At 51.6% G+C, this 284,583-nt stretch overlaps 7 protein-coding genes and 2 long non-coding RNA genes across 18 annotated transcripts; 4 read left to right on the plus strand and 5 right to left on the minus strand.

Annotated features, from left to right (window-relative positions):
- Positions 1–1,404: 1,404 nt before the first annotated feature.
- ADAP1 (ArfGAP with dual PH domains 1) lies at positions 1,405–53,741 on the minus strand. 2 transcript variants are annotated; one of them, XM_055339782.1, is made up of 11 exons: positions 53,532–53,741; positions 25,725–25,855; positions 21,585–21,676; positions 17,270–17,352; positions 10,908–11,020; positions 10,237–10,383; positions 3,115–3,198; positions 2,858–2,920; positions 2,337–2,408; positions 1,936–2,164; positions 1,405–1,856 (listed from the first exon to the last, which is right to left on the minus strand). In XM_055339782.1, the coding sequence occupies exons 1-11, from the start codon at positions 53,611–53,613 to the stop codon at positions 1,828–1,830; spliced, it is 1,125 nt and encodes a 374-aa protein (XP_055195757.1). In that variant the 5' UTR covers positions 53,614–53,741; the 3' UTR covers positions 1,405–1,827. The 2 variants fall into 2 exon arrangements, with proteins under 2 accessions (XP_055195757.1, XP_055195758.1); XM_055339783.1 differs by lacking the exon at positions 53,532–53,741 and adding an exon at positions 36,523–36,627.
- A 13,998-nt stretch (positions 53,742–67,739) lies between these two features.
- LOC129519549 (cytochrome c oxidase assembly protein COX19) lies at positions 67,740–97,072 on the minus strand. Of its 5 annotated transcripts, none has more exons than XM_055340160.1 (5): positions 96,649–97,072; positions 94,807–94,914; positions 93,642–93,750; positions 92,450–92,664; positions 77,082–77,191 (listed from the first exon to the last, which is right to left on the minus strand). In XM_055340160.1, exons 1-5 carry the CDS (start codon positions 96,828–96,830, stop codon positions 77,188–77,190), a joined length of 618 nt encoding a protein of 205 aa, XP_055196135.1. In that variant the 5' UTR covers positions 96,831–97,072; the 3' UTR covers positions 77,082–77,187. The 5 variants fall into 5 exon arrangements, with proteins under 5 accessions (XP_055196137.1, XP_055196135.1, XP_055196134.1 ...); XM_055340159.1 differs by lacking the exon at positions 77,082–77,191 and adding an exon at positions 79,093–79,309 and having other exon boundaries at positions 94,807–94,911; XM_055340157.1 differs by lacking the exon at positions 77,082–77,191 and adding an exon at positions 79,093–79,309.
- Positions 86,155–92,433, plus strand: LOC129519545 (cytochrome P450 2W1). Its single transcript, XM_055340148.1, has 8 exons — positions 86,155–86,515; positions 88,021–88,183; positions 88,484–88,633; positions 88,708–88,865; positions 90,274–90,447; positions 90,790–90,928; positions 91,044–91,538; positions 91,840–92,433. Exons 1-8 carry the CDS (start codon positions 86,342–86,344, stop codon positions 92,058–92,060), a joined length of 1,674 nt encoding a protein of 557 aa, XP_055196123.1. The 5' UTR covers positions 86,155–86,341; the 3' UTR covers positions 92,061–92,433.
- Positions 97,073–98,230: 1,158 nt separating the features above from the next.
- CUNH7orf50 (chromosome unknown C7orf50 homolog) lies at positions 98,231–225,812 on the minus strand. The gene is made up of 7 exons (XM_055340156.1): positions 225,758–225,812; positions 215,296–215,425; positions 109,384–109,583; positions 104,279–104,347; positions 103,523–103,624; positions 102,836–102,917; positions 98,231–98,989 (listed from the first exon to the last, which is right to left on the minus strand). Exons 2-7 carry the CDS (start codon positions 215,422–215,424, stop codon positions 98,807–98,809), a joined length of 765 nt encoding a protein of 254 aa, XP_055196131.1. The 5' UTR covers position 215,425; positions 225,758–225,812; the 3' UTR covers positions 98,231–98,806.
- On the minus strand, positions 120,759–126,543 carry LOC129519550 (uncharacterized). The gene is made up of 3 exons (XR_008666417.1): positions 126,467–126,543; positions 122,327–122,513; positions 120,759–121,929 (listed from the first exon to the last, which is right to left on the minus strand). It is a non-coding gene; the product is annotated as an uncharacterized LOC129519550 (long non-coding RNA).
- GPR146 (G protein-coupled receptor 146) lies at positions 135,894–155,538 on the plus strand. 3 transcript variants are annotated; one of them, XM_055340153.1, is made up of 2 exons: positions 135,894–135,967; positions 148,807–155,538. In XM_055340153.1, exon 2 carries the CDS (start codon positions 148,824–148,826, stop codon positions 149,823–149,825), a length of 1,002 nt encoding a protein of 333 aa, XP_055196128.1. In that variant the 5' UTR covers positions 135,894–135,967; positions 148,807–148,823; the 3' UTR covers positions 149,826–155,538. The 3 variants fall into 3 exon arrangements, with proteins under 3 accessions (XP_055196128.1, XP_055196130.1, XP_055196129.1); XM_055340155.1 differs by lacking the exon at positions 135,894–135,967 and adding an exon at positions 145,334–145,542; XM_055340154.1 differs by lacking the exon at positions 135,894–135,967 and adding an exon at positions 145,872–145,997.
- On the plus strand, positions 177,478–182,277 carry GPER1 (G protein-coupled estrogen receptor 1). 3 transcript variants are annotated; one of them, XM_055340150.1, is made up of 2 exons: positions 177,478–177,721; positions 178,331–182,277. In XM_055340150.1, exon 2 carries the CDS (start codon positions 180,113–180,115, stop codon positions 181,265–181,267), a length of 1,155 nt encoding a protein of 384 aa, XP_055196125.1. In that variant the 5' UTR covers positions 177,478–177,721; positions 178,331–180,112; the 3' UTR covers positions 181,268–182,277. The 3 variants fall into 3 exon arrangements, with proteins under 3 accessions (XP_055196125.1, XP_055196126.1, XP_055196127.1); XM_055340151.1 differs by having other exon boundaries at positions 179,580–182,277; XM_055340152.1 differs by having other exon boundaries at positions 179,850–182,277.
- Positions 225,813–238,288: 12,476 nt separating the features above from the next.
- ZFAND2A (zinc finger AN1-type containing 2A) lies at positions 238,289–248,330 on the minus strand. Its single transcript, XM_055341027.1, has 6 exons — positions 248,088–248,330; positions 247,003–247,102; positions 246,239–246,333; positions 244,473–244,601; positions 241,016–241,167; positions 238,289–240,168 (listed from the first exon to the last, which is right to left on the minus strand). Exons 2-6 carry the CDS (start codon positions 247,055–247,057, stop codon positions 239,970–239,972), a joined length of 630 nt encoding a protein of 209 aa, XP_055197002.1. The 5' UTR covers positions 247,058–247,102; positions 248,088–248,330; the 3' UTR covers positions 238,289–239,969.
- Positions 248,331–248,552: 222 nt separating this feature from the next.
- On the plus strand, positions 248,553–251,241 carry LOC129519077 (uncharacterized). The gene is made up of 2 exons (XR_008666344.1): positions 248,553–248,685; positions 249,186–251,241. It is a non-coding gene; the product is annotated as an uncharacterized LOC129519077 (long non-coding RNA).
- Positions 251,242–284,583: the final 33,342 nt, after the last annotated feature.

The following is a 284,583-nucleotide window of genomic DNA, read 5'->3' on the forward strand; positions in this document are numbered from 1 at the left end:
TCCCTCCCGGGGGGACAACTCTGAGGCCGTGCACCCGACCCCGCTTTCCCTGTGAGCCCTGCCGCGTTTCATGCAGTTGTGAACGGTGCTGTCACTTTCTGGAACCACAGCATCCCTTTGTAGCCGGGCGGGCCGTGTGTTCCCCACGTCTCCACTGCAGAGCACGAGGGAGACGGACCCCAGAAGCACAAGCAGCCCGCCACGCCGAGGTGTGTGAGGTAAGCACAGTGACTACCCTTGCTGAGCTGTGAGCTTCCACCGTAGAGAAATTCTTCTGCCAGTGCTAAAATGTTTCTTTAAATGTTAATGTCTTGGGCACAGCACCCTTGTGTCTGGGTAGAGAGGGTCTAGAAAACCAATCCCCGAGAACTTGTGACTAGGGCTGCTCCCCACGGGGACCGGTGCTCCGGGGGGACCTCCAGGTTTTCAGTTCCACCCAGAATGAGACCTCCTGCCTCTGAGGCTTGAATTTCCTTGACTAGAAGAGGGTAAGACAGACCAGCGATTGTGGGTGGTAGTGTGTGTCTTGGCTGGGGAGGACGCACCTGCTTGGAGGGGGTGGGGCCTCCAGGACTTGGCCTGGGGCCCTGGGTGACCCTGTGACGGTCCTCACACCCCCGGCCCAGCTGTCAGCCTTTGCTTGGCAGAGTCAGGGCTGAGATGGGGGTGATGGGGAGCTCGTGTTCCTCTCTTGACTTGCAGCTGCCCCACCCCAGTCCAGGTTTACATGAGTCTGAGCAGGGGAGCCCTGTGCTCAGGTATAGCAGGGAGTTGGGTGCCCTTCTCCTAGGGGTGTCCCCACTTCCTGGCATATCTGTGAGGCCAGCAGCTAGGTCCTCCTGGGGACCCAGAGCCCCCACCCCAGCCTGTGACATACACAAGAGGCCGCTCACTTCAGGATAGGACCTGCCTTGGGGACACCCTCCTGGTCTTCCCAAGGACCAATCCAGGGCTGCCTTAGGGGATGGGAAGAGGGCTGGGGGGCCACCCAGATCACCCGGCAGGTACCCCTCATCTAAAAACACTGTTCCCCCCCCCCAAGCCCCCCAAGGGTGGACAGAGCCAGGGGCACCTGGGGAGGAGGCTCAGTGGCTGTAAGTACTGGCTGGCCAGCAGCATGCTGGGTCCTGTGGGGGCCACTCTATCTTCCAAGGGCTCGGTGGCCACAAGGTCAGGCCAGTGGAGCGGGGCAGCAGACAGGAGCTGACCCTCCATCCTCCCTCCTGATCTAGGCATGTGGGGCCCAGCCGGCAGGCAGTCCTGAGGCCATGGCATGTGGGAGCCACAGCTCAGGGGGTACCTCTGAGCCCAGAACCCTCATGCACGTGCCAGGTCAGCTGCTTGAGGGGGAGGACGGTGTCCCCCATGCTAGCACCCAGGACCCCACGACTGACACACAGCAGGTGCTCAATAAATACTTGTTGAAGGGGACTTGGAGGAGAGGAGGCATGCAGGCCGCCCACTGTCCCCATAGCCCGACCTCCCGCTCAGGGGCAGGGTCCCGCTCAGGTGGCAGGGGAGTCGGTGAGGGGCTGCCGGGCTGCCCGGAGCCAGGCCCGGGCCTCAGGAAGGGTGGTCCAGTGGGCAGGGAGGGGGCGGGGACGGCAGCACGGTGGGGTCAGAGGCCGGTGGCCTGCAGCGAGTGTCCAGAGAAACAGGTCCTAGTGGCTAAAGCTCAGGCCCCACCTGGCCGTGTGTGGGGCTGCCCCTTAGCGCAGGGCCCGGACGCCGGTTCCTCCATCTGCCGGCCCTCCAGGCTGGCCGCTGCCTCCTCGATGGACACTTCCAGCGAGTCCAGCTCCCTCGGGCCTCCAGAACCACCTCTTGTTAGGGTTTATGCTTGAAGTGGGCTTCCACTGGAAAAGAACAGCATCCAGCCGTGTCACAGCCACATGGGAGGTTGGGGCTCCCTCCCCAGCCCCCACCTGCACTTACCTGCGTACTCCTGGGGTAGCATGGGCCTGTCCACCACCTTCCGAAAAGCTTCCACCCAGGCCCGCTGCTCCGTCTCTGTCTCGCAGGCCAGCAGGAACCTCCGTTCCGGCGTGACGATGGTGATGCCGTGTGGCCAGTGATGGCCCTGGGTGGACGGTGGGAGCCCGTCCAGCACCGTGTAGCCGCTCTCTCTGCTGCCGATGAAGACTTCCCCACGAGCGAAGGCATCCTGTGGGCGGGTCCTGTGAGTCTGGACCCCCGAGATCCAGCCCTCCCTCCTGCTCCTCGTCCCCACAGCCCATGGGCAGCAAACGTGGGCCTGCCACTCTTCTCAGCGTTGTGGGGGAGGAGACGTCCCCCTGCGAGGGGCCCCGCTGATCCCAGCCCAGACCCGCCCTTACCAGGGGATCTTTGAAGTACATGAGCCTCCGGTCATCCATGGTGAACCAGCGCTTCCGGAAGCCTTCCGTCTGCTGCGGGTCAGAGAGCGCCGGGTGCCGGCCAGTCAGCCTGAGGAACACGAACTCCCCCTCACCCCCCACGTACGCTCATTCATCCTGCTTCACGCTTCCTGCGGGCTGTCCGCCCGGGGCCGCACCAGGGCCTTTGCGCTGGTCGTTCCTCCCATGGTGGGGTCCTCCCCTGCCCTCCGCACCGCTTCCTCCTCGCCACTCCTCCCTGGGGGCAGTTAGAGCCCCGCCTGGGCTGCAGGGGCAATCGTGTGTGCTGCACACAGGTGGCCGATGCAGAGGGCCAGAGCGCTACAGTCCCGGGCCATCCGCACCAATGGGACCTGTTAGAAGTACCCAAGGACACCCTGAGTCCTCGCCCGGGGCGCTGCAGGCGCTCTGACCCTCCAAGGCCACCCCAGACCCTGGTGGCCAGGACAGTGATCTCCGTGGAGGCTGCCGGTCAGACCCACCTTGGGCCCGGTTTTCTCCATGTAGCCTTCCTTCAGGTAGTTCCGGGACAGCTTGGGCACCAGCTAGGGCAGAAGATGGGCTCAGGCTGGGGCCCTCCCCGACGGGCCCCCTCCCCCCTTTCTCGCTGCCCCTGGGCCAAGAGGTCCCAGGATAAAGGAGGGGGGTGTGTGGGAGCCCTTGGCCCGCCCTCCGCCCACCACCCCAGGCTAGCGGGGTACCCCTCATCCCCCAGCAGGTACAAGGAGCCGCCACTCACATCGGCATCACTGGCCCCTGGGAACGCCACCTGCAGGTAGTGGAAGCGGGCTGCACGGAGCGCATTGAACCAGTCCACGATCTCCTGTGGGTGGGAGCAGGTATGGGCCTCGGCCCCGGGGCTGGCCGCCAGCAGGGCCGTGAGCTCTGCCTCCCTTGGACTGTCCAGATCCCGCCCCCCCCCACTGTGTGCCGGGGAAGGGCTGCCGTGAGCACAGGCGGGAGCGTGGGCGTATGCTGCAGGCCGGCCCCGGGGTGGCTGGGGGCCTGGGAGCGGGCCGTGCTATGGCCAGCCGGCCCCCAGGCCCTGATGTAGCTTGGGCACGGGTGGCTTTTCTCCTCTCAGATGGGGCTATTTTTACAAACAGCACATGTTGCCCAGAGTGAGGCTCATCTATTTTTAAATCCACCCAGAGCTGCTGCCTCCAATCTTCAAGTGCGGCTCTACGTGAGCCAAAGTCCCTCACTGGACAGGGTAGACCCGCAGCCCCTACCTCTCCTTGCTGCCCTGCCCCCCACTCCAGGGACCCCTACCCACCGGATGCTGGACTCTGCCCCAACCCTGGCTGACCCAAATAGCTCCTTCCCCTGCCAACACCTGGCCATTGCCGGCCACAGGGCACCTGCACGCCAGTTAGGGCTCCCGTGCTGCCCACAGGGGTCACTCTATGCCCACCTGGACCACAGCCACAATTCCTCCTCTGCCAACCCACCTGCTGCACACCCCACAAGTTGCTGACCACACCTTGTCACCAGACCTGTCCCCTTGGGCTGGCCCAGTGCTGCAGTGTCTCCTTCTGCACTGTCTTCCCCGCCTGGTGCACAGGACTCCCAATCCAGGCAGTGACTTACACTCTGGGCCCTGCCCTCACCACTGTGCTCTCCAGTCTCCCCACAACCCCTGGGGCCAGGCCTCCCACCTCCCTCAGGACTCCTTCAGATCATTGAAACCATGGTAACTGGAAGGGTCACCAGCAGTTCAAGTTGGGCTGTGACACCTTCCCAACGAACCACTGCATCTCCAATAAAGATAGAAGTCCACAGCATGGCCGCAGGCCCTGCAGGCTCTGCCCTTCCTTTCCTGCCAGCCTCCACCTTGTCAGTGCTCAGATATGTTCTGTTGCATTTGGCCACAAGGCCTTTGCACATGCCACTCCAGCACCTGTCTTTACCCTTGGGATGCAGTACCCCCCCCCCGCCCCATTATTCACAGTCACTGTTCCCAGCACTCAGTACAGGTGAGATTTTAGTCACTTGTCGCTGATCCATGCCTGTATCTACTGGCAAACTGCAATCACTCACTGAGGGTGGAACCATGTCAAACAGGCTTACCTGTGTCCAGGCACAGGGCCCAGCCCACAGCAGGTGTCCACAACCCTCTTTGAGGGAAGGAGGCCCATTGGGGACTCAGGCCAGCAGAGCGTCATGCTACACATACAGAAGGGCCCTGGGCTCAAACTCCCAAGGAAAGTGGAGGTTTCCGGATAAAGCTAAAGATTGGCCCACGTGCTTTGATTCATGTCTTGCCTAGAACCTGTTAATACCACATAACAGTGCATGCAGTCTTCCAAAACCAGATCATGAAGAAACAGAAAATTTGAACACGCCAATTACTAGTAACAAAATGGAATCCATAATCAAAGAACTCACAACACACAAAAGTCCAGGACCAGATGGCTTCACTAGTGAATTTTACCAAACATTTTTAAAAATGTTAATAACTATTCCCAAACTATTGCAAAAAAACTGAATCTGGAAGCTTTTCTTCTTTCTATGAGGCAAGCATTATCCTGATAGCAAAGCAGACAAATGCACTATGAAAAAAGCTACAGGCCATGCAAAATTTTGCATCCATGAGGATGTAAAAATCCTGAACAAAATACCAGCAAACTGAATCCAACAATATGGTTGAAAGGATCATTCACCCCTAGCAAGTAGCTTCCAGGGATGCAAGCAAGGATGGCACAACATTCACAAACCAGTCAACGGGATACGTCCTATAAACAAAAGGTTTAGGAACTGTATGATCATCTCAACGTATGAAGAAAAAGCAAAGGAAAGCATTTGACAAAATACAACATCTGTTCACGATAAAAACAAAGTGAGGTTCGATAGGCCATGTTGACCTGATAAAGCCTTATCATGGGACAAACCTACAGCTGACCTCACACACCCTGGGGAACAACTGAGCACTTTCCCCCTCAGACCAGGAACAAGGATGAGATGAAAGAACAGTAGTAACTGAAGCCATATGGAGAAATGAGGATCTCAGGAAAGGTTTGTAACTCTCCTGTATAGGATTTAAAAGACTCATGCTTTTAAACAAAAAAGTAATCAAAAATTAAAAGCTACCATTACTAAACTTGTTTGTATTTGCAAATCTTATTTTATACTTACATTAGGAAATAGTACATTTAAAAGAATGATTATATCTTGGAGCACAGAGTGTGTAAAGATGTAATACTTTGACATTGACAACCAAAAAGGTGTGTACACACAGCTGTGAAGGAGAAGGTTTCTGCATGTTACTGAAATCAAACTGTAAAATCAATGGGACGCCTGGGTGGCTCAATGGTTGAGCATCTGCCTTTGGCTCAGGTTGTGACCCCAGGGGTCCTGGGATCCAGTCTCACAACAGGCCCTCCATGGGTGGCCTGCTTCTCCCTCTGCCTATGTCTCTGCCTCTCTCTGTAGTCTCTCGTGAATAAATAAATAAAATCTTAAAAATAAATAAACTATAAAATTGATTTAGAAAGTTATAAATTTAGTATGCTAAATGTAATCCCCATGGCAACCACAAACAAAAGAGCTATAGAATATACACAAAAGGAATTAGGAGGGAATTTAAACATTTCACTAAAAAACTAAACACAGAAGGAGACAGGAACGCAGGAAACAAGGGAGAAAAAAGCCGTAGGCCACACACAACACAAAACGCACTGGACAGGAGGAAGCCCCTCCTCACCAGCGTTCCCTTTAAAGGTAAACGAAAGAGCCTCTCCAGTCAACACAGAGAACGGCAGGCAGGATGGATAAAAACACGTGCTGCGACCACTGGCTGTCTAGAGAGACTCAGCTGAGATCTAAAGACACAGCAGGTTGAGAGTCACGATGGGAACACACGTTACGTGCAGACAGTCCCCAGGAGACAGCTGGTTCCACCAACATCACACAAACAGACTAAGTCAGGAAAAGGTCACAAGGGATGAGGAGGGACAGTACATGTGAGTAAAATCCTCAATACAGCAGGAAGATCTAACAATTACAAGCATTTATGCACCTGAGCACAGACCATTAAAACATAAGAAGCAAAACCCACAGAACTAAAGGGACTAGCCAGCCTAGAATAACAGCTGGAGACAGTGATGCTGCACTCAGAGTGATGCAAGAAACACGGACAGGAGTAAGGACACGGAGGACTTGCCCCAGCAACCAACCCCGTCCAACCAGACGGTCCACCCAATTAGGATGGCACACGCGTTCCCCCCCGGTGCCCACTGGACGTTGTACTGTCGTATGGGATCGACCACACGTGAGGCCTCAGGTAAGTCTTCATAGATTTTAAAAGGTAGGCTACATACAAAATATCCTCTCTGGCCACAACAGGATGGAGTTAGAAGTCAACACACACAAAAAAACAAACATTCACAACATCACGGAAATTTAACACACTTTTAAACACGCAGTGGAAACCAAAGAGGAAATCACCAGGGAAATTAGAAATGAAATGAAATTCGATGAAGGAAAACAGAACGCCACGCCAGAACACGGGGTGTAGCCACGGTGCTGCTAACAGGGAAATCTGTAACTCTACGTGCTGGCGTTAAAATCCAGAAGGAAAGGATGTCAAACCAACAACCGATCTACAACTGAAGGAGCTAGACGAGAAACTGAACAAACTAAACCCAAAGCTGGCAGAAGGGAAGAAGTCATAAACACTGGAGCAGAGATCAATGAAATAAAAGAGAACCACGAGAGAAAATAAATGAAACCAGAAGTCAGTTCTTCAAAAAGATTGATGGATCGGCAGTCCTCGAGCTGGATGGACTAAGAAATAGACTCAAGTCACTAGAATCAGACACAAAGTCGGGGACGCCACTCCCAGAACTAAAAAGGTCTAGGAGAGGGTTCAGTGAACAGCTGTATGCCAACAACGGGGTGACCTAGATGAAGTGGGCAAATTCCCGGAAAGAGAAAACCCACCGAGACTAAATCACAAAGACGTGGACCATCTGAAGAGGCCTATGAACGAGGAAGGAGATGGGATCAGACATCGGAAATTCCCAACCAAGAAAAGCCCTGGCCCTGATGGCTTTACTGGTGAATTCTCCACCTTTAATGACCAACACCAATCCCCTCCAAGCTTTGCAAGAGAACTGAGGAGGAGGGAGCGCCTCCCAACTCTTTCTGTGCGGTGTTCTGTATTTCACCCAGCATAACCTGGATACCAAAGCCAGACAGAAATACAAGACAGCCACAGACCAGTATCCCTTGTGAACACAGATGCAAAAATCCTCAAGAAACAGAGAAAATCATTCCCTTGATAAGACATGTCTATTGACATTCCTATTGGTAGGAAGGAACAGAGATTCTCTCTGTTACTATGCCTCTATACTAGTAAGTTGGTTGAGTAATAAATGTGAGGCCTTTCAGCTGAGCTGCTGCTGTGTCCTGATTTGTGAAGTACTGAATTCCCCCTCCTGTCAGATCTCACGTAGCACCGTCTGATAGAACTTTCTGCAGTGATAGAAATGGCCCTTGACAACGAAGTATTTAAAGTGTGGCTAGGGGATGCCTGTGTGGCTCTGTCTGCTAAGCGTCTGCCTTTAGCTCAGGTCTTGACAGGGAGTCAGCATGTCTCCCTCTCTCTGCTCCTCCCCCTGCTCATGTGCTTTCTCTCAAATAAAATCTTTAAAAAAAAAATCCTCAAGAAAATACTAGCACACAGAGTTCAGCAGCATATTAAGGAACATACACCATGACAAAGTGTGATTTATCCCTGAAATGCAAGGGATGTTCAACATGGGAATGGATGAGTGTAATATATCACAGCAGAATGAAGGAAGAACAAACCACGTGATCATCTCAGTTGATGCATAACACATATTTGACAAAATTCATTTGGAATATCTGGGAACCCAAGTAGCTAAAGAATTCTAAAAAAGAACAAAACTGGAGGAATCGCAATTCTAATTTCAAAACTTATTACAAAGTCACAGTCTAAATAACATGGCACTGGCATAAAGGCAGACATAGACCAGAATAGAAGACAGCCCAGAAATGGGTCAAATGATTTTTTTGAGAAAGGGTGCCAACACCATTCAATGAAGAAAGAACAGTCTTTAAAAAAAAAAAGATTATTCATTTACTCATGAGAGACAGAGAGAGAGAGAGAGAGGCAGAGACACAGGCAGAGGGAGAAGCAGGCTCCATGCAGGAACCCCGATGTGGGACTTGATCCCGGGACTCCAGGATCACCCCCTGGGCTGAAGGCAGATGCTAAGCCGCTGAACCACCCAGGGATCCCCAGAAAGAACAACAAATGGTGCTAGGAAAACTGGATAGCCACATGAAAAAGAATGAAGTTGGACTCTTCTCTCATACCACATATAAAAATTAACTCAGTGGAGGGGCACCTGGGTGGCTCCTTTGGCTCAGGTCATGATCACGGGGGGGGGGGGCTGGGATCAAACCCCCATCAGGCTCCCTGCTCAGTGCCATCTGAGGCTGCCCTCTTCACCCACCCACCCCCATGCTCTATCTCTTTTGTCTCTCAAGTAAATAAAATATTTTTAAAAATTAACTCAATGGATCAAGGACCTAAATGTAAAACCTGAACAATAAATATCTTAGAGGAAAACACAAGGCAGAAGCTTCATGGCATTGGATATGGTGATGATTTTGTTGATCTGACACCACAGGCATAGGCAACAAAAGAAAAAGAGAAATTGGACTTCATGAAAATTCTGAAATTTTGTGCTTCCGGGGACACTATCCACAGAGTGAAAGGCAACCCACAGGATGGGAGAAAATGTTTTCAAGTCATGTATCTGATAAAGGCTTAATATCCAGAATATATAGAGAAGCCCTAAAACACAACACCAGAAAAAACAACCCAAATCCAAAATGAGCAAAATGGGACCTGAATAGGCCTTTCTCTGAAGACATACAAAGTGGTCAAGCAGGACATGAAAAGATGCTCAACATCCCTCATCATCAGGGATACGCAAATCTGCACCAAAATGAGATAGCACCTCACACACAGAATGGCTAAAATCAGAACCCAGAAACAGGTGTTGGCGAGGATGTGAAAAATGAGAACCCTCATGCCCGGTTGGTGGGAATGCAAACTGTGAAACTGCTGTGGACGACAGTGGGGAGGGTCCCCAAAAAAGTAATTTCCACGTGATCCCACAATTCCACATCTGGCTATATAATCAGAAGAATTGAATGTAGGATCTGAGAGATTTGTCCCCCCAACTTCATAGCAGCATCCTTCGTGACAGCCAGCCCGTGGAAGCAACCCGACTGTCCATCAGGGTAGGAACAGATAAACACAATGTGGTCCATACACACAACAGCCTTTGGAAGGAACTGGACACCTGCTACCGTGGGGACACGCCCTGAGGATGTGAGGTCGAGTGACACAAGCCAGACCAGAATGCACACGGGGACACCATGCACACGAGGTCCTGGCATCGTCAGACTCACAGACAGAGCAGACAGTGGGCGCAGCCGGGGGTCAGTGTGTCATGGGGACAGAATGTTCTGGAGCTTGATGGGGGGACGGCGGCACAATGAATGTACCCAGTACCTCAGAACCATATCTCAAACATTGCGAAAATGATGAATTTGATGCGTATTTTAGTGATAAAAGATTGAGAGGTGGTCGCCAGACGTGTGTCTGAAGTGCAGACACATTTCGCCCTTTACAGCCCAGCTCTGAAGGTAGAAATGGACGCACCAAAGCAATGAGGAGGAGGGGCCACCAGTGGACATAAGGACGGACCCAGAGGGGCTGCTGGGCACCCCCTCCCCTGCACCCTTAACCTACAGAGGCTCTGGGTGTGAGTGGGTGGGGCGGCCCAGCTCCCCACCCCTGCCAAGCAGCCCGAGAACGCACCTTCCCATCTTCATGGTAGACAAAGATGTTGCGGGTGCTGTTGTCCTTCAGGTAGGTGACCTGCAGGCCGTGGGGGTGGCCGATCTTGGCTGGCTGGAAGGTGGCGTTCAGATGCTCGATCTTCATGACGGCCTTGGGCTCCTTGGCCTGGAAGCAGGGGTGGGCCTGTCAGTGCTGGCTGTGCTGTGTGGCTTGGGGTAAGTTACTAACCTTCTCTGGGCCTGGGCCTCCTGACCTGTATGTCCAAATTAACAGCAGTCCCCTCCCTGGGGATGAGGAGGGCGAGTGTTCAACTCCTAGGCAGACCCCTTCTCTGTCTGGTGTGCCCCCATCCCTGCCAGCCTGGCTTTCCTCTCCGCCCCAGGGGCTGGCTCGCCGTCCTGCGATGCCCTCTGGCTCTGTGGGTCATGGGGGCGTGCTCTGACCTGGAGCTGGTCTGGGGAGGGGCAGGCCCCGGTGGGCCACAGGGTCTTCCCAACCTGCCTGGCCGCCCCTCTCAGGTCGGGGACAGCCCAGCGGGGAAGGGCTTCTCATCTCTTTTCCCACCATGACCGACCCAGGCCTGGCCCCAGGAAGCCACTGTGATCAAGGGGTGGGCGGATGGGGATCCCCACAGGAGGGGGCAGCTGGGGACAGCACGCCCCCCTCTGCAGGCCCTGGGCCAGACTCACATCGTTTCTGTTGAAATACTTCAGGGAACCTTCTCGTTCCGTCAGCACAAACTTCCTGCTTAAAAACTGCCCGTTGTCCCGGCCGCGCTTCCAGAGAAAGCCTTCTCGGTACCCTGGGGAGAAAGGGTGCAGGTCAGAGGGTCAGGGCGCGGAGGCCATCATTCCGACTCGCAGAAAGGGTGCAGGTGGCAGGACACCAGCCAGCCATCCGGTCTGCGGCCAGGGGTCTTGGTGGCCTCAGGGCTGCAAAGCATGGTGGGTGCAGCCAGACTCACCCGTGGTGCCGGGACCCGGGGCCACCCCCTCCCCCACAGGCTGCCCACTGCTGCTTGCTCTTGGGGTGTTAACCTTTTTCTTTCTGGAGGCGCAATAAACACACGTGGGGGGGTGCAGTGTGCTACCCTGTGTGCAGGGTCCTGCACGCACCTGGAGCATGCACCTGTGCGGCCACCCTGGGTGGGGGCGGAGGAGCCGAACAGGAGCAGACCAGGGCACCCTGGGTGGGGGCGGAGGAGCCGAACAGGAGCAGACCAGGGCACCCTGGGTGGGGGTGGAGGAGCAGAGCAGGGCGCCCGCTCAGGGACCCTGAGTCCTCAGGACAGGAGGGTCTGCGGACGGGCGGGCATCCTGCGTCGTCCAGGTGGGCCTGAGGTCACAAGGGCCCTCGCACAGGGGAGGCAGCAGGAGAATGACCACGGAAACAGGAGTGGAAGACGCGGGGAGGAGCCAGCCCTGCTCCCACCTTCACTGCAGCCCCCGACCCTCGGGACGGTCAGTCTGTCATTTTAAGGCACAAATTTTGCAGCCAGTTGTTCCGGCAGTGGTAGGAAGGGAATGCTTCCTGGTGACTTCCACCTGTCCCGTCCCTTCCCGTCCCTGGGTGCGATGCCCGCCCTAGGACCCTGTGCCCAGTGAGCCGGGCCCCGTGCAGCCTGTGCCTGGCTGTAGAGTCCGCTGCCGCCGGGCCCGCAGCTCCTTCCTCTCCTGCCCAGTGGGCGGCCCTCACGCTCAAGCCCCTTGGCGCGATTCACGGGGGTTTGCTGGTCACAGGCAGGGTCTGCGGGTTCCTACACAAGCCGCCCGACGGTCTCTGCTGTCCTGGGTTTCGGGGCTCTCCCTGTGCAGTGCCACCCGGGGCCGCCCGTGACGGGAGGGGGGGCCAGGGCGGCAGGTGGGGCCCACCATTTGTCCTCTCAGCCGCCCGTGGAGCTGGGACCCTGGCAGCTGCGCCCCCTGTCCCCGCCCCCCCGTGGCCCTGGCAGGCCGCTCCCTGACGGCACGGAGACACGGACTATCTTCTCTGTTCTTGAGTCATGCAGCCCTAAGAAGGCGGCAGCCCGGCGTCGGGAGGGGGCAGCTGGTGCCGCTCAGTCTGTCGCGGGCCAGCGCCAGATGGGGCCTCTCCCCTCTGCTCCCACTCAGAGGTCCCTGAGTCTCTTCTCTCGGAGCCTGTGTCCCCGGACTCCCTGCGCACAGCGCCACTGTGTCCCCAAGCACACACTGGGCCGCGTGAGCGCTCAACCCAGGGCGAAGCTGGAAGTCCACTTGCCTGCAGGTCAGCCAGGCCGCAAACACAGGGAAGCACCCTAGTGCGGCTTCTGCGCCCCGGCAGCTGGAGTGGTGACATTTGCAAGGAGGGTCCCCACCAGCACCCCTGCGCGTCGCCCATGACAAGGCCCCGGCTGAGCACTTCACCCACATGATCCCATTCCAGCCCCAGAAGGACTTCCGAGTTGTTATCCTCATGGTACAGAAGGGGAGGCTGAGGCAGGGAGACGGCAAGGTCCTGGTCCAAGGTCACCTGGCCACCAAGCGCTGACCTTCTGCAGGCTGCCCGCCTGCCTTGCCCACCCGGCCCAGCAGGTGGCAGCAGCGCCTCAAGACGTGCCGGGCGCGGGGCTCAGAGGGGTGGGAGGCGGCTCAGCATCCACCCCGTTCCCACTGGATGGAGGGACCGGCTGGCCCCAAGCCCGTCTGGCTCCTGCGCCCTGTGCTGCCCGACAGCCAGCCGCCAGGACGCCTAATTTCAGGCACCGCAACAGCAGCAGCAATATTTTCGGACGCGCGCTGGCCGGGCTCCCTGACTTGGCCTCAGCAGCAGGACGGCTGTTTGGCGCTCGGCCTGAAGCGGGCGGCCTGCCCGTGTTCGCACCCGGCCTCCGCCGTGAGGTGCGCCTGCCGGCCCTGGCCTGGGGCGGCTCCCACCCACCACACCCAGGGCCTGCCATGCTCGCAGTTTCCAGACCCCTGCAGACTCCAGGGCTCTGAGCTGTCGTGGCATCTACGCTGGCTCGGGGGATCTGTGCTGCTCCACCCTTCCCCACGCCCCTGCCCACCGCACCCCTGCGAGAGGGGGATCCCGCAGCACACACAGCAGGATGGAGCCCAGGGGTGCCCTCCTGACATGCACGCCTGGAGCTCAGCTGTGCCAGGGGACTGTTTTCTCCCAAAGGACTGACCAGTCCTGGGGCAGAGGCCAGATGGTTCACCCAGCATTTGCTGAGTGCCTATTGTGTGCCCACCCCTACCGTGTGCTGGGCCCTAGCACGAGCCAGCACCCACTGTGTGCCAGGCCCCACCCTGTGCTGGCTCTGACACCACCGGCCTGGAAGCTGGGAGAGCCAGTGCAGCCCCCGGGGCCTACGCGCTGCCTCCTCGCGGAAGCCCCGTGGATGGCCTGGAGGAAGCACACACAGGATCCTCAGCACCATCGGTGGTGACGGGACCCCACTGCCCACCCACCGGAACGGCCAAACCAAGCCACAAAAACTGACGGTCCCAAGTGCAGGCAGGCACACGGCCTGCAGGACAGGGCGGTCGGTCTGGAAACAGCTTGTTTAAATTGACGAGGAGGTGCCATCTGCTTCTCACATGACCCGGAGAGAACGAAAGCCTGCGCACAGCGTTCAGGGGTCTTGAACTGGACACAACCCAACGTCCCCCGGCTGGGGAACTCCTCTGCGCACCAACACCACTCTGCGCCCAGGAAGGGGCGACCTCGGGTGAATGGACAGAACCAGGCCCAACAGGTGCCACGCAGCTGGATTCGTGGATGACACTGGAAGAAGTGCGAGGCTGGGCCACGGGGCAGAGTGGGGCCCACAGAACGGGACTGTCACCCACCTGCCTTTGTCACAGCTCATAGAACTGTCCCCCACCTGGGGCACGGGGCTCGCAGCTGGACTGCAGCTTATGTGAATAGGTGACATGTTGATTTCTTGACAGGAGCAGGGACACGCGGCCTCGCTCTGGGGGCAGTAGGGCTTACCAGGTGGCCCGGGCTGGGTGCTCTGTGGCCAGACCCCGGGTGGCCCTCCCAAGGCAGGAGATGGGCCCCCAGGCCATGTGGCTTCTGCCAGGGGAGGCCCGGAGGAAAGGTGTCCTCCAGGCACGGAGCCAGGACCTGGCTCTACTCCCCCAGAGGCTGACGTGAGGGCCCGGCCTCACCTCCTTTGTCACTCCCTCCCTGCTACCCCAGCCCCTCGCTGGGGGCCTGGCACAACCTTCTGCATGGCCAACCCCACATGCCCCACACCCCGATCCCCACACAGAGGATGCTGCAGGAAGTGGCCAACAGTCCCGAGTCCAGTGGGGGCTGGGGAGGGGCACACAGGCCAAACCCCACAAATGCCCTCAGTCCACTGGACGCGCACAAGCCACCCCAGGGATGCCCACTGGGTGCCCTGCACCTGACACCAGTTCATGCTTCCAGTGACAACCCCACACTGAGTACCGTGTCCTCCCTGCTACACAGAAGGGGAACGGAGGCACAGGGCTGGGCTCTGACACGCAGGGAGGCCCCAGCCCTCAGCCCCCAGCCCCCCAGCTCTGCTCGCCCTGTGACAGGACAACAGTGGGGCGGGGCGGCAGCTCTGGGACCAGCCCTGCTTTGCACAGAGGGGAGGCGGTGGGATGGGGGCCGAAGCCCCGGCAGGAAGTGCCGTGTCTGTCGGTGACTGGGGGCAGCCTGGCGGCCTGGCCCTCGGGACAACAGGGGGGCATTGTCCACCCCGTGAAAGGCGGCCATTGAGGCTGTGGCTCAGGGTGGGGCGTGGCAAGGGGCGGGAGCCAGGAGCAGCTGTCACCCGGGTTACCCGTGAGCCGGGGTGGCACAGGTGGAGGCGCCTTATCTGCACACACTCGTGACCCTGGCCGAGGGCAGGGAACGCCAGGCTCTGTGGCCTCCTCATCCCCCCTCCCTGACACGGGGTCACGCCTGGCCTGTCTGCACTCGGATGCCTGGGCACTGACCCGAGGGGAGCCAGCAGGTAGCTCCGCACGCAGGTGGCCGCGGTCGGGTCCTCAGAGCCGGACAGTCCCCTTGCACCACAGCACTAACCCCCTTCCCGGCGGCCTCACGAGGGCCCCGCGGCCCCGCAATGCCGTCTGGGGCCGCACGTGCCAACCACTCCAGGCCTGACACCTCTGAGGGGTGTTGGTCAGCTTTTCCGGTCAGGGTCCCTCGGGCAGGGTCTGCCTGGCGTCTCCTCAGGGCCGGGGCGAGGCTTTGCATTTTCCGGCAGGAATGCCATGGCAGCCACGCCGTCCGGGCACCGGTGCCTCGTCCACAGCAGGGGAAGCAGGTCTGACAGCTTCTCCGCCAGCCAGGCCCGTTTCCTCCACCCCATCCACGCCCAGGGGAGGACATGCTGAGACGTGCAAATCCTGCCCCCCCCCCCCCAGCTTCCACGGCTATTGGCGTCCAGTGTGGCCCAGGCCACCCCTGCTCTGTGGGAGCCTTTGCCTGCTGACGGTCCCTTTCGCCCCGTTTCTTCCTGGTGATCAGTGGACCTCTTCTGTCGGTAGGGCTGAGCCCTGACCTGCGCCCTGTGGCCTATCTTGCTGCCCTCACGTCCAGCTTTGGTGCCTGGCATCCCCCAGACAACTGTGTTCTCCCCCCCAGGAGGCCCCGGGTGCGGCTGGGGGGCTGCACCCCAATCACCCTCCAAGCCCCAGCCCCCTGCAGGTCCCTGCAGCCCTGCAGACCCATGGGGGTCGCAGCCGCCAGCCTGGGCATTGTGTGGCTCCCGGGGCCAGGGCCTTTCCCGAGCCTGAGGTGTCGGTCTCCCTTCCTCCCTGTCGGAGGGGCCAGACTTCTGCGTTGGCGTGGCCAGGTGGGCGTGTCATCCCCTGAGCCTGAGAAAGTGCGCCTGTGGCAGGAAGTGCCCCCGGGAATCCCCTGGCGCTCCTCACATGGCTGGGGGAGGAGGCCTCAGAGGAACCGCAGGGCCAGGGACACCTCCGGGGTCGCCAGCCCTCAGGTGCACCTGCTCCCCCACCCCGACACTGGGGCTGGTGATAGGGGACTCGGAGGTGCTGGGGGCCTGCTCCCTCCATCTCAGCAGGGGCCTGCACAGGCTCTAGGTTTAGGGGCACCTGGCCGGCCAGGCCTCAGAGGCTGTGGGGTGTGGGGCCCCTGGATGTCCTTCCTCCTGGGAGACCCAGGAGGGCATGTGGGGGGCACTGGGGAGGCCTATGCAGTGAGGTGAGATTTAGAGGCTGTGTGGGGCCATGGTCCGGGCTCCCTGGGTCCCTAGTGGGGTCCTAGTGCACTGGGCTCCCCCCTGTGTGACAGCTTGGTGAGGGCCTCAGTGCAGGCAAGTGGGATGGGGGCCTCTGCTCCTTCTGCCGGCCCTGGAGAGGCTGATGGAGAAGCCGCCGTCTATACAGCAGTGGCCTTCAAGGCCCCCGGCTCGGGGCCTGCTAACATGCCCTCCTGTAGTCCCCCTGCCCCTGGCCTGATGTCTCACACACACCCAAGAGGAAGCACGGCCAGTGGCACCGGGAGCTAGGAGGAATGGGTTCTGTGGGGGACCCTGGGCCTGAGACAGGGATACACTTTTTGGCAGGAAGGACCCCAGCTTGTCATTGGCTGTTACCACCTCCTGAGCTCCACGTGGCAGGAGGCAGAGGGAGAGACTCGCTGTCGCGGACTGAGTGCCTGGGGTGGACCCAAACATACCCGCAGTGGAGAGGTCTGTCGGTGTTGTTGCCCCACACGCACCCCCACTTCTGGAACCCAGACCCAACTTTTTCCTGGGAGGGCCGCTCCAGGTCCCAGAGGCAGGCCCAAGTCCCACCTTCCCACCTGGGCCGAGGCCTCTGGTCCTATCGCGCCCCACCTGCTCACCCCACACACAGCCCAGCGCAGCCCTGCTGTCCCCATGGCACCAGCCTTGTCTGAGCTACGGCTGCCCGGGCGCGGGGCCTGAGCACCTGACACCAGCCGAGACCAATGAGTTGTCCTCCAGATCCGAAATTTGTCGCCAGTGCCAGGAGTGGGCAGGAGGGGCCCAGAGACTGAGAGCTAGGGACAGAGGGACAGAGAGACAGGGACAGAGAGACAGGGGGCTGGGCCTTACCTGCGGAGTAGGGCTCCTGCTTGTCGGGGTGTGTGAACTCCTGCCGTTCGTACTTGGCCCGGATCCACTGCTCCCGCAGGAGTCTGGGGAAGAGAGTGAGCATCGTGCTGAGCCCGACCGCGGGGCTCACGGAGGCTCCTGGAACCCCGTGGGCACAGGCCCCTGAAGGAACCCGTGTCCACCGCCTCCAGAAGGCAGGGTGGAAGGGCCACCAGCTTTGATTTTTAAATCATTTGCTAATCAGATAGTTTTACCACTAATACCTCCCCTTCAAAAAAAAAAATTAGCTCTGGGACACCTGGTGGTTCTGTTAGTTTGGCGCCTGACTTGGTTTCAGGTCAGGTCGTCATCTTAGGGCCATGAGATCGAGGGCCACATCCAGCTCTGTGCTCAGCGTGGAGTCTGCTCGGGACTCTCTCCCTCTGCCCCTCTGCCTGCTTGTGCTCTAAAATAAATAAACAATTCTTTTTTTTTTAAGATTTTATTTATTTATTTGAGAGAAAAGGAGCAGGAGTGGGGCAGGGGCAGAGGGAGAAGCAGACTCCCCGCTGAGCAGGGAGCCCAATGCAGGACTTGATCCTGGGACTATGACCTGAGCTGAAGGCGATGCTTCACCATCTGAGCCTGAGCCACCCAGGTGCCTGATAAATAAATCTTTTAAAAATACATGTAAAAAAAAATTAGTTCTAGGGGCATCTGGTGGGTTCAGCCAGTGGAGCATGCAACTCTTGATCTTAGGGTCATAAGTTCAAGCCCCATGTTGGGGGTAGAAATGATTAAAATAAACTTTAAAAAAAATTAGCTCCAATTCATGTATCAGCAAATGTGGCCACGGAAAGCATCAAAAACAGAGGTCCAAGTCTCTCCCGAGGCTGTACCGCCATTACCCCAAAGAGGACCCCCGTGACCTGGCCCCCAGCCACAGCCCACTGCCGCGTGGACACTGCGCGTACACAGAATCGGGCGGGGTGTGTGGCCATCTGTGCTGGACGTCCTGCATGGAGCACTTGGCCTGGGTGCCTCGTCCCTGAGGCTCCCAGCAGTAGCAGGAGGAAGCTGGGGAGCAGGCGCCCGGGGGAGTCCCCACCCTGCCCAGCAGAGCTCTCCCAAGCCACTCAGCCACCCGGGGCCCCGGCAAGGCCAGGGTGCACCCTTCCCCAGCTGCTGAGGCCATCTGGCCAGCCTCCTATACCAGGGAAAACCAGCACCCAAGGGGGTTCCCACTATGCACCAAGCCTCATGACGAGGGAGGCCCACACTCCCGTCTGACGCTGCTCCTGAAATCGAAGACCTGCCTGTGCTCTCAGGAACTTGGGGGAGACAGGCCTCAGGGCTCCTCCACTGGTGCCAGGGCCCTCGGGGTTAACATGGGTGCCCCCCCCCCCTGCAACCCAGAGCAAATGCAGAGCTGGATGTGTGCCGGACGGACTGCCACGGCCTGGAGCAGGGGGCCGGGGGCAGCCAGGTGTGCAGGGTGACCACCTCTGGGAGACCCCACCCTACCCTGCCCAGCCCTGGAACGCCCCGCTCTGCCCCCACTCAGGGTGGGCCTCCCACCTTCCCACAGCCCATCGGGGCATCCCTAGCACCGGGCAGGCAGCACACTTCCTTCCGCCCCGAGGCTGGTGCGAGCTGGGGGCACACCCGTGGAACCCCCTGCAGGAGCGTGGCTGTCTGCGGGCTCATCCACCACGTCGGGGTGCTGGTGTCGGACCGCCGCTCCCGACCACCCTGCTGCCCTGGTCCTGTCAGCCACAGAGTCCTACGCTCAGGTCCCTCTGCCCAGAGGGCTGGGCCTGGCCTCTCCCTCCTGGGGAGGTGACTGCCCTTGGGGCCTGCTTCCCCTCCCGCAGGGTGGGCAGCTCACCAGGCAGTGTCGCTCTCTTCCTTTGCACCATGGGGAAACTGAGGACCCAGGCACGGCTGCCGTCCCCACCTGCCTGTGCCCTCTGAACTCCCCAAGGCAAAGCCGGACCTCCTATCATTTAATCTGCCTGATTTCTGGCCCGGTTATGGGTTGAATTGCATCCACCACCCCAAAATTATGTTGGAATCCTAACCACCAGCACCTTACAGATGGGCCCATTCAGAAGGAAGATGGTTGTGGACTAACGCGTCACAATGCATCAGGCTGGAGTGGGGCGCCCCCAGAGAGGGGGTCTGGACACAGGACAGCCGTGTGCAAGCCCAGGAGGGGGCTCAGGAGACGCGCCCCGCACATCCCGATGGCCAGCCTCCAGGAGGTGAGCTGACCTGGCCGGGGTTTTGTCCCTGCCCCGTCCAGCTGGGAACCCTGCCCACTGAGGGCTTGGGGGCACCTTAGGGGCACCTTTGGGCTCTGGCCTTCTTTCCGGGCCCCCAAGAGGGAAGCAGAGGGCTGGCTTACAGCAGAAGCAAAACTGGGAGGAGCCCTGCGGACTTTCTTCCTGCAGAGGCAGGGCTGAACCCGAGGGCGGGGGGCAGACACAGGAAGGGGGCCCACGCCCGCCTCTCTCTGAGTCACTGCCTGACGTGAGTGTGACCTCATCCCCAGGTCTTCTGAGCACCGTTCCTCGTGGCCTCCTCGTGGACTTGCCTGTGAACTCCAAGCCCCAGACGGGAGGCTGGGGAGGGGGCACACATCCCCTGGTTCCTCCTCAGGACACCCTGAGGCTGCTGCACCCCCATCCTGCAAGGGGCCCTGCTCCTAGGTGGGGATGCTGCACCCTACAGTTTACCGAGTGATTCAAACCATGCCCCTTGCCACCACACCACACTGCACCCCACAGTCTACATGGGATCCGCAGCCTGCCCCCAACCACACCCCACAGTGAGCTGAGTGTGTTGGCCACCACTCCTCGCTGGTCTCATGGCTGCCTGGTCAGGTTGCCCTGTGAGGGGCTGGGACCCCACCCCTGCAGGCATCTGCACCCCCCTGGGCCTCAGGGGCGTGGCCTGGGCAGGCCTGAGTGCCTCCCAAGGATGGGGATGGTGGCAGGCTCAGCTCCCACAAACTTCACCTAGCAGAGGCTTCTGGAAGGCAAGGCCTGCCTGGGGTCAGCTTGCTCCCTCCCAGGATGCCCCGTCACCTGGACAGGGAGTGGTGGAGGCAGGGATGGTCTCTGCGAGCATGTTACAGGGACCAGGGAACGGAGGAACCTGCCAGGCATCCTGTGACAAGGACACAGCCTGCGGCCAGTCTGTCCCTTGTCATACACTCAGAAGGGAGATACAGGGCACGCATGCAAATAAGCAGACCACAGAGCAGCCTGCAGCTGAAGTGAAAATCCCAACAGCTGCTGGGCCTTGATGATTCATATCAAGATGGCCAGGCAGGGCCTCGGGCTCCAGATTCCCCGTGGGCCTAGAAGTGGCTGGGCAGGGGGGCTCAGGATGTGACCGGTACCTGCCCAGGGGCGGGGGGGGTCTCTGGCAATGGTTCTTGTCCCCAGAGACCCTGTGGCCATCAGCAGCATGTCCCCGGACAGGTCCCCCCCCCTCCTTTCCAAGTAAGGGAAGTTTGCCCCAGGCAGGTGGCTGAGAGCAGGTCTCCCACCTGCCTGCCTGGGATTGGGAACTCCCAGAGGAGACCCCACATCCCAAGTCTTAGTTTCAGCTCATCTGCTGGGATCTGTGTCACCCTAAGAAATTCACCCAACCCCTCTGGGCCCTGGGAGCACCCTTGTCAAAAGAGAACTGTCATCTCCAAGCCGTGGCTGCGCCACTGTGGACAGCGGCCAGCAGAGGCAGGCCAGTTGGGGGGTTTGAGTGATGCCCAAGGGGCCCGTCCTGCCCTGGGAGCACAGAGGGACATGGCATCCTGGGGGGCGGTGCCCAGGGAGGCAGGGGGTTCAGGGAGGTCGAGAAATGCTGAGAGAAGGCAGCCCTGGTGGCTCAGCGGTTTAGCGCCGCCTTCAGCCCAGGGCCTGATCCTAGAGACCCTGGATCGAGTCCCATGTCGGGCTTCCTGCATGGAGCCTGCTTCTCCCTCTGCCTGTGTCTCTGTCTCTCTCTCTCTTTCTGTGTCTCTCATGAATAAATAAATAAAATCTTTAAAAAAAAAAAAAAGAAATGCTGGGAGAAGGGGAGCCTGGATGGGGTGGACACCCCCCGGACCTTCTCAACATCCTCCTCTGACCACCTGGGGGCACTTGAGGCCCCCGAAGATGCATGTGGAGACCCACAGTGAGGCCTCACTGCCCTCCCTCCAGCCACCGGCCACCACCCCATCACCAGGCTTGGGGACTCGGCCATCCTCCCCCGCTCTGGGGGTGGCAGCCAGTGCCCAGCGGGTCCTCCCAACTCCAGCCCCTGAGAGAACCCCGCTGTGACTTACTGACAGTCGGAAAACGTGGGCCGGTAGTAGAAGGGAGGCACTTTGGACTCGTATGTGTCCCTCGCAACGTCGTTCCCGTGGGAGGCCATGAACTGCAGAGGAAGGACGGGGTCAGTGCTCCTGGAGGCCAAGGCCTAGGGCAGGGGCTGGCTGACCCCAGAGCCCTGGTGGCCCCCAGCCCCTCCTGTCCCAGGGGAAGCAGTCCACAACAGCCACAGAGACAGCACCTCCAGTTCCACAGCAGGTGGAAGGGGCCCTGGAGAGGGTGGCAGAGATCCTGGGCCCTCCTCGTGTCCCCCGGGGCTGCAGAGCTGTCCCTCTGCTCGAGGTGCCCCATCCTCATCTCAGGTGAGGCCCGCTCTCCACTCATCTGGCCCAGGCCCAGCAGGCAGCCCTTGAGTACTAGACACAGTGAGGGCCCGGGGCAGCGAAGGGTGGGCGGCAGGGGTCAGGAACCTGGAGCAGACTACTTACACAAGCAGTGGGGGAGCAGCAGGTGCAAAGGACCTGGGGGCAGTGGGAGCCCGGCATGTGGGAGGAGATGCCCGGGCTGGTGCAGAGATCGGGCAGCAGGGAGTGCACGCGGCCTGGAGGGCGAAGAGGGCGGAGGAGATTCCTTCCGCTCCACTCCTGCCTCCTTCCCGATGCCCTGGCGGAAAGCCTTTCTTCTAAAGACACTGAGCTTTGAGGACTATCAGGTCGTGACCAAGGCCGACCCAAGTGGGTCAACCGGAAAAAGAGACCAACAGTAAGGCTGGTACCAAATTAGAATTCCAAAATCAGCTGCTCTTCTATCTAAAACATCAGTCAAGAACTAGGCAAAATACGAAGGACCAGCCTCATGAGAAATGTTCAGTCTCCACAAAGACAAAACAGACGCGTTCTGAGGGATGCACAAGAAACTCTGCCCAGAGAGATGCATGTTCTCCTGATGTCCGTCTGTGTCATCTTTGAAGTTGTCAAACAAGGCAAAACAAAACAGGGATAGGATTTTTTAAGGCTAGCAATGGTTATAAAGTTCATTTTAAAAATTAACAAGCAAAAACGTTCCAGAAAATTCTGCAAAGACTCTTCCTACCAGATATTAAAACCTGATAGTGACCAGAAAGCCTAATCAATCCAACCAATACAAGGTCCAGAAATAGATCCAGGAAGTTCTAATATTCGATATTAGATTTAATAGGATGGATGGGGGGAGGGATGTCCATTCGTGTCAGCAGTGGGGGCAGGAAACTGTGAAACCATCAGACAAAGTGCATTTGGACACGAACTTTCAGTCAAAAAAGCTCCAGTTGAATTAAAGATGTGATTTCCAAAACTAAACAGTAAAAGTAGTAGATAAAAACCATGGTATAATTTAAAAAATAATTTTAGGAACATATGGGAGGAAATCTTTGTGACTTTGGACGAAGAAATGGTTTCTTAGATGTGATCCCCAAAGCACAAACAAAAGAAAAAAATGGAACTTCATCAAAACTAAAAACGTATGTGCTTCAAAGGATGCCGTCGAGGGCGCGCAAACGTTACGCTGAATGAAAGAACCCGGACGCTAAAGGCCACAGTGTGTGGCTGTCTTCACACGAAGCGGCCAGAAGGGGTGACGCCCAAGGTGGGACGCAGCCCAGCAGGGACAGGAGGACGTCTCCTCGGAGGTGATGGGAACACCCTGGAACCAGACACCAGTGGTGGCTGCACAAACCCAGGAATGCGATCAATGCCACGGGACTGCTCACTTCAAAACGGTGGAGTCGTGACTTTCACCTCAGGAATTAAACCTAGAGCTCCTGAAGAATATCAACCGCACTTGGAGCATTTCGAACATTTTATTTAAGAAGGAAAGTTGAAAGATCCCTCACAGAAGGAGAAACGCTACTTGCAAATACCGTATCTGACGAGGTGCTCGTGTCCAGAATATATGAAGGACTCCAAGTCAAAGCTCCTGGCTCAAGAATAAAAAGACAACCCGTGTTTAAAATCAGTGAAGGATCTGAATGGACATTTGTCCAAAGAACACACACGAGTGGCCGACAGACATATGAAAAGATGCTCACATCACTCATTATTCGGGAAACGCAAGTCAACCCCACAGCGAGAGACCACCTGCAGCCCTGAGGGTGACCCGGCCCGGAGGCCAGCAGGGCAGCACGTTGGGGGGACCGGAACAGTCATGCACGGCCAGTGGGCACGTGCCCCGGTGACCAGCAGGTCCCTTCCGACACGGCCGTGCCACCCAGTCCAGGAGAGGCCACTCCAGCCCCCGCCCCGAGAGCTCGCCCACACTGTTCCCAGCGGCAGCATTCACGGGAGCTGCCAGTGAGATGACCCCAGGCCTGGGCTGGACGGGCGGGTGCGTAAGCCGATGTGGTCCGTCCACACAGCGGGAATTACTCTGCGATAGAGGGGTGTGTGGCGTGGACACCTGCCACCTCGTGGGTGAAGCCCGGACACGCGGTGCTCCCTGGGGGGGAGTCACAGAGAGCACGGGGGGACATGGGAGCAGTGACCTGACCCGTCCGGAGGAGCGCATCCATTGGAACAGAAAGCAGACTCCCTGCTTCCCGCGGGGGCTGGGGAGGTGGTCATTTGGGGGAAATATTCCAAGATCAGGCAGGGGGGATGGCTGCGCGGCCAGGCGACGTGGTGAAACCGATGGGCCACAGCCTCGCCCGGGAACTGCCTGCGGTGTGAACTCTACCTCGGTGATGCCGCGATGAGTCAGACCAGGCCTGGGGCCAAGCGGGACCATCTACACACCCTAGAACCCCTGAAACCACAGAAGACTGACAAATTTGACTACATCAAAGTAAATAAGTTTCCACTGCAAAAACCACCTCGAGCAAAGTGAAAAGACAACCCAGAAAAAAACGTCTCCTACTACCACCTCGGAGGGTTAGATCCCCAAATATAGAAGAACACGAGAAAGCGGAAGCGCCGACGTGCGCCCGCGAGGGGCCAAGGCCGCGCATGGCAAGGCGGACGAGACAGCACAAGAGACTCCAGACCACGGCCTGGGATGCCCGGGGTCACTCAAGACCCAGAAATGCTGCATGAAGACCCCATGGGGATGCGGCCGGGAAGGACCTGGGGCCAGAGTGCAGGGGTGCAGCAGAGGCCTTCAGATGCAGACTGGGGGGCCCAGAAGCCGCCGGGGAGGGAAATGGAGCCAAATCTGTGAGAAATTACAGACGTGTGGCCTCGGACCCGCAGGGATGAGGCTTCCAAGAGCCACCACTGGCCCTGCAGGGGCACAGGTGCACCTGCCTGGCGGCCACTGTCCCTCAAATCACCTGGTCCACTGAATAAGGACTCTCCATGAGAGGGCTCACTGTGCATTGTGGGGGGGATGCCATGGGGGACCCACACGGTCACCGGCTCCCCGCGTGCACGTGGCTCTTGACCAAAACACAGCCTCGGGGAAGCATCCAGGTCCTTGTGCACAGATAGGCGGGCAGACAGAACAAGGCCCAGCCATATGGTGGATGTTACCTTCTCGTAAAAAGGAGCGGAGCCCTGACCCACCAGAACCTGGGTGACCCTGGACGGGGTGGGGGGGGGGCACTCAGTGAGAGAAGCAGACGCAGGGCCACCTGCTGGCCCTTTCATGGAAGTGCCCACGACGGGCAGAGCGGTGGGGACACACAGCACAGGAGCATCCTCCGGCCTGTGCACCAGACGGCTAAGCGCACGGGTTCTCTCACAGGTGGAAATGTCCTAAAAGTGACTTCAGTGTCATTGGCCCCTAAACACACCAAAGACTGCTGAGATGTGCGCTTCCAACAGGCAAACTGGAGGCCAAGGGCACAGGACACAAAGGTCCTTTTGACCCCGCCTGGCCCCCGGCCCTCACTCTCTGCCCTCTCACCCTCACCCATCCCCCCTCCCCATCCCATCCCTCCTGCCTCTCTCCCCACCCCTCCTACAACCCCTGTCTTCCCCCTGCCCCTCCCGCTCCCCTACCCTATCCCTCCCAACTCCCCCCCCTTGCAGTGTTAGTCCCAGTCAGGAGTCTGGAGCAAGGGTAAAGGGACCTTCAGGGTGTCTGACCGGGGGGCCAGGCCCAGGACACCCAGGTGGCAGCAGGACTACAGGGGATCCTCCCACTCACGGCCACCCCCACCCCACCCCCTCGCAGGCCCATACCTCCACTTGGGCCTCCTCCCAGGCATCCAGGCGGACAGACTTCACCTTGCTGACCTGGGGGATATTCCGGTGGATTCCGGAGCAGCTGAGACAGATGAACACCCCCAGGGTGTAGGAAGCCCAATCAGGATCTGAAAGGCAAAGGCCAGATGTCTGCTCAGGGAGGCTCCGACCCAGGGAATGGAGCAGGGCCGGGACTCTCGCCTCTGTCTGCCCATCCCTGCAAAGGGAGGCTGGCAAGGAGATCCCTGAGGCTCACGGGCTCTGTCCCATGTGAGGTCCCTCCCACCTGCCACAGGTGAGCAGCCCCATCCCCGATGTCCTAGCTGCTCCACGGACACCCAAGTGGACAACGCATGGCCATGGGAGATGTGCTGGACGATGGCACTCGATCATGACAGGGCCACGTGCCCACGCACTCGGACACACCTTGATGTCTCACCCTCAAAGTGCAACGGGAACACGTGTGTGCATGAGTGGACGCAGCAACGCGCAGGGTGCTGATGGCTGCTTGACCTAACTGGGCAAGCAGGTCCAGGTATAAGTCGGCCCACTTTTCATTTGCAATTCATTTGCAAAAGCCGGCCCATTTGCAATTTTTCGTATTGATCCACGGCAACCGAGCACAGTGGAACGTGACACGATATACTGGGCCCTGGAAGCGGCTCCGGGACTGTCTGCGTTCTGCACGCCCCATCCTAGTAACTGAGTGAGAGCCAGAGGCCGAAGGAGGGAGGCTCAGAGCGAGTGCTCAGAAGGGACGATGGTCTCTGAAGCACCTTCCCCTTGTAAGTAAAGCTTCTCCTGCATCAGGCTGGTTTAAGTCAGATGCCAGGAGGCCAGAGCCTCTCCTCAGATACCAAAGGCCTCATCACAGGCCCAAGCTCTGTGCTAGAAGTGTTTGCAGGGCGTGTGCAGATGTGAGTTGGCAGGTGTGGGTGTGCACATGTGTGAGTGAGCAGGTGTGGGTGTGCACACATGAGTGTGAATGGGCAGGTGTGGGTGTGGGGGCCGGTGCACCAGGCCCCTCTGGTTCCTGGACCAAGGACCCAGCAGCCCTGGCCCTGGGGGTGGCTGGCCCCTGCCCCAGACTCACAGTGGCCCGAGGGCACCCACCCTGCCTTGGTCCCCAGCTTCCCTCCCTGCCTGCATGGGGAGACAAGGGCCGGCTTGTTGCGGGAACTGAGAGGGACACAGGGAGTGGTGGGCTGAGCAATTGAGCACAGGGGTTCTGGTGATGACAGGCCCCACTCACAGCATCCCTGTCGCTGTCCCCGAGGCGCCCGTGGGGCGTGTGACCTGCTCTAGGGTCTAGAGAGGAAGTGGAGATGAGGGAGGCAGGTCACTTCTAAGTGGCACCCAGAATAGAGAAGTTTCGGGAGAAAAACAGCTACATCATCCTGAGGGACCCGTGCCCAGCCCCACAGGCAGACTGTCCATGGGGGCTGGGGATCCTCTGAGCTCTCACTTCCAACCTCCCCTTGATGGGTGTTTATGGGATGGGGGTGCCTGGTGCAGGATGGGCCTCCTGCTGAGCCTGGGGTGCTAGGCGATGGGGCAGTGACCCCAGGCACAGACGCAGGCTCCTGGTGGGGAACCTGAGAGCACCAGGGGTCCCAGCCCTCTGCCCCCTCCCTGTACTAGGGTTAGCAGACATCACTGCTCCCCACAGGGTCAGCGAGGGATGTGGCCCAGAGAGCCTGAGGCCTCGGAGCTGTGGTTCTGGGGGGTCCTTAGCCCCACTCTGAGGAGCTATGAGCAGAGGGGCAGACAGACCACCGGCCCACCCACCCATCCTCCTGGACATCCCCTGTGTCCATCCTGGCTCCCCGTGTTCCCCCCATGGCCCCAGAAGCCAGAGCATCCTAGCAGCTTTTGCTCTGGAACCCTCCAGGGACTTCTCACCACCTCTCCTAGCTCCTCCTGGGCTGCTCTAGCCCCCCACGTTTGGCGTCCCCTTTCTCCACTCATCTGGGTGCAGAGGTCACCCTCACAGGCTCCCTGGCCGCCAGCTGGGGGCCCCCTCAGTGTCCATCTCGGTTCCTCACCCCCTCTGCTGTCCTGGCATTCAGTTTCTTTGCCTGTTTACCGAGCACTGTTTGTCTCGGACCTAGAATATAAATGGGTCAGGGCTTGACGTGCTCTGGGCCCCCTCTTAGCAGCCGGGTCTGTACCCACATCAGGGCCCCAGATGTCTGCACGGCCCCCACAGCCACATCCCCGAGCTCCCTTCCACTGGCCCAGGGAGGTGCCTTGGCAGCAGGGCTTGACTGCAGCCAGAAGTCAGGCCTCCAACATACTGGGGTCTACAGAGCAGGCAGGATGGGCCTGCAGGGAACCCCACAGAGTGGGCAGCTGGGGAACCAGCTCCGTGCCTCCCCGGGGGCCGGAGGGGGCGATCAGAGAGCCACAGACCCCTTGCAGCCCAAGCGCTCTTGGCAGCACACAGACTGATCATGGGGACGCAGGGAACAGCAGAGCCCGTGGCTTTGCATGAACCAACCTGTGTCCTCTACTCTCGGAATACACTCTCCCTGCATTTTGGTACCCCTCTCTAGAAACTGCCTGGCTGCTGCCCGGGGGGCACACCGAGGCCCCTGGTACCATCCCCCCGCCAGGCCTCCGCCCCACACCCCCACTCTCCTGTGGCCCCAGCCCACCCTCGGTGTCCCTCCTGGATGCCCGGGCACACCCACCGTCCTAGGGACCCAGGAGCTGCTCCCTCTGTGAAAATGCTGCCCCACCAGAAAATGAGCGACTCCTCTGGTCCAAGAGAATGTGAGCAGGGAAGACCCACGTGGGCCACAGACACAGCCGCCAGCTGGGCCGGGGCTGCACCCCTGCCACCGTCCTCTGGTGCTGCCGCCTGCGAGGAGGCCCCCCCCCCCAGCAGGGAGGAGCTGGCAGGAGTGGGCAGACATGGACTGTGGCCCAAGCTGCAGATTTCTGTAGGAAATTGCATCAGGGCAGGGCAGCAGGCTTTCTCCCAAAGCCAGACTGGGGAGCTGTGGCTCACTCACCCATTCACACTCACCAGAGAAGCACCCGGGCCCCTGTCCACCTGAGTGGCCACACTCCTGCTCACCAGGGAGGACCCCGTAGCCCCATCAGACGTGCTCTAGAGCTGAGCAGACCCGCACCCGAGCCTGGGGGGCTGGGTCCCACTCCCTCCCCACCCTTCCTAGCTGTACGCCCCAAAGAAAATCACTTCACTGCTCTGTTTCTCCTCTGTAAAGTGAACAGAATACCATCAAGGACCCTGAAGCCACTAACAGCAGGGGGGACAGCTTGGCACACAGGGTGCTCAGGTAATGGCAGTCATCACACAGTGGCTGTGTGGCTCTGCTGACACAGCCCAGGCCACACGCCTTCCCAGGCACCCTCACGCACTCACGTCCCCGTTCGGATGCTAATTTCCTTAGCCCCTCTGAGCACAGGTCTGTGGCGGAGACCATGACCTGCCTCTTCTCCTCCCCGGGGTCACATGGCACAACACTTCTCAGCCACCTGGAAGCTCGGTGCGGCCGTGATTCTGGGCTATGGGACGTGATCAGAGGGACCCACGTCCCGCCAGGCCGGCTGACGGCCACCACCCACCCATGGTGCTTCTGGTCTGCATCCTTGACCAAGGGGGTGGGGGTGGGGCAACTCTGGTGAGGGTGGAGGGGTGGAGGCCCCTGAGTCACTGTCTGGAGCAGAGAGGTCCCAGAGAGCTGGGACAGGTACCTGTGTACAGCACTGTGTTGTGAGCCAGTAACAAGCCCGGCCTCTGAGATGCGGAGCTGTTTGTTGCAGCTGCTGGGCTTCCTGACTCAGTCTGTCTCCTCATTCATTGTGGGCTTCCCAAGGACAGAACCCAGCCAAAACCAGAGGTCAGGTTCTGTGATGAATTAATGACCCAACAGCCCTCTGTCTGCAGAACCCCTACTTCCCAAGAGGGCACCAAGGCTTTCCCCCGACTCTACTAATGAACATTTGCTGAGGGCTACGCCGTGCAGGGAGGGCTGGTGGGGCAGGAGAGGGTGACACACAGTCTACAATGAAAGGCTATCCCAGGGCAACAGGTGGAGAGCACCAAACCGAGGTGCAGAAAGGGGACAGTCCCAATCTACCCCCGGCTTCTTTCTTCCCCAGAGACCTCCACCAAAGCTGCTTAGTCCACCACTGTGTAGAGTGCCTGGCAGGCACATGGTCTGGGGCAAACAGCACCCCTTCCAGGCTCGCCGCCTCCTCTGTAAGATGGGACAGTAACCATCACTTGCAAAATAAGCCCAACTGGGACAGTCACTAGCGTGCAGAAGAGACCTCACTTTTTACCACTTGGTAATATCTGCTCTGACTGTGGACCGCTGGCCCAGGGCTGTCTCCTCACAGCCTTCCCTGACATGTGAGGAAATTCTGAGGTTGGCTAAACAAAGACCCCCAAACGCTCCTGCTCAGCCATCCTCCATCCTCATACACAGACTCTGGGACAAGGCTGTCTCTGTCCTGGCCTAGAATACCTGTTTAAAGAACACCTCAGCGGGGATTGGCAAACTGTGGCCCTTGGGCCTGTTTTTGTAAATAAAGTTTTATTGGCACACAGCCACACCCCTCATTTACACTTTGTGGCTGCTTCTGCAATACAGCGGCAAAGTCAAGTGGTTGTGACAAGGAGGTGTGGCCAACAGAACCTGAAATATTTACTATCTGGTCCTTCAAGAAAACATTCGCCAGGCCCTGCATTAGAGGGAAAAGAGTGAGACAGACGTGAGATCAAGGAAGGCATGTGATCAGAAGGCATAGCATACTGCCACCACTAATAATCAAATGACAACAAGGCTCCTAGTTTGAAGGAGAGGTTACGAACTTGTCTGCCATCCTGCGGCCGGGACAAGGACCTACTGTTGTACAACTTAAAGCTGTTTGGCCCCAGCCTGCCCATCCAGCGTGTGGGAGTGTGGGAGGTATGCGCGCGCGCACACACACACACACACACACACACACACACACACATGCCCTCAAACAGAACACAAGCAGCTGCTTCCATGGAGGGCTCTAGGAAGTCTGAACTTAAGAAATGGAGACACTAACCCCTTCACATAAGGGTAAGGACAAGGCACCAGGCTGGCTCAATCATGACAGCAACTGACTTGATCTGAGTCATGAATTCGACCCCACATTGGGTGTAGAGAGTACTTATAAAAAAAAAAAATGCCAGCTAAATCAGGTGTGTCAGAGACTAGAGCAACACAGTTATCACTTGAGGAATAGAAAGTTTGTACCTTTTTTAAAAAAAGATTTTATTTATTCATGAGAGAGAGACACAGAGAGGCAGAGACACAGGCAGAGGGAGAAGCAGGCTCCATGCAGGGGGCCCGACGTAGGACTCGATCCCGGGTCTCCAGGATCAGGCCCTGGGCCGAAGGTGGCACTGAACCGCTGAGCCACTGGGGCTGCCCAGTTTGTACCCTTTTAAAAAAGCTTTGGTGATGGCACCCTGTTACTCATTCACTGGAATGGCTGAAAAGCAAAAGACCAACATTACCAAGTGATGACGATACAGAGCAACTGGTAATTTCATACACCACTGGCAGGAGCATAAGTTGGTTCAACTCACTTTGGAAAACAGTTGCTCACATAATTAACCATCTTTTTCCTGTATACCAGCAATTCTACTCCTCAGTATTTACCAAAGGGGAGTGAAAACACATCCACAAAAAGATGCACATACCCAATAACATTACAAAGAAGACAAAACCATGACCACCAGTGATTTACACCAGGAATGCAAAACTGGCCTAACATTTGAAAATCAATGTAATTCACCATATTTACAGATTAAAAATGAAAAAACATATAACTGTCGCTAGATTCAGAAGAAGCACATGATAAAATGTAGCATCCTGGTAAAAAAACTAGGACGTCTGGGTGGCTCAATGGTTGAGCATCTCCCTTCAGCTCAGGGTGTGATTTTGGGGTCCTGGAATTGAGTTCTGCATCGGGCTCCCCACATGGAGCCTGCTTCTCCATCTGCCTATGTCTCTGCCTCTCTCTCTGTGTCTCTCATGAATAAATAAAATAAAATAAAATAAAAAAGAAAACTAGGAATAGAGGGGTGCTTTGCTAACTCGATATACAGCATCATGAAATATCTATAGCTAACATCATACCTAATGGAGAAAGACTGAATGCTTTTCCCTAGAATCAGGACCAAGACAGGGATGTCTGTTCTAATCACTTCTATTCAAAACAGAGTTGGAGATTCTAGTTTGTGCAATAAGGCAATAAAAGAAATAAGCTTCCAGATTGGAAAGGGAAAAATAAAACCTCTTTTATTCATACACAACATGATTATCAACATAGAAAAGTTGATGGATTCTAGAAAAACACTTCTAGAATAAATAAGGCTGCAGGATATAAGATAAATATACAAACATTAATTGTATTTGTATATATCAGCAAAAAGCAGTTGGAAATTGAACATTTAAAAATGTCATTTCCATCCTGGAGATTGTTGCACAACAATGCGACTGTTTTAAATGTCACTGAACTATACTTGAAAGAGGGTAAAATAGTGAATTATATGTTATATAGATTTTACTACAATGAAAAGTTAAAAACACCATTTATAATTGCATAAAAAAATGAAATACGCAGTGGTAAATATGACAAACGATAATGCAAAGTAGTGCACTGAACACTACAAAATACCGCTGAGACAGATGCATTACAGACCATGCGACTATGAAGTGAAAGATACCACTTTCAGGTTGGAAGACTCGATATCGTGAAGATGTAAATTCTCTCCAAATTTATCTATAGACTCAATGTCATCCCAATCAGAACTCCAGGAGGATTTTTAAATGTAAATTAAATGAGTTCTAAAATTCAGATGCAAATTCAGGGGACCTAGAACAACTTTGGAAAAGGACAAAAATGGAGCACTAATACTTCTGGGTTTTAGAATTTATTGTAAAGTTACAGTTATCGAGACAGCACAGTATTGGCGTAAAAACAAAGAGAAGATCACTGGCACAGAATAGAGCCCAGAAATATTTCCACACGTGTTATTGATGAAGGTGGAAAGGTGTCTTAGCAGAGAAAGAATAATCTTTCAGCACATGGTGCCAGAACAGTCGGACATCACCTGCAAAAATACTAAACTCGGGGCAGCCCCGGCGGCTCAGTGGTTTAGCGCCGGCTTCAGCCCAGGGTGTGATCCTGGAGACCCGGGATCGAGTCCCACATCAGGCTCCCGGCATGGAGCCTGCTTCTCCCTCTGCCTGTGTCTCTGCCTCTCTCTGTGTGTCTCTCATGAATAAATAAATAAAATCTTAATAAAAATAAAATAAAGCAGCACTGCCTCATCTCCAACAAATAATCTCTGAAGCTTACAGGAATGTGAGAAGTCCACACACTGTCCTAAAACTCATCATTTAAAAAAAAAAATACTAAACTCTGCCCATGCCTCCTACCACCTACAACAAAGTCATTCAAAATGCATCATCACGCTAAATGTAAAACCCAAAACTATAAAACTTCCAAAAGAAAACAAGAGAAGTCTTTGTGAGAGTGCATGAGGCAAAGCCTTTTTGGTCACAGAAAACTAAAAAAAATTAAGTTAGCGTCATCAGAATTTTTTAAAAGGTCTGCTCTTTGAAGGATGCTGGTTGAGGCAAGTTACAGCGGGAGAAATTTTGCAAATCGTGTCTCTGATACAGGATGTGTGTCCAAAATGCACAAAGGACCGCTGAGAGTAACAAGAACACTAACAACTCAGTGACATGAAGAGGCCGACGGGAATCCGAAGCACATCAGTGGGGGCCTGGCTCCCGGCACTCCTACGGGGGTGCATCTTACTGTGTGTAAATCATACCTCAATAAAAATGAATAAAAATTCAGTGGCTGTTTCTATGGCCCCAGCCCTATCCCAGAGCCCAGAGAAGCAGAAAAACCAGGGCCTCTCACCCTGCTGGTCCTGCTGGGCGGGGTGGACAGGGACCTGCTTCCTCTAGGACATGCGTGCTCCCTCCTCCAGGAGCTATGTCCAGCTGGCTCCTGGGGGCCATGCAGGCCAGTCCACGGGCCTGGCCTTAGAGAAAGAAGGAGGAGCATCCTGGGCATCCCTCAGAGGCCCCCTGGTCACCCTGCCTGCCTCATCACACGCCCTGGGGCTGAGGTCTCAGCACGTTACCTCACCTGGTCCCACAGCTCCATCTGAGGCTGATGCTATGATTAGGCCAATTCTACAGAATAAGACACATAAGGTCCAGCAGGGGTCAGACACTTGCCTTAGGTCGCACAATGGCAGACTGGCCCGGAACTGAACTACTGTCCTCCACAGGTCCAACAGAGGCAGGGGAGAGAGAAAAGGGGTCCGGTGGAGGCGGGTCACAGGTGAGACCAACTGCTCACGGTGGTCATTGGTTCCCACCTGCTGACAGGCACCCCAGTGCCCTTTGAAGCCCATTAGTAGGCTGAGTTCACATTCAGGTTCTGAGGCTTCCAGGAGAGGAAGAGGAGGGGGAGCCCTCACCCCGTCACAGGGAAGAATCCTGCACTGTGCCAAGGCAAGGGCCCTGGGACAGGTGCGTGGTGCCGGGGAAGCGCCAGCCGGAGGTGGGCTGAGCTGGACCCAGGGGGAAGGCAAGAAGCCGAAGCGTGGGGCACACGCAGAGGCCTGCTGTGTCTGGATCAAGCCAGTGGGACGCTTGGACCTGAGGTGCAAAGTGTGGTTCCCCCAAATCTCAGGCTGATGATTTCCACAGGGTTGTCTGGGTGCCACCTGCCTAGCAAAGATCTGGCTCCAATGTCACCTTTCTGTGGCCAGACAGGACTGTCACTGAGTGCCACCCAGAGGCCGGCCTGCCTACCCGAAGCACCTGCACACGGTAGCTCACGGCAGCTCCAGCAAGTGTGCCACCCACCGATGGGTCGAGTGCCTGTGATCCTAAAGATGGAGGCGTGGGGCCTCCCCCTGGGATCAGCTGGCTGGGGACACGGTCTGGCTTCTCAGGACTCAGCGACCCTGGAGGGTCCCCCCATGCCTGAAATGCTGGCGTTGAGCCTGGGGTGGCTGTTCAATCAAGAGCCCAGATTTTAAAGGATCTTGCCTCTGGAAGTAGAGTTCTTGAGGGGACTGACTGAACAACAGTTGATGACTTCCAGCCTCCAGGAGAGGGAGCCCCTGCACCCCCCCACCCCCCCAACCTCCTGCAAGTGCCCGAGGGTGGAGCACCAGCAAGCTGGTCCCCCACTGGCCCTCATGGGTTGCTCCAGGAGCCCCAGTACTCCTGCAGGAATTCCTGCTGAAATGTGCCTGCTCTTCACCCCTCCCTCCTCCCTCCAAGAGATCTCTGTAGATCTCTTGGGCAGATCTCCACAGGAGGGCCACCCTGACCCTACATATGCACATGCGGTGGGAAGCTACGAAGAGCTGGACAAAGGCTGACAGGAGGTCCCCAGGGGAGACGTCACCCCAGCATTAGGGGGCCAGATGGGACTCGGGGCTCCTTCTCAGGCTGCTGGAGCACAGCGGGGTCTACCCACACCCCCATATCAGAGCCAGGAGAGAGGCACCCAGCGTAAGCAGTCTACATGTTCACAAAAGCCTCATGCTCCTGACCCCGGAGCCCCTCAGGTGGGAGGGTAGCGAGTGGGGAACCCCAGCACCAGGACCCCCTGACCCCAGGCCCTGCTCTGGCTGCACCCCTTCCACATGGAGCAAGGAGCACAGCAGCAGCAGCAGCCAGCCAGCCAGCCAGCCGTCCTCTCTCCGGGCACCAGGGACTCTGAGACTCCTTGCCCAGTAGCCTGGAGTGGGCCTCCAGGGCCCGTGTCCCCCAGCACAGACCACGAGGTGCTCTGTGCAGCCCTGCACCCCGGGGCATGTGCTGGTCTGGGGGAGCAGATGGAGGCCCTGCGCCTAGAAGAGAGGGCCGTAGAGAGCGGCCAGGCCTGAGTGAGGAGCTCCACTCCTGCCCCAACCCACATCAGCACCGGCACACCTCCAGTGCCAGCCTCCAGGTGCCAGCGGCGCCCTCTGTGCACAGACTCTGCCCCAGGCTGCCAGCTCTCTCACGGCTCCTGCCAGCACCCCCACCCCACCTCTTAGGGTTGTCCCTGCCCTCTGTTTGCCCCTGCTCTGCCCTGCCTTCTCCCAGGGAGCCTGCAGGTGACTCAGCCCCTCACCATTTCCTGGAGCAGAAATGAGGCATCTGTCCAGGTGAGACAGGGGGCAGGGCGCGGCAGGACGGGGCAGGTGGCGTCACCCCCAACCAAAGTCCAGCAGGAGAGGAGAGCACCGCCTATGCAGGGAACCAGAACCAGGGGTCTTGGCAGAGGCCTGCAGCCGGCTCCGGAGAACCTGTCCCTTGCACACTGAGGCCCAGGAGTGAGGAGGGCATGGGTGGGGGCGGGGGGCTGCCAGCACCCCCACAGCCCCCTGCTGCCGGAACCCTCCCAACTCGCTCTGCTCTGTCTGCTTGCCTGGTCCTGTCTCCCTGCCCCCAGAGCAGCTCCGGGGCGGTGGGCACGTTTGCCTCTGCATGCCGAGTGGATTCCCCGAAGTGGTGGCCAGCTACAGAGCAGGCAGTGAGTGAGCTCCTGAAGGCGTGGGGCGCGAATCTTCCCCTCTCTCCCCTTCAGTGGGGGACCCAGCCGTCCCTTCAGACCCTCCCCTCCTGCCTGGCCCAGGGGTCTCCTTCTGGCACATTCCCTTCCCACCCTGGGACCACCCCCTTCAGCACCTGTGCTGCCCGATTTCAGAGTCCTTCTCCTGACCCCACGTGTACACCCTTGCATCCCCGCCACTCACCAGCCCCCGGGGGCAGACTCCGCTGGCCGGCGAGGTGCTCCACCGTCCTGGGCTGGGCAGCATGCGGCCTGCCTGCCCACCGCCAGGCTCTGGAGACCTCCCTTGCATCTCATCTCGTCTCCTGGTTGTGAAAACTGTACTTGGGAGCCAAGTGGACGTGGTGGTTACACAACACTGGAATGTTCTAAATGTCACTGAACTGTTCACTTTTATTTATTTATTTATTGAAGATTTTATTTATTCATTCCTGAGAAACACAGAACAGAGAGGCAGAGACACAGGCAGAGGGAGAAGCAGGCTCCATGCAGGGGGCCCGATGCAGGACTCAATCCCGGGACTCCAGGATCACGCCCTGGGCCGAAGTCAGGCACTTAACTGCTGAGCCACCCAGGGATCCCATTGAACTGTTTGCTTTTAGTGGTCAATTTTATGTTATGTGAATTTCACCTCAGTGAAGAAAAAAACAGAAAAAGAAAACTGTGTACATTGCCAGTTTGTACATTGGCTTCCTGGTGTCTACCTCCAGCCTCTTTCTCTAGAATGTTCCCCAGCCCCAAGCTTGAGTGCCCACTCAGAGTCATGGCGATTTCTCAATCGTCACCCCTCATGCCAGTTCCTGGTCTCCACCCTTCTTCCCACAGCCTCAGCTCAAAACCAGTGTCCTCATCTCTCCCGGTCCTGCAACCCATACCTCATGTGCCAGCATGTCCTGTTCCCCAAAGTTCAAAATATATCCATGATTTGACCACTTCCCACCACACAACTGCCAGCGTCCTAGAGCGCACCACTGTCACCTCTTGTTTGGACAACTCCAAAGCCCTCTAATGGTCTCCTGGCATCCACCTCACCTGTCAGCCCAGGACCCTCCATTACAGCGGGCAACAAGCCCTGCATGTGCCATGGCGGCGTGAGACTGTCCCCTACTCTCTGCTCCGGACACACTCGCCTCCTTGCTTCTCCTCTGACCACATGAAGCACACAGCTCACAGTGACAGGGGCCATTGTGCCTGCTACACCCACCCCTCTTCTGGGTGCTCCGAGGGTTAATTCTGGATAACCCCAGAACCAGCACCCCATCTTCTTACTCACCTGTCTCCATGTCCTGTTATGGTGACCGCCTCATGCTCAGGGAACCCCAGACCTTACCATACCCCAGGACCACACCCTAACCGTGGTCACTGCCAGTGATGCCACACTCACCACCTCAATACCAGCGCCCACCCACTGCCTGCCCTGATGCTGGGGGCCACCAATCCATCTCCTGTGCCTTTCCACGTTGCCTGTATCTTCACTGCCTGCCCCGTCACACCGTGTAGAGCCCATCCCTCCATTAAAGCCTGTGCCTGAGGAGCTAAATGTTCTAGAGAAGACACAGGATCATCTAGAAGGAACATGAGTTAATTTGGGATCAGGGGAAGGTCTGGATGGTAAGCTGAGTTAACTGTGGTCAACATCAGCTCCTGGCACAGGAGCAACTGCCCTTCTGGACCTCTGGCCCTGGGCAGGCACTTCTGCAGTGTTCTTGGAGCAACTGCACATAGTGCGCAAGAGCGAGGGTGGGCAACAAGGACCCTGACCTCCAGATACGGGGTCTGTACTCTGCTCATTTTTTAAAAAAGATTTTATTTATTTATTCATGAGAGATACAGAGAGAGAGGCAGAGACAGGGGCAGAGGGAGAAATAGGCTCCCCGTGGGTAGCCCGATGTGGGACTCAATCCTAGATCCCCAGGATCACACCCTGAGCTGAAGGCAGACTCTCAACCACTGAGCCACTCAGGCATCCTTGTACTCTGTTCATCGATGGCTCCTCTGAAGCAGGAGGTGGGCAGCCACTCCCTCCAACTCAAGTGCCTTCCAAGGATTTAAAGGCCTAAGGCTCCCACCCTGGGAAGCCAGACAGTAAAGCCTGGGACTTTCAAAACAGCTGCATGTACAGGAAAAATTTACAAGTGGCCACAAATGACCCCAGAAAAGTTTAGAAAAGACCTGAGAAGGGATGCCCGGGCAGCTCAGTTGGTTGAGTGTCCAACTCTTGATTTTGGCTCAGGGTATGGGATTGAGCCCCATACTGGGCTCCACACTTGGTGCAGAGCCTGCTTCAAATTCTCTGTCTCCCTCTGCCCCTCCTGCTCATGTACTCTTGCTCTAAAATAAATAAATAAAATCATTTTTAAAAAAGAAAAAAAACACCCAAGAAGACATTAAGTTTACACCTCAGGGGGCTCCTGGGTGGCTCAGTCGGTTAAGCTCAGGTCATGATTCTGGAGTCCTGGGATCGAGCCCCACATTGGGCTCCCTGCTCAGTGGGGAGTCTGCTTCTCCCTCTGCCTCTGCCCCTCACCTGCTCCCATTTATGCTCTCTCTTGCACTCTCTCAATTACATAAAATCTTTAAAAAAAAATTTTACACCTCAGACTGATCCTTGGCAGAGAGCCTACAACAATCAAAACAAAACAAAAATAATAAACAAAAACAACGACTAAGCCCAGCAAGCCCCAAGAAGAGGGGAGAATCTGATTTCCAAGTTCCCACATTACTAGTTTCAAATGTCCAACCAAAACAATCATGATGCACACAGAGAAACAGAAAAGCATGACCCACTCAAAGGAACAGATGAACAGAATCTGTCCCTGACAAGGATTTAGTAGCAGATATATTACACAGATGACAGAAAAAAATTTTAAATGTGCTTGAAGAACAAATGGCATATGTGAAGAAAGTCAAGAAAACAATGTACAGACAAAGGGAAATAGGAATAAAGACAGAAAATCTACAAAGAAACTAGAAAGAAACTTCTGGAGGTAAAAACACAGTAACTGGAATAGAAATTCACCAGAGGGATGCAAAGGCAGATCTGGGCGGCCAGGAGGACAGGACAGTGGAAGTTATGGAAGCCAAGGAACAGACAGAGAAGAAGATGGAAGAAAAGTGAACAGAATCTAAGGGACCGAGGGTTGTACGTGGGAGACACAGAAGGAGAGAAAGGAGCAGGGAGATCTGAAGAAATCACGGGGTGAGGAGACATGAGTGCAAACATCCATGAGGCTCCATGAACTCCCAAGAGGCCACACTGAGACACACTACAGTACAACATCCAAAACCCAGACCCAAGGATCTGAAGGCAGCAGGAGGAAAGCCATGCGTCACTTACAAGATACCTTCAAATAGATGAAAGGGTTTCTCATCAGAAACTTCAGAGGCAGAAAACAGTGGCTAATATGTGCAAAGTGCTCAGAGAAAAAACAAAAACAAAAACAAAAACCAACCGTCAACCAGGACTCCTATTTCTGGCAAAACAGTCCTTCAAAGGTGAGGGAGAAAGCAAGATGTTCCCAGATAAACAGAAGTCCAGGGAGTTTGCGACCAGAGCTGTAGCACCACAAAGCCATACAGAGAAAGGAAGATCTCAGGAAACGTAAATACACAGCAACTAAAAGCTATTGTTATTAGAATAATAGTTGGAAGGCATTAGATGGCATTAAAACAGCAGTTTTCTACATGATTTAAGAGACTAATTCATTTGATGAAAAATATTAATGTAAAACTTAGTATGACTATAACTTTCGTATTTAACTCCAAATCTTGTTTTCTACATAATTTAAGAGGCTGATGCATTTAAAATAATTATCTATGGGGGCACATGGCTGGCTCAGTTGGAGAGGCATGTGACCCTTGATTTTGGTTGGGTAGAGAGATTATTTTTTTTAAAATGAATGAATGAATGATTATTTATGCCTTGGGGCACAGTGTAAAGATGTAATACTTTGACATTGACAACCAAAAAGGTGTTGTACACACAGCTGTGAAGGAGAAGGTTTCTGTGTGTTACTCAAGGTAAACTATAAAATTGATTTAGAAAGTTATAAATTTAGTATTCTAAATGTAATCCCCATGGCAACCACAAAGAAAAGAGCTATAGAATATACACAAAAGGAATTAGGAGGGAATTTAAACATTTCACTAAAAAACTAAACACAGAAGGAGACAGGAACGCAGGAAACAAGGGAGAAAAAAGCCGTAGGCCACACACAACACAAAACGCACAGGACAGGAGGAAGCCCCTCCTCACCAGCGTTCCCTTTAAAGGTAAACGAAAGAGCCTCTCCAGTCAACACAGAGAACGGCAGGCAGGATGGATAAAAACACGTGCTGCGACCACTGGCTGTCTAGAGAGACTCAGCTGAGATCTAAAGACACAGCAGGTTGAGAGTCAACGATGGGAACACACGTTACGTGCAGACAGTCCCCAGGAGACAGCTGGTTCCACCAACATCACACAAACAGACTAAGTCAGGAAAAGGTCACAAGGGACGAGGAGGGACAGTACATGTGAGTAAAATCCTCAATACAGCAGGAAGATCTAACAATTACAAGCATTTACGCACCTGAGCACAGACCATTAAAACATAAGAAGCAAAACCCACAGAACTGAAGGGACTAGCCAGCCTAGAATAACAGCTGGAGACAGTGATGCTGCACTCAGAGTGATGCAAGAAACACGGACAGGAGTAAGGACACGGAGGACTTGCCCCAGCAACCAACCCTGTCCAACCAGACGGTCCACCCAATTAGGATGGCACACGCGTTCCCCCCGGTGCCCACTGGACGTTGTACTGTCGTATGGGATCGACCACACGTGAGGCCTCAGGTAAGTCTTCATAGATTTTAAAAGGTAGGCTACATACAAAATATCCTCTCTGGCCACAACAGGATGGAGTTAGAAGTCAACACACACAAAAAAACAAACATTCACAACATCACGGAAATTTAACACACTTTTAAACACGCAGTGGAAACCAAAGAGGAAATCACCAGGGAAATTAGAAATGAAATGAAATTCGATGAAGGAAAACAGAACGCCACGCCAGAACACGGGGTGTAGCCACGGTGCTGCTAACAGGGAAATCTGTAACTCTACGTGCTGGCGTTAAAATCCAGAAGGAAAGGATGTCAAACCAACAACCTATCTACAACTGAAGGAGCTAGACGAGAAACTGAACAAACTAAACCCAAAGCTGGCAGAAGGGAAGAAGTCATAAACACTGGAGCAGAGATCAATGAAATAAAGAAAAGAGAACCACGAGAGAAAATAAATGAAACCAGAAGTCAGTTCTTCAAAAAGATTGATGGATCGGCAGTCCTCGAGCTGGATGGACTATGAAATAGACTCAAGTCACTAGAATCAGACACAAAGTCGGGGACGCCACTCCCAGAACTAAAAAGGTCTAGGAGAGGGTTCAGTGAACAGCTGTATGCCAACAACGGGGTGACCTAGATGAAGTGGGCAAATTCCCGGAAAGAGAAAACCCACCGAGACTAAATCACGAAGACGTGGACCATCTGAAGAGGCCTATGACCGAGGAAGGAGATGGGATCAGACATCGGAAATTCCCAACCAAGAAAAGCCCTGGCCCTGATGGCTTTACTGGTGAATTCTACTCCACATTTAATAACCAACACCAATCCCCTCCAAGCTTTGCAAGAGAACTGAGGAGGAGGGAGGGCCTCCCAACTCTTTCTGTGTGGTGTTCTGTATTTCACCCAGCATAACCTGGATACCAAAGCCAGACAGAAATACAAGACAGCCACAGACCAGTATCCCTTGTGAACACAGACACAAAAATCCTCAAGAAACAGAGAAAATGGGGCACCTGGGTGGCTCAGTTGGCTGAGCATCCAGGTCATGACCCCAGGGTCCTGAGATTGAGCCCCGCATCAGGCTCCTTGCTCAGCAGGAAGCTTGCTTCTCTTCTCCTGCTCCCCCTACTTGTGCTCTCTTTCTTTCTGGCAAATAAATAAATAAATAAAATCTTTAAAAAAAAAGAAATAAGAAACAGAGAAAATCATTCCCTTGATAAGACATGTCTATTGGCCAGGTAGGAAGGATGTTTCCATATTGATAGGATAGGAACATGGAAACATCCTTCCTACCTGGCCAATAGACATGTCTTATCAAGGGAATGATTCTCTCTGTTACTATGCCTCTATACTAGTAGGTTGGTTCAGTAATAAATATGAGACCTTTCAGCTGAGCTGCTGTTGTGCCCTGATTTGTGAAGTACTGAATTCCCCCTCCTGTCAGATCTCATGTAGCACCGTCTGATAGAACTTTCTGCAGTGATTGAAATGGCCCTTGACAATGAAGTATTTAAAGTGTGGCTAGGGGACACCTGTGTAGCTCTGTCTGCTAAGCGTCTGCCTTTGGCTCAGGTCTTGACAGGGAGTCAACATGTCTCCCCCTCTCTGCTCTTCCCCCTGCTCATGTGCTTTCTCTCAAATAAAATCTTTAAAAATAAATCCTCAAGAAAATACTAGCACACAGAGTTCAGCAGCATATTAAGGAACATACACCATAACAAAGTGTGATTTATCCCTGAAATGCAAGGGATGTTCAACATGGGAATGGATGAGTGTAATATATCACAGCAGAATGAAGGAAGAACAAACCACGTGATCATCTCAGTTGATGCATAACACATATTTGACAAAATTCATTTGGAATATCTGGGAACCCAAGTAGCTAAAGAATTCTAAGATGTGGACCATCTGAAGGGGCCTATGAACGAGGAAGGAGATGGGATCAGGTGTTGGAAATTCCCAACCAAGAAAAGCCCTGGCCCTGATGGCTTTACTGGTGAATTCTACTCCACATTTAATAACCAACACCAATCCTCTTCAAGCTTTGCAAGAGAACTGAGGAGGAGGGAGCACCTCCCAACTCATCCTATGGGGCCAGCATAACCCCAAAGATACTACGAGAAAACCACAGACCAGCATCCCCTGTGAACACGGATGCCAACACCTTCACCAGGCAACTGGAGAACAGGGCTCGGCAGCATGTGAAGGACGATGCACCACAACAAGGGGCTTCATCTGTGGAGTGCACAGAGGGCTCCCTGTGAACACCTGCCAGAGTGACGCACCATGTCAGCAGAACCAGGGGAAGCCCGCATGATCGTCTATCTCAGCTGATGCAGGAAGAGCACTTGACTACACCCAACGCTCCCATAAAAGCACTCAACAAACCAGGAACAGGAGGAACCGCCTCCACACAGTCACTGCCGTCTCTGAAAACCTTACGGCAAATGTAATCCTCAGTGGTGAGTAGGAACAAGGGGACGGTGCCTCCTCTCACCACCTCCAGCGCACCCAGTACTGGAAACTGTGGCCAAAGCAATCAGGCATGAGAACGAAGGAAGAGGCATCTACAGTGGAAAGGAAGAAGTAAAATGATCTGTTTGCATATTAGATGGTCTCATAAGCAGAAAACCCTAAAGACTCCATGAAAGAGCTGTTAGAATAAGTGAATTGATCCAACCAGGGGCTGCAGTAAGTTTCATTTTTATACATAATGAGCAATCTGAAAGTAAATTGCAAGAACAAATCAATTTACAATAGCATCCATCAAAAACAATAAAATATTTAAGAAATAACTAACTAGGTTAAAAAAAACTTGGTGAAAACTATAAAATGTCGTGGACAGAAATTAAGACATAAATATATGGAAACATATCCCACGTTATGGGTTGGAAGACTTGATACTGTCAACATGTCAATATTACTCAAAGTCAATCTACAGACTCAATGCAATCTCTATCAAAATACCAATGACATATTTTGCAGAATGAAAAGCCCATCCTAAAATTCACATAGAATCTCAAGGGCCCCTGAAGAGTCAAAATAATCTCAAAAAAGAACAACATAGCTGGAGGACTCACATCTCGTGATTCAACATTGAATACAAAGCTGCGGTCATCCAAACAGTGAGGTACTGATATAAACAGACATTTAGACCAGGAACAGAATAGAGTGCCAGGAAATAAACCTTTGCACATATGCTCAGATGATTTTGACAAGAGTGCTAAGACCATTCAGTGAGGAAAAGATAGGTTTTTCAACAAATGATCCTGGGAAGATAGGACACCCACATGTAAAAGAATGAAATTGGACCCTCACCCAACGGCATACACAAAAATTTACTCAAAATGGACCAAGGACCTAAACCTAAGACCACAGGTCACACATTGGGTCACAAAACAAGTCTTAATAAATTTAAGATTGAAATCATATGAAGTCTCTTCTGACCACAATGGCATGAAACTAGAAATCCATTACAAGAAAACTGGAAAATTCACACATGTGTGAAGATTCAACAACATGCTACTGCATAAGCAGTGGGCCAAGGGAGAAATGAAAAAAATAACTGAGGCAAATGAAAATAGAATGCAACACATGGAAACTCAGAGAGTCTAGCAATAACCGTTGTGAGGTGGGAGTCCACAGTGGTAAGCACCTGCCTGGAGAAATGAGAAAGGTCTGTGATAAACAACCTCACCCTGCACCTCAAGGAACTAAGAGAGGAACAGATGAAGCCCCGGGTGCCCAGGGGGCACAGTTAGCTAAGCATCTGGCTCTTGCTTTGTTTTGGGCTCAGGCCATGATCTCAGGATCGTAAGATCCAGCCCCAAGTCGGGCTCCATGCTCACCGGGGAGTCTGCTTGAGACTCTCTCTGTCTCTCTCTCTCTATCCCTCTCTCCCTCTGCTCCCCCCACTTGCATGCATTCTCTCAAAAAAAGAGAGTGGGGGGGGACAAAAAGATAATAGAAAGATCAATGAAATGAAGAGCTGTTTTTTGGAAAAGACAAAACTGACAAACCTTTAGCTACACTTGTCAAGAAAAAGAGAGAGAGGACTCAAAGTCAGGAATGAAAGAGGAGACATACAAGTGATACCATGGAAACACTGAAGATCCTAAGATAGTATTAGGAATAATTACATTCCACAAATTGAACAAGAAGCTAATAAATCCCTAGGAACATACAAGACTGAATCACAAAAAAGTAGAAAATTTGAACACATGGATTAGCAAGGAGATTGAATCCATAATCAACAACCTTTCAACAAACCTCCAGAACCAGATGGCTCCACTGGTGAATACTACCAGCATTTAGAGGAAGAATTAGCACCAATTAATACCAAAAAAATAGAAGATGAAGGAACACTTCAACTCCTCTTATGAGGCTAGCACTACCATGATGGTAAAATCAGACAAGGACACCACAACCACAGGCCTACAGAACACAGATGCAGAAGTCCTCAATGACGTATTCACAAGTGAATTCAACAATATGTTAAGAGGATCATACACCCTGATTGAGTGGGATTTACTCCAGGGATGCAAGTTTGGGTCCAGAAATCAATTCTGGCAGTCTCTCCTTTGCTCTCCTGCCCGCTGCTCCCTTGCAGTGTGGTCAATAAACTTCTATGTCCTTGGGGGGCAGAGGGAATCAATTTGACTTCTGTAAATCAATGTTAGTGTGATACACTCCACTAACAAAATGAAAGATAAAAATCACATGATTTCAATAGATGCAGAAAAAGCATTTGCCAAATTCAACATCCATTTATGAGACACATTCCCAACAAAGTGGGTACAGAAGGAACACACCTCAACACAATAAAAGCTGCACGAGACAAGCCCACAGTTCACATCATACTCAACAGTGAGAAGCTGAGAGCTTTTCCTCTAAGGTCAGGAACAAGACAAGGATGTCCTCTCTCTCTCCACCCATCTGGTCCTGGTAGTCCTGGCTAGAGCAATGATGTAGGAAAAAAACATAAAAGGTGTCTCAACCAAAAGGGAAGTAGTAGAACTGTCACCATTTGCAGATAATACATTATGTGTAGGAAAACCCTGAAGACTCTCCACACACATTACACAGACACAGACACACACACAGGCAACTAGAACCGATAAATGAATTTGGTGAAGTTACATGACACAAAGTCAAAGTGCGGAAGGCAGTTCTGTTTCTCCACACAAATAACAAACCATGAGAAAGAACAATTAGGAAAACAATCCCACCAACAGGTGCATCAAAAATAATAAAAAAGTTAATCCAAGGGTTGAAGACCTATATGTTGAACATTGTAAAACTTTAAGAAATTGACGACAAATAAATGGAAAGACAGTCCATGCTCGTGGCTGGAAGAATTAATACTGTTCAAATAGCCATACTACCCAAAACAATCCACAATTCGATGCAATCCCTATCAAAATTCCAATGGCATTTTCCACAGAAATAGATCAAACAATCCTAAAATTTGTATAAAATCACAAAAGACCCCAAGCAACTTTGAGAAGGGAAACAAAGTTGGTGGCTTCAAACTTCCCAATTTCAAACTATATTACAAAACTATAGTAATCAAAATACTATGGGACTGGCATAAAAACAGACGCATAGGTCAGCGGAATGCAGTAGAGAGCCCAGGAATAAACCCACCTATACATAGCCAATTAATCTATGATAAAAGAGCCAAGAATAGACAATGGGAACAGGACAGTCAACTCAATAAATGGTGCTGGGAAAACAGGACAGCCTCGTGCAAAAAAAAGAAACTGGGCTTCCTCACACTGTACGCAAAAATCAACTCAAAATGGATTAAAGGCTTGAGTCTATGACCTGAAACCATAAATCTCCTAGAAGAACATGCAGGCAGTAAGCTTCTTGATGAGGATCTTGGTGAGGATTCTTTGATTTGACATGAAAAGCAAAGGCAACAAAAGCAAAAATAAACCCATGGGACCACATCCAACTGGAAAGCTTCTGCACCGGGACATCATCAAGAAAAAGAAAAGGCAGCCTGTGGAAGGGGAGAAGATATTTACAAATCATATGTCTGGGAGGGGGCTAATATCCAAAATATATAAAGAACTCACATGACTCAGTAGCAACACAAAACAACAAAAACGCCAAACAATCCAATTAAACACTAGGCAGAGGCTCTAAGAAGACATTTTCCCAAAGGAGACACACAGGTGGCCAGGAGGTCCATGAGAAGGTGCACATCAGGACCTCACACCTGTCAGAATGGCCACTGTCTAAACAACAAGAAGGAACACCTATTGGCAAGGATGAGCAGAAACGGGAACCCTGGTGTGCCGCTGGTAGGATGCAAATTGGGGCAGCCACTGCGGAGCACGGTATGGAGGTTCCTCAAAAAAATCAAAAACAGAACTACGGTAAGACCCAGCAACTCCACTTCTTTGTATTTGCCTAAAAGAAACAAAGATACTAACTGGAAAAGATGTCTACACACCCATGTTCTGTTTTTTTTTTAAACGATTTTTTTTAAAGATTTTATTTATTTATTCATAGAGACACACACACAGAGAGAGAGAGGCAGAGACACAGGCAGAGGGAGAAGCAGGCTCCATGCAGGGAACCCGATGTGGGATTCGATCCCGGGTCTCCAGGATCACACCCCAGGCTGCAGGCGGCGCTAAACCCTGCGCCACCGGGGCTGCCCCACACCCATGTTCACTTCGGCATCATTCACTGGAGAAGACATGGAAGCAGCCTGGTGTCCACAGATGGACGAGCGGACACAGAAGATGCTGTGTTTACATACACATTGGAACACTGTTCCGCCATAAAAAAGAGGAAAACCTTGTCATTTGTGACAATATGCATGGACTTTGAGGGCATTGTGCTAAGTGAAATCAGTCAGAAAGAAAAAGATAAATACCATAAGTGGAATCCAAGAAAAAAAAACCCCTGAACTCCCATACACAGGGAACAGGCTGGTGGCTGCTATTGGGTTGGGTGACGGGGTGATGGAGGTCAGGGGTGCAAACTTGCAGCTCTAAGATAAATCGGTTCGGGACGTAACCTACAGCAGGGTGACCACAGTTAATAACACTGTGTTGTATATTTGAAAGTTGCTAAGAGAGTAGATGTTAGAATTTCTCAACACAAGAAAAAAGTTGTAACTCTGTGTGGAGACCAATTGTTCATGAGTCTCACTGTGATCACAACACACACAGATACTGGATCATTTCGTTGTGCACCTGACACAGATATAATGCTCTATGTGAACTGCACCTCCATTTTAAAAAGGAAGGAAATTTTGCAACATGACACCACATGGATGGAGCCTGAGGGAAGTCAGCTGGACACAAGATGAGTGACGGAGGACCCCACTTCTACGAGGGACCCAGTGGCAGACCCACAGGGAGGAGCTGGGGGTGGAGGCCAGCAGTGTTTAGTGGGGACAGAGTTCTAGTCAGAACAGATGGAAAGTTCTGGAGACAGCTGGTGGTGATGGCTGCACAGGAATGGGAAGGCATTTAATGCCCCTGAACTGGACACACACAAATGGTCAAGACTGTGAGTTTTATGTTATGTGTATTTTAATACAATAAAAAGAAGGGGAGAGATCCGGTGTCAGCCACCGCCCTGGACCTGGCAGAGACACAGACAGCAGCAGAGAGCGGGGCAGATGACAAAGCCCAGCCCCTGCCCCCCCGGCCACCCTGAGCCCTGACAGCCTCCTTGCAGCCAGCTCACAGGTGTGGGGAATACGGGCAGAGGTCACCCACCTACTGGCAGGCACCTGGCCCAGAGCAGCGGTGACTCAACAGCTGGAGTCCAAAGCTGGCCACGGCAAGGAGGGTGGGGCCAGTCCACCCCACCCCCACCCCATCCCCCACCTTAGAGGAGAGGCATCTGGAACTCAGGCCCAGCTTACACACCCTGCCAACCCAGCAGCTCCAAGTCCACTCTGGGGCCATCTCAGCCTACTGGGTCTCCCCCAGCATGGCAAACACGGGCGGCTGTGCCTCCCCTGCAGGGGAGGAGGTGAGGGCAGCCACTCCCCAGGCCCCTATACATGGAGTGGGCAGGATGGGCAGGCATGAGGGTCCTCCTGGCTTGTGGCCGAGTGCAGAGCCACTTAAGGAACACAGCCTGAAGGTTCCCCAACCTGTCAAACATAGAATCACCTGGTGACCCAGCGGTCCTGCTCCCGAGTCTACCCCAAAGACTCAAGAGACTTGCACACCTGTGTTCACGCAGCCAAGAGGTGGAAGCAACCCAGGTGTCCACGGATGGATGAGGACAAAGTGGTGGTGCAGCCACATCACAGGAATGGTAAGAAAGCATGAAGCACGGACATGCAGTCCAACAGGGGTGGACAAGCACAGACAGCATGCTGATGGGAGTAAGCCAGAAACAAGATGAACACTGCAGGGCCCCACTCGAGCCAGGTCTTGGAGCCGCCAGCCACACACACACACACACACACACACAAACACACACACAGAAGACGGCAGCGCTGGGGCTGGGGGAGCACGTGGGGGTCCGCAGTCCAGATTTACAGGAGGATTAGAGCAGTAGGGACGGTGTACAACAGTGTGAATGTACTTAATGCCACTGCACACTTAAGACGGTGCCCGGTGCCACAGTCAGTTTGAGCATCTGACTCTTGGTGGGTTGTTGTTTTTTTTTTAAGATTAATTAATTAATTTATCCATGAGACACAGAGAGAAAGAGGCAGAGACACAGGCAGAGGGAGAAGCAGGCTCCATGCAGGGAGCCCGATGTGGGATTCGATCCCGGGTCCCCAGGATCATGCTCTGGGCTGAAGGTAGGCACCAAACTGCTGAGCCACCAGGGTGTCCCTGACTCTTGGTTTTGTTTGACTCAGGTCACCATCTGCCGGTGAGGGGATCAAGCCCCTCCCAGGGCTCCCTGCTCAGCAGGAGTCTCTGCTCCCCTTCCCTCTCTCCCTCTGCTTGTGTACACACGCACTATCTCAAATAAATAATCGTTAAAAAAAAAAAGATGGTTAAAATGGTAACTTTTATGCATATTTTGCCACAATAAAAATTTCGTTGAGGCGCCTGGGTGGTTCAGTTGGTGAAGCATCTACCTTCCGCTCAGGTCGTGATCCCAGGGCCCTGCATTGGGCTCCCTGCTCAGCGGAGAGTCTACTTCTCCCTCTGCCTCTGCTTGTGCCCACACTCTCAAATAATTAAATAAAATCCAGGTGGGCTGCTGCCCTGACGATAGGTGCTGCCTGCCCAGCCCACCCCTCAGCAGCCCCCTGACAGTCACATGCTCACCCAGGGGACCCTCTCCCAAAAGAGGCCAAATTCCTGAAATTCCTCACCACCAGGCGGCTTCTGTCCTGGCTGACAGCAAGTTGGAAGAGTCATGTCTGCCTTGAAGCCTCTGGGGGCCAAGTGAGCAGGTTCTGCTCTGAGGTCACCTGCGTGGCAGTGCAGGCACATCCTCACTGGCGGCTAAGCTGCAAGGACCGTCTCCCCAGGCCACTCACGGCCAGACCCTCCGGTCCCGGCTCCGGAAAACATACCTGGAGCAGCCCAGCCTCCATGCAGCCAGCCCAAACCATCTGTCTTGTCAGAAACGAAGACCTCCTCCTCACTGAGCTGACATGCAAATCAGAAAGCCCAGGTGCTCTCAGAATTGGTTTTACCTGGTCCTCCAGGCAATTCAGATGCCCAGGTGACATGCATCAAAGTACCACAAAATGATCCACCCCCAAACCCAATTAAGGACCTGAGAGCCCTAAATCCTTCCAGAGCATCGGACCTGAGCCTTTAAGGGGAGAACCTATCATTTGTCCCAACTAGGCAGGCTGCTTGGAGGAAGTGCAGAGGCCTCCCCAACCTCTCTCTCCAGGCGGAGACCCCACTAGGCCTTGCAGAGCAAGAGATGCACTCGCACCCACTCCCCCAGGGCTATCAGGAGAAACACTTCTCTGGGAGGCTGTTAGCCTGCTCCTATGTTTGGGGTGGGGGGCCACTATTGGAGCAGGTTCTGGAGGTCTGCAGGGACTCCTTCACCCCAAGGCTGCCTCCGACCTAGGAACCTTTGCATGGCCAGCTGGCCAGGTCTGCCCAAATCTACTGCCAAACCCTCCAGGCCTGCCCTTATGTCCTGCTGTCCAGAGCCAATGCCCAGGGACCCTCGCCCCAGCCATGCCCTGCTCCTGGCTGGCTGTGGTCAGGCAGGCAGCCATGAGCCAGCCCGTATCACCATAGAGTGGCCCTCAGCCGCCTGTCTGGGATGCAGCAGGCACAGTGGCACAGAACCTGGACAGACCAGGCAGCCTCATCTAAGCAGCAGAGCTGTGGGCGCGCATTCCACGGGGGTCATGAGGGAGGAGGCAGGGCAACAGGCCTCTCCCCCCTGGAGCAGGGGGAAGGGTAGGAAGGGAGGCAGGGCTAGAGCATCAAGAGACCTGCTCTGCCTCTGAAGCACCACGTCCCTCAAAGGGGCTCAGGTGCCCCAGCAGTGAAATAGAGGCGATCACCAGCATCTCGTCTGCTCCACAGGGCTGCCAGACAGATGAGGCAAGATGCTGGTGTCACGGGCCAATTCTGACAAACCAGAGGCTTGGCCCAATGGGTAAGACTTGGGTAAGACTCGTAAGAACTGACTGGTCAAGAGCCCAGCATGCCTGCCTTGGGGCAGTGGCCTCTTGCTGAGTGGGTGGGCTGTGCACAGCAGGGCCCAACAGGCCAGGAAGCCCCCTATCCCACTTGCCAGGGTGCCCCCCCCCATCCTGAGGTCACTGCAAGGAGGCTCTGGGTCTAAAGAAGCTGCTCCTGAGCACTATAACCAGAAAGGAGAGGGACAGGGTCAGCTCCCTGGCCCCCAACCTCCAGCCCATGGCTGAGAGCTGAACACACTGGCTGCCCTTTCTCATCTGACCTCTCCCTGGTGTGGCCAGCTTTCCTGAACAAGTGAAAATACTACGGTTTGGAAGAGAGAGGTGAGGGGAGTATGAGGTGAGCCAGCCAGCTGGGGGAGCTGGACACAATAGTGATGCCAATGCTGCCCCCACAGCACCATCAGGGTGAGCCCTGCAGCTCCCCAGCTCAGGAGGCCGGGGAAAAGGCCACCACAGTCTGCCCGGATTTCAGAGAAGCCTGTCCCTGGCTCTGGGATGCTCAAGCTCCTGGTATAGCCTTTCTGGGCAACACTGAAGCTGACCAGCAGATTCCCAGGACCTGGGACTGCCAAAGACCTCTCCCAGCCCTGTCGGTGGGCAACAGAGGAGAGCTGGGGACAAGGTCTCTTTTGAAGTGCCTGCTGACTGCGTGTCTCAGACTGGTGTCTCAGGACAAATGCGATCCCCCTTCTAGGGGGGCTTTAGCTACTCCATGGTGTGCTAGGTTTATTCTGAGGAGTTTGGGCTAGGAGCCCCCAGTGGAGTGTCCAGTGTCCCTCTGGAGTGCCTGGGGAACAGCCCTTGAGGGGGGTCACCCTCCACTCGGGGGTCGCATGAGTAGGTGAGGCTCTGGGGCTGTTTCTGCCCCACCCCCACCCTCAGCAAGGACCAGGGGGTGCTGCCCATGGCTCAGAAGCAGGGTACTGCTGGCTTGAAAGCACAGCCTATCCCCTTCCTGCCAATCCCAGGACAAATAGGCCCAGGAAGGGAGGGGAAGCTCTTCAGGACTCTGGCGCCTTGGAAATCACCCCAGAGCAGGGCCACCCAGGAGCAAAGTCCAGGAGATGCCTGCCAGGAGGATGGGTGCAGGTGGACTGGGAGCTTGTTACAGGCTGCACCCGCCCCCCCTCCCCCCCCACCTGAGCTGGCCACCTGCCCCAAAGCAGTCAGGCACCAGGGTGGGGAGAGGGGAGCCCTTTCCCACTGGCCTTCCTCCCCCAGCCCCCTGCTCAGGGCAGAGCAAAACGGTGGCTCCCGGTGGGGAGGCCATGACGTCACCTCCAGGTGGCAGGGAGCCAGGTGGACCCCCACACCCACGCACAGAAGCCCCGGGGCCAGATCGCCCTTTCTCTCCCTGCAGCTGCTCGCCCGCGCGATTTCCTCTTTCTCTGCGGAGCGAGGTTTCGCAACGCGGCGGTCCGCGGGTGACAGCGAGACACGCAGCCCGGGGGGAGGGGAGGCGACCCAGCCGCAGGCCCCGGGGCCGCTGGGAGGCGACCTCCGGCTCCAGGCAGGTGCACCCGGAGCCCGCGCCCCCCGGCCACGCAGGCGCTGCAGCAACCCTCCCTGTCCCCCAGGGGCCGGCATCCAGGCCGGCGCCCACCCCGGGCCGCACCCATCCCGGCCCCGCACCCACCCGGCCGGCGCCTCCCACGGGCGCACCCACCGCGACCCGCAGCCACCCGGGCCCCCGCGCCCCCGCGGACCGGCCGGGACCAGGGCGCAGCCGCCGGCCCCGCACCTACCCGGGGCGCCGCAGTCGGCGCATCGCGCGTTCCCGGGTCGCTGCAGCAGCTCCAGGACCGCCCTGCGCCGCTCCTTGGCCATGGCCGCGATGCCGCCCGCCGCGATGCCGGCCCGGGCCCGAGCGTGCGCCCCGCCGCGCTAGGGCCCCACGCAGCCCGCCCGCCGCCCGCGGCCCTGCGCCATCCTGGGCGGCCTCAGCCCGCGCGCCGGTTCCGCATTCCTGCCGCCGGCCGGCTCCTCCGCCGCTCGTGTCGCCGCCGCGGCCGCCGAGCGTGTGCCGGCGCGGGGCCCGGGGCGCACGGCGCGCTCTGGCCGGCACGGCCCGCGGGCGGCCCCCAGCGGCGCGGGCGGGCGGGCGGGCGGGCGGCGGCCTCTTTCCGCGCTCGGGACCCGCCCGGAGGTCTCCGTGCTGCCCACCCGCAGGCGAGCACAGCGCCACCGGGCGCGCTGGGGCGGGGGGGGGGGGCTGGCGCGGGCTCCGGTGGGCTCCTCCGGGGGCGCGCCTGGACACCGGGGTGCCTGGCCCGGCGGGCCGGCTGGGAATGCCGGCTGGGGGCAGGGGGCCAGCCCACGCCATGCCCACTCGGGGGGAGAAGATGGCCAGCAGGCCCCCGGGACAGGACAGCTGGGGCACCCTTAGCGAGTTAAAGCCCCTCCAAGTCAGGAGGCCAGGGACCCAGGAGTGAGGGTGAGGGGAGAGTCGCAGGGGACAGGTAACAACGTGGGCCCCTCCTCTGCACTTTTTCAAAATCTTTCCATCATCTTCTTAAATTATGAATGCAATGATACATACAATTGAAACAAGTATCACACTGAAGAACTGGAGCTACTCCCTACCCCATCCCAGGCAATTTTAAGCCAAACACTGTTAACAATCCCTGTGCATCCTTCCAGAATGGTCCCCAGCCTGTGAGAGCACCAGGGGAAGCCCTGATCCTTCTGATCTGCCGCTGCGTTATGGTGTTGTTTTTTGGTGGGTTGATTTGTTTTCATTTAATAAGCCTGACATATCTGCCAAATGAATCCATATGGACCTACTTCTTTCTCTCAGCTGGGCCATGATGTGTTACAGGCTGAGGGGCATTTAGGGCATTTTCAGGTGGTCAGTCATAGGCTCCACAACCCACCCTCATCCACCACCAACACCTCCGTGTTTCAAGTGGACTCGGGTCCAGAAGGGGCACCTACAAATCAATGGCAGACCTGCCACCTGCCCTCGTCAAGGTCACCCAGACCTTGTCCCACCACATCCCTGTTCCACTGGTGCCCCGGTCAACACAGGGAACATAGACATTCCAGAATCTTGTCCATTTTTTGCATAGAAAGTAGCAACACACTCTGGTCTGCATGTCTAAGCCACTAGTCCTGTGATGCAGTGTGGTTGACTGGTCACAAGTCTCTCCCCCATTCGTTGGAGCCTCCTGAGCAAAGACAGATGGCATTTCCATCTCTGGGTCCCCGTGCCAGGGTCAGGATCTGCCACCCAGCACAACGGAGATGTTAATAACAAGTCACAGCTACAGACTAATTGACTAGGCACCAGGCATAAGGTTAAATCCCTTGATGGATTTTATTTCACTCTCATCTGATGGGGAAACTGAGGTATGAAGCAATCCTATCAGTTGCCCAAGGCCACACATGGCTGCTACACGTCAGAACTTGGGTAAGCGCATGACCAAAGAAAAGAGGCACATACCCGGACAGCTGCCGGAGAGGACCATGGTTCCACGTGGGGGCAGAGGGGCCATAGAGAGGCCTCGGAGGACCAGCAGGTGTGCAGCAGGCAAGGAGGGAACCATGTGAGCCGTCCCCACCCCCACCCCCCCCAGGGGGCAGGTCTTCTGCCTTCTCTGTCTTTCCTTCTGATTGAGGAGGTGATGACACAGTCCAGGGGAGGGAGGGAGGGAGGGAGGCGGGTGGATGAGAAGAGAGAAGTCAGGATGTGAAACAGGAGTCCCCAAAGGAGGCGAGAGCAGGAGCTGCAGCCCCTGCCCTGGTGTTTCCTGGCAAGGGGGTGGCCCCCACTGGCTGTGGTCAGGGCTGCATGAGGAGCACAAGGCTCACACAGGATCCAGATGGTGACAGCACAGACGGGACTGGGCCAGAACCAGAGAGGCTGGCCAGGGAAGGCACAGGGTCTGCACACTTCCCTGCCTGCTCCTGCTCCTGCTCCTGCTCCTGCTCCTGCCTGCAAGCCCTGCTACCTCTCCCAGCTGTCCCTCATCTGCAAAGCTGTGCTGAAGGCCCCCAATCCCAGTTACTCAAGCATCTTCTGGGCCTGGGCAGGGGCCCAGCGAGACCTGGTGCCCATCTGCCCATGACCACTCAGCCACACTGAGCAAACAGTGAGCCCCCTGTGGGCAGGGCCCGCCTGCTCCACATCCCCACAGCACGGCGGAATCCTCACACAGCTGGCCAGCAGGCAAGGTAAGACCAGGGCCCCTTCCCGGCCTCATAGGGGCTAACTCTCCCAGGGAAGGAGTGGAATGGACGGAGGCTTCCAGGTATCAGAGCCAGTCCTGGACCTCTTGGACAGGATGAACCCTGTCCTCAGCCTGGCACTCAGCCTCTCCTGGTAGAGAAGTTACTTTCCAAAGGCTGATGACAGAGGTACTGCCAGGCTCCCTTCCCTGCTGACACACAAGTCATTGCCACCTCCTCCTTGAAGCCCTCCCAGACCAACCACACAGCATCTCCCAGATGAGACCCACACCAAGTGTCAGGATTTTGCCTGTGGACCCCAGGGCTCCCATCGCAGCCCAGAGTTTTGAGATCATCAGGCCCAGAGCAAGCCATGTTCTAACACCCCCTTGAGAATACAAAAGTAACCACCTCTCAATCATTTCCTGTCTTTCTATCAACAAGACCTTTTTATTGTACCAGCTGGATTTCTAAGGCCTCCAAAGCAGGGACTGATACAACCATCAAGAAACCGTTCTAGTCCTTGGAATCCCCTGCCAAGCCCTCTTTGGATGTGAGCAGCTTTGCAGCACGAGAATGGCACTTGGTTTCTGCCCAGCACTCCCATGTTTCCAGCCCTGGACAGGCTCCCACTGAGGTGGCTGGAAGCAGAGGAAGCACCATCCTTGCTGGCTTGCAGCTCAGGGGTGTGAGGTGGGCTGGAACTCAGGCCTTCTTGTCGAGACCTTCACTGGAGAGCAGGCCCCCGGCTTAACTGAGGGTCCCGGGATACACAGTGTTGGCAGGCATGGACGGAGACCCTCTGGCCCAGCCAGGGACACAGGATGGGGACTCAAAGCTGAAGGCACAGCTGCAGACAAAATGGAGAAACTGAGGCTGCTGGAGGTGAAAGTGGCACAGGATGTGTGGCCAAGGCGCCTCCTGGTGGCCAGTGAGGTTTGCTCTGGGGCAGGAGAGCAGGCTGGGTGCGGTGGCCAGAGAGGCCAGGAGGGCGCCTGTGGTGCCTGGTGAGGCAGTGACCTAGAAATGAGGAATCCTGGAGGACAGTGCTCCCCGCCCAGACTGCAGGAGTATCTCCACTGTGCACTACTGAGTTTGCTGCTGGGGGGTTGAACTGCCTCCCCAGGGACATGCTGGAGGCTCAAGTCCATGGAGAAAGACGAATGTGACCTTATCTGGGGACAGGTCTTTGCAAACGAGTGAGTAAAGGTGAGGTCATGAGGGCAGGCCCTAATCCAGTGACTGTGTCCTTACAAAAGGGGGGTTTGGACATGGACACAGACATACAAGCAGGGAGGCCGCTGTGTGATGGAGAAGGAAGAGGTCGAGGTGGGGGCGATGTGTCCGCAGACCAGGAAACCCCAAGGACTGACGGCCAAGCAGGGCGGGAAGGGCAGTGGCCAAGGAGCAGCTCCACCTTCCAAGTCTCCAGGGAGAACCTGCCCTCCATCCGGGACTTCTGCCTCCAGGGCTGGGAGGCAACAAATGTCTGTAGTTCTAAGTCTCACCAGCGAACTAACACAGTTTGACATTGCTTTTCTTGGCTGCTTTCATACGACAGAGTCAGGACACAGCCGGCTGGCAGGTACCTGGGCCTCCCACAGCTGCCCACTCCTGCAGGGACCCATGGCTTCTCTTCCCTCCCCCTGCCTCCTGCCTCCAGTGTGGAGGGTTTAGGCTGTCTGGATCAATCTAACTTGGGGAGCAATGCAAAGGCGGTGGGGGTCCAACAGTCTTAGAGTCCCCAGGCCCAAGTCTGGGAGCATTTTCTTCCTCTTGAAGCCGAAAGAAACCCAGGATGCTCCTTCCACACAGCCTCCTTGGGGCCTCCAGCTGGTCCATTCCCACCTACAACCCTCGGCTGTAGCCTATCCTGGGGTCATGCCTGTGTGACCCCCACCTGGCCTTACCTCTTTGCCCTGCCTCCATAGGCTGATGGGCAAGGGCAGGCCCTGCCCTCTGTTAGGTGGAGGGAGAAGGGAGGTCACCAAGTACCAGGAGGACAGGGAGGAGTCAGCATGGCTTCCCCTGGGCTCCCACCTACAGGAGGGTATTTCAGGCTGATGAGCACAGGGGCCTGGGGCTTTGGAGAGGTGCTGGAGGGTCTCAAGGCCAGATCCCAGGGTCCTGACCCAGTCCTGGGGGAGGGGGTAATAAAGAGAGTGGCTGTGTGTCTGCCCTTGGGCACCCACGGGAGGCATGGGCTGTGGTGGCACCACCAAAGCCCGTGGAAGATCAGGGAGGAGTCCACTTAGGGATGGCGGGCATAGAGACAGAGGGCTGGAGACAGAGCTCAGGGAGGCGGGTAGGGGCCAACACTGCCTCCCATACCCAGATCCCAGATACATGTAGAGCCCTCCCTGCAGATACAGAGCATTGTAACATAGGCTGAGTGGTCAGCCGGTCCCAGAGTGGCGTTGGGTGAGGTGTGAGCAGAGCAGGAACCAGGACCAGGCCTGGAACCCTCCTGGGGCTTCCTATGCTCCTCTGGCCCTGGCCAGGCAGGACAGCCACATACCTGTGCCTTTGCCTCACTCCTTCCTGGGCCCGCTCCACACCAGACCCCTAAGGGAACCCTCCCCGCCCCAGTGTGCCCAAGTATCAGCTGTGGGGAAAGCCCAAGAAGAATGTAAACACACGTCCAGATAGCCAGCCCCCCAAGAGTGGAGGCTGCAGGAAAGCCACTGAGATGCACACAGCCACATGCATGGCCACGAGGAACAGCTTCCTGGTGTGGCTGGGAACAGTTCCTTTTTTGAAGCCAGCCTTACCCGACGCAACTCCTGTAGCCACTGCCATCGGCCTGTGGCCCCGCCCCGGTAGAAAGGCTCATCACTTTTTTTACCAAGAGAAACACAGAAGAATAAAACATGAAGATGAGGGATCCCTGGGTGGCGCAGCGGTTTGGCGCCTGCCTTTGGCCCAGGGCACGATCCTGGAGACCCAGGATCGAATCCCACGTCGGGCTCCCGGTGCATGGAGCCTGCTTCTCCCTCTGCCTGTGTCTCTGCCTCTCTCCCTCTCACTGTGTGCCTATCATAAATAAATAAAAATTTAAAAAAAAAAAACATGAAGATGATTGGACTTTCACAGGAGACAGGAGGAAATGAGGGGCCAACAGACATGCAAATGCCCTAAAGCCAGAGGTGTGGTAATTCACAGTCCCATAAGGCAGAGGGTGGGCAGGCAGGACACTGCCACCAGATGCTTTCCACATCAGAGTCCGGGAGTGAGAGGAGGGGGGCGTGCAAGCTTCTCCTGCCAGACGAAGGCTGGCAGAGCCATGAGCCCTGCACTGTGCCCGAGGCCTTGGTAGGCGGCCACCCTCACCGGGCCCAGGCTGGGCAGACAGTGGTAAGGTCCTCTGCCACACACAGCCATTCCCATATGTGGTTTGGGGAGAAGGGTGAGATCTGAGAGAGGACACAGGGGCTTGTCCTCTTTCCCTGACCCTGTCCCCTTCCAGCAATGACACTTGAGCTGTGGCTCTGAAGTTCACATGCAAAAAGAGGGAAAAAATCTCAAAAATCCATGAATAAAGAACCTTTAAACATCAGTAATAAAGAAGGCAAGTGACCCGATTAAGCAGTAAGAAAAGGATCTGAACAGAGGTTTTTCTAAGGAAGACGACAAGTGGCCAGTATACATGGGAAGAGGTGCTCAGCACCATCAGTGGTCAGGGAAACGCGGATCAGACTCATTCTAGATCCCACTTTTCTCCCCTTCCCTCCATCCCTATCTACCCCCCACCCACCCACACATACTCATGTGCCCTCTCCAAACAAACAAACAAACAAACAAACAAACAAACTAAATCTTTAAAAAACCACACAGGAGACTCAGTGAAATAAACCAGTCACAAAAGGACGCACATTGTAGGATTCTACTCACGTGAGTCCTATTTATAGGAGTCCTCAGACCTGAAGGGTTTTCCCTTGTGTTCCAGTGAGAACTGAATGTCTCTTCATGTTTCTCATGCCTGACATCATGGCCCCTGTGCTAAGCCCCGCTGAATGAAGGGGTTTTGCCTTCCCTCCTTCAGCAGCCCCACACAAGGCTAACATCACACCCCCAAGAGGATGGGAGAGACTGAGGCAGGAGGCACTGGGTCACACATCTCATGGACTTCTCTCCAGCATCAGATCACAAGCCTGAGGACAAGGTCGAGCACAAGGGATCCCCACACACCCCAGACCAGGTGGTCAAGAAGCCTTGCAGCTTCATGAAGCACAGGGAGGAAGGTATGGAAGTACTTCACAGTTTATCAGGTGCCACACACTGCAAACAGAGCTGGCTGCCTCTGAGCCCATCTACCATGAACTGAGTCTATAAACGAATACATCATGACAGACCTCAAATAGGTGCAATGAGACTGGGCATTTGAGACAAGACTCGTATTTCCCAGAGAAAGTCCCTCTGCCTATCCCCCATCCACCCATCCATCTATTCATCCATCCACCTATCCATCCATCATCTATATATCCATTTATCCTTTATCCATCCCTCATTATCCATCCATCATCACCATCATCTATCATCCATCTATCCATCATCTACCATCCACCATCTATCTTCCATCATCTATCCATCATCTATCATCTATCCATCCACTCATCCATCCAACTATTCATCCATTATTCATCTGTTCATCCATCCACCCATGCATCTATCCATCATCTATCATCTATCCATTCACCATCTACCTACCATCCATCCACCCACCTATCCATCCATCTGTCCATCATCTATCTACCCATCCATCCACATATCCATTCATTTATCAATCCATCATCAATTCATCATCTATCCATCCATCTACTTATTCACCCACCCAACCATCCATTCATCATGTATCTATCCACCTATCCACCCATCCGTCTATCCATCATCTATCTACCCATAATCTATCTACTGTCTATCCATCATCTATCATCTATCCATTTATCATCATCATAGATATCCACTCATCATTTTTTTTATCCATCCAATCTTCTATTATCTCTCCGTCTTCTATCATCTACCCATCCATCCATTCATCTATCTACCCATATCTATCCATCCACCCACCCATTCACACATCCATCCATCATCTATTCATAGCCTATCCTCTATCATCCATCTACCTTCTCTCCATCTATCCATCATCTATCCATCCACCTATCCATCCATCCTTTTGTCATCTATCCATCTCCTATCACCTACTCATCTATCCATCCATCCGTCCTCTATCTGCCCATCAATTCATCTACACATCCATCTATCCATTCACCTAGCATCTATTCATCCATCATTCATCTATCTCTGACTTCCCTCCAACAGGATCATCTATAAAGTGACTGACATTTCCCCCACCTCTCACTGAGATATAGGATCTATGTTCTTTTTTTCTTCTTTCTAAAAAAGATTTTTATTTATTTTTAATATTTTATTTATTTATTCATGAGAGAGAGAGAGAGAGAGAGAGAGAGAGAGAGAGAGAGAGGCAGGCAGAGACACGGGCAGAGGCAGAAGCAGGCTCCATGCAGGGAGCCCGATGCGGGACTTGATCCCAGGTCTCCAGGATCACGCCCTGGGCTGAGGACAGCACTAAACCGCTGAGCCACCAGGGCTGCCCCTTTTTAAAGATTTTATTTATTTATTCATGAGAGACAGAGACAGAGAGAGGCAGAGACACAGGGAGAGGCAGAAGCAGGCTCCATGCAGGGAGCCCGACATGGGACTCAATCCCGGGTCTCCAGGATCAGACCCTGGGCTGAAGGCGGTGCTAAACCGCTGAGCCACCAGGGCTGCCCTGGGATCTATGTTCTTACCTTAAATCTCAGTAGGGGTTGGGGCACCTGGGTGGCTCACTCAGTTGAGCCTCCAACTCTTGGTTTCGGCTCAGGTCATGATCTTAGGGTTGTAAGATCAAGCCCTGCGTCAGGCTCCATACTTGGCATGGGCTCTGCTTGAGATTCTTTCCACGTCCTTCTCCCTCTGTCCTTCTCCCTCTCCTCTGGCTCTCTCTCTCAAATAAATAAAAATTTCTAAAAATATCTCAGTGGGGGTTGTGATTGCTCCAACCAGTGGAGGATGGTTGCAAGACAGCACGCAGACTTCTTAGGGAGATCATAAAAGGATGTAGTTTCCACTTGGTGCATTCTCAGTGTCACTATCTCTTTCTATCCTGGTCTCTGTGTCTCTCCTTGGGAGGCTGAGCTGCCAGGTACAAAGCCTGGCCCCTGGCCACTATACTGCAGAGACCATGTGGAGAGAGCCCAGGGAGATAGTGATGCTCCAGCTGCCAGAGGCCTCAGGTGGGGCAACCAATCCCAGAAATGTGAAAATGAGAACCATACAATCCTGTAGCCTGAAGCTGTTTGGGGTGGCCTGCAGCCCAGCAAGGACTAACTGGTACAGAGGTGGGAGAGAGATTGGTCTGGAGGAGCAGGGGCCACAGGGCTGTACCTTGGGACCCCATGGCCCAAGGCCCTGGGCAGACACCCACATTGGAGCACTGGGTCCCAGAGGCTGGGAGGCCTCTCAGCCTGGCCTGAGCCCTCCTCCCAGACCCTTTATTCATAGTAACCCTCTTGTCTCCAGTGGGGTCTCCTCTGGGGGGGATCCTGCTGCCCCCAGATCCCATTTATAGCCCTTGAAGCCTCTACCTTTAGGCAGTTTGTGGGTGCAGGCAGTGAACCCCTTACCACCCATCACTGATTCCCCTGTGGTGCCAGACACAGTAGGCACTTGCTCTGTGCTGCCCTGAAACGAATGGGGGAGTTGGCACAGGGGTGGTGGTGGCAGCTGAGGCTCCCCTTACTTCTGAGCCCCAAGTCCCCAGCCTGGCTGTCAGGTCAAGAAAACCTGGGGGTTTGGGGATATACAGCCCTGGTCCTAACTGTAGTTCTTGGGGAACATGGTGCACACTGTCCTCTCTAGGTGACCCTCTTCAGGTATTGCAGCCCTGCCACTGTCCAGCAGGGGCCGCCATGCCACCACATTCTGTCCCTGAGGCACCAGGGACCCAGCAGGTCAATGAGAAGGGACAGTGGATTTCCTCTAGTGGTTGGACCCCACCCCTGCCCCAAATTACTGTGCTTTTATAATTCGGGGGCGAAGCTGCCGAACCCCACAGACCAGCCCTAAGAGCCCCAAAGTGATAACCAGGTCAGCATCTTCAGAAGGGTCTGTCCCTCAGCTCCAGGACACATCTGGAGAGACGCTCCCCTGGGAGTGTCCCCAGCCCAGCCCCCACAGCCATCCAGGACCCACTGTCCTTCCCACACCGCCTGTTCACTACGAGCCTCCTGGATCCCACACCTGCAGCCCCAAGCTTCCAGCCCCCAGGGCCCAAAGAACCCTTTCCCCCTTGTGGTGCAGAGGAGTTGGGTGTCCCCCAGGCAGAGCAGGGCTCTCTGCTGTTCAGTGGGGTAACTGCCAAAATCCCAAACTGTAAGGTAGCAAGCAGAGTTCTGGCCTGGAAGCTCTTGCTCCACAAGCCCCCCGTGTCACAGCCAGGGCAGCCCACCCTGCTGGACCATAGCTGTTAGGGTGCTGAGATCAACCTTGCAAGCAGGTCCCCTGCCATATGCTCCTTGTGTACCTAAGTACTTTCTCTCCTACCTCCTTCCCCTCCTCAAATGACCTGCCTCACTGTCCAGCACACGCTGCAGCCAAGACAACACGCCCAGGCTCTGTGGGACCAGGAAATCAGGTGCAGTGACAGTAACAGGGCCACAAGTATGTGTCCCTCTTCCTGCCTCCTGACCTCTCCACCTGGGCTCTACCTCCAGATTCAGGGGAGGGGACAGAGGCCCACTCCACTCCCAAGATGAAGAAGGTGCAGAAGTACACAGGTATTGTACACAGGTATTGAGATGGCCACATGCTCTGGGGTTTCACTGGACTGAGGGCAAGAGGCTGGTCCAAACCCGAGACAGCCCAGAATCGGACAGTGGGCTAGGCAGTAAATTCCTTTTTTAAAAATTATTTATTTATTCAAGAAAGAGAGAGAGAGAGAGAGAGAGACAGAGACAGAGGCAGAGGCACAGGAGGAGGGAGAAGCAGGCTCCATGCCGGGAGCCCGACGTGGGACTCGATCCCAGGACTCCAGGATTGCGCCCTGGGCCAAAGGCAGGTGCCAAACGGCTAAGCCACCCAGAGATCTCCCTGGGCAGTAAATTCCTGTTGTATCCCCTCTGCCAGGCCCTAGAGGTAAACTCACAGCTTCCTAGAGCTTGTTTGCTACCTTCTAAGTTCGTGGAGAAAAAGGGCGAATGCTAAGAAACCAAGCAGGCAATGAGGCATCTGGCTGGCTCAGACTCTTGATCTCAGGATTGTGAGTTCAAGTCCCATGTGGGACATGGAGCTTACTTAAAAAAAAAAAAAATCCAATGAGAGATGTATGCACAACTCTGTGAACTATACTCATTCGAAAGTGAATTTATGGTATGTGGATTATATTCCAATAACAAATTTAAAAAAGAAAGAAACGAAGCAGACAAAAGGACTCATTTCAGACATATCTTGTTCTCCTGGCCTGCTGCATGCACACTCAGCTCTGCTCCTTGAGCGTCCCTGGAATACATCCACAAATCCAAGTGCTCTGCAATCACTGGGCACCTCCCACCCCTCCCTAGCCAGCAGCCCTATAAGGGGACACCAGCCTGGCCTGGAGGAATCAGGGTGTCCGCCAGGAGGAGGAGAGAAGGCACCCAGGCAGGAGGGAACAGGACACTCTTAGGGCCAGGGAATGGTCCACATGAAGTAAGTGTATAAGGGGCTGAACCACAATGGCAGGGCTCCTGAGAAGTGGCTGGGCATGCTCCCTCTGCCAGGGTACAGCCCCCTGGCCCCCAGATTGCCCGGGGGACTGGAAGCTCTTGGTGACCATTGGTCACAGCCAAGAGACTGGAGGAGGGGCTGGTGTGGCTAGACACCACAGCACAGACATGCACTCCAGTCCCTCTAGGAACAAGCAGCCTGCTCTGGCTTCAGCTACACATCTGTGTCAGGATAGCCGCTCTGCAGATGGAGCTGCTGCTGGGTTCTGTGCCAGGCCTAATAGCTGGCCAGGCACCAGGCAGGACTTGCTCAGCTTCTGAGCTTCATGTGCCCACCCAGGGCACATGGCCCCGCCCTTCAGGATGCAGACCACCCCACCCACCACCCGATGTTCCTAGGGACTGCAGATCAGTCCCCTGCACAGAAGCAGAGCTGCCCCATCCTCTGTACAGAGCAGAGGATGTGGTGGACAAGGTGCAAGGAGAGGAAGGCGGGCCCTGAGCACAGGGCATGCATGAGGCCGTCAGGCAGGCCAGGGAGAACGGCCCTGTTCCAGGAAGAAGAAAGAACCAGCTGGAGCCTGGAGGAGATGCTGGACGGTCCTCAATGGGGAAGGGGATGAGAGTCCTTGTCTGCTGCTCTGGTTACGTCGCTCAGTTTTCAGGTGGCGCAGACACAAACTAGACCCACCAGCCTGTCTGCCTCCACAGCTCTGGGTCTGGTGGGGCCAGCACCAAGAAGGGCTTGCCCTGCTCTTGAGCACCCCCAGACCCACTCACCACACAAGCCAGCAGAGCAGTATTTAAAGCAGCACCACAACACAAGGGCAGAGGCTCCCCAGGCACCCGCCTTCCTGAGTGCCCACCAGACCCCACACGACACTGGTCGGGCTTCCTAATGAAAGCAGGCTGGTGGATGACGTCCTTCTAGGCCTTCAGCAGGAGGCTGGCCCCTGTCATCAGTCAGCACCCTCTTCACTTTGTCCCAGGAGGTGCCCCATCCCTCTACAAAGCTCTGTGCACAGCCAGCTGTGAATGTGAATTCATTCCTCCGGAAGACTGTTGCAGCGACAAAGTCACTCCTGTGGCTTGAAAGTTCTTGCCATAATAAAATCTCTGCTTTCTCACCCATAAATAATCTCATTGAAAGACAATCCAAATGCCAGGGGGGTGGAATGACGGCAGAGCTCGTTCTTTCCCAGCAAAGACCGGCATGGAGCAGGCGGTGCAGACAGAAGGCATCCCCCATCTGGGGAGGCCCGAGGGCTGGCTCTGCAACCTCAGTTCTGCAGGTGGGGAGGCCAGAGCAGACGGCCACACCCACCCCGCGAGGGCCCATAACGCCCCCAGCCCTGGCATCTGGCCTCCCCTCCTTGCTCTGCAGAACTGCACCCAATACAAACCAAAGCGGTTTTACCAGGAAAAATAAACTGGGCTGTGTTTATAGACAATATAAAATTACAACCACAGGCATGTAATTTATAGGTGATATAAAATTACAACCAAACACAATAAGCTTTTTTCAAACTACTAATGATCTGTTTCTATAAAAATGATACATGCGGGGTGCCTAGGGAGCTCAGTTGATGAAGTGTCTGCCTGCGGCTCAGGTCATGATCTCAGGGGCCTGGCATTGAGCCCCACATGAACCCCACATCGGGCTCCCTGCTCAGCAGGGAGTCTTTCTCCCTCTGCCCCTCTCCCTGCTCATACTTTTTTTTCAAATAAATAAATAAAATCTTTTTTTTTTAAATGACACACACCTGTTATAAAATACATCCATAAAGAAAAATTCATGGAGGACAAGTCACATACATCTAGATGATCCCACCACCCAGATACTATCATGAACGAATATTCACTGTAGAGGATCCCAGATATTTCTCCCATGTATATTAAATCAGGAAATGTCTAGAGAAACAAACGCTTGACAGGAATGGGGTCATGTCACATGTGCAATGGCTGGCTCTGACCTTCTGATCCTGTTCATCACATTCATACCCATTCTTTATTGTCCGCCAGCAAGAAGTAGCTGCAAAGCAAGTACCAAAGATTTCAGAAAAATAAGGGATTTAAACTCAGCCCTGAGAAAATTCAATTCATGACTAGGCTGCTGCAGATAATGAGGCAAAGTCCCACAACCGCCTGAGAGCACATTTCTGGGCACCACATGTGAGCTACTCACCAACCAGCAGCTCGGACCCAAGGCCTGTCCAGGCCCAAAGTTTCCATGTGGGCAGTATCATCAGATGGGTCAGAGTCACAGAGAAGATGGGAGGGAGAGTCAGGACAGAGAAGATGCTGTCCTGGAAGGATGGGCCCACAGCCAAGGAACACAAGTGCCTCTAGAAGCTGGGAAGACAAGGAAACGGACTCTGGTCAGAGTTCCAGAAGAAACACAGCCCTGTGGGCCCCTTTACACTTTGGACCTGCAGACCGTAACATCATAAATTCATATTGTTTACGCCCCTGGGTCTGGGTGACTTAAGGGAGCACAGGACATTTCACAGAGGGGAGTCTTGCTCTTGATGGTGGGACAGCTGGGCGGAGGGAACCCCAGTGCTAGACTCCAAGCACTCCTGGATGCGCTCGTGTGGCTGAGGCTGTGGTACAACCAGCACGCCCCACCCCAGGGGCTCATCTTTGGGGTGGCAGCTATGTGCCTGGGCGACCAGGAAAACATTCTCGAAGTTGTCTTTGGGAACCTCTGAATACCACTGTTGGCTTTCTGCAACAAGTGTGGGTGCTTTACTGGAGCAAGGGGGAGGACTAGGTGCTCTGGCATGGACAGGGTGTCTGTACTCCACACTCCAGGCTGCTAGCAACTCAGATCGGGAAAATCAAAGGCCGCACCAGGAAGCGGCCACCCTGTGGTAAAGAGGTCAGCCATCTGCACGATGGCACCGGGCTACTTCTCCTCCCATGCTTCCTCCCCCACTTGCTGAAACTACTTGTCACATCACCTGCTTCAAAATCCACTGAATGCACTTCAGAAAGAGAATTTACTCAACCACACATATGGAAAGTTCAATCACACAGTTTAATGCAAAATACTTTTTTCATTTTGAAATAATTTTAGACTTCCAAAAATTGGCAAAAATAAGACAGAGTTCATATGCCCAGCTTCCCCAAATAACACTTTATATAATCACAGCACAAGAACCAAGGATCCTGGTAATCAGCTGGTGGCCACCATCCTTCCTGGCCCAGGGCCCTCATGGCAGCCAATCTGTCTCCTTTGACCCCTCCTCAACACAGTTTTTGTCTCAGGACCCTGATACTTGTGAAGAGCACTGGCCTTCACTCCACAGAAAGTCTGTTTATTCTGGGGTCTGCTCACTAGGCTGAGATAAACAAACTCCAGGAGGGCATCAGAGAGGGGACACTGGGCAGGTCATCAAGTGGTGAGCACAGTTCTCTTTACTGCTCCCTTGGGAATCCCGGAGTGCCCTGGGGCTTGCCCCCAGACAAGGCAAACACACTGGGCCCCGACTCCAGGACCCCATGGGTTCTCATCCACACCCCTTGCCACTGCAGTGTGACTGCTATCTTCACCACCGCTTCTGCACTGGGCTGGCCACTGCCAGGAGCTGTCTCTGTCCCGCAGACAAGTGCATTCCTGTAGTTACTCTCGCATCAGTGCAGACTTGAAGAAATTTATTCTGGAGACTAGAGCCCAGTACAACATTCTGTTGTTCAAAGTGGCCCAGGTGTAGATCCCTGGCGGGGACTGTGTTCTTTCAACAAGCCATTTTATTTCCAACAATTCCTTACTTTCTGACACAAAACGGTCCAAGCTCAGGTTGGATTTCCCTGTCCCTTCTGGAGCCTGGTTCCGGCCGTCGGGAGCGGTGCTCCAGCCCTACATGGCTCAAGGGTGTACCTGCTGCAGGTGTCATGGCCTGAGGCCCCCCCGATGTGTGCGCGCGCCCTGATACACTCACACACCTAAATCCATCTCTCTGTCCAGCCACCTTCTCTGTGACATGACCAGCACTCCCAAGACCCGGCTCTTCCCCACATTCCCCAGTTCGCCAGTCCTAGAATGCTCGTTTTCAGAGCCGATGAAAGCAAACCTTCTGGCCAGAGATTAGAACCTGTCTTCTCATCCCCAGCTCGTCGAACTTCTGCTTTCCACAGCTGCTGGGCACATTCTGTCCCACCCCCACCACGACAGGAACCACATGTATGTCTGGCTGGGCTGCCACTGCAGCTGCATGTGGGGTCCCCTTAGCTGCTTTATTTCTGAGCGCATGGAACAGGATGCAGCTTACAGTCAGAGCTACACTGCATGCAGGAGACCATTCTCTTTAGCGGCTGGCATGTCCTTCCTCAATTTCATGTCTGCACAAACACACAGATACTTAACAGTTTCCCGTCTTCCTTACTAACGTTACTACAGATGCTTCTAGAGTCTGCCCCTCTCTCTTGTGTACGTGCCGCCTATAGTGTGAGGTCAGCTGTGTCACTTCAGATCCCACCCCTCAACCCCACTGAGCCCCACAATATGGATGAGCCACAGTCTGCCAAGACTCGTACGCATGGGGATTTGGGTCACTCTAGTGTTGTGCAATTATAAATGATGCCATATCAATAACCTCGCGCACATGTAATTCTGTATGGTTAGCAAACACAAACTAGTTTCATGGCTCAGCTTGGTTTGGTGATAAAAGCCAAGCCCTTTCATAAGCTGGGCAGTAACATGAAAAAGATCTGTAGCGCAATTCCAGTGAAAGACAGAGACTATGTCCCAACAGTGACACACCGCAGAGGGGAGTAGGCACTGCTACTACTCACAGGTGAACGGTGCAGAGTGAACACTATGGAAATGGAAAAGCTGTGGAGTGGTTTCCTTCAGGGAGGGTCGAAGCCAAGAGGCATCCACCATGGAAGGACTGCACACACAGGGATGTAAAGGCAGAGAGTGGACACGGACACGCCTCTACCACCACAGCCAAGGAGGGAGCGATGGTGACTTTTGGGAGCCCAGACCTGGGTCGTGGCTGGCTGTTCCCACTAGGGTCAGTGTCCGAGAGCCAGGGAAGGCAGTGCTGGGCCCCAACCCACCCCCCCCAACACACACGTGTGTCACTCTGTTCGTGGATCTGAACCTTGGCCACTATCAAACTACTCAGAAATCCTGGCTGGAGGTTTGGATACCTGTGAGGTTCAAACAACCTCAGGCAATTGTGGCGGCTGCCCAAACATCAGCGCTGTGGGCTGTGGCACCAGGTCTGTCACTTTGAAACATGCTCAGAGGCCCTAGAAGCCTCTGCCAGATGATACCTTAGCATGGGTGTTCTTCCAGAGGGAGACACAGGAGATCACGTATGTAAGGCAAACTACATGTGTCCTGACACCTGTTCCTCAGTTACATTAGTCTGGTCATTGTGATTAAACTAGTTTTATAAATTCAGTCCACACAGGTCAGAAAATGACCTGTGGTTAAAAGGTACTTCGTGTTCGGGCATTACCAGAAAAACGTTACCAAGTCAAATATGTCAAAAGGCAGATGATCTCTCCTTTCCAAGTTCATATTCTGTACTTTGTTCAAAAACTGGAAATGAACCAGCACACAAGAGCACAAAAAGGAAACCAGTTTGCCAGGGAAAGGCTTGATTTCTGGCAATGTCTGCGTCTGTGGCAGAGGCCGGAGCCAACAGCACACAGCACGCCAGCACTGAGAAGCTACACACAGTACCACACGTGTCATGTACACCGCGTGTCCCTACACCAAGCAGCCACGACTCTGCACTCCCACCTCCCACCCACCATGGTCTCCTCAGGAACTCTGCCACACACCATGTAAAGATAAAACCTAACGCTACTGGGGGGAAATGAGATCTAAAAGCCAGTCAGTTTTCAAAATAACCTGGGAAACATCAAGTCAAGATGTGTCACATTAAAAAAAAAAAAAAAAAAGTCAAGATGTGTCTGTCAAGGAGGGCGTTCCGGAATCCTCTCCGTCACGGCACCTAACTGTAAACTGTCGACATGCTCCATTCTGGACCACCTGGCAGCAGGAGGTCTTCTCTCCATCAAGAGTTGGTTTCTGCCTTTGGTTTTCCATCGGTCAAATCTCCAAATCCCAGTTTTTCCAGTGGTTCTTGGGCCATCAGCTGCCTATAAGAAGTGAAGAAAATGAAGAGCACGGTCTGCACAATGCCTGTGCGTTCACTCCCATCCCGTCCAACCACAGGTCTGGGGGCTGCCCCAGAGCCAGGACACTGCCGGACCTGGCCCCCAGGCCCCTGAGGGGCTCCTTGCGCCCTTTTCCTCTGATGCCTGCACCTCTGGACCCACGAGGGATAACCACTGGTGGACGGTGCACAAAGCCCCCCAGCTGCAGGGTACAGCTCTGAAGGGAGAAGGCAGACCACAGAGACGCTCCCCAAGGTGCCAGTATGGAGCAGACGTGTGAGGCGTGCAAGGGCTCCAACCCCGACATGGCTTCTAGGTCCCAGTGAAGACTCAAGAAGACAAGTGCACAAAGGACAGACCGTATCTGGTACAAATGACCCTGAACAATGCAAGAGTTAGGAGCACTGACCACCCATGCAGCTGAACCCCTTAACTCCTGGCCCCACAAAAGCATAAAGACCAATAGCATACCACTGACCAGAAGCCTTAGCTATGACATAAGTGAACCCTAATAAAAGGTAAGCCAGAAAAAAATGTTATGAAGAAAATCACAAGGAAGAAACATATTTATGATACTGTATATACTGCATTTACGAAAAAAGTCTGCACTTAAGTACGCCCGTGCAGTTCACATGCATGCTGTTCAAGGGTCACTGCATTCCTTAGCTTTACTTGCAACTCAGAAATACTTTGGACACTTGGTGTGTGGGCCCCATGTCATCTCATTCTTGCCCCAGGCCCTGCACAGGCCCACAAAGATGGGGATGCCCCACACAGAGCGCCTGCTGAGCTCCAAAGTCTCCCCTATCTGGCCTCCCACTGCCTACAATTCTGGGGAAAGAGAAGGTGGAGTTTCATTCTGTTTTGTTTTAGGGGCAGGGGTGGGCTGATCCTAACTCTCAGAGGCCATCTGTCTGTCCTCCTTGCCGGTGGGAGCATAGCACCCCCACAGGAACCACCAGGCTCAGCTGGCACATGGGTCACCCATGACACTGGCCATCATCACTTAACACACAGTGTCCAGGCTCCCACCACTGAGCCTCCATACCTTTCCCTGGCCAGCCCCGCTGCCCAGCACAGGCAGCCAAGCTCAGCCAGCATGCTGGGAACCGTGGGACATCGCAAGTCACCTGGTCAGACAAGCCACTTTCTGCAGGTTCTGGGGGGCCTAGTGCAAGTGGGCCACACTTCAGCAGAAAGACGAAACCTTGCAGGGAGATGATCTTTTTTTTTTTTTTTTAAGATTTTATTTATTTATTCATGAGAGACCCAGAGAGAGAGGCAGAGACACAGGCAGAGGGAGAAGCAGGCTCCATGCAAGCCCGATGTGGGCCTCGATCCTGGGACCCCAGGATCACGCCGTGGGCAGAAGGCAGGTGTTAAACCACTGAGCCGCCCAGGGATCCCCAGGGAGATAATCTCAATCTGAACTTCATAAGGGCTCCCTAGGCTGTCCCCGTTAAAAGAACAAAATATGACTGTTTAGACAATGGGAGCGAGGGGATGTGCCCTCGATGGCTCCAGCAATGGAGGCGGGAGTGGGGAAGTTGCCTGCACTGGGGGACTCCGTCCCTTTACCTGTGTGGGTGCTTGGCAATTTCCATCACAAAAAGCTAGAATCCACTTAAAAAGTCCACGTGTAGGCCAGGCTGACTGCATTATCGGACTGTGTCCCTAGAAGAGGTGGACAAGCTAGACAAGCCCTGAGGAGGGGCCTCGCTACTGTCTGGGCGCTGTGACCCCTGCAGTACCCACCTAGCATCCCAGGTGAGCTAAGTGGCCCCCTGGGCCTTTCTCTCTGCATCGTAGGAAAGGGGTTTGGAGCAGAATGCTCAGGCATCTCCACAAGCGCCAGGCACTTCCTGCATGCACTGTGTCCAAAGCAGCAGGGTACAGAGCTGAAGCAGGTGTGCTGCCCTCCAACAGCTACTCCACACAATACAGCAGGACCGAGGCCAGCAAACGCTAAGACCTGACAGACACCCACAGTCACCTGAGCTCCCTCTCCCATCTAGAGAACCAAGAAGTTCCAGGGGAAAGGGACATGGAGCCGGGAAGTGGAGAGCCAAGGCCACAAGATGCTGGGTTTACTCTGTGGGCACCAGTGAATGCCTGCGGCTGGGGCACCAGTGGAAGAGCAGCAGGAAGTCCCATAGGCCTGGGCACGTGTCCTGGTAAAGAAGGCTCCATGCCAGCTCACGTGGGGTGCAGGCCCATTCGGGTCACAGCCGCCAAGCAAGCTGTGCTGCCCCTGCCCCACCCCCCTGACCCAGCATAGCCATACCCAGAGAGCTGGTGGGGGTCACCAAACCTAGAACTGCAAACCTCGTCAGTACAATTTAATCTAGAAGCAGATTAAATTCTATAGCAATGGGATGCAAGTGCTACTCCTTAAACCAAGTGAGGAAACAATGATACCTTTTCACACATCTTGGCAAAAGACAACATCTAGCCAACAGTTCTTAGAACTGACCTCTCTCAGACCTCACTATGGTCTGCAGACGACACCCTCATTGCTGGAGCCTGGGACTGTCGCCCTCCACGGTAGAGGGGAAATCGGGATAGAGCTGGAACTACAGCTGCAAACTGGCCAATTCTGAGAGTGACATTACCAGGACACAACATCATCACAGGAATCCTTAAAATCAGGGACAGATGGGAAGAAAGGAAGGTTCAAATAAATACATCATCGCCGGCTTAGAGAAGGTGGGGGGCATGAGTCCAGGAGCATGGGCACCTCTAGAAGCTGGAAACGGCAGGAAGTAATTCTGCCCTGGAGCCTCCATAAGGAATGGAGCCTGTCCATGCCCCAAATGCAGCCCCAAAGTCTGAGCCATGTCAGACTTCCCACTACAGACCGTGACGTGGGCTGGCGTGCTCCTCCAAACACACTGGCCCGAAAGGAAGGACCTTCATGATTAGTGGAACAAATGAGGAATGAGGAAGAAAAAGCTAGAAGCCAAATAACACATAATTCAAGATATCCTTTCTACAAATCTGTAAATCTTCATAAAATCCAGCTCCTTGGCAAAGTCATAAAAAACAACAAATACAACATTTACTAAGTTCTAAAGCCAAAGGGATGATTTCAATGCCTCCCATTAGCATAAGGAAAGAGACCAAAGAAAACATCCCATTTCCAGTCCAGTTTTTTAGGGACTGAGACATTGAGATCATTGGAATCTTCACGGAAAGCAAAATCACTCTCAACTGTTCCCTACAGCGCCATTCTTTTACTTATTTATTTTTAAAGATTTTATTTACTTATTCACAAGAGACACAGAGAAAGAGGCAGAAACTTAGAGGGAGAAGCAGGCTCCCTATGGGCAGGACTCGATCCCAGGACCCCAGGTTCACAACCTGAGCCAAAGGCAGACACTCAACCAGTGAGCCTCCCAGGTGCCCCTACAGTGTCGTCCTTTTAGAGGCATTAAGTGCATGACTTAGGGCAATAGAATTTTTCAACAGTGTGTTCTTCAAGGGTATGAGAACAATAATGACCAGCACCTGCTGGTCTCCCCCTGAACTCTACCCAAGACTTGCCAAGAACCATCTGTTGTGTTTTTCTATAGCCCACCCGGGAGGCCCATCCTTCACACGAACCTGCACTCTGGAATGTGGCTGCACCGCCCCCGCTGCCCACCCTACCTCATGGGAATCAAAGTGAGATGATTAGAGGCTTGAGAATACAGATCGTGCCTGTATTTGCTGCCTTCTCCATTAACAAGGTAATCCCAAATTTAACAGCTCTTCCTGTGAGAAAATGTGGTCCACAGCTACTACAGCACACATACTTCCATGTTGGGCTACAATGGCCAGAGGCCCTGAGGCAACTTTAAAAACCTGCTGTGGTCCAGGGGTGCCTGAGTGGCTCAATCCATTAAGCATCTACCTTTGGATCGGATCATGATCCTGGAGTACTGGGATGGAGCCCCACAATGGGGTCCCTGCTCAGCAAGGAATCTGCTTCTCCCTACCCCTCTGCCCCCGCTGCTGGTGCGCTCTCTCACATGCGCTCTCTCTAAAAAATAAAATCTCAAAAAACAAAGCTTGCATGGTCCAGTTTTTTACAAGATGCATACAGAAGCATGAACTGGTAAGTCATATATGTGATTTCAGCACAAAAGAGAAAAGAAATCTATAAGAAGCAGGAGAAGCAAATGTGCAAAATCTTGATATTGAATCCAGGTGGTTGCAGATTTTCACTTAAAACCATCCAAGGTGGGCAACCCAGGTGGCTCAGCAGTTTAGTGTGGCCTTCTGCTCAGGGCCTGATCCTGGAGACCCGGGATCCAGTCCCGCATCAGGCTCCCGGCATGGGGAGCCTGCTTCTCCCTCTGCCTGTGTCTCTGCCTCTCTCTCTCTGTGTCTCTCATGAATAAATAAATCTTTAAAAATAAAAATAAATAAAAATAAATAAAAAATAAAACCATCCAAGGGCAGCCCCAGTGGCGCAGTTTAGTGCTGCCTGCAGCCCAGGGTGTGATCCTGGAGACCCGGGATTGAGTCCCACATCGGGCTCCCTGCGTGGAGCCCGTTTCTCCCTCTGCCTCTGTCTCTCTCTCTGTGTCGCTCATGGATAAATAAATAAAATCTTAAAAAAAAATCATCCAAAAAGGGACACCTGGGTGGCTCAGTGGTTAAGCATCTGCCTTTGGCTCAGAGCATGATCCCAGAGTTCTGGGATCAAGTCCTGCATTGGGCTCCCTGCATGGAGAATGCTTCTCCCTCTGCCTCTGCCTCTCTCTCTCTGGGTCTCCCATGAATAAATAAATAAAATCTTCAAACAAAACAAAACCAAACAAACCCAAAAGTCTACAGCCAAAATCACTGACCAAGTCAGAAACACACACATACCCCCTATTTATCTTAATGCCACCTGACCAGCCAGTGAAGCCACTTGAAATAACAGAGCCCACAGAGTGGTCAGTTGCATCCCCCCTGTCCACCCCCAACCTCAGCAGGCCTCAGGGGAGGCTGGCCTCCAGAAGCTGTGCTCAGCTGGGCAAGGCCACACAGACAGCAGGCAGCTCACTCCCAGGGTCAAATGGGGAGAAAAGACAGGGCCCTTCTGCTGGTCCTCCACCAGGCAAGCCAGGAGCCTCTCTGGGGACCCAGAGAGCCCGACTCTGGAGCAACTCCCAGCAGGAGCAGTGGCCTGTGGTGTGCTGGGTACCATGGCTGGCACGGGGATGACTGACCTGAGGTGCAGAGGGGCGAGGGACCTGCTCACACCATCACACACTGACAAAGACCAACTTCAAACTGTCTCCAACGTGCGCAGCACTGAAAAGAAATTCACTTGGTTCCCATGTTTAAAAGACGTGTTAACTTAAACACATGGGCCCCAGTAATGACGTGGGGTGGCCCGCTTCCAATCTAAGCCCCTAGGAGCCTGAACAACTCAGAAGACAGAGTGAGGGCCTTTGTGAGGGGCCCATTCCTAGGGTCCCCTGAGTCCGCAGACAGCCCTCCATACACCTGTAGGGCTGAGAAACACAGAAGATGGTGCCTGGAGGGAAATGTCTGAGTTTGTCATGGGAAAGTAGACACAGGGCTCCAACAGGACTGGTTTATGTCAACCCAAATCCTCAGACAAAGCCGTCTGAAGTCTGGATTCCTTACCAAGCTAACGAAAGGATCAAACAGCAGAAATACTGGTTCTACCCCCACCATGTAACGACACATGAGCCCATCAGAGACCAGAATGGCTTTTTAGTAAAGTCTCAACGAATCCTAAGTTGCAAACATTTGTTTTATTTAAAAGTGAGTTCTGGTAAATTCCATTCAAGACAGAACAAATCCTTCGTCTTTCATCATTTCTGAAACCGCCTATTGTCTCCCCTGTCACATTTCAAGCACAGCCGAACCTACCCTACAGGGAACAAAACATGTTTATGATCTGAGAACGTCAAAGAGAGAAACCATGTACCCACAACCTTCAAATCTTTTGGCCCAGTCAGCATTTTCATGATGTACAATCCTGAAACCTTAATGACAGGTCAGCAGCTCCCCAATTTGGAAAGTAAATACCTCGAGGAATGCAGTCGCTCAGGGAGGCCCCCCCCCCCACTGCCACACAACTTCTGGTACACTAAACCTGGCAGGCCTCCACTGCATTGTTGTGAAAGACACAGGACTCAACGAGCCAGGCTGCAACGACCCCTGGGAGCGGGGGCACGGAAGGTTCCAGAAGTCACGTGTGTCAGCATGCACTTGCCTCTCCATTCTGCATTCTAAATAGGCCTTTGATTCCTTTCTGCACAAAGCATTTTCAAATTTGTTGTCACGGAGACACTTCATAAACTTCTCCTTGAAGCTTTTGCATTCACCTAGAAGGAGAATGGAGACAGCGTTTTCTCCTGGCGCGGACACCGGGCTGGCCGCCCCGGTCAGCTCTCGCCCCCCCCCCCCCAGCCCCGCCCCAGCTCGCCCGGCAGCAGGCGGGGGAAAGCCGCGCCCACCGCGTGCAGGTCGGGCCAGAACCCGCCACAGCGCGTTGGGGACGTTTCGTAGGAAAACGTGCGTCAAGACAACGCGCGCGGCCCGTCAGTCCGCTCTCGGGGCCTCGGCTTCCACCGGCTCCCCCCAGACCCGCCCCCGCTACCGGCCTGCAGGGCCCTGTCCCGCTCCCGCCCGCGCGGGGTGACGTCCGTGTCCGCCCGCAGCGCCGGGCCTCAGTTTCCCACCTGCACCGCCGGCGGACGCCACGGTCCACCCGGCGCACGGCGCCCCAGGACACGCAGCACCCGAGGCCCCGCGCGGGAGCCCGCCCGCCGCTCACCGAAGTGATCCAGCGGGAAGCTGCCCTTGTCCGGGGGCCGGGGCTGGAAAGTCTTGGACCCAAAGTTCATAGCCGTCGACATGTTGGCACGCCCCCCCCCCTGGGGTGCGGAGCGCGCCGTGCGAAGGGCGGCGGGCCGAGCGCCGAGCGGGCGCCGCGAGAGCGCCGAGCACGTCGAGCGGCCAGCGGCCCCGGGCGACAGGCCCCGCCCCCGCGCCGCAGGCCCCGCCCCCGCGTCGCAGGCCCCGCCCCCGCGCCGCAGGCCCCGCCCCCGCTGGGCTGTGAAAGGCTCCCATCCGGGCTGTTCTCCAATTTTTTAAAAAATTATTTATTTTTTTAAAGATATTTTTACTTATTTATGAGAAACAGAGACAGAGAGAGCACGGCACAGACACAGGCAGAGGGAGAAGCAGGCTCCATGCAAGGAGCCTGACATGGGACTTGATCCTGGGACTCCAGGATCACACCCTGGACCAAAGGCAAGTGCTCAACCGCTGAGCCACCCAGGCTTCCCCAATTTTTTTTTCAAGATTTTATTTATTTATTCGTGAGAGACAGAGAGAGAGAGAAAGGCAGAGACACAGGCAGAGGGAGAAGCAGGCTCCATGCAGGGAGCCCGATGTGGGACTCAATCCTGGGTCTCCAGGATCATGCCCTGGGCTGCCCGCTGTTCTCCAATTTGACCCTCACAATAGCCCAGTGGCAGAGACCCGCTGTCCTTTCCTTATAATATGGAAACAAGTCCAGAGAGTCCCAGCAGACGCACAGCTTCGGTCCACAAGAAGCCCAAGAGCAAGTGCACTCACATCCCCAGGCGCCTGGAAGGCTTACCTGATAAGGAGGGAGTGAGGGCCACACACTGAGTGGCTCCAGCAGCAGAAGCGTCCTTGCTATCAGCTCTGGAGGCCAATGTCTGAGACAGAGGGGTGGCGGGTCTGGCTCCCCCCAAGGTTCTGGGAAGACCCTGTCACAGTCTGTGCCCAAACTGCGGATGGTCACTGGCAGTCCTGGGGCTCCTGGGTGGGTGCGTGCACCCTGCCTCTGCTATCACCCTCCTGTGGGGTTCCCCCTGTGTGTCTGTGTCTAGATGTCCCCTCACAAGGACACCAGCCAGATGGGCGGGGCCACTGTAAGGACTTCATCCTAATTACATCTGCAATGGCCTTATTTCCTTTTTTTTTTTTTTTAATTTATTTATTGGGGCAGCCCAGGTGGCTCAGCAGTTTAGCACCACCTGCAGCCCAGGCATGATCCTGGAGACCCAGGATCGAGTTCTGCATCGGGCTCCCTGCATGGAGCCTGCTTCTCCCTCTGCCTGTGTCTCTGCCTCTGTGTGTGTGTGTGTGTGTGTGTGTGTGTGTGTCTCATGAGTAAATAAACAAAACTTATTTTATTTTTTTAAATATTTAATTTATTTATTCATGAGAGACACACAGAGAGAGGCAGAGACACAGGCAGAGGGAGAAGCAGGCTCCATGCAGGCACCCAATGCAGGACTCCATCGGAGGACCCTGGAATCACGCCCTGAGCCGAAGGCAGACTTTCAACCGCTAGGCTACCCAGGTGTCCCTGCAATGGCCTTATTTCCAAACAAAGTCACCTCCTAGGTATCGAGGGTTAGGACGCCAACATCTGAATTCACTTGGGGCAGGGGATGCAGCTCAGCCTAGGATGAAATGAAAGTGCATCATCAATGGTTCCAGCTCCAGCAATCACTTATGATTACTACCACAACAACAGTGAAAGGGCTAAGTGGAGACCCCAGGTCTCCCAAGAACAGCTGCCCACAGTCCTGCACCCTGGGCAACTACTCCTCTTCTCCAAACCCGGCCTCCGGATTTCATGTGGAGGGAGGAAGTGTGCACCTGTGTTCTTTGATTCTGCCAGAGTTCTGGCCTGCACCCATGCCTCCATCCCATGCGTGTGCCCACCATGTCCCAGGCCCTAAGCGGATTGGGTCCTCAGCCACAGAACTCACCCGCTACCGCCTCTCCCAGACCCTGATGTGATCCAATGAGCCCGTTCCAGCAGCTGAGGGCCTTACAGAGAAGTACCAGGCCAACGAGTCCTCACAGCCCCCACCTCAGGGCGCCCCCTGCTCAAGGCCTAACTTGGATGCCCCCTTGCCAGGACCCCAGCACGCCTGCGCCTCCTCAGTAGGCACCACTGGATGTCTGTGCCTGAGGTTGCATTCGTCTGTATTCAGCTCCGTGCTGGTGCTGAATGCCAGTGGGGTCCGTTGGGGGTCCACAGGGAAAGCCCACTCCAATTGTTGAGGCCTTGATCAGAATCAGCCCAGTGTTCTGGGCCCACTAGAAACTACAAAAGGAAAACTGCAGCTTGATGTGGTCACATAAAGGACTATTGCAAGCGCTAGCACTAGGGGCCACTCACTGGGTTATTCGTTAATATGTTTCCAGGGCAGTGAACAAAAGACGCTTTTATTACCCAGCAAATAGCACTTTTCCACTTGACTAGATCACACCAGTTAGCAGTAAAGAGGGACAGCCCTGCCCCCAAGGTGGCCTGGGCCTCTCCCTCCAACAACCTAGAGGGACCAATGAAGCACTGGAGGCCCAGTGACCTAGAGGTGACAGCCAGCTTTTAATTGACATGTCTATACCTGGCAAATGATTATTGCTTTGTATGGGATGTTTGGATTTTTATCTGCAGCACATGGATACAAAAAGTGGGGGAGTAACTGATGTTTCTGGAAACCCGCTCCGTGTGAGGCTGTTTGGCACGGGGCCCCTGGAACAGTGACTGGTACACAGAGGACACTCAGTTAGTTGTAGTGAAGGATGAACCTGGTTCAGGAGGTGTTCTTACCTTCATCTCACAGGGAAAGGACTTTCTTGCCCCAGGTTATGCAGCCAGCTTGTGAGCTATCTAGCACAGTGTAACAAACGTTCCCAACTCACTGGTGTAAAACATCCATTGTTGGCTTTGCTCAAGAATTTGCAGTGTGGGCTGGCCTTGGTGGAAATGACCCGCCTGACATCAGCTGGGGTCACTCGACCTCAGGGGGTCTCAGCCTGAGGCCGCCTCCACCATGGTCGTGAGCCCCCAACCAGAGGCAAGGGCCGGGAGCCTGCTCTCAATGGAGAGGAGGGCAAAATCACAGCATGAGAACAGCTCCTGGATCCAACTTTGCCTGAAACTAGATGTCATAGGTCTTTTCACTTTAATAAATTCTGCTGCAAAAGTATACTTTTCGAAAGGATGAAAACATAGTTCTCAGAACAATATAAACTGTGCATATGTCAGTTTAATTTAACACATGGATGAAGGAATTTGGCCAGATGGCAAGGCTGGTTCTAGGAAGGGCGCCCCAACCCTGATATATCCACATCTGGTCAGAGGAAAAGAGAGGATGCCAGAGTCAGATTGCTCGGCTGAACCTGGAACAGGTTAATGTCTTACAGGGCAATAAACCATAATCTTTGGGATTATCTTTTCTGCCAGACAGAAGTGATTTGCATTTTTACAGGAAAAACAATCACTTGCAGCTTTTTAGTTTCCTACAAGTGAACGTCTGGCTTGAGGGCACCTGGGCCTGGTCAAAAGTGAATGTAAGTCACATACACGGCCCTGCCTGGGAGGGTCGGATGGTGCTCAGTCAGGCTGGCTGGACCAGGACTTCAGGTGTACGATGAAGGGACACAGTGTCACCCATTTGCCTTATTTCTGCGTATTGGGGAGTTACCCTGAACACTGCTTATTTGAGCCTGGGGCTGCAAACACCACACACAGGGCGGGGGGTGGCAAACCACCAGAAACCTATTCTCACCCGGCTCTGGACGCCAGAAGGCTGAACTTGAGATGGGCAGGGCTGTGCTCCCTGCAGAGCTCTCGGGGAGGGTCCTTCCCGCCTCTTCCAGCTCCTGCTTGCCCCGCATCCCCTGCTTATGGCCACAGCCTCCATCTTGGCCTCCGGGGTCACCTGGCTTCTGTCTGTGTCTATGTCCTCTACTCTTCTGTCTCTGCTAAGGACACCCAACATTGGAGTTAGGGCCACTCTATTCCGGGATGACCTCATTTAAGCTTGGTTACGTCTGCAAAGATTCTCTTTCCAAACAAGAGCCCATTCTGATGTTCTAGGGAGACATGGATTGTGGTAGGAGGCCATTCCACCCAGTACACGACTCCAGCCAGTTTGGGTTTTTTTCCCCTACAAAGAGTCCCCGCTGCACAGAATCATGGCAGACACCATGAGCCTTGGAGGAAGGTTCCCATATGTGGTGGAGCCAGGAGGTATGTGCAGAGCCCTGAAGCTCAGAAGTGCTGAGCTTGAAAGTTGTTCTTTATGCTGAGAAAATTGGCAAGCTGGCCTGGGCTGGAGGCGTGGGCACATCCCAGCAGCCCCCCACCCAGCACTGGCACCAGATGGGGGCAGTACCCGGAGCAGCTGTAGAGGGGCTGGTGAGCGAGGGCCCCTCCCAGCACCCTCCACGGGGGGATCATGGGGAGAGCCAGGCCACGCGGGGGTCAGTGGGCACAACGCCCTGCCGGCGTGGGGCGAAAATCAGCCAGAGTCTAATGCGGAGCAGCCCCCTGGCATGGGGATTCTGGTTCTAGGAACTGATTTTTTTTTTTTTCTAGGAACTGATTTGACAGCACCCTTTGCAACATGTGCACACAGGTATTTTGAGCAGGATGTTTTTGGCCACGAGACAGAACAATGCAGAGGAGACAAGGAAGCCGTATGGTGTCTGATGCGGCCACGCTGTCACCGCAAAAATAAAAAGCAAGTGAACAGAGGGAAGGAGACAAGGGCGGGAGGAGACTCTGGGGTGGACAGGGGTGTTCACTCCCTCAAACTTGGCGAAGGTTTCATGGCTGCATGCACATGTAAACTCGCTTGAACACGAGCTGTTTGCTGCACATGAATAAAATTAGAACCAGCGCAAACAGGCACACACAGCACCAGGTGCAGCACAGGTGCCAGCGTATCTGTCAAAGGACGCATGAGTGAGCGGCATGGCGAGGAGAAGGCTCACTTCACTGGAGGTCGCTGGTGGGCTATGGACCCCCCGCTGATGTGTGTCCATCATCTGCTTAATGGATAAATATCCACAGGAACACCTCCACATGAGATACAGCCTATTGGACACCGTGGTGGGTTGACTGGTTGCCCCTGCAGAAGACATGCCCAGCGATCTCTGTGCAAGCGGTGAGGATCCTGGGGTGAGATCACCATGGGCTATGGCGGGCCAGGTGGGAGAGTCAGGCCAGGTCCTTCCAGAGAGCCCTCAAGCAGCTAACTGGCCCATGAGCCCCCGTGCAGACTTCTGGTCCCAACTGCCAGACTATATTTCTGGGGGTTCTAAATGCCCAGCTGTGGTTCTTGGTTTCACTGCAGCCCCAGGGGTCACACAGGTGTGAGCTATGGGGCCACTGGGGCCCTCAGCAGGATGTGTCCCCAGTGTTGGTGGGCACTCCCTAGAAGTTGCTGAGGATGGGCCTCGGATGAGCAGCTGGAGGACAGGTGGCCTGGGAGGTCGTGGGGAAGGGTTTCCCAAGGCCTGGCCAGCAACAGGTCCATGGCATCTGGGCATCTGAGTCCCATGACCTCGGGGACACAGCAGAAGCGGTCACACTCTCGGGGAAGAGGGACCCTGAGCCCTCAGGGAACGCGGGATGACTCTGAGGGAAGATGGGACAGTTGCTCCCCACCTCCACAGACCCTTCTACAACCTTGCCCTTCCCCTTGGACCTGGGGCAGCCTCAGGACCCCCCACCCCAAGGTGACAAAACTGTGCAACTCCAAAGCCAGGTCACAAGTTGTGGCCTCTGACTCTCGAGCGCTCATTCACAAAACTTGAAAACACAAGTTCATCAACATCATGCCTGAGGTCAGAGTCTGACACGGCTCTCCCCACAACCCTGGAGCAGCCCAGCCAGCCCCTAGAAGTCCCCACAGGGCCCCAGCTCTGGCTCACCTCCACCGCCTCCTACCCTCCCGGGCCCCACGGACAATCTAGGACAGTCTCCCTATCTTAGGATAAGCTGACAGCAAATTCAGTTCACCTTCTACCTTAATGCCCTTTTTGTGGAACCTGGTGTTTTCACACGTTCCAGGAATGAGGATGTGGACGTTCTCGCACTCATTACTCTGCCAACCTTCCCTGGTTCCTGGGCCCTGGCCTGTGCCGCCCTGGGAGTCCTGCACCATGACCCCCATCGCCCCGTGGCCCGTGCTACCATGTGAATCCTATACTGAGAACCCTGGAGGCGGAACAGTAGAAACAGAACACAGGTGCAGGGGTGAGGGGGCCAGGGCAGGGATCAGCATGGGGGGTATGGGAATCTGGGGGTATGGATGGGACTGCCCCACAGATTGATCGTGGGGGTGGTCACATGACCATAGGAGTTAGTAAAAACTTGCAGAACCGTACCCTGAAAAGGCTGGACTTCACTGGGCATAAATTCTACCTCCATTTATAGGAAAGGACTCCTGCCAGGTGGGCTTCCTGAGGCTCCAGCCAGAGGCCTGTCCCCAGACAGTGGCAGGGGCACTCTGCTGGGTCCCCTCCCAGCTACGTCTTTCTGAGGCCTGGATGTGAAAGAATTGACGCTCACGCTCACGGTTGCCAGAGAGATTCACAGCCAAGCCCCTACTTCCACCCTCAGGGCCCAGATTTGACTCCAGCCCTGTTGGCTGGGCTCTGAGAAGCTCCCAGTACCTGGCTGGCCTCACCTGAGCCTGGCCCACGGGGTGGGCTCACCCCGTGCACAGGGGCCTGCGCTGCGTCCCCCAGTCACACACTGCTGGCCCTGTCCATGCTAGATCCTAGGAAACACCAGTAGAGTCACGGGGCCTATGGGACAGGGTTGGGAGTCTGACTCGATGTGTCTGGTTCCCAAGTCTGCACCCCTCATCACTACACCCCTGCCCCGCTGGGTGGGATACCGGCAAAGCACCATGGTGGGTGCTGCGGGGGCCCTGCCCTGATGCCCCTCACCCCCAGCACACCCAGAGGCGGGGCGGGGGGGCTGCGAGCGCCTCAAACCTGGCCCCCTTCCTCTTCTGAGAAATGGGGGTGACCCTGCTAGGCTGTCAGCAGGCGCTAAAGGGTCTTGCAGGTAAAATGCCAAGAACTGGCTCAGCCGGGTGGTTTGGTAAAGTCCCCCCTCCGTTCCCCCCCTCCCCCCCGCAGCCTACACAGCCACACCCTGAAGGGGACAGTGCCTGCTCCCAGGTGGCTGCCAAGAAGTGTGGGCTTCACACGCAGTGTGGCTCATAGGTGCCCAGGCCTCACCCACCCAAAGGAGGAGGCCATGGAGGACAGGCCCCCACCTCCGACCCTGACTTCTTGCCTTCACCCCTTCCCACAGCTCTCCACCCAGCGCCTTGCTTGCTCCTGTTTCCTTCCAGGACCTGCACAGATGTTCCTTCTGCTGGATCCCCTTCCCCCTGGTGACTCACATGCTCAGCTGCAATGCCCGAGGTGTTCCAGTGGCAAAGCCACTGCCACGTGGGTCTCTGCTGCAGAGGGGGTCTCTGCTGGGGGGCCCTTTCTGGATTCCTGACCACCAATTTCTGTGGCCCTAGCTACTGGTGGAGCCTAGCACACACAGGTGCTCAATAAATGCTTGCTGGGTCAATTACGTGGACTGTCCTAGGCATCCAGGACCTGCACCCTATGCACCTAGTAGCGGCCTTGGACCTGGCACTCAGTCCAAATGATCGGGACACAGCTGTGATAGAGCTGTCCTTCTTCACTGCAGCCTGTGGCTGTGCAACGGGACAGTCTGCCCACAAGACAGTAAGCACCCCGTTACAGGAGGTGTGCAAATGGAGGCTGGAAGGGGTGCTGCTTCGGTGCTGGGGTTCGTGCAGGGAGGGGCATGGACGGCATCCCCAGGAGAAGGCCCCACCGCGAGGGGCCCAGTGCGGGGACAGGGTTCCAGCTGCCTCATGTCAGTGCAGGTGGCGCAGAGCAGGCCCAGCCACTTCTGATGCCAGCAGCCCTCCCGCTGCTCACGGCTCCTTTTCACAGTGGCGCCTCCTCCCCTCCCAGCCGGGGCACCGGGGTTGAGAGGACCAGAGTTCAGTACAGATAGACAAGGGGTGGGGGGCTCATAAACCCAGCCAGCCCCTGGCCCCACCCAGCCCAGGCCAGTGCCTCCCACTCCAGGTGACAGTGCCCTCAAAGCCACCAGGGAGCAGGTTGTCACTCAGAGACTCTACAGAGGACACTCTGGCAGCCTTTGAAGGCCCTGGGATTTGGGGCATTTGCTCTGCGGACCCTCACGGGCCATCCATCACCAGCGTCTCCATGGACATCTTACTCCATGGGCCCTGCTGAGGGAGGCTCGGGGCTCCCCTCAGAGCTAGAGTGTCTCAAAGCCCCACGAGCCCCAGTTCTGATGGGGAGACGGAGGCAGAAGGCAGAGCCCTGCCAGGAGGGGAGGACTGGCCACCACGGTGTGCTCTCTCTGGCAGGCAAGGGATGAAAATGCCCCAAGCGTGAGGCCTAGATGCCAGCCCCCTGGACGGCCCCTGGCCCCCTGGCTCCGTGCCACAGACGCGACCCCACATTCCACACACGCCTGTCACTTTAAGCTGCCTGGCTGTCCCCTGCAAACTGCTCGGTCCACATTCTCGGGTTGGGGGGGTGAGGCACTGGCACGCCCTCCCAGCGGCCTATAAGGCACAGGGTGGGGAGCTGGGGCCTCGCCGCCTGCCGTCCTCATGGCCCTGCTGCTCCTGGGGATCCTGCTGCTCCTGGGGCTCTGGGGGCTGCTCCGAACCTGTACCCGCACCCCCTCCTCAGCTTCTCGCTGGCCCCCTGGACCCCGCCCACTGCCGCTCATAGGAAACCTGCACTTACTGCGTGTGTCACAGCAGGACCAGTCACTGATGGAGGTAGGTCAGGGCAGGTTGGGCTCCTGCCACCTGGACACCCCAGACCCATCTCAGGGGAAGCTGAGCCTGTTTTCCAGGATCCCTATGGGTTGGGAATTTTGTGTCCCAGCCTGGCACTGGCCTGGTAGGGGACACAGCAGGCGTACGTGCCCAACCTGCCTTGGGGAAGAGAAAGACATCCCGTCCTACAGGGAAGCAGATAGGCCATGGAGCAGAGGGAGCAGAGGGCCAGGAGTGTCAGGCCAGGAGGGCCTCATGGAGGGGACAGCATTTGATGAACGCTTACAGGAGAGCCAGGACTGGTGGCAATGGAGGGGAAGAGGCAGGTGCTCCCAGGAGTAGTACCATGCAGCAGAGGTCCAGCGAGGGAAGGAAGCTAGACTGGCACACAACTGTGCTTGCAGGGTAGGGGGCACCTGCTGGATGTGGCTGCTTTCAGCCTGGGCTTCCGGCTGGCCGGTCCTGGCCACATGCTGAAAGCAGGCCGCCCTGCCCTGCAGCCAGGAGATGGCAGGCCCACGGGTAAAGGAGGTGCAGGCCTGACCCCCACAAGTACAGCCCAGCCAACCGTGCCCCAACCACGCACGGCTCCCACGACCACTCCACCTTCCTTCACCAGAAGTGCTGCTGCTTCCAAAACCCACCTCGAGGCTGCCTGGTGGCCCCCCAGGTGCTGCATGTGGGTAGAGAGGAAGGGGCTGCAGCCTTGGCCTCTTAGGAGAGCTGCTGCAGGAAGTACCCTGGGTGCCAGCGTTCTCAGGCCGGGCCTGGTGTCATGCCCAGGGGCCACTGTCCCGCATTCGGGGACTAGAGTGGGTGTGGATGGGAAGGGCAGGTCTGGCTCCACCCCTCAGTGTACGTGATGGACAGCAACTCACATCTTGCCTCCAGGTCTGGTTCCCCATGTGTGAAGGCACAGAAGGGGAACAGGCACACACAGGCGCCACAGAGGCCAGCCCTTGCCGTGCAATCTGGTCCTGCGCCTCCAGGCTGGGCAGGGGGGTTCGTGTGGGACAAGCTGACCAGTCGAGGCCTGGGCACTCCCTGCTCCTGTCTGGGCTTCAATGCTGAAGGGGGTCTGAGTGGGGACAGGGCCTCTGCTCCCTGTGCTGACCCTGGGCTTCTACTGCAAGGCACCCTGCAGACAGCCCCTTCTACTGCCCGCCTCGTCTTGGGGTCCCAAGGAGCCCTCTCTGCTGTTTCCCCTGAAAGCCATGACCGTACTTCCAGCACCACTGGCAGCCCCCACCCCCACCCCTGGAATGGAGGGGGAGGGGGCTCAGCGGGATCAAACAGGACACTGCCCCCTGGACCTGGCCCCAGCCAAACACACCTCCTGCACGTTTGCTCACAGATGCTCACTGCTGGTCGGTTTCTACAGACCCCGCCTGGGCCATCCCTGGCTCTGAGTCTCCCCAGGGCCTACCCTGCTGGGGCTGTACCTGGGGGGGCCACAGGGAGCTTGGGGGTGGGGCCTCTGGCTGATTCCTTCCTGTCCCCACCAGCTCTCAGAACAGTATGGGCCGGTGTTCACTGTCCACTTGGGGCGCCAGAAGACGGTGGTGCTGGCTGGCTACGAGGCTGTGAGAGAGGCCCTGGTGGGCACGGGGCCAGAGCTGGCTGACCGGCCCCCCATCGCCATCTTCCAGCTCATCCAGGGAGGTGGGGGTAGGTGTGCGGTGCAGGGTGGGAGGGGGCAGAGGCTAGCTGAGCAAGGGAGTTCCTGGACCCTGGGAGAGGGAGATCTGCCTCTCTGAGCAGCAGGAGAGTGTGCCCAGTGTGGGTCCTGGGGAGGGACACAGTGTCCACATGGCAGGGGACCAAGACACAACAAGATGGACACGGCTCGCCAAGGTCAGCTCCTGGGAGAATAGGCTCAGCACTAGGGTGAGGCCCAGGCCAGGCCCCTAACTTTCTCCCTGCCTGCATCACCCGGGGCTGCTCACGGGCAACTCCTCTGGCCTGCAGGCATCTTCTTCTCGTCAGGGGCACGCTGGAGGGCCGCTCGGCAGTTCACCATACGCACCCTCCATGGCCTGGGTGTGGGGAGGGGGCCCATGGCTGACAACGTCCTGCAGGAGCTGAGGTGCCTTATGGGGCAGCTGGACTGCTACAGAGGTGAGTAGGGGTAGGGAGACTCCTGGGGGGAGGGTGACCCTCACCCCCTAAGGCTTGTCTCCCCACTCCTCCAGGTCAGCCCTTCCCCCTGGCCCTGCTCGGCTGGGCACCCTCCAACATCACGTTCACACTGCTCTTTGGCCAGCGGTTCGACTACCAGGATCCTGTGTTTGTGTCCCTGCTGAGCCTGATCGATGAGGTCATGGTCCTCTTGGGGACCCCCAGCCTGCAGGTGAGAGGTGGCTGCTCCCAGCCTTGGGGTGGAGGTCGGGGAGCTGAACACAGGCTTGAGACTGGGGTGGGGGGTGGTCTCAACACTGCCCCTGCCATAGAGAGGTGAGCTGCTACCTTGCAAAAGCAGCACCAGACTAAGAGCCAGGAGGCCCGAGGCCTGTCCTATTTCTGACAGCAGTTGGCCATGTGACCCCAGGCCAGTCCCCTGTGCCCTCTGGGCATGAGGGGGGTATAGGACAGGGGTCCCCATCTGCCCCCTCCCACGCCTGCCCATCAGTAGCAGACGTACCTGCTCAGAGGTGGGGATGGGGACTGAGCATGTCTTCCCTCGATGTGTCCTGTCCTCCCAGACCTTAAACCCAGGGACCATCCACCCAAAACGAGTTCTTCACAGAAATGACATGAACTGGGCCTGCTGACATTCAGAATTCCCAGGGGCACATGCATTTCACTCTTTCCCAAAATGTGAGGTATTTGCTGTCATGACCATTTGTGTGATAACTTGCTAAGCGCATCCATCTGCTTGTGGTGTGTGTATTTACGGTGATGTCATAGCTCCCGGCCTCTCATGGACCCGTGGTCATGGGCAGGAGGCCAGGGCTGACCACAGAGTCTCTGGCCCTCATGCTTCGGTCCTAGGAGCCTCTGACGTCCTCTGGACGGGAGGATTTGGCCTCCTGGCCGAAGCAGGCAGCCCCAGGAGGCTGGAGGGCAGAGAGGTCGGAGTAGAAGTTCCCAAGCCTCTGTCCCTGTGCCAGCTCCTCACCACAGAGGCGTTCTGTGTAATCCGATCCAGGGAGCGCATTTGCGCTGGGGCACACCCACAAGAGCCGCAGATCTCTACATGATGGGCACGTGCTGGCCCCTCAGACAACCTGGTCAAACGCTGCCATGACCCCCCTTTCACAGCAGGGTCAGCGAGGCTCTGAGGTTTGCAAAGTCATCTTTAACGATTGGTAGTAGGGTTCAGTTATTCCCACACAGGCAACCCTCTCCCCCTCTCCATCCTACTGGCTCTGGTGGATGGAGGGCGGGCATGACCACAGCCCTCTGTAGAAGTGATATCACCCCATCAAGGTGTGTTGTGTGGCCTGTCCAGCGGCGCCCCCCTTCCTGACCTGGGACAGAGGGTTTTGTGGGAGTCCCCTCTGGAGTCCACCCCCCCCAACCCTCACCCCGCCCGCTGCTGTTCCCACCAGAAGGGCCAGGGGCCCGCACACGAAGCTGGGTGCCCTCTTGTGGCCACGGGCAGGACCCACCCAGGCTGCCTGCCTGGAGTCTGGGGCTGCATCTGGGGAGGGAACCTGGACAGGTGAACGTGCCTGCGGGGTGGGGGTGGGGTGGGGTGTGGGTGTGGTTGGGGCCTCCACCCTAACCCCAGCTTCTGTCTCGCCTTCTGTCTTCAGCTGTTCAACATCTACCCCTGGCTCGGGGCCCTCTTCCAGCTGCACCGGCCAGTCTTGCGGAAGATAGAGGAGGTTCGAGCCATCCTGAGGACCCTCCTAAAGGCGCGGCGGCCCTCCATGCCCGGGGGAGGCCCCGTGCAGAGCTACATGGATGCCTTGATTCAGCAGGGCCAGGTATGGGCAAGATCCACCCTACCACCTAAGAGGCCTGGGGGCATCTGGGGGCCTAGAGTTGGGGGTGGGGTTCATGCTGGTCCTGCACCAACCCCTTCACCTCCCAGCTGGGGGGGTCCCTCTGAGCCTCAGTCTCCCCATCTGTGAAATGGGCATTTGCAGTGCCTGCCTCAACAGGTGGCTGCAAGGATGTGGTGAGCCCAGAACATAGTAGGTGCTCAGTGGACTTGGCTCTGCCTTCCCAGCAAGTCTGTTTTCTATCCTTTCTTTGAGCTCAGAGCTGGATAGGGGGCTCCATGGGGCCTAACCTCTAGCTAAGTCCCATCAAACTCACCTCTGCAGGGGAAAGACCCCCAAGGCCTGTTTGCCGAGGCCAACATGGTGGCCTGCACCCTGGACATGGTCATGGCTGGCACAGAAACCACATCGGCTACACTGCAGTGGGCTGCCCTCCTGATGGGCAAACACCCAAGTGTGCAATGTGAGCTCCAGCCTCCCTTCCCAGCGCACAGCCACCTGCTTGGTGGGTGGGGGTCTGGCAGGGCCTAGAGGCTCAAGGCTCCCAGAGACACTGGCGCCTACCCTCTCACTTGCAGGCCGGGTGCAGGAGGAGCTGGACCGTGTGCTGGGGCCCGGGCGGGCCCCCCAGTTGGAGGACCAGCGGTCACTGCCCTACACCAATGCTGTGCTGCATGAGGTCCAGAGGTTCATTACCCTCCTGCCCCACGTGCCTCGGTGTATGGCGGCTGACACTCAGTTGGGCGGCTACCTGCTCCCCAAGGTGGGCACCCCCCTCCTGGACCCTGACAGGGGGCAGGGCCCTCCATCCCTCCTTCCCTCTGCTCTGGGCCAGGGTGGGCCCCGCTGGGAGTCCCCTGGGGGGACCCTCTCTCTTCGTGCACACCCCCGGGGGAGGGGGTGCCAGGCCCACCTGCTGCACTGCCCACAGGGCACGCCTGTGATCCCCCTGCTGAGCTCTGTGCTCCTGGACAAGACACAGTGGGAGACCCCCCGCCAGTTCAATCCCAGCCACTTCCTGGATGCTGAGGGACGCTTTGTGAAGCGGGCAGCCTTCCTGCCTTTCTCTGCAGGTATCCACAGCCCTCACAGGTGGGAGCAGCATGGGGCCCCTCACCCCCACATAGCCTGGTCACCAGAGACCTCAGAAGCTCAGGCTCAAGCCTGCTGGGCCTCCCACTGTCCGTAGCCTCAGAGCTGGCCTGCATCCTGGTTATTGCAGACCTTGCTCTCAGATAGCCCCCACTCTGAGCCCTCTCTCATCCCCCCAGAGACTCCCCTCTCCCTCTACTCTAGGAAACTGGCCAGCTCCCTGGCACAGCCTGCAAAGAGCAGGCCTGGAGCCCCCAGCCTGTGCCTTGGTTTCCTTTGCAGGCCGCCGCGTCTGTGTGGGGGAGAGCCTGGCCAGGTCGGAGCTGTTCCTGCTCTTTGCTGGTCTTCTCCACAGGTATCGCCTGCTGCCCCCACCGGGCCTCAGTCCCGATGCCCTGGACACCACACCCGCCCCGGCTTTCACCATGCGGCCTCCAGCCCAGGCCCTCTGTGCGGTGCCCAGGCCTGGGGGCTACGACCAAAGAGACTGGGGGAGGGTCTGAGTCACTCCCCCAGATCCCGGCTTGAGGTGCTCTGTGGATGGACAGACAGACAGCTCCTCATGGGGCCCCCAAAGCCCTTCCTTGGCCTGATCCTGTTCTTTAGGGGCTCAGGCCCCTTTCAGTTCTCCATACCTGGAGTCGTCTATACTCCTCCTCCGGTCTCCCCAGGGCAGCTGAGCTCCCTCCCTGCCCTCTGCCCTCAGACCCCCCACCCGTCGTACCTCAGGTGCCCCTCACACTCCAGCAGTGAAGCACTCCCTCCCAACACCCCCATGCATGCCTTCCTGGGCTCACCGCTGCCTCTTCTCCCCACTCCCCCTCCATGCTACCCTCACAGTTCCCCCACAGGGCCATTGGGGAACAGGTGCCCCCCAGGCACAGAGATCTACCTGCAGTTGGGGGTGCAGGGTGACATCCACTCAGAGTCCAGCCTGAGACCTGCATTCCCAGCAGGTTCAGTCTGTGCTGTGCCAGGCCCTGGATGGCTGGGGCTCCTGCAGATTCCATCCTGTTCTTGGGACTCCTCAGGGCCCGTGAAACCAGGACCCTGAGCCCTGGACATGGGCCAGTTGAGGGACAGCTGCCACCCAGAGGATCGGGGACCCTGAAGGGGTAACAGCAGAACTTGAGCAGGAAGGATGAGCAGGAGTTTGCAGGGACGATGCTGGGACCCCCCTCACAATTGACCCTGTCCACCTCATGGGACCCTGAAGCAAATGGGTGCACAGACCCCAAAGCCCAGCTTCCATTCTCTACACTCAAAATGTACCAAGGCCCCTAGGAGATGTTCTTGGGCAAGGCGCTGTGGCTGACAGGGCCCAGAGATGCCAGGTTAGGGGTGCACAGCAAGGGCTCTCTATGGACCTCCATGGGACACCCCCACACCGACCCACTTCCTGTTTATCTGAAATTCAAAGCTATCTAGTCTTGTACTTCGGTGGCCTGGGAGCCTGGCAGGATGGAGTGGGCACTATGGTGGCTCTAGGCCACCCTGGTCACCCTTCCCTGTCCCAGGCTCTGGGTGGTGGGTGCAGGAGGCTGGCAGGAAATGTGAGGCAGCCTCTTGACCAGCTGCCATACTCCAGAGTCTTTTCTCTGGTCCCTTCGGATCCTCTTTTTTTCCCATGACGGAAGCCTTTGCTTTTTAAATTCAAAACCTTATCTGTGTCAGAGGCAGAGCATACAAGAGGGCAAGCTGGCAGAGGGGTGGAGGGGTGGGTTGAGGATGGGACAGGGAGTTAGCTATGCTGGTCCATTCTGCCTGAGTAGCTAGCCTGACAGCACCACCTTCTCTGGGGAATGCACTGGGCGTAACCCCTCCCAGGAAGGACAGGACAGGGGGCGTGCAGATGGGGGTTAGAGGGCCTCCCTGGGGGAGGGTGGACACGTCACAGTGAACACTGGGCTCTTCAGTCACGTGAAGTGTTGGCAACATTGTGGGGAGGCTCCCACGGAGTATAAACCAGGCATCGGGACAAGTCCCGGTGCAGCTGCAGAAAGGGGTCCCTGAGGCCCACAGTCCCAGTGTACACAGAGGGTGCCCCCTAGGGGAGAAACGACGGGATCAGGGCGTGAGCCTACCTGGGAGCCATGTCCAGGGGTGAAAATGAAGCCGCCCAGGACTGTTGTGATCAACATATAAACCTCAAACCACGGATGCTTCCAGATGTGCCGTGTCTGTGCTGGACCCCTGTGGAGGAAGAGAAGGGGTGTTCTGGGGGAGGGGTGATGGACTGTGCCAGTATGGGTTTGTTTCTAGGAAAAGCTGGTGGCAGATTAGGAGTATGCACTCTGTCCTTCTATTCCTTCTGTCTGAAATACCTGACACCCACAGAGAGTCCGGGAGCCTGCCCTGAGGGCCGGGCCACTTTACTCTGCAGTTGCATGGTGCAAGGACCACGGATCTGACCTAAGTTCATCTCAGTGAACAAATCGACAGCATTCTTCAGAGGACGCAGAACATTCCAGAATGGCTGTGGAAACCCTTTCAAGAAGCTGTGGGTTGAAGAGACTTGGCTGCTGGGGACGGGGTTGATGGGAGAACATGGAAAGCCAGAACAGGGGAAATGTGAGCATTCCAAGCGAAAAGCTGCTGTTACGAAAGTCTCCTATCTTTATGGCAAACCCGGTGTTGCCTGGACCTTGGTTCCAGAAGCCACTCCTCGCATAGGAGTGGGGTCTGCTGCACCTCCCGCGTTGGTGGGCTTCAGGCAGGGGCAGGATGCAGAACCTGAGCCACGTGTTTCCTAACTTCTAAGAACAGGTGTCAAAATGAACCACTCTCCCTAGTGACTTTATGTTTTCTCCAAAGAAGCCAGTAGGACTAGTTGATGTTTTAATTGGCCAAGAACAAATTTGAGAAGCCTTTCTGCCAAGGGGGAAGGTGTAGATCCTAGTGGAAAGCCCTCCACAAATGTGCTGCTCTGGGCCCCTTCCCCCAGGGTGGGTCCTCCAGGTGGGACAGGGCGGGGGGCTCTGGTGGAGGGTACATGGCAGCTCTGGCATGAGATCCCCACAGTGATCTTAATGCCCTGCTGGTCCATGATGTGAGCCTGAGCTTCCTGGGGTCCCCACACCAGGTACTCACAGCTTGGCATGGATGCAGATCTGAGGTGGGCTGGGCACAGGGCTGGTGCATGCGGGACCCTCGCACAGCCTGGTCCAATGCTTGGGAGGCAAGCAGCCTCTGCAGGGGATCCCTGCGTCCCCCATTCTCAGGTTCCCTTAACCCCTGCCATGAACTCACCAGGTGCTGTGAAGTGAGGGCTGCGGCTGGGCCAGCTGGCTGGGACCAAGGAGAGCCAAGGCTGCCGACTGGGGAAAACCTGGGGAATATCCATCCCTTTTCACCCTGCTTTATGGAGTTGACACAAAATAAGCATTTTATACACTGAAGGAGAACAATGTGCCAAGTCTGATGTCTGACCTACGAGGTCACCAGCACATTAACGACACACGCATCTCCATGGCCGCCCTGGACCCCACCCAGCAGGCCTGGCTTAGCGATCACATGGAGACCCCGGCCTGGGGCTGCCTTCCCCCTGCAAAGAGGGGGGCCCACCACGCTGTAGGGACAGACACACGGGGGGCTGAGAGTCCTGGTTCTGTGGCCACCTAACGTCCTGAGGCCCCTCTAGCCCTAAGCTTCCTGCCTGCCACTGGGCAGGGCAGTATCTGTCAGAGACATTCCCACTGGATAAAGACTGGTTTATTTAAAAACAGACAGTTCTTCTGGGACCTGGGGAGGAAAAGCATTGTGAGCGGCAACTTGGTAGCTGGTCCCCACTTCTCACCATAGGAAGTCATGTTTTCCCAGACATAAGGGAAGCCCAAGGAAGGCTGCTACGCCGGAGGGTGGGGGTAGGGGCTGCAGGCCGCTGTTGGTGGTGCTGACGGGCCTGCTGAGTCTGACACCCACACCCCCGCCCGAAGTCCCATCCCCCCATCACCTATTCTGACATCCTAGTGGTGCTTGAGACCGTCTATGTGATGGAGGCATAGAGCTTCGGTGAGAACAGATGTTAAGGTGACAACAAGCCTGTTTTACCGTTTTCTTTCCAGAGCCCAGTGCTTTGCCTTGAGCTCTGCAGAGAGGCCCTGTCTCTGTTCCCCCTGGGGTGTCGTGAATAAGGAGGTTGAGTGTGTGTCACACCTGCATACCTGGGGTAGCCATAGGCTACATTGGTGCCCGAGCGTCCGCCCAGCCCCTGCCTCGTGTTCTGTCACCTCAGATGAGCTGGCCCACCGTCTCCAGGATTTCATTTGAGTGGTGTCAACAGTGTGCCTTTGTGGCCTGTCATCCCCCACCCAGTGCCCCGCGGTGGCCTGTATTCATGCTTCTTCCCTTTTACTGGTGAGCACCGTGCACTTCAGTTTCCTGTTCAGCTGCCAATAGACGTCTGAGTTATTTCCAGTGTGTGGGGGGGTGTCGGCGGGAAATCACCAGCCACTGTCAAGACATTTCCTGGCCCAGTGGCCCCATGCAGCCTTGGTGAGTGAGGGGCTCACAGACAGCCCCTAGGCACCCCTCGCTGTGGCTTGGCCCCAGGGCTCAGGCCTGCTCACGTCACTGCCCCTGGCGCCTTGTCAGGGCCACCGAACTGGCATCCCTAGCAACTGAGGCTGGGCCCACACCCACACCTATGCCTGTCGACAGCTTTGTCCAGGTGACATGTGTCACCTCCCTCTGTACCTTCCAGAGAGCACAGCACTTCATGCTCCAACAGGAGCTCATAGGGAGGAAAGAGCCCCCTCGTCTGGTATTGGGGAGCATCCTGCTATCCCCACCGTTTCTAGCAACAGAAAATGAGGACTTGGGACCCATCACATTTCCCTTTCCAATGGGGCTGCCAAGAAACCCAGAGCTATGGTTCTTGATCAATCAGCTGATTCCTTAAAAAAAATCTGCCCTTTCCTTGTATCTTATGGGTCTTCCTTTCTATGTCTAGTTCTCAGAACAGTTTTCAGGGTGGTGCCTCAAAGCTGGGACACAGCCAGGCTGGCACTCAGATTGTCTGTGGTGCCATAATGCTCTCACAGACCTGCACCGACTCTTGGTGCCAGAGGGGTTCTCTGCTCAAGTACTCACCTGACAGGTACTAGGGAGTCAGGACTTGTCATCTGTCTCCAGAAGCCACCTGGGACAAAGAAGGGGTTGGACCAGTTGCTCCCACCCAGAACTGGACACATGCTTATGTGTGTGACAGGGATTCCAGTTGCACCAGTGGATGGGGGCCAGGGCCAAATGCCCTCCAGGAAGTAGTGGAGCATCACCCCTACCACAGGGGTGCCGCTGAGGTGTGAGTGCTGGGTGGGAGGTGGGGCAGCATGACCCTGAGAACCCAGGGATCTGGGTTACAGGTGAGACGAGGGTAGGCCCAAGGACCAGCCCAGGCCCCTCTGAAGTAGTGGGGTGCTCCTGGGCCCATGCACCTGAGGCCCTAACCTCATCATTCAGAAGTGTCCCTCGGCACAGGTACTTCATGATGACTGAAGCTGAAGTCACCGTAGAACCTGAGGCTGGGGACGGTGCTGGGGGTGGGGGGCACTTCTGGGGGAAGGATGGCCTGGGGGGGGGGCAGACAGCGCTGGGAGGGGATGGTGTTGAGGGGGCACTGCTGGGGGGGGAACATCGCTGGGAGGGGATGCTGGCAGGGGGAACAGCTGGAAAGGGACAGTGCTGTGGGGGACACTGCTGGGGATGTTGGCACTGTGGGGGGTGCGACACTGGTAGGGGGCACTGCTGGGGGACAGCTGGGAAGGGACAGCGCTCGGGAGGATGGTGCTGGGGGGCTTGGCTGGCCCCCGGCCTTCTCCTAGAATAAGGAGTTTACACACAGGCCTGCAGCCTTTTGACTCTATTAGCACCGTGATGCACAACGTAAGCAGGTCACCTGACAAGCTTCATGGTGTCCTGGTTACCCACTGCACACGCCCCTGGAATACAGTTTATAAACCTGTGACATGAGCAGGACGTGGTGGGGACAGCTCATCTCTGCTTCAGCCCATGTCACCTGGGGCAGCAGCCATCTGCAGACTCATCAGCACCTGAGCACCCCCCATGTGGCCTCCTCACATGACTGGGGCATCCCATGTCAGTGGGCCAAGTCCCAAGGGCAAACGTTGGGAGAGCACCAGTTGCCTCCTCCTCCTGCCCTTGCTCCAGGATCACACAGCATCACTTCTGCTTCTTCCCATGCTGGAAGCTGAGCTACGTTCCAGGGGCAGAGCATCAAAAGCCTTGGTGGACAAGTTTTAAGACCACCACACTTGTCTGCAGCCCTATGAGATTATCCACAGGTCCTGGGAAGGGCGGGCCTGCTCTGTGCATGTGGCCCAAGCAGAGGAGGTGTGGGCCTCCATGCCCTAAGTGACTTTTGAGAGAGTTCAGCACATGTGGTTTTCTGGGAATGGGGCGAGCATGTCCCGTGTTTATGCAGACAGCAGGCCTGTTTCCTTGCTGGGGTGGCTGTGGGAGGGCAGCCAATATGGTCACTGCCAGTATCTGCAAACAGAGGCCTATAGAGCAAGTGCTCAGTGCCAAGAGGCAGTTGTGCCACATGGGGAGCTTGCCGGGATGCCGTCCTGGGGGGCCTCAGCCACAGCCTGATGCACGCTCAGGAAAAGCTCTTCACAGTTGGGACAGGCAAACGAGAATAAGATGCACAGAATAAGAGCCATAGCCAACAGACATGGCCGGTTTTATTGAAAACACAGCCAGGTTTTCCTCGGGACTGGTTAGTGAGGCCCCAGCAGACTCAAGGAGGGAGGTGAGGAATGGGCGAGCCACGGCCCAGACCCACTGGAGAATGTAGGCAGGTGACCAGGACGCTGGTAGCCGGCAGCAGAGAGGCACTCTCACCCCCCACCAGGCACAGACCACAGCTGGAGGGAAGGGCTGGCCCTGGTCAGTCTCTAAGACATTTCCAGTAGAAAAATAGACCTTTTCTTCAATAAGCAACTTCCCTGGGGGCCTGAAGCCAGGATGGCATCTCTAGGTTATGTTGGAGTGGTCATATTCTGCTGTTAAGGGATGAAAACACATCATCATCTATAAACAGTTTGGCCAGAGTTAGTCCTTCCAAGGGTCAGGAGCCAGCAGGAACGGGGACTCAGTACCCGGGAGTCCCCAGGCCCATTGGTCACTGATCTGCTGGTAAGCCTGCCTGTCCCTCGTTGGGGCCGCACCTCTGGGAGGCAGCAGCCAGCTGCATCCTGAGAGTGGCCCTGGCCCACTGGCCACCCCCCTAGGAGAGCAACTGCAGCACCTGCCGGATGCGCTGGGTCTTCCCCTGAGGAAGGGGGTCCATGCCGCCAGCCTCGTCCAACTTCTGCATCAGGGCTTCTGCCTTCTGCACTGTCAGCTCCCGGGCCCGGCCCTGGAGCCCCTCCAGGTAGGCCAGCAGTGTGGAGAAGAGCTCATCAGGAACCTGGGGTGGGAAGAGGATTAGGGTGTCAGGGACCAGGCAGGGTAGCGTGTGGAGCGTGAATGCTGAGTAGTGGAGAAACGAGGTGTTCACAGTCTGGCCCCAAGCTCCAGGCAGGACTCCTGGCCCAGCAGCTGCACCCCTGCGCCTGCAAGAGGAACCCCCACCCTTGCACAGCCTGCAGAACTCGGCGGCCAGGTAGCAGCACCACATCAGTCCCTGGTATGCCAACTACACAGGTGGGGTGGGGGAGGGCCTGTGCCAACACACCTGCTCCCGTTCTGTCCATGGTCTGCAAGACCATGGGACTGGGGAGGCGAGGAGGAAGGGCGGGCCTCCTGCAGTGACCCTCTCCCAGTCCTAGGCTGTTCCCTCTACTGGCTTCAGGCTCAGCAGCCACGGGTTCCTACCCCCTCCAAAATGTCACGAAGCCAAAAGTAAACACACGTTAGTGAGGAGAGAGACTTCTAGGACAAAGAATGGAGGTCTGAGGGGGATGAAGCCCATGCTGATAAAACCGAGTTCTGCTGCTGTCACCCCCACCCACCTGACTCTAGGTTCAGATGGTCCTGTCCAGAGGCGAGAGCAAAGGAATGGCCAGATCCACTTAAGAACTGCCAGTGACACCCCCCCATCTCAAGTCTGAAGCCACAGTAGTGGAGGTAGAGGCACTGGCAAGGACAGATGCCTAGAGCAAGGGGACAGCGCTAAGGCCCAGGTGGTAACCCTCCACCCATGGTCAGCTGGTTCTGACAAGGGCACCAGGACCATTTGATGGGGAAGGAGCCGTGGTTCCAACAGACGGGGCTGAGACCACTGGATGTCCATGTGCAAGAGCAGTAAGCTGGAGCCTACCTCACACTGTACTCAGACCTCAGCTCAGAAGGGGTCAGAAACCTAGAAGTGTGAGTTAATAAACTCTTAAAAGAAAACATCACAGAAAATCTTCATGACCTGGGATTTCAGCAAGGGCTTCCTAGATGGATCACCCAGAGCACCTACAGCCATTGACACAGGAAGTGCAGGGACTCCAGTGTGGTGGGCTAGGCACACTGCTGGGCACAGGGAGAGGGCACGAAAGTTCACTTACTGAGGGGGAGCCTTCCCAACTGCTCTCCCACAGGCTGCCTCCCTTCATCTCGCACTGCCCTCTACTCCATGCTGTCCCCATCCCCTTCCTGCATGCGCTGCCCGCCGACTGGCTGCCCACCCCCTCACCAGCTTCCATAGTGTTGACAGCCAAGCCTGTGTCCAGCAGCAAGACTAGCAGATTCTATTCTGAAATCTAAGAATACAGGAGAGAAGATCCAAGATCCTGAGCCCAGCCTATCAACTGGCACGGAAGCACACAGGCCACTAGGGTGCTTGCAGCCCTGGCTACACCCACAGGGTACCACATCTGAGCAAAGCCTCCGATTCCAAAGTCAGAGGCCAGGTCACGCAAACACACCATGCAACCTGGATAAAATAAAAGTTATACAGAGAGAAGATATCGCAACTGTATTGTTACCATCCTCAGAGAGATAAGGAGATATGATCCGTTCATAACACAGGAATAAGATGCTATAAGCAGCACATCTTGGAGGGAAGCTGTGTCTTCATCAACAGGCATCACTGGCTGTCCTTGCTTACAGAGGTCACCCTGGTGTGGTGGGTGTTTCCTCCAATGCCAGTGATGCTGGGCTCCTCTGCAGGTGTTCACTGGCTACCTGAATCATCTGATCTGGAGAAACATCTACATAGACCCTCTGTCCATTTTGAAATTGGGCCGCCTTTCTGTTACCGAGTCCATCTACTGTGGGGAGGACAGTCTATTCAATGGATGGTGTGTATTCACACCTAACTCACCACATGCAAAGTTAACGCCAATAGGTCAAAGGCCCAAATTTGCAAGAACAAAACTAAAAAACCCTTACAAGAAAACAGGAGAGTTTTCCTGACCTTGGGATTAGGCAATGATTCCTTAGTTATGACACAAAAAAACACAAACAACAAAAGAAAAAATAGAAAAATCAGGCTTCATCAAAATTATGACCTCTCCCCAGCACATTTCGCACTGCTGTGATGACTAGGTGGCCTCAGGGGGATGGGGATAACCAGGAAGCAAGGGCCATCTGGCTGCAGCAGTGGTTCCCAAGGTGCCCTGGGGCTCCCTCAGGAAGCAGTGTGTCTACAAAGGCTGGGAGTGGCCTGGTCTGTGGTCACTGCCCAGAACCTCTGTGCAGGAGCAGCTCCAGCCCCAGGGAGCAGGAGGGTGGGGGGACACAGACCTGGGACGGGTGGTCAGGGCACAGAGGTCTCTGCACATAGCTTCCTGCTGGCTCCCTGTGTGTAATATCTGCTCCCAAGAGCTCTGGGGACAGAAGTCTGTGCCCCAAGCTGCAGGGAGTGGAGAGCTGCCATGGGGCTGTGCAGGACAGTAGGGTCACAGGGAAAGCATGTGGTGTCATTGCCCCGAAGTGAGGCTCTGCCACAGGTCACACTGCCAGCCTGTGACTCCTGCAACACCCTGGCATCTGTGTGGACATCTGCCCTCCCCACCCTGCCATACCCATAGCCTCATTTCAGACTGTGGCTGTTAGGTGCTTTCTCCACAGAGGTCTCCCCCCATCATGTGCAGACAGGCACCCTCAACCTCCCCATCCTAGAGCCACCACAGTTGTAATGAAAACTATACTTGTCAAAACAAACGATGGCAGCAAGGGATGACCACCTGTGAGAAAATCTACACTGATAGGGATGACCCTGCAGCATCACAGGGGAGGCAGCCAGGCCCTCCCCTAGAGCAGCATGCTGACTGACAAATGCAGAGGAGGATGCACACTGTGTGCACAGTGACCACTGACCCAGACAAGAGCTCCTGCTTGACCAATGGACACAGGTGGGATGAGAAACGGGGTGTCTGCATAATCTCAAAGCAGTTCTACAGACACGGCTCCATAGATCACCACAGGAGCAAACCCAGCAGGTGTCCCCTGAATCATGTGACTTACATCAGGATCAAACCATCCTGTACCTGCTCCTGGGTGTGCTAGGAGGACACAAATACCCGCCCCTGGTTGTGATAACTGGCCTCTCCAAGCACACCAAGGTTGTGAAGGAAGATCCAAGCTAAAGGAAATGACAGGGACTGACAAGCAAACGTGACTGCAGATGGGACCCTTGCCCATGGATGCCAGTAAGAACCAGTAGAGCCCATGGTGGTCATGAGAGGCCTGGCTCATCTGCAGGAAGAGGGTACTACAGCATTCTGGGGGTAACACAGTATCTCTTATACCACACCACTCCACCCACCCCTGGATCAAGAGCGCCTGGGAAGACAATTCCCCTATGGTCAGCAGCTTCCTTGGGGAAGGTTCAGCTCGAAGCAGGCAGGCTGACATCCCAGGACCCAAGCCCGCAAGCCCCTGGCCCAAGTCTTGCCCTGAACAAGCAGGGATTCTTCCTCTACAGCCCCAAGCAAATCCTTTCCTTTGTAAAATCAGGGGTTGGACTGGGGACCCCTGGCAGGGTTCCTACCACAAGTGCTAGGGCCTCTTTCTTAACCATAGTCTTGGCCAGGCCTGGCTGCTGGGGGCCTGCCCTTCCCAAGCCCCTGCTGGAAGGGAAGCCTCAGGCTCCCGTGGCCTAAGCAGGCCCTGCCATCCTGGTCACTGGGACATTGACCCCCACCCCCAAGTATGCACAGACTATTATCTGGGAGATCCCTATGTCCCTGGGAATGCACACATCTCCTCTCCTCCTCCCCACCAGGTACACACACCTGGTTACTGTTGTACATGTGCACACACACCTGCCCCACCCCCCCCACCAGCATGTACATGTATCTTCCCCCCAGTGCACACACACCTGGTTGCTGTCGTACATATGCAGTAGCAGCCAGGTCTGCCTCGTCTTCTGAAATCTCCAGTTATCATGCTTCTCGGCCCAGCTAGGAAGCAAGGACAGAACATTTCAGGTGCTGGCAGGAGAAGCTGGATGGGTCTGTGCACCGGGTGTGTGTAGGTACTGCCCAAACCTGCCAGCTGGAGGGTAGCAGCCAAGGAGCAGGAGCAGAAGGGCTTCAGGGACTTGGCACTGGGAGGACACTTCACTTCTGCATGCCCTCAGGGCCCTCCCCAGCTAGGCCTGCCTCCACATCTGTACACAACAGCACAGGGCTCTTTCTTCCAGCCCTACAATGCCAAAATTTTACAACGCCAACTTGTACATCCGGAATTCTGTGATATCAGCCATTCTTGCAAAGCCTTTATCATGTATTATGGCAGAGCCTGCCCACCAGAGTAGGGGAAGCCTTTAAGCCAAGAGCTGTGTGTGGAGGGTGAGGGACAGCAAGCTAAGAGGAGCCAAGAACCCCCAGCCTTAAGGGTCATGCTGTTTGGGTTGCTTGGATATCAGGGACATGGAAAGAAACCTGGCCATGCCAGCCCTGTGCCTCTGCTAGAGCCTCCTGACCTGCATGTCAGCAACCTGAAGGCCTCCGAGGGGACAGGCCCCCACATGCCAAGACCATGGCAACAAACCCAGCCTGCTCACCTGCAGCCCACACTGGAGGGGCCGTGGAAGAGGAAGCAGGTAACATCAGGTGTTGGAGGAAGTAAGTCAGGATGGGAGAGCAGCAAAGCCAGGCTCTTGGAGCTGAGAGGTGAACACAGGGCCAGAGGCTGGCATATCTGGGACTTTTGGTTGCCGATGGCCATGGGGCTGCAGCCTCACTGCCTCTACTGGGAAGTGCGGGGGAGGAGGCAGGTAATTGCAGAGAGGGTCCAAGAGCTCCTGCTGGCTTCACAGCTTGTGGGGCCAGGGCAGAAGCACATGATTTGCTGCTGGGCTGTTGTACACACAGTCATGTAAGAGCAGAGCCCCAGGAGCCCTGCCCCACGCCTGTCTAGGGACCACGGGCACTCTGTGGGGGAGCCACAGAGCAGGACCTGAGCCAAACTGGACCTCTGCTTCTGTCCTCCTCAGGGAGTAGACACCACAGCTCATGCCTGGATTCCTTCCCACCTTGAACTGAAATGCCTGGATTCCCATCATTTATCAGTGAGGCCTTGGAGGCCGCCAGATTGGTCCTCTTACAAAGCAGTGTGCCTTTAGGACAACATACTGGGGCTCTAGAACCAGCAGGTGCGGCACTCAGCTTGTGCCCCCACAGAAGCGTGAAAGCAGAAATCAGAACAGCGGTCATTAGAAGAAGTGATGGAAAAGAAAGAGCCACCACCGCCCTTTGGCCCCTCCCCACACTGATCATCAAGTCACTGCCTCTGCCTCAAATTTTCCTCCATCACCCACTTGGTAGAAACAGGCGGACTCTTCAAAAATGCTTCCTCTGCCACATGGTCTGATGTGAAGTAGAAGGTGCTGGAGAGACATAACCAGACAACAAGGAAAAGCTCTTCTATCCTGGTTCTGGTGAGCAATGGTCCACTGTGGTCCCAGCCAGACCGCCCCTGAGCAGCCTTCCCGGCAAGTCCCATGAGCTCGGCTCCTGTGACTTCCCTGCCATTCTGTGAGCCAGGGCTGGGCCTCCCCTGAGAGGTGTAGGCCCCGGGCTCATCCCAGCTCTAGGGGAGTGGCTGCCCTGGAATCTGTTCCTCCTGGGTCTTGAGTCCTCGACACACTAGCAAGCCCTTGTTATGCTTAGTCATTCCTTGTAATAAACTTTCCCTGTGCCTCCACTGACTGCCTGCACCCTGGCCCATCCTCCTGTCCTGGAGGATGGCACATGACCTCACCCTAAGGCCTGTGGGGTTCCTCCTGGGCTGACAGACGTGTGGTGGTGCTGAGCTCCATTGCCTGGGACCTGGGGCTCTGTGGACCTGGCTCCCATCACCGCCACATCAACAACACAGATGGGCTGTGTGCCCAAAGCAACATCCTTGCTGGAACACCAGGGCTCTGGTCATCTGAGCCCCCATGGAGGGTTGGAATGGCTTCAGATAGGTCATGTGGGCCTGCAGGAAGCAAGGGACACAGGCTGGGGGCTCCAAGCAAGCCCACAACAAGCAGAGTGAAGGCCAATGAGGACAATGAGGACAATGACAGAGAAGACATGACAGTGAACACGGATGAGCCAGCCCGCCTATTGGGGTTCCTGCTCCACCCTTGGAGACCCCTGCCTGAGAGGCAGTGCCCTGCCAGGAGAAAAGAATCTGTATTTTAGGGAGCAGGGAGGGAGTAGGGACCCAGGGCCAGAGTAGGTTCCCTGGTGCCAGGACTGAGCACCACCCTCTTGAGGGCGTGCTGAGTCCTTAGTGGCTTTTAGAGAACTCGACTCTGGGCACCATGAGGTCATGGATGAAGGACGAGCAAGAGGCAGGCACAGTCATTGCCCAGGCCCCAAGCCCATGGCCACCCAGAGATGTGGTGTGGCATAAGGGGTGGCAGGTATGACAGCAGCTCTGAGGCTCTAGTCCCAGAGTGAGCCCAGGGCCGAGGCCCTGCCTAAGCCACAGCATCAGACAGGTTCTGTATTTCTTTTTTCTTTCTTTTTTTAAATTTTTATTTATTCATGAGAGACATAGGTTCTGGAGCCTCTGAGCCGGTGAATGTGTCTCCTCCCTCCACCAACCCCTCCCCAACACCACGGCTCTCCGGACAACAGGCAGCACATGTGCCAACTCCCACGTTCCAGCCCATCGGTGCCAGCATCACGCAGCCATGTCCCCCTGTGGCAATCCCAGCTCTCTGTGGCAGAAATCTCATCTCAGCTGACAGGAAGATCAATCCTAGTGCCTGGACTGGGACCCAGGTATAATTAGGGTCCTCAGCTGTGATGGGGTGTGGCAGCTTCATCCCTGCAGGGAAGCCCTGAGCCACTGGAGCTCCACACCCTGCCGATCCCAATCCCCACGGCACTGCCACCCACTCAGGAGCCTCCACCCTGCCTCTGCTCTGCTTATAGCCTGCCTGGGAACCCAATCCACATTACGGTCTGCACTGGGGGTGAGGCTGTGGCACTGAGCGCACCGCAGCTGGGACAGGACACTGCTGTCAGGGAGGAAGGAGGCGTAGGTGTGCATGTCTGCTTCACTCGGTGTGTGGGGGCGGCTGCTCATGCCCATGACCCCACTGGCCCACTACAAATGTGCTCAGGGCCCCTCACTTCCCCTGCCCCAGTAGCCTGGTAGCACTGAGACCTGTATCTGTCACACAGCACACCAGCCACCAGCCACAAATGCAGTGTGGGGACTGCGACAGATAACACTGGCTGCATGCAGCAGTAGCCATGGAGCGTGGCACAGAGTGTGGCCTGTATTTTAGCTCCGTACCTCCTTTTCCAGCTCTGAGCTCCTGGAGTCCTGTCTGTAACACGGGGCAGTTAATACCTTCCTGTCCCAGTTTAAGTGAGAGTGGGGCCCCTCCAGGAGACGGGTACCCTCCTGCAAACCCCTGCTCTCCGGAGCTCTCTGATGCCCTGCCAGCCACAGCAGCACAGCCCGGCTGTGGTTGGGAAATGGGGCCCCAGCTACTCGAGGTGAGGCCTCATTCCCACAAGGTCACTTTGTGTGGCAACAGGTATAGCTGCAGATGGCCCATGGGCTCCTGCCAGGAGGACAGTCCTGCTGGCTTGGGCAGACAGGAGGGACCCCCCGGGGAGAAGGGAAGAAAACTACCAGAGTATGTCTCTCTGCCCTCAGCCCATGCCACAGGCACTTGGTGCAGGGTTCCCAGAGGAGAGGAACTCCCAGGTTCCTCTCCTCTGGGAACCCTGCACCCTAGCTGCCTCTGTCCCAGGCTGTGACATCTCATAGGTACCCAGGACTACCCCTGAGGCTCCCACAGGGTGCACAGGCCATCACTGCTGTTTCACGAGGACACATGGAACACGGCATGGCTCTACCTGCACAGCACCAACACCTGGCAGGCACTAGGGGGCTGCAAGAGTCCATGGGGGCTAGAGGTGAGGCCAGAAGCAAGGACTACACTGCTGAGGACAGGTTGCCAACCAGAGGATGGACACGGTCCCTGGGCTGGCCTCTAGGTAGTGGGGGCAGTTTGGGCAGGGCAGTAGTCCCTGAGGTGACAACCAGGGAGTTGGGCAATCCAGAGTGAAGACTGAGCCCCCAGCCCTCCCTTTGCCTTCCATAAGGGGTCTACACAGAGAGTGGCCATAGGCCCCGCAAGCCTCCTGGCCCGTCCTTACTGCCGGCTGCCCTAGTCAGGCTCTGTGTCCTGCTGTACAGCCTGGGGTCCACTCTGTAGCTGGCATCTCCCTGGCCTGTCCACCTGCTCCTCTGTCCATCCTGGGCCCAATGGCCTTCTCTGTCTCCAGCACCAACCTAGCTGGGAGGACAGCTCTAACCTTAGCAGAAAGCAATTTGCCCGGGTGTGCAGGCTCACTGAAATGCAGACTGGCTCTCAGAGTGGCAGGGGTGTTGCATCTGCTCTGATCTCAGAGGACGCTGGTGGCACCCACAGTGCTGAGCCCCTGCACCAGGCAGGCCTCAGAGACTGGACAGACCAGTATGGAGAGAAGTGCTTAGACCTGAAGAGGATCCCCAGAGGGTGACAATGGGCTGGGTGTCCTTAAGCTGCTGGTGTGGCACTTCCCTGTGGGGCACACCCCACATACTCATGACACACAGTCGGGTCACCCCAGCCTCCCCCATGGACATCTGGGCCTAGGACTTCCCCTGGCACCCCTGCTGAGTTTAGGGAGGCCAGGAGGGCTGTGCCAGCCATGTGGTCCCAGCAGACACAGATTCCCCAGCTCCCTTCCCCACTTCTTCTGGGAACTGTGGGAGGAGTGTGCCCAGGTGATACCAACACTGGAGACTAGACTCCCAAAGGGGCAATGGTTCCAGCACAGACCCACTGTGCCCAGGAGCCAAGGCTGCAGGGAGACTGAAGGTCCCACACCGCACAGAATTACACATCATTACAGCTAATAATGGGCCAGGGGATGGGGACTCTGACCACAGTCCAGGCCACAGCTCCCTCAGCTCTCTGGCCGGCTGCTCCGGGTGTGTGTGTGTGTGTGTGTGTGTGTGTGTGTGTGTGTGTGTGTCAGAGAGAAATCCAAGAGCCTATCTGCAGCCCTCTTCCCAGCAGGCAGGTGGGCTTCCAGAGAGGAATTCCTGCCCCCAGTGCAGCCAGGTCAGGGCCTTCTAGCGTTCTGCAGGCCAGCAGGTGGAGGTTCAAGAGCCAGTGGGCAGCTGTCCTCCTGGGGAGGAGTCCATTAGTCCATCCAGTGACCCTCCAGGGAGGAGCCAAGAGGCGGTAGCCCAGCAGCCCACGGAGTTACCTGGATTTTTGGTTCAACATGGTACAGGATGCCAGTGAAGGGGACTGTGAGATGCCACCCCACTCTCATTAGGATGGCCATCATCAGAGCACCTCCCCTTGCTGTGGGGCTGAAATGCTGCAACCGTTGTGTCTGCAGCTCTCCTACACCAGTCACCAGCAAACCCTGCCCCCAGGCTATGCCCAAGACAAAGGAAAACACCTCCACGCAGAATCCTGCACATGGGCATGCACCACAGCAACAGCCACAATAGCCACAATGCATATTTGGCTATAAGGAGAGAGGAAATGCTGGCACGTGCTGTCATGTGGATGAACCTCAAAACACTACGCCAGGTGGAAGCAGCAGGCCACAAGAGGCCATGAGGTGAACAAGTCCCAAACTGGCATGTCCACAGTGATACAAGGGCTAACACAGTGATACAAGTTTGAGGAGGGCTCCCTTGGAGCTGGGGTAGGGAGCTGCATGAGAGCATGAGGCTGCTTTCTGCAGTAACAAAGGTGTTCTAACCTGGCTGTGGCAGTGGCTGCATGTAAACTGTTCCTCAAAAACAATGAGGAAAAAGAGAAAGCATGTGTCCATGGCAGGCATTCTCAGGCTGACCTGGTCTCGATTGCTGAGGCTCATGGCCTAAAGAGTGAGTACGGATCGGAGAAAGTATGAACTCACTCTCTGGGGAGGAAAACCAGGAGGGAGGGCCCTGCTGGAACACCTGCCTCTACTTACCTACAAGTTTCTTTGCAAAGAGAATCCAGTGGTGTTACAGTGGTCTCACTTTTCTTGGAGCTTCTAGAAAGTTTCCTACAAAGCTATTAGCAGTGTAACTGCCAGCCTCTACCTGGTTGTGGTGACAGGGTAAAGCAGGGTCTGCTGGGCACCCCAAGGGCTCCAGTCATGGCTGCAGTGACTGTGCCCTGCTCCCCTTCCTCTGACAGCCCCACTGGAGGTGATGATTCTGTGGTGACACCTGCCAGGACAGGCCTCAGACCACAGGAGCACCACTGGTGGTGGCCCTACTGCCCCCAGGGTCCTAGTGGTTCTGGGAGCCAGATGTGACCCAGGTCACCTGAGTCCACAGCCCAAATTCCCTCCCAGGATACCACAGAGCCCCTGGACACTGGCCAGGCCCCACGCGAGGGGGGCGTCTTACCCACGGAGGTAGTCCAGGGCCAGCTGGGCCCCGGAACGCTTGGCCGGTGGGCTCTGGGCTGCTCCTGACTCTCGCAGTCGCTTCTTCTCCTCTTTTCTCCGCTCCTTCTTCTGCTTCCTCTCCAGGACCCTCTTCTCCTCCGGGGTTAGCACTGGCAGCTGGGGGGCCATCTCCTGCCCAGCCCCCAATACTGCTCCTCCCTAAAAGTCAAGGGAGAACCAGCCTGCAAGGATGTCTCGCAGCATCCTGGAGCCCCACTCTGAGGAGCTGACCCCTACCAGGTGGGTGGGCTGTCCCACACCCTGTGCTGGGCTCCACTGGCAAATGGAGACAGAGCTGCTCAGAGTCTTGCCCTCCTGGGGACTCAGGTGACCCTCACCCCAGGACGGGTCAAAGTTGAGTGACCTCAGCTGCATTTCCAGACCCTGTACCTGTGCTCAGCACTGAGAACAAGGATTTCTGGGCCACCTGGAGGGCCCCATCCCATGAGGCTCTGCAGGACACTGCCCTTCGCCTGTCCCCAGCCCATTCCCACTGCTGTCTGCCCCAGGCCACCCCCAGGCCACCGCCCAGGCGCAATCAAAGGCACACTGCTCCCTGGGGATGGGGACGGGCAGTATTCCCGCCACAAGGATCCGCTGAGGCCCTTCTGCTCCAGCAAACCCCTCCCAAGGAGAGCAGGAAGCTGTGCAGCTGGCAGACGTGGTACTAGTGGCCTCTTGCCCTCCCGATCTGGCTGGCTGTGGCTTCTGGACACCATTTTCCCAGACACCAACCAGGTATAGTCCTGACTATCAAACCAGATGAGACTCAAAACCAGGTGGGGGGTGGTGGTGTGTGACTCCAGCAGCTGCACACCCTTCCCCCTTCCTGGAAAACCTGCAACACCAGTGTCAGTGTCACTGTGATTCCATCCAGGGACCCGGCTACTGCTCCCCAGGCCTCCAGAGAGGCCTAGCCAGCTGCCCCAGGGGCATCCAGCTTTTGCAGAGCCACACCCCTCCCTCCGGCTGCTCCCCCACCCCCCAGGCCAGGCAAGTCCCTTCATAAAATGGCAGCGCCCTGACAACCTTTGTGTTCCCACTAAACACTGAATCCTTCCGGAATCTTCTAAAACAAAAGAGCAGCTTTCATCAGCTCCTCCTCTGCTTCCCTTTTAAACCAGCTGAATTTACCAGCAACGGGATTTCAGGGTTACACTAGGGAGTCTCCAGCAGTGCCACACGCAAGCATGGACGCACACACACACGTGTGCCAGCGCAGGGCTCTCAGGCCACCAGGACGGGAGGTGCTTTCAGAGGAGAGTCTCTGGACAATCCCCTTCTTGGGGAGGAGTGGCATCTCCACAGATACAGCCCCAGGAGCCCAGCGCCCCAGCTGCCTGAGAGGCTTTTGGTTTTTAGGTGTTTCCTGAAGTCTAGGGGGCAGCTGTCTGATGAGCATGACGTCTGCAGGGAGTTCCCCTGCCCCAGCTGCCTGCTCAGACTGCCCTGGGCCACGGTGGCCGACTGAGCAGGCAGCACAGCCAGTCTAGCACCAAGAGCAGCAAACAGCCGCGGGCCAGCCTCTGCCTCCCTGAAGCCAGGCAGGCAATAGGGCAGCAGCCTTTCAGGGCCAAAGTCTCAGTGAAAGGTCAGGGCTGTAGCAGCGGGGGCCGAGGGCACATCAACACTGACCCTGAGGGCCTGGGCAGGGGCAGGGAGGATAGGAAGCAGCTGCCCCCTTGCCCAGAGTGCTGAGTACAAACCCCGCATCTGTCATGCTGCTGGCTGTCACCAGGGCCTGGCCTCTGCCTCCTGCTCTGACCCAGTGGGGTAAGGATGCTCCCACCGAGGTTGGAGGGGCCTATCCCACAAGAGATGGAGCCCTGTCTGCTTCCTGAGGGCCCAGGGGTGGCCTGCGGAGTGTGCGCAGTCCCCACAGAGGGGCCACCAGGCTGGTGGCCAGGACTTGAATGCGGTGTGGCCTGTGAGGTCTGGCTTCTTCTTCTACAACACCCAGCATTAAGGACACGTGAACTTGGAAAGGACACAGATAGCTTCTTTCTCTCTCTGGCTAACGGTCACCCTGGCGTGGTGGTAGTTGGAGCCCATGCTCTGCGTCTCAGGAGCTAAATGTGCCTCCAGAGTTGTTCAGAGGGCCGTGATGCCCACCCTTGACTGTGCCAGGGGTCAGCCAGGGACGCTGAGGGGGTCCAGCTGGATGCCCACACCCTGGCCACAGCCCAGGCTGAGAAGCCTCTCCAGAGAAGCTGGAAACAGAATCGCACAGGGTGAAGCCTCCCGAATTTTAAAGGCTGGCAGCTTAAACAATGCACAGTATGACAGCAAAACAAACAGTATGAAACAGCTTCATACTGTGTGAAGCAGACGAGGAAGCCAGCACCTCTGACCCAAGCCCTCTGACCCCTAACACCAAGACAGACTCTCCACCTGGACCAGCCTTCCTTTCCCTAAACACTGGCCCTTTCTGATTCTCTTCAGAGGGTAGGGGCCACCAAGGAAAGTAACCAGAGCCACTCTCCCACCAATACTGCCAAGGAGGGGGACAGGGTGACAGACCATTGCCCCTCCTCCAGCTGTGGTCCTTCACCAGGAGGTGAGCACATGAATCCAAGCAATGATTTGTGAAAAACACAAAGGTCCTTGGCATTGCTTGAAGATAAAGAGGTGGGTGCAGGTGTGCAGGGCTGTGACCTGGCCCACGCAGCAGGGATAGGCCAAGTGAGGGCTGCAGGGTAACTGGGCTGGCCATGGTGCCCACTGCTGCGTGGGCCTCACCTGGTCTCCTTGCTCTGGGTGCCCTGACCTTTCTGGCCTGGACCAGGTGACACCCCCATTGCTGCTACCATCACACGAGTGACGTCAGCTATTTGGAGTGGTGCCCTGTGTGGGCATTAGGCTGGCAGGGCCAGAGTGCTGTGTCAGCCATGGTGGAGCCTGCATGGGACCAGGGGGTGGGGGCTGGGATGGGAGACAGCAGGACAGGCACTGGCTGGACCCAGGGACCTCCCAGCACATCAGGGTGAGGACCATGGGGACCTACCCGGGACCCCCCTGCTTCCCTCATCCTGCAGCATCGCCTGTGCAGGGGGGTTCTCAAGCACAGCAGCTGCCAGGGGCCGCCCGCGAGCTTTTAGTGATACCACCATCTCTGGAGGCAAGGCTTATTAATACAACTTTCCTTCCAGCTGAGAATGAACTTCTTCCAGTGGCCACTGCTCTGATAACCCTCCACAGAACTCGGTTTTAATCAGCAAACAACAGTTTGGACACACCTGCCACCATCACCCATACCCCCTCAAAGTTACCTCGTTTAAAAGTTGTGAACAGCCCATGTAAACAGAGAAAAATCTTAAAAGGAATGCAGCAGTCAGATCATCGAAGCCTACTGGGGCCCCTTCTGGGAGTGTCATGAGGTGGGAGGGGGAGCACCCCCCTCCCCCTGCAGGCCTGGCCCACTCTCCAGGGGAAGTCTAGCAGATCACCAGCTGTGAACACGACCCTTTTCCAAAACACAGACTGGACAACATGGGGGGAATCTGCCACCACCCTGGTCTGCTGCCTGTTTGCTTGTCACAAACACGTGGAGCTGACAGTGTGCAGCCTCCATGCAAACACGCATTTCTACGGAGATGGGATGACTGCACAGCAGTGCTGCCATGGTTTCTGGCATTCCACGTTGGACCACATACAGAATCTCCTATTACGGGAAGTCAAACTTTCAGCAACACATTCTCTTACTGTTAGACGTCTCCTGGACTGTGTTTCAAAAGGCACAAAAATAACTCAATGCACATGGAAAACTTCAGGCAGGACAAATGGACCTGCCACTGCCACCATGGAGGATGATGGGTGGTATGACCGAGGGACCTGGAATTTCTTCTAGGTCATCTCAACATAAATGTTTTCAAGTACAATAGTAAGTAACGTAGTGTTCGTGTCATTAAATGCACTAAAAATCAAATCCTTACCGGCTTCTAGGGCAATGAAAACACTGGCTGCATGCATTAAACATACTGGAAATAAACAAATCCAAAAGTCCCAGACTCAAGAGTGAAGCTAGGTAAGTAAAAGAAATATGGGGGCACCTCTGATAGAAACGTTGACACTGCTGGAGGAACGATGAGTACGTTATAAATGATCATTTTTTAAAAGATTTTATTTATTCATGAGAGACAGAGAGGCAGAGACATCGGCAGAGGGAGAAGCAGGCTTCCTGTGGGGAACCCAATGCAGGACTCGATTCCAGGATCCCTGGATCATGACCTGAGCCAAAGGTAGATGCTCAACCACTGAGACATCCAGGTGTCCCATAAGCCACCATTTTCTTTCACCTGGTAAGTCCTGGCACGAGTCAGGGGAGAAATGATATGACTTTGATTTGGAAAGGTTACCACAGACTCCACCCAGCAGAAAAACCCTCCAACGAGAGCTGTAGGATATAGGTAGGATGTAGTGCAGGATGTAGTACAGGATGTAGGAGAACAGGCTCAGCATTTTTTGGATCCAGGAGAGGGGCCTCTCCAGGCTCCGGACTTGGTCACAGAGCAGAGGCTCCTCTGCAAACACCCCAGGCCCAAACTCAAGAACCCACAGAAGCCAACAGCCACTGTCATTCCCCAATGAGAAGACACTGGCAAAGAGACCAGAGGGATGCAGGCCAAGGTGGCGGCAGGGGATGGGGCAGATGTCCAGCGGGACTTTTCTCTCCCTCTCATATATCCGACTTCACAAAGGGAGGGACACTTGAACTGTTGGGCTGGGTCAGCCTCCCCTCACCCTGGTCTTTCCTTTGGGGAGCAGCGGCTATGAACACATACCCCTGAGGGGCTGCTGTGGCCAACACTGGCCACTGGGGGATAGGGACACCTGGCCCCACACTTTTAGCTCGTTTCTGGTAGGCACTGGGGCCAGGCCTGTGGAGTGGGAGGGTTAGGGGTGTGCTGAGGCTCACCCCACAGCTCCCGGTGCTCCTGCCCCCACAGCTGCATCTCCAAATCAGCATCCTGTGCCTCATCTGTCTGTCACTCTGCTTCTGGGGGGACCCAGTCTAAGGCTGAAGAGAGAGTGTGCTGCATGAGCCTGTGTCTCTGTCCCACATCTTTGGCTTATAGCGGGAAGGGGTGTCACCCCTTCCCCTGCCCCTCAGAACTGGCCAGCCCTACTCCCTGCACCCAGTACAGCAGCCCAGCTATGGGGTCCTGGGGCCTGGGGAGCAGGCAGCCTTTTGGGTGGGGGCAGCTTTGGGATACCGAGAAAGGCTCTGAGAGGACAGTCTTGCTGCCATGTCTCCCCAGCCTCAGAAATGGCCTTGTCCTTGTCCAGGGCTGCCCTGGTCTCACAGCAGACAGGGAAGTGGCCTCTGAGGCTCCCCTGGTCCCCCTAAGCCTTGGGAGAAGAGCAGATTGGGCCACTGTGGGCACGGAAGCTTCAGCATGTGGGTGGTCCCTGCAGGTGTGACAGCAAGGTGACACCACCTCTGGGGCATGCTCAACTCCAAGATTCAGGGCTGGATGCCAGAGTCTCAGTTCTAGGACCAGAAGTTTGGGGCCATCAAAAGACACAGAGGGCTGCCATTCTGCACACATCTTGACGGCTGGCTTTGCCAGCAGCGGGCCGATGCTAGGGATTGCTGTTCCCACCCACACTGGGGGATTCCAGGTCATGATCAGCCCTCTCTTCCGGCAGACCTTCCTTCCTTCCAGGCTCAGGTAGCAGAGCCTTTGTCTAAGAAAGGAGGCAGACTCGGGAAGGCAGGGACGACCCCATGTAGACTCGAGGGACAGGGGCCTTGACCATCCCGTCTGCCAGGACACCCTCCCCCCAGGCAGGAGATGTTGGACACCTGGGAGTGCTCTAGGTTAGCACCTGCACTGCCAGCAACCACAGGCAGAGTGTGGGGGTGGTGAAGGGGCCCGGGATCCGGGAGCTGGGAGAGCAGGCTGCCTGGCTATACACAAACCTGTGGCTATACTGGCTCAGGAACACCTGTGATATTGGCCCATTGTTTGAAACCGTTACCCGTGGCAAACTGGGGCAGGTTCTGAGCCAAGCAGGGATGGGATCAAGGGCCGCCCACAGCACCATGTGTGCCCTGAGGTGCTGTGACTCTGCTGTGGCCCTCAGGGATAGCCCTGAGTAAGGTGTCCTAGAAGGCCGTGGCTTCCCCTGTAGAGGGGGGCAGCACTGTGGCCTGGGCGCTCCCACAGGGTGGGAGCCAGTCTCCCCGGAAATGGGCAGGCTCCGTAGGGCCAAGCCACAAAGCCACCCCTATAAGTCCTTGAAGACCTAAAACCTGAGGCTGCCACCCTGCCACGCTTACTGCTCCACTGACAGATGCCGAGACCCCTATTTCCAGTGGGGGCCCAACCTAAGTCCAGACCCCTGGCTTCTGAGTCTCACTCATGTGTTCTTGGGGGCCATCTGGAAACACTGGAGGCGCAGTATCTCCTTGAACGGGTTTGGGGGCATCTAGAGCCACGAGTGGGTGGTCTTGCTGTGGGCACGGGTGATGGCCGTCCTCTGCTTTTGGTAAGGGCTTTCAGCACACAGGATGCCAAGCTTGTAGGAGATCAGTTTTGTACCTTTGTGTCGATTCATTTTGGTGAAACCACAGCAGGAAAAGTATGAGTTTACAAGGCCCGAAGCCCACAGACTTCCTTCCCTGGGACCCCTCTGCACTGTGACTGTGCTGTCAAGGCCTGTGGGGTCAGGCTCTCTGCTGGTTCAGTGTGGACTTGTGGGCGGACAGCCCTGCAGACCCCTATGTCTTAGGCAGCATGGCAGGGGCTGGAGACGTGGGGGGGATAGGGGACAGCTGAGGACCAGCTGTCACAGGGTTCACAAAGACTACTGATTCCAGACCAAACTGACCAGAGAAACCAGGCTGCACAGACCAGGGCTCGTGCTTGAGGCCACCCCAAGAGCTGAGGATTATGCTGACGGGCATCATGTGCCCCAGCGCAGGGGGCAGGGGCCAACCTCCCACCCCTGCCTGGGCATTGTGCACTGCCGCTTCTCTGGAAACTGAAGCTGTCCGGGGGCAGTGTCTGTGAGGTCAGCTGATGTGCTCTATCTAGACAAAATGCTGCCTAGACTCTCCTGCAGACCTCGCAGCAGTGTCCCTTTTTGAGCCAGATGGTCCAGTTTGGACTTTCTGTCACATGAGACACATCACAGCCGTTTACTCAGAGAAGGGATCTTGCCCTGCCCACTATTTTGGTTTGACACACAGTGCCCACCAGGGTGACATGAGCTGTGATGTGGGCACTGTCCACGCACCATTGTGTGCCTTGTCAATTGTTTACACCTGCTCCTGAGCATGGCAGCTGCCTTGGTTGAAACACGGATTGCTCTGAACCTCAGGACCTGAGGGGAGGCTCCAAGGGTGACAGCTCACCCTGACCCCCAGGGCCATAGTGTGCAGCCATAGCCTCTGGACTGGCTCAGGCTCCATGAGGGTTGACAGCAGCTCTGTGTATCCCAGAGAAAGGGCCCCGTCTTTCCCAGAGCATCCAGGAGCAGAGATCAATTGTTCATCTTCACACAGAGAGCAGGGAGGGGAAGCAGGCCCCATCCACATGGGCACAGCAGTGGCCAGAGCCGAGGATGGGCCAGGAGCTGCTGAAGTCTAATGATGTGGCAAAGACTGAGGGTGATGGAGAACACTACCCCCTGGTCAGTGCTGGTCCTGCCGCCAGCTGCAGAGGAGGGCCGGACACACCAGCCATCCTCTGGTTTTCCCACTTGGAAAACAGGAAATGCCAGACTCAACGCTTACAAGGTTTTGTAAAGCAAAGGAAACTTTTCTTCTTCCCCAAGATTGTGTGTGAAAACCCAAAATTCGATTAGCATTGGAGGATGGGATGAGAACTTCTCCCTGGGCTCCGGAACCTTCTCTCTGCCTGTCTACGTGGTGGAGTGATGCCTCCTTACATTTGCTGGCTATATATTTTTCAGAACGTGGCAAAAGGAAAAGTAAGTCCAGCAGGAGAAAGTGGATCTAGAACGTAGCCAAATTTAGATAAAGACCCTCAACTCCTCTCTGTGCACTGTCCTCGATGGCCCCCCAGGCCAGACACTGAGGTGTGTGCACACCCCTCTCTCTGCTCACCCCACAGCTCCACCAGGCAGGGGCTTGGGCCTTGGCAGATGCCATCTAAGGCAGAAAGCAGCCCAGACCCACCACAATACAGTGTTGTCACCTCCCTGCAGAAGCAATATAAAAGCTGGAATGGAATTTTATGTTCTTACTTTTACACTGTCTTTGCAATCCTTGCGTCCTGTACACAGAGAACACATCTCTGTCTGGACTGGCCATGTTTCTAGGGCTCACCACACGGCCAGGTCAGGTTGTCAACTGCAGCCACCCCCAAGTCTGGCCCAGGGCAGCCAGCAAGGACAAGACAGGATGAGTTTCCCCAGGCCTGCAGTTTTCACCCTGCAAGGCCTAGTGCCCACATTTGCAAATCAGCACCAAGCTTCCCTCTCCACAGGCACTGCACATAGCCAGCCACCTCCCACAGCATTCACTAATTTTAACAGCTGACATTTGCAGAGAGCTGTGGGGTTTGACAGAGCTCAGGTCTTTACAGATGGGGAGCAGCACATGGAGCTCAGGAGCCCCCACATCCCAGAGGCCAGTCTGTGTTGGGACTGAAGCAGAGTCATGAAGGCAGAGATGCCTATCCAGCAGGCTGGGTTCTGGCTCCTGAAGCACCAGGACCATTCTCAGAGGGAGGCAAGAACTGAGAAGGGCTGGGCCTCCCAGAGACTTAGACTCTGCCCCAGCTCCTCTTAGGTTCAACATTTCCAAGCTGTTGGCTTTCTACAGGGCATCTAAAACCACAGGACTAGCCTCCTTCAGACCTATAAGCTTCTACCTGTCCCATCTCCACTTGTCACCCCAGCACAGGAGGTAAACCCAGAGCCATGTCCTAGCTCAGGACACGCTTCCTCTGCAAGCTCCAGATGACTTCGAGCTCTGGGCACTGGTACCGGGACTGGGGGGGAGGGAGCAGGCAGGGAAGAAGAGTCTGAGGCTCCGAGGATCAGAAAGCAGGCTGAATGAAGGCAACCCTCCAGCTGGCCCTCAGTGTGGTGTCAGGAAGGCAGGGGGCTGCCAGCACCTGTGCCCTGTATCTGTGGAGGAGGGGTCCCCTTCAACCTCCAGGACAGCCCCCCTCTCACCAGGAGGTCTTCAGCCTGGCTGGAGGTAAGAGGGAGGAAGTCCTCCCCCAGGACACCATGAGCGTGAGCCAACACGGCACTTGGCAGGGGAAGGAGCGTGGTGCACTCTGCATGAACCCAGAGGGTCTGCCTCCCTGGGGGGAAGCAGCGTTACCTAGATGGGGTCTGTGACTGACACTGACCCATGCCCCCAGGGTAGGTGTGCAGGCAAGACCCAGGGAGGGGGGCAGGAAGTGCCTGCTCTCCTTCCTCACCACAGAGCCACCATTCCTGAGAAGGAGTGCCTACTGGCTCCTGCAGAGCAGCTTGCAGTGTGCCAGTTCTCACCTCCAGATGTTTGAGTGTCCACTTCCAGCCTTGGTTTCTTCCCACTGAGGAGAGATCAGAGTTGCCTGCACCCAGGGATTTTGTCTCCTGCTCCATCCACCTCTGGGGTGGGACAGCCGGGGAAAGTGGAGACAGACCACAGCACAACCCCACAGCCACTCCTCTTCCCTGGGATGTTACTGGCCTCCATCATGTCTACATCATTCTCTGCAGTGTCCTGCCTTCACAGACCTCCTGATCCTTCAGGAATGAAAGCAGATCCCCTTCCCATCATGGTCCTGAGTCAGCTACGGAGCTGGGCATCCTGCCACCTGGTGAGGCCCCTGCCCTTAGATGGAAGGGAAGCAGGGGCAGCCCTGGGTAGGAACTTCCTGCCTGGCCACCCCACATCATCTACACCAGCTCTGGTTGACGGCTGTGCCATCTGGAGCCCCTGACTAGTCAGATTTGCCTCACTGAACCTCCAGGCAAGTGACACCGTGACAGGGTGCCTGGCTGGGTCAGTCGGAAGAGCGTGACTCTTGATCTCAGGGTATTGAGTTCAACCCTCACATTGGGTATAGAGATTACTGAAAAACAACCTTAAAAAAAGTGACGCCATGATGAGACCAGTGGGCAGGCCCGGTGCTGTCCTGGGGTCTGCTCCTTCTCCTGACCCCGACTGAAGATATGGCCACTGGGTTGGCTTAGGAAAGAGGCCAGAATTGTCATAAAGCCAGAGTGGTTCCCAGGCTCACCCCAGGTCCCAATGGACTTGTTGGCTGCCTCTGAAAAGAAAGGACATCGAGGGGCATCCATGGGCCCTGCTTGCCTGGGGATCAGGGTCGGGCCCCCTTCACCCACAGGACCAGACCTTTACGCTCCCCAGAAATCTGTTCATTTGGTGGCAGAACTCAACTCCTGGGAGTGGTTTTAAGAAGCATCAGAAAGAAAAAAAAAAAAAAAAAAGCATCAGAAGGCAGGCTGGAGTCCAGTAATCCTTTCTTCATCTAGATAGAAAGTGCGATCAAGTGGCTGTGAGGCACTGCTTTCCCACAGGGCCTGGGGCTGGGGTGTTCATCAGTGTACCCCCAGGCAATCAAACAGTGCTGTTATTCACTGCCTGCCATTGGATGGGGGGGATCGCCAGCTCAGGTACAGCAGCACCCTCATCCACCTGTCTCCTGGCAAAACCCATCAACTGACAACCCAACAGAATCAGTGCATGGGAACATCACGTAATCAGAATGGTCAGTCAAGTGCAAGCCTGAGGCAGGTGTGTGCTGTTAGGTATGCCCTCACCCAAGGGCAGGGGGTAGGATCTGGGCTGAAAATGACAGACCATGGTGGAGGTGGCACTTGCTGAGGAGCCTCCTCCCCTTCCTTCTCTGCTCCTAAAGGCCTGGGCCACAACGGAGGCACAACCTCTCTCCTGTGTCCTATTCACAGATGGGGACAGAACCTGCCCGAGCTCCATCTGTATAGGCCCCGGGCAGAGGATCCTTAACCACAGTTGTCCACAAACTGCCCAGGACATACTCCAAGCAGCATCTTTGGCATGAGAGGCCCTCCAGAGACACAGTGGGGTTTGTTGACCCTTCTGAGTCTTGGTGCTCTGAAGCCAACAGTTCCAGACCCGAGTTCGGAGGTCAGAAGGGACTAAGGAGATGGGGTTCTATAGATCTCCAGCTCGCAGGCCTCCCCACCTTGGAGCCCTTCTTCCTTCTGGTTGTGAACCCCAGGAGTCCAGAGGGCAGGCAGGAAGGCCACGCCTCTGTCTGTGGCACCATCGAAATCTGTTCTCAGTTCAAAGACTCCATCAGACTCATTACTGCAGTTATAAAGGTTTAGAAGGGTCATCTATAGTAACAAACTAGTTTCCTTTTCTATAAACAAGGACAAACGAGAGTATTTCCTAGAATTTTTCAATGCAATGTTTTATTTTGATATAAGTAGACACACATGCAGCTGATAGAGGCAATACAGACCTCCTGCCTACCCCCCACCTGGGTTCCTCGGTGGCACTGTCTACAGAACTGGCGTCAAGGCCATGACCAGAGACCCAGAGCAACACCTAGTAGACTCCAGTTCAGTAAAATGTGCAGGGGTGCACTGCCCCTTCCTCCTCAGGCTGATCTCCCCAAACTCCCTCTCACCACCCCAAGACACCTGCCTGAGTTAACATGTGAATAGTCACTTCTTTGCTTCTGTGCAAATGGGACAATTTTCCAGTTTCATTTTGTTTGCAGTATCTTTTTTTTTTTTTTTAAGATGTTATTTGAGAGAGAGAGAGTGAGCGAGCTAGTGCATGAACCAACCACAGGTAGGGGGAACAATAGAGGCAGGGGGAGAAGCAGAAGCAGGGTCTCTGCTGAGTAGGGAGCCCAATGCGGGGCTTGATCCCAGAACCCTGGGACCATGTCCTGAGCCAAAGGCAGATATGTAACTGATGGAGCCACTCAGGTGCCCCAAAGCTGCATTTTTCTTATAAAAGCAAAGTCACACCATAAATACGACATGGTGTCTTGCTTTTAAATTTTACTCACTTAAAAAAAAAATTTTACTCACTTGAGAGAGAGAGAAAGCGAGCATGTGCACAAGTGGGGGGAGGGGGTGGGTTAGGCAGAGGGAGAAGCAGGCTCTCCACTGAGCAGGGAGCCTGATGTTGGACTCGATCCCAGGATCCCAGGATCATGACCTGAGCTAAAGGCAGATTAACTGACAGCCACCCAGGCGCCCCTGTTCCCAGTATCCGGATTAAAACAGGAACTTCAGAAAATGTGCATTGATGATTTAGGAAGCTGCTGCTTTGGTACACTACAGAAGCTGCTATGAAAAATGGGAGTCGTGTGGCCCTGTGTGTGTAGTGGGGGGCGCCACGGCCTCTGGGGATCTTGGATTGGTGCTGAGTGGAGGCAGACGCGGGCTCTGGCCTCGAGGAGCTCACGGCCAGATATAAGTGAGCTCCTGGAGGACAGGGAGGGCGGCTGCCAGAGCTGTTGTGGCCGGCGGAGGCTCCTCGCAGAGCACAGCTCCTGGATCCAGATGCCTAGGCAAGCGATAGAGCCTGTGGAGCCCTCTGAGGCGGCTTTCAAATCCAAGAAACCAAACACAGGACACACAGGGGCAAAGAGACACTGTGACCAGAATGTAGACCATCCACGCTTTGCTAACACCCACGGCAGGCCTGACAGCCCTGTCATAGTGCAGTGCTGCAGAGCACAGGTGAGAGGTCTCTACCCGTCACCCCAAGCCTGCAAAGATTTACAGGCTTTGCATCTGTCACCACATGCACTGGAACAGCCAGGCTCCTTCCCCACCCACTTCTCCTGATCAAAATCCACCTGGCCTCAGAGAATAGGATGGAAGCTGCTGGAATCTTTTCCCAGACACACACGCAGGCACACACATCAAAGAACAGACTCCAGGATCCCAAATGAGCTCACCTCCTCGGTTTTCAGAGATGAGGAATTTGATGGGTGAAGTCTTGTCCCTGGACGGTCCCAGTAGGAAGCAGGTAGGGATGGTGGCCCTCAGAGGACTGGCCATGCTCTGGGGAAGGTCTCCCACACCAACGTTCTTCAAATCCCATGGCCTGGGCTGTCAGTGGGACCTGCCTCCCAGGCTCAGCTTCTGAGGGGAAGGCGACAGGGCCACACTTTGTGCTGGGTAGGCCATATGCACCACATACCTCAGAGCTAGGAGGTCAGCATGGGTCATGAGTGTTGGCAGCTCGGCTTTTATTGCTGATTCTTTTAACCCCGGGACAAAAATGGGATTTGTGGTGTGAGGGTGAAGTTTGTTAGAGACCAGTACATACTGAAAAGCCCAAAGACATACAGGTGTACACATCTGGGTATGAGAACCAAGTGAAAGAGGACCAGCCCCACAAAACGTTTTTGATGGTCCCATAGAACGTCAGCCTGAGATGGGTGTCAGAATGCTATAGCCTTTCCCAGGCTATGCTAGGGCCAGCTTATGGATTCCTTTGGAGACGGTGGCCCTGAGCCAGCAAGGTGAGCTCCCCTGCCCAGCCCTGCAGTTTGGTACCACAGGTGTCTGCACAAAGGGCTCCATGGTCTCAGTTGCTCCCCTGCCTGCAGAGGGAACCTCCAGCCCTGAGACCTTTATAAAGGTTAGGTTTCTGGAAACAAAGTTCTCTGATACTGCAAGTCACTCCTTTTATTTAGGTCACATTTACCATTCCACAGCTGGTCTGTCTGTCCACCCATCCAAAGTCAGCATGTCCAGCCCTGTCCTTGGAGGGTCTACTCTCTAGTGATGTCAGACACACAGATGGACAGGAGGAGCAAGGGCCAGGGTTTTGGGGGAAGTGGACAAATCTCCATGTTCCTCCCTCCATGAGAGGGAGGGAAGTGTGCAGGTGGTACCCAAAGGGCCTGATAATCAATATGGAGAGCCACCTGACAGATATCGGTGACACCTTCCCTCTTTTACCAAATAGCAGCCAACCCCTTCTTTGCTGCAGGGAGTCCTGACTGGCAGAAACTCCAACAAGCCCACCTCCCAGCAGGTGTAGTGGGATGATCCTGCCTCTGTCAAGTGCAGGGCCCGCCACCAGTTTCAGTTCAGTGTGGGATGTGGGCCATCTCAGCACTACTTCTACCGAGCACCATCTGAGGCAGCCATCCAGGGCAAAGCACCTGCCAGGAGCCTCAGGGGATATAAGCGAAGAGCAACTCTGTTCTCAGGAGCTCTAGGTGGACACAGAGGGACGACATGCAAACAGGCTGAGCTGATACAGGTTATGGGAGAAGGGAATGCTGATGGTTAGCAGGAGAATGCCAACCCTGGCAGCAGAGGTGGGAGGTCAGGGGAGAAGAGGTACAATTCACAGGATGCACACTCACAGGCTGAGAGAGGCTGGGGGACAGACTTCAGGGCCCTGAGATGGTTAAGTAAGACCACACAACACATGGCAAAGAAGAGCATGAGGACAGGGAAGATGCCTTTTTCATCAGAAGAACGTCCATTCCACAGACACAATCTGTTAAGCGGGCCCTCCATTTCTGGAGACTCCTCTGCCTCCCTAACCAGCTGAGGGGTCGGTGTTTCTTCTTACTGGGCGTTTATGGCAGAGGGGGTTGGCCTGCTCCAGCACAATGGTCTTAGGATCTTCTGAGAGCAGAGTCTCAAGGAGGTTGTGAGGGCCCCTCCTTGCTAAGCCTCTCACCAGGCAGGCATAGGACCCGATGCTGGGCCAGGAGGACCCCCCCCCCCACCAACCCAGCACTTCTCGGCCACAGAGAAGGTGTAAACACTGCCCCCCTAGGAGAAAGGCTAACTGCCTGGCTGAGGCTGGGTCTTCCTGGAGCTCCAGGCCCCAAGGGCCACCCTGTCCCTTACTACCCCGCCTGCCAGCTTTCGCTGCCTTGGGTTGACTCCCCTCTGTATGAGCTTTGTCATCCATAAGTAGTCCTAGGCTCAACGGACCCTCACTTGATTTTAGGAAATAATCTAGACTCAAGTCATCTTTCTCTCATTACTAGTGGGCCAGCACAGGCGTGGAGCCCAGCTGCGTTCTGCATGGTCAACAGCCTAATGTGGAATGTCAGTTATGACTTCTGGGTGCTAGGGCTAGATTGGAAGGCAAAGGTCACATGCACCGCCCCAGGCCCAAGGGGTGTTCACAGCAGGCCCCGAGGCCACGCCCATCTCCTTCCTAGTAAACTCTGAATCTGCTTTCATTTCATTTCCGGAAACGTGGGACTGGCCAGGAATTGAAGGCTGCACTTTGTGTTTAATCTGGAAATGCCATTTTGGCAGGCAGATGGCCAGAATGGGCAGAGCCAGGCAGAATGTTAACTATACAACTTATAAATGAGTCTAGAAATAACATTTAATACTCAAAAAACAACTCAACAATTTCTGAACTGACACTCGCTTCTACTCTGGAAAGCATTCTACAAAAATGCGAAAGCACCCACCTTCCACCTTAGTGGAAAGGGGGCCCAGGGATCTGGGAGCAGGCACAGAGCACAAGCTCTCCCAGGGCAACTGCTGGAAGAAGCCCCGACACTGCTTCCCTCAAGGACAAGAACCTGCAGTTCTGCACTAGACTTTCCAATATTGTCAGGCTGCTTCAGCCTAGCAGTCCTTGGACTGCATTCCTCCTCAGCAGCTGTTGTGCCCGAGGAAGAGGAGATGGCCGAGCCTTTGGGTACAAAGTGAACAGGGCAACTCGATGTACATCCTCATCTCAGGGGCCCCATTGCCTTTTGGGCCCTATGGGTTGTTCAGGACCCACAAAAGGTCTGAGCTATGGGAAGAAAACCAAAACAGGTTACTGGCTCCAAGATGAAACAGCAAAATTAAAACAAGTGCTTCACTAAATGTCTACAGTACATTGTTAAGTCCACCCCATCAGCTGTTAAATATAATTTTCAAGCTAATTTCATCACATCTGGAAATCATGGGTTAGGCTTTTGTCACTTTGCAAGAATTCCTGAAGTACAGTGAAAAATCATTCCCAGATAATGAGCTACGGCCAAATAATTTCACAAGCAAAGAGTAACACCCTTGTACGTTTTCCTCCCTCAAACCATGATGTGCTAAGTGTGGCTGGGCCTTGCAAAGATTAAGCTACCTTGGGCTACAAAGCCTTGAAGAGCTGTCCCAAGCAAAGTATGACACCCATCCCAGGAAAGGAGAGGATAAGGACAGGTCAGTCCCAGGTGCAGAGCAAGGACAGGGCTTAGACCACTCCCCAGTTTTACAGAGAAAACAGGGTGGAGAGCCAGGGGACTCCCGTCGGGTCACATGGCCCGGGGCTGAGACTAGAACCCAGGTCTCTGAACCAGCAACTAGAGGTCAGTGGGCACCAGAAGCCTTCCCCAGGTGGGGTACAACTCAGAGCCTCCCTCATGTCCACTCCCCGGTGCAGGACACAGCCTGCAGGCCCCCCTGGTGCAGGGCAGAGCTAGGAGCCCCCCACGACTACCCTCCTCCACCCTGGTGCAGGACACGGCTTGGAGCTCCCTCCTCTGGTGCATAACGCAGCTCGAGTGCCCCTCCTCTCTGGTGTAGGACACAGCCTGGAGCCCCCTAGGACTACCCCGCTCCACCTCGGTGCACCCCCCCTCCTCCCCCCGTGTAGCACACAGCTCGGAGCGTCACACAACCCCCCCCCCCGCCGCCGCCCTCGGCCTGCCCCGGGTGCAGGACACAGCTCAGAGCCCTCCTCCCGCCTCCCCCCGCGCAGGACAGCTCGGAGCTCCATCTTCATCGTGCAGGACGCGGAGGCTGGGGAGCAGGGCGCTCCGGGGCCCCCCATCCTTTGTAAACGGGGACCCCGGAAGTAGGGTAAGTAAAGCGGACGGGGTTGCTGGGCGGGGCTCCCAGGACGACGTGACCCCAGCAGCGGCCTGGGCCCACCCGCGCCCGACCCCATGGGGGAAGGGCATCCCGCCCTCACGGTAAGCCGTCTTACTGGAGCCTGGGGCCTCCCCCAGCCGGGCCCCCGCGGCAAGCCCCCCCACCCCGGACACGCCCCGCCCGCCGCGCGCTCCTGCGGGGCCGACCCCCCCACACCCACTGGGCCCCTCTCCCGGGCTCCGCGAACTGACCTCCGCGTCCCGGGCCATCGGCGTACCCGGGGCCCGCCCGGTCGCAGCGCCCGCGCACTGCGCATGTCAGGCCGGCCCGGCTCGGCTAGAACCGGATCCAGCCGGCCATGCGGTGACGCAAGCGCGCGGGCGCTGGGCGTGGGAGGCGGCAGCGTGTGGGCGTGGCCCAGTGGTGGGCGGGGCTGCCGGCGGTGCGCGCGGACCGCGACCCCAGGCCAGCTCTGCTCAGCAAAGGAGAAGTGGTGCAGCCCCCGCGCCGGGTTCCTTATTCAACGAGGTTGTTCAGAAGAGGAATGGCGACTCAGGGCAGGTCTGTGTGCCCCAGAGCTCACTTTCACAGGTCTGCCTAGCTCCAGGCCCTGCTCCTGAGCTGCTCCCAACAGAAGAGGCAGGAAAAAAAAAAAAAAACCCACTGCTGCTGCGCCCCCAATTGCTTCCCATTTTCTGCCTGCAACATGGACCCACGTGTCACCGGCAAGCTCTGGTCCTGCCTGCTGGCCCCATTCCCACATTTCCACCACTTGCAGCACCCTTGGGTTCCTTGAACCTGGCCAGCTGTCTCCTCCCCAGGGCCTTTGCACAGACTCTTCCCTTTGCCTGGAGCCTCATGACTAGTCCTCAGTTTCAGAGAAACCTCTGCTTCACCTCTTGAGCACCCTGCCAACACCATGGCCCCGCAGCACTTCTCAGAGTGGTGACAGGGCAACCCCCTGGAGTCCTCCGAGTAACAACTAGTCCCTTCAAACTGTGAGGCCTGCAACGGTAGGGCTGTGTTTGCTCACGCTGTACTCACATAGGCCAGCAAAACGCAAGCGGTCAACGAAAGCTCACTGAATAAATGAATCCCAAAACTTTTTCCTCGCCAGGTGAACACCTAAATCTCTTTTTTTTCTTTCTTTTTCTAAATCTCTTCTTGAGCATGTTTCCCTCCTTTAAGACTGCAGATGAATCTCAAGGTGCAAGAAAAAATCACACACAGGCAGCCAGGAGCCTTCTGAATTTCCCCAAGGCCCTGTAGGAAGCTCTGGTGGCAGGGCTGCTTGGGTATGGGAGAGCAGGGTCTCAACCACCTCTCTGGCAAAGGTCAGAGCCAGGCATCCTAAGATGCTCTCTACTCTAGAGGCAACTCTAGAAGCCATTTCTTCATTTGCCCACTGCGTGCTGCCTGGTGGGTGTGGGTTTCCTGCTTTGGGTGTGGGTGTCCCAGCTTCCCAGCCTGATAACCATCTCCAAGGTCCCAGAGCCAAGACAGACTGTGCTTTTCCTCTTGGTGATTTCATTGCTACCCAGCTGATCCACATGGATGGAGGCTGGCTGCACAGGGACAACAGGGGTGGGCTTGCAGGGACTGCAGAGGCCAGTAGCAGAGCTGGATGGACAGAAGGAAGGCAGAGGGCAGGATAGGGACTTGCCTGCCCGCTCCCATGGCTTCTGAGCCTGGTATTCTCATCCGTGCTGTCTTGCTGAATCCCTGGGAGGCAGGCATTGGCACCCCCACTTTACAGATAAGGAAACTGAAACTAGGAAATATTTTTTTTTTAAAGTTTCCAAGATTGCCAGTTTCCTGGAAAGGACTCCATTCCAGGAAATGAGTCCTAGAGGATCTCCGTGCTGATTTTCTAGTGCATTCCAGCATCACTACTCAGCCTTAAGAGCCCTCTGATTGATTGCTTTCTTCACACCACCCTCTGGTTCCGGTGACTCAGCAGCAGCCCCAGGAGACAGAAGCGGGAAAGGGAGGGAGCGGGCCTGGCAACACGGAGGTACTGGCAGGGCATACCACATGTGGGGATGGGATGCATGGCTCAGAGTGCGCTTTCACGCCCTCCACCCATCTCCGGCTCTCAGCCATCCTGTACCCACAATTCACAGGTGAAGGGCCTAGGGCTCAGGGAGGGCCTAAAATGTGCCAGGGCTGCCTTCTCCCAATCTAGTGCTCCTCCCAGGCCCTGCATGATGTGCTCTGCCACCCCAGGGCACACACAGAGGCAGGTGGAACTCTATCCCACAGCAGGCACTGCCAGGCCATGCTTCCCACGGGGTCTGTCTGACCCTGGGCCTCATCAGGAAACAATGGACATAGGGCCACTCACTGCACCTGTGGGGTTTTGTGGGGGCCCCAAGATAAGTGGTACAGAGGACAGCCTGAGAGCCTTTGTGGACAAGTTTCAGCAAGTAGAATGACCAAGAGCCCTGCCTGCTGTGTAAGCCTAGCAGCAGCAGCTATGTCCACCCCAAGGGACCCTAGAACCCCACCTCCTCCAGGCAACTTAGCAGCTCCTGGTTAGGAAGAGCGGGTATCAACAAGGACCAGTACTTATTTCGCAAATATTTGTTAACCAAGGTTTTCACACTAAATGCTCCTCTCTGAGTACTAACAATACTGTGGGGTATAAAACAGACAAAAATGCCTGCAGCCACAGACCGAATATTTGTTTCCCCCAAATTCATATGTTCGAACTTAATTCCTAGTATGATGGTATATGGAGGTGGGGCTTTGGGGAGATGCATGGGTTGTGAGGGCAGAGACCCAGAGAGCTCCCTCGACCCTTCCACCATGTGAGGACACAGCCAGAAGGTGACCCTCCAGGAACCAGGAGGAGGCTTCGCCACAACCTGTCCAGCCTCTAGAACTGTGGGAAATAAATGTGTTTATCCCACGCAGGCTGTGGGATTCTGTTATTGCAGCCTGGGGGAACTGAGACACCTGCCCACAGCGAGATTACAGAAGACTGTAATAGTGTGGCGAAGAATAATTGGAGAGCAAGCTGATTTTACATTCTGTGATTTAAATGTTTGAGGAAGGGTAAAGGTGAAGAGAAACAGAGCTGGGAAGATAGCACCTGAAACCCAAGGTGAGCGCAGAGCCTTTGGATATGTGAGAGAAAAGGGATATGGTGGGCACACAAGTCCTAGGGAGTGGCATGGAGACCCCCTTGAGGCAGAGGAGAAACTGGGTGGCTGGGGTTCTAGAAGCATGAAATTCTCAACAAACCATCCCCCCAGAGGCAATACAAATTAGCCTTCAAAATCAGGGTGATCCCTGGGTGGCTCAGCAGTTTAGCGCCTGCCTTTGGTCCAGGGCGTAATCCTGGAGTCCCCGGATCAAGTCCCACATCAGGCTCCCTGCATGGAGCCTGCTTCTCCCTCTGCCCCCCTCTCTCTATGTATCTCTCATGAATAAATAAATAAAATCTTAAAAACAAAACAAAACCAGGGTGACAGGCACCCCAAGATTATGTTGATCATTCCGAGTCATTAAGGAGAGAATGGTATGTCTCACATGGACATTACTAACTAGAACATTTGGTGGACCAGCATGCCGCTTCCCGGAGAACTAATCATCACTGAAATCCACAGGAGATGCTGCAGAGGGTTTGGAATCCCTCCACCCCCTGCTTCCCTGGATACAGACAGCCTACAGAGCTCCTGCACACAGCACTTCCCTCCCACTGAACCCCAGGGATGGGCCCCTCTTGGACAGAGACTGTGTGGCAGAGGGAGAGAGGGGTAAAGCTCCAGGTGAGCAGGGTCCGCTGTCGGCTATAAGTAAGAGAAAGTGAAGCCAGGTACAGTTCAAGGCCCCTGGGCCAGCTGTCTCTGGGTCAGCCCGGTCCCTCCCTTCCCTGGCAGGGCAGGACAGGGTTTCTGTCACTACAGCCTCGGGAAGTGGAGGCCCTGATGTCTCTTGCTGCAGAGCCTGTGTCCAGACCCATGAGGTGTTTCACTGGAATTCTATCCACCAATGAAAGAAGAATGCACAGCAGCTCCATGCACTCTCTTGGAGAACCACAGGCAAGAAGGGATCACTTCCCAGAGCATCCATGAAGCCAGTACTACCCTGACCCCAAATCCAGACAACAGTACAAAACAGAAAACTACAGGCCAAAGTCCCCCATAAAATATAAGGGCAAAGATCCTAAGTAGCAATATATAAAAAGAATTGTAGATTGCAACTCAGTGGAATTTATTCCAGGGATGCAATGCCAATTCAAAATTCAAGAATCAATCTCTATAATCCACCCTCTCAAGAGGCTGGATCCCAGGGATCCCAGTGCAGGATTTCTTAAACATGACACCAAACACAGATCCATTAAAAAAAAAAAAAAAAAAAAAAGGGATCCCTGGGTGGCGCAGTGGTTTGGCGCCTGCCTTTGGCTCAGGGCGCGATCCTGGAGACCCGGGATCGAGTCCCACGTCGGGCTCCCGGTGCATGGAGCCTGCTTCTCCCTCTGCCTGTGTCTCTGCCTCTCTCTCTCTCTCTCTGTGACTATCATAAATAAATAAATTTTAAAAAAATCATTAAATTGACTCCACTAAAAGTGAGAAACTTCTCTGCTCTATGAAAGACCTTGCGGAGAGGACACAAGGCTGAGCCAGAGGCCGGGACAAAGTACTTACAGACCCACAGGTAACCAAAGTCTCATATCTAGAACACACGGAGAACTCTTGCAACTCAACAGCGAGAAAACAAACAACCAAGTTAGAAAATGGGACAGAGACAGACATTTCACCAAAGAAGGTATAGGGTGGCAAATAAGCACACAGAGAGGTGCTGGCTATGGTAGGCATCGGGGTAGAGCAGATGGAAGAGCACGAGGAGGGCCCACTCCACACCGGTCAGGACAGCTGAAACCAGCGGGGACCACACCCAGAGCTGGCAAGGCCACAGAGAGCACGGGCGCTGGGAATGCAAACATGCTTCAGCCTCCCTGGAAAACTGGTTGGCTCTTCAAAAACTGAACATGCATATACCCTGTGACCTAGCAATTGAGAAATGAAAGCTCATGTCCACATGAAAACCAGTCACAACAGTGCAGCAGCTTTATCTGTAATTGCTCCAAGCTGGACACAGCAAAAATGGCCTCCGAGCGGTGAGTGGCTGAACACAAACTGGCCCCTCCATACTACTACTGCTACTCGGAAATAAAAAGGAGTGGTGTAAAAAAAAATAAAAATAAAACAAAAATAAAAAGGAGTGGTTTAATGACACACAACAACAATTTGGATCTCTCAGGATGTTAGGATGAGTGGAAAAAACCAATCCCCAAAGGACACATACTGGATGGCTCCATTTATAACTTCCTCAAAAGGACATAATTACAGCACAGATGGGTGGCTGCTAGGAAGGGGCAAGGGATGGTGTGACTGTGAGATCCAGCACAAGTGTAGATGAGCCTTCCTGTGTCTTGATTTTGGTGGTCATGGGAGCACACACATGCACTGTAACAAGGTGCCCACAACAGTTTTCTGGTTTTGACACTGTTCTAGAATTATGTAGAATGTAACTATCAGGGAAAAGTGGGGGAAAGGTACAAGGGAGTGCTCTCTGCTATTTTTACAACTTCCTGAGAATCTATACTTATTTAAAAATAAAAAGCTAAAAAAAAGAGAGAGCACTCCAGAACAGAAACAGAACCGAAAAAGCAACTTCTGTGCCCTCTGTCTGGGGGGCTGGGCATGGCTCAGACGAGCTGTTCCTGCATGAGCTGCACATGTTGGTGACAGGCCCACACTCAAGCCAGAAGGAGTAAGGCCACTGGGGGTACCCTGCCTCACTCAGCCCTCACTTGGCTCTGGGCCTGACAAAATGCCCAGCCCTCGCTTTTCAGGGTAGCAGAGCCTGGGCCCCTCCTGCTTTCACTGGGACAGGCTGCACTGGGAAAAGCAAGTAAAAGCGGTGCCCAGCAGGGTACTGGCCCATCGCTTGGCCAGATCTGGGGGCTGCAGTCTTTTGCGGTTGTGGAGGCACTCCTGGATTCACCACTCCCAAGCTTCTTGGGGAAAGACAGCAGGTGCAGCCCAATGGGCAGGTGGCCACAGTCCCAGAGAAGCAGGCTGTCGGAAGCCCACTTGGGCACCGGTTCCACCAGTGCGCCCACTCCCACTCTGTGCAGGAAGTGCTTCCATGCACTCTATTTTTAATGCCGATGAAAGGCTTTGGAGGAGGAAAAGCAAACTGCCAGCACCAAGAATCCAGCTCTTGGTGCTAACTCCCACGGGGGCTCAAAGCCCTCAGTCTGCATGCCCACGAAGCCCCACCTGGGGCCAGGCTGGGCTGTGTGCCCTGGCCCAGTGGGGACCTATCAGGCTGCTGAGCTGCAACCCCGGCTGCTCTGACTTGCCCTCCACACCACAAGCAGCAGTGCGCAGTCTCTTTCTTTGGCTCCCTCTTTTGGAAATTTTACAGGGGTTTGCAAACATACACAAAAGTATATTGAATCCTCGAGTGTTCAGCTGTATGGTCCATCTCTCCTCTCCTGCCCTAGCCTCGGATGATTCTGAAGCAAAGCCCAGACACCACATCTATCTTTAGCACCAAGCTCTAAGTTCTAATGCGCTCGGGGGCCCGTATGCTCCCATGTCCCACCCCTCAGAGCACAATGAAGGAAGGTTTCTCCTCGCACAGCAATAGCCCAGGCAATGAGGAGCCCCTACCCCGGCCCCCTCCAGTGGGCTCCTGTCCCAAGCAGCACCCTACTCCCCCTTTCCTCTAGTCTAAGACCAGCTTGTGGGTCACCCTGGTATGCCCATGCAAATTGTAATTCTTTGCCATTCTGGAATAAAGAATGAACTACTTTTCTGGTAAAGTAACTGGCTGTTCTATTTTTAGGATTAACATTACATGTATTTGTGTGTACTTGCATAGTACAAAATATAGACAGATAAGATTATATACATGAAAAATATGTAACTACAAAGAATAAATAGCTTTTCCTAAGAAACAGAGTGTTTTTATTAACTGTTCTGTGGAAGCTGGATTGTGAGTTCCTAGCTAAAATTGGAGCAGAAAAGTTTGATTGGATGAGTCCAATGAGATGCCAAGCTGTTCTCTGTAGGCATGTACGTCTGTGATGACAACACAGAAACCAGTGGCCCAGCCCTGAACCAACAGCCAGACGTCAGCCACATGCTTCCCATCTACCCTACAGGCTTTTCTAGGGTGGGACTTGGTCTCTTACCAAGCCCTCCACAGTGCCTTAGCAACATCTACTACAATCTACTGGAGCCCTGAAAAACATGAACTTACATCAATAGGACCACATAGAAGTCAAGATATGAAACCTTCCTCTAAACCAGACTCACAGGAATATTCCTTGTCCCTGATCAACGGATCACCCAGGATCAAAGGTAGTGTCAGCACATAACAACCTTCCACAGGAAGACGACCCTGCCGGTTCAGGGAGGTTAGGGCAGTGGAAACCCTTCACATCATTGTCCCTAGCCCACAAGAGAATGACCACATGCAAACAGACTCTGGGTAGCAGGCTACTCTTGAGTTCCCAACCAGCAGTCCAGAGTCCCCTCAGTGTGGAATGCAGCTTTTCTTATCGACTGCCACTCCAGAATGACCAGGAAGTCTTGCCAAGTCTCCAGACTGTGTGAAGCAAAGGGCCATTGTGATGTTTCTGTAATCCAGGGAGAGGCATCTCCGTGATCTCAGCAGAAAACTGGGCCGGAGTCTCCCTTTTCACTGCAAAGTGCGGTGCACAATTAGGGCACCAGCCTTGTGACTAAAGCCAATGCAGCCACAAAGGCACAGCCCTGGGGCCCAGGGGACCATAACTCCTAGCCCTCAGGAACCCTCACTAGCAATCCAGGGCAGGGCAACTCCATGTGGTTTTCACAAAGTGACATCTGAGCATGATGCGTTCAGAAACCCAGGATTCAGATCCAACTCACACGGCCCAAGATGGTGGTGTGTCCTCACAGATATCTGGCTCTTCCACGGAAATCGGCCTGAACGGTTGGGGAGTAGCTAGCAGCAAGCTACAAAGCTATAGTGTTCTGGAGTGTATTTCTGTTCCCCAGCTCTAAAATGCTGATCTTGGCTCAGCTGAAGGGTGGGCTTACTTTGAAGATCACACAGACTCTGCCATTCTTCCTGACCCTGTATGCCCGCTTGGGGAAGTCTTTCTTTGCAGAGAAGGCAACATAGGTGACCTGAGCGCCAAGTGGCTTTGATGGAACTGAATGTCAGCTAACCCCAGTTACAAGCAGCCGCTCTTCTGGGCCACTGAGCACCCTGTGGACAGATCTCATTAGACCTGGCATTCCAGGGACTCTGAGCAGAAACTCTGTCTGCTAAGGCCACCCAGACACTGTTCTGTCCAGAACTTTACTTGGGCAGACTGGGTCCAAATCCTGACCCCACCATCTGCTGTGTGACCTTGGGCAAGTTGCTTAAGCTTTCTGAGCCTCGATGCAACTTAAAATGAGAGTACTATATTTCATTACTGCTAAGACACATTTTCTCTCCCATTCTAACATCTCTAAAGTCAGGATGAGTCTTGTAATTGATGGAGTCAGAATTTAATTGGCAAATTGTTTTCTTTCTAGGGGTTCACAGAGCAATGGCATATGTAGTATTAATGTTGTCTTAGACGTGATGAAATGTGACTGTAAATACCTCAACAGACTGTTCTGGGTGCTTCAAACAGAAGCTGGCAGAGTAAGGCTCCCCTAGCTGAGAGGTGCTGCCTGACTGTGCCTGGTCCAGGCCTCAGGGCACATGTGGCCTGTGGCTGGATACCCACTTCTATAAACCCACTCCTGGTGCTGGGCTGAGAAGCAAGGTGAAGAAATGACAACAGGGCCAAGCGGGTGGTGGGGCCCAAGGTATCTATAAGTGACTTGGACAGAGAATGGGGTTCTGCTGAACCCTTCTACCCATCAGAGTCTAAAGCCCCACAGCTGATTCCCCACTTCCCTCCCTCACCAGGGGTCAAGAAGCTATCCTGTGAAGGGGGAGGGCCCAAGGCGGAGCCCTAAGCAAGCAAGCAGCACTGTGATGCTCAGCACCGGTCTTGGTTGCTATCCTCATGTGTTGTCACACAGCAGATCTCTGTTCAGTTCTGCAACCTGCATGCTTTGATATTCAGAAAGAAATGTTCTCAGCCCCTGGGCCAGAATGTGCCGCTGAGTGTACCAGAACGCCATAAGAAGTACAGCGGGGTAAATCATCTTGTTCTTTGGACTTTCCCAACGTTTAAGTCTAACAACAGCCACCAAATTAACGAGGCTGCGCACAATGCACTATCTTTCAGTGGTTTTCCTGCAGCCAGCTCCGTGGACAAAATCATTCCTAAAACTGGGAAGTAACGGGTGAATTCGGAGCAGCGCCCGCCAGAGGAGGAGCAGGTGCACCGAAAGGACCAGATCACAACCTGGGGGGGGGGGGGGGGGAGGGGGGCGGGAGGCCCGTCCCCTGCAGATTAGGGACCCTTCTGACTCAGCAGTCAGCACCAGCGCTTCAGGGAGCCCGAGAGGGCGCCCGGGGTCTGCAGGCGGCACGCGGCTGACCTCGGGTCAGGGAACGCGCGCCGCCCCGCCCGAGCGGTGGAGTGCGGTCCGGGGGCGGACCCGGGCGGGGGGCGGGCCGGCGGCGGTCACGTGTGTACACAGGCCCGCGCGGCGTGCGCGCCGTGAGCCCCGCCGCCTCCTCGGAGCCCGGAGCTGCCCGCCCCGCTGCGACTGCGCGGCCCGCGGCCCAGCGAGCTGGTGAGTGGGCGCGGAACGCGGGGTGGGTCGGCGGCCACTCTCGGGGTCTGGGCCCGCGCGGGGAGCGAGCCCGGGGTTGCGGCGGCCACGGCCACGCACGGCCGGTGAGCGCACCGACTCTCGGGTGCCTCGGCCCCGCCCTGGCGCTGTCCTCTTGCGGGGTGCGGGCGCTGTCCTGTCCTCCCTTGGCTTGGGGGTGCTGTCCTGTCCCCCGGAGGTTTGGGGTGCTATCCCCTGGGGGGTAGGGGCGCTGTCCTGTCCCCTGGAGGCTTGGGAGTGCTATCCCCTGGGGGGTAGGGGCGCTGTCCTCTGGGGGAGTAGGGGCACTGTCCCCTGGAGATTTGGGGGCACTGTCCCCTAGAGGTAGGGGCGTTGTCCCCCAAAGCTTGGGGGTGCTGTCCCCTTGCGGGGCAGGGACACTGTCCCGAGTCTGGGGCCAACCTGCCGCTGTGTGCTGACTGGGCCGTCGCTGCCCTGCGGTCATTAACCTGTGGAGGGGCATGTGGTTCAGCACCACTGAAGGTTCCTCACATGTCCTGCAGGCGGGGCGGGGCAGGGCAGGGGGGAGGGTGGTGGAGGGAAAGGAGGCTGACCAAGTTCTCCGGGGTCAGCTCGCGTATAGCTTTCCTCCTTATGATTACACAATTTTTAGTTAAGTTCTGGAACTACATCTAAATGTAGTCAGCAAGTCTGTTAAGTGTTTTAGATACTTGATAACACGTAAAATTCCCTGTTCATGGAAAGGCTCCTTCATAGGAAGGCAGGGACCCCAGCCTTTGAACACCCCATCTGCTAACAACAGGAATCAAGCAAGCAGCAACTTAGTATCATAAACAGCTTACCTCTGGTCTCTAAGCCAGGCACTCCTCTGCTGTCATCACCTGACTAGTCTTTGCCCTGTCCAGATGTGGAGAGCCTGAGGGCACGCGTCCATTTGATGTGGAGAATACCATTCACCCCTCTGATCTCCCCCATTCCTGGAGGTGTCCTCCAGCTCTAAGTAACCAGCTCCATATTTCAGCTGAGCAGCTCCTAACCTCCTAGCAGAGGTTAGCATTCGATTGCAAAAGGCCAGAAGCTGGCTTCATGGACCTCTGCAAATTCAAGAGTGTGAGAAGAATGGCTCTGACCATGTTTCTAGGCTGCTCATGCATAATGGTGACCAGATCCTCCATTGTCCTGACTCTGTCTAACGGGGATGCTGCTGAGTGACAATCACATCTAGTGTACAGCCACTCTCCAGGATGCACAGCACAGCTCCTGAGGGAGCTGCTGTGGGGCCTGGGTCTCCAAACCAGAACCTTTGCTATCGTCCTGAATGAAGCAGGCCTCCAGATAAGTGTTTATCAGGCCCCTCACATACAGGAAGCTGGGGCGCTGAGCCTATCACCCAGGGCCACACACAGCTTTTTGACCATGTTGTGTCCTGCCTCTCTAGTAAATTTGGAAATACCCTGAGGATGGAAGAACACAGCTTTAGGGCAGAACTCAAATGTCAACGCTGAACTGGTGTCCCTGTAACTCAAAGCCCAAGGTAGGCTGATGAAAGGCAAGGTATATCCACCTAATGTGGGTCATACAGACTTTTAGGTTGGGATGTAAAGACTGATTATACCTATTATATAATGAGAAAGTGACATACTTGCAGAGATCACTGCTGGGAAATATGCTTGTGTGACTTACTGATGGGAAGAGGGCCCCGCTGCCTCCTGGGATGGGGTAGGGTGGGGAGAGGACTCCTGGGGCAGCTGCATACATCTCGCATCCCTCGGATGTCATTTGGAATCCTGAAAACGTAACTGCCACTTGGCCTTTAGTGACCCAACAACATACCAGGGTAGTTAGTGTCTTAGGGGTGGCAGGAGGTGGGGGTGAGTTCAGAGAATTGGGGCCTCTGCATTAATTAGGGCACATGACAAATCATGCCCCTTCTTCCTTAAATGGTGTTTCCTGTTATCTCCCCTTGCTTGCTCCTGGCTCTAAGGCTAAAGCCACTTGTATAACCTGGCAGCATCTGCCCACAAGGGTCTCACAGGCCTAGGACGCAAAATACCACCCAGGCAGGGGACTCAGTCTAGGTAAGAAAAAGGTTGATCTTCTCTCGAATTTGAGATACCAAAATGTCATGGTGCTAGGGTTAGAGTTCAGTCCCCTTGGAGCCTCTACTTGCAAACACAACATCCCTCCCATTGCAGGACAGTCTGAGATGGGCTAGGTGTCCTATGCCTACCCTAGCAGGCCCACCCTGGGTCCCTTTCCTACCCATACATGCCAGTGGGGTGTGCCCAGGGGCTGCCACTTTTAATTAGAACCCAGCAAATGGAGGAGGCAACTGTGACGAGTAAAAATAACCAGTGGTTCCTCTCTGGGAAAGGACCACAGGCGCTGATAAGATCAGTGGCCCTGAGTGCCCCATACCCCTCAGGCAAGAGCACACCTAGCTAAAGGGTGGGAGAGATCAGGGAGCCCTGCTGGTGTGCCAGGCCTGCCCAGACTCTGAAATGGAGACCTCATCTGTCCTCAGCCCCTTGAATTTCCGAGTGAGTCTCTCTTCATTTCTGTTTTCCCCTGGCCCTGTGTGCCTGGAAGGAGAGCATTAGCCTCAAACCAAGTTAGTCAGGGAACAAAAAAGCCCAAGTAACTAGTGCTCCGTTGACAAAAGAACGTGTGTCCCATCTCCTTCCAGGGAAAGGAAGCCAGTGGCCTGGCACAGGCGCCCTGCTGGCCCAAACCTGGCTGCTTGGTCTCAGGCCCCACAGTCCTTCCTGAGCCAGCAAACATGTCTGTTCTCTTCTACGGAGAAAGAGAGGCAGCTCTTTGTTTATGCATCTGAGCCAGGTTGCCTGGCTCACTCACTACTCTGCAATTTAGAACCGTAAAAAGCAAAAAGCTATAAAAATCATAACAACCCATCTATATAACGAACAGTTCCTTATCACACCCCAGGAAGGCACAGCGTTTGTGATAGGAATCAGTATGCGTAAGCTCTCTACATTGAAAAACCTATGAAAACACCAGCCTTTCCGGAGTGTCTGGCTCCTACCAGCTGGATGTTAATTGTAGCTAAAGTCTCTGCCCATTATTACAAAAGGAAATAAACATTCAGGAGTCATTTTCAAAGTATTTTGATTGTTCTAGAACATTCATCTGAAGTTGAGTCTCATGGTGCACAGTGGGTCTACGTCAAACAGAAACAACCCACAGGACCGTCAGCCAGGCTGAGGTGTCTGCCCACTTAGGGTACACTTCCTGGGCCTCACAGCCCCATGCCCACACCCAGACCTCCCAGCAACAAGAGGCACTCCCACTCTCTCTGCTACCCGTTGTACTGCATAGGGTCTACTGCTCACCTTGGGGAACAGCCTCTGAGAGGACCTAATAATCCTCCTCTCTAGCCAGGCTTCTGGCAGGAATTAAGAGGCACCGTCCCCCCATTCAGAAAGCTCTCAGCAGGTGTCAAACAGAGAGCTGCAGCAGGACTGGCTGGAGGGGGGGGTGTGGGGATAGCAGTCAGGGAGAGCTCCCTAAGGTGCTGCTGCCAAAAGAAAACTTCAGGGGTGTTAGTACCTGTCACGTGAACAGGGGAATCAAGGAAGTCTAAGCAGTCTAGGCAAGGGATCAGTGTGTGCATCCCTCCACCCCTGCCCCAGTGTGGGCAGGAGGCCCAGCACCAGTGGGCCCCCAACACCAGAGGACAGGATTTCCTGATTAACAGAGCAAGGAAATAAGGGTAAGGTTTTAGTGAAACCAGCTTAGCTGTCTTGGAACAGGCTGATTTCTCTTTGCTGGTTTTTCATCTCTGCAGGCTCTGCACGTGTACATGCCTGTGCACACACGCACGAATGCATACACACATGCAAGGACTCCCAGGAGGCATGACCCCCACCCACCCCAGCAGCAGCCTGCTTCTGAGTCCCTGCAGTCCACCATCACCGCCCCCAAGGCTGCTGCTCTGACCCACTCCTGGCATCCTGCTCCACAGAAATCACTATTTACCTTAGCCCTAGAGTTTAGCAAAGTTCACTTTCATTGCTGACAGACATGCCCTTTGAATCAAGGGCTGGTTTATACCATTCTGGACTCTTTTTTGAAAAGGCACAGAAAGAAAGCCACCAATGTCCCGCCTCAAAATGCTTCTGACAGGCAGCCTAACTGGAGCATGGGCCTTGCCCCAGCCAAGAGGAGGAGTGTTACTGTGGAGAGCACTCCCTGAATCCTCCTGAGTTAAGACCGGAAATGAACTGGACCAGAGCTGCCCCCCCACCCCATGAGTGCTGTGAACACAAGCAAGGGAAGCACACATTCACACCCCAGTTTCATGTGAGTGCAGCACCAGGAAATGCACGGTCTGTGCTGTTACAAAGCTCTAACCTGGACCATGAAGCCTCTGTGATGGGATGGTCTGTGCGCATGGCGGGTCTGGAGCCTGCTCCACCCTTCCCCCAACAGCCTGCACTAGGCTTGTGACTATTGCTCAGGACCTCACACCTCCCTTCCTGTGTCCTCTTCCCATGTGTCAGGTGACAGATTCTGGGCAGGAGTTCATACACCAGCTTTCTGTGCATTCACTGTGTGTGGGAAGGAGGGGACAGAACTGCACCTTCCTTGTCCCCTCACCAGGGACTCGCTGAGGCTCACCATGCCATGCTCTACAGAGCTGGATCCACCTAACCCCCCAGCAGTCACATGAGAGTCTCCAAAGCTGGGGAAACTGAGGTAGTATTTTATCTGCTTAAACAGCGCCACCCAGCCGGTAAGCATTGAGCCTGGGCATTAGTCTGGGCAGCTGACTCCGAGACCGAATTTTCAACTAGGTGAACACTCCACAGAAGTCCGGGCATGTGTGCCTGTCCTGACAGCCTGCTATGCCAGTTCACAGGTCACTAGGAGGCATAGGTTTTCGTATAAGCAGCCTCCTTCACTGTGGAGGCCCTGTTTCAAAGTTCTCCCATGTAGGGTAGACTGAGGTAGGCCAGGGTTCAAGGGAGTGCTTGAAATTAGAGCCGCTTCCCCAAAGCAGGAGAGCTGTTTAGGATGGGTGCCATCCTGTGTCATGCACGTTTGCTGCACCAGGGTCCTGGGATGCACCTGTCCCTCTCCATCCCCGTCCATCCCCGGCACCTGGCTTCTGCCACTGCAGGCACCACCCTGCTGCTTCTGATGCTTGGCCCCTACTGGTTTTTCAGGGCTCGTCAGGCTGCTGAGCAGCAGCATGGCCTGTCTATGTTGCTCATCTTCCTTGTGGCCTGGCCTCCCACCAATAGGTCTCCACTCTATACCTGTGGCCCGCAGGGCTCTTTCTGTCTAGTATGCTGATTCACTAGTCAGCCACCAGTGCTATGGCATGTCCCCCCAGGCCTGTGCTGCTCGTGTATCAGGGTCTCAAGGCTGTCTGAGTGACTCCTACAGATGTGGCAGGCTCAGGGGGTTGCCGTCACTGAAAGGGAAGAAACCCAAGAGCCCAAAAGGACTAGCTCAGGGCCCAGAGCTGAGGGTGCATCCACGGAGTTCCAAGCCAGCAAGGGCAGCTGCCCACAGGGGTGCTCGGGCTAGTGCCAGACCTGTCTTGCCACCGCCGGAGGCCCTCTTCCATCAGGACCCACAGGTCTGCAAGTCAGACATCCTGGGGATTCCCTTCTGTCAGCCTTCTCCAACTGCTCTATACCTCCAGCCTGTGGCACACAGCCTGTCCTCACTCAGGTGGTCAGCCCATAACCCCACCAAAGAGCCTTCAAACCCAACGCAAGGGGAGCATGGTATGACCAGGAGGTGGCTGAGAGAGCTCCTAGAGTTGGAAATTGTCAGATCTAAGAAAGCATCTTCTTGAAATATAATTATTGAAGCGCAGAGGAGATCTTTCAAGAAAATGGCTTTTCTTTTACACGTAAGATTTGAAATGAATGTCTGTTGCCCAACTGAGGACACACAGGCCCTAGCTGGGGATGTAGGGAGAAAGAGGGCCTGGAAACCATGAAGTCCTCAGAAACTAAGATGGGGCACAGTACCCCACAAGGGCTCCATACCCTGGGGGACTCCTAGTGGACACTTGGACAAAACAGCCACCTGCATGTCCACTGGCCTCTCAAATTCAGTCCTCGGCCAGCACTAACTGGGTCTTCCCTACCTGTGGGAGGCAGCTATTGCACTGTGCCCTTTTGACAGGGTGGCCTCAGGTCACCCCTTGAGCCAGCAGAAGCCCGAATAGTAGTGCTGTGACACCAAGTGCACAAACGGATGCCTGTTGTGACCATGCGACTGTCCTTATGAACCTCAGCCTTCCTCTCCTCTAAAGGGTAGGGCTGCTGGGGCCCAAGAGGTGACCCCTCCAGACTGGAGAAGAAATGACCACAACTTTGTTCCCTCTAAAGACTTCCCACCACACAGCCAGCCTCATGCATGGGACATCAGCTCAGCTCTTAGGTTCCCTCAGGCTTTTGTGGAAGAGAATGTCATTTTGGACCTCTGGACTATCTGGAGGCTGCCTTCTCTGGGATGTGCATGCTTCCAGGCTTGAAAAAAGGTGCTGTGCAGCTGCAGAAGCATACATGGTAGTGATCTGAGTTGGCTGAGGGCTCGCCTGGGGCAGGGGGCTTGGGGCTGCTGTGCATTCTGACCTGGCCCAGGGTGCAGCTACTCCCTGCTTCCACCAGGCTGGCCTCTCTCTCATCTGCTTTTCTCCCTTGGGCACCTGCCAGCCCAAAGGCCTGGAACCCTCCTGCCTCGAAGCTGTAACGGCCTCACCATCTCAAGGGAACAGGATCCGGAAAGGGAGCAGGCTCTTAAAAGGCCAGCCCTGTTGTCATGATATAGGGGCTTTCTTCTCTTTGAGTGTAATTAGAAAACAAAACAAACACACAAAAAGCCCTAAGAAAGGTAGAGTATGTGAGTCACCTTTATGGAAAAAGCCAGAAGAAAGTTACAAGGGACTCTGTCTTGGACTCTAAGCAGGTACAGGGTCCCTGGCCTGCAGAGCTTTCTCCCTGTCCTTGCTCAGTCAAGATGCCCGGTGCCTGTAAGGAGCAAGCCAACCTGACCTTGCATGGCACTCCTGAGCCTCTCCCACTGGCCGGGGACTGGGCTGCCACTCTGTAACCACGGAGGCCTGGGGCCACATCCCGCTTCAGGCCCATGTCCGGCCACACGGAGGATGGGGCCCCGTGCTCCTACTGCTGCTGTTCTTGTGGATGCACCTACGTGTGCTGGCGGTGTCCTTGCTCTGTGGACCTGGGCTGACTGGCAGTCCTGGCTTGCCAGAGAGCACACTGCACACATACTCCACGGGAGAAGGAACCACAGACCCATCTTGGCAAGGGTCTCGAGGGTGGGTGGGTTCCTTCTCCCCATGGAGATCTAGGGTGGAGAGGAGAGTGCTCTGGGAAGACATTCAGTTATTTGTGTGTTCCTGGGTCCCCACGGAGTTCCAGTCTGGATCAGCTACCCTGGGAAAAGGCTGGGACCCCAACCAGGAAGGGAGAGGTTCAGGAACAGATCAGCACCCAGCTGAGGTGAGGCAGTGGGCTGGCAGGAGTGGGAATCCATGGGGGCCCCAGGTACAGTCCTGTCTGCTGCAGGCCTGTGAGCACAGCCATTGCTGTGGGTGCTGACACGTGACCTGTGTGGATGTCATGGGGGAGTCAGTCCCAAAGGAATTTTGGAGGAGGTTTTGGGAAGTGGGAAAGGCAGTAGCAAGTCTGGCATCAAGAAGCTGGAGGCAGGCCCAGTAGAGGAGGGGAGAGGAGCTGCACCGAGCAAGCTGGTCAGGTGGGAGAAAGTGGGGCAGGAAAGGCAGGTGGGCCAGGCGGCTCTGCCAACAGACCCTTTTAGAAAGGGCTCTAGGGTGCGTGGAAAAGGAGGCAGGCCCAGGAGCCAGGGAGGCAGCAGGGAACTCTGTCAAGGAGGGGCCTAGGGGTCCTAGGGAGGAGGTGTGGAGACAGGCCCAGCCTGCTTGTAAGGCCAGCCTTGATAAGAAGCCCACTGGGGTCCTCAATGACCCTGACCCCTTCAGTCAAGGGGACACAGCAGGTGACAGGGCCCTGAAAGCTAAATTATCCATCCTGCCTTTTGGGAAGAATGTGGCAGATTTCCAATTGAGAATGGGTGGAGCAGGGAGTTGGGCCCTGCTGAGTGCTGGCCCAGCGTGGCCCTGAAGAGAGAGCCTTCCTGGAACCACCCGCCTCCCCAGGCTGTGCTCCAAGTTCCTCTTTCTCAGGAGTTGGAAAGGTGGTCTGAGGCCTGGGGGGAGAGAGGGAGCCAAACCATTGTTCCCAGGTCCACCTCCTCCCCAGATGGCCTGAGGGGAAGTCTCTGTTCCCAGGTTCCTGGACTTGCAGAACCAGAGTGCACAAAAGGGAAGTGGAGTCACCGCAAGGAAATGGGAACCAGAGAAAGGCAGGCCTGGGCCAGCCCCCACTAGAGGCCCTCTGTGGCCAGGAGGGCAGGCTTGGGGGTTCGGGGGCATCTGCCTGGTTCCCAGGTGCAGAGTGTCCAGCAGCGCCCCCGCCCCACCCGTGTTCTCTGAAACACCTCAGCTGTGCTGAGTCAGCAGCTGCTGGACCCAGCTGCTGTGCTTTAACAGCTGCCCTATGACTTGGGTTTAGACAGGACCACCGCTTGGCACTCATGCCAGACCTGCTTACACATGGCAATTCTGGGGGTGCTGTCCTGAGTACTTCCCATCCACCTGTGCCATGTGCCCACAGCCCTGGGCTCGGCTGGCTCCACCCCTGGTGCTCACAGGGACTCGTGTTCTGTTTGCACAGGATGTGGGTGAGCCCTTCTTGGGGCAGGCACTTGGCTGACCTATGCCTGGCCCCCTGCCCCTCAGCCCTGTCCTCCTGCAGACAGAAATGAATGCTCATACCACACACCTATCACTGGCCTCCCCAGAAGAATGCTCGAACAAAAGTGTAAAGCTTGTCGTCGTCAGGCTGACAAAGCGACCAGTTTGTGTCTGGAATCATGATCATCTGAGTACTTGAGATGCATGAGAACTACACACAGAATTGAACTCTGGCTTAAGACATAAAGTTGATAAATTCTGTATTTACTAGCTGTCAGCAAATAGAAACTCATGCCTGTTTCAGTCAAAGACCCAGCACTGATGGTCACCTCCTGCTCTCCACAGATCAACCCAGTTAAGGCACACAGGGACAGCCCCTCTCCAAAGCGCGAGCCAGGGCTACACAAGCACGAGAACTAGGAAGGAAATTCTAAACAGACTGCTCCACGTGATGATTTCCTAAGAATGGAGCCACCCTTAGCCCAGCACGGCCGCTCGCCAGCTGTCCTTCCCGTGGCCCCAGGAGGCAGCCATGGGCAGTAGGGCAGTGGCTTCCTGAGCCCTTGGCTGGGGAGACACAGCCAGCAGCACACAAGCCGGCAGCTCCACCGTGGCCAGTGACCCCAGGAAGATACCCGCCTTCCTTCCTGCCAGCGCTGAGGCTATGCCCAGCCCTCACTGCCCAGGTTCCAGGGTGAGCAGCCACAACAGCTCCTCTCCACAGAGACTCCATGAGGCCCATAGTGCTGTCCTCGGTGGCCACTCCGTTTCCTTGCTCAAGGGAAAAGGGGAACTCGTAAGTGCACATGCTCTGCACCCTGAGTGTTTGCAACAGCCACATGGACCCTGGGCAGTCACTGGGTGCAGGCCTGGGGTGCAGACAGTAAGGAACCAGAGCGACAGGACAGGAGCCTGATCTGACGGTGCTGGCCCTTCCAGGCACAAGCCTGGTTCTGTGAAACTGGCTGTAAACAGAGAGAGGGAGGGGCCACGGTGCCTGCCAAGGGAGGCAGAAACTGAGCGATTTACTGGAGGAAAACAACTGGGGTGCTTCCACACCGGGCACTAACTGCACACACGCACCCGCGCAGGAAGCCAGCGCCGTGCGGCTGCCGCTGATAAGCACACGAGGTGGGGGGTGGGGGTGGTTTGCAGAGAAACACAAGATCCTCTCTGGCGTTTGTGCTTCAGTGTTGCTTACGGACAGAGTCTGCGGTACAGGCACAGAGAAGTGTGGGGCTTGGGATAAAGGTAAGCAGCCTGAGGCTCGGCACTGCTGCAGGCCACTCCAGGGCTATACCAGGGGACAGTAAGGGGACATGGGGCCCCAGGGGACATGCGGCAGGCCGTGGCCAGGGAAAGCGGAGGGGACATGCGGCAGGCAGTGGCAAGGGAAAAAGGAGGGAAGTGACAGAGCCTAAGGAGGAGTGTGATCCTGGGGTCCTGGCCTGGGCACAGAGTGCGTGCCAACCTTTCTTGCGGGCCAGCACCCCACTTGAGCCAACGCCTGTCCTAATGATGGTTGAGGGCCCTTCCTTTTCTGGGGCTGCAGTTCCCCTTTTCTGGGGCAGGTCTTTGTCCTCTTATGAGGAAAGAAAGGGACTTGGATGTGAGAGTAGGTGGGACATCTCAGGCTGACCCTACAGGTCCTTGTGCAGGACGTGAACCTGGCAGGGCCAGACCAGAAGGGTCTGCCTGTGGGCTGGTCACAGCACAGACAGATGCTCTGGGATGGAAGATGTCCACAGTGGCCATAAGAATGTACAGTTTCCTGAGGCCCAAAGCCCATGAAGTCTGGCGGACAAGCTCTCTGCAGCCATGGGCTCCTGCTCACTGCACCCCCGCCCCCAGGTTACTGTCAGAGCCATAGTTCAGCATGGAGGCCACATTTAAACATCCACAGCCAGCTCTGTAGGTATTCAGGAAGGAGAAGGAGAGCGGAAACCGGCCATGTAATCAGCTAAAAGAGGACATAAAAGGGACCCCGTCCCCAGCTCCCTGGGAGACCAAAGCTTCCTGCAGGAACCAGTGCCTTGGCTGTTGACCCACAGGTGTTCCAGGAGCATGCCATCCACCTGGGGCTCCCACCTTTCCCCCCAGAATCCAGCCACTGGGGTGCAGAGCACCCGCCAGGGCTAGAGGCTGAGGAGCACTGTCTAGATTTTAGGACCTAGATTTTAGCCCATGCTATGGATGACAGTAAACACTTCTCCTAAAAGTAATGTAACCAGTACGTGTGGGCAGAGCCCGGCCAGCCCTGCACCGTGCCTGACCCTGGACATCGCTACCGTCTGACACATGATATACATCATCTCAGGCTGCTGGGTGGCATTCATGAAGATTGCAGAACATCCCTGCTGACTCGATGTCCCTGATGTCTGCATGGCCCACCTGCCCATGGTAGTCTGATGCTGGGCTTGAATGCAGATACAGTCCTGTTGAGGGCCCCAACCTCCCTTCATTTTGTTCAGTGCTAACTGTCCTGCAGCCCCTGTGGCCCAGGTGTGGCAGGACAAGGCAGACCAGTGTGTCACACTGCTCTTTCTTGATGTCACCCCCTTGTTCCCACACCAGGCTCCGGCCTGCCACACAGCAGCAGGGCCAGACCTCCGAGCCCTGTCATGGGCAGCAGGGCTGGCAGATCCCTGTCCAAAGCCTGGGAAACAAATGTTTGCTTTGCGTGTGCTTGCCCAAGAGAATTTCTTATTGTAAGAGTGGAAGATCAGGTTGGACCAAACTATGTTTTGAATGTAGGTTTTCCTCCAAAGAATTGACATTTGTGAACGGTGTTTTTTCTTCACATTATGGGTTCTCATGGCCAGCTGTGTACCCAGGCCTCCCATGCACTAGGACACAGGCCAGTTGGTTGCATTCCGCCTGGGCGCTGCCTCTCTGGCTGGTACTAGGGCCAGTGGCCCACCCCTGACTGTCTCTCTTGGCCTGGACACCTTGGCAGGGTGGAGCTCCCCAATGGGAGCATGCCCTCCTCCCCGAGGAACCCCAGGCTACATGAGGGTTCTCACGGATGTGCCCTCACTGGGACTGTGATGGCCCTGTGGAGACGAAGGTATGAGTATCTCAACCTGTGGCACCGACCCCCACTTCCAGCCTCCTACCAGCCAGCTTAGCACCTCGTGCTCTCTCAGCTGAGTTCAGGGCACACCTCAGTCACACATGCCAGTTTGTCTAGCTGCCTATCTGCTCCCATGTGTGTACCCGTGCCTGCTCATGGGGCTGGAGGTGCAGCATAATGGTGCAGCCTGGGTGGCATGAGAGACAGGGTAGGACTGACCACCAGATCACAGACAAGTGTGGAAGGCATGCAAGCAATTTCTTTGCACTTTAAGAAGCGTCTGGGCCAGGTTGAGACCTGCCTGCTCGGCAGAGGCTGCTATCCTTACCCAGGATGCAATGGAGGGTCACCCTGTCATAGGAAGGCCCATGTCAGTACACACATCCCAGCCCCTAGTGCTGTCCAGGTGCCACCCTGGCTGACCTGCCAGCGTCCCCAGGGGCACCTGTCTTTGTAACCCCACTTTCAGGAAGAGGCTGAATAGCAGGGAGTTACGAGGACTTGCTCAAAGCCACGCAGCCCAGGCGGAAGGGTCATGACTGGGCCCTCATGTCCCTGGGGCTCAAGGGCCAGGGACATGACGGGAGTGGGGGAGGTCCTGCAGTGTCCCTTCCCAGTGGAGAGAAGCCGGGGCCCTGCAGGAGGCATGAAGCATGCCAGGACAACTCCCCCAGTACTAGCTTGGGAAAATCATCCATGGCTCAGACTCTCAGAAACAGGCTTAGGGAGACTTGCCACGGCCGTTAAGATGACTGCAGCATCGTGACCTTGTTGGACTGAAGACAGCCATACGACAGCACCTTTGCACTCACAGAAAACACTCAGGACAGAGTATTTTTGAAAAGGCCCATAGTCTCTGACTGTTCCTGTGAGAGTTCAAGGGGCAAGGCTTTCTTCCTGCACCACCTCTGCATTTTGGAGGGTTTGCAAGCCCGGGGCTCTGGCTCAAGAACACCCCCTAACTTTCTGCTGCTCTCTCCCACACAGCCCAGCCCGCTGCCGCCATGTGGAGCTGCGGCCCGCTCAATGGCACAGGTAGCCTGGAGGACCAGCTCCTCTGCCAGCACTTCCACTTGGTCCTGTCCGTCTTCTCTCTGCTCTACCTAGTCGTTGGCGTCCCCATCGGCCTGGGCTACAATGCGCTGCTTGTCCTGGTCAACCTGTACGACCAGAACAGCATGACCATGCCCGATGTCTACTTTGTGAACATGGCTGTGGCGGGCCTGGTGCTCAGCGCCCTGGCACCCGTGCACCTGCTGGGCCCCACTGCCTCTGGGTGGGCCCTGTGGGGCTTCAGCAGTGAGGCACACATCACACTGCTGGTGCTGTTCAACGTCTCCTCCCTGGTGACCATGTACTCCACAGCCCTGCTCAGCCTCGACTACTACATCGAGCGCGCTCTGCCGCGCACCTACATGTCCAGCGTCTACAACACCAGGCACGTGTGCGGCTTTGTCTGGGGCGGGGCCCTGCTCACCAGCTTCTCCTCCCTGCTATTCTACATCTGCAGCCACGTGGCGGCCAGGGTTGTTGAGTGTTCCAAAATGCAGGACACAGAGGCTGCTGATGCCATCATGGTGTTCATCGGGTACTTGGTCCCCACCCTGGCCGTGCTCTATGCACTAGCACTCATCTCGAGGATCCGGAAGGAGGACACACCCCTTGACCAGGATGCGGGGAGGCTGGACCCCTCGGTGCACAGGCTTCTGGTGGCCACTGTGTGCACACAGTTTGGGCTGTGGACGCCTCACTACCTGACCCTCCTGGCACACACATTGCTTGCCTTGCAGGGGAAGCCCATGGATGGGCGCTACCTGGGGATTCTGCTCTTTGCTAAGGATGTGTCGAGATTCTTGGCATTCTCTAGTAGCTCTGTGATGCCGCTTCTTTACCGCTACATCAACAGAAACTTCCCCGGCAAACTCCGGCGGCTGATAAAGAAAATGCACTGTGGGCACCAGAGCTGCTCCCCAGACCAAGTGGGGGTCCAGCAGGTGATGGCATAGAGAGCTGACTCCTCTGATTGTGGCCACTCTGAGCACCAGTCTTGGGGCCACTGTCAATGTCCACTGCGGAGCCACCTGACAGATGGCCAACAGTGCATGCCCTGGAGGCACAGCACTTTCTCACTGTCTTCCCCAGGAGGTCACTGAGGCAAGAACAAAGGACAGCACAAGGCATGTTCTCGCCAAGTTTTCTGCTGTTCCAGACAGGCCATGCTTCCACCAAGGCCACATTGTTCAGAGCAGCAGGGGCCTAGGGTGAAGAATGGCTGAGTTGGCCCACCTGCTTCTGCCAGTGGCGTGTGCCTGGTCCTTTAGGTCCACACTGTCAGCCTCCTCCACACTGGGTTCCCTGAATGAAGTGATGACAATCAAAAGCCAGTATTTACATGGTCTTGTTAAAATCCTTGATTTCCTCTCTTACTTTATTTTTGTTTATGAAAAGAGAGATCTGATAGAAAAGTCACAACAGCATGGAAAATGAAGGAAACAACACAGAAGAGCACCTGTGTTGGACAGATGGGGTTGGGCTTCATGACTGCACGGTCACCCTGAGGAGGCGTGAGAGGAGAGGTGCACGGTGTCACACACAGAGATGGCATGAAAATATTTCTGCAGGAAAAAGCCAGCAGCGTGGCTGGTCTTAAGCGAGAATAAAGTAGCCCGGGGCTCACATCTTGCCGGACCAACACACCTCGTACCCCTGCTCTCCTCACGGGTGACATTAGCTGACCTCTTTCCATGTAGGTCAACTCCCCCCAAATGGGTACCAAACTGAACAATAAAGGTAAACTGAAGAAAGGAAAGGGTGGTTTCCACAGAATCTCAAAGGGGCTGCCGGGGGGAGACGGGCCTGGAAGACCGAGCCTTGTCTGGCATCCAGGGTGGAAAATAGGGCCACCCTGGCCACCTCACACCTGTCTGATCCTCCGTGGCTGCTACTGGAGGAGAGCCCAAGACCTGCCTGCTTAGCCAGAATCCTGGATCTTCCACACTGTGGCCTGTACACATGTGCTTTAAGACTGTGGCAATGGAAGCCCCCTGCCTCCCACACCATCTGTTCACCTGCACCCCAGCTTCACAATACATCCTACCCTTGCAGCCCCTAACTTCAACTATGAAACCCACAAAACTCTAAAAACAGGGAGATTTGTTTCTCAAGTCTGCAGCAAATTAATTTGTAGCAGACCCTAACCTGAAGTGGCACGAGGGCACTTTTCTGAGGAAAGATGAATGTGATCCTGGGGCCCAGCCCCAGTCCCAGTGTCCTACAGTATGCGGTCCATGCTGCTTGTTAACTGTCTGTGCGTGTGTGCATGTGTGCACCTGCACATACAGAACCCAGGTCAACAGAAGTTGTTTGCTAAAAGGAAAACCATAAACACGCACATTCCTTAAAATATGGTTTATATTTCAACCTAAGTTTTCCTGCAGTGTGATGGTTACAGACAACAGCTTGGGCTGGAATTGGTAATTTGGTGACTCCCTCCTGCTTTTAGGGTTGTGCACCCAGGAAAAAAAAATTTTTTTTGGTCATTGCTCAGTAATGCGCCGTATTTATTTATTTATTTTAACCTTTTGACTCTCTTCACCCATTTCCCCCACCAGCCACACCCCTGCCCCTGACAACCACCAATCTGTTGATTCTATGACTTTGGTTGTTTTTTGAAAGATCCCCCATATACGTGAGATCGTGAGGTGTTTGTCTTTCTCTGACTTACTCCACTTAGCCCAGGGCCCTCCAAGTCCATCCATGTTGTTGCAAATGGCCAGATTTCATTCCTTCTTGTGGCTGATATTCCATGGTGTGTGTCATGTGTATGTGTACACAACCCCTGCCTCTTCTGTGTCTGCTCCTGTGTCTTGGCCATGGTGAATGATACCCCAGGAACACAGGTTGCAAACATCTTTTCAGTTAGTGGTTTGGGATCCTCTGAGTAAATATTCACAAGGGCGATGACTGGATCATAGGGTAGCTGTTTTTTTTAACTTCTGAGGAACCTTCTTGTTTGAGGGGCTGCACCAGTTTGCATTCCCACCAGTGGTGTCTGAAGGTTCCCCCTTCTCCATGTCCTCACCAGCTCTTGTCTTCTTGTTGATGGCCTTCTTAACAGATGTGAGGAGATCTCCCTACGGAGGGATGCAGGGTGCATTCATTTCATGTACATGTTGGCCATCTGTATGTGTTCTTTGGAGAAATGTCTATTCTGACTCTGTGCCCATTTTGCAATCAGACTTTATTTTGCTACTGAGTTTCTTTATGTATTTTGGATATTTGGTCCCTATCAGAGATATTAACATACTAACCTGTGACAACCTGAAAACTGAGTTCTGACCTGTCTGGTCCAAGGATAACAGAGTGTGGCTCTATTTTTTGCCACGTTCCGTTCAGGGAAATCTCTCCATTTGGTCCTGGTCTCTTGGGAAATTCAGCCTATGACTTAGTTGCCATTGTTTTTTTTTTATCTGCAAAATATATCCCCTCTAGGATGATGTGAGTTAAGAGTCTGCCTGGGCAGAATCATGAAAGTACACTGGATGCCAGAGCCCTGCTGTGACTTGAGCCTGGTAGCTGTGAAACTCTAGACAGGTTCTGTGGGGCCCATCTACTTCCTAGCCAGTAGATCCAGGGCAGAATGAGAGAAGTTTCCATGTTGCTTCTGTCAGGAATGTGCTATTTCTACTGAAGGACACAGTCCCCTCCGCTGCTCCAGGTCTTCTGATGGGCTGGGGTTTCTTTTCAAATCCTGAAAGCCTCAGGCCTGACCCCTCCCCACTCCTTCCACCCCCACCCTCTTCAAGTTGTGGGCTGCACAATGGGTAGTCCCCAGGTCATGGCTCCCCTGGGAAACCCTGGCATTGGCTGAGTGACTAGTGCAACTGCACAGTCCCCTAGCATTGCTGCCATAGAACTTCTCACCTCAAACATGCCTGTTCCTGCTTGGCTTCTAGTTCTGTCATGGTGGGTGGGCAGCTCCAGAGCCAGGGTCAGGCCAAGGTCCAGTATGCACAGCCAGGCTCTTGGGTCAGGAAGCCAGCACCGTTATTACCAGAAATGGGATCCAGCTTGTGAGCTGGTCTGTAGTGGCAGTGCTACTTCAAATAAAAAGTCCCTTTTCCTTGCTTCTCTCCTCTGTTCTTTACTTAAGGATAAAGAGGTCCTAGGAGAGAGGGAAATCCCAAGAGCACAGAGCTGAGGGACACACGGGTCTCTGCCACAGCCCTTGAGTCCCTCACCCCAGCCGGGGTCCCCCAAACAGGAGAGGGATCTAAAATCATGGGTTTGTAATTTCTCAGTGGCTTTGGTTGCAAACTGGCTTCTTTCTGGCAACTTCCTGGGGACCGGAGAGAGTCCTGCCAGGGGTCCCTCCCCATTCCCAATGCCCACAGTTGCTGGTGACAGAGGGCCCCCAAGGATTTGTGGCAGCCTGGCAGCTCTTCCTGGTGAAGCACCGGCCCATGGCAGGCTGGGGTTCCTGTGTAGACCCTTAACCTCTAATGGAGACCCTCTCCACTCTCACAAATGTGTCTTTACCTCCATACTCTTCTCCCTGCTGGCGACACCTCTGCCACCAACCCCACATGCTGCAGAGCCTACTCCCCATTTGATGTTTGTTTATCCACATTCTTGTGCTAAATTATTCTCAGATGAATCTGGTGTGACCCGACATTTCTCTTCCAGGTATGGGTGCTTCCAGTGCTTCTGCCAAGTTGCCAAAAAAAAAAAACAAAAAACTGAAAGAATTTTGAACTGAGAGAAAAATGGAAAAAGCTAAAGTAGACTGTAAATGCACACACACACATATATATGCGTGCGTGTGTGTTGTGTATACGTATATATATATACACAACACACACACCCTTTAATTGATCAATCTTTATTTCTCCCAGTGAAAGTTTACGTTCCAAGCTAATTCTGTTATCAAAACTTCTAGATGATTACATTTTTAAAATTAATCTCATTTTTATTAATCCACAAACTCATCTATCTTGCCATGCTTAAGATTACAAAAAGCGAGTTCAACCTTAGGTTTACTTGATGAAGGTTAGAAAATTTATCATAGGAAACCAGACATACTGTTACGTGTGGCAGACATGTCAGTAGGTCAAACATTCCTTTATGGAATGCACTTGCTAAAGGATAAGCCTGAAATAAATTATTAAGAAGCTAAATTATAAGTCCAATTCTTGAATTTAAAATCAGTTGGAAAATTTGGGGACTTTTTCATTTCTCATCTGTTAAATCTGCTCCAGTGGTTGCACCCGTTGGCCTAAAGTTCTATGTAAATGATGAAGAAAAACCTGCTAGAGAAAAAACCCACACATTTGAAAATTTAAATTATTTGATATATCTTATTCAATTTTGGAATTCTTAAAATGTGTATTTCCAGGGGTATATGATGTAGATCAGAAAATGGCACAGAACTTACCATAAAACTGGTTATTTCCTGACGTTACAATTACATTAATACAACCAGTAGTCATTCAGCTGCATACAAGTCCCTAGGCTGTGGCTGCCAAGTGGCAGAGGAGCCATACTCAGAGGCCACTGCACACGTCAGTCATGAAGGCTAGCAGAGACAGCCTTACAACTCTTACAAATGTTATTCTTCCTTGAGAATAATAATTTAAAAATTGCTGACTGCATCCTGAGGGCTGAGTATAGAATTGAGTGTCCTGGTGGCTCCAGAAGCCCCATATAGGAGGGGCTGTCCCCCGACCCCTCTGCAAGAGGTCAATGAGCTGTGTACACAGTGAGTGCTCAATACACTTGAGAAGTGAATGAGTCCTCTACGAATGAAGGAATTTGAACATACAACATACCTATTTTATATTAATAAAAAATATGCAGTTTAGACTTTATGATTTGTCTTATTCTGTTGAGCGTGTGTATGAGACAGGAGTTCTGAGTACAAAGCATTTGTTGAGTGCCTATTGTGTTCTCAACCTTTCTCCTGATATTTAAAACCACTTCGTAAGTTCTTTTGGCCCATCTGCCATTAACATTAACGTCATGTGAACCTGTAACGTGAGATGCTAATGTACAATATGCTGTGAAGTTGGAGTGCAGTACTTTTTGAAGTCCTAGCAGGACACTACATGACTCAGAAATACTTTCCAGCCTCTCGAGCAGGCGTGTTTGCAGAGCTCCACCCAGTGGCCATCGGCAGACCTTCACTCTGCAGGACAGCCAAGTATCGGCCACAGAGCTCCAGGACACTGGGAACTGTGTTCATGCCACGTGAGGGTGCTTCTCACAGGTCTAACAGCTGACATGATTTGGGTTGGCTGGGTCACATTCTGTGATGTAACTCAGTGATCTTCTATGGTAGCTTTAACTCCCCAACCAGCTGCTGAAGAGCAGACACCCTGACACACATTCCCCAACAATCAGAGCAGGAACAGGAATGTCCTTCAGAAACTATTCCCTGCAGATACTGACTGGGTCAGAATCCACGAGGCTCTCAGAATTCACAACAAATTGTGCTTTTACAAAAAACATACCCTCAGCAGCAGTGGAAAAGGGTGCTCAGTCCACCAGGTGCTGCTCTGCGGGCATATACACACATATATACATGCATATACACACTGGTCATGCAAAGCCCATGCAGTCCCAGGTGGCAGCACTGGAGTCAGCAGAGCCTGGCTGACCTACAGGGACAGTAGCCAAGTGTGGGCCTGTGATGCTGGATTTCTGTGTTGTTAAGGCTTGGCACACTATTTACAGGGCAACTATATGCTGGACTTTCTAATCTCCCAAGTGAAGCCAAACATAAATGCAATGTTCTATATACCAGGGAGCAGGAGAAGTGCTATGGCTAGAAAGTAAATAAATAGTTTTAAAGATTGTACATGCTTTAAAAAAAAAAAAGCTATCTAAAAGGGCACTGGTGAATGATGGAGTGTGGAAGGGGAAAGCACTCTGGCCTGTGGCCTCTGGGCCAGCCCATGAACCAGGTGGGAAGCCTCACAGGTCCAGCCTCTGCTCCAAGGGGGCTGCCCATCACGTGCATCCACAGGTTGTTTCAAAGACCCAAGGAGGGCTGCTAGGAAGGGATACGGCTCCATGGGGACTCCTCTGAGGTGGGCCTGGGCCATCCTGCACCAGGAAGTAAGGATGAGCTGGAAGACTAATGGGGCTGTGTCACCTGGCTTGTAGACATTCCCCATGGCCACGTCTGGGACAGTTTGAGCAAACAAAAAGTGAAGAAATAGAAGGGGAAAAAAAGTCCAAAGTTACACTCAAAAAAGGCAGGGAGCCTCAAAAAGGAGGGAGGAAGGAAGAAAGAAAGCAAAAAGCTCAGAGCAATCATGGGCTTAAGAAGGACTAGCATAAGGCAGGGGATGGGGGGTTTGGGCAGAAGGGGTCAGGAGTGTCCATGCACTCTAAGCAGCACTGCCAACTCCTCAGTGAGATAAAGACCAGGATGCTCTAATCTGGTGCCCTGCTTGGCACCATTCCATGCAGGTGTATCCTTGGCTCACCTTAGAAGGGCTACCATGTCTGCCTGTGTGTACACAGCTAATGCCTGAAAGGCAAGGCCTAGCCTGTGGGCAGGCAAAGGACAAGCCAGCCAGTACCTTAGTGGGGCCAGGATGCTGCATGTGGGGAGGCACAAGCCCAAGACAGAGGAATGAGTAGCTAGGGATGCCTGGGTGCCTCAGTGGTTGGGTCTGCCTTTGGCTCAGGTCGTGATCCTGGGGTCCTGGGATCAAGTCCCGCATCGGGCTCCCTGCAGGGAGCCTGCTTCTCCATCTGCCTGTGTCTCTGCCTCTCCTTCTGTGTGTCTCCCATGGATAAATAAAATCTTAAAAAAAAAAAAAGTGAGTAGCTAGAAGCAGAACTCAAAGGACAGGTGGGACGGGGTGTGTGTGGGATGTCCAGAAGTGAGTCAGGGAGGGGACTTGCACGGCTGGGCTGAAATGCCCTGGCAACAGGTCCAGTCAAGGAAGAACACCAAACAAGAAGCCCATGAATCCCTGGTGCAACCGGACACCCTAAGCTTGGACCCCACTGCTTTCCTTTCCAATTCCTGAACTGTATCCTGACCTCCATCGCTGTTCCCTGTGCCTCTGTCCCTAGAGTCTAGGTTAAGTGCTTCCAAATCCCTTATTTCCACAGGTGTCCTTGTACTGCAGCTTCCATGACTGAAGCATCCAAACGACTTCTCTCACAGACTGAGAGCCTGCCACTGTGAGTCCCTTCACGCTCCTGCATTTCCAAGATCAAGGAAATGCTTGTGCAATAGACTCACGATTTCACACGGTATGAACAATGCTCTGGAAAAGAGCCTGTTCCCACAGGGCCAGCAGCCCTCCTGCACCGCTTGCCCACCCCTCACCTCTCAGGAAGAGGAACCCACACTCCTCGCAGTCTCTGGAGGACACTTTTCACCTCTGCACACTGGTGCCTCATTTGCAAGGAGACAGCCAGCCAGACAGGGCTGAATGGACCAAACACTGGGGCCTGAAGGGCGTGGCCATGCTCGCCATGTGGTTGTTGGGCAGCACTGAGACAGGCTGGCAGGCTGCAGGGTTGGAAGTCAGGTTGAAGCCAAAAAAAACCCAAACATGGTTTTTTTCAGGAAAACATTTGTCCAAACATCCCAAATCCCCCCAGTGTCTGAAAAGGCCCTATTACTTGGCACTATGGGTCTACTCCAAGATTCTCAGGTGACCAGCAAGGCCAGATGAGCATGGAGATAAATCATGAAAGAGCCAGTAGGATGGCCTCTCGGGGCACTGGCTCAGCTCCCTGTCCTGGCAGCACCTGTGGGGGTGCCCCCATTTTGGCATGCCCACCAGAGGCCCCCATAATCCCATACAACTTCAGAGAAACAGCCAGACCAAGATTACTAAGTCCACACTAAGCCTGCTCTTTCTTCCTCTTGCTGACTGCATGACAGCAGGACAAGGGAAGCAAAACAAGCAGTTTGGCTGCAAGTAGAGGCAGAAGCCCAGGCAACAAGGACCGGCTGTAGATGGGCAGGTGGGACCCCTCCGAGGGACGGAGATGTCCCTCGAGTGGGCTGTGATGAGGGCTGCACATGTTGGGCATCTACTAAATACCAGTGAACTATATTTTTCCAAACAGCAGAGCTATATGGTTTATATCTCAAAGCCATTTTTAAACATGTAAAGGTGTCTCAGTGACGAATCAAGACACGCAGGGGTCATTAGTCCTGGTATTTTAGGACATTACATAAAAGGTAACTCCCCCCAGTGCCTAGCAGCCACTTGTCTTTCTATATGGATTGGCTCCTCCCAGACATGTCCTCTAGTGGAGTCACAGAACATGTGGTCCTTGGTGGCAGGCTTCTCCTGCTGAGCAGCCTGTTCGTAAGGTCCATCCAGCTTGTGGAAGATGTGCCAACACCACTGCTCTCTAGAGCTGAGTAATGTTCCATGTGTGGGTATATGTTTTGCTTATCCACTCCTCCACTGTTGGACACCTGGCTTCTCCACTTGCGGCCACAGTGAGAAGAGCTGCTGTGAACATGAGTGTGTTCAGATCCTGGTGTAAGAAGGCTGTCTGGAGAGGCCACAGTACAGCACGTGTCCGCAACCTGGGCTGGGCTGTGGGCAAAGCCAAGGGCAGATGTTCTTACGTCAGAGACCAGAAAACCTGACTGTCCTGTGCTCACACATAAGGACAAGATCAACAGTACATTGTGGGACAAGGGTGGGTAGGAGTCACTGCTCCCTGAACGGGCTGCCCATCACCTCTCTACACGGGGCCAGACACATATGAAGGAGTGGTGGGGACAGGGAGACCACTGCCAGTTCCCACTCGAGTTGAACAACCCAGCCAGCTGACAGGCAGGCCCCATGCTCTGGGAGAGGAAGGCAGGGCAGGGTGAGGGGTCAAGCGTACCTCCTCTTTCACTCATGTCCAGTATCTGTGTGTACTTCATGTGTGCAGAGCTCTGACACACTTCTACCTCTTCACTGTCATCTGCACTCAGCACTGAGAGAGGCCAAGAGTGAGGTGGCACAGCACTCTGTCCTAGAAGCCATGTCCTCCTGCGCCCCAACCCTGATTCAAAGCATACAGCCTCGGGGCGCAGACAATCCAGCAGGGAGTAAATCAGATCCATGGAAACACAAAGACAGGATGTGACAGAAAGCAGGACGAGGCCTTGAGCCACCTCGCTAAGAAGGCACCAGAGTGTCCCAATGGTAGGTAGATGGTGGGCAGGAGAGGGACCGAGGCCAGGCTGGTCCCACGGCTGCGCTGCAGAGGCCAACCCACCTCAGACACATGCGAGATCCTTCCCATGTGAGGGTCACACCATCTGGCAGAAACCTGCATTTACTGACCATCCCTGGCTTCACACATTTAGGTGTGCCAACTCATCTAACCCTCCAATAACGACATGGAGCACTGCTAGAATTACAGCCATCTTGCTGGAGGGAATGGAGTCCTAGGGGCTAGCCAGCCTGCCCACCCCCAATCTCAACGCCTCAGAGAATTTCTGGACCAGAAATTCAGGATACGAGTACTGGTGGTCCTCTTAGCAGCTATGCTTGTCCTGTGTTTCATCCATCTGCCCTTGGATAACTTGGTGGAAGCCCTTCACCTGACACACACTGGCAGGTGAAGAAGGGCTGGGCCCAGTGGGGAAGGTGCCCACGAGAACAGGAGGCAGAGGCGTAAGACACTCCTATGTCGTGGTGGTTCTTGTGGGCCCCGTCAGCTAGGGGCTGACTGCTGGCGGTGCAAGCTCATGGCCTGGAGGCTGACACTGCCTGTCTGCCAGCAGCAGCTACAGTGCAGATGGAACACATTTCTGGACATTGCAGAAAGGAGCCAAACCATACACCAGGCCTCCCTGTAGAGCAGCTAGGAAAGACAGTGTGGTTTTCTCAGCTTAACAGAAGACCAGGAGGTCAGGGGGGAGAGATGGCAGCTGGGCCAGCCGGCCTGTTGCTCTTCCAGTAGCTTAGAAATTTCCCCACAAGGTTGGGAGAGTCCATAGGGAAGGCTTATTTCCCTAAATCAGGGCTCTCCAAACCCCCAAGGCCCGAGGTCATGGGAGCAGGAAGCAGGATGCCCCAAAACATAAGACAGAGGTAGTTATTGCTCCTTGGGAATTCACTCTAAGGGGACCCCAAATTCCACTTACAGGAGCAACATCCCATGACACCAGCAGAACCCGCACATGAGCACTATGCACATGAGAGCAGATGGCAGGACATCCATTATACCTCCTGTCCCCAGAAGGGGCCTGTCCCTGGGGCAGTGCCCTGGCCCCACATAACCCCGACAGGCTTCTGACAAGCCCAAAGAGGCCCACCGACCAGCATCATCATCTGAAGGCATCCTTCCAACAACCATGCACAGCTCTGTAAACCCATTCACAGTAGGAAGGATGGAAGGCTTGTGCTTAACAGCCTCAAGTGGCACAGTGAGGCCTAAAGTTGCATATTCAGAATCAGAACCCAGAAAGCTTCCCGGGGTTGTGCAAAGGGGCTTGGAACCTCTGAGCACCCACACCAGTAAGCCAGACACTGCAGTAGCTCAGGGCACCTCTGCTTGTGTGCTGGGGGCTGGAGGGATTTCTTCCTCCACTGGCCTGACTCAAGGCTAGGTCCTTCCCAAGGGGCACGAATGGGCAGAGCTGATGGCCATGGGTGGGGGGGGGGGTGTCTAACGGCAATGCACCTGGTCACCCTGGTATCTGAGAGGTGAATGCCCCAGTGATGCTCACACTGCCCAGCTGCCCCTCCAGGCTTAGGTCTCCCATCTCTAGGGGACATTAGCCCCTATCAGCAGTCTTCAAGCCTCTGTGAGGCTGCCCCACTCCTGAGGAAGCTCCAGGGAAGTTCCTTGGACCCAGGGCTCTGGGAACAGAGGCCCTAGGCTGCTTTGCTCTCAGGTACTCATCACCAACAGCAGTGTAGGACCCATGTGGGGAGTCCAAATTGTAAGAGACTCTCAAACGAATGCAGTCTCTGGCCCCAGCCTGGGCTCAACGACCAAGGGAGACCCGGGGACATTGCTTGCCTCCCTGGAGCCTCTGTGGGTTTTCATGGAGTTCACATGGCCAATGGATGCCATCAGTGACCCTGATGGGCTGGGTGCTGCACAGAAAGCCCCCAAAGGGCTCTTCTCTCTCATGCAGGGCCAGCTGCATAAGAGACAGAGAGAGATGTGTAAAGTGGACTCTGCATGTCATGTCTCCAACCAGGCTGGCTTGGAGATAGCTGGGGTGGGGAGGTTAGCCATGGAAGCCTCTGAATCCATTTCTGAGCTCTTTCTTCCTTTAGACAGGTCCTCTCCTTCAGGCATCTGGGGGTCCCAGGCCACTTTCTGACTCCCCCAAGGCTTGGGACCATGTTGACCTCATCCTCTCCGAAATTCTTACCTGTCCTGGTGCCCAGCTTCCTTGCCAGGGTGTAGGTGACGAGACGTGGATGACCCTCTCAGGCAACAGTGCCCTGTGTTCAGGACTCCAGCTCCCTGACATCCACACTGCTGTCAGGAGGCAGAGGGCAATCCCTAGTCAGGGTGGCACCAGTGCTGGCCCTGGAGCTGAGTGCCTTAAGGGGAAGGCTTCAGGGACTTTCCTTTGGCTATACAGGTTGTGAGCACTTTTCCCTATGTTATGGGTGGGGTTTTAGGTCCTATTTTAAGTTGTAGACGTTGCCTGCTTTCTGGGAGGGACCGTTTTGTGAACGAGCCAGTGTGTGGGATCTGCAGGAAACCGCTGATGCCCACAGACACTGGGAGACAGAGGCAACACACTACTTTTTCTGTCTGTGACACTAAGCTACCTCCTGACGTAGGTTTATTTGAATTTTTCGGGTCACGTGGCCAAACCATATTCTGCTTAAAATGCAATGTGTGTGGTTTGAATGACTGAAGACCGATTTCCTGCCTTCCTTACAGCACCATCGGTCTGTGCCTGCCCGTTTCCAGTGAGCACAGAGCAGCAGAGACGGCAGGGTTGGAGAGGAAGAGTGTGTGTGGAGCCCTCGCACAGGTGAGCTGCCGGCCCTCTTGGCTTTCCTGTCCCTGCCTCAAGTGCTTCCTCAACCCCCACCCCACCTCCTGCACTGTACTTTAGTGCTGGTTGACAGATTGGCGACTGCACAGCCGAGCACCTTTTCTCTCTGAAAACTAAGGCTTCTTTATGCTATAGGTTGGCTCCAGTAAAAACTAAAATGAGACCTATATTCCTAACATTTTGACCTGGAAGCAACTGAGCAGACTGCTCAGGTCTTCCTCATTAAGAAAAGATCAATGTGGCTCAAGTTCTGTGTCCTGAAGACGAAGCTAGGGAACGCTTGTCAACTGTCACACATCTGGGTATTGACCAAAGCTGCCAAAGGCATTCATTCCTTGGCTGGGTCTCCCTCCTCGGGCACAAACATGGAGGGGCTCTGGTCTGGCGGCATACAATGAATGTTTTACAGGAGGCAATCTGGAACGTATAGGTTTCATGGGGCGTAAAGCCTGAACAGGGGTCTCTTTCCATAACCGTGGCTGGGCAGGGCTGGGAGCCCAGACATGGTGGTGTTTCCGCCCAGAGGGTGGAGCCTAGGAAGGAAGGTTCCAGTTTTGAGAGCAAGCAGGGGCAGCCAGCTATCTGCACAAGGCAGGCTTTGTGTTCAGGTGACACTCTGTGGGTGAAAGGCAAGGGTCTCTGTGACCACCTGAGTGGTCCACATGACCACCTCTCTGTAAGTGGGAAGGAACCACCTGAGTGCCTCCACATGCCACCTTATCTGACAAAATCTTCATAAAGATGCTCAGTGGTGATATGCTGCTGACATGCACCCAGGACTAGATTAACTTATCCAATATCACAGGCCAATAGAGTGAAACACTGGGCTTCCCATCTCACAGAGGGATGGTGCTCACCTGCTGCTGGGATAGCACAATGACAGAAGCCCATGGAGCTGAGCCCTCCAGGACCTCTGGGGACAGGGCTGGGCCCTACAAGTGCCTTTGCTGGGGTAGGCAGCTCCCAGCAGGGTTCAGTTGGGGGCCCGAGGAAAGTCAGGGTAGATTACCAGGGGAGGGGTCTGTAGGGCCACAGCACCCCTCTCTACAGGTGACCAGCTGTGAGTTGTAGAGGCTCCCACGTTGCGGTCCAGGGCACAGGGTGTGGCATCACTGCAGGGGCCAGTGTGGGGGGAGGACAGAAACATGGGTCCAGCAGCCAGCCTGGCCCTATAGTACAACATGGTACTCTCAGAGCACCAGCATCAGATGAGGTCCTGGGAACAGCAGGAAGCAGACAACAGAAGGCCACACAACATCAATAAATTCCTGTCTAGTCAAAATGTGCACTCTGCCCCTTTACCAGTGATGCCACAACCACCCTCAGGCAAGATCACAGAGGACCCTGGTTGTGGTGAAGCTACCGCTTTCTGACAGCGCCCACTTCCTCAGACCCTCCTCCAAATCAACCACATAACCCCAAATCCTACAGCAGGCCTCCCTGCTGTGATGCTCTATGGGGCGCATGGTCTCACTCATCGCGCCCAGCCTTTGCCTGTCCAATGTGGGTGCCAGGTCCAGATGCCCTCGAGCTAAGGCACTGATGGCCCACAAGGATAGGACAGTGGTGGCCAGCAGCCAGGGGCGGGGCCAGGCTCCTAACAAGTACTCAGGAAGTGTGTAGGGACGGGGGGTGGAGGGTAGGGGTGGGGGTGGAGATGGAGGGTGCATCTCTAAACCAGGGGCGGGTTTACCAAAGTACAGTTCTCTCAGGCTCAGCTTTGGTAAGGAAAGGCTGGCCCCAGTGCCCTAGGAGATGCTGGTAAACACCCAAGGACCACAGGGCTACCAATGGACATAAGTGGGCACCCCTAGGCCAGGAGAACCCTGTCGTCTCTGCCCTCAGAACCACCAGGACCAGTGGGAAGCTTCTCATAACATAAGGGGCTCTCCTCTCACTGTGCCTCTAAATGGCTGCTGAGAAGCCAAGGGAACAACAGCAGAAGTGTGCTCAGTGTCAGAGGAAGAGCTCGTAGGCCCCAGAGGCCCAGGGCTCGGCCTGCCCTCCGACCTATGCAGGGACGCTAGACATATCCACAAAAGCTGCAGGGACAGCAGCAAGGCAGGCTCCTCTGTCTAGACAGGGACGTCCACTGTGTGAGGAACAGGGCTGCTCCAGCACCAGGACAGACAGGGATGAGCTGTGTTTCCTGGAGGCATGTATGTGTATGTAAGTGTGTCCAGGAGAGACAGAGGTCTTGGAAGACTCAAAAGGAGTAAAATGGAAACCTTTTAATCTTTATATTTCAATGAGGTTATTTTCTGCAAAACTCATAGAAGACGTTCAGAATAGTTCAGGAATTTGTATTTTAGAACCACCAGGACAGAGAGCACCAGGTCCCCACAGAAGCAGTAAGGGTTGGCAGGGGCCACAATGCCGGTCATGGTCCCTTCCCAGCCCGCAGGTGGGGGGGGCCAGAGGCAGGGGCCCTGGGGCCAGCTCCCACATACCATCTAGGCCTGAGTCCCAGGTGGCCCTTATGCCCAGTGTCCATGAAAGCTTGTGCCCTCCACACTGCACCACCTTCGTGAAGCTGGCCGGGCTGGACAGCATGGGGCCTGGCCATGTATGGGCTGAACAGTGACTCATCAGGCACAGCGGCTCCTCATCTGCAAGGAGCACGGACTGGAATGGAATGGAAACATTTACACAGCCAAGACCAGAAGGCGCTAAAAAAGCCAAGTCCTGCCAGAGGGAGCAAGGGGGAGGAGCTGGCCAAGAGGGAAAGAGGTTGGTGCCTCGGGACAGAGGGGTTAGGAATTCTCCCAAGGGGCCGGGACAAAAGGCAGTTTACCTTCTCTGTGCTCTGACCTATAACTCAACGCCTGCCAACTTTCCTACCACTAGATTAACATGGAGCATGTATCTCAGCCACCACATTGTCACACGTCTGCAATGTTATGAGATGGTGGTGGAGAAACAACTACAGCCAGAGCTTACAAATGATGGGTCGCCAAATGATGAGTGCCCAGAGGCTCACATCTGAGATTAATGGAACCACAGAGACAGGCTGTACTCAGAGATTTGGGTGGAAGATTGTGTTGGCTGGCCAGGCCAAGAACATGGCACAGTTACCCAGCAGAATCCTGACCTCAAAAGCTTATGCTCTTTCCACACACAAAAAGTTTGTGAGTCTCTTTGGGATCATATGTGAAATGGCACAGGACTGGAAAGGATCCAGGAAAAAACGACAGCAAAAATTCAGAGACACTGTAAGCATCCACAATGGGGTCCCGGCAACTGGAGTCGTTACTCATCCACAGAGATGACAAGAAGGGTGGAACAACCTAAGTGCTGAGTGCATTGAGCAGAGCTCCCAAGGATCTAAAAGCTGGTCTGTAACGATGTATTCAAGAGAAGCCCCTGCTGGGAGAGCACCCCCCACCCCCCCCACCCCACCCCCCGCCCGCTTCCCCACTCTAGGGCCAGGGAGGACAGGTCTGTACAAAGTATCCAAGTATCCTTTTCCTGTTGGGAAAGGACCCCACTGCTCTGCCCAGTGCCCCTGGGGAGGCCGAAGGAACACAAACCCACAGGAAACTGCCCCACAAGCCCCTCCCATTCTGAAAGCCTATTTAAGGAGCTACAGCCAGGAGCAGCTGTAAAGAACACAAAATTCTCAAGGCTCTGGCTTTGGGGAGCTCCCAGGGGACCCCAGAACTGGACCTTGGCAGCCCTTTTGTGTGGCTCAGAAAAGGGCCCCAGAAGCCCTGGTTCTCGGCCTGAAACTGGCACCAGAACAAGGCATGGGGTCTGCCTTGGAGGGTCAGCCTATTTTCCAGGGGAATTCAGAGCCTAAGCTAAGACCTGTGCTGAAAAGCTTAGGTTCTGGCAGGATTGCAAAACATCACAGCCTCTCGGGCAAACACTGGCAACTTCACATCAAGTCAGACACACACGCACAGAGGCAACCCAAGTGCTCATCGGCAGGTGTACAGATCAAGAAGGTGCAGCACAAACACGCAGCCTTTCCCAGAAGCATGCATGGCCCCACAGCACACATGCTCAGAGACAGAGGAGGAGAAGTCCTACAGGAATACAAAGAAGTTAAACCTATTTACAAAACAAGGCAGGGTGTCTGGGTAGCTCCGCTGGCAGAGGGTCTGAGTCCTGGTTTTAGCTCAGGTCATGATCTCTGGGTTGTGAGTTAGAGCCCCAAGTCAGGCTCTTCACTCATCAGGGAACCTGCTGGAAATTCTCTCCCTCTTCCTCTGCCTCTCCATTTGTGTGTGCGCATGATGTCTCTCTAAAATAAATAAATAAATCTTTTAAAAAAAACTAAACCAGTGAAAGGGTGGTGATGGTGGGATGGGGGTGGGAGTCAAACTGGCAGTGTCTAAGGGTGCAGACACAAAGCAAGAAATGACTAAGCCAGAGACCTACTGCAATGCTGAGGAGCACAGACAGGATTACACCAGGCGGGTCAGCATCGCCCCAATGGCTGGAATCACTATACATAAATGTATCAAAGTCACGCTATATGCCTTAAATTTAGAAAATGTAAAATGTCAAATTTACCAAGTAAAAATTTTAAAACTAAAAAAACAAGACCCCACTCATAAGTATTCACCCAAGGAAAGAAAAGTGTTATGCTCACCTATAAAACTGTATGTTCATGTATAAAAACCTACATTTGAGTATTTGAAGCAGCTGTATTTATAAGAGCCCAAACCTGGAAATAACCTAAATGTCCCTGGAATGGCGAACACATAGACAACCGGTTCATCCACACGGCTTGGATGCTACTGAGCAACAGGAAGGAATGACCTCTGACCCACACATCACAGGGAAGTCTCAGAGGCAGAATGAGGAGGAAGAAGTCATGATGAGAGGAAGACAGCAGCACAGGGGTTGCCTGCAGGGGTTCGGTGCAGGGACAGTTTGAGCATCAAGAAATGGGCATAAGGGAAGTTAGGGGGTGACGGGACCATTTGTACACTGTGTGTCGTGGTGCTGACATGACCAGATGCATCCATAGTACACACCAAAAAGTAACTTTTATTGCATGTAAAATTTTATTTATTTATTATTTATTTATATTTATGATAGTCACAGAGAGAGAGAGAGAGAGAGAGAGAGAGACAGAGGCAGAGACACAGGCAGAGGGAGAAGCAGGCTCCATGCACCGGGAACCCGATGTGGGATTCGATCCCGGGTCTCCAGGATCGCGCCCTGGGCCAAAGGCAGGCGCCAAACCGCTGCGCCACCCAGGGATCCCGCATGTAAAATTTTAAACTGTACAGGTTCTGGGGTCAAACTGTCGAGGTTCTGATCCTGATGCCATCATCACCTACCTGGCTAAGTGAGCAAACCACTCCATTGCTCTGAGAGCAGTCACTTCCACCATGAAGATGTGGGATTTTAACTGTCCTACCTCCTGAGGAAAACTGCAAGGTCTGAGGAAGTTATTATATATAAAGTGCTTCCAACAGAGCGTAGCAAGTGCTCAACACTCAGCAAGTAGTAACTATCTATCAGAGAAGGCCCTGACTCTCAAGAGCTGTCTCAAGGTCTTCTCTGGCCCTTTGGGGGTGAGCCGGAGGGGCTTGAGAAGAGAGAGGGCCGTCAAAGCCAAATAGAAGCTATAAGATGTAAGAGATATGAGACAGCCAGGGATGTGGGTGGGAGTTTGGCAGAAGAGCAGTAATCATGGGCAATTTCATGAGAAAATGTCTTACATCTTTTATTTTCTTTCTGAATAAAACCCAAACATGGTGGTGAGGGGAGGGACGGTGGATGGCCTAGCCACTGGGTGCCACCTTCGGCTCTACGAAGGCCCAGCCTAGAGACACAGTGGGTGGGGTGGGTGAGGCACCCTGGGAGAAGATTCTGTGCTCCCGGGCCCAGAAGGGGGCAACCCTTCCCAGGCTGACCTCACCAAGACCAGGGATTCGGAAGCATGTCAGGTCTCCCAGCTGGGACATCTCACCCTGGGCCCACTTCTGCACATATAAAAATATGCTAGCAGGCCATCCCTTGCCCACACAGCCCTGTAGCAAAAAGATCAGAGCCCGCAAACCTCAGCTAAATCCAGGAGACGGGAGCACGGCACAGGCGGCAGGGAGCAGTATCCCACTATATGTGCTGCAGGGACCTGGGGGCCAGCAGCACACCAGGGACCTCCTGTCCTTGAATGATACCCTGCCTGGCAAAGGGCTGTCCTGGAGCTCAGCGTGCAGACAGGCAAGTTGGGAACAAGAGCCGAGGTCACCACACAACGTGAGTACGTGTCAATGGAAGCACACCTGCTCCTGGCTGCAGGCCCACCAGTCGAGAGGCCTCTTACCAGACATCTCACACACCGAACCAGAAGATATCATGAGGCTGCACCTCCCCTGGCCCAAAGGCAGGCTCCTTGCCTCTAAAGAAAAGCACAGAGCAAGACAAGAAGATGTCAACAAGCTGACGGGTCTGGGACTGGGAGGTGCTCTCAAGGCCAGATTTGGAGACACACACCGTCTGTCCACCTGGCTGGGTGACCCAGCGCCTGGCCGCTAAATCAAATAACAGGGTTAACTGCCACAAGCCAGGTGGCCTCTGACCACCAATGCCTGGGGAAGCCCCCAGCAGAGACAGGAAGTGCCTGAAACATGGGCCAGCTGCAGGGATGAGACACCAGTGCAGCCTAATGCTGTTTCCTGACCCGTGGTCAATGTTCACAAGATCTTCTTTCCAATTTGCCTTAATTACAGATTAGCATTCCAAATCACTTCCTCTCAGGTCACTATTCTTAATTTTGAAGTCACTCAGTGTCCTGGCAATCATTCGTCACCTTCAGCAGCAGATGGAAAACAGCACAGTTCACCATGTTCCTCATGAAGCAGGCCAGACGTGGACCTGGAGAAAGGCAAGTTCCTGTCCCCTGCAGGTCTGCGGGGAGGGGAGCAGGGTCAGTGCATGGGGAGAGTGACTCCTGAGCCCACTTCCACACGGTGCACCCACAGCTATCAGGCAGCAGAGGACAGTGCATCAGTTGTCCGGCCACTGCGGGCATCTGGGAAGAAGTGAGAAAATCCAGTGACATGTCAACGTACGCAAAGATGCCACATGTCAGACAACCTGTGTGTATAATAAATGCTTCCACATGCTGTCTGCTATTGAGATGCCTCTGGTTCTGTGAAGTCAGGAAGAAAGGCCATTCACGTGTGCTCTCTTCTTTTGACATACATGCTGGTGCTGTGGGCCACACTGTGTGACTCTGCTAGTCAGGGCCTCAAGCTATCCCTGCAGACAACACAAAAGCTGGCCATGAGGCAAGGCCCACCCATGAGCATTCCATGAACATGAACCTTTCAACTGAATTTCTTCAACTTCTTCTGAGTGAGCACCGATGCTGTCTCCCAGCCTTGTCTGCTATTTGGTTAAAATTTAAGTGGGAAGACACATTTATACAGAAACGAAATTATTTCTGTGACAAAAGACTGGCCGGAAAGGTTATGAGTCTTGTCAGCACCGCAATTTAAAGCCCCAAGTCAGGACTTTACAGCTCGGCTATAATCAAATGGCTCCCAGCTGAAAGAGCATGAGGCACTGCAGTCCTCAGGGGGCCAGCATCCGAGGCACGCCACCTTTCGGTCTCTAAAGTCAATACTACGAGTGCAGTCCCTTCAGACAGGCCAGAGTCCATCAGAATTCCTCTGGGTCCAGAAGCTGGATGGCGACATGCAAATGTGTCACAGAACAATGCGCCTTCTGGCTGCTCCTCCCTCCATGAGGCAGAGGTCCTGAGTGAAATGTGCATGATGCCCTTGAGGGGCTCCAAATCCGGGTCCTGGTACTCCACTCCCTGCAATCTTTCATTGACCCCCAATGCTTTAGGGGTGGGACTCAGATGTGACCTCACTTCAAAACAGTGTTTCTCTTATGAGCAGTATGTTTCATTCTGATGTGGGAGGAGAGGCAGAGGGGCACCAGGCCCCTGCTCGTGTGGGCCCTGGCCAGAATACCCCCAGAAGGAAGCTGGCTGTCACACTGATCCCTAGACCCATCCACCTGGGTGGGAGTCCCTTCTACAGGCACAGGCTCCCTCCCCGCCAGGGCAGCCCCCTTTCCCCTCAGTGTGACCCCGTGGTGACAGCCTAGTAACGCCCTGGTGTGCCTCTGTTGCAGCTCAGATGCGGTCGGGATGAGCTCTCACAACATGTCATGGGTACAGTACCCAAGCTGCGTCTCCACAGCAGTGGAAGATGTCATCGCCGCACAGAGCATCATCTCTAGATGCCTGCATGTCTACATGGCTCTGAGTGTCCCGATAAGCTTGGTGGCTGGGCTCTTCAACCTGACCACCTTCATAAAGGGCCGCGCAAGGCAGGGGAGCCTGGACGCATTCCTCTTAGACCTCACTGTCACCAACATGCTGTTGACATTGCTCTCCCTCACCGCCATCAGCCGGCCGGACTACATGGCCACCACCAACCTGAGCTGTGCCATCCTCTGCTTCCTGGCCAATGTCTGCTACTTCAATGTGCAATACGCACAGCTGGCCATGCTCTCTGTGTTCCTGCTGCAGGGCTCCTTGCCCTGCCTGCGTATGGCCATCAATGGGGCCCAGAGCTCTGTGGCGAGTCTGGCTGCCATTGGGGGCTGTGCCTTCTGCAGCTCCCTGGTGCTGGTGGCCCTGCTGGGCACATCTGGGGAGCTGTTCCAAACCACCCTGTGCCAGGTAGACCCACTGACTGCCTGGCCAGAGTATGAAATTGTGAAGGTCAGCCTAGGCTTTGGGCTGGCCCTTGTCCTGAAGCTGGCATTCTTCATCCTGCTTGTTGTCCAGCTGGCCCGGCGGGCAGCCCCTCCCCAGAGAGATACAGCCTCTGCTCCCTCAGTAGTTCTGGCCATGGCCCTGACCACATTTGCCTGCCGACTCCTCTACAGCATCGCACTCCTGCGACGGGCCCGGCTGAAGCTGCAGAGGGACATTGGCTCGCCCAGGGATGAGCTCTTCATGAACCTGGCAGAGCTGGTCATGTTTGGGGAGAGCTGTGTGAATTCGCTGGCCATCCTCTTCCTCCATGGGCCTTGCAGGCTGGCACTGCTGAAAGTTCCAGAGCACCTCACCCAACGGTGTAGGAAGGAAGAACCAAGCAACAGCTTTTCCTTAAAGAGAATCGAGGGTTAAGGCAGGGCCTCGCCTATAGCAGATGAGCGAGCCAAGCCAATTGAGAGTATCTCCCTGACAGGAACCACAGCCATTTGCTGAAACTCCAATCTGTGCAGTAAGTACCAAATGGGGCGACAGGATAGTCCGGAAGGCACTATGCCCTAGCAGCCTGGCATTCAGCTCCACTTCCACAAACACTCCTGACTTAAACCAAATGTCTGCAGCTAAAAGAAATTCTGCAAATCAAGAGTGTAGAGGATGTGGGGGCAAAAGCTGTCCAGACACAGGTCTGACTGGGCGGAGGTGTCCTAAATACTGGTGAGCAGTTCTATTAATCTATCTGCGATCCAGCATCCTTCTCTGCCCCTGCCCAGACGGGACAATGACAAAATCTTTACAATAAATACATTATCCAAATAACTTTAGGGCCATATTATAATCTGGCCGTAAAGGGTCACTAACTGGTTAACCTTTAATGTTGCTGGAAACTTTGGACCACATAAATATTGCTGATAACAAAGAAGTCTGGTTTTATCTTTTACATTTATCACCATCACTGGACATCTGAGAATATCACCCACACGCTGATGAAGTGTCACACTGTACTTCCTGCTGGCCGGTGACTGGTGCAGATTGCCAGGGCTCTGGGTGGTCAGTGAAAAGCTCTGTGTCCAAAGCCCTATCTGCTCTGTTTGGTATTACATGTAGAAAGGCTGGTAACATATGAAATATAAAATAGAAGGTTCAGTAGTTCATCTTCATCCAAAATTGACACTGACCATTCTTGCTAGATTTTTATTAAGATTTTCCTGGTTGAATAGAGAAGGAAGGCGTGCAAGGAAAAGGCGTCTCTGATTTTAAGGACCTCTAGGTTTGATGGTTTCAGTTGTTTATGAAAACTTTACTGTTCGGAGCAGTTTTAGGTTCATGATAAAATTAAAAGGAATTAAGAGATCACTCCTCATGCCATGCCCCCACACTGATGTTCCCCCAGATAGAGCATTTGTTACAACTGATGGACCGACAGTGACACATCACTGTCACCCAGAGTCCACAGTTCACATCTGGATTCATCCCTCTTGGTGTACATCCCCTGGTTCAGACATGTTTATACGGACATGTATCCTTCTTATGGCATCACAGAGTACCCACAGTCCAAAGAACCCCCGGGCTCAGCCTCTGCAGCCCTGCCCTCTTTCCCCCAAGCCCCTGGCACCCACTCATCTATCCCCATCCCCACAGTTCTGTCTTTTCCAGAACGTTCTATGGCTGGAATCCCACAGAGCAGAGCTGGCACAGACTGTGTATCAGGTTCCTCAATGTATTCCATGGCTTGGTAGCTTATTTCTTTTTCAGTGCTGAATAATACTCCATTGTCTTCTATTTTAATGAACATTTTCTGTTACTCTGCAAACTACAGAACAAAAATGCCTCTTGCAAGTATGTCTTTTCAATGTTGATATATCTGTATTACTTCTTTGGAAGAAAAAGGATTTGGATTATATGGTTAAGAAGATTCTGTAATATACCATTAAAATACTAAATGCTTAAAAATCCCACTCCCCTTCTGTTTCTGCTCGTCCATGTGCTCACATACTCACAGAGCCTCTGCCCTGGACTCCTGTACGAGGCCCACACATGAGAGCCAGGAGTGTCCAAGAACGCTTTCCCTTCCATCAGGACAGTCAGGTAGGAAAAACAGCAGCAGTACTGAAACGTGACAGCCGCTCCTTCGCACACAGTAATTTTTACTAGATGCTAGCTAGACATCATGAATTTCCCTTGTTGAGTGTTTAATTTTACTCTTATTTTTTTTTAAGATCTTATTTATTTATTTGAGGGAGAACGAGTGAGAATGAGCAAGAGAGAGCAGGAGCAGGGAGGAAAGGGAGAAACAGACTCCCTGCTGAGCAAGGAGCCCGATGTGGAGCTCAATCCCAGGACCCCAAGATCATGACCTGAGCTGAAGGCAGACGCTTCACCGACAGAGTCCCCCAGGCGCCCCTTACTCTCTTCCTTTAAAGAGTAGTGAAGTTAACTCCAGCAGGCATGGTGTTCCTTGTAGAACTGACGGATTTCTTGGGACAGCTATGTTTAAGCTTTGTTAGTCAGGGTCAGGAGTGGCCTAAGTAGGCATCCCATTCTAGGGTCTCTCCTCATTGTCACAGAGGCTCAGACACATCTCTAGTCTGACTGGATGCAGTAACATGGCCCAGGCCTAAGTAAACCCTGGTGGTTGTTCAGCATATACCTGGCCTGTAGTTGTTCTCAGCATTGCCCTGACTGTTCCCACTAGGCACATACAGGCACATCTCCTGCCTCAGGACAGGAGCCCAGGTAGGCACAGGGCTCACCACACTTTGCTTCCTTCTCTCAGAGACCAAGATCTTGTACTATCCACTGTCCCAATGACTGAAAACCATGATGTCCTATATTTTATCCAGCTTTTAATGGCTTATGGCAAGTTCCCTTGTGTTATTCATGTTCAGAAGTGGAAGGACCTAAATCAATGCATACACAATAATGGATGCTAACACCCTGCTAGTTTTAGAACAGAAGGAGGGGTTAGGCTTACATGTGCTCAAGGCTCCTTGGAGAAATGGCTGACCAGGGCTGAGACAGCAAACACATAAGCAAAACCTGGAGAATCTGGTACCACTGAGCTTCTCAGTATTTTGGCTGAAGGAATAGCTTTAGAACCCAACCACAGGAACATAAATCATTGGTTCTCAAACTTTTTCTATTAAGCAGTAGGATCCCTTCTTTAAACAAATCCTATGAGGAAGCCCAGGATCTAAGACACTAAAAAGTACCGCTGTGACCAAAGAGAAGGTGGGGAACCCCAACCTCTAAAACAGCCAGGTGCCCCCGGCCCCACCCACCAGCTCCACGTGGGCCCTGTGGGGATGGAGGAGCTGCCAGATGTGGGTCTTGTCTGCTCATGCCTCATCCTAGGAGAGGAGCTCTTCAAGGACAAAATTGAGAGAAAAGTCAAGAGCCACAGACCAGAAAATACGTAGAATCATGGCTTTCCAGCAGTGGGAGGTGCTTCATCCACAAAACCTCAATTTGAAAAAGATGGCTCAGAGCAGAGAGGGGACACAGGGTGAGGGAAAAGCCACTACCTGTGGTTCTGAGCCTCTCCCTGAGGACCCAAGCCTCCAGCCTGGCATTTTAGAACATGCCACCCACAAACACCCCTCCCAAGGCAGAACCTGGTAAGCACCATCCGGCTGCACTTCCGCGAGCCACGTGCACCATGTTCTGGTTGCCACTGGCACATCACTCAGAGATTTAGAGGAAATATCCAGAAAGCTCCAGGCAACAGCTAAGAGGAGCCCAGCTGTCCAAAAGTCAACACCAGTGAAACTACAGGGACTGCTCCTTTATGGTGTCATAAAACACCCCCAGAGTGAGTGGGTGGGTGTGAAGGTGCATCTGATGCTGGAGAGCACCTAAACACTCAACATCCGTTTCAGAAACAGAAAAGGCTGGGTAGTGGGTCTGCAGAAAGCCCATCCGTTTTCCTCTACAGTATAGCCTGGAACAGCGCAGACAGCCGCTGTTTGGCACACTTCGGCCTGGGCGCACACACCTCTGCACACACACACCTCTGCGTGCGCGCGCGCGCACACACACACGACTGCCGCTTGGGTCTCACTGACCTGTACACCCAGAGGATAGGATGACAGTGCTGATTATGCCCACTCTGCCAGCACAGGCTATGGGCTGGGGCTGCAGAAGTGCCTGGTGGCTGCCCCTCCACTCCCTGGGCCAGCTTCCAGGGCAGCACACACACACATCCAGAATGAGAGGCCTGTTTGCTCACCAGGGGCCACAGGATTCCCTAATAGCATAAACCTTCTTAGGCCAATCCGCAGCTGACCCAAAGGGTGCAGGATGCCCAGCACACATGCGTCCCCAACATAAGTATGTTCTCCTCCCTTCTCTGGGCCCTGGCCTATGTCTTTATAGAAGGTGGTGTTTGCCTGGATGTTCAGGGTGGGTGCGAGGACAAAGCCCATAAAGGGCTTTTTATGTGTCCCAAAGAAACCTCTTGACCAGCTGAGGGGAAGGGGCGCTCTGCTTCCCCGAGCTTGGGATAGATTATCAGAGGAAATGCAGGAAAGGCTGTGCATGCAGTGTTGCCTCTTAAGTGTGGGAGCACTCGTGGCGCCCATTTGCTTCCCCTTCCATAAGCACCACACAGGCCAGGCTCAGTGTCCCAACATGGAGTGACACCAAAGCTTGGCACCCACATTGCCTGAGGTCTGGACTGTGAGTCGAATCCTGCTGATAAGCCTACAGAAGCCTGGGACTCTGATCACCTCTTGTAACTGGGCCATCCTGGTGAAGGGAGGTGCGAGGCACCGTGGGAAGACAGCCCCACCCAAGGATGAGGATGGCAGAGACATGGGGTATCCATGTGTTGTAGGTGCTCCACAGGCATCACGTGGCTCCACAAGCACCACAACTCCACTCACCCTTGCCTGACCCAGAGCCATGGGGCAGCTATCTGCAGAGGGAGAAAACGGAACCTGGCAATTCAGAGACTGGGCTTGCTCCCTCCAGGCACTATGTCTCACCTTAGGGGTCCCTCTGCAGGTTTGGGGGATAATTCTTTGCCAGGGAAGAGGAGGGGACACAGGGAAGTTCAACAGCTACATGCAGGCAGCACCAGGCCTGAAGGGTAGATTTTAAAATTTACAAGTCTTCACGCTTTACATAGACATCTGCAAGATGTTCCCTGACCCATGCAAACATCAACCCATGCTTGAGTTCAGTGGATTGAAATTCCTAAAAGCAGGGTCCTGTGCCTCCTACTAGCTAGTCGTATGAGGGCAGACAGGTTACTAGCCACCCAGTGCCCCAACACCTGGCAGCCCTCATCAACCGATTCCAAGCCTTCCACATAACATCAGCATGCCAGTCACAGGGCCATCCATTCCACAGCAAACTCAGTGGGAGATGCAGAGTGGTGCACCTGGAGCCACTGGAAGCTCCTCCTTGGCAACTGGGACGAGAGGGGCTGCAGGCCACAGGCTGGGGCGAGTAGGCAGTGGCTATTTTTACATGACATGTCTTAGCTATTTCAAGGTTTGGATTTTAATTTATTTTTTTAACACAAGAGGAAGTTGTACTTTCTCATGACTCATTTCTTTCAAAATGGTGTCCTAGGGCATCATTAGTGCTGGAATTATTGGGAATCTGCAGCTGGCCACGGTGGACCTAAGATCACACTAGTCTCGTTCACATTACCATGTCATTCAGAATTTTAAGAAGCCAACAAATCAGAATTATGGCTGGATTCTAAAGCTGGAAAAAAATGTATTTTTCCATAAAAAATTTAACACAGTATTGTCTGTTGAAAAATACATGTATAAAACACGAATCTGAAAGATGTTAGATTATCATCATTCAGAATACCTTCAAGCTCCTTTGAAATAGGCTCCTTACAGAACAGAAAGCTTGCAGGGAAGCCACACTGGCTGCCCCCAGTGCACATGACCAGAGGAGCCCCCATGCCCAACCCGCCCTTCTCTGACCAGACGCCCCGCTTCAAGCCTGGAACCAGCCTCTCTCCTCCAGAAGGAGCACATGCTGACCTGCAAGGTGTAGGCATGGCGGCACTTTGCTTTATTCACACTCAGTAATACAAAAGACCACGCTCAGTTCAATCTCACAGTTTCAAAAAATTTAAAAAGTGAAGAGTCACCAAGAGTAAAGTATGAGATCAATTAAAATGTGACGTCTATAAACATCCCATAAGTCAGCGTGAGCAGCCAGGGCACAGCAGGTCCTGAAGGGCCTTACAGACCTGAAAGGCAGGCACCTGGGCCGGGGGGCTTCTACCAGCCTTTGTCTGAGCCGCTGGGGAGTCTCAACCACTGGGGTGAAGGGAGGGGTGGGGGAGGTACCAGGACACAGCAACTACCCACAGGACTGAGTTCACCCCACAGCACCGGGGCCACAGCCATGGCAGGGAGAGGGGCCTCTCAGGTCTGTCACCGCCTTCTGCCGCCTGTGGGACAGGTACACTCCAGGGAAGGGGAGAGCTAGAGACACAGCTACCCTACTCTGTTCCTAACATACTTGCTCCCAAATACCTGCTATTTCTTGTGTTTAAATTTCTTTCTGGTAGTGCTTTTGTACAATTTCTAGGTTAAATTCTCCAGGTATAATTAGCACAGTATTCTCTAGACTTAGGAAATCCAGTGCTTAGTTTTAAAAACAAGCAAGACTATTTCAGTTCCAACAAATAACGATGGGTCATCATCTGAAAGGTACACAAGACCTACTTACAATGCTTTCAGACTTAAAAAAAAATTGTGTCAGTGTGTGAAGAAAAGCAATTGAATCTGGAAACTTCCATAAAAATATGTAGTGGGACTGAGCTCACTGCTACAGTGTGGGAGAAAAAAGGCCAGCAAAAAAATGGTTAATGCTGGCCTTCTGAGGAGGCCGTCCAGTGCAGAGCACAATGGGCGGCCCTGGGAAGCCTATGAAGCCTATAAAGCCTGCAGTGTCTTGGTATCCCGAGCAATGACGGAGCAATGACAGGCACTGTGGCAGGTCAGCCTCGTGCACCAAGTCTCCCCTTCCAGGACCACCGCTCCAGTGTTCTTCGACGGGTGGAACCAAGTCCAGAATCACCAGTACCCAGAGAGTTTCAGCCGTGCCTGCAGCCTCCCATGAGTACATTTGCCAAGGCTGGCTGACAAGCCCTCCAAAGGACCAGAGAAGGGTCTGCTCAGAATCGGCCCGAGCTGGGGTGGCCGGCTGCGGTGCAGGTGAGTCTCAGTCCTGGGTTCCTGGTTCTATGTTGGGGTCAGTGTTGCCATGGAGGCCACCGGGCAGACCTGGCCAGCTGGTCTCACGTAAGGTGCAGCTTATGATGCTTCCAGCTGGATGCAGGTGTGGATACACAGGCCACCCTCTGCTGACAGGGGCACTGAAGTTACATAGCCTCTCCACCACATAAGAACCCAGACTTGGCTCTAACAATCTCAGTGGGACTACAGTAGGGGAGGCTTTGCACAAAAGTTCTTTCTAAATGCATGCCGAAAATAACATCCTGTATTCTATTGTATTTCCTTCAAGCAAGGGGCTGTCTCACGTTAGGACAATGAGATGGCTTGTCTATAGTATCATGCTTCAGTCACTCAATGAAAACGCTCGCGAAAGCCACACGTCTGGGAGGACTAGTCTTCCTACACAAAGATACACACCCAACAGATTTGACAAAATGTGGTTTTAGTTTTCTAGAACTGGACATGCAGTGGAAATGTGAAACAAACAATACCAAACTATTTAATGCTCATCTTTATATATTCATGCTCCACTCTCACAAGGGTACTGTGGCAGCAGTAAATCCACACTAGTTCCTGTCTCTGTTCTAGGCCACTATGAAAATAACAGTGTTGTCAAGGATCAAAAAACTCACATACATGGGAAAGAAGGGGAGGACTCGCTTCAAAACTCTTCCCACAGCCTGTTTTGACAAGCATGGGATGAGGACAAGTGTGTGCGGCCAGCTCCCTCACCTTTAAACCTTCCTCTGAAATCAGTTGAAAACGGCCCTGCATTTCTACATTTAGAGAGCAAAACAAGCACTCGGAGCACTTCTTACAAGAAATTAAAAACAGAGGGGCTTTAAGCATTTCAGATAGTATCTGAGAACAATGACATTTATGTGGTTGAAACTGGTATAATCTACTAAAGATGAACAAAAAAATGTAAAATAACTAATAAACTTATCAACCTCAGCTAAGCAAAGCTTACGGAATACTTTTTAAGTAATAACTGACCCCAAGGCTGTGATTTAAGGCCGTTTTTCTGCTTTTCTTTCTTTTTTTTTTAAGCAGTAGTTCAATAAATGTCTAGTCTGCTTTGGCAACAGTTCAAAAATGACTCCTAATGATCTCACAGGGTAAAACAAGAGCTCTCAAAAGAAAAACAATTCAAGTCCATTTAAATGTGCCAGTTCAGCTTCTTTGGGGTTTCTCATTCTCTGTGTCAGGCCCCCACCATCGATGCCAAGAGCACCCCTCCCCAGTGGTGATGGCCCAAACACCACAGCTGCTGCCCGCGTGTGAAGACTGCGGATAAGCCAGGTTGTTATGGATGGCCCCGTACGCAAACCTGTCAGCAGCAAAGGTCTAAAGGACTTTGCTTAGGTTTTATTTTTTTGTTTTACCCAGCTTCTAGATTACAAACAACATTACAAAAACATATTCAATTTTATAACAATTTATGAAAACACCAGATAAATATTATTTCCTAAAGCAAGTACCATTTTTATCACCTTTTCTTTCATTTCGTATCATGAAAAAAGCCTTATTTGGGGCACCCAAGCTTAGGTTAGCAAAAACAAAACAAAAACAAAAACAAAACCACAAAAAACCCTACAAAACCCTAGATTTCCTTTATCAATTTTATTGTAAGAGACTCTACTCCAGTTTCCACAAAGCATTCTGGGCCCATGATCTTCAGAGAAGCTGGGTTTTTCCCTTCATCTTAGTTCTCTTTCCAACAGCTGCTGAAATAAATTTTATTTCCTCTGCTGGCAAATAGTACTTTTCCTGAGATTTCCATACCCAACAGCCACGTTACTTCATAAGCATGCTATTCAACTATTTTAAAACACAGGCGTCCACCACGCATTAGGATGACTCACCGTCCGGGCTCCAGTCAGACCAAGCAGCCCCGGAGCCCTGCAGACAGAAAACTGGGCATTTTCTACTCTGAACTCTTTTCCCTCAGTTCAGCGACAACCATCTCCTCATGATGCTAGGATCTCAAGTCCCAACCTGTCCTTTGCATTCACGAGCCTGCTGTAACCCTGTGGCCACCCGCCATACCGACTGTCCTCATCAGAAGGCCTTAAAGACTTACTCATCTTCTGTATGCTTCCCTCAGGTGCGCAGGTAGTGAGGGCCAGCCAGTGGGCACTGGACATTGCAGCCAACACTGTGGTGGATGTCACAGCCTACGCCCAGTCAAGGTACCACCTGCAGCCCGGACATGGATGACCTTCCCCATCTTCTGAGCTTTCTGCAGAGCAAACCCACACTGCTACCAATGATGCTTGTGATGAGTTCCCATCTTACTAACGTCTGGCTCACTTCAAAGAGCACAGTTTTACTTTCTAGAGGTGGTTTTATTGTGGAAGTCAGACTTCCATGAGCTGTGTGGCAAATCCTGAAAGCTGTGCACCTGGGGCTATGGATGTGACGTCCCCAGTGCCTGTCTTTGGCATGGAGACGCGCCCAGGCGCCTCCAACAGCACCTCCCCAGAGCTCAACTTGTCCCACATGCTCACTGGTACCATCCTGGCAAACCAGACAGGCGAGCTCTCTGAGCACCAGCAGTACGTGATTGGGCTTTTCCTCTCCTGCCTCTATACCATCTTCCTCTTCCCCATCGGCTTCGTGGGGAACATCCTAATACTGGTAGTGAACATCAGCTTCCGGGAAAAGATGACAATCCCAGACCTGTACTTCATCAACCTGGCAGCAGCCGACCTCATCCTGGTGGCCGACTCCCTAATTGAGGTGTTTAACTTGGACGAGCAGTACTACGACATCACCGTGCTATGCACCTTCATGTCCCTCTTCCTGCAGATCAACATGTACAGCAGCATTTTCTTCCTCACATGGATGAGCTTTGATCGCTACATCGCCCTGGCCAAGGCCATGCGTTCCAGCCTGTTCCGCACCAAGCATCATGCCAGGCTGAGCTGTGGCCTCATCTGGATGGCTTCTGTCTCTGCCACGCTGGTGCCCTTCACTGCGGTACACCTGCAGCACACGGAGGAGGTCTGCTTCTGCTTTGCAGATGTCAAGGAGATCCAGTGGCTCGAGGTTACCCTGGGTTTCATCATCCCCTTCGCCATCATTGGCCTGTGTTACTCCCTTATCGTCCGGGTCCTCATCAAGGCTCACAAGCACCGAGGCTTGCGCCCCAGGAGGCAGAAAGCCCTCCGCATGATCTTTGCGGTTGTCCTTGTCTTCTTCATCTGCTGGTTGCCGGAGAATGTCTTCATCAGTGTTCACCTCCTGCAGCGCACGCAGCCAGGAGACGCTCCCTGCAAACAGTCTTTCCGCCATGCCTACCCCCTCACTGGCCACATTGTCAACCTGGCGGCTTTCTCCAACAGCTGCCTGAACCCTCTCATCTACAGCTTTCTGGGGGAGACCTTTAGGGACAAACTGAGACTGTACATTGAGCAGAAAACCAACATGTCAGCTCTGAACCGCTTTTGTCATGCTGCCCTGAAGGCAGTCATTCCAGACAGTACTGAACAGTCAGATGTGAGGTTCAGTAGTGCAGTGTAGAGGTGGCCGAGCTGTACTGGCATAGACCAAGCTCTGTGTCACTCCCAAGGCAAGGCAGGAGGACTGGCCGGTCCACACTATGCTCTGAGCCTGGTCAGAACATGCCAGACTGCCCACGCCCCAGCTGCAGACACACCTGGGATCTAAGGAGCCCTTGCTGCAAGCAACCTTGACTTTGGGCCTTGCACAAAGTCCTGGAGCTCCCCACCCACACTCATGGCTGCGGGGCATGGGGGAACCAGCGTGAGCTTACACTCCACTCTGCACACACCATCCCACAGCAAAGGACATTTCTCATGTTGGCCAATGAAAGCAAAATGAAGGGGACATTTTAGAGGAAAGATCTTAGTTTTAAGGTCGATCTGCCATAAATCTGCCATCCTCGGAAAAAATGAAGTCTGGAGACAACACACTCAGCAGATCTGACCTGGTTACTGTGATCCATTCTCCACATCTGTGGGTTATGGTTTACTGTGCGTACTAACAAGTACACTCAAGTTAGGAAAGGGAAAGCATTTCTCCCACCCACACCCTTCAGAGTGGCCCCTCGCCCTCCATGGCTGCGTGACCCTGAGCACTTGGGCTGCTTTAGCCAGAAGGCTCTTCTCCCACCAGATGCATCTCTGCACCTATGCCATGAGGGAATGATACCACAGGAGTATAGGCTGGGGAACCAGCATGTGTGATACAAAGTTGGCCTCTGAGATTAACAATGGGGACGAAGATGATGACAATGTAAACAGTTCTCCTTAAAATGTATAAATGAAAAACTAACAATTGCTAGGAATGTCCAGCCTTTCTTAATAAAGCATAGTCACATCCTGATTCTCAATTCTGAGTTGTCTGCTATGGGTGGTGGGGCAGCTGGGCAAGGGTCTCCAAGCCTCAGCAGCAGAACTGGTCTTTTCTCACAAGGAAAACCCACACCCCTGGTACCACCAGGCTCACCATCCAGCCAGAGCTCCCTCACAGGGCCAATATCTAAATCCAGTCACCCACATACACCTGGCATCTCCAAGATGTCTGACATTCTGCTGCACAAGCTCTGGGTGCCAACACAAGCAATACCGTAAGTGCACCACACGCTCTGGCTCTTCTATCAGCTCTGCACTATCTGCAGAAGCAGAGTGCTTATGAGGCAGTTGGGGGGCAGAGGTGGTCCCTGTCCTCCAATGTGGTCTGAGGTGGGATCAAAGTGAACCCCATTCCCCCTGCCCCATATACTCCACTCAGGGGCCCACCTCCCCAGAAGATTCTCAAGGATCTTCACACAGGCAAGGCTTCCCAAGGGAGAAGAGAAATGATGTTTAGGTGATACGGAAATGAGCCATTTGTATTTTTTTTTTATTTTAAATTTTTATTTATTTATGATAGTCACACAGAGAGAGAGAGAGAGGCAGAGACACAGGCAGAGGGAGAAGCAGGCTCCATTCACCGGGAGCCCGACGTGGGATTCAATCCCGGGTCTCCAGGATCGCGCCCTGGGCCAAAGGCAGGCGCCAAACCGCTGCGCCACCCAGGGATCCCAGTTTGTTTTTTTTTTTTAAGATTTTATTTATTCATGAGAGACAGGGAGGCGGGCAGAGACACAGGCAGAGGAAGAAGTAGGCCCTCCACAGGAGCCTGATGTGGGACTCGATCCCAGACCCCGGAATCACGCCCTGAGTCAAAGGCAGACTACTCAACTGCTGAGCCATGCAGGTGTCCTGCCATTTGTAGTTTCAATGGTTTTTCAGGTGCAAATCTCTAAGAAAGAGGTCTGTCACAAGTAAATATTGGCACTAACCCACTGTGACCTTACAGAAATGCCATCTCCAACATGCAAGTTCCACTTCAGATTCACTTTCTAAATAAACATCCCAACTGCAGGACCGGAAAACCAATGACTGCTGAGGATGGTTCCCATGCACTAGCAGGTCTGCTGTGTGGGAACATCACTACAGGGTGAGTAGTGATGTGATGTTCCATGAGCTCGCCCGAGGTACTGTCATAGGACACCCACCCTGCAGGTGAGGTGAGGGAAAGTGGGTGGTTTAGATCCAGTGCAACTTCCAAGGAAGAGTCCTCCCTCTACCCTCTGTCTCTCCAGAACCTCCAAAAGTCACAAGTCTATGAATGGTGCAGACACTGTGCTGACACACCTCATCTTATAAAAGCTGAGAGAGGTTCTAAGATGCTTTCTCTCATACATGCTCCGAGCCCCCCCACACCTCCCTGAAACAGCTTCTCAGGACAGGCTCTGCCCCAGCCCAGGACTCGGTCAAAGATGCCACACCCAAGTACCTAGCCTGCAAACCCTGTTCCTTACCAAGTCCCCTTTGACCTCAGTGCTGACAACTCCAAGTTGCAGATCAGATGCACCAATTGGCACCCCAGCCTCGAGTGTCTGACTATATGCAAGGGTTCATCAAATATGTGTACCGTTCCCAGTGTGAAAAGCAGAAGCAGGGAAGCATGTGAAGACTGCACAGAGCCTGGAGACCCAGGCTGTTCAGCTGTAGCTCTTGAGGAAAAGTGGAGAGACAGTCCATCAGGGAATCTGGCCTACTCTCTGATCCTTCCAATAAACCCATGAGATGCGCACTGTCCTGTTACTCAGAGTCCTGAACCACTTGAAATCTTAAATGGTTAGTGATGTAGGCAGGAACTGACCCACAGCCCATGTCTCCAAAGCCCACATTCCTTCCTCTACAGCACTCAGGAATCAAGAGGTCAACCAGGGTCACAGGCTCGATCCCTTTCCAAAGGTGCACCAGACACGATGTTCTGGGCAGGAAGGAGAGGAATGAAGAGCCCCTCCAAAGATGTCCGGGCAGGAACTGTGTCTAACCAAAGCCCCAAAGCACTGGTCAAGGGCATGGACCTCCTATCCACAGGCAGCCCTCCAAGAGGGCTTGAAAAGGTCAGCCCTGTGTTCATTAGCCATCTCCTGCTCCTGAATGGCCTTACCACCAGGCCTTTTACAGCTGGTGCTTGCCCGAGGCACCGTCCAATGAGGCCGGACATAGTTCATTACCTTGAACCTCTGAAACCCCATCTCCTGATGTGTAAACCAGCAGCAGAACTGCTCCAAGTGTCCACTGGATGGTTGCTAGAAGGGCAAGTACAAGGTAGAGGTCCTGACTTGACAAAAAGGATTTCTTACTGAGCCTGAGACCCCAGAGCCCATGTCTGAGAGATGGATGGAGCCAGTGTGCACAAGCTGCCCGGCCGATTCAAATGCAGACCCTTCTCAGCATTTGCCTGCGAGCAGAGGCTGATTTAATTATTTTGTCAGGAAAGCCACAAGATAAAATCAAGGCACTTGGTTGCCTTGCTGTTTCCTGGTAACCTGGTTCTCCTGGGCACTGATGCTCTGTAACCCCACCAAGAGCTCAAAAGTAGAGCTGTAAGCACACAGAAACCACTGGTGCTAGCACCGAATGTGACTTCATAATTTTCTTTGTGCTTAATAATTAACTCTTGATTATGAGGGTGGCACTTCCCAGACCCCACATCCTCCTTGGAGGGGTGGAGGCCTTCAGGTCATTACAGCCTCAATGATATGCATCCCCTCGTCTTTGCAGGTGGTATGAGTGAAGCAGTCCTGAAATTTTTACATGCATTTTGAATCAGCATCCATCAATGAACCCAGACTTGTACTCAACTGGATGGTGGGAGATGCAATAAGAAAGGGAGGAGGCAAGCAGGGAAGGCCCCAGGGCTGATGGAACTGAGGGTGTCCAGTGAACCCTGAGATCTCTAAACTGAAAATACATGCAGGACAGCGCATAGGCCGTGTATGTGCATGTGCACACATGTGATCATTTGTTCCCTGGCTCCATCTGCTAAAAGGGGGAGTAGGGGCCTGAGTGGCTGTGGGCCCATTGGTGCCCAGACCAACCCCCTGAGAAGCAGGCTCCTCAGAGCAATAGCCAATGCAGGTAGGGCAGGAGTACAAGGTGAGCCCTGGCACATGGTGTTCCACCAGAAGGAAGAAGAACTTCAAGAGAATGACAGGGTCACATGAGAAGGATAAGGGGCCTACCCAAAATCTGGGGCTCTTTGAGCATGAAGACAGTAACAGACTGCTGAAAGGTAAGAATCCATGCATCCATTCTGGTCTACAGACAAGTAAACACAACAGAGATAAAACAAACAGTGCAATAAACAAGCACAGTGTAGTCACACACAAGAGAGGGTTGAGTGAGCTTTGCATACCTGAGAGTGGAGGCCACCAGTGGAGATGCCAGCGAAGCCTGGCTAAACCCAGCATGTCTGCAGGAGCAGGACATCGTGTGTCCACACTTGGTCTGCTTTCATGTGAGAGAGACAGGCACCGTATCACAGAGATGGGACAGCCCTAAACTGAGTGCCAATGAAGAGCCCACCACGTCCGCATCTAGAGTAGTGACCTCAACCCAGTCAGAAAGAAGTATTAGAAAATCCAAAATGGAGACAGGGTCACGATCCAAAATGTAATGTCACAGAGACAAAGAAAACCAGAGGGACTGTCCCACATTAACAGAGGGCCAAGCGATAAAGCAACTAAATGCAGCATGTGCCACTCAGCAGAACATTTTGCTAGAAGAAAATGCTGCAGGGGTATTTTTTTGGGCCCCGGGACAGGAGGAATATCACCTGCTGCTGAGAACTGCCCCATGGTCTGTGAGATAATGCTCTTCTTCTGAAGAAGCACATATTTCAGTATTTATGGTTGGGGGACGTCCAAAGGTGCAGCCTGTGGACAAGCATGCACACAAACGTCAAAGCAAATAGGACAAAATGTGTGGAATGTCTATCCCCCTACCTGAATGTCAACCCAGATTGAAACAGGTGTTCAAACAAAAACTCATACATCAATATTCACAGCAGCAGCATCTACACTAGCCAATGGGTAAAAACAACTCAATGGTCTAATCATCGACCGATGGGGTTTCGTCACCATACAGGAGGGATGAAGCATGGACACCTGCTAAGGCCTGAAACTCAGAGAAAGAAGTGAGACATTCCTTACTGCACCTCCTCTTATCCATGTCTGCACCAGGCACATTTTCTGTTTGGGACAGAGCCCCTCCTAGGCACTGGGAGCCTCAAGGTGCATGACACCCGTCGCATTCCCATCTCTCTTCTCAGGGCAGGTGAGGTCCCTGTTCCATATCTGCACTGGTGCTCAATGCCTGAGTCAGGGAAGAGAAGCCTGAGCTTCTTCACATGACTCATCAGCAGAGCACCTTGCCAGAGCCCATTACTGAGGCCGAGGCCTGGCTGTGAATAGGTGAGCACTTGGCCTTCCCAGCTTCTGCCAGATGGGGGGGCGGCAGTCATCCAGCCCAGCAATCACCAGAAACTGGAAGGGGAGGAGGGAGGAAGGCAGTGTCACTGATCAAAAACCCACTAGGTCCCAGCCTCTCCCGAGTGCCCTTCTCACACCCCCATCCACCCACAGGACAACCTACAGGGCAGTGTGGCCATCATCAGTCAGCAAGCCCTTGCTAAAGCTAGAAGAACCCCAGATAAGTGGGGTGGCCCTGTCCAGGACAATGGGATAGCTGCACAGGGACCCACGTAGGCGAGACAGACACAGTACCTACTTCCAGGAACACGAGGCAGGCGTGGCACAGCCCTGTCCAAAGCTCCTGCCCTCCCGGATGGATGGTCCCTGAGCCTGCAAGCTCACCATGCGGGCCAGAGAGCACATGCACTGCTGCAAGCTTCACCTCCACACCCAGTTCTCTGTGGGCAGAAAAGTGCTGGCAGCTGTGAATTAATCTCATTTTTGCCATTGTCCAGTGGGCGGGGGTTCTCATCTGGGAACAAAGGTTTTAAAAGCCAAAGGAACACAAAACAAAAGTGCACCAAACCTGACTGTAATTCTAGGCCTTTATCCCAGGGTGGAATCAATCTAAAACTTATCACAAGAAATCAGTGTAGGGAGTCCTGGAAAGATGCCAGTTGTTATCAGAAAAAGCAACATCACCTAGTCTCTCCCAGGGGGCTGGTTCTGCTGAATGCAGGCATCAACTGATAGGAGGTCCCGTACAAGTTCCTGCATCTTTTTCCCTCCTCCTGCCCCTGCCTGGACAGCCCCTAACATGCTCACCAACCTCCTGCCCCTGGCCCCACTTCTCTGGAGCCTGAGCTCCAAAAGGAAGGGGCTGGACGAGACCCCACAGCACGAAAAACAGGGCTCTGCAGGAAGCACACGCTATGCAGAGGAAAGAAGACCCCGGTGGTGCTCTCAGCACCTTGGTATGCTTCTCCCAGTCACCCTCCCCCAAGAGACCAGGCTCTCCCAGGAGGTCACAGAAACTCCTGCCCAGCAGCACATCACCTGTGGGAGACACAGACTTGCCCAGGACACTCTGTTTTCAGCAAACAACACAGCCTTTCTTTCCTTCATGGACTCAAAAATGTCACCCCAAACGAAGAAAATCCAAGGAAATCACCCCAAATGAATAAAATCTGAGTAAGCCATTGCAGAGTCCCAAGTTCTCTGAAGAGTGCAAAAAGGTAGAGGGTTCTTGACCTCCAAGTTATCACACAGAACTGCCCCAGAGGGACTGCAGTCTGTCCCCTGGACTCGAAGACCCAGTCCCAGGGCAACACCCAAATCCGTCAGGCAGCCTCATCAACCTGCCCCAACAACAGTGGACACAACTAGATCAGGCGACCCAAGTCATGTTTTACACCTTAAAAAGAAGGGAAATCTGACGGTACGGGGGACATCCAAATACGTTTGTGTAAGAAAGCAAGAAATAGGGGAGGGGAGTTGCATGAAAAAGCCACCGATGTCCTGTGGTCACCTGTCACCCCACAAGGCCTGCACTGAGCTAAGGCCCCAAGGGGCTGTGCTAGAACTGCCACTTGACACACCAGCACCCCGAGTCCCCATATCACCTTCACCCCACCCCTCCATGCGCACACATACACGCATGTGTGCACACACTGTATTTACGGTAGGCTAGAGAACAGACGCTCTTGGTGCTGACGAGAGCAAACTTGCCCAGGGAGCCAGCCTGGGGCGGGAAGTGAGGTGGTGTGCTGCAGCAACCAACATAGGCTTCTGGGAGGCAGTAGAAATGCCCATGAAGGATTTCCGAAGAGCAGTGACCAGGAGGTAGCAGAAGACGGCCGGGTACAGAGTGAGAACAGCAGCAGACACACGGGTGCGGAGACAGGATCAGATGGGCTCCATGCTGGAAAACCAAGTGCAATGCCTAAAACAACTGCTTACCACATTTAAAAAAACAAATGTCAAACTTGAAAATATCTGCAGGGAATATAAAACTATAAAAAGAAACAGGAAGTAGAGCAAATATTCCAAAAGCATGAACTTCCACCATCAACAAGTCCTATGAAATAGATTATTTCAGTAGCACTGTTACTACTACTAAGGAAGCTGAATCCACAATGTAAGAGCCCCTGAGAAGAAAATCTCTAAGCCAGGAGGGTTTCAATGCTGACTTTAACCAAACATTACAAGGACTGACACTAAATACCCTGTTTCAAAACCAGACAAAGACAGTAGAAAGAGACCTAGAGATCAGTGTTCATGAATCTAGATGCAAAAGTCCTTAAAAATACTGACAACGGAATTCAGCACCACCTAAATGCCACTATCTACCGGGACCACATAGGGCTCATCCCAGGGACACAAAGGCTGGTTCAAGGTTCAAGTATCACTCAGTGTCACAGGCCATAGTAAATAGGCTAACGGGGAAAAAAAAAAATCACAACATCTGAACAACTGATACAGAAAAAGCACTTGACAAAATTCGACATCCATTCATGGTAAAAATCTGAGAAAACCAGTACAGGAGTTTCCTCAACTCGACAAAGAACGTCTACTCAGTTTGGAAGACAGGAGACTGAATTGGGACCCCAGGTCTGAGCCCCAGTGGGACTTCCAAGGGGAAATTACTGACCCACAGCAGCACTCACAGCAGCCTTGATGGAGGCGGTGAGGAAGACCAGGGAGGATGAGGACCCTGGGCCAGGACGTGGCCAGCTCTGGTATATTCCAAAGTTGCTGGCACTCAGTGACAACTGGATGGGGATGGGGGAGGCAGCCAGGATCAAGAGACAAACACAAAGATCAAAGGATGCATGTGGGGACCCCAGGCACATGAGGTCCCGGGGTCGTCACAGTCAGAGAGTAGACCTCAGGGCCGGGGCTGGGGGAGCAGGTGGTGTCACTGTGCAACGGGGATGGAATGTTCCGGAGATTGGGGTGGGGAGGGAATAGCAGCTCAGCAGCGGAATGTGCTCAGTGCCCCTCAACTGGACACAGAAATGGCTCAAGTGGTCAACTTCATGTTATATGTACTTCAGCACAGTAAGAAAGAATAGATACAAGCATTCTGCCTGGGCACGTGGAAAGGCAGGCAGTGTGGTCACAGGGGACCAGGGGGAGGCTGTGCCAGCGGCTGAGCCAGCGGCTCTGGGGGAGTGAGGACTGGAGTTCAGGCAGGGTGCTGAGGGTGAAGGGATTTGGGGTCTGTGTGGTCTGTGCTGGAGTGTCATCTCAGAGTGCTGGCACCTGCATCCAGAGCCAAGTCACTCTGGAGGCCAGTGCAGGACGAGCAGACAGCAGCAGGCCCCAGGCCCTCCAGCACAGAGGTGCCTACGCTGACCAAATGCTTCCAATCTGGGTAGCTAAGGTCTTTGTCTTTTATCGCGAGTCCATTTTACCTCTAAATACACAACCATCCAACTATTAAAAGCCCACAGTGAGATGCTACCCAAACTCACGATGTTACCAAAAGTCTGATAAGACTAAGTGCTGTGGAAAAGACCTGTCATGTACTCTCCACTGCTGCGGGAAGGTCGTTGGGTCTGTACTTTTTAGAAGACACCGGGGGTGTGGCAGGCTGCTTCTAAAGTGGTCCCAAGGTCCCCACCTCCCGACAGCCCCACCCTTGTGTCGGGGCTGGACACTGTGACACGCTTCTGACCCAGAGACCGCAGCAAAGGGAAGGGGAATCATCTCCAAGACGAGCTATTGGAAGAAATCATGATGTTCCTTTGCGTGCTCTCTCCTTTCCTCTCACTCTAACAGCAGGTGCCACACTGTGTGTGCTCCCTATAGAAAAGCCCACACAGCCAACAACCGGCAAAGAAGTGAGGTGCATGGTGTCACAGCCGGCAAGAACGAATCTTCCCAAGAGCTGGGGAGCTCCCTGGATGCAGATCCCTGCCCCCTCCCCGACACCCCATCAGGCACTAGGCAAGAGCACAGACGCACCACACCCTACTGGCAGCCTAAGAGAGACTGAGCCCCACCCAGACCCAGGTCCACACAAACCCCAAACCACTATATGTCAGTAATTTGTTACACAGCAATAAACAACAATGTAGCAGGTTTATGTAGTGGAGATAAAGATGAAGATGAATTCCCAAGACCCTGTGCTCACACAATAGGTACACAGCCCCAGAGAAACGTGTGCATGTACAACAGGACACACAGAAGAAAGCACTCATTATAGCACTGTTTATAATTGCCAAAGCCTGCAGACAAGTCAAATGAGCACCACTAGAATAATAGGTAAACCATGGTATATTCACACACAGATAAAAAGGAACACTCCAGAGCTATACGCTACCATATCGGTAATGCATACAAATAGTTTAGCTGAAAAAGTAAAATACAAAAACAAAACATGCATAATACAACTGCATCCACATAAGTCTGAACACAAGCACAGCCAAATCATACAGTGGGGTGCACACCTAAGAAACACAAAGAGGTGCTGATGCTCAGAGCCAGCGCAGTTCTATCTCCTCTGCTAGCTGTGGCTTCCTCTACACTGTATGCACTTCCGTTACCTGCATATTTAATAATAAAGAGGGAAGGGAGAGGCCACCAGAGTCTGGCTGTCGGTAGCCGTGAATGAAACCCGCAATGGCTCAGTATAAAATCAGAAGCTCAATTGAGAATTTAACTCCAACAGTCACCACCATGTCCCACATTAAAATGGCCTTACTTCTTCAGTAAAAGCAAAGGAGCATCGCAAACCCCACCACACACCCTGGGCTCCTCCTATTCTTGAAGGTTAAGTCAGTAAAGGCTAAACTCAGACAGGACGTTGATAACATGAGACACAGAACTAGAAACTCCAGTAAAGATAAGGAGCAGCGCTCCTGCAGACAAAGGGAGTCTCTCCTAAGAGGGCAAACGTGAAAAGAAAGCAAAGGTATGCAGGCCCTGACAGGGCAGGACGGCAGGTAGGGGGAACCGGCAGGTAGGGGGAACCGGGAAAAGAGAGAGAAACACATCGCCCTGTGTACACCACCTAATTCCCTCCCCGCCCTGATGTTCCTGCTTCCCTGTCTCCAGCTCCCTCCTTAGGGTCACCTGGCATTGCTCCGAGCCCCTGCAATCCCAAGGATGCTTAAGGGTCGAGCCTCTCCACACCCAGCCACCCCATCAAGCTGACACTGGTTGATTCCCCCAAACACTCAGAAACACTTCTGGCTTCCTGCTTCCCTTAAGCTCCAGAGATCCACAATTTTGCCCTAAAAACTCTTCTTTTTTTTTTTTTTTTTTTTTTTTAAAGATTTTATTTACTCATAGGAGACACAGAGAAAGGCAGAGACAAAGGCAGAAGGAGAAGCAGGCTCCCTGCAGGGAGCCCAATGCAGGACTCGATCCTGGGACCCGGGATCATGCCCTGAGCCAAAGGCAGACGCTAAACTGCTGAGCCACCCAGTTGTCCTTTAAAAACTCTTAAATACAGTTTAGTCCACCAGTAATGGATACAAAAACTGAGAAAAAAATTAACACTGCATTTTCTATTTATTTTTCATTTTATTTTTTGAGGGGGATGGCAGGGGACAGAGAGAATCCCAAGCAGGCTCCATGCCCAGTGTGGAGCCCAATGGGGAGATCGATCCTGAGCAGAAGGTCAAGTTACGACCTGAGCTGAAATCAAGAGTCAGATGTTCAAGCCACTGAACTGCACCCCCAGACTGCATTTTCTACCAGTCATTCATCCTGAGAGACGGACCTGCCTGAACTCCTCCCTAGCTGGCTATCAGCTGACTGGCTCCGAGGCTGGTACCCTGAGCTCGTTCTGTCCCTAAACTACAGAGCTACGGGGTTTCTGGTTCCACAGGTCATTTACTACTTAGGCGAATACCATGCTCGTATAAGAACACTCCAGGTCTGGGTTCTGAAAATACAATCCTTCCTTGTTTGTTTTGCTTGAAAAAAGTTTTGCTTTCCTTTTAAAACCAAAGTTCCAGAAGGGTCTGTGAACCCAAGAGATGTAACGTTCAGATGCCATACTTGCACCAGCTGCGATGTGGGAGGTGAGGGTGTTTGAGAGGATCAGGGGCAGCAGGAAAGACAGAAAATGCCACAGGTTTGAATCTCCTCCTTACAAAATACATGCTACACAGAAACTCAGTTTACATGCACAAGAGCATCTCTACCCTCTGCCCTAAGTTACAAATTTATGATTCTTTTTCAGGCATGCTGGTGGCAACTATGCTACCCGAGACACAAGGGTAAGGGTTCCAGGCGACCCATGAGTCTGGCATCAGCATCCAAGCCCAGCTGACAGCCGAGAAGCTCAGTGCTGCCTGGCCCGGGGTGAACTGCAGCTCTGGGAACACTGGCCAATGTCAGGCCTGGGCACAGCATCAGGTGCAGCCCCGGGCTCTCAGGCTAGCAGCACTGCTCAGCTGAAGCTGGGCAAGACAAATTCATGCGTGAATATGGCAAGCACAGTGCTAGGGAGCTGTGACAGTAGAGCCTCACACACACACTCTCACTCACATGCTCGTCCACACTCCCCTGTGCATCACTCACATCTTGCTGACCTGGGGTCCCCCAAGCCTGGCCTCTGGGAGTACTCTGACCCCTCAGTTTGGCCAGGCAGACAGACCCCTCCATCCTGAAAAGTGTGGCAGATACCACATGCCACTGGGAGAGGCACTCAAGTGGCTGCCAACAAAACACCTAAAACCTCAATCTCTGGTCCTCAGGAATGGTGTTCTCCTAACCTCTTTCAAAACAATTTACCATCATGGAGGGGCCACACAACCAAGTCTTTGTAATTCCCAAGGGACCATCACCCAGTCATTTGGGGCAGTGACAATGTCCCACTGGGCCAGGGATGCAGCACCCTCCAGCGGGAGTATGAAAGCAGAAGCCACTCTGTGAGGCACCACCATCTGCTCCCAATATATCCAACGACCGAAGTCCAGCCATCAGGTGCTATAAGGGCTCATTACAACAACATGTTAGCACAAAGACAAACATGGTCACAATGGAATACCCATTGCACGGTAGGGCTGTCATCACACGGTCACAAAAATCATCCTTTGTGTTTCAATGCCCCAAGTGCAGCCATACCATCAGACATTTGCTGATGAAACTACTCACAAAGCCTGACCTCCTGGTGTGAAATCCAAGACTAACAACTCCAGACCCCATTTTCATGTATTACTAGATTAAAAGAACATATCACAGCGATAGGCACTGAGTGTTTACCACAGCCCAGTGCGGTCTCAGCTACTCTTACTGTCCCCCTAAGCCTGGTGTGTGGTCACCCCAACTTCTCAGACATGATGCTGGAGCACAGAGGGGTCACCTTGCCTCAGGTCAGTGGACAGGGGAAGCAGAGGCTTCTGTGGGTTTGATTCCACAGCCAGACTCTACTAAGAATATACCAGCTTTTATAGTAATAATGTAAACAGAATACTAATTCATAAAACTGCTAATGCAGACATGCACTCAAATCATGCCTATGCCACCTACACAAACATTAATACCACCTTCCCCAAAGGACATATGTTCTCATATGTGTTCCAAAAATCACAGGAGCAGCTACTGCTTCTTAAGCACTTACTGGTGGCAGGCACATCACTGACCCTTCAATCCATCACCTCTTGGCATCCTCGTGGCCGTCCTGTGTGCCATACCAGTCATCAGAGAGAAGTCTGGTGCCCCAGGTCACCCCCTATCCCACTGCCCTGCTGAAACCCAGGTCTACCCAGCAAGTCCGAAACACTAAGTGCTGCTTACATCCCTCCTCTCTGAACTGGAAACTGAGGTGACTGTGCTCATGACAGATTCCCCCAGTGCCCATTTTCCCCATCCTGCTTTTGGGAATAGAGGCCCTAAGTTTTGACCGGGCTCCTGGCTGCCCAGTTGAAGAGGACAATCAATGCCTCACTTGCAGCCAGATATGAGCAGATGACTAAGGTGGGATCAGCAGGGTGTGAGCAGAGAGTATGCCTGTAGCTCCCTGGTCATCTCCATAAAGATGAAGCCACCGGCCCTCACTCCATCTGTCCCCTGCCCCGGAACTAAAACGCTAGCACGGAGTGAGCCACCACGGACCACGCAGCAGGGACAGCACCCTGGGGGGACCAGAGCTATAAGATGAACAAGGCTCAGGTCCCTGGACAACCCCAGCCTAGGCTACTCATGCCTTGAGCTATGGAATAAACCTACAGCCTGTTTGAGGCACTGAGTCTTGGGGCCTCAGCATGAAAGCATTGGCCTGTACCTGATACATGTGCACAAACCTCATGCTTAGACTCTACTTTTTGAAGAAACAAAAAACAGCCACTGAGCCCCGTGGCCCATCTGTAGTATTCCCAATGGCGGCACCTGGACATTCGTCCCAGGTCATACAGGTCTTGTATCCTGCCAAGAACCACGATCTGGTACCCAAGCCAGCTGGCCCAGTGGGGCAACGTGCCTGGCTTCAGGTGCAGCTGTGCTTAAGTAAGTCTTGGCTAATTTATGGGGCCCTGGGACCAGCAGAGGCTTTGAGGACGAAAGGATGGCATCATCCAGACCAACCTGATGATCGATGTGAGCCAGGTCTTCAACCTCCACTGTGATTCTCAACCTTAAAAGATAGTTACCTATCAGCACGAAGTAAGAGCTAATTAACACCCAGGAAGTCTGATACCCACACCTTCACAACCGCATTCACTTATGCATCTGGGCAAACCACAGCATGGTTTCCTCCAGGTTCGTCCAAGTACATTCCTGAGAACGGACCATGCAGCTCAGCCGGAAAAAGGCCATCCTATGCCAGTAAAACTTACCAAAAGAATGGCAAGTTTAAACTAGACACTGTTTATGCTCCTAACAGCAGGAGACGTGAGCTCTGTGCCTGGGAAAACCATCTTCAAAGCAACAACTGTTTTCCCAGCTGTGAATACTCCATCCTGGGAAATCTTTTCATACCATTACAAAAATAATTTTGAAAAGATTGAACAAATATTCAGCTTAATCTGCCCATTCTGGTATTTTAGACCCAAAACTGGAGATCTGTCTTGCACTGACACTGTCTGATTAGCCAGTGACTGATATTCCTTATGAACGTTAGTGAATGCTATAACGAAATAAGCTTCCTTAAGTAAATGCAGTATCCACTCAACTGGAAACAATAAATTTAGTAGTTCCCTTTAAACAGCCAGGAAGTGGTGATAACTCCAGCAGAAAAAGGGGCAAGGCAGGAAACACCCCACTTCTGTGTGTTGTTTTGTGAATACACAAACTGAACAGAACAAAATCAGTTCTGATAAAGGGGACAGCCTGGCAGTCCAAGGCAAAATCATCCAGGAAGGAGCATGCAGATGTCACCAGTGAGTTCCTGGCACCTCTGGAACAGAACCTTCCATAAGCTTTACAATACCCAGTGCATGCCAGGACAGATAGTTTCAAGACACAGCCTATATGACATCCCCCTTCTAAAGCCAAGAGAAAAAGAAAAAAAAACCCGAAAAACAAAAATACAAGCCACTGAAGCAGAGATGCATTTAAGAGACCAGGTTCCAAGCCAGCTCTGGTTTCCTAAGCAAGGGAGGTGACATCCCAGCCTCACCTCCAGTGCTGTCTGGGACAAGAGAGTAACAATACTGAGCCTCAAAGAAAGCAGGATGGAGCTGTCTGACCCTGAGTGGCTGGAAAGAGTATGGTTCAGTCTCCAAAATGGCACAAGGACCACATGAGGGTGAGAGTGGGATCCTCACTTCACTAACTCTGCAGAATGAAGCAATGTGTACCCACCTGAAAGTCAACCACATCTTTCAAAATACAAATATGCTAATGTACCAAACCTTTCTCTCTCAACTTTTCCACGTTTTCTGAATTTCTCACCGTGGGTGTGTTTGATTTTTATAAAGTGTGGGGTAGAGGGCTTTGTTTTCAAAAATTAAGAATGATATGAAAAATGGCCATGTTATAAACTGAGTGTGTGTGAAGAGCTCAAGTGTGGGAGAGACACATCCTCAGGTTGGTATCCTAGGAATGGAAGGGCCACTTAAAAATGGAACACACGGGGGGATCCCTGGGTGGTGCAGCGGTTTGGCGTCTGCCTTTGGCCCAGGGCGCGATCCTGGAGACCCGGGATCGAATCCCACATCAGGCTCCCGGTGCATGGAGCCTGCTTCTCCCTCTGCCTATGTCTCTGCCTCTCTCTCTCTCTCTCTCTGTGACTATCATAAATAAAGAAAAGAAAAAAATTTTTTTTAAAAAAATGGAACACACGGGATCCCTGGGTGGCACAGCGGTTTAGCGCCTGCCTTTGGCGCAGGGCGCGATCCTGGAGACCCGGGATCGAGTCCCACGTCGGGCTCCCGGTGCATGGAGCCTGCTTCTCCCTCTGCCTGTGTCTCTGCCTCTCTCTCTCTCTGTGTGTGTGACTATCATAAATAAAAATTAAATAAATAAATATTTATTAAAAAAAAACTGGAACACACTAGGGGTGTCAGGGTGGCACAGTCAGTGGAACATCTGGTTCTTAGTTTCAGCTCAGGTCGTGATCTCAGGATTGTGGGAACGAGCACTCAGCATGGAGTCTGCCTGAGGTTCTCTCTCCCTCTCCCTCTGCGTGCCCCCCTCCTTCATGTTCTCTCTCAAATAAATAAATAAATTTTAAAAAAACAAAAAAATAACATGCTGGATGTCACAAGAGTAGAATAGGTGGTCTTTGTCAACTTTCCTTTTTCATTGTTTTGATGCTATTGTTTTTAAGATTTTTTAAAAATTTTATTTATTCATAGAGACACAGAGAGAGAGAGAGGCAGAGACACAGGCAGAGGGAGAAGCAAGCTCCATGCAGGGAGCCCGACATGGGACTCGATCCCGGGTCTCCAGGATCACACCCTGGGCTGCAGGCGGCGCTAAACTGCTGCGCCACCGGGGCTGCCCTGTTTTGATGCTATTTATCCAGTAAAGAGGTAAAGCATCTCCAGGGCACACCGTACACACGCACCTATTTGAAACAAATGGTCTAGTCTCCTCTCTCCTCAGTATTTGGAGATGCTAGTCATCATAGCCACCTGAGGCCGCAGAGCAGAGGCCCGTGAGCCTGGTGCAGAGCACAGCTGAGGGAGGTGCCCCAGACCCCTGGGGATGTCACCAAAGTCTCTCTCAGCAAAGACAGGAAGTGGGTTGTTCCCAGGCCTCCAAGGTATGGGGGGGATTGTGAACACTCCGAATCACAGTCGGAACAAAGGTCCCAGAAACGAGCCAATCAAGCAACATTTGGGTGCCTGCTGAGTTCCAGGTATGTGCTGGGGGTGCGAAGGTGATGAGTGAGCAGAGATGCTGTCTGTCCTTGAGGACACGTGGCCAGAGGGTGAAGGAGAGGCCGGAGGTATGAAAACAGGCAGTTGGAGGGCTGGAGGCTAGCGCAGGGTTTTGGCTGTGAGCTTGCAGCAAGAAGCCACTCCTCACGCAGGCAGCATGCAAGCAGTGCCCATTAGAGAGAGAGCTCCAGGGACTGCAGTGGAAGGACAGGGTGAAGGTGAGTGGGTGGATGAAGTCAGATTCAGGATGTGCCTGACAAGTGGAGAAGAGTGAAGAAGGAAGCAGAAAAGTCCTCCATGGGGAGAGGGGGTCCCAACGGAGCCCCTCCCTCCCAAACAAGTGCCCTTCCTTCATGCTGCCACTGTGGCATCCAGGGATAGCTGGACTGAGTGAAGGAACAGTGAAAAGGAAGCGAGTCATAGTGCACAGCAAGCAGGGAGATGTACTAGAGCACTCCCAACTCCCCACCCATGAAGGGCAAGGGCTGGGAGGGTGTGGTTTGCTGCCACCAGCTTCTACCCAGCCTCCACCGGGAAGGGATGTTCTGCTGTTCCCCATCACCATAGCCAGCAGGACAAGGTGGCCAAGGATGAAAGCAGGTAGCATGTGCACTGGCTGTGAGAACACAGATGTGTGGCCGTCTGTGTGCACCCGGCCCTCCCCATGCACCGCCAATCGGCAGCCGCATCCCCAGTTCATTCCTAGGCTGCACTGCGAAGTCTCATGGAGAGAAGATGCCAAGATTTTCCTTATTTTTCACTTTTTCCCCAGTCAAGTTGTCCACTAAAAGAACACTGCTGGTTCACAACTTACAGGCACCTGAAAACTGGAGACCATTCACATCATCCGCTCAGTCCTCCCAGTGAAACACACCCCCCACCTCAGCTCTAGGCAGCCACATCATGCCTCCCATTTGCTGGGACTCGTGGCGGCAGCATGGGGAGCCACCTGCTGGGTCCTCGGCTCTGAGCCCCGCACCCTGGCCCCCGGCCCCACAGAGGTGGGGCACAGTGAACCTGTCCCTGCCCCAGGAGCCAGCCTCCTCTCTGGTGGTTGTTCCTCAGTCCCAAGTGGCAGCTCGCCTGTTTTATTCAGTGCAGTGCCTCTGAGTTTGGAACTGGATGCGCCCCTTTGACATCCACGCTGTCGTCAATGCCACAAATTTCTCAGCCATTTTATCTTCAAATACTGCCCTTCCTCCAGCTTCCCTCCTCTCCCTCTGACTTCCCCTCCTGGTTTCCCTGGCAACACATCACTGTGCGCATCTGGGGCACATGCTCACCTCTCTAAGTCAGGTCTGGCCCACCACATAAATCCACGATGAGATTTTTACTTTTACTATTTCAATTTGATTCCTTTCAACTCTTCTCATTTGCTCTCAGGCTGGAGGGAAAAAGGATAGAATGTTGACTCTCCCTTTATCCCTCAAACACCTTAAATACATTTAAACTCTTCCAGGTCGGGGCAGTCCCGGTGGCTCAGCAGTTTAGAGCCTGCCTTCAGCTCAGGATGTGATCCTGGAGACCTGGGATCAAGTCCCACGTCGGGCTCCCTGCATGGAGCCTGCTTCTCCCTCTGCCTGTGTCTCTGCCTTTCTTTCTGTGTCTCTCATGAATAAATAAATAAAATATTTTAAAAAATAAAAAAATAAACTCTTCCAGGTCCTCTGCCTCGAGCTTCTTGTGAATTCTGTCCTGTCTTTCCTCCTGACTTTGATGAGTCTCTCCTTCCTTGGACTGTGCTTTTCTACGAGAACTGTCCTCACTGGGAGACCCTATTGAGTGGTTTTGCATTTGTCCCTGCTGGAGGGTTCGAGAATTCCACTGATCCAACTAATCTCCCTCTGAATTTCTTGACTGGGGGCTCCCATGTTGTGGGTTGGTGCAAATTTGGGTCTGGTTCTGACACACAATATAGGTTTGGGATTCTGATTCTCCATCACAGACTCTTTGCCTGCCCTGGTTTCCTGCTAAGTCTGCCCAATGGATATGAATTTCTAATTCATGTGTGAAGGACACATGGCTCTTGGCTTTGGGATAGGAGCCCAGTTCCACTCCGCATAGGAGTGTGTGGGTCCACATCTCAGGGCCGTGTTGTTAGAAGAGCAGCCCAGTGGGTGCCCAATTATGATGCCTTTGGGGTCACCAGCAGCTTTGCTTGCCAGCTTTGAGCTTCTTCATTTCTTGCACACTGCTTGCTTTAATCACATAATTCTGTTCTCATAATTCTTCAAGCCTGTTTATGTGTTGGAAGCAGAAGGGGCTATTTCTCATGTCAACCAATATACCAGATTGATGGAAGTTCTATATACATGTATTACTTAAAATGTCATCATAGCCTGAATACCGTGAGCCTACAGATCACCTTGGGAACATAGCCTACTCATGTGGCACAGAGCTCTTCTCTGGTCACTCTCACATGGCTACTAACTCCCAGTTCATTCTCCCCCTTACTCCCAGCCAGCATGCAGGCCCACAGCTTCTCTTGAGTACAGTATATGTAGCTTCCAGGCATGAAAGCTGAGAATGGTTAAGTGATGCTCACAGTTTTGGGATAAGCATCAGAGCCTAGACCGAGGCTAAGGATCACAGCCATTCTCTACCACCAGGCCCTAAGTTGGGACCGGCTTTGAGGCTCCGTTTGCAATGACATCTCAGGGCCCCACATGTAACCTGGTGCAAAGATGTCTTTCTGCTTACCAGGCAAGCACTTCTCTCCTCATTTCATCTGAGGGGACCCGAACAACATGCACCCACACCCCAAATGCCACTGAGAATGACTCATGCCCTTGCACCACACAGTGTGAGGGCCACACTAGAGCCTGTCTCATGGAGCACAGAGACTGTAGGCAGGCAAACAACACAGTATAGTGCAGCCAAGAGGCTGAGCAAAATGACCAACCAACCAGAGGTGAGCTAGCTGCCAGGCACTCCTAGATAACAAGAAAGAGGCTCCAGCAGTGGGCCAAGTACTTGGTTTTTGGGAGGACTTCACCCAAAATGGCATGTGCTCATGATCCCCACGTGGCCACTCTTTACTTCCCCTGGAAATGCTTTGGAGACACCAGACATAAAAGAACTCACATCAGCAATTTAAACTGATGTGGAAATGTTGGGGTTTGGAGCCAACGGCCAAGAGAGAATTCTTGAGACATCTTTGGTGCAAAAAGGTGGTTTTTATTAAAGCACGAGGACAGGATCCATGGGCAGTAAGGGCTGTTGCTGCTGCTGCTGCTGCTGCTGCCCCAGGAATTATGAGGGGTAACTGATTATATTCTATGGAGCTGGGGGGAGGGGAAGGCAGGGAAGTTTCTGAAAGGATTTCCATTCACTAAAGGACTGGAGGCCTAGCCAGTGTCAAGCTAAAATGGTTTTTCCCTCTAGCATGGCATCACCATTAAGATGGGGAACTTCCTGGAGGAATGTTCTACTCTGCCTGTCTCAATTATTTGTCAATGGGCTGCAGGTTATAAGGAAATTTAATTTTATCTACATTTCCTTTTGCCTTCATTCCCCATACTGAAAGCTAACCAATCAGCTGTCAAAATTTGGGGTCTCCTCTAGCCACGGGGTGGAGCAGGCCTACACACTCAAATGCAGCCCAGGCACAGGAATTCCACTGCCTGTCTCACAGTCCCCTCGTCCTCAACCAGGAGGCCACAGGCTTTCTGAGGCAGCCAGGGGACACCTCACTGCACGCCCCTTATTTTTCTGTAATGGCTGGAGAAACATAACCCCAAGGGGGCACAGGGTAGGACAGAGTTTGGGGAGGCGGTGGCAGCCGTCAAGACCTCAGCCTGAGGGAGGTTGTTCAGGCACAGAGGCCCAGGAGGCCAGTGTGGAGCCTGGAGGCAGTGGGACAGCCCTGTACTGCGAGAGGCAAAGGGGCCGTCTGCTCAGGATGGAAGCCATAAACAAGAATAACTCGACTGGCAAACTATGTGAAGCAAAGAGCTCTTGCATAAGGAGCAAGTTTTCAGATCAATACAGAGAAGACAGGCTTTGCAACAGAACTGGTACAAAAACCAATGGGTATCCACAAACCAAATGACCAATATGTACATGGAAAATGACCATTTGCGATTGTAATTAAAGAGAGTGTAATTAAAGCAATCGTGAGCTACCTTTTTCTCTTGTTATACTAGAAAACATGAAAACAGATTATGGTGCCCAGGGCTGATGTGGGAACTCTCTTACACAGAAAAGAAAATATATCCATTGTGAAAATACTGAGGACATACTCCAAGATATTCACCATAGGATAATCTCAGGATGGCAGAATTAGTCTTTCTGATTTCTTCCTCGTGGTTTCCGGTAGTTTTTCTTTTCTTTTTTTTTCACATTGGTCATGTATAACTCAGGAAAAACAACAAACATTGCTTTTTTAAAATTCCACTTTGCTGAGTTACTTTCTGCTAACCACAAGGAAGCAAAGCTACAAACATCTCACTGGCTGGCCGCAGCAGCAGTGAGAGCATTAGCAATGGATGTGCTGACAGCTGGACTGGGGTGGGGGGAGGATCCTGTTTTCTTTGGCCCAGAATGAGGACTGCCGGTCTCCATGGCAACAGGGAAAGCTAATCAGCTTCCAACTTTTCTGCAATTCTCCAGATTTGACAAATGAGTGTAGAAAACCCATTGTAGAGACTGAGGGGCACACACACTTGTGGCGGGCCTAACAGACCATGAGCCTCATGGGCCCCAGCCACCTCTGAACAATGCCCAGTAAGGCCCACCACTCCCAGAAAACTCCTGGAGAGAGAGACAGGATGTCACACATGGGCAGGGCAGAGGAAGCCATGTCAAAGCCGAACTCAGCTGGATGGCCCTGCCACAAAGCCAGGACCATGCCCCAATACCAGCCCACTGGCAGTTTCCAGAACTGACCAAGCCAGGGGCACACATTGCCAAACCCTGGAAAAGCAAGTTTTACTTTCACCTCTCCTAGTTCCTAGGGCACTTTTATGAGCGCTGCCATCAGGATGACTAAAACAAAAGCCAGAGAAACATCAGACCCTGGTGAGGAGACAGAGGGGCTCATCTTGCACAGGATGGTGGTGGAGACATAAGACCGGACGGCCGTTCACCCTGGATGCAAAGCAGTTCCTCAGAAACTAAACATGCACGTGGCACACAACCCAGCAGTTATCCTCCTGGGGGGTTTACCCCAGAGAAATGAAAACTTATGCTCATGGATGTTCATAAAAGTTTTATTTTGTAAAAGCAAAAATCTGGAAACAACCCAAATGCCCTTCATTCAGGGAGTGAATGGCTAGAAAGGGAGGATGCAGGGCAGCTGTGTGGTGACAGTAGTTGTGTCCCCTTACTGGGGTGGTGGCCATAGCAACCTACACCTGTGATAGAGCTGCACATGCAAGCACACCCAGAAGCACACACATATCCATACATGTAGGACTGTACACATGGGCACACATGCGAGCACACACAAGCCAGCATAAGTGTGAGCACACGTGAATATATGCATAAGTATACACATGGAGGGGGATTCCTGGGTGGCTCAGCAGTTTGGCGCCTGCCTTTGACCCAGGGTGTGATCCTGGAGTCCCAGGATCGAATCCCACGTCAAGCTCCCGGCATGGAGCCTGCTTCTCCCTCTGCCTATGTCTCTGCCTCTCTCTATGTCTATCATAAATAAACAAATAAAATCTTTAAAAAAAAAAGTATACACATGGACACAGACATCACCACACATGAGTGTGTACATGTGAATACACATGCAAATACACACACAAATATATAAGTGCATGAGCACACACAAAACTAGTGAAATCGGAATGAGCTCTGTGGGTTGCACCAATGTCCATTTCCTGGTTTTGAGACTGTGGTTTGTGATCAGTGGGGGAAACTGGGCACATTGGACCTCCCTATAATTTTTTTGTAACTTACTATGTATCTATAATTATATCAAAAATAAACTCTCCTGGGTTCCCTGCTCAGTGTGGAGTCTACTTAGAAAAAATAAAAAATAAAAAAATAAACTCTCTTTCAGAAAACATCAAAGTGAGCACTCCAAAGACACAGTTCTAAGCAGCCTCTCTAGATGAGCTCACCCTGGGCACTTGGCAGCAACAGCTCCAGCAGAACAATGGCTCCCTCAGGCAGGCCCAGTCCTGAGCCCACCATTCAGAACACAGATACTCTGCAGTGGCTGGGAAAAGGCCTGTTTCTATCACACCAAGAAGAGCCTGTGGTAATATCAGAGGTTGCTGAGAGATCACTATACTCCATGGGTACACAAAGTGGGTAGGACAGGGGCTGGAGCACTAGAGGGGGACTTACACGTCACCCGCTTCCATCCTCCTCCCCATGGGAATCCTTCCAGCATGACCCCTACACACCCACCCTACCCTGTCTTGGCAGGAGCATGCCTAGGGACAGGTGAACTTGCTACCTCTTATTTGATGGCTCTGACTTTCAAATGTACCCGCGTCTGACAGCGAGAGCAAGAGAGCACTTGCACAAGTGGTGCGGAGCCCACTTAGTCACTAGAAAGCTCCTCAATGACTTAAAAGCAGCCTCGGGGACTCACTGCACAACTACTTCCATCACCCCAAGGTCAGTTCCTTCAAACAGTCCTTAGGAAACCAGGACCCTCAACCACCCCCACATGGCAGCTGAGCAGCAGACAGCCCAGATGCCCCCTAGCACAGCAGCACCACCAAGCCTTTGAAATCCTGAGATGATGTTCACTCTGGGACTTCATCTGTGGATCTGTATTCACTTCTCCTGGCAAGCTGCAGCCAGGAACTCAGTCAGTGGCCTCCCTGTGAGACAGCGGAGCCAGGGACCAGGGGACTCGGAGGCTAGAGGGCCACACCCTTGCACCCTGGACCATCGGGGACTGTGTCTGAAGGAGAATGCAGGTGTCCAAGCTCATGAATAAGTGGCACATTAGCATCGATCTCTTGGTGGTTCCATTTCCTGTCTGTATAGATACTAATTTTATATTTCAAACCGAATGTTCTCTTGCTGCTCACAGACGTCGTACTCTTTTTCTAATTAGCCATCTGTGTGGAGGTGCCCATGGTACCCTTTCCCCTTGCAGCAATGACACAGGGCCCTCATCAGTCCCTAGTTCAAACCCAGAGGCCTGCCAACCCTCCCAGGGACCTAGATAAGGGCCATCTCTTACCCAAAGTGCAATCCCTGGGCTTCCTTTCCCACTCTCAGGGCCCAGGAACTTTCAGCTGAAAGATCTACATACAGCCTGAGCCACCAGACCTCCGTCAAGCAGTTCTGCTTCAGAGCAGGGAACAAATCCAGGTTGGGAGAAGCTGTGTGGGCCAAGGGCCAGCAGAGGCCAGCAGGGGCCAGCTACACTGTTCAGACCAGGGGAATGCAAACTCTGGGCCAAGGCCCCTGTGCCCGCCTATTTTGGTAAATAAACTTTATTTGGACGTGGCTGTGTCGTTTGTTTACATACTGTGTGCGCCTGCTTCTGCTCCACACGTGCAGCCTGAGCAGTGACAGGGACCACACGGCCCACAGAGCCTGAGACATCTCCTAGCTGGCCCCTGACAGAAGAAATCTGCCATGGCTTTGATTGAGATGAACGCACTGTGGCGGGGGTGGGGGTGGTGGTGGTGTGTGTGACCAAAAACACTGACCAGAGTACAAAAGCCAACCATTTTCTTAAAGTATCACAGAACTGACAAAAGAGTAGGCAATCTCCAGGCTCAAACTGGTGGTACCCAGAAGCTAGAATCCAGAGACATCACAAGACATGGGGGCCATTCTGTCAATGCGCAGGTGCCAGAAGTCCAAACTTTGGCTCTGATGACCTCTCAGGGTAAGGGGATACACCCAAAGGCCAGGGCCCCCCAAGGTGGAGAGCCTAGCGGCAGCGCCACCCCACTCCTCAGCCTTTTGACAATTCAGTAAGAACCTTTCTGCTGAAGTTAGATTTAGAAAGATGTGTCTGATTTTGTAATAAATCTCTACTGTTTTTTTAGGGGGAGAGGGCATTTCGAGGGTGGGGATGGAGAGATTATCTTTAATCATGGATGGATGTTAAATTTTACTGAATGCTTTTGCAAGCATGTATTGAGATGAAAAATGGCTGCAGACACAGGCCCTTTCTGTCCTTCTGGAAATACCCAACCTAAGGTCCGGCCTGCATCCGGCTTCTCTTCTCATCAGGTTTTCTCACGTTTTGTGCAATTTTTCCACCTCAACAGTGATTGATGTGACTGTAAACCCAGAGGTTAAGCAACATGGTAAATTAACCATGGCTCGGTCTAAAACAAGTACAATTTTACATACCTTCTGTGTTTTGCTACAAGTTGTATGTGAGAAAAGCCAGTGCAGGTTACTAAAAACAGGAGGCTGTTCCAAAGCCCTCTAAACTCTACCCCAACCCCCATAATAAAAAAATAAAAAATAAAAAAATCACCTTGCCTGATTCACCTTCCTTTATAAAACAGATTATCAGATTATTAGAATTGGTTGAAAAATATATACAATAGTAAGCAGTCCAATAATCTCTCATATATGAAAACATAGAAGTTAATTCAACATAAAATGAAACTTGTAACTGTAGCAGCATGAAAAATAATTTTTAATATATGCTTGCTGGACAAGTTAAATGTCCTAACTTGATCCCAGTGAGCTACCACTAGGTTTGATTGATTACAGAAAAGTTAGGTGAAGGGTTAACAGGGAGAATGTAAGAAAGTAAGGAGTGAAAGAAAATTAAAGGGTTGGTCAAGCCAGAAAGCTCAATTTCCAAAAGGAATGTGGAGCAGAAAGAATCCGCCTGGAAGGAGAGGAGAAGGGCACACTGTAGGGCTAAGCAGAGATAGCGGGAAGACCAGAGTGGGCACAGACGGGCCTGCAGGGTGTCCAGTGCGGTAGCAACAGGACCAGAGATCCTCGTGCATGAGCCTCCATCATCGAATTGTATTTTGACATCATGTGACATGGAAGACAGACCAATGGAGTCTGCCCCGTGGTTATTACGGGAACCCCATCCAGGTCACTCACTCCTGGACAGACACTAAGATCTCCTCAGAGAAAAGAATGAAACTTACATGAAGGACATAAAAACTACTCCCAATAAACCACAAAAGACTTTTCATGAAACCTGAAAGCTCATTCCAAAACTCACACGAATAAGAAGATATGAGACAAAGGCCAAGAACACTGTCCCCAAAACAATAAGGAAGTCCTTACACTCTACTCAATATTATAATATGTTTTTAAAAACTAAAGAATTACACAGTCTGGCAAGAAGCAAGTTAATATATAACGATGTGACAAGTTAATGAGCTATTATATAACAAAATTTAGAGAAAAATATGTTCATAATTGTGGAAGAGAGAAGATGGCCTTAATCTTAAGGGGGAAAAATAATACCAGACAGATCTGACATCTGCCAGCACACACAGAGAGCATCACCAAAGTCAAATTGGGAGAAAATATATGTAATACACACACAAAGAAACATTTCTTGGGGTGGGGTACCTAGGTGGCTCAGCTGGTGAAGTTTCTGCCTTTGGCTCAGATCATGATCCCAGGGTCCTGGGATCAAGCCCACAAGGTGGGGGGTGGGTCCTTGCTCAGCAGGGAGTCTGCTTCTCCCTCTCCCTCTGCACCCCTCTCTGCCCCTGCACTCTTTCTTGAATAAATAAAAATCTAAAAAAAAAAAAAAATGTGATGAAGAAATTCATGGATAAAGACAAATCCTTAATGAATGACTGGAAATCATCTCAGTCTCTCTAGTGATTAGGAAAATACAAATTAAAACAGGCCTTACTGGAATGGAGCCCCGTGTTGGACTTTGTGCTCAGCACGGAGTCTGCTTGAGGATTCTCTCTCTTTCTCTCTCTCTCCCCTCTGCCCCCCCCCTTTTTTAAGATTTTATTTATTTATTCATGAGAGACACACACACAGAGAAGCAGAGACACAGGCAGAGGGAGAAGCAGGCTCCATGCAGGGAGCCCGACGTGGGACTCGATCCCCGGTCTCCAGGATCAGGCCCTGGGCTGAAGGCGGCGCCAAACCGCTGAGCCACCCGGGCTGCTCTCTGCCTCCCCTCTAAACAAACAAACAAACAAACAAGTCCAACTCTGCACCCACCAAATCACCAGACACAGAAGCAGCAGGGCCCCTGGACACCACACACCATGTGTTCACCTACCAACCCTCCCACCTGCCACTCTGTTTCCAGGTTGCTTTCTTGAACCCAAGAAAAGCAGTCACGCACACAAACGCAATGGACATGCTGGTGCTTGGGAGGCATTTCCACCAGTAAACAAAGAAGGTAAATGATTCTTACCAGGGAGGCCATGAGGACGCCACACTTTCCAGGAAATGCTAAGTAGGAGTTACAACCAACAAGGAAGACCCACAGGCAGACTTGGAAGTACCTCCAGGACACAGTGAGCCAAAGAACATGTTAACAGGAAGTGCAAACCAAAAAGAAAATCTGATAAAATTAGATTTTATCAAAATCCATAATTTCTGCTCTTCAAAAGCCACTGTTGACACAATGAGAAGGACAGCTACAGACTAGGGGGAAATATACTTGCAAAACAGAAATCAGATAAAAGACATGTATCCAAAATACATAACCAACTCTCAAAACTCAACTACAGAAAATAACCCAATGAAAATGGGGAAGGGAGCCACGCAAACACTTCACAAAGATTAACTCACAGTAGCCAGAAGGCACGTAAGATGCTCACACCACCAGTGATCAGGGAAACGGTAGTGAAAACCACAAGTAATTATGATTTAAATATAAACAGTTTACTTCGTGTCAATTATACCTCAATAAAGCTGTTTCTAAAAACCACACAACATGGGCAGCCTGGGTGGCTCAGTGGTTTAGCACCGCCTTCAGCCCAGGGCATGACCCTGGAGACCCGGGATCGAGTCCCACATCTGGCTCCCTGCATGGAGCCCGCTTCTCCCTCTGCCTGTGTCTCTGCCTCTCTCTGTGTGTCTCTCATGAATAAATAAGTAAAAAAAAAATTTGTTAAAAAAAAAACATACAACCACGCACACAGATCAAATAAATACATACATACTACACACACAATAAGATACAACTACATTCCCTAGAGTAGCCAAAATTAAAAATACTGGCAATACCAAGTGTTGACAATACATGGAGCACCTGGAACCCTCATGCATTGCTGATGGGAACACATGGTGGTGTAGCCACTTAGCAAGATAGCTTAGCAGCTTCTTAAAAAAGTAAACACACTTACCATATGGCCCATCCAAGTCCTGAGAATTTACCCAAGAGAAATGAAAACAGAAAGCTTTGCGCACAAATATTCATAGCATGCTCACTATAGCCCCCAACTGGAAACAACCCAAATGTCCACAAACTGGCGAATGGAGAAACAACAGTGGAGTATCACTCAGCCACAAAAAGGAAAGAACTCAGGATGCAGCAGAGCCAGCTTACTGAGACAGGACAAGGGGAACTTAGCATCCCTCCAACTTACCATGGGCCTCAGGGAAATCACAGAACTTCTCTGGGTCTCCCTTTTCTCTCAGCCCCCTTAGCCCTGAAATCGGTGGGTTTGTAACTCCAGTTGGTTGACAACTTAGCATTCAGTAGTCACAAAGTAGAAAACAAAACAGTGAAGGGGAATTTCTGCTAAAAAAAAAAAAAAAAAAAAAAACTCAGGCTCCCAGGGACCTGCCTATAAAGATTAGCATCCTCTCATCCCTACTAGTTTAACAACAAAAAATCTACTGCCAGACCAGTAATATTTCTTGAAGCAAAATACCATTAGAATGAAGTATTTTGGCTCTGAGTAAATTTTCAAGGCCATAAAGTTTACAACATCATTTGATACTTTTATAAAGTTCTTATTGGCTTGATGCCTATGTAATTCCTATCCCATTTTCAAGATTACAAAAGAAGGAAAAAAGATGGTCCATATGGAGTAGCTGTGCTTCCTTCCAGAGAGAAGCAACACTGTGACCGGTCAGAGTGTGGCAGTGCAGAGTTTGAGCCACCTTCATCCCCAAGGTCACTGGCCACACTCCTATATGAAAATGCAAGGGGGACGTGAGGCTGCATTGGGAGCCAGCCAGCTTATGCACAGCACATCACATTCTGAAAGGACAGTGGCTATTATTGTCAACATGCCCTGCAGACTTCAAGAATGTACTGTCATTCCCAACACAGGACAGTCTGCTCAACAAATCCGAGGTCTTTCTCCCAAGCACATCACCAACATTTATAGTGTGAGAACAGATGCCAAAAAGGAGCTGGTATATCCCTTATACGGTTCTGGGCATCGCTACCAATGCACATGGTTGAGCACCCCACTGATGGGCAACTCTCCGCCCAGTTACACTAGGGGCTGGGCCAGGCAACACTGCAGGTCCCAATCTTCCTCGTGTGTTCCAAGAGGTAACGAGATGCAGGAAACCCAGGTGTGAGTCTTTTCTCTATCCCAGCTGGCCGGGTGACTGAGCAAGTATCAGCCTCTCTGGTCGACTCACGTGTGAAGCCAGGACAACAGCCATACCCAGGCCCGTGGCATCCCAGGGCTGCTGAGTCCCATCAGAACTTTGGTGAATGGAACGATACTCTACAAACATGGGTTCTCACCTGTGAGACGGAGAAAAGAGGCCCCTGCTCACTGCCAGCCACCCCTCCTATCTCCAGACAGCCAAGGCATGTCCCGGCAATATTCCCTCCCACAGGCTTGCCAAGGCATGCAGTGGCTGACTGGCCCTGAGGGGACAGCCACATGATGCCATCTCCCTGTCGTGTGGCTCAGTGCCTGGGACAGAAACCAAATCATGGAGTATCCTCAGGGCGGGGGTGACCCGTACAAGCAACATCTCCAGCCCTTTCCTTTGACGACTAATAATGGGGTCGCAGCCCCTCTGTACATACCTGCTGCCTGAAGATTTAATCCTCGCAACCCTCCCATTGAAAGGGGTCCAGCAACTTGCAGGTATGACTGTCCGGCCCCTAAGCCCAGGCTCACAGGAGGGTTTCCAGATGCCAGGAGATGAGTGGAGACTCTCTGGTCCAAGGCATCATCCTTGGAAGAGAATAGGCCTGTGGACCCCATCCCTGACCTCCTGGGTCCCCTGTCCAGCATGGCAGTGGGAGAAAGTGTGGCACAGGCAGTAGGTCCTTAGTAAGGCCTGTGGCCATCCAGCAAGAACCAGTTAACAAGGCACCAAGGAACGCATCAGGAGGGCTCTGGCCCACCCTGGGAACATCACAAACACTGTCTCCAAGACCCAGACCTACAAGAGCCTGGCCAGGTTAACGGACTAGTGAGCCGTGCAAACAATGCAGTGAACAGGAAGGAACACGAGGTTCAGAGTGCCCAGGGCTACATAAATGGCTTTCTAGTTCCAGAGTGCATGAAAGCCAAAGATGAGCCTGCTGGGTGTGCCGAGGCCCCACCCCCACCCCCCCAGTGGGACGTCTGGCTCTGAGGAGGCTGCCCCAAGGGCCAGAGAGGGCCAGCACTGGAGAAGTTTCAGCCCTCCTGGCATAGGCTCAGGGCACTGGTGCTGTGGGAAGTGGCCACACAGGGTCCCACAGGCCTATGCAGACGGACAGTCCCGGAAGGATGACACAGTGGTCCAAGTGGGGACAGAGGCTTCTCTGTGCTTCATGTGGATTCCAGAGGTTTATCCTGCAGCCAAGGCAGTGCGGGGACAACACAGTACTTTTCCACGAGCTCCCAGGGTAATAGGATGTACTCTCCAGGGCTGGTCCACCCGTCTTCCTTTAAATTAGGTGCAGTGTTTAATGTTCTCCCTTTTAAAACTGCCTGACAGGGATCCCTGGGTGGCTCAACAGTTAAGAGTCTACCTTCAGCCCACGGCCTGATCCTGGAGACCCGGGATCAGGTCCCACGTCAGGCTCCCTGCATGGAGCCTGCTTCTCCCTCTGCCTGTGTCTCTGCCTCTCTCTCTCTCTGCCTCTCATGAATAAATAGATAAAATATTTTTAAAAAATAAAATAAAATAAAACTGCCTGACATCACTTTTTCATAATTTCCCACGAGAACCAGAGTGAAGAAACACTGTTATTAGCACAGCTGAAGGTGCGTCCTCCCCGAAGAGTCTCCACTTCTCTGGGTGACCGGCACCAGCAATATAAGAAGGGGTCGTCAAGGGATCCCTGGGTGGCGCAGCGGTTTGGCGCCTGCCTTTGGCCCAGGGCACGATCCTGGAGACCCGGGATCGAATCCCACATCGGGCTCCCAGTGCATGGAGCCTGCTTTTCCCTCTGCCTATGTCTCTGCCTCTCTCTCTTTCTCTCTCTGTGACTATCATAAATAAAAAAAAAAAAAAAAAGAAGGGGTCGTCAGGACCCAAGTCCACAAGCACAGCACCTCACTCAGACACCCACCTGAAAGTCCTCCCTGGGCCTGAAAACACGCTGGGCTTCAGCTCCTTGGGGCAAAGGAGAAGCACCAGCTGCCTGTAGGCAGAGGGGTTGCGACCCCTTCTGGCTAGTCTCAGAACCGCACCGACTCTCCGCAGCGCCTGCCAGCAGCCACCCAAGCCTCCACACCCGGGGGAGCAGAAAACTGAGTCCAAGTGCACAGGCTTCTACCAGGAGACTCCTCCATTATGTTACATACCAAACTAAAATCCAGTCATTAAAAGAGAAACCAGAAGGTCCTGCTTTGTTTTTCAAATTTACTGCAATCAGTATGTACTTTAATAACAAAAAACAGTCTCATACTTTTAAAAAACAACCTGAACTTAGCAAGAGTATCGGCTGTGATCTTAAAATTCTAACTTGTGCTGACATCCACTATAAACCCACACTGTTCTGTGGGTCCTGCCTCGTGACCAGCAGCTAGCAAGCAGATACTATCAAGAAAGGAAAGCTGGAAGTTTTATGACAAAACTTAAAATCACCAAGGTGATAGTATGGACTTTATTTTATTTTTAAACATTTATTTGAGAGAGAGCAACTGTGTGTTAGGAGGGGGGAGGCAGGGGGAGGGATTGCAGAGGGGAGGGAGAGGGAGAATCTCAAGTAGACTCTGCACTCTGTGCAGAGTCTGACAGGGGGGTTGATCCTATCACCCTGAGATCATGACCTGAACCAGAACCAAGAATCAGATGCTCAACTACTTGAGCCACCCAGGAGCCCAATAGGGGTTTATTTTTAAAAAAAACTGGAGGAGTAGGGATCCCTGGGTGGCGCAGCAGTTTAGCGCCTGCCTTTGGCCCAGGACGCGATCCTGGAGACCCGGGATCGAGTCCCACGTCGGGGTCCCCGTGCATGGAGCCTGCTTCTCCCTCTGCCTATGTCTCTGCCTCTCTCTCTCTCTGTGACTATCATAAATAAATTAAAAAAAAAAAACTGGAGGAGTAAAAAGAAGCAGTCAAGTATCCTAGAAACAGCCCAAGACAATCATATGTAATCAAAGAAGGAACCAGGGGCAGACTGAACCACCAAATGGGAGCTTGAGGAGCTCTGAATGCCAGCTTGCATATGGGATCGTGAAAGCAGGAAGAAGAGACACAGTCAGAGCTCAGGTGGTGGAGCAGAGAGTAACAAGAATTGGCCCAGGGGACACAGGTCTGCTAAGAGCCTGCATTCAGGACATGATGTAGGCACCAGTGAAACTAGTCAGGCATCCTCATACTGATGCCATGCAAACCACGAGACTTCCACATACAGGAGTAGAGTGGCCTTGTGATCAAATGAGCCACCAGACCTGGTGGCTTCTCTGTCAAAGAGCACACAGGGAAGTGGTAGCTGGGACCAGTCGGGGTCCTGAAAGCCAGCCAGACTCCCTGCCCACCCCAAACCTCCTGCAATCTGTGGCAGCAGCTGAGAGATGGCCCCCAGGCTCAGCTGAGTAACTTCTCTCTGCACACACCTGCACTCACTGTGCCACACCATGGCTCCTTGACTGCTATGGCCACTGGGAGATGAATCAGCTCACACCACCTATCAAAAGCACAGCAATGCCTAAGTGGATGCAGTCCTCAAGTGATCTGGACCAAAAGTCATCAAACAGGGCACATATACCCTGAAGGACACTGAGACTCACCCAGGCATGCATATGGGTGGTCTCAGGAGTGCTTTCCTGGGGCCCTAATGCCATGTGCACTCATCCTGAAACTACTCTGAGAAAAGGTCAGAATGGCCTGCAGCCTGGGAGTTGGATGATGTCAGGTGGGCCCTTTTGGCTTCCTCCCCCTTCAGCACAGTCCTTTACCCATTTTGTGACAGGAAAAAGCCACCTGTGAGGGCACCTGGGTTGAGCATCAGACTCTCAATTTCGGCTCAGGTGGTGACTGCAGGGTCATGAACTCCACTCAGAGTCTGCTTGGCTTCTCTTTCCCTCTCCCTCTGCCCATCACCTGCTCATGCACACAACCACACACTTTCTCTCTAAAATAAATAAACTAAAATAAACCTTAAAAAAAAAAGCCACCTGTCATCCTGAATCTTACTAGGGAACACTGCTAAGGGCATAAATGCCTCAGGAGCACTAAACAAAGACACAGCTTGAAATACTGGTGTCGCAGAAGTCAATCTCAGTAACTAGCCAGCAACACATCCTTGACCCAGTCAGGTGGTTTCTAATTCTTTCTTCAAAAGAACTGAAGGACTTAGTCAAGTTGTCACCTAATGGCAGACCTTTAAAAATAAATTTTGATAAAATGTGTCCCAAATCATATTCACTGTTTCCAAGTTTGAGGAATTAAGAATGCCACGATGACCAAACTTCCATCCTCATTCACTTATGTTCAGGGCTTATAGGCAGGCATGGGAAACAGGAAGAAAAGCCACACTCGGCCTCGTCCCATCCAAGCAACAGTGACACTTGCCCACAGATGCGTGTGCAGGAAAAGCCCACCATGTCATTATATGATGTACACTTGACCAAATTTTACTTCATGCGCAATAATTTGTCAGAATTCACAATATCTTACATCATTTGGATCAACTGCATGCTAGGAATTGTAAAGACAGCTCAATAAAAAAGAAAAATTTTAATACTTAGAATATGGTGGTAACAAAAAACAAATTTTAAATGCATATACATATTTTTCTGGCAGACTTACGTCAAGCTAGACATGAACATTTTTATGTTAAGATCTGAATTCTTAAATACAGATTCTCAGGCCACACTGCACATCACCCAGGGTGAGGCACCTCTCCTTGTGCACGATGCTGGCTTAGCCCTCAGAGCACCAAACGGCCAGCACCACCCAGCCACTGCCACTGGGTCCAGCTTGTCCTTCAAATGCCCTTTGCAGCACAGCACCCCAAATAGCAGTCTGGAGATCTGGTGGCTGAAGAAAGGCGGTCATGATGTTTGAACCTAAAATTTACTGATTCTCTTATTTGTCTTATGGCGGCTCCCAGAAGGCACTGAGTATGTCCACGTGTAACTTGGTCCATCCTCTGCTCCCAGACACCAGCAATACAATGCCCAACTCTCTCCCTCCTAGCTAGGAAACAATGGAGGCCATGGGGCTCCATGTGCACCTACCTCAGGGTGCACTTCTTTGGTGCCCAGTGTGACTTCAGGCACCATCAGGATCTCTTTTGCTGATGCCTTCTTCAATTTTTTGTTCTTTTTCTCTGTCATTTCGGTAACTTTTCTCTTCTGTTTTGCCATCCTGCAACAGAGAAGGCAAATTGCTAAATACACATGGGAAATAAAAGGTCTCAGGCCACAAAACATTTTTTATAAACAAAGGAGGATGAGCACTCTTTCATTATAAAGCAAGTACAAAGGTATTTCCAAAAATGTAATACAAGTTAAAAGAAAGTCAAATCCCCCAGGTATACTTCCCCACCGGCTGGGGAAGCTGCATCATCTCAGGCCACAGGTGACCATCACACACCCTGTCGCTGGGGCATTCGGTCACCAATGGGTGGAGGGGACCACAATGTTTCTGAAATGGCCTCCTCGGATTGTGGAAGTACCAACTGGGGCTGCATAAAAGGAATGACACACAGTCTGAGAAGTGTCTGATTACATACTTTCTCAAGCATAGTAGCATCTAGAACTCCATGTAAAAGATTAAAAAACAAACAAACAAACGGTGAATTCTAAAACCGATTTCCTTTGTGGGATTGTGCCATGGGAGAACCAAGAAATGGCTGAAGTATCAGAACCTGGAAGCATGTCAGAGAGGTCATAGTGGAGAGCCCTCCACTGAGGGGTACTGGCTACTGCTGGGACCTCTGAGAGGATTCCTCTGAAGGAGAAAGTCTAAGGGAGGATGTTGAGAGTAAGGGGACATCTGAGGAAGACATCTAAGGGAGGACTTCTGAGGGAGGACATCACGATGTCTGTGGGAAAGACATCTGAAAGAGGTCTGAGAGACCTCTGAGGAAGGGCAGCTGAGGCAACATCTGAAGGAGGAAAGTCTGCCGGGGGTGGGGGGACAAACAAATCTGAAGAAAGGACATCAGAGGGAAGACATCTGAGGGGGAACATCTGAAGGAGGGACATTTGAAGGGGGGGGACACATCTGAAGGGGGGATGTCTGAGAGGGGACATCTAAAGGAGGGACATCTGGGGGGGACACATCTGAAGGAGGGACTTTTGAGGGGGGGACACATCTGAAGGAGGGACATCTAAGGAAGGACCTCTAAGAGAAGGCATCCGAAGCAGGAATTCTGAGGAAGGACATCTGAAGGAGGGACATCAGAGAATGAGGAAGACATCTGAAGGAGGACATCTGAGGGAGGATGTCTGTGGGAAAGATACTACTTCTGATGGGAGTAGTCTGAGAGGGGATCTCTGAGGGAGGGCATCTGAGAAAGGGATTTTGAGGGAGGGACATCTGTAGAGGGGACATCAGAGGAAGGAAGGTCTGAAGGGGGATCATCTAAGGGGGAACATGTGCAGAAGAACATCTGAGGGGAGACCTCCGAGTGGGGAACCAGGCTGATTCTTAGAGGGAGACGTGGGAACTGAACCAGCTCCTGCTGCTGCAGTGGAGGCCACTGTTGGGTGGCACTGACCACAAGAGCAGCAGGAGCAAGAAGTGCCACCATCTACTCCCCATCCCACCTCACCTCCACCCACCCCTGCTCCAGTCTCCTCTGTCTGCCCTCTTTGTGTAGAGCCAAAAAGGAGCTGGAAACAGAAAAGCACTTTGCAGAGGCCCACAACCTATGATGTGAGCACCACGATGCAGAGTATAAAAGGTGCTTTTGGAACTGAGATAATAATTTAATAACAAGCACCTGTAAACATATACATACTGCTTTTTATACACGTGGTTTTTAGTAGGAACAACCCAATCGCACATCAACAAAGGATTAAATAAATAAATCAGAATAGATCAACAAAATGGAAACCGACTCAAATGAGATAATATTACAGATACAGAATGGAAAATATAGAATACTATGTGTAGTATTACACAATTTCATTTTTAAGAATATTGAAAATAATAGTAATAGAGAAAGTATATAAGATAAATATACAAACACATATATACACAGATTTATGTGCACATATACATAAAACGTCTGAAGGATATAAACAAAACTTTTACCTTTATTTATATCCAGGGGTGGGGTTACAAGGGACTTTTTTTTTTAATTTTATTTTTACAAGGGACTTTCTATTTACTTACAGCTCAGTTTCATTTGTTTTCAAGGTTTTATACTTGAAAAAAAAAATGAAGATTATTTTTTAACACCAGTCCTTTACAAGGCCCACTAATAACAGCTTTTATTCTAACAAATTATGAAAATGTATTTTGTTTTATTCATCCTAAACTCATTCCCACTGGCTTCATCCTCCATATTCTAGATTTTATAGATTTTACATATATATGTAAATTATACATTTATCTATTGCATACTTGTGTCCGTATTTTTTTAAACTTAAAAGAGCCCAAAAATAAATAAATAAATAAAAATAAAAATAAATAAATAAACTTAAAAGATTTATTTATTTATTCATTTATTTATTTAATCATGAAAGAGAGGGGCAGCCCCGGTGGCGCAGCGGTTTAGCGCCGCCTGCAGCCCAGGGCGTGATCCTGGAGACTCTGGATCGAGTCCCACATTAGGCTCTCTGTATGATGCCTGCTTCTCCCTCTGCCTGTGTCTCTGCCTCTCTCTCTCTGTCTCTATGAATGAATGAATGAATGAATGAATGAATGAATGAATGAATGAATAAATAAAATCTTTAAAAAAAAATCATGAAAGAGAGAGAGAGGCAGAGGGAAAAGCAGGCTCCCCATAGGATCCAGGGATCATGACCTGAGTGGAAGGCTCAACCACTGAGCCACTCAGGCACCACATTTTTTTTTAATTTAATATTTAGTAGACATGCTGTTCAAGGCTGTATATATAGATAAAGGGACAGAAACCCAATGTCTTTTTCTCTTGACACCAGAATTCATTTTGGATTCTATCAACAGATGTTCAAGAAATATAACTCACTCATTCAACAAATATTTTTCAAGACCCAGTTCTGTGCCAGGCACTATGCTAGACCCTATGAACACAGGGCAAACAGCACAGCAAATAAGAGCCTTGATTTCGTGAAGCTTCCCTTCTAGTGGACAGTCCTATTTATTTAAGTAAACGAGAAAACACTTTCACGTGGGGATAAATGGGATCAAGAAAATAAAATGGGGCAGCCGCGGTGGCACAGCGGTTTAGTGCCGCCTGCAGCCTGGGGTGTGATCCTAGAGCCCCGGGATCAAGTCCCACGTCGGGCTCCCTGCATGGAGCCTGCTTCTCCCTCTGTCTGTGTCTCTGCCTCTCTCTCTCTCTCTGAATAAATAAAAAATATTTAAATAAATAAATAAATAAATAAATAAATAAATAAATGTGAGCACAGGTGACAGGCAGGCAGGGAGCCATGCACAGTGGCAGGAGGACTCTGTGAAGCCACTGGGGGACCAAGCAGACAGCACAGGCAGACCTAGGGGAAGTGCAGGCAGTGCAGCAGTTACTGCAGGTGCAAAGAGGGACAGGGTGGGCAGGTGCAGGAAGAAGGCCGCTGAAGGTAAGCAAAAGTTGGGTGTGTCCTGAGCATGTCCTGTCACTGTGAACAGATGTACTGAAATGTACATATCCCCCAAAGCAAAACTGTTTCCACAGGGACAGAAGGGGAAAATGACATCAAGGTATCAGCTGGTGGAATGAAGTACACATACACAGTCACCCAGCAATCCCACCACAGGCTCGCTCTGCTCCTGTGTCATCACTTGCTGGTCACTGTGTCACCGCCTGCAGAATGCTAAGCAGGTGCTAGGAATTGCTAGGCTGGAGCAGGCATTCCAAAAGACCTATCCACATACAGCTGACATGCTTGGGGTGGGGGTGAGGGGGACACAGATACAGGATACATCAGAAGATGGCAAGTGCTACCCAAAGCCAAGCAGAAGCGGGAAAGCATTATGGGAAGGGCAACAATAAATGTAAAGGGCCTAGAAGCAATGCAGACATAGAGAGCCCAGATTTGGGTTCTAAATACCAATCTCTATAAAATAAAAGGAGGGGAGAGGGGCATGGTGCAGAGCTCATTAAGACTCTAGTCTGGAGCAAGTGAAGTGTAAGGTGAACCTAAGCTGTGCTGAACATCCAGGAAAAGTCAAATGATCACAGGGCCATGTCAAGAGGACCAACATCAGCATGGAGGACTCTCTCTGCCCCATCTGGGGCTGTAATGTATTACAGCACACTGAGATAGTATTACTGTTGTGGAATCAGAAAAATTGCAAGTTCCACAGTCTTTAATTAAGCCTTATTTTAAAAAAAGCATTTAAAGCCAGAGGCTACAAATTTCAATTAGCAACGTAATAAGAAATCTTGAAAGAACGAGAGACTGTTGACACAGGGGCTTTGAAAAGACAAAGGACTCTATCAGCCAATTACTTTCTTGGAGAAATAAGGAAAGTTTAGCAAATATTTACATACCAATTACCATAAAAGTTAAGTTAAATCTTTATTCATTCTGTAAGTTATCATTAAAAAGTTTAATCACTAAGTCTATTTGCTAAAAAGGGAGAAAGACTTTTCCATATTATGAAAAGGTTTCTTTTAATAGTTCTAAGAGATGGTGTCTCGTGACTTTGAGACAATCAATGTTTGTGATAGAAAATGACATTTCCTTACATTTATAGCCAGTGATTTTCAAAAAGGGTGCCAAGACAATTTAATGAGAAAGAACAGCTTTTTAACAAAAGGTGCTACTACACCTGGACTTCCACATGCAAAAGAATGAACCGAGAGCCCTACCTCACACCAAACACAAAAATTAACTCAAAATGGATCAAAAACCTAAACGTACATCTTTAAGACCCTCAATTAGGCAAGAGTTTCTTAGACATGACACTAAAAACATACGCAACAAAAGATAAATTGCAGACTCCTCAAAATTAGAAATTTTTGCACTGCAAATAATGCCAGCAAGAAGGTACAAAGTGTCCACTATGTATGAAGAGTTCTTACAACTCAACAAAAGAGACAATCTCTGGACAAAAAGATCTGAATAGAGATTACCCCAAAGATGATACACAAATGGCCAATAAGGGCATGAAAAGGTGTTCAACCTCATTCATCATTAGGGAATGTATATCGAATGACACGCCACTTCATAGTCACTAGGTTGGCTATAATCCAAAAGATAATCATAAATACTGATGATATGGAAAACCTGGAACCCTTCTTCACTGCTGGTGGGATATGAAATGGTGTAGCCACTTTGTACAACAGCCTGGTGGATCCTCAAAAAGTTAAACGTGTTTGAACACATCCACATAAAAATTCAAACACTAATGTTCATAGCATAAGTCATAACATCCAAAAGGTGAAAACAACCTAAATGTCCACCAACTGATGACCATTTCACAAAGTACGGTATGCCCATGAACATCATTTGGCAAAAAAAAGGAGTGTAACACTGACAGGATAAATCTTGAAAACATTCTGGTATGTGAGAGAGGTCAGTCACGGGATACTACAGATTGTATAATTTCATTTGTATGAAATTTCCAGAGTGAGTAATTACAGAGAAGGAACGTAGCGTGGTGTTTGCTCAGGGCTGGCACAGAGGGCAGGGGCCAAGAGTGAATAGGTACAGGGTTGCTTCTGGGAGAGGGAAAATGTTCTGAAATTAGGATGTAGTGATGTTCACATAACAATGTAAATACACTGAAACATGCAGAGAAAGAAAAAAAGCCTTCTAATCTCTCTCAAACTCTTTGTTATAAATTTAACAATATGATGCCCCTGTATTGGTTTTACTTCTTTCTCTTTTTTTCCCCTTAGTGGTGACGCTATTTCAGAGTAGCTATGGGGTGGTGTGAGCATGTCTATGCATCTGGCACACCCAGAGCCAACAAATGTTCCTCAGTATCCTCAGAAGAATGCCAAGGAAACAAAGGGAGGAATATACCTGCTAAGGAGGGTGCTGAAGAAAGCAGCCTTGGGGGAGCCTCTCGGCCTTCCCCTGCGGGCCAGGGGCAGTTAAGTGGGCCTGGCACCATTACCTCAGAAGGAACAAGACCCCTCCGTTCTGTGTTTTTTTTTTCCTCCCCGGCCTTTCTGTAAAACATCTAGTCACTCATAAAGCTATGCCAGCATATGTTCTCCCCATATTTGGTGGCCAGGAGGAAGGTCATGGGGAGGGGACTGGGGTGTTAGGAAAGCTAATCAGAACAATGATGACAGTGAAAATTGACTTACCCAGAGCTTACAATGTGCCAGGCCCTGTTCTAGATGCTGTATACATGTGAACTCCGTTCCTCCCGTGGCCGGTGAGGGTGGCACACAGGTGAGGAAACCAGGGCCGACTAACAGGGGATGCCTAGAACTGATAAAGCCGAGTCACACACTATGCTCTGGAAGTCTCCAAGTGATCCCAGTTCGAAAAGCTGAAAAGCTGAAGAATGACAATGCTTGCCTCTGAGGAGTGGGCCAGGGGCAGCTGATGGCCACTGGCTGTTCTCTTTTGTCTTCTGCTACCGCTGGAGGGGTTTAGGTCTATGCATACATTACTTAGCTAATTTGATAGGTTAAAAATGCCATTTTTTTTACATAAACGATTTTTAAAATTTTATTATTCAGGGTTAGCCAGAGAATGATGAAAAGGCCATTATCATGCCTGCTGACAGGAGAATAAATTGGCACAATCTTTCTAAAAGGTAATTTTATAACACTTATCAAGTGCTTTGGCCTGTAATTCCACTTCCAGGAGCTTATCCTGTTGAAATAATCATGGACAGAGATTCATATGAATGTGCTACAGAGATTCATATGAATCTCTGTCCATGATTATTCATCAGGATAAGCTCCTGGAAGTGGAATTATGTAAGAATGTACAATGGATGACAATGCTTCTTCAATTAAAAAGTTGAACCCCGTAACTGTCCAACAGTAGCTGAATGGGAAAATGAATGACTCACTGGTGCACAGGAGCACGCCTGCCTTGAGAGCACACAAAACGTTCAGTCAGGAGTAAGAGCTCAGAGTACAATATAAAGGGAAAAGATGTGGTGTAAACTTAGGTATGTGCAATATGATCCTCAATTTGTAAGAAAAAATGTATACAAATATGCATGAAGAAAAAACTAGAAGAGGCTGTGGACTGTGGGCCACCGGGGTCGGTGAAGGATCTCAAGATGGCTGGGCGAAAACTTGTTCTAAAAACCATTGACTGGGTAGCTTTTGGGGAGATCATACCCCGAAACCAGAAGGCCACTGCCAACTCCCTGAAGTCCTGGAATGAGATGCTTACCTCCAGGTTGGCTACTCTTCCTGAGAAACCACCTGCTATCGACTGGGCTTACTACAAGGCCAATGTGGCAAAGACTGGCTTGGTAGATGACTTTGAGAAGAAGTTTAATGCCCTGAAGGTTCCTGTGCCAGAGGATAAACACACTGTCCAGATGGATGCTGAGGAAAAAGAAGGTGTGAAAAGCTGTGCTGAGTTTTTGTCCCTCTCAAAGGCCAGGATTGAAGAATATGAAAAGGAGCTGGAGAAGATAAAGAACATAATTCCATTTGATCAGATGACCATTGAGGACCTGAATGAAGTCTTCCCAGAAACCAAATTAGACAAGAAGAAGTATCCCTATTGGCCTCATAAGCCAATTGAAAATTTATAAACTTGAGTTGAGGAGAAAGCCCCGGCTCTCATATTATAAACATTGGACATTAAAAATAATGATATGGAAAAAAAAAGAAAGAAAAAACTAGAAGAAAATACATTACAATATTAACATTTTAGGGAGTTAGAATTACAAGCATGGTTCCCCCTCCTTCTACTTTTCTGTAATTTCTACAACAAAAGCAGAAACACAACACTTGAAGATACCAGCTCAAAAGTGTTCAGTGGAGCAAACAAACACTTCCACCACCAGAAAGCCAAGGACCCACATCAGACACAGAGACCAGCTAACTACTGTATAGGTGAGGCTACAGTCACTGATCAGGACGAGTCAGCACCAATAGGCTGAGGCTGAGGCTGCCGGGTCTCCAGGGCTGAAAAGAAACCCCATAGGATCATAAAAAAATAAATAAATCAGGGGATCCCTGGGTGGCGCAGCGGTTTGGCGCCTGCCTTTGGCCCAGGGCGCGATCCTGGAGACCCAGGATCGAATCCCACGTCGGGCTCCCGGTGCATGGAGCCTGCTTCTCCCTCTGCCTGTGTCTCTGCCTCTCTCTCTCTCTCTCTCTCTCTCTGTGACTATCATAAATAAATAAAAATTTAAAAAAATAAAAAAAATAAATAAATAAATAAATAAATAAATCATCCTAAAGGAAAATAGTCTTAAATCTGAACTTCCTACCTGTAGCCAGCTCCCAATGCCCCCTCTTACTCAGCGCATGACACCTCTGATGTGTCCTGTCAGGCTGCAGAGAAGGGCACCTCCCAACTCATTGGGCCAAGAGCCCCTGGAGGAGAGTATGCGCCCTCACAATACACAACCCTTGAGGAAATCAGTGCACAGAGGCCAGGAGCGGAATCCCAGCTCCTGCACCAAAACTGGGACTTTGCTCCTATTCATTCTGATCCAAGACTGGTGTGTGTTCTGACTTGCCCACTCAAAAATGGCCTCTAGGTTTTGCTCTCTTGGTACCTTGCCCTCCTTTCCCCCTCCCTCCAAAGGCCAAACTTGAAGCCTGGTTATTACTGCAAAAGCTGCAAAAATCTCATTCACCATACCCACCTCCCATCTTTCCAGCTCACCCCAACCCCCAGCATTATGGGGGTCCAATAATCCTTCAGCCTCGCTGGCAGTCCCCACCACATTTCCCCACCCCAGCCACTTGCCTGGACCAGCCTCTCCTCTTTCAAACCTCCAAGGTCTTCCCCTTGTCTCACAGGACCTGAATTCCTGATCCTAAAGGAAATCAAAGCAACCGCAAGGGATTTCCACAAGCTCTCACATCTACCCCTTACCCTTCTCTCCTGTTGTGATGGAGTTCTGCCACGATCCCAACAAGGCCAAACCCTCCTCTAGCGCGCTGGGACAGCACTGAGTAATCCCCCTTGCACACACTTCCAGGCTCTCTTCTACTCAATCAACTACAATTTCCCACGTTGTAGAAGCTCTCTTGATCTCACGCTGTTCACCTACCTCCCTGCACTGGCCTGCAAGCGCCTTTCCTCCTGTCCCCTCCTGCCTCTGCCGCTCCAGCACAACTGTTGTCAGGATCACCAAGGGCGCCACCCTAAGGACAACAGCTCCGCCTGACCACACTCTAGCCAGGCTCCTCTCTCTGCTGGTCCTCAATCTGGACCCACCAAGACCTGAACAAAACATCAGTATAGTTTCTAACACCTCAAGGCCCCATCCCTACAATTACCCCGGCCCCCTGAAAAAGTGCCTGCCTAAGCAGTCAAAGCTGCCAAAGAATCCAGCCAACACCAGAAGCTGGGGCCCAAGCAGGCAGCCCTGGGGAAGGGGACAGCCGGTCAGCAAACCTAGATGGGGTCAATGGACTGACCCCCTGAACCGGCGTTGTCCTGAGCCTGCCGGGTGTCACCCCTCCTTCCCGTCCCTATTCCCTCAGTCACTGAGGGCAAACCCAAGGTGAGCTCAGCTCCCCCACCTCTTATCCCTACAGCGGGTCATCACTGGTCACCAGCCACTGCAGTCGGCTCAGTCCTCGCAGACAGGAAGTCCCACCGCAGGTTCTCCGGGCGGCACGTCCTGCCGCAGCTGCGCGCTGCAGCACCTGACGGCCCACGCTCGCTTCTCTCTCCACACGATTTCTTATCTTGGCTCCGAGACGGACTCCAGAGGCGGCTTTTCGTGCTCCCTGGTGGCCTCCCGACACTCCGTGCGCTGTGCGCGCCTGGTCCTTTGGCGAAGGGAGCCCACCTGGCCGCGTGTAGGGCCGCGTGTAGGGCCGCTCTGGCGCTGGCCCCGAGGTGCGCTGGTCCGCGGCCTCGTCGCCTCCAGCACAAGGCCTGCTCAGGGTCCTCGGGCCGCGTGTCCTCCCGTCGGCGGGCCTCCCCTCCGCGTCTCTCAGGAGCCCCCGGCCCACGCTGCAGGGCTCGGCGGTGCCGGACGCCCTCCCAAGGCTTCCGGTTCGCTCGCTCGCTCGCTCGCTCGCTCGGGGACAAGCCCGCGACGGGAGGCAGGCTGCGGGCGCACGTGGCTCCCCCCTCCCCTCCCCTCCCCTCCCCCACCCCTCCGGCCCGAGGCGCTCCACCCGGGTGTCCGCCGCGCCCTGCTCCCTCACTGTCCCGCAGGCGCCCGCCGCCCCTTCAGCACGCAAGCGCCCCGGGCCGCCGACGTTCCCCGGGGCCCGGGGCGGGCGGACGCGCGGGACCCCACCGAGCGCCTGAGTCAACGACGGTGTGTGGTGACGAGAATGCCGGGCTCGGCGGGAACAGCCCGGGGCAGCGGGCGCCTCGCACCCCGCGGGGCCCCCCTCGACCGTCCCGCTCCCTCACCCACGTGGGAGCCGCCCCGCGCCCCGCGCCCCCCGCCCCCGACCCCGGGTCCTCCTCCTACCTGCGCTTGGCCGCCAACGCGGGCTTCCGGCAGGCGCCCCGCCCTGGTGACACGGTCCCGCCCCGCCAGCGGCGTCGCCCCGCCCGTCCCTGGCCGAGGCCCACCTCCGTCTGCCTGCCGGCCAATGGCGTGCGGCGGCCGCGAGGGGGCAGGTCCGGCTACGGACGCGGACTGCAAGCGTCATCCCTGGGCGCCGCGGGTTGCCGGGAGCCGCGGGTTGCCTAGCAACCTCCCACGTGCGAGCTGCCGGGACTGTAAGACTGTGCACCCTGTTTGCACGCCGCACAGGCGGAGCCTCGGGAATGCGGTCGTCTGCCTAGGGGTCGCCCGGGCGGCACGAGTGGGGTGACTGCCGCTGCCTCGGAGCAACTGGGGGTCTGGCCACCCGAGCGCCGCACCGGGAGCAGGTGCAGCTCCGCAGCGCCTCCCCTGCTTCTAGGTGCGAGGGTAGCCCCCGCGTACGCAGGCGCAGCTCTGGTCACTCCCCGCGCTCCCGTTGGTGCAGATGCGGGTGCCGCTCGGGTCCCTTCCCGTCCTCACCCGGGTGCGGGTGCGGGTGCGGGTGCGGCTCCGCTGCGGTCACTCCCCGCCCACCCAGCGCGCACTGGTTTGAGCATGTCCAGCCTTGCTGACCTCGGGAGAAACTGTCCTGCTTTCAAACTGCCCCGAGGCCTCGTGGCCCCACGGAGAAGACTTCATCCTATAAGCTTAAATAGCACATAATGCCATGTAAAAATATATAAATGTATAATACGTTATTTAGTTTTGCCTTTTAAGAAAAGAGCTCTGGCAGCCCGGATGACTCGGCGGTTTGGCGCCGCCTTCAGCCCAGGACGTGATGCTGGAGACCCGGGATCGAGTCCCACATCAGGCTCCCTGCATGGGGCCTGCTTCTCCTTCCCTCTGCCTGTGTCTCTGCCTCTCTCTCTCTCTCTCTCTCTCTCTCTCTCTCTGTCATGAATAAGTAAAATCTTTAAAAAAAAAAAAAAAAGCTCTGATAACGGAGGGATGGGTCATTCAAGTCAGCCTCCCATTAAGAATAGCAAAAAAAAAAAAAAAAAAAAAAAGCTAGCCAAAATATAATCGTTTAAAAATAACTGTTATGGGGAGCCTGGATGGCCCAGGTCGGGATCTGGAAGTCCCAGGATTGAACCCCAGGTTCTACTCCCTGCTCAGCCGGGAGTCTGCTTCTCCCTCCCCCTCTGCCCCTCCTCCCAGCACGTGCACTCTCTCTCTCTCTCTCTCTCTCAAATAAAAATAAAATTCTTTTTTTTTAATACAATCTTTTTTAAAAAATTCTGTTATAGGGGTGCCTGGTTGGCTCAGTCAAGTGGAGCATGTGACTCTTTTTTTTAATTTTTAATTTTATTTATTTATGGTAGAGAGAGAGGCAGAGACACAAGCAGCTCCATGCACCGGGAGCCCAACGTGGGACTGGATCCTGGGTCTCCAGGATCGCGCCCTGGGCCAAACGCAGGCGCTAAACCGCTGCGCCACCCAGGGATCCCTGGAGCACATGACTCTTGATCTCGCAGTCATGAATTTGAGCCCCACATTGGATGTAGAGATTACTTAAAAATAAATAAAAACTTTAAAAAATACTAATTCTGTTTAATGCCATCAGAGTGCTAATTTTACAGTGAAATATTCTTACAGGTTAAAAGGAAAGTCAGAGTAGTACACATGATATTTAGCAATATTTTCCACTCCGGGGTCAGTCGGTTCTGGAAGAGGTAGCAGGAAGGCTAAGAACCTGAACAGAGATTGACAGCTTGGTGGGCTAGGGCTGCTAAGGAGGAGGCTTCTTGGAAAATGTCCCATCTCTGAGCTGAGACCCTGAACAGCTACACGGAGTGAATATGAACCAGAGTAAATCAGCTTCGCAGAGACTTCATAAAATCCGTATTAAATTCATCTCAATTTCTGAAACTGCATTCAAGTGATTCAGGGTTTATTGTTGGTGCTGCTAGCCTGCTCAAAAAGGGTAAACTCTTCCTAGAAGAATAATATCCTGTGGGCCAAACTATAAATGCTCACATATTATGTCCAGCACTCAATAGGAAACAGCTATGTGCACAAGGAGACAACACAACGTGATAGAAAACCAAGAAAAAGATAGCACTTTCACTGTACAATGGATTGCTGGCACACTCACCCAATGTTGTAACTTCATGGATCTGAAAATGTCCAGTTCCTGATGAACAGCTCCAGTCACCTGCTAGCACAATATCCATGGCCATGTGTTCAATTTCTAAGGCCAGGTAGCACGTCAGGAGCTTCTTAGCATGGTATGTAATTCTCTGCAGCAGAGAGCATGGCTTTGCACCAAATTCTGGGGGATGGTGCCAGGGACCACAGTCTCATCTACCATGGATGTACCTCTCTAGCTCTATTAGACCTTCCAAGTTATATGGCCCAAATCCAGGACAGCTTATGCCACATACTGATCTGCTACAGAGTCTTTCTTTGTCTTATGGCCTCACTGAAAACCAACAGACTTCCAATAAATGGATGGTGGTCGTATTAAATATGACCTATGCTGCCTCCCAAATCTAAAAGGCAGAAAATTGTATTTGTTTTCTATTTCTGCATAACAAATGAACACAAAATTTAGCAGTTTAAAACAATAAATTAAGCAGCTTCATGTCACAGTCTCTGAGGGGTATTCTCAGTCTCTGGTATTCTCAGGAATAGCCCTGTGCCTCTGACTCACTGTCCCTCACTAAGCCACAGTCAAGGTGTCTGCCAGGGCTGTGGTTTCATCAGAAGGCTTATCTGGGGGACAGTCCATTTCCAAGCTCACAGGTAGCTATTGGAAGGACTCATTCCTCAAAGGCAACTGGGCAGAGGGCCTCAGTTCTCACTGGCCATCAGAAAAAGGCCTCTCTGAGTTCTTTGTCATGGGGGCCCCTGCGCAGGCAGCTCACATGGCAGCTGGCTTCCCTGGGGCGAGTGAGCAAGAAGGCACACGAGGGAAGTCACAAGCTCTTTGTAACCACATATTGTAGGATTCTATTTACATGGAATGTCCAGAACAGGCAAATCCAGAGACAGAAAGTAGATTAGTAGTGGCCCAGGGCTCCTGTTGGAAAAGAATGGGGAATGCTTAATGGGTATGAGTTCTCCTTTGGGGACACTGAGAATGTTCTGGAACTAGATGGTGGTGAGGATTGCACATTGCAAATGTACTAAGTGGCACTGAATTATTCACTTTAAGATGGTTAAAATGGTGAGTTTTGTGGGTTTCTTATCACCATGAAGAAAAGTGTTCTTGTTCCTCCATAAATGTGGCTGTTTGTTGTTGTCTATGAGCTTCAAGTTGCAGGGACCCTCGTCCCCAGCATCTTGGCTGAACTTTGTTGAAGATGTAAGACAGTAACAGGAGTACAAAAGTTAAGACTGCTCAAGCATTCTATTCCTCCTAACACTCCTACCTCATTCCCACCTACCCAACCTCACGTAGGTAGCCAACTTCACTAGTTTCTGGTTTATTCTCTCTGAGCTTCTTCTAGCAAAAACAAGCAGATGTGTGGCTACTTCTTTCCCCTCTTCCCTATACAGAATGCAGCACTGCACACATTCTTTGGCACCATGCTCCTTCAAGCCAACAATGCATCCTGGAAAATCGTCCGTCACTTTACAGGCATCCTCTTATTCTTTCCCACAGCTTCACGGGGACCCACAGGTAAATTTACCATGGCTCAATTAATCAGTATCCATACACAAGTGTTCAGTCTCCAGCTGTGCAATTCTAAACTGTCCTTCAATGAATAGTCATGCACATATGTACTTTACTATTGGTGGTGGTTACACCTTCAGGGTAGACTCCTAGGGGAGTGGGATCACCAAATATAGTTTTGCTGGGTATAGCCAGATTTTCCTCTATGATGGCTGACATTTGGCACCTTCACCAGCAACGTGTGGACATATCGCTTGCCTATAGCCTTGTCCACAGAGTATGCTGTTCAAGTTTGGATTTCTGCTCATCTAATGTGAGCAAGACCTCAGTGTGGTCTTGATTTGCATCTCTCCCAACTCAAGTAAAGTGGAACATCCCTGTCTATGCCCTGGGGTCGTCATCATATACTCTTGTGTCATTTCATCCATCTTCCTATCTAGTTTCTGATCTTTTTTCCTCCTTGATGTGCACATTCTTTATGAATTAGAAATATCAACCTTGGGCAGCCCAGGTGGCTGAGCGGTTTAGCGCCGCCTTCAGCCCAGGGTGTGATCCTGGAGACCTGGGACCCAGTCCCACATCAGGCTTCCTGCATGGAACCTGTTTCTCCCTCTGCCTGTGTCTCTGCTTCTCTCTCTCTCTCTCTCTCTCTCTCTCTCTCTGTCTCTCATGAATAAATGAATGAATAAATAAATAAATAAATAAATAAATAAATAAATAAATAAAATCTTTAAAAATATATATCAACCTTTATCTGTTAAGGATGTTGCAAATACCTTGTCCTGGTTTGTCACCTGTCCTTTGGTCTCACATATGATGTTCTCCACCATGTAACTGTGCTGTGCCACTATGAACCTTTTACTTCATCTAACTTTTGCATCATTGTGAGGAGGCCTTTCCTACACCCAGTTTTGTAGAAACTCACCCAAGTTTTCTTCCCATAACCTGTTTAGTTTCATTTCTTACATTCACATTTCTGATGGGAATCCTTGTGTGTGTGTGATCTAAGGTATAGATCCAATGTTACCTTCCTCTAAGTGGCAACCTGGTTGAACCCACACTACTCTTCAAAAAACTGCAAGTCAAAAAACTTGACTCCAGTGACTTGAGATATACCTTCTATCACATCCAAGTTTCCACAAGACCTTGGGTTTGTTTCAGGGTTTCCTATTCCATGGTACTGGCCCATCTATTATTGTGCCTGCAGTGCACTGTTTTATACATGGGGGCTTTACAGTGCACCATGAGAAGGGCTTTCATGGTCTCTTTGCTCTTCCTCCATGTGCAGTTTTCCATACGAACTTGAGTGTTGACTTGTGTAGCTCCAGAAAAGCAGCTTGTTAGGAAAGCCTGGGTGGCTCCAGCAGTTGAACATGTGTCTGGCTCAGGGCATGATCCTGGGATTCTGGGACTGAGTCCTGCATCAGGTTCCCTCTGAGGAGCCTGCTTCTCCCTCTGCCTAGGTCTCTTCCTGTCTCTCATGAATAAATAAATTTTTAAAAAAGCAGCTTGTTGGTATTTTTATTGGGATCCTCATAGATTTAAAATTCAGGCAAGTCAAAATGAGTGGCGGACAATAGAAAAATCAGAAAAGACACAACTATTCTAAGCCCTGAGCTCTACAGTTACACACTTGGCAAGAACACTTAGAAGGAAAATAGAAAACTTGGAAACTGCTAAGTTTCCAAGTGGATTAATTCCTCTTACAAAGTCACTTGTCAGGGCAGCCCGGGTGGCTCAGCGGTTTAGTGCTGCCTTCAGCCCAGGGCCTGATCCTGGAAACCCTGGATCAAGTCCCACGTAGGGCTCCCTGCATGGAGCTTGCTTCTCCCTCTGCCTCTCTCTCTCTCTCTCTCTCTCTCTCTCTCTCTCTCTCATGAATAAATAAATAAAATCTTTAAAAAAACAAAACGAAAAACAAAGGCACTCGTCAAAACTATCAAAAAAGTATTGAGAGAAATGATGAAGTTGGAAATGGTTCTGACCTTTTTAACAATAGCAACTGATAGGAGTTTTCTGTTGTTTTAAAGATCATATTTATTTGACAGAGAGGGGGAGGGGGAGAGAGAGAGAGAGAATATGCACAAGCAGGTGGCAGAGACAGGGGGAGAAGCAGACCCTTCACTGAGCAGGGAGCCTGATGTAAAACTCAATCCCAGGACCCTGGGATCATGACCTTCATTTCAATGAAGGCAGATGCTTCACTGACTGAGCCACCCAGGCGCCCAGCACCTGATATGTTCTTTAAGGAGTGGGAAACTTTTTAAAAAAGATTTTATTTATTCATTCACAAGAGACACAGAAAGAGACAGAGACATAGGCAGAGGGAGAAGCAGGATCCCTACAGGGAGCCCAATGCGGGACTTGATCCCAGGACCCCGGGATCACGTCCTGAGCCAAAGGCAGATGCTCAACCACTGAGCCACTCAGGTGTCCCAAGGATTGGAAAACTTTGTTTTTTGGAGCTGAGTTGGCCTTTATGTTAAAGTGGCTATGTACCAAGTCTTTTTACAGGACTCATTGGCATCCAGGGTTGTATTGTTTTGCTATTTTTACTTTTTATATATAAAGAATTAAAAATAAGAGAGACTAAAGTAATAAGTTGGTGGATATAATCTAGAAAAATTAAATAAAAAATTAAATTGAGGCAAAATGGAGATCTTTATGATGTTGTCTTAAAGAATAAGGCCTGTCTTGCTGGTTGTGTATACTTTTGTGTCTTTCATGTTTTAAAGTTTAAAGTTTTATCTAGATCTTGCATAGATCTCGTTGAGTTTATTCCTAAGTATTTTATCTTTATTGCCATTGTAAATGGGATTTTTCTCTTCTGTCGTATCTTCAGATTGTCATTTATGGCAACGAGGGCTATTGATAGTCTTAGATTTTGTTATTTCTTGAAATTCTTGCATTGTCAGAGGAAGTGCATACATTTTATGATCCTAAGGAAATTTTCTCTCACGTCCTACTTGTCTGAGCACTATATGACGGAGATCTGATTAGATACTACACTTGTTTTACCTCTTCTCCTCCATGTTTCTATTCCTTAGAACTCAGTCTGGGCCTAGTCAGGTCCTTGCTCCCTCTCCCTCTCTCCCACTCTGTGATTTCATCTGTTAACATGGCTTTCCATCCAACCACATGCCAATGATTCTAAATCCTGTTTCTGGTCTGAACCTTGCACCCTGGACTTGCTTACCTGCCTGCCTACATGGCTTCTCTACACAGCAGCCCAGTAAATATCTCAAACAGGGATGCCTGGGGGCGCTTAGTGGTTGAATGTCTGCCTTCGGCTCAGGTCGTGATCCTGGGGTCCCGGGATTGAGTCCCATGTCGGGCTCCCTGGGGGGAAGCCTGTGTCTCCCTCTGCCTGTGTCTCTGCCTCTCTCTCTCTCTCATGAATAAATACATAAAATCTTTTAAAAAAATAAAAAAAGGGGGATCCCTGGGTGGCTCAGTGGTTTAACGCCTGCCTTTGGCCCAGGGCGTGGTCCTGGAGTCCCGGGATCGAGTCCCGCGTCGGGCTCCTGGTGTGGAGCCTGCTTATTCCTCTGCCTGTGTCTCTGCCTCTCTCTCTCTCTCTCTCTATGTCTCTCACGAATAAATAAATAAATAAATCTTTAAAAAAATGTTAAATAAATAAATAAATAAATAAATAAATAAATAAATAAATAAATGACACGCTCACAGCCCCACTCTGGATTCTTCTTTTTCAAACCTCTTCCCTTGCTCACCGTGCCCCTCTCATCCTCAGTGCCACCAGGAAAAGATACTGTCCCCATTCCTCTCTGCCTGGCACCCTATACGTCTTGTTAAAAGCAACAGGCTTTCCATGTTTCCCACCCCGATCTATTCCTGGACTCCACAACCTCACACCCAGGTCACCCCCACTGTCCTAATGCATCCTCTACCTCCCAATGGCCAGAAATATCACTTTAGAACGTGGATCAGATTACCATATTTTTCACTTTGAGGGTAACATGTTTGTATTTTTTAAGTATTCTCTATGCCCAACATGGGGCTTGAACTCACAACCCTGAGATCAAGAGTCACATACTCCACTGACAGAGCCAGCAGGGCACCCCCAATGTTTGTGATTTTATTACTTCATTTTTTATTTTTTAAAGATTCATTTATTTTTATTTTTTTAAAAGATTTATTTATATATTTATTTATTTATGATAGACATAGAGAGAGAGAGAGAGAGGTAGATACACAGGCAGAGGGAGAAGCAGGCTCCATGCCGGGAGCCCCACGTGGGACTTGATCCCAGGACTCCAGGATCGCACCCTGGACCAAAGGCAGGCGCTAAACCGCTGAGCCACCCAGGGATCCCCAAGATTCATTTATTTTAGAAAGAGCACACACGCAAGCAGGGGGAGGGGCAGAGGAAGAGGGAATCTCAAGCGGACTCTGCTGAGTGCAGAGCCCAACACAGGGCTTGACTTCAGGACCCTAAGATCATGACCTGAGGTGAAGTCAGAGTCAGTGCTTAACCAAGCCACCCAGGCACCCTCCCATATTTGTAATTTTAAAATTCCCTCAAGGATTCCTCATCAACTCAGGGCCTCATAGTCTCCATATTTGCCAGGTAGGAGCATGATTCTGGTCCCATAACTAACCATATAATAACACAGCTATAGAGAAAACAATTTCAAAGTAGGAGTGCATAGCAATTTTTGTGTGTTTTAATTCTGTTGCAGCAAAATCATCCTTTTGGCCACGTAAGAGGTGGTTTTATACATAATGGCTCTGGTATTCGTTACCATGAATACCATGCTTTTAGAAGCAAACATAATATTTTAAATACTGTATTTAATACTGTGTTTTAAATACTTAAAATTGCTAAGTATTTAAACAGATTTCACTACTCTATGGATAATCATAACAAATAAAGCAGTGTGGGATGTTGATAGTGGGGGAAGTTGCGGGGGGCAGCACAGATAATGGGATGTGCTTTCTACTCAATTTTGCTGTGAACCCGAATCTGCCCTAAAAAATCAGTTTATCGGGATCCCTGGGTGGCGCAGCGGTTTGGCGCCTGCCTTTGGCTCAGGGCGCGATCCTGGAGACCCGGGATCGAATCCCATATCGGGCTCCCGGTGCATGGAGCCTGCTTCTCCCTCTGCCTGTGTCTCTGCCTCTCTCTCTCTCTCTGTGACTATCATAAATAAATAAATTTAAAAAAAAAATCAGTTTATCAAGTAAAAAAAGTTTAGTTTAAGTATCAGGAAACAATTCTTCCCTGTCGCTAGCTGTTGCAGCAGGAATTTGAACCATGCACATCAAGCCCAACTCCTGCCAAATACTCCTGGGCACCCCAGATGTCTCTGGTCTCAGTTCAGTAAAACTGGTTTCCTAATTTATAATAATTTTCCTAATTTAGCAAAAATTATGGTGATACGGTTTCCTCCACTTGTTGTTCCTTCCTACAAACTCCATCTCACCCTTGGATGCCGAGATGGATTCTAGGAAACGGTGTATCTGATCCTGTCTAAATGCTATGGTTATTGCAGCCTCCAGCTGAGCAGGTTCCTGGCATGTACACAGCACCGCAGAGGAGTTCCAGGCTCCGAACAAATTTGAGAACCACTGCTATAGCCAAACCATGCAAGGCACACCACACCACCCTCCCTTAAACAGGGGTGTGTGACAATGCGGACATGGGTGACAGGGCATATGGCCTGAGCACACCAAAGAGCCCACCGCCAGTGCTCTGTGGCTAGCAATGCAGGGCAGCACCAGAGGATCCGCCTGCAGTGGGAAGGCAATGACGCCAACCCTTGGCCAAGCCACAGCCATGAGGTCATGTGCGGGCACCACTATGCACCAACACCCAGCTCCTCAATACACAGAACCTGACCTTTCCCCTCGCATCCTATAAGCTTCCTACCTGCATGCTATGGAAACAGTGGCCCTTCTAAGTGCTCTCATTCTCCAGGGAACGTTCACATGAAAGCAGGAAGAGAGACACTAGTACACGGGTACTCTTCACGCACATCCCTTCTTCTTAAGGTTGAGCCAAAGAGAAGCTATCTACATAAGTAGCTTTACTTCAGAATGATAATCTACAGAATGTAAAATTAACCAACTTCTCTATTGGCATTTTTTGTTTTTGTTTTTACTAAAAGACCATTTTAAAAGATTGCTTTTGTAGCATTTATTCCAAGAAATTCTTAGCTAGTAATGCATTTTAAGATCTCATCACCCAGAACAAGGGTGTGTATAAACTCTACAAATGTGGGTTTGGGTAGAGCTCCCCCTAACATCCTAATGAGAGGCAGTGAGCACAGGACACACTCAGACAAAAAATTTAGAAACAAACAGCAAATGAGCTCTTGTCACGGTGTTTACTAGCATAGCAGGACACTCTCCTCCTCCTGCACTTTCTATACTCTACTGCGATCACGAGTCTTTATTTCAAGAAAATACAACAAAGCAAATCAACACCCACCTGGGGAAAGCTCCTGGCAGACCAAATAGAAAAGTCAGACCTGTTCCCTCAGCATGTTCCCCAGAACATACCACCACTGCCTCAAGACATCTGCAGTGCAGGATGAATGCCAGAAACCCTGTCAGGCAGAAAGCTTGGAGAACCAAGGCCATTTCAGCTACTAACCTAATTTGGAGCCTATTTTTTGAGTTTAATCTTAGGCTTAATTGAAAAGAATGAACATGAAGATTGATTAAAAATACATTTAAAATATCTCCAATCCTTATCACGATGACCTACAAATGCTGATATGGGGCTGACGGCTATTGTGTCCACTCTCCCTGTGATGCCGCACCTGACTTCCCAAAAGCAATCAACATTCCCACCAGCCCTCATCACCAGCCCGTGAAAGGCCTCTAGTGACACCTTGTGAACATTTGATGCTGCAGTCCACACACCACTGGGCAGGCAGTGGCCGGTGTTTCCAAGCTGCAGACAAGACGCTGGACACCAGGAACGATGGGCAGCCTGGCTCTGGGCCTTGCCCAGGAACAGCTGGTTGGTGCCAGCCCAAGGCCAACTCAGGAAGAGCAGGAAGGTAATGTGAGTAGAGAGAGGTGCTCCCCCACGTGGTGGGTCCTTTCCAACCTTTCGCATCCCTTGGGACCACCTGAACGCCTGCTAACATACCACTGGAGAGAGGACACAGAGAGCTCTGAGTACAACCATCCCCCCTTGTCTGTGTTTCAGCGCCCATGGTCCCCACAATCCAGCAGTTGATGACCCTTCCCTCCTGACATCGGAGCCCCAGGTCAACAGTGGACTGAGGCTTCATCATAAGCCTACCTCATTCCCCTCCTTCATCTCACCAGGAAGGCATCTGATCATCACACCATCACAAAAAAAGGGGGCATGCAGGACAGTAAGGAATTCCAATGAGAGAGACACCCACTCACATAACATTTATTGCAATACGTTGTCACAGGTATACCTCGGAGATCTCACAGGGTTGGTTCTAGACCACCACAATAAGGTAAACATCTCTGTAAAGGGAGTCAAGTGACCTTTTTGGTTTCTGGTGCACATAAAAGCCATTTATGCTATCCTGTAGTCTATTAAAGTGTGCAAAAACATGGTCTAAAAATTGTCAACGCACAGTTTTTTTTTTTAATTTTTATTTTAACGCACAGATTTTAATTAAAAAATTTGGGATCCCTGGGTGGCGCAGCGGTTTGGCGCCTGCCTTTGGCCCAGGGCGCGATCCTGGAGACCCGGGATCGAATCCCACGTCGGGCTCCCAGTGCATGGAGCCTGCTTCTCCCTCCGCCTGTGTCTCTGCCTCTCTGTGTGTGTGTGGCTATCATAAATAAATAAAAATTAAAAAAAAAAAATTTTACCAAGCGGCACCTGTGTGGCTCAATGGTTGAGTGTCTGCCTTTGGCTCAGGGTGTGATCCCAGGGTCCTGGGATAGAGTCCCACATCGGGTTCCCCTCAGGGAGCCTGCTTCTCCCTCTGCCTACATCTCTGCCTCTCTCATGAATAAATAAATAAAATCTTTATAAAAAAACTCAATTAAAAAATCAATCAATACTTTATCAATAAAAAATGCTTTCACCCGAGCTGAAATCCCTGGTCACAGACCACCACAACAAATATAATAATCAGAAAATCTGAGATGTTGCAAGAATTACCAACATGTGACTCAGAAATGTAAAGGGAACAAAGGCTCTGGGAAAACTGGCACCCACAGACATGCTCAATGCAGGTTTGCCACAAACCTTCTATTGGTAAAATATGCAGAATCCGTGAAGCACAATAAAGCAAGGAGCAGTAATATGCAGTATGCCTGGAGAACTGCACTTGCTCTCTTTTACTAGCTGTAGCTTATCTTACTGCACTTAATTCATAAAATTAAGTTCTACCACAGAACTGTGTGTATAGGGAAAAACCATACATACGTATAGCCCAGTGTAATTCATGGCCTCAGACACCCACAGGGGTCTTAGAATGTACCCCTTTGCCAAGGGAGGACCACTCCACTGTGCTTGAACACTCTAATCAGGGCACTTGGGTGGTTCAGTGGGTGAAGTGTCCGCCTTCAGTTCAGGTCATGATCCCCGGGGTCTGGGATCAAGTCCCCATATCAGGCTCCCTGCTCAGTGGGGAGTCTGCGTCTTCCCTCGTTCACATTCTCTCTTGCTTGCTCTCTCAAATAGGTGAAATCTTAAAACAAACAAACATTCAAATCAAATCCAAAGACAGAAGCATGAGCACTCATAAGCTGACCATTCTTCCTGATAAAATGTGGGGTTTTGCCCTTTAGTTTGGATGACCAAGAACACCACCATCCAACAGAAATATAATGCTGGCCACCTACCTGTTTCCAAAGTTTCTAGTAGCCACAGTTAAAACAAGAACAGGTAAGATCAAACTTTATTGCTTTATTTAATCAGTTGTATCCAAAACATCACTTCAACATGTGGATAAATTTTAACAATGACATACTTTAGTATTTTGGTATTATCTTCAAAGCTCAGTGTCTTAGATTCTCAAAACAGGTAAAATTTCCATGAGAAACGGCTGACCTGTATTTAAAATTTATAGTTGAAAAAATAGACTCATATACCAAAGTTCCTAACATACTGAAAAATTTTCTAAAAAGTGAATCAAGTTAATAGCCCTTAAGTCAAATATAACTAAAAATTCAATCCCACAGTTGGGCTGACTGCATTTCCCATGCTCCAAAACCTCTGTGGCCAAGTGACCATGTACTGGACAGTGGGGATGCACAGAAGTGATTTGTCGAAGTGGAGTCCCCAGCCTGGCAGCATCAGCATCAGCTGGGAACTTCCTGAAATTCTCAAGGCCCACCCAGGCCCACAGAACCAGAAACTCTGGGGGTGGGGTCGGGTGCCCCTCAAACAAGCCCTCTAGGCAATTCTGAGCATGCGGAAGTCTGAGAACCACTAGTTCAGAACACACACCAACTAAGACAGCCCGCAGAAATAGTTTTCATCACTTCCTTGTGGAATGGAAAAAGCCCACCCCCGCTAAATCATGCTTTGAGGCTCTGAAACCAGGAGTAATTGCCTGTATTTTATTAATCCAGGAGCAAGAGGAGGTCTGGATGTATAGGTAGATGACCAGTGGGTTAAGATCAGGACCCAACTCAAATGACATTTTGCTTCACTGTTTCCCAAAGTCCCGGGTTGAAGGATATGGGGCTCTCTCATGGACCATGGCCATGACTGGTGTCTATATGGCCAAAGGGCTGTTCTCAGTGTAAGAGTGGCCACCTCTAAACAAGGCCCTTAGCAAGGTACACTGGCCTCCCCCCTTTCCTGGGCTCATGTAGTTGTCACCACGGAAGCCACAAGATGACGACAGAGTGCAATCAGCTGTGTGGGTAAGTGACAGAAGGTTCCAGAACACTGGGTTCTTTGGGGACTCAGGCCAGGGCAGAGCTGCTCTCTTATCTGTCACACCCCTTCAATCCTTACGGCACTTTACTTGGGAGGCAGGAGGGAGGAAGCAGAGGTTGACGGAGCAGCTTAGCCTAACTTAGAATATCCATATCCTTCTATTTATTTTGCCAAAATTTGTACATTTTACTGGAAAAGTTTTAATGACATTCCCGACCATTTGCCATGAGTAGTACAAAGGCACTAGAGCACAACTTTGCCTACAAAGCTAAATATACAAAACAAGTGAATGTGCCAGTGTGTGCAGATAGTCCCATCATCTCTTTACTTTCCACCTGAAAGAGAGCAAAAGAACAGCTTATTTTTTTAGGTCTGTCTTGATTAACCAGGAGCAACTGATCATCTAAAAGCTCTAGGCCGGGCAGCCCAGGTGGCTCAGCGGTTTATTGCCACCTTCTGCCCAGGGTGTGATCCTGGGGACCGGGACTGGGTCGCCCATCAGGCTCCCTGCATGGAGCCTGCTTCTCCGTCTGCAACCAGAGGGAGCAACCAGCTATAAAATGTTACTGCTAACTATGCTCCGTGCTAGAATGAACTGTGTTGGTAATTCAGGGTTTGAGAGCACACACAACCAGACCCTTACCCCTCCTTAAGACTAAGCCAATGGAGCACGCAGTTAATCAGTTGGTTATTAATTGCATGCACTGCACTGACTCCTCAGTGCTCGCCACTCGGACAAGAACTGCTCCTGCTGGTACAAAGCAACCATACTTGTGCACGCTGTTTACACCAATACTGAGTCGCTGAGCCCGCCAAATGGTAGACAGCCTGTGTAAAGCTCCTGACGGCTCGGATTCAGAGGCTCTGGCAGCTGCATACCTACACAGAAAGGCAGACCAACAGTCACCGACCCCTCCATCAGCTTACCTGGAGACCTATGTGCACAGTGAACCCTATGCTCTGTCCAGGTACAGATGACAGGAGAAATCACCACTAACTACAAGGTAAACTCATGCTTCCATATTCATTCAACAGCAGGTTTAGGCAAACATCTCCACTTTGAGAAAGGTACTCTTGCTTATACCACTACCAAATGGGATAGATTGTGTCCCCACAAAAGATAGGCTAAGCCCTGTACACTCAGGACCTCAGAATGTGACATCTAGAAGTAAGGCTGTCACAGATGTACTCAGCTGAGATGCGCTAAGAGTGCAGAGGTGTGGGACCCTAATCTAGGATTGTCCCCTCATAAAAAGGGGACATTTGGACACAGACACAACGGAAAAGCAGGTGATGGAGGACATAGAGGTTGGGAGAGGCATCCACAGCCAAGAATGGCTGAGGACTGTTGGCAGACCACCCGCAGCTTGGGGGGATGGCCTGGAGTGGGCTCTCCCCACAGCCTTCAGAAGCCAACCCCGCCATACCTCCAACCCGTACTTGTGTCTCCAGAGCGAGAAAATGAACTTCTGCTGTTGAAGTCGCGCAAGCTGCGGTACTTTGTTTTGGCAGCCATAGAAAACAATACAACTAGAATCCAACTTTAGTTTAAAATCCAATTTTAATTTAGATTATATTCATCCAAACTCCTACAACAAACACCTCACCTCAACAACTTAGGTCAGTACAATTCTCAACGTTGCCCTATCCCCACTGCTGGGGTCAGGCAGACCCATTGATGTCACTGTACGTGAGCCAGCATGTCAGAGCCAGCCTCTCTTCTCACCCAGCTACGCTGATGGGGCAGCTCCCGTGCTTGCAGCTGTGATCCAGAGGGTGTCTATGCTGAATGCAGAAACTGCCATGACACTGGTCACAAGCCACCTGCAGCATCTCTTTCTTCTTGCACCCCTCTTTTGAGCACCGGTACATAAAAATCTGAGAAGGCAAGAGTTGCTTTAATAAGTAATTATTTAAGAAGCCATTAAAACAACCAACACTTAAACCAGAAACAGTTTTTAGCTACATGAAATGAAGACATCAAAATTTCATTCAAACATCTGCCAGGTAAATAGGTGAGTACTAACTAAGGAAATGGGAGAGTTTTAACAAACACAAAAATAGCATATTAAGTTAGGTATTCATGTGAGATGATCAGAGGTGTTCTCAGCCAAAAAAACCCCCACAAAATCCAGGGGAGTGGGGACTAGGGACATGGAGGGAAGGAGGCTAAGCCTGTGGCATCATACACAGTCCTACAGAAGGCAACTGGTTCCAGGGGCATTCCAGGGAGCTGAAAAATTTATATTCCCTATACTCATTATATTATTAGAGTTTTGGGGTGTTTTTTTTGCAGGGGTGATGTGGGACAAGGGAGTGATACAAATTCTCAAGCACTGCTGACTCTGTGAGGTAAGGATGTTGACCAAAAGGTACCCACATAGAAGCCTGAGGCAGCCCTCCAGCAAAGACAGGCAGGCACAGGCTGCCAGGAGTGACCTGATGATATACAAACAGCACAAGGATATGGGGTGCCTGCTCCAGGAGAGCAAAGGCAGGCATGCACAACCTGGGGCTAGGAGAGTGGGAACAGGGGATGGGCTAGGGTCACAAATCTAGAGTGAGCCAAGAATGAGGAAGACCTTGTTAACTTAGGAGGAAGGCATACCAAGTGGAGCTGTGGCCTTACGTAGGAGACAGGGAATTTTTAAAAGAACTTCCAGAGGGCCTGGAGTAGTATGAAGAGAAGGGGATTATGGAGGATGACTGGGGTCAGCCGGTTAATAAAAGGTTCTGGGTGCTAGGCGAAGACACACAGAGCTTATTCTCTCATGTTGGAGGCTGAAAGCAGCAAGACTTTATAAGCCTTATGCTTATATATTGCAATTATTGTGTATTTAATGTAACATGATAAGGTAGTTCCTAACTATAAGCCAGGATCCATGACTGGAAACCGGGACGTAGGCCTGATGAAAGCCAATTTCCTGGAGACAAGGTCCTTCAAAGCCTATGTGGTTATTTTGGAGAGCAATAGGAGAGGAAAGTGGGAGCAGGGCATCTGAGAAAAACCACCTGAGTAACCTGGTAAGGTGTTCGAGAAGGGCAAGCTGCAAAGCTGCCCAAGACCAGACCCCAGGAAGGCCGGAGAGGCTGTGAGAATCTGCAGTCCAAGGGGAGAGGGCACAAGTTATGTGCCATCATTGAAGGCAAATTCAGTTTGAGTCTCCCTAAGCTTCTGGTTAAGGAAGGGAAACTGAATACACATACTGGCTGACTCCTACCCAAATACGATGAAAACAACGAAAGATTTTTTGAAAAGGGGTATACCCACAAAGGCCGGGAATAAGAAAACAGCTACAAGATTTCAGGAAAAAAAAGCACACAAACAAGTAGCAATGAACCTGGCAGATATGAGAAAGCCAAATTGTAAACTAATGGGGAAGGTCAAGAAGCACTCCAATTCATGAAACAAAACCCTGAAAGGCTCAGAAATTAGCAGTTCCAGAAGCTCAGGGTGCCGTGGGACACAACAGGAGAAATGGCTGCAAGTCCAAGCAGGAGACCTGCACCTGATGCCAGCAGATGTGTACTCAGCAGAGGATCCAAGAGAGGCTGTTGGCCTGGAAGTGCAGCAATGGGCAGAAGGACCATGAGAATCATGGAAGGGGCACCCAGAAGCCAGTAAGGACTTCACACTCCCCGCAAAGGAGATGTGAGTGTTCTTTCTACCTGGCTCCATAATCCTGGAAGTCAGAGTGTGCTCTCCAGGAAGGAAACAGAACACCTTCTCTGGGGAATTTGATTAGCCCAAAAGAAAGACCTGAAATCACAAAGCATAAAAAGTGGACTGGGCAGATGACCTGCAGCCAACGTGAGAGTCCGCACTGCTCCCACCATGCAAGTGAGCAGTCAGCTGCAGGCTGGCTGGCACATGAGGAGGACACTCACTGCGATGCAGATAAAACACTCTGGAGAGAGAATTCACAGGTAAAGAAAACTTAGGGGGGAGAAAGGAGACCCATCCAGGAGGTTCAGCACCCAAGGAACAGGAGTCTAGAGGAAATCCAAGAATCTAAGACGGCATTCCAAATGGAAACACTGGAGTTTCCAGTTTGGGAGGATCCACTGCCTGCCTAGCAGGACAGATGAAGATAGATCTATGCCAGCAACAGTCAATGTGAAGCTTCTAAATTCTGGGATGGAGCGGAGAGGGGTGGGGCCAGGAGAGAGCCTCCAAGCTGCCAGACTGAAACTCATACCACAAAGGACCAACGTAGAACAGCAGGGGAATTCTCTAAAGCAACAGAAGCAAGAAAACAAAGCAACACCTGCAAATATTCAAAGATTTCAAATCAGGCAGCTACGCAAGGAGAAATGGAGAACAAAGACCCAGCAGGATATACTACCTCCTATTTATCTCCCATGGTCCTTCCCAAGGAGCAAGCGGGGGCCTATGACTCCCCCCAAATAAGGGAAAAACAAAGAAAAGAAAACACAAGGCACAGGAGGCTTGGGACCCACGGTTAGGGAGACAGATGCAGAAACTAGGACCTAGCATAAATGCAGAAGGAATCTCTCAGCTGTGTCCTCAGAGACGGAGGCCTGGAACATCAGCCTAGGAGCCCACTCCACGTCTGCTGGGAAGGCGGCGTTAAAAGATGTGGCAGCATAGGAATGGGGGTAGGGGGACTCCGTGCTCAGCCCACACACTGTGGTCAACAAGTAACGCCCCAAACTACAGGGCAGCAAGACAAACTCAAGATACAACACGTGGAGAAAAAAATAAGAGTTGAGACCACCTGCTATGGAGAATAGGGACCTACTGTTTTTTCCTGACACAATTTACTCCAAATGAAGAAATGCAGAACTCTCACAAAGACACTGACACTACAAAAGCAAGAAAGCTAAATGTTCAAACTTTTATGTATCCTTTTACATTTTCCTAAGAGGAGTTTAGGAAAAGTACACATTAACAGAATGGTTCTAGAAACCACATTAACTCTCCATCTTGGGAGAAAAAGGTGAGAATCCTAAAGGTAGCAAATCTCAAAGTAGACTCTAATATTCAGAGTACTTGAATGTATTTGTAAGAAGCCAAGCCATCACAACATGGGGAAAACACAGACACATCACAAAGGTTTTATCTTGCACGCAGACGATTAGGGCTATAGATCATAGATAATTGACCTTTTACCTTCTACAGAAAAAACAGCATTCACAGGGTGACCATAACCTGTCCTTACCTTCTCTTTCTTCCCAGGAAGGTAGTTACAGTCTCGATCAATGTGCTCACCAACCACCACATCTGGTATCTCTCCCTTTTTTACTGGGACTGGGTTGTTACAAAGTGGGCATACTGGGACCTGAACATCCTGAAAATGACAGAAGAGGATATTCCAGATTCAGACAATCAAAACTCACAAAAGAAAGTGGTATGGCATCATAGTGCATCAAGAATCACATAGAGTACACACGCTGATCTTTCCGCTGCTCATCAGAAGAGGACACTGTTAACATAAAGGATTAACAGCAAAGGCAACCCTACAGATTCAGGATAGAGCTGCTCAAGGTGGAATCCAGTGGAATTTAATCAGAGTATTAACCAGTTGTGGAAAAGACCATGAGATAATCAATAAAAGGCAGCCAAGAAGCTGGTGAAACTGATCTGGTCTCAGAGCACCAGGGCTGTCTGTTTTGCATGACCTCAGTGAGCAGTGACAGAGCCCAAACACCTCCAGATGGAGAAAACATAACAGAAGAAGACACTAGCCCCAAAGACCCTCTAGCTCCCTACAATTGTCAACAGCCTCTCCAATCTTTTTGTTGCTTTCACATGCAGGGAGACTCACTGAGCTAACAGCTAGGCACACAGCTAGGCTGAACTCTCAGGTACATAATGACCATCCCAGCCCAAGATTGTGGGGGCTCTGGAGGAGGAACAAAACACCCAGTGGCTGCATGCCTAGCAGTGAAAAAAACCTCAGAGCCAAGGCAGGAGCTAAGAAAACCTGGCTCAGCAAGAAAACAGAGGTGACAACTGATATCCCAACAGGTAATCACAGAATTCTGGGGCGTATACTGTCTGCAGGGGCTGAACTCAAGGGTCACCCAGGACTTCCTCAGTTGACAAGTCTGCACATTGAGAAATAAAGCATTACTAACGATCTCTAGCCAGACTCTCCCTATCTACGGAAGATGGGAAGGTCAAGCCAACAATAAACTAGGTAGTGTGGCCTAGTCATCATGGCCTGGTAAATATGACTCACCCTCCCCCGCCCCCTATGATGACTTAGAAGGGTCAGACCCTGGCCAACACTAATGGAAGCATGTAATAATGCTAAATCATTCATGTTTCTAACTGCCATTATAGGGAAACAGCAGGACAGATAAAATAACCTCTAAACCACTAGAAACAAAATGAATATAGGCCGGGGGCCACCTACAAAGTCAGTAACAGAGATAGCACACTTTTGTTGGACTTACACATGTTCGTTTTCTTAGAGTCCTCCTTATCTTCCCATTTCTACCAGGTACTATTTGCCACTAAATAGGATCCCAAAGCTGTAAAGTTACCCAGATAAGCATTTTTAATACTTTCCAGATTAGACACTTTGTCAAGTGTTAAACCATTTCTTGTGCTTCATAAAGCCTCTGCTAGGTTTTTTCCTCAGCATAATCAGTGAAAGGAATGTTTTAACATGCAAAGTAAGCTTTGAGGATTTGGATACAACAATTTAACTTCAAGACCCCCTTAAAAATGCAATCTGTCGCTTAGAGCTGTGCCATCCAGAATTTCCTGTGATGGTGGAAATGTGCCATATCTGCACTGCCCAATACAGTAGTTACTGGCCACATGTGGCTGCTGAACACCTGAAATGTGACTAGTGTGACTGGGAAACTGGATTTTAAGTCTTATTTCATTTTAATGAAAATATCAGTTATATCTTGCCTTATGTTTACTACCTGGACGCGAAAATTAGACTCTTTGGAATAAAGTACGATAAATTACCTTCTTGAATGCAAAGGGACATTTGTGTGCAGCACAAGTAAAATGATCTTTACAGAAATCTTGTTTACATGCATCACATTTAAACGGAAGAAAATCTAAAAAAAAAAATAGTGTTTTAAAGATTAGAACAAAAAAAAAAATAAAGATTAGAACAAAAGAACTACAGATCATGTTAAACATGTATTTACCTGCAGTGAGTTCTTTATGCCTATCAAACATATCCTTGAGGTGGCACATGTAAGAAAAATGTAATTTCATAATGCCAACAATAACAAAGAATCTATAAAGCTATCTTTTCTTTTACAAAAAAATATCTTTCTTTTAGAAAGAGAGAGGCTGCCCAGGGCAGGAGGGCACAGAGAGAAACAAGCAGACTCCCCGCTGAGCTCGGGAGCCCATGAGGGGCTGGATCTCACAACCCTGAGATCATGACCTGAGCCAAAACCAAGAGTCAGATGCTTAATGGGCTGAACCACCCAGACGTCCCTATAAAACTATCTTTTCAAGAGACCATCCCATGTAGTATCACAAACACTTAAGCAGCACACTTCTATCCACTTGGCTTTGGCCCTCGTACCTGGCCTTGAGTAGACGGTGAATAATAATACTGAACAGAACCTGGACCTCAGGCCAGCCTCCCAACACTGAAAAGCCACAAGGGGCAAAACCCAGAAAACAGCTAATTAATCAAATAGCCAGTTCTCCCTAACCAAACAGTGAATGTAACACACATTTCCTATTAACAATCTCTTAAAAGTGCTTACCTAGCTGCTTACAAGTTTTTTCTGAACAATGCTTCCCCAAATCAGGGAACTCCATTATGAGATCGTGTCCGAAAGCACAGACGGCAGAGGGATGGATCACCTACAAGAATTAAAGTAGTTAGGAAAGAAACCATGGCCATAATTTCAGTCCCTGCAGTGCCTAACTTCGGACTAAGAAAGTCTACAAAGATGCTCTGTGGGAAGAATCCGATGCCCAAGTCATCCTGCGCCCCTGGGAGGCACTAAAGTATCGGATTCTCCCAGGTACCAGCTCGTTCGGAACCTACCCCCTTAGGACACCAATTTCTTCTTGGCCCTTTAAATTCCCCTTGAAAAAGCTCACCCGGAATTCAGGCTTGCTTTAAACCGTTCTGACTCACGTTGACAGGGCTTTCCCATGTTCAATTTACACAGCTTTCCACAAAAAGCTGGGCCACAATTTCATCGACCGAGTCTACTTGTTGACATACACAAAGCCGTCACCAAGGGCTAAAATCACGTTGACAGCACTATCCCGAGGCGCTTCAACTCCGTCCCTGCGGTCCTCAACTCCCTATTGCCCTGAACTTTACTTAAGAACTTACTCCCGAGACACCACCAACTCGGGAGTGGAAGGGTGGACACTGGGAGGACGAGGAGGGAAGCTCCTTCACTCGAGCGGGAACTCGAGCTCGTGACACGCCTCACGAGAGCCCTGCCAGCCTCAGCACCTACAACCCTATCAAGAAGTCCCCCCAGGGGGATCCCCGGGGGGCTCAGCGCCTGCCTTCGGCCCAGGGCGTGATCCAGACGCAGGATCGAGTCCCACGTCAGGCTCCCTGCATGGAGCCTGCTTCTCCCTCTGCCTGTGTCTCTGCCTCTCTGTATCTCTCATGAATAAATAAATAAAATCTTAAAAAAAAAAAAAGTGCCCCCAGAAATCAGGGTCCGCCGTGCGGTCCCCGGGCCTTGACACAGCAGCGGTGAGAGCCCCCGAACATGGGCTCGTTCGGCTAGCGCCTGAAGCCTTTCCCGGGCCCCGACCCGTCCCCGTCCCCCCCGACCCGGACCCAGACCCAGACCCAGACCCAGACCCAGACCCAGACCTGGCTGTCGTCGGGGGCCCGGGCGGCCGCGGAGACGAGCGGGAGGCGGCGGAGACGGGAAGCCGGATGTCCCTTCCAGCAGTCAGCCGCACGGTACAAGACCAAAAGGCTGACGAAAACGGAATCCGACGGACGGCACCGCGTCGTCCAAGCCCGCCGACGAGCGAAGCATTGTGGACCGCCAAACCCCCATTTATTCGCTGCCTCGGGATCAGAGAGCCGCCGCGGCCTGTACGTGCCCGGCGCGCCCTGACTACGTCACCGCCCGGCCGGCCAATCTCGCCCCACTGCGGCTCGGCTTTCCCGGCGCGCCCCCGAGACGTCACACCGGGCAGGCCAATCCGCTCCCGCCGCAGCCCCGTCGGCCCGCCCACTCGCTCCCCCGCCTCCCTTCTCGAACGGTCCGGCGGCTTCTCGGAGCTGCTGAGTCACTGTGAGGTCGCTCTGCGCAGGCGCACTCGGTAGGCCGCGCGGCGCGGGCAAGCTGAGTCAGGGTGGCCAGGCCGCCGCTCCACGCGTGGCAGGGTGGAGGGGCGGCCTCGCGGAAAGCCGCACCCGGGGAGGGCCGCAGCCTGCGTCGCAGAGGGGCCGCCGCGAGGTACGGAGCCGACACGGCCGGGCGGAATGGGAGGGGGGGCCTGGCCTTGGGTAGACGACGCCTTCTGCCTCGACGGGAGCTGGCCTGTCCCCACGTCGAGGGCTCCCCGCCCCCTCCCACCGCATCCCCCCCACCCCATCTTCTCTCCCCGGGTCCCCTGCCTGCATTCCTGCACGGGTCCCCTCCCAGCATCCCCTCCCTGGGTTCTCTTCTCGTGTCCCTTCCCCTCACCATGTCCCCTTACCTGCTCCATCACCCCCCTCTGCTCCCCCTACAAATGTGTGTGTGGCTGTTTATTCCCCCCGGGAGCGTGTGATTTTGTGAGGTCCCCGCAAACTGAATGAGCAGGTGCTCTCAGGGGTACTTGCCAGGTTCAATTCCCCCAGAGCCTCTGGGCACGTCCAGCCATCAACCCCTAGCCTTGTTTCACGTGCGTTTCTGTTTAAAGATAATTTGTGTTGATGTGTTGTTGGTTTTGTTCTCATTAAACTCATGGCCAGCGGTAAGTCTTGCTGAACCCGGCCTGCCCGCCGCTGCTCTCCGTGAGGTGCATCGCAGCCTCCTGGTACTTAGGAAACTGGACAGCACTTAAGCGCCGGCTTGAAGGCCACTTGAAACCACAAGATCGCCACCAAAACACAAAAATACGGAGCCGTAACACTAAATAGACTGTGGAACAGAAGCTTACTTAACCATATCAGAACTGAAACACGAAAGAAGGCAGGTGTCGTCGTCTTGTCCCACCTCAGCTGGAAGTATGTTCCTCTGGCAACTCAAGTATTTTGCCACTCCGCACAAGTTGGCCAATAACTGCAGAAGTACCGCAAATACTGATTTTGGAGTTACAAGTAAATTTGGCAGATAGGCAAGTTCACAAACGTGGAATCCACAAATAACAAGAATCAGGTGTGTGTGTGTGTGTGTGTATTTGTACATGTACATACCCATTTTCCTTGGTCTTTTTCTGAGCCATTTGAGAATATGCTATAGACCCGGTTCCCCATCACCTCCAAATATTTGCATGTACATTTCCTAAAAGCAGATACTCTTACACAACCATTCTGTAACCATCCACACGAGAGAATCAGTATTAAAACAATATTAGGGCAGCCCAGGCGGCTCAGCGGTTTAGCACTACCTTCAGCCCAGGGCATGATCCTGGAGACCTGGGATCGAGTCCCATGTCGGGCTCCCTGCATGGAGCCTGCGCTCCCTCTGCCTGTGTCTCTGCCTCTCTCTTTCTCTGTCTCTCATGAATAAATAAATAAAACCTTTTAAAATAACAAGTAAACAAATTTTAAAAAACAATGTTAAAGTCCAGTCCATAGACTCCATTGCATTTTGCCAACTATGTCAACGTCTTTTTTTTTTTCCTTTCGGCTCCAGGGTCCCATCCACAATCACATGTGCATTCTCCTCCATGCTAGGATAGGTCCTCCATCCTTTCTTTCCCTGACGGTTTTTATTAAAGATTACAGACTTCTCTATGACATGTCTCAGCATACATGGATGTTTTCTGAAGATCAGATGCAGGTCATGTTTCTTGGTAGGAATACTACAGGAATGGTACTTGCTGCCGTCCATCCTACCACGGGTGATACTCATCTGGTTACCTAGTGACATAGGTGTCTGCTAGGTTTCTCCTTTTTTTTTTTTCATTTGTAAATTGATTAGTATTTTGTAGAGAGATATTCCAGAATTCAACTGTAATTTTATTCTTTTTCAACCTTTGTCTAACGATTTTAAGCTTTATCAGTGACTTCTGCCTAGATCACTATGCTCATTGCCAAATAGTGCTTTTTATTTTTGCTAGAGTAAGCTCCACACCCAGTGTGGGGCTTGAACTCACAACCTGAGATCAGGAGTCACCTGCTCTACTGACTGAGCTGACCAGACACTCCCTAGGTAGTGCTTCTTAAAATGTCCATTGTTCCTTTCATATTTATTAGTTGGTATTCTATAAGAGAGAGATTTACATTTATTTATTTATTTATTTATTTATTTATTTATTTATTTATTTATTTATTTATTTATTTATATCAGTATGGACTCATGGATTTCTTTTACTCAGTGGTCATATTCTGTTCCTGTCATTGTTTATTTTGAAGGCCAGAGAGCCATGTCTAGCTGGCTCTTGAGTCCTTCTGACATGTCCCTGTCATCCTGTCATTCTTTGTTCCCTTTCCCACCTTTTTAGCACAAGGTGCTCCAGCTTCATTTTGTACTCTTCCTGCTGCAGACCTGGAATCAGCCATTTCTCCAGGGAGCATTGTTTCTTTTTAATGGAGGATGGTGTTTAGAAATCAAGATTTGAGTATGTGGTATACTTAATGCTACTAGGGTGTCATTGCTTCTAGGCCTTCTCGTGGACATGTGTCAGGAAGTGTATGTATATTCATGTGAGTATGCACATCTATAATTGTCTTTATTTGTGTATGTATTTTTTAGGAAAACATTCATATCCTTACCTTCAATTTCAATCTAACACAGGATTTTTAAAATCTTTTTTGTATTTACAAATAACTTCTTCGGCAATAAAAACCTGGGTTTCATTATTCTATTTTCTTCTTTTTCAGTCTATGTATGTATTTGCTTAATGTAACAAACTACTCTGGCCATCACCGCCACCTGCTTTGTGCTCACGCCCTCAGCACTCCATATCCTTGTTCAATTCTAGGCACTGCCTCTGCAAACTTCTCTCTCCCCCTTTATCCAGTTGGTTAAAATCCAGTGCCAGTCAAAACCTTCAGTTTTCTTCCAGAAAGATTTTTTTAAAAGAAGATAATTTACTAAGGAAGCATAAGTGCAAATACATACTTTTAAGGACATTGTCATTATTTGTGAGTTAAAAATCACGTATTTTTAACAATTCTTGCACAGAATCTTTTTTTTAAAGATTTTATTTATTCATGAGAGACACAGGGAGGCAGAGACATAGGCAGAGGGAGAAGCAGGCTACCTGTGGGGTCCCTAGGATCACAATCTGAGCTGAAGGCAGACGCTCAACCACTGACCCACCTAGTGCCCCCAGAACCTTAATTTCTTAGGTCTTTCGATAAATGCAAATACCTATTACTACAATACTATAGATCCTCAAATTTCCAAAAGTCAAGAATATTAAGTAACCAGCGTGTTAAAAAATAAGTTATAATTAAATGAATCAATTACTATCAAGAAAGTGCCTTTTCTGGGACTTCTTGGTGGCTCAGTTGAGCATCTGCCTTTGGCTCAGGGAGTGATCCTGGAGTTCCGGGATTGAGTCCTGCATTGGGCTCCTTGCAGAGAGCCTGCTTCTCCCTCTGCCTGTGTCTCGGCCTCTCTGTGTGTCTCTCGTGAATAAATAAATAAAATCTTTTTTAAAAAGAAAGTGGTTTTTCTTATAAATTGTATGCCAAAATATTGAGATTAAAAAATCTTTAAGTCCATGTATTCCCAGATTATCTGGGTCTTGCTAGAATCAATTGTAACACTAAAATGTAAAGTTTTTTTTTTAAATTTTTATTTTATTTTATTTTATTTATGATAGTCACAGAGAGAGAGAGAGAGAGAGAGGCAGAGACACAGGCAGAGGGAGAAGCAGGCTCCATGCACCGGGAGCCCGATATGGGATTCGATCCCGGGTCTCCAGGATCGCGCCCTGGGCCAAAGGCAGGCGCCAAACCGCTGCGCCACCCAGGGATCCCTAAAATGTAAAGTTTTATATTTACATTAACTAGTGAGTTTTAGAGCAGAAATCCAGATTCTTTTTTTTTTTTTAATTTTTATTTATTTATGACAGTCACAGAGAGAGAGAGAGAGAGGCAGAGACACAGGCAGAGGGAGAAGCAGGCTCCATGCACCGGGAGCCTGATGTGGGATTCGATCCCGGGTCTCCAGGATTGCGCCCCGGGCCAAAGACAGGCGCCAAACCACTGCGCCACCCAGGGATCCCAGAAATCCAGATTCTTGCATGGTATCAGGTTTGCCATGCTACAGACTAAATTTTGCACTTGGTAGTGTATTTCTTGTTGCTGCTGTACCAAATTACTGCAAGTTAAGTGTCCTAAAACAAACTGTCTTATCATTCTGGAGGTCAGAAATTGAAAATGTATCTCACAGGCGTAAAATCAAGGTGCAGGGCAGCATTCCTTCTGGGGGCTATAGGACATACATACTTTTGCATTTTCCAGCTTCTGAAGGTTGCCCACGTTCTTTGGCCGATCACATCACCTCAACCACTACTTCCATTGCCACATCTTGTCTGACTCTTACTCTCCCCCTTTCATGTAAAAGGATTGCATTGGGCCTGCCTGTGCAATCCAGGGTCATATCCCCACTCAGGATCCTTAGCATGAGCACATCCACAAAGTCCCCTTTGTCATGTGAAGTAACAGATTCGTGGTTCCAGGATTGGGACATGGACATGGGTAGAGGGGCATTATCCTGCTTACCATGGGTAGTGCCCCCACTGCCATAGGAAAAAACAAGATTACATTATTTTTTTGAGAAAGAGAACAGAGGGGGAGAGAGAATCAGAGCCTGATATGGGGCTTGATCTCATGAACCTGAAATCCTGATCTGAGCAGAAGTCAAGAGTGGGACGTATAACTGAGCCACCCAGTCCCCCCAAGATTACATTCTTTAAAATAAAAGTAAATAATAAATAAATAAATGAAAGTAAAGATTTAAAATTTTCGTGTACTTTCATCTACTTTTCAAAATGTGAAACTTTGATGAGAAACACCCAAATTTTGATAAATGTTTTCAAAACAACCAGACTCATGAGTTTGTAACCAGAGAAAAGAAATGTAGTTGGTTGGACACTACCTCCCCTCCTCAGACACAGACACACACAATCACGTGAGCACACATACATAGATGGGCATTCGCATGCCTTCTGAGAACCAGAATTAGCCCACAGCATGAGCTGGTACACGGGGACTGTCAGGAGATGTGAAATTGGACACCCAGGGGCTTTACCAGGAGTGTACTTGGTCTACCTCTGCTGTTCTTTTTGGTCCTCATCTGGCTAAGACCATGCCAAATTGTGGGAACAAAAGATTATCAAATTAGATCTTTTAAATGCAGCTTTTGCTATTAACTGAAGTCTGCATTCTTTAAGTGACCTCCATACATCCAAGCTTACCACATCAAAATTAAGGGCTCCCTAAGATGTCCTCTGAAAACTGCTTTGTGGTCAGCAGGGAAGGATCTTGTAATACTCATGGTGCTCCATGGAGAAGTGGAGACAGACCTTGGAGTCTTGGTTAGCAAACCTCAAGAAGTCTGCTTCAAAGGAAGAGGCTACAGTGCATGTCCAGTTAAACATTCCTCTGTCAAGGGCCCCCAGTATTCTTCACCAACAGGTCACTGTTCTGATCTCTATTTTAAAAACGGGGAAGCGGAAGTATAGAAGTGTTTGAAACCCAGGCTCCTGAGTCCACATTTGCAATTTTTTATCTGCCACCTATACTAGCTAGAGATGAGGATGGAAAGGCAGGCAGAGGCCAGACCACGCAGACGTTTTTTTTTTGTTTTGTTTTGTTTTGTTTTTTTGGATTTTGAAAACTTAAAGATTGACCTCGGGCAGCCCCGGTGGCCTGGTGGTTTAGCGCCGCCTTCAGTCCAGGGTGTGATCCTGGAGACCCCGGATCAAGTCCCACATCAGGCTCCCTGCATGGAGCCTGCTTCTCCCTCTGCCTGTGTCTCTGCCTCTCTCTCTGTCTCTCATGAATAAATAAATAAAATCTTTAAAAAAAATAAAAATCTTTAAAAAACAAGATTTAAAAAAATAAAAAAAGATTGACCTTGAGGAGTGGAGAGGAGACAAAATTTATTTATTTTTTAATTATTTTTTAAAATTTTTATTTATTTATGATAGTCACACACAGAGAGAGGCAGAGACATAGGCAGAGGGAGAAGCAGGCTCCATGCACCGAGAGCCCGATGTGGGATTCGATCCCGGGTCTCCAGGATCGCGCCCTGGGCCAAAGGCAGGCGCTAAACCGCTGCACCACCCAGGGATCCCAATAAATTTATTTTTTATTGGTATTCAATTTGCCAGCATACAGAATAACACCCAGTGCTCATCCCGTCAAGTGCCCCCCTCAGTGCCCGTCACCCATTCACCCCCACCCCCCGCCCTCCTCCCCTTCCACCACCCCTAGTTCCTGTCCCAGAGTTAGGAGTCTTCATGTTCTGTCTCCCTTTCTGGTATTTCCTACTCATTTCTTCTCCCTTCCCTTCTATTCCCTTTCACTATTATTTATATTCCCCAAATGAATGAGACCATATAATCTTTGTCCTTCTCCGATTGACTTATTTCACTCAGCATAATACCCTCCAGTTCCATCCATGTTGAAGCAAATGGTGGGTATTTGTCGTTTCTAATGGCTGAGTAATATTCCATTGTATACATAAACCACATCTTCTTTATCCACTCATCTTTCGATGGACACCGGGGCTCCTTCCACAGTTTGGCTATTGTGGACATTGCTGCTAGAAACATCGGGGTGCAGGTGTCCCAGCGTTTCATTGCATCTGCATCTTTGGGGTAAATCCCCAGCAATGCAATTGCTGGGTCATAGGGCAGGTCTATTTTTAACTCTTTGAGGAACCTCCACACAGTTTTCCAGAGTGGCTGCACCATTTCACATTCCCACCAACAGTGTAAGAGGGTTCCCCTTTCTCCGCATCCTCTCCAACATTTGTGGTTTCCTGCCTTGTTAATTTTCCCCATTCTCACTGGGGTGAGGTGGTATCTCATTGTGGTTTTGATTTGTATTTCCCTGATGGCAAGTGATGCAGAGCATTTTCTCATGTGCGTGTTGGCCATGTCCACGTCTTCCTCTGTGAGATTTCTCTTCATGTCTTTTGCCCATTTCATGATTGGATTGTTTGTTTCCTTGGTGTTGAATTTACTAAGTTCTTTATAGATCTTGGAAACTAGCCCTTTGTCTGATAGGTCATTTGCAAATATCTTCTCCCATTCTGTAGGTTGTCTTTTAGTTTTGTTGACTGTATCCTTTGCTGTGCAAAAGCTTCTTATCTTGATGAAGTCCCAATAGTTCATTTTTGCTTTTGTTTCTTTTGCCTTCGTGGATGTATCTTGCAAGAAGTTACTGTGGCCGAGTTCAAAAAGGGTGTTGCCTGTGTTCTCCTCTAGGATTTTGATGGAATCTTGTCTCACACTTAGATCCTTCATCCATTTTGAGTTTATCTTTGTGCATGGTGCAAGAGAGTGGTCTAGTTTCATTCTTCTGCATGTGGATGTCCAATTTTCCCAGCACCTTTTATTGAAGAGACTGTCTTTCTTCCAGTGGATAGTCTTTCCTCCTTTATCGAATATTAGTTGACCATAAAGTTGAGAGTCCACTTCTGGATTCTCTATTCTGTTCCATTGATCTATGTGTCTGTTTTTGTGCCAGTACCACACTGGGAGACAAAATTTATATAATATATATTCACACAGCTGTACAAAAAATAATTTAAGTTTTTCTGTTTTCCAAAATGGAACTCCGCTTTCTTTGAAGCCCCCAGACTGCCCCAGGCAGCTGTTCTCATCCATTAGCATAACCCTGCCTGCAGTGTTTTTGTCATCTATCTGGGTCCAGTCATGGACAGGCTCAACCTCAGTCATGGTCAGGCTCAAATCTTGATCATTCCAAGGCTTCTTCCTCCCAACTACTTCCTTTCTCCCTCAGTGGCATCTGGGGTTGGAGAAGCTGGATAGATAACCTCATGGCAGCAGAGGCTCTGGCATACATGCTAGCCAATTCCTCCCTGGCCTCTGCAGGTGTTAAGACTTGTCCCACCACCTCTGCTCATGTGCTAACATTTGCTGCTGCCGGCCTCTGATCATAGCTCCTTACATGCAATGTCAACCTGTTCAGACTTTAGGTTACATCTGCTTCAGTGACCCTCTCAGGGTTCCATGCTACTGCACATGGGGATTTGGGAGTTTCCTATAGCTTATGTGCAGAATGTGGCTCCGGAGGCACCACCACAGATCCTTTCCCTGTCTTACTACATCCTGGGTATCCACTATTGCACTTTCCCTGCATTGGCACAGAGAAGTGTGCCTTTTCTGGAAGTAGAGAGGGGAAAACAAGCATGGACCCCTCTGCTTTCATATCATCCCTCTACTCATTTGAATTGTTTGTCATCTCAACTGAGGACTGTAGAATGAACATCTGGTCCATTCTCAGGAACCCAGACAGATGTCTTCTCTTTCAAAGATCTTCAAACGTCTCCCCATCCCTGGAAATAATTTTCTGTGTTGCAGGAAATTTCTCTCACATCATATCTTTGGGTTTCTTGCTCTAGGGTAAATCTCCAAACTTTGGTTCCTGGTCCTTTTCTCTCTCTCTTGAAAGCCTGGTTTTTAAGATGGTGGCTTGCTAAATCTCCAAAGCTTTGGTTCCTGGTCCTTTTCTCTCTCTCTTGAAAGCCTGGTTTTTAAGACGGTGGCTTGCTATGAGCTCTTAAAAGTTTAAGGTTTAGATTTAAAACTCAAAACTGAGCAATAACTTCTTGGGCAGACCTTTCTTTGCAGCTATGAGTGTCACCTCCTGGCCTAGTTATGATGGTGGAAAACTTTTCAATAACAGACAAAAGAAAATATATTTACATTATGCCCACATACACATGTTTGTATTACATTATGCCCACATACAAATGTTTGAAATTTAAAACATTTGTTCAGCTGTAGTATGTGTAAGACCTTGAGGAGAGGCAGGAGCAGAAGTGGGAGAGCAAATAAGCTGTTACTGCAGTCTAGGTAAGAGGTGACAGTGACCACAGAAAAGCAGAAACCTTACTCACTTTCACAGCTTCCCTTGTAGGTAGGGCATGAACATGTGATCCAAGTCTTTCAGAGGGAGAGAGTCTTCTGGGAAGATTCCCTTCCTTCAAAAAAAATAAAACAAAAACCAAACAACAACAACAACAAAAAAACTACTCATTAGGACAAAGCCCTCTTCTGGAAGGTATTTTTAGGATGCTTGGAAATAGTAGCCTTTCTCTAACATAAAGGGCCAACATTAAGGACCATGTCCTTATGCTGAGCTGACAGAACAGAAAGGTGGAAGGAGCTAGGTTGTGATGGCGATGTTGAGCTGCTGAACAGCTTCCTTGCCTCTCGGTTTCTTGTAATATAAGGTAACACACATCCTTATTCAAGACATTTCTTGTTTTCCCTATTGTTGCTAGCCAAAAATACTGTTACCTATAATTAGAAAAGTTATTTCAATTCAGGACATGCCAGTTATGAGAAAAAACAGAAAAGTGGGTGAATAAGTGATTGGATACATGCATCTGCAACTCAGAGAAGAGGTCTGGCCTGGGAAATACAGTTGTGAGTCATCAGCACACAGTGTGTTGATGAGATTGTCTAGGGAAGGACAAGATGTGGGGGAGAAGAGGATGCAGGCCTACACCTTAGGAAAGGCAGCGCTGGAAAACCAGACTGAAAATGAGCAACCAGAGAACTTAGGAGAAAAATAAGGAGGGAGAGGCATTGTTGAAGCCAAGGGAAGATGGAGATTTCAAGAGGGAAAACTGGCTAACTGGCTCCTGCTGCTGAGAGAACAAAACAAAATCTGAAAGTGTCCTTTGGAGTTAGTGATGGAGAGGTCACCATTGTCCTAGGATGGTCCCAGAGGAGAGGAGGAAGTCAGATAAGTGGGTGAAGAAGATAAGGTGAAGGCATGGAGTCTGGGCAAAAGAAGCAGAGAAGCTCTTTCACAGAAAGGAAAACAGTGAAGTATACTCTCCTGGTCCCAGGCTGCTGGCCTAGTCTGGTTCAGCAGATGATGTCCCACTGCCCCCATCCCACAAGACACACTCTCTTCTGCTCAGACACATAGTCAATATTATCTTTACATTTGTAACTCATATCCTCAACAAATATTTATTGGGTGCCTGCTGTGTACACAACACCCTGTTTGGCCTCAAGAAAATATAAGAAAAGATTAAATGGGGTCTCTGTCTTTTCCCAAGAGCTCATAGTTTTGATCCTGGAGGTAAAAAAGGCCCACATCCTGAAACAACTGGACATTAAGCATCAACATTGTATTTATGAGGTTGCGGGGCAAAGGCTGTAATCATGATTGGAATTCAGAGAATAAAAACTTCCCAGAAGAATCCTGAAAAATTTGGGCTGGAGCATCTAGGAAAATTTCACAGACCCTTAAATACAGGGGATATGGACTGGGGCAGGAGGTAGACTGCTAAAGCCAAGCCATGTGTCTGCCAGGATTTTTGGTTGCAGGTAACAAGAACTCACCTCAAAATAGATTTTTCCCAGAAGGGGAATTTTTGCCTCCTAGACTTGAGTTGTGCCTGGATCCAAGAATTTAGACAAGGTACTCCACACCTTTCCTCTGAATGCTGGCCTCTCTGTTCTATTGTAGAGCAACCTCATCTTTGACAGAAACATAGCTGCCAGCAACCTGGACTACTGAGATACTTTTGAAGGTGAAAATGGGGTGCTGCTAATAGTTTTGTTGAGACAACAGGCACAAACTGGGACCCTGCTAGGAAAACTGGGGCACAAGATCATCATAAGCAAATGCCCACTCTAGCCACTGGCTGATGACCCTGCCAGAATCACTTGAAATGGGGGAGAGACAGTACTCCAAGGACATTGTGCCATTACCAGATGAAGGAGGGACAAGAATGCTAGAATCATATAAAGCAATGGTATCTACTATTCATCATGAGTTGGCAATTCAGGGAAAAGAAGAGAAACAATGAATAAAACCTCCCCAAAAGAGATTTAGAAGTGGCTGGAATCAGGCCTGAGGAGGGCCTGCCACTAGGTAATGAGAGAAAAGAGCCTACAGCAGGGTTGAAAAAGAATGCTGAAGCGGCATGGACGAGAGGCCATGGATGACAAGCAGCACCAGGTGCTTTGCTGAATTCCGCATGAGCACCAGAAGCCTGCAAGAAGTTTGCCTAGACAGATACTTACGACTTTTAGGAAAGTAATTTCCTTATAACGGTCCAGCATTCAGGATACCTGGGGTTATGGTATGTAACAGACAATCCCAAAGTCAATGTAGTCGAAAACAACAAAAGTTTATTTCCTGCTCAGGTGTCCTGTCCCTGATATATACACAAGCTCTGCTCCACATTGTCCTTACCTCTGAGGCCTGGAACTACAGAGTGTTAAGTATTGGAAGTCTTGCTAGTTGCCTTGGCAGAAAGGAAAAGGTGGCCAAAGGGGCTTCACACTGGCCTTAAATCCTCCTGCCTGGGAGTTTCAGAGCTCACTGGTTGAAACCAGTCCCACACCTAAGTAGGGGATCCAGGAAGCACAGTCCCAGCAGGTGCCGAGAAGGGGAGAACTGAAATAGCTGTTAGTTGTCAAAGAGGAACAATGACTAGCACATCATATGGTGATAGAGGTTGGATGTAAGGCTGAAGGAGGGGGACACAGTGGAATTTGCTTCTCTAATGCTCAGTTATGTAACTGTTCTTTTTTTTTAAGATTTTATTTATTCATAGACACAGACAGAGAGAGAGAGAGGGAGAGAGAGAGAGGCAGAGACACAGGCAGAGGGAGAAGCAGGCTCCATGCAGGGAGCCCGACGTGGGACTCGATCCCAGGTCTCCAGGATCATACCCCAGGCTGCAGGCAGCGCCAAACTGCTGCGCCACCAAGGCTGCCCTATGTAACTGTTCTTATAGGGATCTTATTCTTCGTGTTAGACCTTAGGCCCCTGAGGACAAGGACTGTGCCCTTTAACCCTTTATAGATGGTATTTATACACCTCATCATGTTAGGTAGGCTCCTTCAGGTGACAAAACTGGAGAGAGATGCTCTGATGATATCAGGGCTTCACCATAAGGATTCTTAGGGAGGAACAGGAGGTGTCTCAGTGCAGTCTTATAAGAAGGAAATATGTCTCCTTAAATTCTGAGTGGCCACATAGACCGCATGTGGTGGCCTCCTAATAAATACACCAATGATGTAAACTCAAGTTAAACCAATTTTCCTACTGGAAACTGTCCTAGGAGCACTAGGAACAAAGGCCTGCTGGGTGGGATTGCTGACCCCTCCTGCCAGTGCTGCAGAAGGCAGCCAGTAGAGTACTCTGTCCTCTAACTGACATCGTCTCTAGGTCTCTGCAAAGGCTTCAGCTCTGTGAATCTGAGAGTCACAGAGGGAGGCATGATACTTTGAGTCAAAATTGCCAACAGAAATCAAACTGTATTCCCCCAGACATGTGAGCAGAACATAAATATTTCATAGACATGAAGTCAGCTAGACAGAGATTTTAATTCCAGAAAGTGATCATAAGGTAAACTACAGGAGATGCGGCTTATGATTTGCCTCATGACACATTTTTAAGTAAGCAAAAGCCCTATGGAATAAAAATAAACTTGTTCAGGTTCCCCAGCGAATGGGAAGCAGCTGAGTGGAGCAGAGACGAACTAATGTTTTCTTTTTCCATCTCATAATTTTGTGATGTGATGTTATCTAGCATATGGGACCCCTTGTATCGTAGAATCTGTGTCACATGACTCTTTCTTATTCCATCCTTTGATAAACCAGGGCAAGGGCATCTGTTTCAATATCTTTCCAAATATTGTTAGAAATGACCTTGGAGAACCCTTTGTTTAGTGCCTATTGAGCCCCCAACAGTGAGGAGTGAGTGATTGCTTGTTGGTAATTGTCCATGTAAAATGTTGTATATGACTGGAAATGCAAATACAAAATTAGAAAAGTGAAAAGGGAGCCTTCGTTGAAAATGTGGCAGAAACACTCACCCTTGTGAGGACCTTTCAAATCTATCAGAATGATTCCTCCAGTACCATGCAACCAAAGCTGTTCCTTGACTTCCTTTAACCTCCAGGATCACACCCTTTGCATGTGGCACTCAGTGGTTGCTGAGAGAGGGATCCAAACACTCCTCTCCCCACCATGAGGAATCTTTGGGTCCAGTGGGTAGGTCAGAGTCGGAAGCCTCTAGAAACGATGTTGTATCCCTGGCAGACTACACTGTTGATCATGAGTCTCCTTGAGGGGGTGACAGGAGAAGACAAGCAAGGGCGGTGCCAGGCACACAGGGGAGCCTTGGGTGAATGCCTGTGAGTGGGGAACCGGGAAGTCCGTACAAACTCTGCGAACTCTGCAGCTCAGTTAGCAGTGCTTACCAACACTTACTTCTGGGTCTTTAGAAGTGTTAATGTTGGGGGGAGCTGGCCCAGGGATGCAGGCCCCTCTGAGCTGGCTCTTCTGTCAACTTAAAATGATTTCAATTTAAAACTTACAGATGGAGCTGCCTTTGTCTGCCCAATAACAAAATTTTGATTTCTTTTGCAAGCTTGCCTGTTGAGAGAGCACCCAGTTGCTATATGTTGGAGCAGAGCAGCAAGGGCAGTTGCCCTCATTACTTAATAGGAAGCAAGTCTGCACTTCCTTTTCCCTCATAACCACTGAGGGAGGAATGAAAGTGCCTTGTGAATTGTATACATTACCCCAAAATTGAAAAATCTGGCAACTTCTGTAACTACGGTAGAAATATCTTGATTCACAGAGGTGTCACCATGCGAGGAAATGGTTGCCCATATTGAGGTGTCAGATTGCCATCTGAAATGGAAAGGAGCACATAGCAGTATAAAGTATGAAACGGTGCTTTGTTTTGAATTTAAATCTTTATGCTGTACCAACTGGGAGAAATAGGAAAAGTGTTTTGGACTGACTGTGGCACGTTTGTGGCCACTGTCTATGTCTATGCAGTACGGGCCATCACACTCGCTTGGCTTAGAAAGATATCTGCCTATTTCACATAGCAATGATTATATTCTCTCTACATCACTTGTAGCATTTATGCTTCAGCATTGTTGTTCTTTATTTTTAAATATAGCTCTGATCTGGTCACTGCTGAGGATTCCTAGTCTTAGAACCATGAGAACTCAAAAAAAGAATCTAGTCCAGAATGAAATAACAACGATGCAAAGTCTCTAATTTGTTTTCAACTTCGTGTTGGTTCCTGAGTGGGTTCTGAATAAGTAATAATCATCCTGATTTCCCAGTGACTTGATGTTCCATTCCTGGCCAGGCCCTTTTGCTACCTCCTCAAATTGCTGTATTAAATATTAAAGCCACTGTGCCTGGCAGCTCCATCCTGGAGACAGTGGCAGAGTTTTTGTGGAATAACTCCTCCTGGTTGGCTGCTAGATTTGTTCATTATTTTAATCTATGCATATTGGCTAGGACTACAACACTGTCTCTTTTTTCTACAAATACTAGTTTGAAATGAGGAATCAACATCCCAGCAACCCAGCCCTGAGGAAGGCGAGGGCTCTGATTCTTTATAGTTGCCACACCTAGTGTGGGGCACTGACAGGGTGGTCTTCAGAACACTCTGTGCCTTCCTCCAGCCAGTAGGGACATTTAGGCCATCCCAACCAGGGATCTGTTGAAGACCTGCTTTATACAATGTATTTTGCTGGGTACTGTCAGGAGAGCGGGAAGCATAAGATTTGAACTTGTAAGCTGCTTGGAGAGTGAAAACATGTATATAAACAAAACAAAACAAAAACAAAACCACAACAGTCCGCCCAAAGCAGTGCCCAGTGCAGAGAGGATGCTGTGGATGTCTGCAGGAGAGGGAGTGGTTCTCTGGTGCTATGGACAAGGTGGGTCTTTGACAGAGATGTAGGACTTCAACATATGTGCAGGGGAAAGGGGTGTCACACTGTGGGCATGGCATAGAGGATGCAGACTCCTCACAGAGCCCAGCTATGTTAGCCGGCAGCACTCACCATGAGGGTCCAGCTGCCAGGGTAAGTCCACTGTGGGCCTTGGAGTCTCTGAGGAAAACAGCCTTCATGAGTCAGATTTGAATGAAGGGCCATGATCCTGGACACTTTCCCCAGAGGGATTCAGGTCTGTTTTCAGTGTTGTTCAAACAGACTTTGCTCTTTTGAGACAAGGAATTGTCCTTTGTGTTACTGCCAGCAGAGCCCCACACCAGGCTGAGCTGGGTTGGTGTGACCATTCCAACAGCGCTGTGATTAGATCTAGAGAGTTGTGCCTGAAGGGGAAGAAGAAATGAGAGGAGGGGGGGAAGTGTGTCCTCAAAGAGGGAGAGCAGAAAGGGGCAGGTGTGGACCTCCTGGGCAGCAGCCCTTGCCAGCCCCCAAGGCCCAGGCAGCACCAGCAGCTCCCTGGCGTATTCTTTGGAAAGAGCTCCTGAGGCCTTCTCTGCCAGCAACCAAAACTATAAAAACAGATACTAATTGTAGTGATAAATTACCAGACTCTTCCTGACAGGCTTTTGGGTCCCAGGCAGAGGAGTGCTGACCTCCCCAGCAAGACAGCCTGGTGGCCCATTCCCTCCGCTGATAACCTCCAGCGAGCAGCTCCTGGCAAGAACTCCACTTAGCTGTTGGAGTCCGTGTTTGGATGTGAGTCACATTTGGCAGGGGGAGTCCTAGGCACTTTAGGAACCTCCTGGGCAGCTAGCAGGGCCTGTCCATAGGAAGGCAGTTACCGAGGCACCAAGAGCCTCTGCTGCTTTAGACTTAGAGCAGAACCAGTGGTTCAGTGGTTCAGGGAAGGAGCTTCACCCTGCCTCCACCACATGCACAGAACCAACAGATTTAATGAGGAATTTGGAGTTCTGTCCTACACTGACTCCAGTTTTAGCTGAGGTTGAAGTTGGAGAATCTCACATTTTGGGCTGCTCTTCTTTTTGATGGGCAAGAGGGCCGAGGGAGCTGGAGCACTTCACAGAGTCTGAGCCTAGCCCCTGCTGGGGTTCACCATGTGGCCGAGATCTTTGTCTTTCCAGATTCCCTCAGGCCTTTCCTACCACTCTGGACAGGGCAGAGAGGGCCTTGCCTAAAGCGTTGAGCAGTTCATGGTGAGCTCCTAGGTTACAGTGCCATAAATGGGAAATTTGACAGAGCTGTTGTTGCTCTGCATGTGGCCACGTGAGGGGGCAGTTGGATGTGCTTGATGACCATATATCCATCAGCCACAGACAGTTGGGCTGGCTATTGGGTCTCCCAGCATCTAAATTCTTTCTGGCCTAGGATGGTGCTTGCAGCCCTCACCATGAATTCAGGTAGTTGGGAGAAGAAGATTAGGTCATTTAGGTCACACAGCCATGACAGGCTGGTTTTTCTGTCAGCTGTATAGCCAGCTGCAACACCAGATCTCCTGCCTGTCCTTACCTCTCATGTGTGGAGCTTAACTGTCTTTCCTCTAAGAACAGTTAGTGTCACACACGCTTCACGTTTCTGTTGATGCGTCGCATCAGTTGTCACTGCCTCAGCATGTCCAAGTGCCTTCCCTGTAAGCTTCCTTGGAGCACAACTTAAACACTCTTGTGACTGAATCCAGTTCTGTTGAGTCTAAGCAGGAAGGAGAACTGAAGATAGTGAGCTTGCACATGGAGACCCAAAGCAGCAGTGCTTTTGCGAAATGTAAACAGATCCAGCAAGAAGAGAGAAAAGCTCTATAAAACGGTACACACAAGGGAAATGAGTAATTAGGCCGTCAGCTTCAGGCACAGACTTCCATAAGCAGCTGTAAGTCTTCCTAACCCTGCCAATCCAGGAGCAAGAATTAGGCAGGGAGGTAGGCCTTTATGTGCTGTGTATATAAGTGCATTGAAATTGAGTGTCATGTGCACAGGACCCCATTCCTTTCCATTTTGCCTGATATGCTCCTTCAGGGTAAAGGTATAAAACACATTTAAGGTTCTTTACCTTCTTCCCTGCAATAGTAATTGGCAGTTACTCAACCCCCGTGGGTATCATAAATAAGGAGCACACCAAGAGACTAGGTTGCTGCCATTAGATCGCAGTGGCTTTAGCTGGATTGAACTAGTGTCAACCAGTAGACAGTGTGAAGAATGTAATGATGTGCCCATGGTAAAATCGCCCCCAATTTATGCCCTAATTTTTGTCACAAAGGCCAGGCTTTCTCCTGACTAAGCAAATGGAGTTTGTATATTGATGTGTGCATTCAAAGGAGTGAGTCAGAAGATAGGTTGTCTACGTCAGGGCACCCTGAAGTAGGTGCTACGCTGAACTCTGGAACATCATTAGTAATGGCAAGAGAGACTGTGATGTATTGCTTCCTACCCTACATGGTAAGTACAGGAAGCGGACCAATACATGATTGTTCACTGCTCTCTTGATAAGACATGGAATTTATACCGACAGCACATGGTTACTTGGGTTTTGTTCTATTCTGGCAAAAGACACATGGCATAAAATGTACCGTCTTAACCACTGTTAAGTATACAGTAGTATAACTATATGCACATTGCTGTGCAACAGATCTCTAGAACTTTTCCTTCTTACAAAACTGAAGCTCTGTCCCCATTAAACATTCACTCCCCATCCCCTCTCCCAGCCCCTAGCACCCACCCTTCTACTCTGTCTCTATGAATTAGTGACTCCAGGGACCTCATGTGAGTGGTGGAATCATACAGGATCTGAACTTCTGTGTCTGGCCGATGTCAATGTGCATGATGTCCTCAAAGTTTATCCACCATGTAGCAGGTGTCAGTGTTTTCTTCCCTTTGAAGAATAAATAATACACCATTGTGGGATCCCTGGGTGGCGCAGCGGTTTGGCGCCTGCCTTTGGCCCAGGGCGTGATCCTGGAGCCGCGGGATCAAATCCCACGTCAGGCTCCCGGTGCATGGAGCCTGCTTCTCCCTCTGCCTATGTCTCTGCCTCTCTCTCTCTATGACTATCATAAATAAATAAAAAAATTAAAAAAAAGAATTCAAAGGCAATTCTTTAAAAAAAAAAAAAGATACACCATTGTGCAGATGGACCACATCATGTTTATCCCCTTACTCACTGATGGACACTTGGGATGGCTTTTGTGAACCATGCTGCTATGAACTTGAGTGTGAGAATCCCAGTTGATGGGGCACCTGGAGGGCTCAGTCAGTTAAGCCTCTGAGTCTTGATCTTAGCTCAGATCTTGATCTCAGGGTTGTGAGTTCAAGCCTCATGTTCATGGAGCTTACTTAAAAAAAAAATCAAAAAGTCACAGTTGCTTGTTTTTAAAAGAAAAAAACTCAATTTCCTGAATAAGAACTTTCTTGACTTTTAATATTCCATTACTAACATGTAAAAGGAGCACACCCAGCATTTGTACCACTAATATTTTTAACTTCCCTGTGGAGGTAGTGCTTTAATGGTTGTAGATAAAACAACCTTGCTCTAACCTGTCCTCTGTGAGGCTCAGCACAAGTAGAATAAATCACCTTTTAAATTCTCAGTGGCCATAAAAATGGAGACAAGTTTTGCTCTTCAGAATAGAGTAGCAAATAGGTCTCGTAGGCAGGTGATTTGATGAATGGAGAAGCAGGGATTGCCTGTTGTTCTGCTCTATATCCCTGAGGCAGTAGTCCTCAGGGCGCTGAAGGACAGAAAGGGAGCTAGAGGTCTCAGCTGAAGCAGGCCTGGGGCACACCGTCCTCAGCTCAACCTGGACCCTGGGTCCTGCATCCCAGAAATAACTGGGTAATCCCCTTTCCTCAGTGCAAAGTGGCCTGAGGATGAGTACTGGCTATAGACTCCTTGGGAAAGGCCCAGGGGCATTATGATAGTTTGCATTTGCTGTGGTTTGTGTAGTTGTTCCTCATAAGTACCTAGCTTCTCCTTCAGTCGGGGTCACAGATCCAAGACCAGCTCAGGTCTAGAAATGGAGCAAAGGACCGTGACTTCATGTTGGGGTGGCTTCCCTCAGCCCCTATTACTCATTCAATAATGACTTCTCTTGATTGTATAATTAGGTAATATCTTATTGGCTGCCTATTTGTCCCTTAGGAATACCTGCTTTTTAAATTTTTATTAACCATCTTCATGGCATTGTGGAGGTTACACCCCCTCAACACTCCAACCTTGCTGCTCTTACAAGAACTACATCCACCTTGCTTTTGATAATTAAGTGCAGCCACCTATGATTCTTGGATCCTGATATCCTTGTTGCTGTAATGGAGCCCATTCTATGATAGTGTCTCCTTTGCCTGCTCTGGCTTACAGAGCACAGACACTGCTGAGTTCCTTATTGAATCTGGTGCCCCCACCAGCCCAGTCCTCATTGATGTGGAGAATGGAGTGTCCCCAAACCTTTCTGTGAAATGTGGTTGACTGGTGTGTTGTTTCCAGCCTTATGAGGTACATTCACATTTGCATGCCCACTTCTCTGAGACTTGATTCCTTCTTCCATCATTTACCTCACCAGATAGGACGTTTATATTTCTTTCTTTTTAGGATTTTATTTATTCATGAGAGACACACACACAGAGAGAGAGAGAGAGAGAGAGAGAGAGAGAGAGAGAGAGAGGCAAAGACAAAGGCAGAGGGAGAAGCAGGCTTCATGCAGGGAACCTGACATAGGGCTCAATCCCAGAACTCCAGAATCATGCCCTGGGCTGAAGGCAGCGCTAAACCACTGAGCCAGCCGGGCTTCCTGACATTTATATTTCAATTAGTGTGGGTCACCACTTTTTCCAAACTTCCAAGAATCTTCCTAGATGCAAATTAGCACTGCCTCCCAGCATGTTAAATACTATGTCCTGGGAAAGTGCTTCTGTATTGATAAATCCTCCTTTAACCCATCTGATATTTTGCCCCTTGATGCAGCATATCCTGTTGGCACATCTTGGCTAGGTCGTGCAGCGCCTTCAGGATACAATCTCTTCTCTGGCCAGGCCCAGCTCTTCCTTGGCTGGGTTATATTGTGATTTGAACCCTCAAATCAGCCTGACAGCCAGAAGGGGACTGTAGCCTTTGATAGGACGAAGTAGACTACTACTGCAAGCCCAGAGCATTCAGAGGGACCTAGGGTTCAAAGATTTTTGAGTGTACCAACGTAGTTGTTCCCACCCCAGGTTTCAGGGTCCTTCTCCTTCTAGTTGGGCCCTGACCTTAGCATAGGAGATATGCTAGGATTGAGAATTCAACCTTTTCTGGAGCTCTGCTATCTACATCATTAAGTCTTGGACTTGACTCTCAGTTCCTCCTGCAAGACATGGGGTCTCTCTGAGTGCCACTAGAGAAGACCTGGGGGGGGCACCTTTCACCTTGAGTTGGTGATTAACCAACCTCAGCCTTCCTTTTCTTCTTCCAGTGCATTGATAGCATCCAGCGACAGCCACCTTGTCCCAGTGTCCTGATACTCACAACTTCCCCACACCTCCCAAATGCATCAGCTAATGTAATTCCTTCCACTGATAGCCCATACCAGTTTACCACTGTTAGTTTTTTTTTTAATTCATAGATGTCATTTTATTTTTTAAAAGGTATTATTTATTTATTCATGAGAGACAGACAGAGAGAGAGACAGAGAGAGAGGCAGAAACACAGGCAGAAAGAAGCAGGCTCCATGTAGGGAGCCCGATGTGGGACTCGATCCCAGGACTCCAGGATCACACCCTGAGCTGAAGGCAGACACTTAACCACTAAGCCACCCAGGCGTCCCCATAGGTGTCATTTTGGAAGACAGTTTTAGGTTTACAGGAAAACTTGGGCAGACAATAGAAAGATTTCCCATATACTCCCTCTCTTCTTGCACAATTTCCGGTATTACTACCATCTTGCATTGGTGAAGTACATTTGTTATGATCAATGAACCAATATTGATATGTTATTACCAACTAAAATCCACAGTTTATGTTAAAGTTGTCTCCTTGTGTTCTCCAGTTCTATTGGCTTTGATAAAAAACGTGTCATTTGACAAATGTATCCACAATTACATTATCATTCAGAATAGTTTCTGCCCTGGGACGCCTGGGAGGCTCAGCGGTTGAGCAGACGCCTTTGGCTCAGGGTGTGATTCTGCGGTCCTGCAATCAATTCCGCATTGGGCTCCCCACTGGGGTCCCTCTGCCTATGTCTCTGCCTCTTTCTATGTCTCTCATGAATAAATAAATAAAATCTTAAAAAAAAAAAGAATAGTTTCTGCCCCAAAAAATCTTTGGTGCTTCACCTATTCATTCTTCCCTTTGAAAACCCTGGGAGTCATTGATTTTTTTTGCTATCTCCATAATTTCACTTCTTCCAGACCATCATATGGTTGGAATCATACTGGGTGTAGCCTTTTCAGATTGCTTTTCTTCCCACTTATAATATGCATTTAAGGTTCCTCCATGTCTTCTAGTGTCCTGATAGCTCGTTTCTTTTCACTGCTGAATAATATTCCATTGTCTGGATGGACCATGGTTCATTGGTTCATCTATTGAAGGACATCTATGCAGGTTTTTGTGTGGATGAGCTGAAGGCAGATGCTCAACCACTCAGGCGAGGGAGCCACTCAGGTGTCCCTACGATTAGGTGGTTTTAAGTTATCCAGTTTGTGTAAATTTTTGTGAAAGGTGTGAAGTCTGTATCTAGATTCATTCTTTTGCATGTAGATGTCCAATTGTTCCTGCACAACTTGCTGAGAAAACTATTCTTCCTCCATTAAATTTCCTTTGCTCCTTTGTCAAAGATAAGTTGACTGTGTGGTCTGTTCCCAGGTTCTTTGTTCTGTCCCATTGATCTATTTGTCTGTTCTTTAGCTGATACCATGCTGGTGTTATTACTGTAGCTTCTTAGTAAGTCTTGAAGTCAGGCAGCATTAATAGCTTTAACAATTGTTTCACTATGCATGCCAGGGATTATCAAAGCTCAACCTCTGACCTCATTGCCAGCAGGCAGATGATCCAGCTCAAAGGTCCCATATTAGATTTTCCTTTTTGGGACTACTTTTGGTACCAACTGTCACTCCCTGAAAACAGACTTTAAGATGGAGAGTTGCTGCAGGAGCTTACTAAGCAGTGCCTTCATGAACAACACCTGTAAGGACATGAGGGAAGTAGGGTAGAGCAGAGGGTGAGGTTGAAGTGCAATATAGCTGTAGCAGACTGACTATACACTAAGAGTGTGGGGCTGGATGCCCTTTCTTGGTAGTTCTAAGTTGAGGCAAAGGTGCTGGGCCATTGCGGCCCTACATCAATGAGTTATTTAGTGCAGGTTCTCTCACTTTAGTGAATTTCCCTTGGAAAGAGATGCATTTGGAGGCATGAGCTTTGATCTTGATGCACTCTGGATGGTGCATCACACTGTCTACTACACAATCCTTTAGATCTCAGCAGAAATTCTCCACTTATAGATGAAGCTTGAGGTTACATGATTTGCCTGGGTTACTGCACTGTTATGAGATCTTTTAAGCTATTAACAAAATCTGGAGGCCTACCTCTGCACCATGAAGGTTGCTGGTAGTAGAGAATTTAAAATTAATCTACATTTTAAAATATTAGCCTAGCATTTAGGATAGGAATTGTGGTTTCTTGCCCAAAGAAAGAATGGGTAGGAAGGGAAAAAATATAGAAGAATTATTTGAACGGCTTCCTGTAGCTAATCTGGTCTCAGGACCTCCATAGGCAGGGGTACCTGCTTGCTTGGTGTTCCAGTCAGGCTTGGTTATATTGTCACCAATCAAATTGTCAGGAAAAAGATTAGAATTGCTTAATCAAGCAAGGACAAAGGCTAGGAGATGAACTGCCCTTCTGCCAATATTAATAGAAGCAAGGATTAGAAATTAGTTGGTGGCTTAACTGATATTTTTAGAATTCCACTTGAAAGGGATAAGGATTCTAAAAACAGGAAAGTGGTAAATGCTACATAAGTCAGTAAAGGATCATAGTTAGCTTCATGTCCTTTGTAAAGAAACTATTACAAATTATGTGGGAGGATTAAGCTATAAAATTGCTTGAAAAGCAGAATGTGATCTGAGACAGGCAGCCTAGATTTATGAGAGGAAACATGCCCATAAGTTGTGTTGGAGATTTTAAAAGATATTATATTTATGACAGACAATGAGAATGCTTTGTGTAGCCTGTATCTGTGAAGAATTTGAAAATGCTGTACTTAAAGATTTATTCTGAAGGTAAGAAGTGGAAAAAGATGCAAAAGGAAATCCTGCATTTCCAAAGCACTGCATCTTCATGCAGATGCTCATTCCAGCTACATTGGTAGCAAAGAATGATTTGTTAATTATCCCCTATGCCATGCATGGAGCCTAGCACAGAGAGAAGGCTTGGTTGTTGATTACTATCTGCATGAACAGATGGATTAATCTTGTTTCACAGTATCTATTTAAGCAGGAAATCTAAGCAGTGAGGAATGACTCCTACATGTTGTTAAAATCACTCTTCTTACCATTTATTTAAATTGGAAAGAGCAAGGATGTCTTCCCATGAAGGATAACCAGCTTTGTAGGGTCCTTGTTGAAGCTTTGTCCAAGGATGAGGTCTTTTGGAGAGACAACTAGTGAATGTCTTCTGGGCAAACAAAACCACCGATGGGCAATGGAAACCTTCATCCAGGAGTATATGAAGGTCTCAGCAAGCAGGGCTGAGATAGAAAGAGGCAAGCCTGTTGTTCCATGGGCAAAAGGGGACAGCCACTAGGGATCTAGGTTTTCAGGAAGAGCAATGCTCAGCAGGTGGATGGGAGTCCCTAAGTCAGGACATTAGGGTAGTGCTGCCAAGAAGACAGGTGTGGTGGGAGCTGTATGACCTTCAAATCAAGTGCTCTGTGGCTCCTGTTAGGGAAATAGGGTGCCCAGGAACAGATCCAGATCTCCAAGTCAGTATAGTCAGGTGGCCCAGCTCTCCCAGGAATGAAGAGTCATGGAAAAAAATGAATAAATGAACCATGACCAGAAACAAGATGAGAATGTGCCCCCCTCATTCCTCCTATTTGACATGATCCTGGAAGTCCAAGCTAATGCAATAAGACAGGAAAAAGAAATAAAGCATACAGTTGAGAAGGAAGAAATAAAACTGTCTTTGCAGATGGTATGATTGTCAAAAACCCCAAAGAATTGACTAGCTAACTAAATAAATAATAAAAATTCTGAAACTAACAGCAATTATAGCAAACTTGCAGGATACAGAGTTAATATACACAAATTAATTGTTTTCCTATATATCATCGATGAGTAATTAGAACTTCAAGTTAAAAATGCAATGACAGGGATCCCTGGGTGGCACAGCTGTTTGGCGCCTGCCTTTGGCCCAGGGCGCGATCCTGGAGACCCGGGATCGAATCCCACATCGGGCTCCTGGTGCATGGAGCCTGCTTCTCCCTCTGCCTGTGTCTCTGCCTCTCTCTCTCTCTCTCTGTGACTATCATAAAAAAATTAAAAATGCAATGACATTTACAAAGTGGACAATGCAAGTGAACCTGCAACTCTCACCTTGAGGTATTTGCTATTCCCTCTACCTAGAAGGTTTTACTCCCAGGTGTCCATATGACTAAGTCCTTCACATCCTTCAAATCTTCTCTCAAAAAGTTATTTTTTCTCGAGGATTCTGGGACGATGGCAGAGTAGGAAACATCAGGAATCAGTTTTCCCACCTAGACAACAATTGAACTGGAAGGCACTGTCTGATGTAACTCTTTTGGAACTCTGAAGACTACTGAAGGCTTGCAACTTTCATGGGAAGCCTTAGATAGCAAATTGCAATTAATTTTGGTCAATTTCAACTCTTGGTACAGTGGTAGCTACCCATTCCCCCACCCCCAGACCAGTGTCAGGCACCTGTCCACACATTTCTGGAGCAGCTGTCATGCAGGTTGTGGGAGCTAGGGTGAATACCCACCAAATATCAAGGATCTATCCTCTGATTGCTAATTGCTGTTTTTGATCACAGAGGTACCAAAATGATAATGGCCATTGTTGCTGTACTCCACCCCTGTATTGTGGCAAGCCCTTTCCCCTTCTAGTTGACTTCCAGAGGATTTAAAGGGCTCACACCCTTCCCCCCTCCTTCATTTCTTTCTCTTTTTCCCCTTTTGGAAGTCAGACATTGAAGACTAAGATGTTCAAAAGCAACTTTTTGTATAAAGGAAAATTAGAAAGTGACTGTGTGTGCCCAGGGGAAGACTCAGGCTCAGAAAAGACCTGAGAAGACTTTAAGTCTATAGCTCAGATCTTTGGTGCAGAGACAGGCTGCAATAATAGAAAAACAAACAAACAAACAAACCCACACAATAACCCAAAGCAGCAAACCCTGGGAAAGGGGAAGATTCGGGTTTCAAGAGTTACCACATTATTAGATTCAAATGTCCAGTTTTCAACAAAAAAAATCACAAAGTATACATAGAAATAAGAAAGTATGGGGCAGCCCTGGTGGCTCAGTGGTTTAGGGCTACCTTTGGCCCAGGGCGTGATCCTGGAGATCTGGGATCAAGTCCCACATCTGGGTCCCTGCATGGAGGCTGCTTCTCCCACTGCCTGTGTCTCTGCTTCTCTCTCTCTCTCTCTCTCTCTCTCTCTCTCTCTCTGTCTCTGTGTGTGTGTGTGTGTGTGTGTGTCTCTCATGAATAAATAAATAAAATCTTAAAAAAAAGAAAGTATGGTCCATTCAAAGGAAAAAAATTAAAGAAAGTATTCCTGAAAAAGACCTGGTGGCAGATCTACTAGACGAAGACTAAAACAACTGTCTTCAAGATGCTCAAAGAAGTAAAGGAAGACGTTGAGAAAAATCATGAAAATGATGTATGAGCAAAATGGAAATATCAATAAAGAAATAGAAAACCTAAAAAGAAACTAGAAATTCTGGAGCTGAAAACACAACTGAATTGAAAATTCTCCACAGAGATTCAAAGGCAGATGTAAGCAGCCAAAAGAAAGAACCAGCAAACCAAAAAAGAAGATGATGGAAATTATTCAATTTGAGGAATAGAAAGTAAAAAGATTAAAGAAAAGCAAACGGAGCCTAAGGGACCTGTGGAACAACACAAACAACCAATATATGAATTATGGAGTCCCAGAAGAAAAAGAAAGGAGCAGGGAAAATATTTGAAGAAATAATGGCTGAAAACTTCCCAAATGTGATGAAAGACAAGAATATAAACATCAAAGAAGGTCAATAAACTCTTAAGTAAGATGAACTGAAAGAGACCCACACTGGGACACAACCAAACTTTAAAAAGCCGAAGGCAGGGATCCCTGGGTGGCGCAGCGGTTTGGCGCCTGCCTTTGGCCCAGGGCGCGATTCTGGAGACACCGGATCGAATCCCACGTCGGGCTCCCGGTGCATGGAGCCTGCTTCTCCCTCTGCCTATGTCTCTGCCTCTTTCTCTCTCTGTGTGTGACTATCATAAAATAAATAAAAATTAAAAAAAAAAAGCCGAAGGCAAAGAATCTTAAAACAGCAAGAGAGAAGCAACTCATCATATATATAAGAGATCTTCAGTAAGATTACAAGCATATATTCCATCAGAAATTTTGGAGGCCAGGGGTGCCAGGGTGGCTCAGTCAGGTAAGTATCTGACTTGATTTCAGCTCCAATTATGATCTCAGGTCTGTGACATTGAGCCCCATATCTGGCTCTGCACTGGGCATGGAGCTTACTGAAGATATATATATATATCTCTCTCTAATGCCCCCATAAATAAATAAATAAATAAATAAATAAATAAATAAATAAATAATTTTTAAAGTAAAGAAGAATTTAAACCAGTTCAAAAAATAGAAATGGAAAAAAAACTTCCAAACACTTTCTATGAGGCCAGCATTAGCTTGATCACAAAACCAGACAAAGACCCTATCAAAAAGTAGAATTACAGACCAATATCCCTCATGAACATGGATGCAAAAATTCTCACCAAGATACCAGCCAATAGGATCCAACAGTACATTAAAGAGATTATTCACCATGACAAAATGAGATTTATTCCTGGGCTGCGAGGGTGGTTCAACATCTGCAAATCAATCAATGTGATACACTACATTAATAAAAGAAAGGATAAGAACCATATGATCTTCTCAATAGATGCAGAAAAAGCATTTGACAAAGTACAGCATCCTTTCTTGATCAAAACTCTTCACAGTGTAGGGATAGAGGGAACATACTTTAATATCATAAAAGCCATATATGAAAAGCCCACAGCAAATATCATTCTCAATGGGGAAAAACTGAGAGCTTTTCCCCTAAGATCAGGAACACTAAGGGATATCCACTCTCACCACTGTTCAAAACAGTACTAGGAGTCCTAGTCTCAGCAATCAGACAATAAAAATAAATAAAAGGCATCCGAACAGGCAAAGAAAAAGTCAAACTCTCACTCTTTGCAGATAACATAATATTCTGTGTGGAAAACACAAAAGACTCCACCCCAAAATTGCTAGAACTCATACAGGAGGTCAGCCAAGTGGCAAGATATAAAATCAATGCACAGAAATCAGCTGCATTTCTATACACAAATGGCGAGACAGAAGAAAGAAATCAAAGAGTCTATCCCATTTACATTTGCATCAAAAATCATAAGATACCTAGGAATAAACCTAACCAAAGAGACAAAGGATTTGTACTCTGAAAACTATAGAACACTCATGAAAGAATTTGAGGAAGACACAAAAAATGGAAAAAAAACCTTCCATGCTCATGGATTGGAAGAACAAATATTGTTAAATTGTCTATACTATCTAGTGCAATATATACATTCAATACAATCACTATCAAAATACCATCAACTTTTTTTTTCACAGAGCTGGAACAAATAATCCTAAAATTTGTATGGAATCAGAAAATACCCCAAATAGTCAAAGGAATGTAGAAAAAGAAAACCGAAGCTGGTGGCATCACAATTATGTACTTCAAGCTATATTCCAAAGCTGTAATCATCTAGACAGTATGTGGTACTGTCACAAAAACAGATCCATAGATCAAGGGAATAGAATAAAGAAAACCCAGAAATGGACCCTCAACTCTATGATGAACTGATCTTTGACAAAGCAGAAAAGAATATCCAATGGAAATAAAAAGACGGTCTCTTCAACAAAGGGTATTGGGAAAATTGGACAGTCACATGCAAAAGAATTAAACTGGACCATTTCCTCATACTATACACAAAAATAGACTCAAAATGGATGAAAGACTAAATGTGAGACAGGAATCCATCAAAATCCTAGAGGAGGAGAACACAGGCAGCAACCTCTGTGACCTCAGCCACAGCAACCTCTTGCTAGGCATTTCTCCAAAGGCAAGGGAAACAAGACAAAAATGAACTATTGGGACTTCATTAAGATAAAAAGCTATTGCACAACAAAGAAAACAGTCAACAAAACCAAAAGACAACCCACAGAATGGGAGATGTTTGCAAATGTCTTATTGGATAAAGGGCTAGTACCTAAAATCCATAAAGAACTTATCAAACTCAACACCCAAAGAACAAATAATCCAATCAAGTGATGGGTAGAAGATACAAACAGATATTTCTCCAAAGAAGACATACAAATAGCTGACAGACACATGAAAAAAATGCTCGACATCACACCGCATCAGGGATATACAAACCAAAACCACAACAAGAAACCACCTCACACTGGTCAGAATGGCTAAAATTAACAAGTCAGGAAATGACAGATGGGTGAGGATGCAGAGAAAGGGGAACCCTCTTACACTGTTGGCGGGAATTCAAGCTGGTATAGCCACTCTGGAAATCAGTATGGAGGTTCCTCAAACAGTTAAAAAGAGAGCTACCGTATAACACAGGAAATGCACTGCTAGGTATTTACTCCAAAGATACAAATGCAGTGATCCAAAGGGGCATCTGCACCCCAATGTTTATGGCAACAATGTCCACAATAGCTAAACTGTGGAAAAATCCCAGACGTCTATCAACAGACGAATGGATAAAGAAGATGTGAGACATATATGTACGATGGAATATTCCTCAACCATTAAAAAAATTTAAAAAAATATTGCCATTTGCAATGATGTAGATTGAACTAGAGGGCATTATGTTAAGTGAAATAAGTCAGAGGAAGGAAATTATCATATGATTTCACTCATATGTAGAATGTAAGAAACAAAACAGGAACATAGGGGAAAAATAAAACAAGATGAAATCAGAGAGAGAGACAAACCATAAGAGACTCTTTTTTTTTTTAATCTTTTTTTTTTATTTATTTATGATAGTCACAGAGAGAGAGAGAGGCAGAGACACAGGCAGAGGGAGAAGAGCAGGCTCCATGCACCGGGAGCCTGACGTGGGATTCGATCCCGGGTCTCCAGGATCGCGCCCTGGGCCAAAGGCAGGCGCCAAACCGCTGCGCCACCCAGGGATCCCAAGACTCTTAATCATAGGAACAAACTGAGGAATGCTGGAGGGGAGGAGGTTGGGAATGGGGTAATTGGGTGATGGGCATTAAAGAGAGTATGTGATCTAATGAGCACTGGGTGTTATATGAGACTGATGAATCACTGAACTCTACCTCTGAAATGAATAATATGTTATATGTTAATTAATTGAATTTAAGTAATAAAAGAAATACTAGCAAGCCAAAATCAGCAAAGCCTTAAAAGGATTATATGCCTTGATCAAGAGATATTTATTCCTGCAAGGTAAGGATTGTTTAACACACAAAAATTTTCAGTATAATGCATCACATTTACAGAATGAAATAAAAAAAAAAACCATGATCTCAGTTGATGCAAAAAAGGCATTTGACACACCTCAATACTCTTTCCTGATAAAAAACACTTGACCAGCTAGGAATAGAAGGATTATCTCATAATATGATATAATAAAAGTCATATGTGAAAAACCCACAGCAAACATTGTACTAGATACTGAAAGACTGAAAGCTTTTCCTTTAAGATCTGGAACAAGGCAAGGATGTACACTTTTGCTGCTTCTTTTCAACATATACTGGAAGTTCTAGTCATAGCAATTAGACAAGAAAAATGAATAGGCATCCAAACTGGAAAGAAAGAAGTAAAATGGTCTGTTTGCAGATGATATGATTGTATATATAGAAAATCCTAAAGATTCCCATTAAAAAACTGCTATAATAAATGAAATCACCAAAATAGTAGGATGCAAAGTCAGGACACAAAATGAGTTGCATTTCTTTTTTTTTCTTTAAGATTTTATTTATTTATTCATGAGAGACACACAGAGAGAGAGAGAGAGAGGGGCAGAGACACAGGCAGAGGGAGAAGCAGGTTCCATGGGACTCGATCCCAGGACTCCAGGATCACGCCCTGGCCTGAAGGCAGGCGCTAAACTGCTGAACCACCCAGGGATCCCATGAGTTGCATTACTATATGCTAACCCTGAATAATCTGAAAAGGAAATTACAAAAAGAATTCCACTTATAATAGTATCAAAATAATAAAATATTTAGAAATTAATTTAATCAAAGGGATGAAAGAAGTACAATGAGAACTATAAAACATTGTTGAAGGAAATGAAAGAAGACATAAAGAAATAGAAGTATAGCCTATGTTCATAGGTTGGAAGACTTAAAATTGTTAAGCTATCAGTACTATCCAAAATGATCTAAAGATTCAGTGCAGTCCTTTTTATGATGATATTTTCTGCAAAAATGAAAAAAAAATCCTAAAATTCATACGGAATCTCAAGGGACCCCAAATAGCCAAAGCAATCTTGACAAAAGAACAAACCCAGAAAACTCATGCTTCCTGATTTCAAAACTCACTACAAAGCTACAGTCATCAGTATAGTGTGCAGTGACATAAAGAGACATACAGAGCAATGGGATAGAATGGAGAAGAGCCCAGAAAGTCTTCCACATATGGTCAAATGATGTTTGACAAGGATGTCAAGACCATTCAGTGGGGAAAGGACATTTTCTTCAAGAAATGGCGATGGGGACACTGGACATCCACATTCAAAAGAATGAAGTTGGACTCTCATATAATACCATATATGAAAATTCACTCACTTTGAATGGCTCAAAGATTGGGATGGAAGACCTAAAACCATGACACTCTTAGAAGAAAACTTAGGATTAAAGGATCATAGCATTGGGTATGGTGATGAATTATTTGATCTGATGCCAAAAGTGCAGGCAACAAGAAAACAAACAGAGAAATAAGACTTCATAGGAATTGAAAATTTTGTGCTTCAAAAGAGATTATAGAGCAAAAAGGCAACCCACAGAAAACATATCTAACGAAGGATTAATATCCAGAACAGATAGAACTTCTAAAACTTAGCAACAAAAACCCCAAACAATCTGATTTTAAAATGGGCAAAGAACTTAGACATTTCTCCAAAGAAGATGTACAGATGGCCCATAAGCACATGAAAAGATGCTCTGCATCACTCATCATCAGGGAGATGCAGATCAAAACCACAAGGAGAGACCACCTTATACCTGTTAAGGATGACTACCATTTAAAAAAAGAGAAGAAGTGTGCCTGGTTGGCTCAGTTGGTGGAGCACGTGTCTCTTGATCTCTGGATCCTGAGTTCAAGCCCTATGTTGGGTATAGAGATTACTTAAATAAATAAATCTTTAAAAAAATAAAATTTAAATTTTTAAAAAAGAAATAACATATTGGAGAGTATGTGGAGAAATTGGAACATGTGTACTCTTTGGTGTGAATGTAAAATGGTACAACCACAGTGGAAAACTGTATAGTGGCTCCTCAGAAAGTTAAAATTATCATCTGACCCAGAAATTCCACTTCTGGCTATATACTCAAAAGAACCAAAAGCAGCATCTCAAAGAGGTATTTGCACAACCATATTCATAGCAGCATTATTCATGATAGCCAAGAGATGGAAGCAGCCCAAGTGCCCATCAAAAGGTGAGTGGATAAGTAAACTGTGGTCCATCCATACAATGAAATATCTCTCAGCCTTAAAAGGAAGGAAGTTCTGACGCCTGCTACAACATGGATGACTCTTGAGGACATTTTGCTCACTGACATAAGCCAGTCACAAGAAGACAAACACTGTTGGATTCCGCTTACTTGTAAGTACTCAGAGTGGTCAAATCAAAGACAGAAAGTAGAATGGTTGCCAGGGACTTGGAGAAGCAGGGAAGGTATATTTTGATTGGTATAGTTTCAGTTTTACTTTACAAAAAAAGTTCTGGAGGTGGATAGTGGTGGTAGTTGTATAACATTATGAATGTGTATGATGCTACTGAACTTTGCACCTCAAAATAGTTAAGATGGTAAATTTTGTCATCTGTATTTCACCACAATATTTAAAAATCTGTCTTTCCAGTGAGGCCAACCTTCATCAACCTCACTGTGATCACTGCCCTGGCAAGTGTTCCCTGTGTCCCCTTATTTTACCTCTACTACTTCTTACTATGTAACATACCATTCCCTTACTTCTTCATCTCATGCACTGGATGTGTTTTTCACTCAACAGCATTCTGGCACACAGAAATGCTCAATAAATATTCATTTATAAAAGCTTTATTGAGATATAAGTCACAAACCATACAACCTGCTTACTTAAAGTGCGCAATTCAGGGATTTCTGTATATTCACGAGGCTGTGCAACCTTCACTGCTGTCTAACTCCAGCATGTTGTCATGATCTCAGACAGAAACCCCCTGCCCACTAGAGGTCATCTTCCATAACCCCAGGTCCCCCAACTCCTGGCAACCACTGATCCACTTTCTGCCTCTGGGGCTATGGGAATGGACTCATCCCGTGTGTGTTCTTTTGTGGCTGGCTCCTTTCACTAGGCATGATGCTTTCGAAGTTTGCTCATGTAAAACACACCAGTACTTCATTTCTGTCTCACTTTTTTTTCTCATCTGTCCATTTGGCTCACCTGCCCAGACTTAGTACCACAATCCAGGATGCCCAATGCAGGAGGACCACACCACTACTCCAGAAATGGACATTTGGCCTGCTAATCTTCAAGACTAAACTAGTTATTCTTCAAGACTTCTTCAAGACTATTCCTCATTTTCTTCTACCAGGGTTGATTTTCCATTTTACATGCTCCTGGAAGACACTGGGAAAGTAGATCTAAACCTCCCAGCCAATGCACTAGGAAGTCAAACCCACTTTACTCCTGCCACCAAGTGGTTAGAGGTAAGCATGACACCAATCCAGACTGGACGGACCAGACCCCAGAGGGATGAAGAAACTGAGCCAGGCTTGATATTCTTGTGAGGTAAGCACAGAAACTTAACCTCATTTTCAGAGTGGGGCATGCTTGCTTTGGCTGAAGATGTTTCCAAATCCAAGCCGGCCTTTTTTATGATTGTGGTTCAAGGTTGTCTCAACCACTTATAAACTGAGCTGGTTGTCAGAACTACTGTGGACGTTTAAAACATAGACATGCCAAAGCCCATCTCAGCCTAATGAATTAGAATTTCCAGGATTGCAACCCAGGCCTCTGTATTTTAAAAATCTCGATATGTTGAGAACCACTGTGCTGAATTATAAGTTCAACACTTAATGCCTGCTCCTGGCACATGGCTGGCACACCAAAAGTACACAGGTACACGGATTGAATGAATGAATGGATTCAGTGAAAGAACAAATGGCTGAATATTGTAAGGATTTTTATAAAACAGACTTTTTTACATTGAGGTTAAATAACAAAATATGCCATTTTAAACTGAACAATTTAATGGCATTTAGTACATTCATAATATTGTACAACCATTCCAAAATATTTCCATCATCCCAGAATGAGGCCCCATACCCATTAAGCAGTTACTCCTCATTCCTGCTCCTCAGAGCCCCTGACAGCCACTAATCTACTTTGTCTCCGTGTGTTTGCCAGTTCTGGACATTTCAGTAAATGGAATCACACAAGATGTGTTCACTTTTATCTGGTTTTTCTCACTGAGCATAATGATTTCAAAGTCCATCTTCATTGTAGAATGGATCAGCACTCCACTCCTTTTTGTGGCTGAATAATATTCCATCCTATGTAGAGAGCATGTTTGTTATTTAGCTGTTGATGGACACATGGAACAGTTTTCATGCAAAGTTAGCTGGTGGAGGATTTGCCCCACAAGATCATTTTCTGGCTTGATGCATGTGAATCTGATGAACCCCTATCTTGCTCATTCTGGGGTCTGTGGTCTAGCCTACAGAAGGCTGTTTTGTGGCATGAAAGGGAATGACTGACATGTGATATTTATGGAGAAACAGAAGTTAGCCTCAGTATGTAACTTCTGAGGGAAGTCTCACACCTTCTTCAGAAAGCTCTATATGTTTGAAGCTTTTCTGGTTTCTTTGATTTTTGCCTCTAGCACCCTACTCTAGCCCAGGATCCTCCTCAAAAGGGCTAAGCACCCACTCATCCTGGTACATGTTGCCAGTGATCCTCTCTGGCTGAGTCTGCTGCACACTGGCAGGCCTTGGGTCATCAGTCCCAGGTCTCCAGGGGGGCTTCACAGGGCCTTCAAGTCATACTCATTACCTGCCCTCCAGCCTGTGAGGACGGGGACCCCAGCAAGCTACTGCTAACAGGCTTTTGGCCCACAAACCTAAGACCCTGTTAAGTAACAGCACAAGAAAACCTGGGAAATATTTCCCAAGACCCCTTTTGTAGGATACTGTCATTTCCTCTTGTCTTCAGGATTCCTGTGAGTGTAAGGCCCCTGAAACCCACAACTACTTGAAATTTGGGTATAAATTACCTACAGTGAAGTATACAACTCTTAAACATACAACTTAGTGAATTGTAATATATATATACATATATATATACACACACATATATACGTCTGCATCCTCCCTCCCTAATTGTGTTGATCATCTGCAGCCCCTGAAAGCCTCCTCCAGTTGCCTGTGCACTGGATTCCACTCCCAGAGGAAAACCATGTTCTGATCTCCATCACCATCCAGTAGTGCTGCTTGTTCTGAACTTCACTAAATGGACTTGTAAAAATATACAATTTGAGTCAGGATTAAGTTATGTCTTTGAGATTCATCCATGTGGTCATCTACAGTATGGTTTGTCTTATCCAATTATTGTGTGGTATTCCACTCTGTGTACATGTCACAGTTCACTTACCATATCCAGTGCTGATGGACATCTGGGTTGTTTCCATTTTGACTGCTGTGAGTCCCATGCTCTGGCCATTCTTATCTGCTGGGGTCACATTCCCTCATTCCTGTTGGGTGTATATGCAAGAGTGGAACTATGGGTGGAGTCCAGTGTTCATTTGTTCACTCATTCAACAACATTTACTGAGCATATATTACATATGAGGCCCAGCCTTAAGGCACAGAGCAAGAACAAATTCCCTGTTCCCAGGAGCTTCATCAGTAGTTGTGGTTGAAATAGTAGATAAGGATTGTAGGCATTTGGGGCCACCACCTCACCGTACACCTCTTGTCTGCCTCAGTCTCCCTACCTGCCATGCAATACTGATGGGAACACCTGTCAGTGTGGTGATGCTCACCAAGGTGACAATGTATTGGCAGTGTTGCTGGCCTGGATGTCCACAGCCCTGTCAACAGAGCCTTTGTTGCTTGGAGGAGCCTTGACTCCTCCCATCCAACCCTCAGCCCCCAACAGAGCAAACTGGCTGAGAAGTTGGCACCTAAGTCACACGCAGCCAGTCGACAAGCTGGGTAAGATCTTAGGGGCCCCACCCCAGGGAACAGAGGCAGTTAGTTTCTCAGTCCTGGGGTGCAGAGTGGAGCTGAGCCAGAATCTGAACAGAGGCCACCAGTGCAGAGGCATGGCAGTGACCAACTGTACCTGTAACTGTGGAGAAGACATGGAGTAAACAGATGCTAGGAGAGGGTCAGGGGCCTGGGGTGGGGGGGAGGGTCTGAGGTCCTAGGGGAGACTTGGAGAGTCCCTGTGGGCCTTAGATCCATGCCCAATTCTCCCAGTGATTCCCTACAACTGACAGATCTTCTCTGGAGCTTGCCTGACCAAGCCCCTGTACCTTGATGGAAACAATGTCTCCACATACCCTGGATTTTTGGCGAGGTTGAGGTCGAGGTCAGGGTCGAGGTCGGGTGCAAGACTAGATGCTCCTGCATGCCATTCTCTGTTTTTTCCTTGGACCCTTTACATTTCAGATTAATTTCCTTCTTGAAAATCAACCTTCCAAAATTAAGTCCACCCAAGTTCCCAAGTAAAATGAAAAGCCATTTTTCTTGCAAATCTTATATGAACA

This window comes from Nyctereutes procyonoides, unplaced genomic scaffold (assembly GCF_905146905.1).
Source record: "Nyctereutes procyonoides isolate TBG_1078 unplaced genomic scaffold, NYPRO_anot_genome, whole genome shotgun sequence".
NCBI lineage: Eukaryota > Metazoa > Chordata > Mammalia > Carnivora > Canidae > Nyctereutes > Nyctereutes procyonoides.

What these genes read in the sequence shown, in the direction of transcription:
- ADAP1 (XM_055339782.1), bottom strand. Translation starts at nt 53,613, where the DNA reads ATGGCCAAGGAGCGGCGCAGGGCGGTCCTGGAGCTGCTGCAGCGACCC. An exon ending in GCAGGAGCCCTACTCCGCAG is followed by an intron (nt 11,021 to 17,269) that starts GTAAGGCCCAGC and finishes CTTTCTCCCCAG; the next exon opens with GGTACCGAGAAGGCTTTCTC. An exon ending in CAGGGGCCAGTGATGCCGAT is followed by an intron (nt 2,921 to 3,114) that starts GTGAGTGGCGGC and finishes CTTCTGCCCTAG; the next exon opens with CTGGTGCCCAAGCTGTCCCG.
- LOC129519545 (XM_055340148.1), top strand. Translation starts at nt 86,342, where the DNA reads ATGGCCCTGCTGCTCCTGGGGATCCTGCTGCTCCTGGGGCTCTGGGGG. An exon ending in GCAGCTGGACTGCTACAGAG is followed by an intron (nt 88,634 to 88,707) that starts GTGAGTAGGGGT and finishes CCACTCCTCCAG; the next exon opens with GTCAGCCCTTCCCCCTGGCC. An exon ending in TGGGGACCCCCAGCCTGCAG is followed by an intron (nt 88,866 to 90,273) that starts GTGAGAGGTGGC and finishes TTCTGTCTTCAG; the next exon opens with CTGTTCAACATCTACCCCTG.
- LOC129519549 (XM_055340157.1), bottom strand. Translation starts at nt 96,830, where the DNA reads ATGCTCCACTACTTCCTGGAGGGCATTTGGCCCTGGCCCCCATCCACT. An exon ending in CCCTCACTTCACAGCACCTG is followed by an intron (nt 93,751 to 94,806) that starts GTGAGTTCATGG and finishes CTTCCTCCACAG; the next exon opens with GGGTCCAGCACAGACACGGC. An exon ending in CCCCTGGACATGGCTCCCAG is followed by an intron (nt 92,665 to 93,641) that starts GTAGGCTCACGC and finishes TTACCCCTTCAG; the next exon opens with GGTCCCCGATCCTCTGGGTG.
- GPR146 (XM_055340153.1), top strand. Translation starts at nt 148,824, where the DNA reads ATGTGGAGCTGCGGCCCGCTCAATGGCACAGGTAGCCTGGAGGACCAG.
- GPER1 (XM_055340150.1), top strand. Translation starts at nt 180,113, where the DNA reads ATGAGCTGTGTGGCAAATCCTGAAAGCTGTGCACCTGGGGCTATGGAT.
- CUNH7orf50 (XM_055340156.1), bottom strand. Translation starts at nt 215,424, where the DNA reads ATGGCAAAACAGAAGAGAAAAGTTACCGAAATGACAGAGAAAAAGAAC. An exon ending in GCCCTGGACTACCTCCGTGG is followed by an intron (nt 104,348 to 109,383) that starts GTAAGACGCCCC and finishes ATGTCTCTCCAG; the next exon opens with CACCTTCTACTTCACATCAG. An exon ending in AGTCCGCCTGTTTCTACCAA is followed by an intron (nt 103,625 to 104,278) that starts GTGGGTGATGGA and finishes TTCACCTCTCAG; the next exon opens with CTCCAAGAGCCTGGCTTTGC.
- ZFAND2A (XM_055341027.1), bottom strand. Translation starts at nt 247,057, where the DNA reads ATGGAGTTCCCTGATTTGGGGAAGCATTGTTCAGAAAAAACTTGTAAG. An exon ending in AAAAACTTGTAAGCAGCTAG is followed by an intron (nt 246,334 to 247,002) that starts GTAAGCACTTTT and finishes TTTTTTTTTTAG; the next exon opens with ATTTTCTTCCGTTTAAATGT. An exon ending in TGCCCCATCAGCGTAGCTGG is followed by an intron (nt 240,169 to 241,015) that starts GTGAGAAGAGAG and finishes CTTTCTGTGTAG; the next exon opens with GTATGCAGCTGCCAGAGCCT.